Source organism: Labeo rohita, chromosome 4 (genome assembly GCF_022985175.1).
Source record: "Labeo rohita strain BAU-BD-2019 chromosome 4, IGBB_LRoh.1.0, whole genome shotgun sequence".
NCBI lineage: Eukaryota > Metazoa > Chordata > Actinopteri > Cypriniformes > Cyprinidae > Labeo > Labeo rohita.
Genome location: NC_066872.1, coordinates 42564308 through 42799393, shown reverse-complemented (window position 1 = coordinate 42799393; position 235086 = coordinate 42564308). Strand labels below are relative to the sequence as shown.

General features: G+C 37.1%; 26 protein-coding genes and 1 long non-coding RNA gene across 40 annotated transcripts; 10 read left to right on the top strand and 17 right to left on the bottom strand.

Annotated features, from left to right (window-relative positions):
- Positions 1–1621: 1621 nt before the first annotated feature.
- On the bottom strand, positions 1622–5326 carry LOC127163872 (scavenger receptor cysteine-rich domain-containing group B protein). 2 transcript variants are annotated; one of them, XM_051107356.1, is made up of 6 exons: positions 4780–5326; positions 4396–4704; positions 3439–3747; positions 2599–2907; positions 2127–2260; positions 1622–2018 (listed from the first exon to the last, which is right to left on the bottom strand). In XM_051107356.1, exons 1-6 carry the CDS (start codon positions 4817–4819, stop codon positions 1902–1904), a joined length of 1218 nt encoding a protein of 405 aa, XP_050963313.1. In that variant the 5' UTR covers positions 4820–5326; the 3' UTR covers positions 1622–1901. The 2 variants fall into 2 exon arrangements, with proteins under 2 accessions (XP_050963313.1, XP_050963312.1); XM_051107355.1 differs by having other exon boundaries at positions 4396–5326.
- An 889-nt stretch (positions 5327–6215) lies between these two features.
- Positions 6216–20381, bottom strand: si:dkey-14d8.20 (deleted in malignant brain tumors 1 protein). Its single transcript, XM_051107360.1, is given in 18 exon segments — positions 6216–7446; positions 7539–7638; positions 7756–7844; positions 8115–8849; positions 9523–9825; positions 9920–10225; positions 10508–10810; positions 10899–11204; positions 11491–11808; positions 12129–12437; positions 12532–12864; positions 13248–13355; positions 17465–17742; positions 17878–18008; positions 18269–18467; positions 18892–19095; positions 19383–19418; positions 19916–20381. Coding segments are annotated over 17 exon segments (4485 nt in total). The 5' UTR covers positions 20371–20381; the 3' UTR covers positions 6216–7446; positions 7539–7566.
- On the bottom strand, positions 14739–17165 carry selenoo2 (selenoprotein O2). Its single transcript, XM_051107358.1, is given in 4 exon segments — positions 14739–15858; positions 15932–16088; positions 16220–16405; positions 16966–17165. Coding segments are annotated over 3 exon segments (564 nt in total). The 5' UTR covers positions 16396–16405; positions 16966–17165; the 3' UTR covers positions 14739–15627.
- Positions 20382–21007: 626 nt separating the features above from the next.
- On the bottom strand, positions 21008–23024 carry LOC127163873 (tetraspanin-7-like). The gene has a single exon (XM_051107357.1). The coding sequence runs from the start codon at positions 22802–22804 to the stop codon at positions 21710–21712; it is 1095 nt and encodes a 364-aa protein (XP_050963314.1). The 5' UTR covers positions 22805–23024; the 3' UTR covers positions 21008–21709.
- A 1318-nt stretch (positions 23025–24342) lies between these two features.
- si:dkey-14d8.1 (zinc finger protein 135) lies at positions 24343–28381 on the top strand. Its single transcript, XM_051107353.1, has 7 exons — positions 24343–24579; positions 25232–25428; positions 25506–25595; positions 25720–25815; positions 25950–26060; positions 26181–26334; positions 26495–28381. Exons 1-7 carry the CDS (start codon positions 24546–24548, stop codon positions 28183–28185), a joined length of 2373 nt encoding a protein of 790 aa, XP_050963310.1. The 5' UTR covers positions 24343–24545; the 3' UTR covers positions 28186–28381.
- A 788-nt stretch (positions 28382–29169) lies between these two features.
- zgc:113263 (uncharacterized protein LOC503753 homolog) lies at positions 29170–38758 on the bottom strand. Of its 3 annotated transcripts, none has more exons than XM_051107350.1 (20): positions 38395–38758; positions 37877–38070; positions 37673–37765; positions 37477–37572; positions 37256–37366; positions 37044–37167; positions 35796–36245; positions 35459–35705; positions 34521–34699; positions 34009–34234; positions 33716–33858; positions 32909–33158; positions 32652–32770; positions 31815–32064; positions 31606–31712; positions 31160–31409; positions 30756–30865; positions 30358–30616; positions 30101–30255; positions 29170–29840 (listed from the first exon to the last, which is right to left on the bottom strand). In XM_051107350.1, exons 1-20 carry the CDS (start codon positions 38423–38425, stop codon positions 29836–29838), a joined length of 3399 nt encoding a protein of 1132 aa, XP_050963307.1. In that variant the 5' UTR covers positions 38426–38758; the 3' UTR covers positions 29170–29835. The 3 variants fall into 3 exon arrangements, with proteins under 3 accessions (XP_050963307.1, XP_050963308.1, XP_050963309.1); XM_051107351.1 differs by having other exon boundaries at positions 30756–30862; XM_051107352.1 differs by having other exon boundaries at positions 37682–37765.
- Positions 38759–39324: 566 nt separating this feature from the next.
- Positions 39325–42450, bottom strand: apex1 (APEX nuclease (multifunctional DNA repair enzyme) 1). 2 transcript variants are annotated; one of them, XM_051108632.1, is made up of 6 exons: positions 42331–42439; positions 42092–42139; positions 41858–41977; positions 41608–41771; positions 41274–41466; positions 39325–40491 (listed from the first exon to the last, which is right to left on the bottom strand). In XM_051108632.1, the coding sequence occupies exons 2-6, from the start codon at positions 42123–42125 to the stop codon at positions 39977–39979; spliced, it is 1026 nt and encodes a 341-aa protein (XP_050964589.1). In that variant the 5' UTR covers positions 42126–42139; positions 42331–42439; the 3' UTR covers positions 39325–39976. The 2 variants fall into 2 exon arrangements, with proteins under 2 accessions (XP_050964589.1, XP_050964590.1); XM_051108633.1 differs by lacking the exon at positions 42092–42139 and having other exon boundaries at positions 42331–42450.
- A 122-nt stretch (positions 42451–42572) lies between these two features.
- On the top strand, positions 42573–45445 carry osgep (O-sialoglycoprotein endopeptidase). 3 transcript variants are annotated; one of them, XM_051107088.1, is made up of 12 exons: positions 42573–42681; positions 42971–43093; positions 43178–43297; positions 43378–43553; positions 43687–43782; positions 43913–43962; positions 44052–44130; positions 44209–44274; positions 44368–44458; positions 44549–44624; positions 44720–44818; positions 45210–45445. In XM_051107088.1, the coding sequence occupies exons 2-12, from the start codon at positions 42979–42981 to the stop codon at positions 45247–45249; spliced, it is 1008 nt and encodes a 335-aa protein (XP_050963045.1). In that variant the 5' UTR covers positions 42573–42681; positions 42971–42978; the 3' UTR covers positions 45250–45445. The 3 variants fall into 3 exon arrangements, with proteins under 3 accessions (XP_050963045.1, XP_050963043.1, XP_050963046.1); XM_051107086.1 differs by having other exon boundaries at positions 42649–42681; positions 42974–43093; XM_051107089.1 differs by lacking the exon at positions 42573–42681 and adding an exon at positions 42708–42724.
- A 447-nt stretch (positions 45446–45892) lies between these two features.
- si:ch211-214j24.10 (uncharacterized protein LOC558894 homolog) lies at positions 45893–49652 on the bottom strand. The gene is made up of 4 exons (XM_051108551.1): positions 49488–49652; positions 47549–48274; positions 47437–47469; positions 45893–46680 (listed from the first exon to the last, which is right to left on the bottom strand). The coding sequence occupies exons 1-4, from the start codon at positions 49501–49503 to the stop codon at positions 46631–46633; spliced, it is 825 nt and encodes a 274-aa protein (XP_050964508.1). The 5' UTR covers positions 49504–49652; the 3' UTR covers positions 45893–46630.
- A 348-nt stretch (positions 49653–50000) lies between these two features.
- Positions 50001–56372, bottom strand: LOC127163897 (uncharacterized). Its single transcript, XR_007827551.1, has 3 exons — positions 56226–56372; positions 55673–55805; positions 50001–50476 (listed from the first exon to the last, which is right to left on the bottom strand). It is a non-coding gene; the product is annotated as an uncharacterized LOC127163897 (long non-coding RNA).
- On the top strand, positions 50470–55679 carry si:ch211-214j24.15 (GTPase IMAP family member 8). Its single transcript, XM_051107397.1, has 4 exons — positions 50470–51001; positions 51591–52286; positions 52593–53300; positions 53790–55679. Exons 1-4 carry the CDS (start codon positions 50962–50964, stop codon positions 55310–55312), a joined length of 2967 nt encoding a protein of 988 aa, XP_050963354.1. The 5' UTR covers positions 50470–50961; the 3' UTR covers positions 55313–55679.
- Positions 56334–75059, top strand: snap91b (synaptosome associated protein 91b). The gene is made up of 26 exons (XM_051107399.1): positions 56334–57208; positions 60208–60350; positions 60439–60514; positions 60671–60773; positions 61036–61129; positions 61359–61470; positions 61570–61676; positions 61759–61800; positions 62950–63011; positions 63183–63188; positions 63284–63296; positions 63379–63497; positions 63620–63694; positions 64636–64652; positions 66352–66447; positions 66865–67056; positions 67611–67685; positions 68127–68207; positions 68526–68597; positions 70766–70885; positions 71144–71168; positions 71273–71339; positions 72306–72359; positions 72435–72539; positions 72651–72750; positions 73222–75059. The coding sequence occupies exons 1-25, from the start codon at positions 57079–57081 to the stop codon at positions 72735–72737; spliced, it is 2073 nt and encodes a 690-aa protein (XP_050963356.1). The 5' UTR covers positions 56334–57078; the 3' UTR covers positions 72738–72750; positions 73222–75059.
- On the bottom strand, positions 74744–76275 carry ccdc167 (coiled-coil domain containing 167). Its single transcript, XM_051107398.1, has 4 exons — positions 76112–76275; positions 75817–75911; positions 75689–75741; positions 74744–75458 (listed from the first exon to the last, which is right to left on the bottom strand). The coding sequence occupies exons 1-4, from the start codon at positions 76244–76246 to the stop codon at positions 75355–75357; spliced, it is 387 nt and encodes a 128-aa protein (XP_050963355.1). The 5' UTR covers positions 76247–76275; the 3' UTR covers positions 74744–75354.
- Positions 76276–76637: 362 nt separating this feature from the next.
- On the bottom strand, positions 76638–79596 carry si:ch211-214j24.14 (uncharacterized protein LOC559160 homolog). 2 transcript variants are annotated; one of them, XM_051107092.1, is made up of 2 exons: positions 79354–79596; positions 76638–77532 (listed from the first exon to the last, which is right to left on the bottom strand). In XM_051107092.1, exon 2 carries the CDS (start codon positions 77345–77347, stop codon positions 76727–76729), a length of 621 nt encoding a protein of 206 aa, XP_050963049.1. In that variant the 5' UTR covers positions 77348–77532; positions 79354–79596; the 3' UTR covers positions 76638–76726. The 2 variants fall into 2 exon arrangements, with proteins under 2 accessions (XP_050963049.1, XP_050963048.1); XM_051107091.1 differs by lacking the exon at positions 79354–79596 and adding an exon at positions 79173–79206.
- A 246-nt stretch (positions 79597–79842) lies between these two features.
- Positions 79843–82930, top strand: atp6v1e1b (ATPase H+ transporting V1 subunit E1b). Its single transcript, XM_051107618.1, has 9 exons — positions 79843–80100; positions 80830–80895; positions 81046–81155; positions 81304–81370; positions 81469–81558; positions 81656–81724; positions 81933–82027; positions 82138–82225; positions 82314–82930. Exons 1-9 carry the CDS (start codon positions 80068–80070, stop codon positions 82374–82376), a joined length of 681 nt encoding a protein of 226 aa, XP_050963575.1. The 5' UTR covers positions 79843–80067; the 3' UTR covers positions 82377–82930.
- Positions 82931–83033: 103 nt separating this feature from the next.
- Positions 83034–88026, top strand: ada2b (adenosine deaminase 2b). The gene is made up of 10 exons (XM_051107617.1): positions 83034–83218; positions 84140–84452; positions 84530–84749; positions 85079–85289; positions 85379–85506; positions 86131–86221; positions 86383–86491; positions 86808–86965; positions 87156–87358; positions 87438–88026. The coding sequence occupies exons 1-10, from the start codon at positions 83198–83200 to the stop codon at positions 87523–87525; spliced, it is 1542 nt and encodes a 513-aa protein (XP_050963574.1). The 5' UTR covers positions 83034–83197; the 3' UTR covers positions 87526–88026.
- A 219-nt stretch (positions 88027–88245) lies between these two features.
- Positions 88246–93369, bottom strand: LOC127163998 (probable polypeptide N-acetylgalactosaminyltransferase 8). The gene is made up of 12 exons (XM_051107612.1): positions 92539–93369; positions 91610–91814; positions 91371–91537; positions 91104–91287; positions 90537–90734; positions 90320–90434; positions 90008–90193; positions 89690–89824; positions 89485–89580; positions 89236–89400; positions 89024–89146; positions 88246–88388 (listed from the first exon to the last, which is right to left on the bottom strand). Exons 1-12 carry the CDS (start codon positions 92717–92719, stop codon positions 88368–88370), a joined length of 1776 nt encoding a protein of 591 aa, XP_050963569.1. The 5' UTR covers positions 92720–93369; the 3' UTR covers positions 88246–88367.
- Positions 93370–94716: 1347 nt separating this feature from the next.
- LOC127163999 (probable polypeptide N-acetylgalactosaminyltransferase 8) lies at positions 94717–113217 on the bottom strand. Of its 5 annotated transcripts, none has more exons than XR_007827575.1 (12): positions 112966–113217; positions 112070–112274; positions 111831–111997; positions 111564–111747; positions 111016–111213; positions 110813–110927; positions 110358–110543; positions 110029–110163; positions 109836–109931; positions 109585–109749; positions 101564–101933; positions 94717–95659 (listed from the first exon to the last, which is right to left on the bottom strand). XR_007827575.1 is itself a non-coding variant. In XM_051107616.1 (12 exons), exons 1-12 carry the CDS (start codon positions 113144–113146, stop codon positions 101793–101795), a joined length of 1773 nt encoding a protein of 590 aa, XP_050963573.1. In that variant the 5' UTR covers positions 113147–113217; the 3' UTR covers positions 101460–101792. The 5 variants fall into 5 exon arrangements, 3 of the variants coding, with proteins under 3 accessions (XP_050963573.1, XP_050963572.1, XP_050963570.1); XR_007827574.1 differs by lacking the exon at positions 101564–101933 and adding an exon at positions 109077–109503 and having other exon boundaries at positions 94719–95659; XM_051107616.1 differs by lacking the exon at positions 94717–95659 and adding an exon at positions 102031–102097 and having other exon boundaries at positions 101460–101933; positions 109652–109749.
- LOC127164002 (probable polypeptide N-acetylgalactosaminyltransferase 8) lies at positions 95680–99759 on the bottom strand. Its single transcript, XM_051107619.1, has 11 exons — positions 99499–99759; positions 98571–98775; positions 98332–98498; positions 98065–98248; positions 97511–97708; positions 97308–97422; positions 96854–97039; positions 96524–96658; positions 96331–96426; positions 96090–96254; positions 95680–95992 (listed from the first exon to the last, which is right to left on the bottom strand). The coding sequence occupies exons 1-11, from the start codon at positions 99659–99661 to the stop codon at positions 95852–95854; spliced, it is 1755 nt and encodes a 584-aa protein (XP_050963576.1). The 5' UTR covers positions 99662–99759; the 3' UTR covers positions 95680–95851.
- Positions 113218–114345: 1128 nt separating the features above from the next.
- Positions 114346–117083, bottom strand: rad51ap1 (RAD51 associated protein 1). Its single transcript, XM_051108189.1, has 10 exons — positions 116791–117083; positions 116516–116559; positions 116279–116420; positions 116043–116149; positions 115871–115948; positions 115648–115719; positions 115370–115507; positions 115069–115248; positions 114858–114995; positions 114346–114749 (listed from the first exon to the last, which is right to left on the bottom strand). The coding sequence occupies exons 1-10, from the start codon at positions 116805–116807 to the stop codon at positions 114622–114624; spliced, it is 1044 nt and encodes a 347-aa protein (XP_050964146.1). The 5' UTR covers positions 116808–117083; the 3' UTR covers positions 114346–114621.
- Positions 117084–118235: 1152 nt separating this feature from the next.
- On the bottom strand, positions 118236–120535 carry fgf23 (fibroblast growth factor 23). Its single transcript, XM_051108352.1, has 3 exons — positions 120178–120535; positions 119921–120024; positions 118236–119249 (listed from the first exon to the last, which is right to left on the bottom strand). The coding sequence occupies exons 1-3, from the start codon at positions 120416–120418 to the stop codon at positions 118818–118820; spliced, it is 777 nt and encodes a 258-aa protein (XP_050964309.1). The 5' UTR covers positions 120419–120535; the 3' UTR covers positions 118236–118817.
- Positions 120536–121527: 992 nt separating this feature from the next.
- On the bottom strand, positions 121528–131156 carry fgf6b (fibroblast growth factor 6b). Its single transcript, XM_051108456.1, has 3 exons — positions 129828–131156; positions 129277–129380; positions 121528–127551 (listed from the first exon to the last, which is right to left on the bottom strand). The coding sequence occupies exons 1-3, from the start codon at positions 130174–130176 to the stop codon at positions 127375–127377; spliced, it is 630 nt and encodes a 209-aa protein (XP_050964413.1). The 5' UTR covers positions 130177–131156; the 3' UTR covers positions 121528–127374.
- Positions 131157–141818: 10662 nt separating this feature from the next.
- tigarb (TP53 induced glycolysis regulatory phosphatase b) lies at positions 141819–145364 on the bottom strand. The gene is made up of 6 exons (XM_051107032.1): positions 145257–145364; positions 144900–144937; positions 144694–144815; positions 144540–144617; positions 144198–144308; positions 141819–143269 (listed from the first exon to the last, which is right to left on the bottom strand). Exons 1-6 carry the CDS (start codon positions 145286–145288, stop codon positions 142862–142864), a joined length of 789 nt encoding a protein of 262 aa, XP_050962989.1. The 5' UTR covers positions 145289–145364; the 3' UTR covers positions 141819–142861.
- Positions 145365–154460: 9096 nt separating this feature from the next.
- Positions 154461–166125, top strand: ccnd2b (cyclin D2, b). Its single transcript, XM_051108325.1, has 5 exons — positions 154461–155120; positions 156069–156285; positions 159466–159624; positions 160480–160628; positions 163502–166125. Exons 1-5 carry the CDS (start codon positions 154926–154928, stop codon positions 163667–163669), a joined length of 888 nt encoding a protein of 295 aa, XP_050964282.1. The 5' UTR covers positions 154461–154925; the 3' UTR covers positions 163670–166125.
- A 570-nt stretch (positions 166126–166695) lies between these two features.
- tmem209 (transmembrane protein 209) lies at positions 166696–172364 on the top strand. The gene is made up of 15 exons (XM_051107298.1): positions 166696–166804; positions 167175–167342; positions 167419–167477; positions 167555–167686; positions 168505–168725; positions 168819–169023; positions 169106–169281; positions 169397–169468; positions 169882–169978; positions 170059–170184; positions 170303–170400; positions 170526–170640; positions 171194–171291; positions 171367–171440; positions 171595–172364. Exons 1-15 carry the CDS (start codon positions 166794–166796, stop codon positions 171647–171649), a joined length of 1707 nt encoding a protein of 568 aa, XP_050963255.1. The 5' UTR covers positions 166696–166793; the 3' UTR covers positions 171650–172364.
- A 559-nt stretch (positions 172365–172923) lies between these two features.
- ahcyl2b (adenosylhomocysteinase like 2b) lies at positions 172924–207294 on the top strand. The gene is made up of 17 exons (XM_051107297.1): positions 172924–173297; positions 195036–195144; positions 195466–195609; positions 197116–197216; positions 197497–197599; positions 197690–197784; positions 197863–197969; positions 198841–198957; positions 199064–199127; positions 199614–199702; positions 200011–200081; positions 201139–201233; positions 201319–201417; positions 202426–202494; positions 202728–202806; positions 203811–203931; positions 204020–207294. Exons 1-17 carry the CDS (start codon positions 172989–172991, stop codon positions 204024–204026), a joined length of 1779 nt encoding a protein of 592 aa, XP_050963254.1. The 5' UTR covers positions 172924–172988; the 3' UTR covers positions 204027–207294.
- Positions 207295–209202: 1908 nt separating this feature from the next.
- Positions 209203–231290, top strand: strip2 (striatin interacting protein 2). Of its 3 annotated transcripts, none has more exons than XM_051108346.1 (22): positions 209203–209307; positions 213587–213656; positions 214271–214345; positions 216118–216252; positions 217157–217277; positions 219207–219275; positions 219505–219611; positions 219753–219880; positions 220975–221163; positions 221766–221816; positions 222928–223160; positions 224552–224617; positions 224753–224816; positions 225100–225171; positions 225255–225329; positions 226396–226493; positions 226614–226740; positions 227948–228048; positions 228130–228196; positions 228348–228452; positions 228910–229114; positions 230056–231290. In XM_051108346.1, the coding sequence occupies exons 1-22, from the start codon at positions 209281–209283 to the stop codon at positions 230304–230306; spliced, it is 2436 nt and encodes an 811-aa protein (XP_050964303.1). In that variant the 5' UTR covers positions 209203–209280; the 3' UTR covers positions 230307–231290. The 3 variants fall into 3 exon arrangements, with proteins under 3 accessions (XP_050964303.1, XP_050964301.1, XP_050964302.1); XM_051108344.1 differs by having other exon boundaries at positions 209224–209397; XM_051108345.1 differs by lacking the exon at positions 221766–221816 and having other exon boundaries at positions 209224–209397.
- Positions 231291–235086: the final 3796 nt, after the last annotated feature.

The following is a 235086-nucleotide window of genomic DNA, read 5'->3' as shown; positions in this document are numbered from 1 at the left end:
CGTAACAAAGTATGAGTTAAAGAAGATGAATTGATTAAGAAGTGATGGTAATTGTGGGATTTGAACCGAGACTTTCTTGTACCAAAACACAAAGAAATAACCACTGTGCTACAGGGCTTGTGAGGTCATGGGGTTTGGAGTTTGGTCTATGGCATTACTTATAGCAACAACTTAAAGAATAAAGGGATTTGAATTCAGGACTTCATGTTTAAGATATCTTTTTGCACCACTGAGTGCTTTTGGATGTGTTATCTTAAGAAAACACAGGTTGAAGAATATGAATTGCTTAATAAATAATGAAAAGTACTTCAGTAATTGAGGGATGTGAACTCAGACTTTTTGTACTAAAAAGGAAATAATTGACCACTGCACCACAGAGGTTATGATATTTTGTTGGTTTAGATTTTGGTTTATGACATTACAAATAGTAATAAATTTAAAAATTAAGGGCGGTTGTTACGTGCAGCAAGTTCTCCCCCCCTCCCCCAAGCTGTTTCATGATTGGCTGAACTCACTGATGACAAGTATGACATGTTTCACGTTTACTGTGATGGCTTTACTGTGATTGTTATCTCACATGTGTGAAAACGTAATCGTGATGTTATATTGTGACATGTTTATCAAAATAAAACTGATTTTAAAATATAGACCCCATTTTTTCTGTTTTCAAGTCTCATGTATTAGCCCAGAGATCCACGGTATCAATTTGACATAAGCGCATGTTAGTGATTAGCTACACCTGGAAGATCTAATCAAGCCTACCTCACTTTTATTGACTTATTCAGAGCTAGAGACTCCAGTGATCTTAGTTTGTCATGAAGTTGTACGGGGAAAGGCACTAATTGTGTCTCATTCGTAAAATAGTGGTTAAATGTGCTTATGAATCATGAAAAAATGTGTATATTGGATGGAAAGTTTAAAAAGTTACGGCGAAATAAAAGATTCAGGCAGTTATATGCATGTTTTGTAATGTTATTTATGTTATATTGTGTGTATATGTTTGTGTGTTTCCGTTTATATATTTATATTACAGTGACATCAAATCACCTATTATCCTATGAAACAACAAAAACAATCTTTTAGTAGAAATAATATCTTAGCTGAATTAAAAAAAAAACATGGAAGCTTTGTAATGAGTTTATAATTGACTGATTCAAAGTTGTGTCTTCTAGAACAAGACATAATGTTAGAATAATCTAAAAAAGGATTATTAATTGTTATTAGTAAATATAGAAATTGCAACACAACAAATACATACAGTAACTGGGGCTGTCAATCTTCAAAATGGTTTAAAAAAAAAAAAAAAGGTAATTATACTTTTTATGTGGGCATTGTGCACCTACAAAGTGTGGGAAGAGAACATTACCGAACATTGGTTTTACAGACAAAACCATGTAAATTTTCCCTTTTGCAATTTGCCTAAAAGATGGCTTTTGGTTACAAACAAATGACAACTAATTTGTCTCAACACAACATATGGTGTGTCTTTAGATTGGTGGAAAGCTATTCGTTATTATAGCTGTATATAAGCAAGACATGATTGTAAAAAATAAATAAATACACCACATAAGGCTGACATGCTTTGATATTTTAATGACTTAAGAATTACTTATACAATGTTAAGTTGTTTTTCAATCACATTCAGTATGGCCATTTACCTTTGGTGAATTTGTTATTGTGGCACATTAAACGACACTGTCAAAATTAATGTTAAAAAGTAATTAAATGTAATTTAATAATTAAGTATAATGACTTAATATGGGATTTAAATATTATTATTTTTTCTACCAGTAACCCATGGAAATATCACCACTGTCAAAATGTTACTGTGGAAGAGTTAAAATATTGTACATTTAAAATGAAACATTACAATTACAATTACTATTTCATTATCCAGCACATCAGTTACATTTTCCTGCAGACTTCTTTTTCTGGGAGACTTCCTGGAAGACTTTTCCATCTTTCTGAGTTTTCCAAGTCAGTGAGAAAGGTCTGCGTATCTGCAGCTTCTTCTCCATCTATGAGATTCAAATGAATGTAAATACAGAGAATCAATAGTAACATCAACAACCAGAAGATGTTTGCAGAAAAATGCAGCTCACTGTTACTCTAGCAACTGCTCTCACCTCCTCTGAGAGTTTACTCATGGTTCTGGCATCATTTGGGTCAAACATAGGGTCGGTCTTCACCTCAATCCGCAACAGGACTTTAACACTTGTGCCTGCGCCCTGGACTGCCCCTCCGGATGTGGAATAGAACTCTAAAGAGCAGTGTGGAAAATTATGTAATGTAAAATTAAACATTTCTGTATAATAAATCATTCAAATTATTTGTTATATATATATATATATATATATATTTTAAATATTTTATAAAATATATTTAATTTCCTCAAGCATACAATTCAAGTGTAAAACAATTATACACAAATTATAGAATGGAAGAGCAATCAACAAACAACAATCAATATCATTTTTATTCACTGACAATATCGATTTGCATTACATTTTATGACTTAAAACACAAAAACACTTTACTTCAATTGCAATATATCTTTAAAAATGAATATCTGAATACTAAAATTTGACTGGCACTCACCACTGCAGATGACACCAGCATCGTGCAGGTGATCGAGGTCATTGTGCTGCCAGTGGGCTGTTTTACATTGTATCAGTGAAGACTCATTTCCTGTACAGTCAACAGAATCCATCCATACTGGGCCAGATCCCTGTCCAAAATAGGAACCACTTTTTGCCTGTATAGCATCTCCACAGCCCAGTTCTCTGCAAACCACTGCAGCGTCTGTTAGATTCCAACCATCATCAGACACAGTTCCCCATAGACCGTCATGAAGTACCTCAACTCGTCCAGAACAAATGCTATTACCATGCTTCAGCCTGACGGGGACTAATGTCCACACATATGAAAATAACAAAAAACATAAAAAACAATTACATATTTTGTATATATACAATATATGTATTTTTTTTAATACAATGCTTTGGCATTATTGTATGCAAACACAATTTTGCCTATAAATATTTAATTAATTATTTACTATAAAATCAGATCATTTTTATTTAATGATATAGAAATTATAATGCAATATAGATTTGCACCGTTCATAATTATTTAAGATACAAATGTATTTAAAATACACATTACGTTTCTCATTATTTCAATTAATGCATGATATTTTTTATTTCTTTTTTTCATTTGATTGGCACTCACAACAGCTTTTCAGATCTTTCTTTTGCATACATATTATTGCACCTGAGAATGTGCAATAACCTCTTAAAGACAAATATTACTGTTACTATTAGGTGTCTTTAGTATATATGGTACATTCATTGAAAAAAAGAACCTTCTCAAATGTATGAGCAAATAATGACACAATTTTGTTTTAACTTTAACTTGAATTGACAGTTTGCAACTCACGTCCACAAATGACTCCAGCGTGCTCCGCAAAAAGACAGTAATATGTTCCCCATCCCTGAAATTCACAGGTACTCAGAGCTGCCTCTTCTCCATTGCAGTTTACATTGTCCATCCATATTTGTCCTGATGTGGCTCCAAAATAAGCACCATATGTAAATGCTTTAAAGTTCCCACAGCCCACCTCTTTACATACCACTGCGGCATCTGATCCACTCCAGTTATAATCACACACGGTTCCCCATATTTTATTATGGAGAACCTCCACTCTTCCAGAACAAGTGTCAAAGCCTTCTACCAGCCTTATGACAGCTAACGACAATGCAGAAGAAAACAAAAGAAACGGCAAACCATTACAATCATATTGATGAATTCTCAGTTTAAATAACATAATGTAATTCAATTTTTTCCTCCATGAAAGACAAAAATCAAAAAAGGTAATCCCTATTTTTTCACACAATTCTGACTTTTTTTCCTCACAATTCGGACACTTTTACACGGTATTCTGCCACTAAATACAAAAATAAAAAAGGTAATTGCTACTTTTTCCTCGCACCTGTAGCTTTTTTCTCTGAATTCTCAGTTAAAAAAAAAAAATTCACATAACTGCTACATTTTCTCACAATTCTTTTTTTCTTCACAATTGTTAGTTGATATCTTGCAGTTCTGTTTTTATATCACAATTCTCAGTTTCTCAGTTTTGCTGTTTTCTCAGAATTTTGTTTTTATCTGACAGTTCTAACCCTTTTCTTATAATTCTAAATTTATATCTCACAATTGTGACTTTCGTTCTTCAGAATTGCAGGTTTATATCTTGCAATCTGATTTCTGAGTTTCAGACAGTCTTATTTCTCAGAATGACAAGAAAAAAAATTCAGACTTGTCAGACTAGTCAATTAGTTTCAGCTCATGGCAGAAACAACCTTGCATAAAAAGCAGTTTTTGCAGTAGTTCACTTACACTGACAGATTACTCCAGCATCCTCTGAATGATCGCAGTCATTCTCTCCCCATTCAAGATATTTACATTTGCTCAATGCAGACTCATTTCCAGTGCAGTTTACATCATCCATCCATATTTGTCCCGAACCTTCTCCAAAATAACCAACATCCTTTGCCTCAATAACATCCCCACAGCCAATCTCTCTACACACCACTGCAGCCTCTGATAGACCCCAGTCATCATCACACACCGTTCCCCACGTTCCATTATAAAGAACCTCCACTCGTCCAGAACAAGAGTTGATGCCACTCACCAGCCTGATTCTGGCTGATAAGACACATGAATAAGAAACAAGTGCATGACAACTTTGATGTGTAGTTAGACATAAGGTTTTGTACTCACACTGACAGATGACTCCAGCATACATGTCATGTAGGCACATATTTTGTCCCCATTTTGGCCCCACTCCACCCACTGGACATTGTGTCAGTGAGGACTCATTCCCAAGACAGTTAACCTTAGTCAACCATATTTGTCCTGAGCTTATCCCAAAATAGTCAGCTGACTTTACCTCTTTCGCTTCCCCACAGCCCAATTCACTACACACATTTGCGTCTAACAAATCCCAGCCTTCGTAACACACTGTTCCCCATATTTCATCATGGAGAACCTGCACTCTTCCTGAACAAGTGCTGCTGCCACCAACTAGTCTGACTGAAGTAGCCTCGCCTGACGTGGAACTTCCCAGAACTGCTTGTCATGAGAGAAAAAAAATGAGAATCACAATTATATTATGCAGTATGTAGTGAAAATAAGCCGTGTTTGAGCCCTTACTTTGAAGGACAAAGAGCCATATGGTACACAGCAGTGCTGTAAAGAAACTAAGAAAGACGATAACGTTAAAAGATATGTCAGAGTAATTAAGAACAATAGCTGATTTCAGTGAATAATGTTATTTTTAACATTACCCTTATATATACAGGGCAATGCATTATGAAATATTTTTAATGCATAAATATGTCATGTAATACTGTGTTAATAATACATTATAATACTTATTGTATGTTACACATATTGCATGTTTATAAAGTATATGTTTCTTTTTTTTGTAAATAGATAACAACCAAACAATTTCAGAAGAAGCAAAGAACCTGCAAATATTATAATATGTTTTATTATTTTTTGGAAAGCTATAAGGCAGTATAATATACATTATAAATACCTTTATACAGGTTTATAAAGGTCTTATATTACATAAAGGCTTTAAATAAGGTGTTACCAAAGTTTCTTATTTTAGACTTCCTTATAAAGCCATACATATATAAATGTATAGAATTATATAAATAAAAGTACTACAATTACTACTATATGCTTAAAATACTGCAAGGATATTACAAATCAATACCATTTTCTAATTCTATTGTCTACATGAAAATTTGATTTAGATACTTCACAATGAATCATATCTTAGAAGCTATCATACTTTGAGATAGAACAAATGAATAAACATTTACATGTATTAATTTAGCAGACAAATAGAAATAGTAAAGACAGAAAGATCAAAATATGACTGAGAGTTTAACCTTTTGAAGTGTCCCATGTATGCTGCCATGTCTTCCTTCTGCATCTGAAATATCAGTTTGTATGTTGGAGATTTAGCGTGCATTTATCTAGAGGTGCAACCTCATGCACACCTGTCTCTTCCCTTCAGATGACCCCAACAAATAATCACACCTTTTCTGGGTATTGTTTTTCATAGATTTGCATAAGAGAGCACATATGCAACAGGTGTTAAAGTCAACAAATTACACTTTAGAAGAAAGCAATGACCTATGCAAACAGGTTAGACATAAAAGAAACAATAAGGTATTGATCACAATAGTTATAGTTCTCTATCTCAGACTGTATCATTCTCAACTTGTTTTTGTCTTTCTTAATACTGGGTTTTAAAGGGCACCAATTAAGGTCATTGTCATTGTTTGGAACATAATTGTTTAGTGTTCCCAAAAAGTTTAATCCTGCTCAAACATTTGCTCTTGCAAACAAGTAACGATGGAACCGAACAGAAGGCTGTTTGGTTTTTCAAATGAGTTTTTCCTCCCCAATTACTCTGAAAGGCCCCATTAACAGTATGCAAACTGTGAACCTTTTGAATATGTATCTTCCAGAAATAATCCTTTAGGACCAAAAAAAAAAGGACCATAAGACGACTTGTTTGCTTTATTCCATGCTAAAACCATTCCATTTCTTAAATTAAACTTCAGCTTCATATTATGGTTGGGCCTTCACCCTGTTTTTGAATTGGGATAGGTTGCTCTTCCTGATAAATACATGCACGTGTCTGTCTCAGTTCATTACCCATTGCAAATATTTTTCAAAACTTTAAGTATCCTGAAAATATGTTGGCTCCTCCTTTTTGACAAATAAGAAACCGGTTCACCAATGACAAGCCCATATGCTTTTATTTCATGGGTGGAAAGATTCATTTTTGTTTCAAAATGCAACTGAATGACCTAAATATGGTAAAATAGTACCATATCTACATTAACAAGGTAACAGTAGTCACAACATGAATACTTGAGTATATCTTTCTGTAAAACGAGACAAAAATACAGAAATTGTGACCAGAAAGACTACATCCAGATTACAACATCCAGAAATATTATTCTTTAATCACACTTTATTTAAGAATTATTATGCAACTATATTTTACTATATTTTATTTTCATTCATTTAGCTCCAGACAGATTTATATTTATATTATATGTACAATATTGGCTATATCAAGATTACAATACATATATTTCAATTTAGCAAGTTAGGATGTGACACTTTGTGATCCTTTATCAGTATCAAACACTGTCAATATCTAAACACAAATATTATTGGTTTACATTGTCATTAGGGGAAAAAATTACAAGAATATTATATAAAGCATTGTCATGTGTAAAAGTATGTAAGATAATTATTTATTTCATTTATAAAAGGTCAGACTAAAAGAAGGATGTAGCATCCAATGTCCTATTAGATAGCGCTTGCTTGTTTTCTACTCCGTATTCCAGAAATGACCTGAGGAACCAACACCATTGTGCACTGTTATTGTGGAAAATATTAAATTAAAGATTTAAACTTGAGTTCTAAAGCTAATGTTAAAGTCTTACCAATTTCTCAGGGCACAGCTCCCATTCCCTAATGGAAGATTTTTCCATCGGTCTGAGTTTTCAGTGAGAAAGTCCCATTTATTTGTAGCTTCTTCCCAATCTATGTGATTCAAATGAATGTAAATACAGAGAACAAATAGTAACACCAACAGCCAGTAGATGACAGCAAAAAGTAGTAAAAGATACAGCTCAATGTCACTCTTTCCACTGCTCTCACCTCCTCTGAAAGCTTATTCAGGATTCCAGCTGCATTTGGGTCGACTCCAAGGTTAGACTTCACTTCAACCCTCAAGAAGACTTTAACAGCTGAATGAATGTGAGAAAGTGTGAAAAATTAGAGTTCTTGCTCAAATGCACAGGTATAAAAAAAACTTTTTTTTAAAATAGATGTAGCATCTATTGTTCTGTAAAGCCTACTTGTTAAGAAAGTCTGTTATACCAGCATATTTGAGGATTAAATTTCATTTTGGGATATTTTTTTAGTACCAAAATCAAATCAAAAATTATCAATGTCTCCATGAAGAAAACACATTGCTGTCTTACCTCACTCACTAAAATGAAAACATTGGCACTTACATCCACAAATGACTCCAGCATCTTTATCATGGCCACATCGGTTCGGAGTTGCATTATATGAACAGTTCATCAATGAAGGCTCATTTCCAAAACAGTTTACATTATTCATCCAAACTGTTCCTGAACCCTGTCCAAAATAGGCAGCATTCTTTACTTCCAAAACTGTCCCACAGCCCAGTTGTCTACACACCACTGCAGCATCTGATGCATCCCAGCCATTATCACACACTGTTCCCCACTGACCAGCACGAAGAACCTCCACTCGTCCAGAACAAGAGTCGGGGCTGCTGACCAGCCTAACGTTTTCTATTGCTCACACAAAGGAAGAAAGTTTATATACAATGACAGCGTGATCATAAAGCACATATACAATCATTTCAGTCCTATATAGGCTACACTGTATGCTGTTAAAAGGTTTGCACTCACCCTTACAGATGACTCCTGCATCTTTCTCATGTCCACAGCTGCCTCTTCCCCATCCACTTGATTTACAGTATCTTAGTCTTGAGTTAGTGTCAGAACATTGTAAATCACTTGTCCATACAGGCCCTGATCCCTGGCCGAAATGAGCAGCGCTTTTCGCCTCAATCACATCCCCACAGCCCACCTCTCTACACACCACTGCAGCATCTGTTAGATCCCAGCCATTATCACACACTGTTCCCCATATTCCATTATAAAGAATCTCCACTCTTCCAGAGCAAGAGTTGTGTCCATTAATGAGCCTGATAGAAGCTAACAGCCACATAAATGAAAGTAAAAGAAACACATTAACTACTTAAAAACAAGTTAAGGATGTTTTCTTTGATGACTGCCTTGTTTTTCAGGTCAAAGTCCCACAGCAGAAAAGACCCATTCTGCAGTAAAAAAGGGTGCCACCAGAATGAGTTCAGATCCATCAAGACATTACTCAAGTGAAAACAGTTCTAAACAAACATGTTGGTGGATTTTGATGTGAGGAGAAAACAGAGGATGGACTTTTTAAGGTTATTATTAATTCCGGACTGACATTTTGGCTAGAAGCCAAAATTTAACACCTTAATAATAGATTTGTTTCTTACAAACATGCAGCTTCTCGCTTCCCAAGATGTTAACTGATGGACTGGAGTGGTGTGAATTGCTTATGGATTATTGTGATGTTTTTATCAGCTGTTTGGACTCTCATTCTGATTGCACCCATTCACTGCAAATGATCCTTTGGTGAGCAAGTAATATAATGCTAAATTTTTCCAAATCTGTTCTGATGAAAAATTTAACAACTGAAACAAAGAATTGAAAAAATCTTATCTACATCTCAGATGAACTGAGGGTAAATTTTAACACATTTTCATTTTTGGGTTAACCATTCCTTCAATCACGCATAAAAAAATAAAAGAGAGAGTACAGAAAATCCGTCGACTTCACTTACGTTCACAGATGACTCCAGCATCCTTTGAGTGGTCATACATTTCCCATGTTTGTGATTCACAATGACTGAGCATGGCCTCATTTCCAAAACAGTTTACACTGCCGATAAATATTTGTCCTGCACCTTGTCCAAAGTAAGCACCACCTATTGCCTCTTTAGCATCTCCACATCCCCTCTGTCTACACACCACTGCAGCATCTGACAGATCCCAGCCATCATCAGACACGGTTCCCCACTGACTATAACGAAAAACCTCCACTCGTCCAGAACAAGAGGAGATGCCATCCACCAATTTGATTTTTACTAATGCCCACAAAAACAAGAGTGTTACCAGTGGACATGGACAGATATGATAAAGTTTATACCGTTAATTACCTATACAAGGTTTTGTACTCACATTGACAGATGACTCCAGCATCCTTCTCATGTCCACAGCTGTTTTGACCCCATCCCTTTGAATTACAGTCTCTTAGGGTAGATTGACTGGCACACTGTAAATCACTCAGCCATACGGGTCCTGATCCTTGTCCAAAATAAGCACCGGTCTCTGCCTCCACAGCATCCCCGCAGCCAATTTCTTTACACACCACTGCAGCATCTGTTAGATCCCAGCCATCATCACACACTGTTCCCCACCGGCCATCAAAGAAAACTTCAACTCGTCCAGAACAAGAGCTAACGCCATTCACCAGCTTAACACGAGCTTAAGGCCAGATAAATGAAAGTTAAAGAAACAAGCTGTTAAAACATATCAGGATAGTTTACACAACAGAATCTTTATTTTATTTTTTCCCCACAAATTTAATGCAATGTCATCATAATCATAATAATGGACATTTAGCAGCCTAGGGTTAAATGATGACAAATGTTTTTAATTTTTATAGGTAAACTGCACTTGATGTTTTGTTACTTACTTTACAGTGACTATTCACTGAGAATATTTTCTTTTCAGTATTCATAAATGCATCGCAATGAAGCAACTTACATTGACAGATGACTCCAGCATCCTTTGAATGGTCATACATTTCCAATGTACGTGATTCACAATCACTGAGCATGGTCTCATTTCCAAAACAGTTTACACCGCCCATAAATATTTGTCCTGCACCTTGTCCAAAATAAGCACCAACTTTTGCATCTTTAGCATCTCCACATCCCATCTGTCTACACACCACTGCAGCATCCGATAGATCCCAGCCATCATCAGACACGGTTCCCCACTGACTGTAACGAAAAACCTCCACTCGTCCAGAACAAGAGGAGATGCCATCCACCAGTCTGATGTTAACTAATGCCCACAAAAATGAGAGTATTAGCAGTGGACAAATATGATAAAGTTTATACCGTTAATTACGTATGCAAAGTTTTGTACTCACGATTACAGGTGACTCCAGCATCCTTCTCATGTCCACAGCTGTTTTGACCCCATCCCCTTGAATTACAGTTTCTCAGAGTAGATTGACTGGCACACTGTAAATCACTTAGCCATACGGGTCCTGATCCTTGTCCAAAATATGCACCACTCTTTGCCTCTATAGCATCCCCACAGCCCATTTCTTTACACACCACTGCAGCATCTGATAGATCCCAGCCATCATCACACACTGTTCCCCACCGGTCATCAAAGAAAACTTCAACTCGTCCAGAACAATAGCTAGTGCCACTCACCAGCTTAACAAGAGCTAATGGTCAGATAAATTAAAGGTAAAGAAACATGCTGTTAAAACATATCAGGACAGTTTACCTCAATACACAACAGAATCTTTATTTTATTTTCCCCCCACAAATTGAATGCAATGTCAACATAAACATAATAATGGACATATAACAACCTGGGATTAAATGATAACAAAAGTTTTTAATTTTTTGGTGAACTACACAATGTTTTATTACTCGCTTTACAGTGCCTATTAACTGACAATATTTTCTTTTCAATATTCTCACATGCAAAGCAAAGGAGCAACTTACATTGACAGATGACTCCAGCATCCCTGGCATGCAAACTGTAATCTTCTATTTTTTGGGACTCACAGGCAGAGAGTGTGAGCTCATTTCCAATGCAGTTCAAATCACTCAACCATACTGGTCCCCATCCGTATCCGAAAAAAGCAGCACTCTTTGCCGCTATAGCATTCCCACATCCCATCTCTCTACACACGACTGCAGCATCTGATAAATCCCAGTTATTATCAGATACTGTTCCCCACTCAAAGTTTCCCCAGCGATTAAAGGAAATTTCCACTCTTCCAGAACAAGCACTGAAGCCATTTTCTAGCTTAACCCTGGCTGAATAATAATATAATGAGAGCTTTTGTCAGTGGATTATATCAGACGCACTTTCTCAGTTATAAATAAAATAACACTTGTGAGTCAAAAATATTATGGATTATTCACAACCATATTTCTATGCACAGATTTTGTGGCATGATGTAAACGAATCCACTGGAATTATGTTTGTTTATTTATTTATTTACTGAATAATTCATGTAAGTGCTTTAACAAAAATAAAAGCTTGCTTGCTTAGTGTCCTGAAAACTAAGGAAGATCAGCTCCCACAAATGCTGCACATCGCCCTTTACATTTTGTGTAAAAGATCTTATACTCACATTGACAGGCAACTGCAGCATCCCTCTCATGTCCACATGAGTTTTGTCCCCATCCCTGTAAATTACATTGTCTCAGTGTCGTTTCGGAGCTATAACATTGTACATCACTCAGCCATACCGGTCCTGATCCCTGGCCAAAATAACCACCGATTCTTTGCTCGAAAACATCCCCACAGCCCATTTCTTTACATATCACTGCAGCATCTGAATAATCCCAGCCATTATCACACACCGTTCCCCACCGACCGTTATTGAAAACCTCCACTCGTCCAGAACAGGAGTGACTGCCATTCGCCAACCTGACAAGGGCTAATGTCGACACAGAAATCAGAGTCAGAAATAATTATTAGTTGCACACAGAAACATAGCAGCTGTTCTTTCAAGTGACATACCAGCAACTTACATTGACAGATGACTCCAGCATCCTTTGAATGGTCACAGCTAAACTCTCCAGGTTTCTTAGAGCTACAAGTGGTCAATGTATTCTCTGTTCCAACACACGCAATATCACTCATTGATACTTGTCCCTGACCTTGTCTAAAATAAGCACCACTCTTTGCCTCAATAGCATCTCCACAGCCCATCTCTCTACACACCACTGCAGCATCTGAAAGATCCCAGCCATTATCACACACAGTTCCCCACTGAAAGTTATAGAAAACCTCCACTCGTCCAGAACAAGAGCTGTTGCCAAATGCCAGTTTGACTGATTCGGACGCACTTGAAATGGGATTGCCTAAAACTTAATGTTGGAGAAAACACAAAGAGTTAACAACACTAGCATCATCTGCAATAAATGTGCTTGTTTGTGTTTGTGTTAGTGTTGTTACTTACTCAAAAATAGAATGAGACACATGGAACACAGCATTGTTGCTCGTTACTAAATATATGGTTTTGTCTGGGAAATTACAAACAATTTCCACTTCTAGAAATCTATATGACACAAAATAACATAAATCAGACATTAATATTGAAGATGACATACCTTTACATAATATAGAAGCGTCTACAGAACAAGTACAACACTAGCAGGAAGCACAGCAATGGCTGCTATATTATCAAATGGTTATATGAATAATCACTGAAACTGTATTTTTGAAGTAAAATTTTGTTACTCACCTGCAATGTTCACTCCTGCTTTTGCTTTTCTGTCCACTCTGCTTTGCAGGTCCACTCTTGTTAAAGCACGATTATAATCAGGCATATTTAAATGTTGAGTTTTCCCTCCTACTCCATGTTAGGACATACAATTGAGATTGAGATAGAGGTTAGTTAAATCCGTTTGGCTTTGGTTCCTCCCACTGACTGACTTTAAAACATCTATTTGCTTTAAGTCCTAGAAGGTGCAATAAAATGTCTCACATACAAGCACATACATTTCTTTGAAACATAACATATAGTCATTGTATAATTTTTGAAACTGGCCAAGCTCAAATGAAGCATGTATCACATGAATCATGCTGCTTTGAGTACTATTCAAATTGCATCTTAAATCTCTTAGATTTGCTTGACTAAGTAAGTAACTTTGCATTCTGTCTTTAATTTGACCACTAATCCCTCATGATCCCAGGTCTTAAATTTCCTTTATGCAAAATAAGTATTTTCATCTGTTCTTTTACAGAGAATCTGTATAGCAGGGGTGCTCAACCCTGGTCCTGGAGATCGACTTTCCTGCAGAGTTCAGCTTCAACCTTGACCAAATACACCTGAACCAGCTAATTAGTGTGTTTGATTAGGGTTGGAACTAAACTCTGAAGGAAAGTCGATCTCCAGGAACAGGGTTGGGCATCCCTGCTATATAGTAAGGCCAGGATGTTTTTCATTTGTTATAGTATTTAGGCTCATTAAACTCTGATTTAATAACCAGATTTTCATTTAACTAATAACGATTTCTTAAAACTGTACATTTCTTATAATACATACAAAGGAGTTTTGTCAGCAGCGACTTCAGCTACTTCAGCTATTATTGTGGTGACTGTTTTGTTTATGGAGAGATTAATGTATAATCTGCCTGTAGTGTCATATTCTACAACGACCCTAATAAAATGTAAATTAATTCTGCTTTTGTCCCATAAAGATGCAGACTTCACATACTTAAAGCATGTGTTAAGCACCTAACACTTATTAATTCTGAGATGTAGCCATTTTTCCTAAAACACATTGTTTTATTGTAATGTTTTACTTATTAAAAGTAACATAAGACTGCTATATTGACCGCTGTGAAATAAGCACAGTTTAAGATGAATGGATTTTTGACAAGTTTCAAATCTATTCAAACTGTGTATTTGCCTTAAATATTATTAAGGCTTATCCAGTGTGAAATCCATGGCTCACACATGGCTGCTTTGAATATTATTCAAATAACATTTAAGGGTTTTAGAATGATTTGCTCTGCTGAATGAATAATGCAAAATAATTTGGATGGTGTCAACCTTTCAATTTTAAGCTACAAATGTACATATAGTCACTTTCAGCTTGTTAAATCAAACTATATAAGTACTATATAAAATATAGTTAAATAACACAATAAAACACAATAAAACATGACAACACTATAAAAATACATGATTTTTGACAAAAAATTAAAAAACTTATCTGTTATCTGTTGAGTTATCCGTTTTTGCAAATAAATTCTTCACATATAGAACTCTTTATATGGCTAGACTGTTGTATACTGTTACTAGAATCACAGTTTTCAGATGGAGTTAATGCTTAAAATCATCATAATAACATTTAGAACTCATTCTGTAATGTGGTTCGTTTATACTGAGTCCAACTACTTGTGAATAATGGCCTAAAATAAAATAGTGAATAACAAAAGGCAAAAAACATGATATTAATAGAATATTTATTATAGAAAATATTGAAAATAAGAAAAAAGTTTAAACAGAATCAACTGAACTGACTAATTTGTGGCTAAATCTGTTTGCTTTTATATATCAGTTTTTAATTAAAAATTAAAAAATACAAAATGTATTGCATGGCAGACTTCAGAAGACCTTTTATAGTCTAATAGTCAAGGCAACCATTTGCAAAATAACAGCTTGGACATTCGGTTAAAATTCTACTTTGTGTTTAACAAAAAAGCATGCTAGTAAATTTGGTGAACAATCTATTAAAAGTGATACATGCATACTTGTGTGTGTTTGTATGTGCGCATAGGACACTCCTTGTTTTTCAAACTCAGACAGGCCTGCTAAGCTGAACATCTGAGTCTTCATTAATCAGATAATTGCAGAAATAAAAAAAAATATTTCTCAATGTTTCTTAATGTCATAGTAATGAAAATTATTTTTAATTTAAGAAAAAGTATGCCTTATTTATTGAACCTACTGACATCTGGCCATTTCTGCATTCTCTGATAACCAGGAGCACTGTGTTGCTCAGCCTCCCTTAACACTGACATACCTTTTCAAGACAGCGAAATACAAGAGAGAATGTTTGACATTTCCTCTTGCTTTCTTTCTGTATTGGATTGGGTGATGATGTCTGGGAGGCTTTAGGATGATCATGTGACACAGATCGTTCTGGCCCATGCAGGAGGTTTACTGTTGTATGGAATCTGGTGAGTATCAGCTGCTGCTTTTCCTTTTGTGTTCTCCTTAGCTTCCTGTCCCTTAATGCTGTTGCCATCAGCTTGGTCTGACCCACATTCTGCTGCCCATACTGGACGCTCCAGATCCGGGCTGACTGAATAAGGGTTCTCCAAAACCTTAAGCAGCTGTTGAACCTAAAAGGTTTTTTTGAATTAGTACACCACAAAATGTCATTGTTTTAATCACTCCATTTCAATGACCTCTGACCTCTGAAAAATCACCCCTTTCAGCTGCTTCAATTGCATTCTGGGCAATGTAATTCCGCAGCACAACAGCAGGATTAGTGGAGTTCATAGATCTAACCCGTTCTTTCTCTACTGCAGCAGGGTCACTCCCTTTGTCGCATTCACGGGCCAGACGTCTCCTAATGTGATGACCAGAAATATCAGAAGACTTAGACTTTCAATTCATAGTCATTTAAATAGATTTTAAATCTATTTAAAAAATTATTATGATTAAAATTATGAAAACTGGTATATTAATATTTATTTATACTTGTATTGTTTAACCCATCTCTGCCAATGATCTTTCTGCTTGATTTTTAGCTCCGCCTCATTGATCATGAGAAGCTCCTTTAACCTGCCAATCTTATCCAGTTGCTTGGTGACCTCTGGCTGATTGGCTACCATGTTGAACATACCTGGATTTGTCTCGGCCATGGAAAGAATCATCTCTAACTCACTAGAAATGGACAACAAATGAAAATGAGGAAAACATAGTTTAGGTATATCCTCCTTTTTACTTTTGAGCATAAAAAAATTAACTAAAGTAAGTGTAGTAACTAAAACTACAATTATATTAAAAAAATGATTTACTTAAAAAGAAATAAACATTAACTGAAAAAATAAATAAAATACATTTATTTTTAACTAGTTAAAATGCAACTATTGTAAAAACATTTAAATGAAAATTTAAATGAAATCCAAAAATATAAAAAATAAAAACTGTCTTAAAGTGTTAATAAAAACTGTTAAAATATTTCAATAATAGTAAATTGCACTGGTCTCAATCCTAAAAAATATCCTAATAAGGAATACTAGGGCATGCAAAGGATTTGAGAAAATACCTACAAATAAATAAATAAATTGAACAAATTACACAAATATCTATGACAAATAATTGTGCATATATATTTTTACATCCTAAGACTGGTATTACCTGTTTAGAGCTCATAATGTTTTTCAGGTCTGCTTTAAGTGTCACTAGAGACAAACCAGTGCAAATTCATTCAGACAACATACCAATTCTCTTGCCTTGCCTTTCTTGCAGTGTGCTGACAGCATCACATTAAAAGAAGAATGGAGAGTACAGGGAAACCAAATTTTTGTTACTTTTGTTCAAAACAATAGTTTCTAACAAAGCACAGTCTATGCATAAATTGCAAAAAATATTAAATTGTTTATTAGTATAAAGATTAGACCCTGAGAGGGTGCAGATCCCCTCACCCGGGCTGCATTGTAGGATGGTTGGCCACCTTTAGTTCCTCCAGCGAGGCACACTGTCCCACAATCAGTTCCACTACTGAGTCTGTGCTGTCTCTGTCTTTCTGTTCACCTACAGGGCAGGACACGGCACTTAGCTGACGAAATGTGTTTGTGAAGTCTGCACCTGGTAATGGAACAGTAGAGAGTGAAAATATTAGGCAAGTAATCTATTTTGGGGAATTGTGAATCAACTTTCTTCCAACTTTCCATTTTTAACCAATCGAAAGGTGGAAATATTTCCTCGCTTTTACTGTACCTGTGATGTGCATGGTCTTCAATAAATCAGCCACCAGTTCCAGATCCTCTGGTTCTTGTTTTCTCAGAAGACCCAGTTTCATTCTCATGTTGCCCAGGTAGAAGTCCTGATAAATGGTCATGAACTCATCTAATATGGCCCCTGCTTTGGCTGACTGGAGCTCTGCGCCAAGAGCTTCTGCCAAACGTGCCAAGTTCCAGTGGCAGACATACGGCTGAGCTTCATAAGAATAACGGCCTTTCTTATCAGAAGCATTGCATACAAACTCAGGGTCAAACCTGCAATTGACAACAATGTAGGTTTGTGAATACACTAATATGCAAGCAGTTAGTAAAAGCACAACTTCCTTCAAGATGCAATTCGGTTACATTTACTGCATTTTATTTGCACAGTTTCTGTAGAGCTAAACAAACCTGTCCATAAAGCCAAATGGGCCGTAGTCTATAGTGAGTCCCAAGATGCTCATGTTGTCTGTGTTGAGAACTCCATGGCAAAATCCCACACTTTGCCACAGGGCAACCAGTTTGGCAGTCCTCACGGTCACCTTGCAGGGAATATATTAATATTAATGCAATCTTAATCATTAGGGTTCATTATTGGCTTTTATATTTTCATGAAGGACCTTTAACAACCATGGAATCTTTTCAATGCACTAAAGTTTCTTTATAGTGGAAAACGTTTCTGATCAATAAAATGTTCTTTACACTAATAAAGGTCGTTTTTAAAAACAGTTCAGGGGACGTTTATTTGTAAGAGTGTAAATACAAATTCTTGTTTTAAGGTAGTAGTGAAGCTTGTCTTTACAATATGTATTGTTGTTAAAACCTCTCTGAAGAAGGAAGCATTCCTCTCTTGGCGGTCTGAATGTCTTCTTTGTATTTCAGGGTAGAATGTTTCAATGACATAATCCAGAAGTTGTGCACGGATGTCAGGCCGCCCAATACTAGGGCCATGTCTACCTGTGAAGTCATCCACAGGGTGGAATATCTCAAATGAGCCAAATCTGGTGAGAAATATAGAGAGAGTTACGAGTCAAGGTACAGTGCAAACATTCAGTACAATATACAGCCCTACATTGTTATTAGGGATATATTCGACGGGTAGATGGCGGTATTTAGGCTTTAAGACTTTACTCTATACTCTAAAATACTTGGACAGGCTTGGACATGACTAACATCTAAAAAAAGGCCTCATGAGAGATTTATAACATCTCAGTGTGTATCTGCAGTACTCTTAAACACCTTCTCTACAGAGTTTGCTGACACTAAAACCCAGTATTATGACTATTCAATAAATAGTTTCTTTGTTTTGCTAACTTTGGGATTTTAAACTTTCTTTGACTTGTACAACTTGCCATTATGGACAAGTAATGTGAGAAATGCATTTCTATGTGTGTCTGAGGGTAGATATAAATAGAAGTGCTCAACCTGATAAAGGTGGGTGCTATTCTGAGAACCACTGAGCACCTCTCTGGTCTGGGATTGCCACTGTAGAACGCATCCCTCTGGACATAAAGATCAGAGGTCACCAGCGATCCTGCTCGTGTTGTAGGAATTCCCAGTGCAAACATGGCCTCGCTGGACAGGAACTCTCGAATGCTGGAACGGAGCACTTTACGCCCATCTGACTGCCTACAGTACACAGATATTGCAAAGCATGTGGAATTTTTTCCCATTTTGTTGGTTTTTTTTTTTTTGTTTTTTTTTTAAGTTTGAATAGTGCATTTTCACGTCTATGTTCAAAAATGGGAGTGACAGTTAAATGGTTAAGGATTTAAAGTGACATAACTCATAGACAGATGAATGCATCTATTGTTAAGGGTTAAGAATGGATTTAAGCTCATAATTCATAGTGAAAGAGAGATCAACTTGAGTTAGACCACAATCTAGCCATTGTTAAGATCGTAAAATCCACTTACACACATAAATCAACAAAAACATCTTTTTCCTCAATACTGCAAGAAGAGCAAAGGATTTAAACTATCAGAAAATCAGATATGTAATAGGGTCAGATGCATTTAACAATAGCACAATGTTTAATGTTGGAAAAATACATTACATTATATATAGATAATTAAAAAATAAAAATGGCATATATTTGCAATATGTTTATGCATAATACATTTCTTGTTATTTTTAACAACCCAAAATGCCAAAACATGTTTTATAACATTTTATTGTATGACATTCTTGTTACACTTTACAAGTTACTAATAACAAAAAATATGCATAATTACATGCAACTAACCCTAAACCGAACCCTCATTCTAACCCTAACCATATAGTAAGTAGGCCTACATGTAGCTAATTAATATTACTCAGTTCTTAAATGCATAATTATACTGTATAAATCAGTCATTAAATTGTATAATTACACTGTAACAAAGACACTGTGAAATAAAGTGTAGCCTAAGCTATATTACTTAATGCAGTGAAGCCAAAGTAAGGGTACCGAGAATAAGGAGTTAGTCCAGCGCCTTTAAGTTGAATTTCCCACCGACCACAAGGACTTGTGTTGCTGGGGTCAGAACTTTGCTTAGCACCGGCCTCCACCTCTCCCAAATAACACACAGCACCGTCACCCAGCTGCCCGGCGAAATTACCAAACTGGTGTCCGCAGTAGCAGTGAGCAGCGGGCTCGGAGCCCGGAATCACGCGAGAGCCGCTCAGATATTCAGCCCCGTGCGGATCGCGTAAAACATCGTCAACGGTCAGTCCCAGTAAAGCAAGAGCCGGCTCGGATAGCGCGACGACTGTGGGCTTAAGCAGTGGCTGTGGCTGGACACGAGAAAAACACGCTCCTGTCACAGTCCGTGAGCCCGATTCTAGTGACGAATCCAGCGGGAGCTTTTTTAATGCAACGTTGTTGAACTTAAGTCTTTGCAGTGGTGTGATACTTTGGGCCATTCTGATGTTAATGAGAGTTTGTGTTGCACTTGCACTGTGATGCGTTTGCAGCTTTGCTCAAGAATAACATAATCCTTCAAGGGATTAATGACTTAACACTGAGCACAAAGAATACCACAAGAAATCTCTCTCTCTCTCCATCTCTTTATCTATCTATCTATCTATCTAAAACTATGCACTGTCTGCAGTTTCACAACTGCAATAAATTTTACAGCAAGAGCTGTCTGAAGAGTCTAATCATATAGTTGTTTGCAGGTTGAAATTGAGATAAATTTCAATCCACTACCTGGCAGGCCATTAAAGAGGCAGGCAGCACTGCCTGTCCCCACTGATCCCAATGATTCATCACTTGCTTGTAATTGCAGCAGGGGTTGTGATAAAGAAATACAGACTATCATAAATAAGCTTGTTTGAAATCTCAGATTGAGGTTTGGTCAGCTGCCTTTTGGGAGCCAAAACATAAATCAAGTACCTATCCATTTAAAAAAAAAAAGCACTATAAAATGTGAATAGTGGTTTCAAAAGTGGATTGTGTCTACAAAGTTAATAGTTGCTAGTATGCAATTGTTCAACACATTTTATTTGAGTTGAAATGTAATGTTTATTTTCTCATGTTTTCACTTTTTTAATGGCTCCATTTATCAAGTAATCCCAATATATAAAAACCAAGTTGCATTCTTCTTGTTTAATATTCTGTTTCAGCATATTAACTGAAATGGGCTGCAAGTGGCAATTCACAATTATGAATAATCACATTATTGTTATTAAAACAGCAAGGTTTAATGCAACAACATTGTGCATTTGGTCATGCACTCTGTATTAGAAATAAATTTAACATTGCTAATATTTTACATTTATTTCTAAAGAACAAGACATATTTTTGTATATTTTAACTGACAATATTCGTATAATCAATGTAAATTACAGTTACCTGCTGGTGAAGCATTCAAGAGCAAATGAGTTTAGAAGCCTTATGCTGAAATAAACACCATGCACTCAGTGTAACATCTCTAATGGACCAGAATACATATGAGACAAGGTACAGTATATAGACAGTTTCTAACTTTTCATACATATTATTTCAGTCAGTAACAGAATTCAGCTGAATGGACTACTGGACAAAAAAGTTATTCAGAGTCATGCAACAATCATAAAGTTAATTATACATAAGATAATGCACAAATTTTACTCTAACTAAACATTCAATTAAGTATTTATTTGTTGCTTTTGTCCCAAAAAATGTTGACTGGCCTTGCCCATAAAAACTGATCTGAACTCAAGACGCTAGCGCAACTATACGAAACCCTAGAGAAAAGCAAATTCATGATGTTTTTTTATTTCAACGTGCTTGTCTACGAAGTCTGGGTGAAAGACGACTGGCAAGCAGACATGCGAGGGCTATACCAGCCACCTGGGTGAAAGCAAGGCCTAGGACTGTTGCTGCAATATGAAAGACGTTGTCATTTACCAAGCTGAAGACTTTGCGGAAACAACCGTGAGCGTGAATCCCTGCGATCTCAATGTCCCCGAATCCACTCTCGGGCAACGGTCTATTGCGACAGCCTTTGCGTTTTATACAGCAACTGTCTGGTAACGACACAGCAGAGGAATCATTCCCCAAACTTCCCGTTAAGTAAATAGCATCTTGAACAGCCCAATCAGACATGAGCCAATCACGCCAACCCTCAACACCACAACACTCAAGCGCCCTCTGCAGGCTGTCCAACGCATCTGCGCGGCCCTCGTCTTCTCCATAGTCCAACACAGCTTTCTTAAGCCCGCTACGGAAACCTTCGGCAATATCCTCCCTGTAGAAGAGCCCCGAGAGACCAGCCGCTAGTCCACCCACGAGTGTAGCTAACTGGAAGAAGCCGTATGCCCGCAGAAGGTAAGGAAGGTTGGCAGCTACTCCCAAGCATCCCAAAAAGCCCCAAGCGGTCACAGCAGCACCCGTGCCTAACAAGATGATGGGTGCATTTGGGTAGCGGTTCGCCGAGAGTAGCATGTAGTCGGAGAGCGAAGCCTGTGCCCAAATGCCTAGGGTGAAGATCGCAAGGCCTGCGGCCCAAAAAAGAAAGCTGAAAATCAGGAGCGTAAGGCGCAGCAAGGGCATGACTCCCACCGCCCGGCAGCACGGTGGGGAAGCACCCACTGCAGGCACAGGGGGCGCCAGTGAGGCCTCCGAGCACAACGATAATGAAAGACGTTGCTGTTGGTCAGTGTACTCTCGGGAGGGTGAGAGCAGATATCCAGGGAGCGCTGAAGGCCGTCTGGAACTGGAAGGTAGAGCTGGTCGAAGTGGGGACGACAGTCTTTGAGCACCGTGCAGCTCTCTTTCCCACTCTTTTGCACGGCAGGGGCTTGGCCGGGCTGGTAGCGAGTCGTAAGGCGGTGCAGAGCTCATGGCCCCGTCTTGCGCTTTATCTACCACCATTTCACTTTCTCTCTTTTACTCCTCCCTTTGTTTCATCCTTCCTCATCTCTCCTGCCTGTGTTTTACGGCCGGTCATCAACCCACCAGCGCCTATTCAAACCCCCGTTTCACCATAAATCGTCTTTGGATGAACGCATGGCACGCTTATCTTCGCCTGCAGATTCTCTGCCCTCTCTCCGATGTTTATTTGCGACATATCTAACACTCTCTTGATGCTGCTGCAATGGCTGTCTGACTACACTGCGTCTCTGACGATATGAAGGGGGGTTGGTGATTATATGGCTATGATGCTGTTAACCCACACCGCCCTGATCTCCCTCTACTGGTGCAGGAGCCAACGGTTCAGGATCTTAAATGTCTGTTCTGATCAGTATGTTGTCTTTATGGGCCTTTAACAATCGAATGTCTTCACAACATTGCTATTGATTCGTTTTTAGATTAAATCTTATAGATTTTCAGAATTACTCATTCATGTTACGTGCATTGGTGCATATTCAAGGACACACTTTAAACAGGATTGAATGATGTGAATATTCAATTTGCTTTGACAACACTGGCACATTTGCTGGGATTAAAACATAAAACTTTTTATAAATATTGACATCTTTCATGTATGTTGACTAGTTGGCTGCTTTTACCTCACTATCAGGTCTAGAAATATTTTAATACATAATTGATTTTAATTTAATTCTAAATATATATTTGTAAGATGTATTTATATAAAGGTATAATTTATATTTGAAGCTTTAAGCAAAAACAAAAAAGGAAGAATGATGTTTGACATACCTTCACTTTTTCTCCTGTGTGGTCCATGTACTCCCGTTCATCTAAACCATGTAAAACAGCAAAAAAAAAAAAAAAAGTCAACAGCCCTCAATACACAGGTCCATATTTATAGGGAGGATACTGCTGATCCATATTTATAAAATCTATAGAGCAGTATCTCCCTTTGCAGACATTTGAAACAGCTTGATAAAATGTGAACCCCCCCCTTTTTTACAGGAGCATCATTCGTCTCCTCCATCACATCATTCCCTCCTTCTACCCTTTATGGTCTCCTCCTCTAATTAATGTGTTTATGAATGGAGGTGCTTCTCAGAAATTACATCTGTTAGTAAAAGGCAGTGATGGGCTCTGTGAAAAGTCAGGCAACAACACACAAAATGTGAGAGGTGCACATATTGTGAAGAGATGAAGAGATGCAATATTGTGATTGACTGCAGATTCTTTTTCTATTTTAAATAAATGTATAGTTACATTGTAACAGTATGTTCTGTTTTTTAAGTTATGACTCCTTTGAAATGCTGTCAGTTATTTTATCAGTAAATCTGAAATACTATTCTACTAATGTGTATTTGATGTTTGATTGTACTTACACGTGAGCCAATTCCTTGTAGGACAAAACTGGACTTAACATCTTAGACTGTAATGCCATGTATCCTTTAATCACTTTCAAAAACATAATTTGACACGTTTTGTTTCACAACAGGTGACAGCACACCCGTTCTCCGCCAGACCTGATGCGGTGTCGTGCACGTTCAAACATCTTAAAAAGCGCGGAATAAAGACCTACTTCCGGCTACTTCCGGTATCCCGGTTGAGCGTTGTTGTTCGTTGCTTCGGTCAACTTCACGACAGTCGTTCGCCAGTGCGTTTAACCGCTATTATGGTTTAATTCTGTGACACGAGGCGCTCAGAGTTTAATTAAAAGGCAAATATCGATTTATTCTGACCGTAAATAATGGAAATCCTTAACGTAGAGAGTCGCGAGGCGGGTGAGTTTTATTTAGCTTGTGAGCTAACTGCTAAGAGAGTGAAGCTAGCACAACCAATCCTGTTAAAGTTACTCACACACATATACACCACACAACTGAAAACACATTTGGTTATATTATTTTTAAGAAGGGCCCGGTAAAAAAAAAAAAACTTTTTTTGTTTAATTTGCCATTATTGTAACTCTGTTATTGTTGAAAATATTTCTAAAAAGTGTCCATGCTGAATAATGATATTTATAATACATTATAATCTAGTTATATTAGAACTCTACTTATATTATTACGTACAAGTTAAATTAAAACAAGATTTAATTTAATTTGCTTTGTTTTTTATTTTTAGGTGTAGTTAAAGGTCTCAGCATGCATGCTAAGATTAATGTACAATATATTAAATATATAAACATGCACTCCACCTGTAACAGATTACTTGGCTTTGCATTAACACAAATATAAGCCTTATTTCTTCATGTAGCATGGAACAAAATTTGACAAAAAATGTTACATATAAATTTGTGTATGCATTCAATTTTTTAAAACAATTCTTGTTTTAAAATTTAAATTACAATTAAATGCATCCTCTTAACTTTTATCAGAATTATTAAGATCTTTTAATATAAATAATACTCTGATATTTGTCTTTATTTCTCTCAAGCTCTCCCTCTCTCAGCACTGCGTCTGGTTGTGCCACCTCTTCGGCTTATGTCAGCATTTCTATGGCAGGTGATTCAGCGTCGTAATGTGACACAGTATGGGAAATTCGAGCAATTTGTGGTGCTGGTGACAGAAACTGTTCCAGACATCATGAGTCGAAGTCTGGTTAATAAACTGATCTTTCACCTGCGGAAAAAGGTAAATCTTAGTTAAGCAAAATCTTATTTAATATAAATATATTTAATATTTCACAGTTTGATTTCACTGTTTTTTAGGTGATATTGGAGCTTTGTCTGAAAGATAAAATGCCAGACCTGTGGATCATTCAAGCGCATCTGGATTCTCTTCGAAATCTCACACATAGAGTAATTATTGTTGTTTTTGTAACGGCACTAACCATACACAGAAATTAAATTTTAGCAGGTTGTTGCATAATTAATCAGTGTCTTGTTTTTATTTATTTATTTTTTTGTTTTCAATTTGTTACAGTGTAAAGATGTGGAAAGTGAGATCATTAATAACAAATTTATCAGAATGGTGCACAGCATTTTAGAGGATACAGAAAAGAAAGAGAATTTCATCCAGGTTAGATTTGCTCACCTCCTTCTTGTCTTTTAGTGCATCTTTCCTCTTAACAATTCTATGAGGAGAAAGAATAAAGCATGCATGAAAAATGTTTTATGTTTTTCCATGTATCACCTCTGTTTCTTTGTCTTCAGCATGTCTTCCCTGTAGAATATGGATCAGGATATGATGCAGTGTTACAGAGCCTTGCATGGGAGTTCCTGTCTCGAGTGGAAGATCTACTGCCAGTGCCCAACCTTAAAGAGGTGTGTCTTCGATGAAAGATTGCAAAGTGCATTGAAGAAAATTGTCCATCTACAATAGCAAACCAAACATTTCAAATTGAAAGGTTAAGCTGATCTGAAATCTTATGCTGACTTTCGCAGACAGCCTCACGCCTTTGTGGCGGCCTCTCGATGATGGAAGAGATTGTGCAACCCCTCTCAGATCCAGCTGAGATCAAGGATGTTCTCCAGCACTTCAAAACCAAAAGACTGCATGCCAGAAACAATGAGCAATCTCAAAGAGTTATCAGTGAAAGTGAGCTTTCTGTTGCTACTGTATCATATTTGTTTGCATGTGTTGAATAACTGAAACACAGTGAGACACCCCAAAATTGAATGAAAGGAATCTGAAATAATTATAAAAACAAAACTATATCATCCTGAGTTTTTTTTCCTCTCTCTTTTGGTCTTTACAGTGTCCATTCCTTCTACAGCTGAAGTAGTTTGTTTGCCTCATCCAATTGCACAAGAAGCAGTCTCGCCTGCCGTTACCATTGAACATGAGGAAACTTTGCCCCCCACCTCTATTGCACAAGAGACAATTATTATTGAATCAGAAGGCACAGAGAACCAATCAGAATCTGATCATGCGGCCATCGCCATAATGAGTCCCTCTCAGAGCTACACAGAAGAGACTGAGCCTTTAGCTGACAGCGAGGAGTTTACAACAATAGCTGCCACTGAAGAAGCAGAGGAAGGCTTACAACAAGAAGAGGTACTTTGTGAGGAGAAAGACTCGGGTGTCTGTGAAGTCCAACAGATCTACCTGACTGCAGACGGCTCCACTGTGGTGGTGTCAGAGATTGAGAACGAGGGAGAGGAGGCGACTCAATTGCAGTTCCTAGAACAGTCAGAGATAGTGGAAACGTCTGATGTGAGGCAAGTCAGTTTAGAACAGTGGATCTCAGAATTAACTGGAAAGGGCATCTCTCTACCAGTTTTGCCTCCAACTCCTGTTGAGATTGTGAGGGAGGAGACCATCTATGTTCCTGTCATAGAAAGACCACCGTCTGTGAAGTCCATCATCCACAGAAAGAGCAGTCCACCTCGAGCCACAGTTTCCAAAAAGGCAACTTCCGCTCCTTCTGAGTCACAGACAATGCAGGAGGAGAAAAGACACAGCTGTCCCGAGTGTCACAAAGAGTTTCGCTTCGAATGTCTGCTGAGGAATCACATGCGCACTCACACGGGCGAGCGGCCATTTCAGTGTTCAGACTGTGGCAAAAGCTTCAGGTGCCTCAGCTTCTTGACCAATCACATCAAAACGCACTCGCTCGCCAGACCTTTCAAATGCATGCAGTGCATCAAGACCTTTCGCAAGAAAGCAGACCTCATCAAGCATATCCGTGTGCACACTGGTGAGAAACCGTACAAGTGCACCATCTGTGGCAAAAGCTTCTCCCAAGGTTCATATTTGAAGATTCACCGCGAATGCCACACCTCGGAGAACCTGCACCAGTGTCCTCACTGTGACAAGAGCTTCCCGACAGCATTTAAGCTGTCCATTCACGTCCGCTACCATTCCATGGAGCGCTCGTATCAGTGTAATCAGTGTGGGAAGAGTTTCATCTACGCCAGCCTCCTTCGAAGACACAAAGGTTATCATGCAGGCGAGCGCCAGTATCTCTGCTCCATCTGCGGCAAGTCCTTTGTCTACATGTTCGACTTGAAAAAGCACCAGCGCAACCATGAGAGACCCCGAATCAAGATTCCATGTACCCTTTGTAACAAGACGTTTGCGGGACCCGAAATGCTGAGGTGCCATCTGCGCATACACACCGGAGAACGTCCATTCCGCTGTAAAATTTGCGGAAAAGCCTTCTCTCAGATTGGCAACATGAAAAGACACGAGCGTGTGCACACAGGTGAGAGGCCGTTCACATGTGAAAGATGTGGGAAGACATACAAGCACTCGTCTCACCTTAAGAACCACATGCTCAGCCACACGGGCGAGCGGCCATGGCAATGTTCTCATTGCGGGAGGAGCTTCAAGTTCGCTGGGCCTCTTAAGAAGCACGAGAGAACTCACCTGGCTGAACGAGGAAATCGTAGAAGGAGCTATGACCAAACACGTAGCCGCATGAAACCAGAACCCAAAAGCCCTTAATCTGCAGGTTTAACAATGATTATCTGACACATTATTAACTAGTCATTACTTTAAACATAATTTTGTTTTCCAAGCCATGCTTTATGCAACTCATAATTTGAACTGCACACTGAAATACTTCATAAATGCAAACCTCACGTACTTTGTGGCATTTAAAGGAATAGTTCACTGGAAACTGGAAGTTTGCTGAAAATTTACCTTCAGGCCATCCAAGATGTAGATGAGTTTTGGAGAAATTTGCTCCACAAAAAAATCCTCTGCAGTGAATGGGTGCCGTCATAATGTTTTTATCAGCTCGTTGGGATTAATTCCAATGAAAAAAACACTCAATTAAATCTCGGATGGCCTGAGTCAGATGAGTTTCATTTTCGGGTGAGCTATTTCTTAAAGTTGACAACAATTGAGTTCTTCAATCCAAAAGACTTGTTGGTCAAAGTCATTTTGATATCTCAGTCATGCTGGACAAGTCATTTCAACAAACAAACCAATAAATAATCTGTTTATTGCACAGTAAAATACCTAAAAACAAAAGTAATGTGAGCTTTAACCACTCAAAAAAAAAAAAAACTACAATTTTAATGGTTGTCCACCTCAAAAATGTAGAACATATTGGATGAATTCACTGTAACAATAATACTGTCTACTCTTCCATCGCTGAATAATGCAGTGTTTTGTACAAAGATTTCCTGTACCGATTCTGACTGGATGTTAATTCATCCTTAATTTGGCTCATGCCAATACACATTGGACACTCTTAAAAAGAGATTGAGATTTGAGCAGTGAGCTTTGGCATTATCCTGTGTAACAGTAACTTACATTTGTATAATGTATATATTAAATTTTGTTAAATCTAGTAAATATACTTTGAAAGCTAATGCTTTGTACAAAATGGAAATTCTTTTCAGTGTTTTTTTCCCTTGTAGCACAAATTTGTCTCTTTTTATGATACAAATATACAATATAAAGTAAATCCATTTTCTGGAAGTTTCTTTTTTTTTTTTTTTTTAGAAAAGAATATGCACCAGGAAGAAAAAGATTTACTCAATTCCCTCCAGTTATTCCATTATGTTCTAAAATGGTTATTTGTTACAATGAAAGAGTTTTGCTACAAGTTCAGACTTGTGTCTTCTAATCTACTGTAACTTGAATCAGTTTGAGGTTGTAAGGACCTCATACTGTTTAGCAGACCTCTGATTTCAGGACTAATGCATTTCTCATCTTACTATGCAAATCCACCCAAATCACACACTATGGAAGCCGCCAAGCATCTGGGACAAATTAAAGTTCAGTGTTAAAATTTACCCTATGAAAACCTGATCAACTGAGACCACATGCCAATAGCACCATTGTGCAAATGTCTTTCAGGTGTACAGAAATGCGCATAAAACAGTGCCTGTGTGCTGTATTTTGTATACAGCGAACCTGTGCAAATAAGGTTCTGTATTTCTGTTGCTTGATAGTGGAAGTGTTGGATATTTAGCAGCATGATCATGCTTGAAATTCAGCCGATTAAAGGTTTTTGTGTGTCCTTTCAACATCCTCCACAGTCCACATGACAAAAGTACCTCATTCAGATCTGGTTTATATTCCTCAGCCCAGATATCCAGGAGAATGTGGTTCTCACTCCCCCTCCAGACTAATGTAGCGTAGTCAGACTAAAAAAAAGCGCAGTAGCATAATATGGCTGATTAGCAAGAAGTGTTTTTTTCAAACATATATTTCCTAGTACATTTGCATTAACACTTAAAAGTAAAGGTGACAAATGTACATTTTCTATGTTAAAATAAAATATATTTAATCTCCATTTGTATTGTGATACCCCAGTAATGTGTGCACATTATGTTTGCTGTTGTTTTTGGTGAAAATTACACCTTTAAAATCAGAAAAAATAAACATTTTTACAGTTCAGATTTACCTGAGCTCTGTGCTTTTGCAGACCTGCTAAGGTTTTTTCTCCCAGCTGCCTCTGGCTCCTGAGCCGTGGTGGTTTCAGCATCGTCTAGAGGGTATTTCTCAAATATACTGTTTAGCTGTTTGAAGAACTTCCACTCCACCTGCTCCCCTTCATTTCTATGGGTTGCAATGACAAAAAATATATATAATTGTTATATTCAATTTGCAAATTTAAATAATCCACTTTTGAAGTCAAAGTTGTTTTATCTATCTATTTACCTGTAATTGTCAAGGCACTGGCGGTAACTGGCCTTTAGTCTTTTAATCCTGGAGCGACACTGTTCATCTGTCCTGCTGTAGCCCTTCTCGGCCATAACCAGTGCGATCTGCTGGAATACAGGCTTGCGTTTGACGCAGCCTTTCAACCTTTCCTGAATGGCATCGCTCCCCCAGATGGATATAAGAGTGTGCGTCTCACTGTCACCCCATGCCAGCTTTGGCCCATCAGCAGTGAGAGGTTTGGACAGCGCTATGGAGTCTGGGTATACAAACATTTCACAAGTACAAATGCATCATCTTAAAACTTTACAAATTATATTCAAGTATTTTCATATCATGAAGACCTTATTATACAGAGATAAAAGGAGATTATATTTCTCTGTTGAAATGACTGATACCTGAATCAGAATCCGTTATGGATTCCAGCTCACTTACGTCCTGGCCTTCAGATGTTCTGTCTTTTAAAATAATCCGTTCCAGCTGATCATAGAATTTACACTCCTCCCTGCTGAAAAACACATTAAAAGGGGAAACAAAATTCAAAATATTATACATTTATGCTCAGAATAGCATGCATATTTAAGACGTTGCTTATACACACTGATCTAAATCTAGCTTTGTTGAGCATAAGAAACCTCTAAAGACATTTTAAAAATTGTAATTATTCTAAACGTTTGACCTGTAGTGTATGCTGTGCGGTAAAGCAATACACAATAATTGTATTCTGAACATGACCTTTCAGAATTAGTTGTTAATGTAACGTAACCAGTTTTAAAGCATGCTAAGTTTGGTTCTCACTCACCCATCGTAGTAAAACTGGGACTTGAGTCTCTTTACACGTGAGTGGCACTGCACACCTGTTCGGTTGAAACCCAGTGCCATCATTCTCTTTGAAATATATCTATATATGTGTCTATTTTTCGGGCAGGACATGAGGCTGTGCTGCACGCGGTCATCGCCCCAAATGTCCAGCAGGGCCTGGGTCTCCCGGTCCGACCAGGTCATCTTCCTACCTGATTCGGATACGGCTACCATGGCTGCATGCTGGTATTCTGAGGTAGAACGAGTAGATGAAAAAAACACATAATTAGAGTAATGAAAAACATTAACTACAATTATAACAAAAAAGTCTGAAGTAAAAGTGAAAGTAAGATTTTAAATTTTAGATTTTATTTTATTGTTTTGGGTTGAAGTGTGAGATTTACCCAAAACAAAATGAATGAATGAATAAATTTCTGAGTCACAAACCTGCATCGTGATCATCTTCATCATAGACATCCATAGAAAAGGCCTCATCACCCAGAACCTGCTCCAGTTTATCATAGTACTTGCAATCTATTTTCTCTATGCCACATCTAGACGAGGTAAATATGAAGGAAATTATTAAACCTCAGATAAAAAGAAAATAAAGTGGATGAAAAGGTAAAGCCTGTGTCAACAAGCAAAAATAAACTCACTTTTTCCTTTCGTAACACTGTCGGAAATTCTTTGTCAGGTTCTTGATCTTGCATCTGCATTGCTCTGGTGTTTTGAAGAATCCCTGATTGTTCAGTTTCTCTGCTATATCAGTAAACACGTGGATGTTATGGACAGAGCCTCTCAGGGCTTCCTGCACCTCATCTTCTGCCCAAATGTCTATTAGAGCTACAGTTTCAGAGTCTGACCACGATGTTGTTTGGTCCACACTGCTGCAGGTGTCCTGAGATTCTGACAGAAGGAAAGACTTTATTTTCACTGGAGTATCAAAAACAGGCATTACTACAATTTCTAAAATTATTTTGGGCTGAATTTTGGAAAAACAAAATACATGTATAATGTAATATTATAGTATAATGTAAAACTCTTATTTTATGTATTATGTTAAAATTAAAACAGATTTGGTGAAATTTAGCATTACATCACTTCCGCTCCAGTGGATCCTCTGTAGTGAATGGGTGCCATCAGAATGTCCAAACAGCTGATAAAAACATCACAATAATCCACAAGTAATCCACACAACTCCATGGATTTTTTTTTTTTTTTTTTTTTTTTTTTTACAAACATACAGTTTTTTCACTTCACATAGACTGAAATCATGTGGATTATTTGTTTTTATCAGCTGCTTAGACTCTCATTCTGGCAGCACCCATTTACTGCAGAGGATCCACTGGTGAACAAGTGATGGAATGCTAAATTTCTCCAAATCTGTTCCAATAAGCATACTCATCAACATCTTGGATAAACAGAGTGTGAGTAAAGTAAAGAATACACATTTCAGATCTGCCACACTATAACTGGATGTTTCATAAAAATACCTGATTTGATGCCATTGTTGGGTTCGTTATCTCCTGACACTTTGGAGGAAGCATTCCTTTGAAAAATATCTTCCATCAGATCATAGAACTTGAATTCTACACGTTCAGCTTCAGGTGAACTGCACAGAACAAAGCATACTGAAATTACAAGCAGAAACCTTTAAAGACTATATTTAGTGCTTGAGCCATATTCATAAATAATGTGCTAATGTGACTGCACTCTTATTTTAAGCTGCAAACACAATATGTCCACTTACCTCATGCTGTCCCTGCACTGCCTGTAGCTGATTTTGAGTCTTTTGATTCTGGTGTGGCATTGCTCAGCGGTGCGCAGATATCCATGGGCATTCAGCTTCTCTGAGATCTCTGAATAGATGTGGCCATTGTGAGGGCAGCGTTGAAGATTCTGCTGGACTTGCTCATTGCCCCATAACTGGAGGAGAATCAGCGTTTCGGCATCAGACCAGGCAACCTTCTTTCTATCGTCCATGCAGTTCATTGCTGTTTCTGTGTTGGGTGATGATAAGAGGACATTACACAGTGACACAGTGAAAATATTAGACACTTAAAAATGGACGAATCCCCATACATGTTAAAAGAAATGGCTAGTATGTCCTCATGTTTCATTTTAAAAAGTTTGGGGTTGGTATGAATTTTTAATGTTTCTGTGTTTTTGATCAAACTGTGAAATATTATTACCAAATATTATATACCATTTTCAATAACTGCTTTCTCTTGTAATATATTTTAAAATGTAATTTGTTCCTGTGATGCAAAGCTGAATTTTCAGCACCATTACTCCAGTCTCAGTGTCACAAGATTCTCTCATATTTTTGTGGAAACTGTGACTTTTTTCAGGATTTTTGATTAATATAAAGTCTAAAAGAGCAGCATTCATTTGAAATAGAAATCTTTTGTAACATTATAAATGTATTAACTGTCACTTCCGATTTAAAGCATCCTTGATAATTAAAAAAAAAATATTTCTTTCAAAATACTGACCCCAAACCTTTGTACAGTATAGTAATACAAAACAATAGCTTACATGGATGACAGAAACAAACCTATTTCCTGGTATTTGTACACCTGATATTCCATGTCTGTTGACTCCTCCTCTTTGATCTGTGATGAGCATGGCTCTTCATTAGCCATAATTCTCTCCATCTGTTTATAGAATTTAAATTCAACTGGCTCTTTGCCCTCAATCCTGCAAAAAGAATCAAGAATACCATGTTCAGTTATTTAAAATAATACAACAGTTCATAGAATCATATTCACAAGTTTCTCAGATGGGTTCGCTTGTATTGCAGTAGGAAATTTTTAATAATGAAGATGTCAAAGTTGTTAAAGAGCTTACTGTTTACTCTCATAAGCCTGTTTGAAGCACAGCTTCAATCTTTTCACTCTACTCTGACACTGCTCCGCTGTTCGGATGTAGCCGTGAGCGGCCATCTTTTTTGATATCATGGCAAAGATGTGTCCGTTCTGGAGAACCCCTCTCAGCTCTCGCTGGGTTTTGTCCTCTCCCCAGATCCTGATGAGGGTTTGCGTCTCCTGGTCTGTCCATGGGATATTCCTGGTGCCTTGAGAGGGTGTAAATGAAAATTTAGTTAACAATTATAGCAACCCTAGTGAAAAATCCAGCATATTCTGGTTAGGTATGTTTTGAAGCATGGCTGCTGGTTTGAGCTGGTTTAAGCTGGTCATGTTCTGGTCCTGTGCAGGAGTTGCTAAGACCAGCTTAGGACTAGCACATGACCAGCTAAGAACCAGCTTAAACCATGCTTCAAAACATACCTAACAGCACATGTTTTTTTCAACAGGGAAGTCTTAAATTGTTCATAGAATATGTCCAGAAAATCTGAGTACCCTCTAGTCCGACGTGACCAAGAACATCCCAGTCAGTGTCATCTTCTGCCTGCTGTCCTGAGGACTCTTCATGAATGCTGATGTCAGTAATAGTGTCTTCCTGTTCCGTAGATTCTTTACGGCACAGAATTTTTTCCAATACATTATAGAACTTCCATTCCGGTTTTTCTCCTTTCACACTGCCAAACAAACACACGTTCAGTTCATTTACAGTCAAAGGAAAGAAACCAGTTTTACCAGAAAGAAATCTGTTTCACATTTCAAAGTTTCATATAAACTACTGTTCAAAATTTTGGGGTCAGTAGGGTTGCATTTATCAAAAATATAATTAAAACAGTATTATTATGAAATACGGGTACAACTTATATTTTAATCTATTTTAAAATGTAATACAAATCTAAATTTTCAGCATTACTTCAGTCCTTAGTGTCACATGATCCTTCAGAATTCATGCTAATATGTTGATTTGCTGCTCAAGAAACATTTCTTATTGTTATCAGTGTTGAAAACAGTCGTGCTGCTTGATATTTTTTGTGGAAAGTGTGATATTTTTTGTGGAAACCGTGACACATTTTTAAAAGGATTTTTTGTAAGAAATGAAAGTTCAAAAGAACAGCATATATTTGAAAAATAAATCGTTTGTAACATTATCTTCTTTAGTCTTTATGTCACTTTAATGCATCCTTACTAAATAAAAGTTTTAATTTCTTTCCAAAAAATCTTATTAACTTAGCTTTTAAACTTAGTAAATGTCATGTAAATGTTTTGTAAAATGATGGATCATTTTTTAACTATACATAAAGTTATTTGGTGCAAAACTGATGGCCCTAAAATATTTCTTTAAAGTCAACATTAAATGATGTTCACAATAATAACAATAAAACCAAAATTAGTCTATTTTGATTTCGTATTCACTGCAAATGCAAGCTTTAACTCACATGTTTTCATGGCACTGACGAAAGCTCATTTTCAAACGTTTTATCCTGGTGTGACACTGCTCTGCTGTTCTGGTAAAGCCTCTCTCGAACATCTTCTTAGAGATGAGGTTGAAAATGTGTCGGTTGCGGGCACAGTCTTTTAGACTCCGCTGAACGCTGTCTTTCCCCCATATGTCAATGAGGCCGAATGTTTCTTCCTCTGACCAAGGGACTTTTGAAGCATCAGAGGTCTGATAGGAAGACTCTTCTGAGTAAATGAAGCAGAAAAGAGTTTAAACCTGCTCAGTTGCTTAAATTAAAGTCAATAATGAAAATAAAAAAGATTACATGAACTGACCTGTATATGCACCCAAATGGTTAATAAATGTGAATTCTCTGGACAAGTCTGCACTTTCGTCTCTTTTCTTTTTAGAGGACTTTTTTGAGGATTTTTTGGTGTGTGTGTGATTCAGGTCTTCACCAAAAGAGCTGTCAACATAACTGCTCCTCTTTCTTACAGATCCAGCACCTGTGACTGGCCAGTTCTGATCATCATCATCATTCTCTTCATCCTCTCTCTCCTCTGCTTCTACTTTGAATTTTCTCTTTTTAGCCGTCCAGCCAGGCATATCAGGATCAGACAAGATTTTAGAAGTGTGGCAATCGTCTTTGTCATGACCATCTACATCGGCTCCTGATTCAGATGGGTCACCGGATTCTGTGTGATCGCTGGAAATGACAACTCGTACCAGCGGAGGGAGAGACTGAGATGAAAACGTACAGCTGTTATGAGCAGAGTGAACAGACTCTGCAAGAGAGAAAGACCAAAAGACAAATTAAACATCAAATTAACAATTGATGAGTGCTTGTGGGGGAAGTAATTAACTGATGATGTCTGTGTAGCAAAATGATATTTGCTGCTAGTTTAATTAAGTGTTATTTTATGCCTTTTTAATGTTTACTTATGTTTCTGTCGTTGAGGTTTTTGTGGTTGCCATTTCGCTGAAGAGTAGCTGAGTTCATTATGGTTATATGATGACAACTAGAAAGTGTTATTATAGATTATGGACTGGTATTTTGGCCAGATGCAATGGCTTAAAGTTAAAAACGCCATAATTACGGATTTGTTTCTGACCAACACACCACTTTTTACTTCATATGATGATAACTGATGTACTGTAGCGGTGTAAATTACTTGTAAATTATTGTGATGTTTTTATTAGCTGTTTGGAATCTCATTTTGATGGCACCCATTCACTGCAGTAACTCTAAATTTCTCCAAATCTGTTCTGATGAAGTAATTAACTCATCTTGGGTGGCCTGAGGGTAAGTACATTTTCAGCAAATTTTCATTTCTTTGTGAACTATTCCTTTAAGACTTCCCAAATGGTTATCCCTAGCGAAACTATCCTTTTGTAATTCAGGTTTCGTTGGTGAAACTGTTCTTTTGTCATTCTGATTGTATAAGCTGTCTGGCTCACATCTTCACAAACACAGATTCAACTGACTGAGAGAGTCAAAACTTCATCTTGTATTCACACAACATAAAAGCATCTGATAGAACCATTCACATGTATATGGCGTAATTTAACGTAAAAACTTCTACCATCGTCCTGAAGATTTCCATTAGCTCTGTGATGTTCAAGCAGGGTCTTCATCTCCTTTGGCACCGAAACTGAATGAAGACATTTGTTCAGAAGAGACGGGCAGTTCCTGAGCCAAGAAACTGTCTGAGAAACAAAATCAGACCAACTGTAATAGAAATAATACAGTAACAGCGTTCAGTTTTACGTTTACACTTTATGTTTACTGATGTACCTGTGAAAGGTCTGGGACTGACATCATCAGATCAAACTGCAAGAGGAACTCTTCCATGAGTGTGTGTAGATTTTTGTCAAATTTGGGGCCGTATTCTTCTGGGAAAATGTTCTATTAATTACACAGGGTTGGGAATAATGTTAATTTATTTAAAGGCACAGAAACAAAAACAACAAAAACAGACAAACAAAGTGGTGTGAGCGTGATTATGTGTTTGTAACCTGGAAGAATTTTTCTCTCTTTTCAGGGTTGCTAATAAGGGTCTGAATGAGGTCTAAGAAACAGGCATCAGATTCCTCCATGTCTTCATCAACCGCCTATAACATATAAAGTCTATTTAAAATATGCTTGAATTTTACGTAAGTACAAGCGTGATGTTGCAACAACCTCCAAATGGGGTTCTAAATATGATTTGACCTCACTGACACGTAGAGCACGGACTCGATCCAGGTGAGGCTGGATATCTTCCAGGTCAATCTGATGTTTGCCACGACACAACTCCAGAAGATGCTGTGAAAAGTAAGAAATACAATACTGAAACCAATGCTCTCTTGGAAAGCCCAAACCTTTTCATGGTGGTTCCTAAATATTAGCTGTTTTGTGTACCGCGACGCTCCTTACCCTTGCTCTTAAGCCAAGTATCAGCTGGGTTCTTTGATTGTAATTCAGAAGCTCTGGCACAGTCTCTGTCACCATAGTTACAAACTCCTCCAGCATCCCATAGTGCTTTACCTGTCTCTGTTCAGTCACCTGCCACATGGCTGCAAACAGTAACCTCGACGGTGGAATGATAAAACTCATCAATGAAAGAGGGTCTGATATAAAAACAAGACAAATAGGAAACACATGCAATGAGAGGCAGCATATGCATGTGTATTAATCAGCTGTGACTTTACATTCGGGATTTAAATGAGCATATCTAGTAATTGCATTGTGTTCTGAAAATCCTTAGAAATGAAATGAATCCAAATACATTACTGGAACATATACAAATGTGCTAAAAGGAAGTTGCGGTCTAATCGTGAAAATGAAAATGAATTCATTACATTGCTTTCACTTTAATATGCTTTAACATGCTAATTTATTGTGTTGTATTTTACAAAAATGAAAAAAACAAAGAGGAAAGATAAATTACTCACCTTCAATTCTCCTGGTCCAAAGCGCTTCCATTGTTTACAACTTCAGTCAAGTTTAAACAATCCCGAAATTAATATTTTCAACAGCTGTGTTTTATAATTCAGAAGAAAAGCGTTATCAGACAGGATACTTTTTAATTTCGAGGCGCTTTCCACCTGTCCATTTCGTTCGTTTCAAAACACTGGACTGAGCGACACAGATTCCGGTCTAATCCGCTTTGGTCTGGTCTACAGTGTAATTCGAGTTCTCCCTCTGGTGGTGCAAAACCACATTATACTAGTTTTGCGAGGCCATCTCACAAACCCAGCTCCCAAACCATTATTTCCTCTCGCTGTTGTTTTGTATGCGTTTTACTGTCAATGTGGTTTAATCTAGGCTGGTCTGGGGCAGGGGGTCCAGAAACATTATGGATTCATATTTTAGAAAATTGGTCAAAAAAGGCGACTTTTATTATGAAGGACGTGGTCGTGAATTTAGCTCATGAATATTTAATTTAGTCAAGCCAACGTTGCTTTGGTAACCTTCCGGGAGTTTCGATCGCGTGCTCTTATTAATATTCATAAGCCACCATACCAACGCCCGCCATTGGCGAACGTCGTGTTACGTAATTGACGTTCATGAATCTTCGACATGTCATTAATAATTTCGTGTGCAATTTAGATCATTTTGTTGTTTGTGTAAATGTAAAACAAATAATAGAACATTGACGCACTTCTTTTGAGCAGTTTGGACTACAGAATCACATTTTTGTTGTTTTGTACGTTATTGTTAAAAACGAAACTATTTTAACCGTTTCAAAATGTGTACATATGACCGCTCAACATATGCATTCTCATCAGCTTCTTTTTCAGTTGTACATTTTAAGAACAGCATAATGCTTAAAACATGTTTGTTACTTAGAATTATACAGTCTAACTAAGAAGACCAGAGACTTATTTTTTATAAACTACTTTATTTCAAAACCTGAAAATATGGCTACAGACACACACACTATGGAAAAAACAGCACATAAGCAAAATCATTGGTCTTTTGAAACTAATATATGGCATATGTAACATTTAACTACCACTAACTTTACTAAGTTGAGAGTAATGTAAAATCAAAAGGTTAAGATAGCACCAAAGACAAAATCCAAAGAACTTTAACTTCATACAAATCAGACACATCATATATCTTTGCAGGTCAAGGTATTTTACAAGCTTCAAATCATTTTGCTATAATCAACACTAAGACAATGTTTATTACAGTAGTTTGGCAGGGTTTGTCATTTCGATAACAGTCTGAATGTTTTTTTTTTGTTTTTTTTTAAACTTTGCAAATATAAAGTGGGATGAGGATTTTCAGTGATTTTTAGTGTCAAAATCTGATTTAACATGACCGATAACAGCAGGCTGAACCAAAGCAGCAAAACAATTTAACCACAACTCTTTTCAATGCGTGTCTGCACCACACATATTCTCATACGTGGACCTGTATTTGGTTTTTAGAAAGGTAATACTAATCTAAAACTAACAAGACTCGACTCTTCTGTGTCTATGCAGATGTATATAGAACTGAAATGGTTGTGGGCCTAAGAAACTTGATCTACACGGCCAAATACAGGGTAATAGGACAGTGGTCACTTCCCATGGCTGTGTTTCGGATCTTGCTGTCACACAGACCTGGGAGCAAGGCAGATGACAGCACAAAGTAGTCCAAACGCCAGCCGACGTTTTTGGCTCGAGAGTTCATCATGTAGGTCCAGAAGGTGTAGGCATAGGCTTGTTCCGGATACAGCTCCCGGAAACTGTCGGTAAAACCGGCTTCGAGAAGTTTGGTGAAGCCCTCACGTTCCTCGGGGGTGAAGCCTGCGTTCTTACGGTTACCCTTGGGGTTTTTGAGATCAATCTCTTGGTGGGCCACATTCAGATCTCCACACAGCACCAGGGGTTTGCGCTGATCCAAGCCGCTCAGGTAGGCCCGGAAATCCACATCCCAGGTCTTGCGGTAGTCAAGTCGCACCAGACCACGGCTGGCATTGGGCACATATGCCGTGACCAGGAAGAAAGATGGAAACTCAGCAGTGATAACCCGGCCCTCTTTATCATGTTCCTCTTTACCTATATTAAAGCAGAAAAAGATTTTAAATTTGCAGAAATTTCAACATTTGGACTTTGGACAGAGGGGAGAAAATTAGATGACATTTAAAAATCTAATATTTTATATTTTTTAGCAGTGCATTTCCATGAAAAGAATAGCAACTGATCAACAGATCAAAATGACTATAATAATAACAAAAATTTGATTTAAATAAGAAATTAATCAGTAAACAAGAATTACTATTGCAATAATACTACTTTACTGTAAAATAAAAAAAATAAATAAAAATCACAACAATAATAACTGATAAACATTACAATAAAAAAAAATTGTCCCCATTCAGTAAGGCTATATTATAATAACATTATTATTAGTAGTAGTTTTTACTTTAAGAATTTAATTATTTAAATTATAAGAATGAAATCAATAAAGAAATATATGACTTGCAATACTGTAAACAACAAAAGTTTAAATAAAGTATTTATTACTACTACTACTACCACCACCAACAACAAAATACTATAATTAAACTATTATTATTATTATAAAATAAAGTCATCATAAAAATTAATAATCAAACATTTGAAAGATTAAACTATAGTGCTTTTATTTTGTCAGAAAACTGCAGGGAGATCTACTATCAAAACGATTCTGATTACAAATTTGGAAAGATGGTTGTGTGCATTGCACACCATAAGCAAAAACAAACTCACAGCTGTTGCATTTATAAAGATTATGCAATTCACATGGGTCATACAATATTGAAATCTGCATAAATATGGAAAAAATAAATTACACTTACCAATACCATAGGTGACATTGAGGGGTTCAGTCTTGCAGAGCATGGCCACTCCACTGTAACCCTCCTTATCCTCTGATCCAGCCCAGTACTTGTGCGGATACTCAGGCATGTCAGTGATCTCAGATGGCAGCGCTTTCTCAGCGCACTTGGTTTCCTGCAGACACAACACATCTGGATCCTCCTTACGCACCCACTGCAAAGAAAACAACAAAGACATGGAAAAGAGTATGTCTCTACCAATCTGACATAGACTCGCACACAAATACAAAATGTTCAAGAAGGTTCAAGCAACCCATGTAAAACACAATCAAGGTATTGTACATAGAGTTCTTACATCAAGGCCGTTCTTTTTGACCCACGCACGCAGGCCGTCCACATTCCAGGAGGTGATCTTCATGTTGGCCGCGCGGCCATCCTTACTGGTTGTCTTATCCGGAGGATCTTCATACAGAATTGGGGCTTCTGGCTCTTTCCCCTTTTTCTCTTTCTTTGCAGGTTCTGTAACAGAAAGCTCAATGTTATTTGATGCAGTATGTACGGATGCAAACTCTTCTTCTTATGTAAAAAGTATGAAAACACTGTACCAGCTCCATTGCCAGTCTCCCCATCCACAGCTTCCTCGTTCTTCTTGGCTCTTTTAGGCATGCTTACAGTTGTTTTAACACCACACACACGTAAGAAACTGACAGCACACAGACGAACACCTACAAGAGAGGACATGCGCAATGGAATGTGTGAATGCATCCGGCGCTGCAAACATCTCGCAACAAAGGCTGTTTAACTTATTTAGCTCGCACACAAGTGATTAAATCACTTACAGAAAATGCGTGAACTGCATAAACCAAAACGCATGTGCTTGCAGTATGCTGTAACAACGAATGAATATATATTAGCCAAGTCTGTAAGTTAGCCAAAAGTGCGGCCTGAATGAATGAAACAATAAGAATAAAATGGCTCGCACGCTCTGCGTTTATAACAGACACATTTATATCGACCGCGTAGAAAATTCATTAAATATAAATGTGCATTTCATTATGAACCAATAGCTCTTTCTTACCTAACACTTTAATCGTTAGTTGAGTTTAAAATGAAACCTCAATCTGTGCAGAACTATGAACCTCTCTACACGAACGGGAACCCGAAGCTTTCTGCAGTGTGCATGAGGCGCACGCTTCCCCATTAAGTGGTGTCCGAGTTATTGCCTGACTAAAACTGCTGTTTTAAAACTTTTTTTTTTTTTAAATTCGCATTTATCACTTGTATATCAAATCATTGTCAAATATCAGCTTTAAATATATTTCTATAATTTTAACATTTTGCTAACGCGAATATTCCCATCAATTTTATCCAGGCATTTAGTAAAAGTCATATTAGCTGTTGTTATGGTCCTACAACCAACGAGTGTGCGGTAAGTGTGGAGGAGCTGGTGAAAATAAGACATAAATCAAAATGTATTTATTAGTATATGAATTATTATAATTAACCTAAAACATGACAATCCCGATAATTTAACAATTTAATCCATAAATCTAATTATTAATGATCAGAATGTTTTATCCTGCAGCATGTGTAGTAGATCTGACAGCCAGACATATTGACATTAAGACAATTTTTGAGGGAAAAATGGTAGACATTGTCTAATAGTGTTGTAGTATTTTGGGTATTTTCATCAAATGATTGTTGTTTCATTCTCCCAGCAGAAACCATGACTGTGGTGATTGGATTTGAGGGCAGTGCTAATAAGATTGGTGTTGGTATCATCAGAGATGGGGAAGTTCTGTCAAACCCCAGGCGTACTTACATCACCCCACCTGGCCAAGGTGAGCTCAGTGAATAATCATCACAACTTGTAATGCACATTGTCATAGTACTATTTTTATATTGCTCTCTCATGATCTTCTTAGGGTTCCTACCTGGTGAGACGGCCAAACACCATCGTAGTGTGATTCTCACTGTCCTCCAGGAGGCACTCGATGAAGCAGGGCTGAAAGCTGCAGATATTGACTGTGTGGCATACACTAAAGGTGAATATTTGTTGCTTACCTGTAGTACACTGTGCATTTTTCCACACTACTCCATTTATCAGATATGTCCTGTTGTACAGGGCCTGGAATGGGGGCTCCTCTGGTGACAGTGGCGATTGTGGCCAGGACAGTCGCCCAGTTGTGGGGAAAGCCCCTGTTGGGGGTGAACCACTGTATTGGGCACATAGAAATGGGCCGTTTGATCACCAATGCCCAAAACCCCACTGTTCTGTATGTGAGCGGAGGAAATACTCAGGTATAAATTGAAGAGTGAAGATTAGATAACATTTAGATCTAATATTGTTTTTTTACAAACAGGTGTACTATGATATCAAGAGCAGACATATCAATATTCTTGAAAGAATTATATTGGCATTCTCACATTTCAGGTTATTGCATATTCGGAACGACGCTACAGAATATTTGGAGAAACTATTGATATTGCTGTGGGAAACTGCCTGGACCGGTTTGCCAGAGTCATCAAGGTCAGTGATTAAAAATAAGTTAATAAGAAAATTAAGCAGTACATTTATAGAACCTCATATGTTTCTGTATTTTTATTTTTTCTGTAGAGGATGTAATTTTAAGATTACTTTTTTTTACCTGTATCCACAGATATCAAATGATCCCAGTCCTGGTTACAACATTGAACAGATGGCAAAGAAGTGAGTTTCCATGTGCTTTAACATTTAAATATCTAATTTGTGTAAAAGCATTTGTTTGATTTACGTTAATATGTATATTCATTCTTCAGGGGCAAAAAGTATATAGAGCTACCGTATACAGTAAAGGGTATGGATGTGTCATTTTCAGGAATTTTGTCCTATATAGAGGTGAGACAAATGACTTGGAGATGTCTTTAAATTCTGTTTCCACTTTTTTTCAATTTTAATAAGTACTTTAACATGCAGGATGCTGCTCACAAACTGTTGACTACAGATCAGTGTACGCCTGAGGATTTGTGTTTCTCCCTACAAGTACGTACTTGAACCTGTGCTCACTATGCTTCCAATAAGACTCGCATTCATTTGTGATTTTAAAAAAGTGACTAAAAATAGCACGATTGACAGGAGACTTTGTTTGCTATGCTGGTGGAAATCACAGAAAGAGCCATGGCTCACTGTGGCTCTCAGGAGGTTCTGATCGTCGGTGGAGTCGGCTGTAAGAGTTTTTATCCTCATTTGTTTCATAGCAAAGACTGGGTCTCTGTATTGCAGTTTTGTCAGCATCTAAACGTGCGCTCTTTTGCAGGTAACCTGCGTCTGCAGGAGATGATGGGGGTCATGTGTAAGGAGAGAGGAGCTCGACTTTTTGCCACAGATGAGAGGTGAGAAACATGGCTGGCTTTTCAGATGTCACTGCTGAAAAAACTCATGACTGCCCACGTCAATGCTTATAAACTCTCTTCATGTGATATCGTAGGTTTTGTATAGATAATGGAGCAATGATTGCACAGGCCGGATGGGAAATGTTCCGCGCGGGTCACGCCACAGAGCTGTCAGACTCCTGGATTACACAAAGGTAAACAACTTCACATATAGCCATCAAAATCACTGGAACAGATTTGGAGAAATTTGTCATTACATCACTTGCTCACCAATGCATCCTCTGTGTTGTAAATAATTTGTAATAATGCTTCCTCCAGTGAAAAAGTCCATCCCCTGTTGCCCTTCCACATCAAAATCATCTTAAATATTTGTTTCAAACAGTCTTGAACTGCTTTGATTTTTGGGTGAACTATTTATTTAATAAAACATTTTGCTTTGTGCACATTCCTATCACAGATAACAATGCTATTTTATCATTAGCCTGCTGATTTTCCATTGCATGCCGAGATTAAATATAGACGCAAGATAAGAAGTGTTTTTCTTGTGTGACATTATTCAATAATGGTCTATTGTGGTTTTTTTAGGTACAGAACAGATGAAGTGGAGGTCACATGGAGGGACTGATGTTTGGATCTGGTTATTTAAGACTTTCAGTGGCACTAAATGTCGTTTTAACTCCTTGATCCTATTATTCATCCTCATGCAATACTCATTTTTATATCAGGGACAGAAAAGATTTATAACCCAGTTAGACAGAATTGTCTAATATTTTTGTAAAAACACTGAATAAAAAATACCCAGTGACCTAAAGTCTCAAATCGTTTGATTACTTATGATGTGGTGAAGTGCTGTATAAAAGTATAAAAGAATTTTTTTTAAAAACAACTTACCCTTAGGCCATAAAAGATGAGGTTGTTTCTTCATCACAACAGATTTGGAGAAATGTAGCATTTCATCACTTGCTCACCAATGGATCCTCTGCAGTAAATGGGTGCCATCAGAATGAGAGTCCAAACAGCTGATAAGCAAGTGATTTGATGCTGAAGTTCTCCAAATCTGTTCTGATGAGGAAACAAACTCATCATCCTAGATGGATTGATGGTGAGAATTTTCAGCACATTTTTTATTTTGGGGTGAATTACTCCCTTGACTCTACATAAAAAAAAAAGTGATTTGGAAAATGGATGATGGATCAATTTCTGAAATACTTAATATCCACAATTCCCATTTCATATAGATTTGTAAAAAAAAACAAAAGACCATGAAATATTTTAACAAGTTTATTCATTTTTATTATGCAACACTGTTCGATTAAATCTCTGAACATCTTCCAGTGTAAATTATTTGTATGCTTCTAAAAAAAAAAAAAAAAAACGAAAAAAACAAATTAGGTCATACACAGCAACGGATTCCTATTAGGATTTATGACCAACATTCAATCTGGGTGAAATATATATATATTAAAAAAACAGCATTAAGACCAATAGACATTTGAAGGTGCTGCCATAACGTGCCATTGGCACCTCTGTAAACTTCATGAGAACAATTTGTGTGGCAAGAAAGGGATTATCACGGAGGGAAGACTGATGAAGACATTCTGGATTTGGTTCTAAAAACGACCTCAGTCTTTAGAGAAAGGGATGACGTGTTCAACTACAGGTCAGAAAGTGCTTGATTTAACCACTCGCACACAAGTAGGAACAAGGGAGGAATAAAAGGGATTTTTTTAACTGTAAAACTGCAGTTCACTGAAATAAAATTGCAGCTTTTTTTCCTTAAAAGAAACGATTCTCCACCATTAAAATGACAGAGGTATGCAGAGGGACTCTGCGCCTGAGGCAGACTCTGTTGTAAGGCAACCGAGAAGTCCAAGACATCTATCTTCATAGGGGAACAAGTCCTAAAGTGTCTCGGCAGAAACGTTGAGGGGATGAGAACCTGAGTGAGGGGTGTGTGTGTCTCGAGTGTGTGTGGGTGTGTGTTTGTAGAGATGTGTTAGTGTGTGCTAGGCTGGCGACTCCAGGGCATTCTTGTACCAAACAACCTTTGCAGGGTCTGAAAAACAAAGCAAGTTTGTTAAAATAGTCAAAACAGTCTAAAAATAGTCATTAATCTCATTTAATGGATATTAGGGCTACATGATATTGGAAAAAAAAACTGACATTGCTATATGTAATTTAGTAGCCAATATAAAAAAAAAAAAGTTCACCAGATGACTTGAACAAATCTTTACAGAATGATTGTGAGTGAGGTGATTTTTTTTAAAGCGGAAAATGCTTTGTGTGCATCAATTATTCTTTTAGATCTGAATATTGGGATTTTTTTTTTGTTCACACTTGTTTATTCTTTACAAGGACTAACTCAAACCTACAAAAATGAACAGTTCACTTAAATTTTCATAGGGAACACTACCACTGTTTTTAACCAATTCAAAAGAACATAAATATAAAATACATGTTATTATGATTATGAAAATTTTAAAATAAGACATTTAGTGTAATACTGAAATGTAAAAATTTAACAAAAAAAAATTAAATTACAATACAAATATTTATGTATTAATTCCTTCATTTTCAAACATTAAAGCTTTTATTTTGACAGAAATAAAGCTCATAGCATGCGGGCAGCTCATAGTCTGGCATTTTCTCAGATCGGCTCGATTCTCCATAAATGAACAGAGCCTGAGATGCTGAAGCACTGCTTCATGGGCGGTGCATATATTTCATTAAAAGCAGTCTCTGTGATTTGACAATCACCATGTCAAATATCATGTAGCCCTAATGGAGATTAAAAAAATAGACAGACACCAACCTTGTTTTTGTCTCCATAATATTGCTTTCCATTCTGCGGATCAAAAACAATTACAGTGAGATAAGAAAGACAAACCAGAATGCCTTTTGCAACTTTAAATGCATCACCTTACCTTGTGTGTGATACTCCAATGCTTCCTCCAAATGGCGACAGCTAAGCAGCAGCTCCTCTGAACTCTCTGAGCCTCTTGTGACCTGACCGGGCAGATACTCTGAAGAGACATGGGCCGGTTTTACAGTAACCTCTCCAGCAACCGGGTGGAGAACCGGACTCTTCTCCTGGGGAACATCTGCCTCTGGGCCATCACTGATGAAGCTAAGTCCCCACTGGTTCTGCAGCAAAACCCCGATACCAGGGGGCTCTTCGGCCGCCCCAACAGAACCTCCCCCTGCCTTCACCTTGGAGGCATAGCTGACGGCCGGCTGCAGTTTGGCGGGACTGTCTTTCACTGGAAAAGCAGGTGGAGGTTTGAGCAAAGACAGGCTGTTGTCTACCCATCGTTCCTTCTGACCGGTTCTGGAGTGTCTCTCATCCGAACGTGGCCCCGCTCTCGGGCCATCACGGCGAAAGCTTCTTGATTTATTTGAAATGCGCCGTTCTCTCGACGTGAAGGTCTGGGTGTGACCCACCCCATTCAGAGAACCTTCCAGGCTACTCGGCGAGGCCTGACGTTTATCCATCCCAGAGGAACAGCCCCCTCCTCCCCCACCACAGCTGCCAGAGCCGGGGGAGAGGCGACGGTTTCGGATCTGTGGTTCGGGTTTAGGGGGTGACACTAGAACGGCCGGATCACACAAGGGGTCGGACTCGCACACTGCATTGTTTGACTCCCAAGTACCTAATGAAAAAAATCTGATTATTTCAATTATTCAATCATAAAACATGCACAATATAGAATTTTCTGAATAAAAACATTGCCTAAGTGATTTTACATACACAGAAAGCATATTACATGCAAGTAAGGTGTCTGCTTTTAATGTTTCAGTTAACTTTTGTGAAAACAAAATGTCAACATGTGATGTTTAACAATGTTCCGTCGTCATTTAGCGCAACATTTTTCTAAATGTGAAACAACTTGCTTATTCTGACATGTAATTATCAAAATAAGTACATCAAGTGGTCATACAAAATTGTATTATATTTTAAATTATTAAAAACTTCTCGCTGACAAATGGATAAAACCTAGTAGTCTGAAGGAGTGGCAAAGATTGGTAAAGATTTACAAATGACAATTAGTATTTTAACGCTGCACTGAGATCCTTAAATAGGGTCTTTCAATGTCATCTGATGATGATTCTTGCATAACCAGCCATTAGATAGATAGAGATATACTAGATATATGCAGACGGGAATGCATACAAATGCCCCAAGCAAAGCAACGAGGTCTTGAGTCAATGAGCCATAGCAAGATGTAACTGGAAATTTCTAGTCGCGCCTCATTCACATCTGCAGACTCAGAGAGGCCGAATGGGAGAACTAGGACGGATCTGTAAAAAAAAAAAATCTCCTACTCAAACATTTATTAATAACACATCTCATTACAGATCACTAATTTCAGCGCCCTCTTGTATTCACGCATCTTACACCAGTATGGAAACGACACAAAGCTTAGAAATTGGCACGCATTTTTATAGTCTAAATGAACAAAATTAACGTGTTTGTAATTTTAACTCGTTATTATATCGTTAAACACGAGTCAAAATATCATTAAATACATTTAAAGGTTTAAGCGTGCTGGGATTGCTAACGCTAACAGCAGGCCGCTTGTGTTTGGATGTTTAGCGCCCATAACAACCGCCTTTACACCGGTCAGCAGAACAAACTCGACACGTCGGAATAAATAAGAGCCACTCCGCACAATTTCAGATCATTAAAAATATAAGTGATAACAAAGAAAGATGTTAGTGACATCAAAAAGACCGAGAATCAAAAGTTTCATAAGTCTCATTTCACAATCCGTCCCACACGAGCACAAACAACCCCATATTACAAAACACTCTCACTATCCAACAACCGCATCGAGCAAAATATATATTTAAGTCGATCCTCACCTGTTTTGATATGCATTTCGCTGTGATAAATCCGGTTTTAAGCACGGTTTGGACTTTAGTGTGGGTACGTGAGTGTGTCGCACAGCGGCGTGTTGCTTAATACGATCATACGGAAGTGACAGTCGCCAGGGGGAAATGGGGCGATGACTATTTCCGGTGTTCTGCAGGCGCGAAGAGGAGCGGGAACGGCGCATGACCAAATTTGAAATTATGTTATGAATGATAACAAGACAACTGATAATTATTCCGATGTTATTATAGATTGCCGTTATACTAGAAGGAACCTAAAAAATATATATGTATATCGATGTACAATTAAACTATTTAAAAGATAAAACACTATGCTTTTGTATAGAATGATAAGAATTTTGGTTTAAAGTTAAAAAAAAAAAAAAAATAGAACCAACAACATAAGTTTTTATTCCCAAAAAGGAAAAGGAAAAAGATCCCATGAAATTACAGTACACAGAGCTGTCCAATCAAATGCTCCCTAGAATGAGAATCTCCCTTAACACTACTTGCAGCTGACTAGACACAAATTTCATTGTCTTTGAGGAAAAGATGGTGTAAAAATGTTATTTAATAACAAAACCATCAATCTACATAACTGCATGTTGTCTCACCTTCAGTGTCCATTCTGTCCACTTCGTTGAAGTGTGTCTTTCATAGATACAGAAAAAGTTCCATGTTTCTCCCCTCAAGATTGTGGTTACTTCTTCCTTTGCTGCCTTTCCTGGAATTTCTCTTGTCTTCATTACTTCTGAGTTTTGTTATTTTCCCTCAGTTGATTTATCTCCTCTCTCATGGAGTACATGATCAAGCTGCTTATCTGTGAGGTTATCAGTGTTTTTCTGTTTGTATTGTATTTCATCACTCGCTTGAGGAGGATTTGCTGATTGTTTGTGGTATTCGGGTTTAAGCTTTAACTGTTGTTCTACTGGCGTGAACGTTGCCCTTCTCTCTGTGATCAATCTCTCTTTGCATATTCTCTGAAACAATCAAAAAGTAGCAAAACTGTAACAGTGATAACAAAGATGAAAGTACAGTTTGATTAGTAAATTCATGATGTCATGATATCCTGACGGTATCAATAATAAATGCAATAGTGATGTTACAATATCTTACATATTTCCCTTTTAACTTCCTATTTAAGTATTAAAGGGCAATAGAAAAACCTCGGTGAGGGTTCTGATTAAACACAAAATAACCACAACTTCAAAAGTATATGGCTTTGTCCTATATGAGGGAGTGGCATTTTGGTATTTCACTGGTTTATTACAGTATAAACTTTGGACCCATGGAACAGGTTGACATTACACATTCCAAAACACACCTAACGTTGATTCACTCAGTGTTGTCTATTTCCAATGGAAACATAACTAAAATAATCCTCTATGAAAACAATTATAGGAATTTTTAACCTCCTATGCAAGCCAATGTTTTTGTATTTTGATAACTGGAATAAAAAACGTGCATGACCATAATGGCCTTAAAAGGAACTTTTCAGAACCAAGGTAAGTTGTTTTATTTCTTTATATTCATTTTGACACATGTGCTCAAAAATATTCACTGTCACGTTAACTACAATTTATGGTTTCTGTTGTTGAGGGAAAAAGAGATAGATAATCACAATCAAACATTACAGAGTTTGGTAAAAGGCATATTAATTTATTTTTATTTATATTTATTTTGATGGATGTCCAGAAACATCAGCTAGGGTGAATTCAGTCAAATTCGGACACATTTTGCCATGACTGGAGAAAAATGGAATTATCCTGAATTAAACTAATGTTCCTATAATTAATACTTATTCTAGGAGGAAGGATTAAACTGAGTTTGCTCTTATCTTTTAGGCCACATTTTCTCAAACTACTGTGCTATATTGTGTGTCTTATTGATTTAGAAGTGTGAGTTACAGTCGTAGGTTACATTTTAACTGTGTCTCACAGTCTTGTCCTTTTCTTGAATTATTAATCTGCTACTGCTTGAGAAAAAAAGAAACATTGCTTATGTATTTTGGAACATGTTATATGCTTATTATATAATTATTATATATTCTGATCTGAAATACTGAAAATCTATCATACTTCTCCCTTAATCAAGCAAATGTGCAGCATCTGTTCGAGCTTCGGATCATTCTTCTTGGAGGTCGAAATTCTGGAAAGACCCTAGTGGGAAATGCTATCTTAAACCAAGAGGAATTCATCCTCCATGAACGGACCACATGCCTGAAAAGAAAAGCTGAGGTACAAGGGAGAAGTGTGACGGTGGTGGATACCCCAGGTTGGTGGTGTGACTTCTCAGCACAAGACACACCAGAGCTGATCAGGAGGGAAATCAGACACAGCATCTCCATGTCTCACCCAGGGCCTCATGTCTTTCTTCTTGTGGTGAAAACAGACTCTGTGTTCATAGAAAAGCGGAGAAGAGCTGTAGAAGAACATCTTGAACTCCTTGGTGAGGCGGTTTGGAGTCACACTATGGTGTTGTTCACAAAGGGCAAAAATGCAGGAAATAAATCATTTGAGGATCATGTTCAGATCTCAGGTAAACCCCTCAAGTGGCTCTTGGAGAAGTGCAATGGCAGATTTCACTTTCTTGATACCCAGGAAACATGCAATGCCACCCCAGTAATGGAACTGATGGGGAAAATTGACAAAATTGTGGCAGAAAACGAACAACACCATTTCGAAATGGACGTAAAGATTTTACAGGAGATAGAGGACAGAAAAAGGGAAGTGGAGCTTAAGGCTCATCAGAGACTCGTGAAGATACACAAACAGAGATCTACTTTGAAGGGTGAGTTAGTAAGATACACTCTTAAAAACAAAAGGGTCTTTATTGGCATCTATGGAAGAACCTTTAACGTCCATAGAACCTTTCTATTCCACAAAAGGTACTTTATAGTGGAAAAAGGTTCTTTAGATTCTTTAGATGTTCTTCACACTAAGAAAAAGTGGTTCTTTTAAGAACACTAAAACACTAAAACATTCTTTGGGTAACCAAAAACTGTGAAAACATCCTTTTGGAACCTCTATTTTCAAAAGTGTGGCATTGTATGCAGTTTACTGTAAAAGCAATCATTCTATTTCTTTCTCTCCTCAGTCCACTCATCTCATCAACAAAACATAAGACTCATCTTGCTGGGAGCAAAGGGCTCAGGGAAGAGCTCAACAGGAAACAGCATTCTAGCAGCAGGAAGTGACCTAAGCTTTGCATCCAAGAAGCGGACCACCCAATGCATCAAGGAAACATTCACAGTGGCAGGAAGACAGGTAACAGTTGTAGACACACCTGGCTGGTGGATGAACTACTTTACTCAGGATTCTTCAGCTTTTGACAAAGAGGAAATAGCCAAGAGTGTGTATTTGTGTCCACCTGGTCCTCATGCTTTCCTTTTGGTGGTACGGTTGGACAGGTCATTCACAGAGATCTACAGGAGGGCCATTGAGGAGCACATAGAGCTCATTAGTAAGGATGTCTGGAATCATTCTATAGTGCTTTTCACCTTTGGCGACTGGCTTGGCGACATAACCATAGAGCAGTACATTGAAAGCGAAGGTAAGACCCTTCAGTGGCTCGTGGAGAGATGTGGAAACCACTACCATGTGGTAAACAACAAAAGCCTCGGGAATAAGTTCCAGATCACAGAGTTATTGAAGAAGATAGAGGAGATGACAGCAGGAAGCCACTTTAATACAGATGAGAGTCTTTTTAAAGAGATGAAGAGAAAACGGCAAGTAGAGGAAACCAGGGCGAAGCTGCGGCGTGAAAATGTGCTGAGGCGAAGAGAAAGCTTGAGAGCTTTTAAGAGTAAGTCAGGAACCTTTCAACATCATCTAGTTAATTATACAAAATGATAGTCTGAATTAACTTAACTATCAAATCTGAAGACTTTCATTTATCATTGAAACAAATTAAGACATTTTTAATGAAACCTGGGAGGTTTTTGTCCTTTTATTGAAAGTCTATGCAACCAAATCTTGAAGATCCAAAAAGATCATTAAGGCATTTTAAAACTATTCCATATGAATAAATAAAGTCTTAATTAAATCTGTTCATTATATAAAGTTTTCATCTTGGACTTAGTATAAATTGCTCAATTTGTATGGATTAGGTTCACAAGGCCTTTTTAGATCTTCTAAGTTCTGGACACATGGTCTTTCAATAGAGGGACAGAAACCACTCTAATTTCATTAAAAATATCTTCTGAAGGTGGACAGATGTCTTACTGGTTTGGAATGTCATGAGGGTGAGTAAATGATGACTATCCCTGGAACTCTTTTTTGTTTCTCTTTACAGATCAAGTGCAGTTGCCCTCAGCTATACAAGTTCTTCTCATGGGCTTCAAACACTCTGGCAAGACATCATCTGCAAGTTGCATTCTGGGTAATAATGGACAAGAGGCTGACAACCAAAACCCCATGAGAGGTACTGTTATACTCAATAAGACGAAAGTTGACATCATGGACACACCAGGCTGGATAACTGAGTGTCCAGATATCGCAGAATTCAGAAGGCAACTTCTCCATGACTGGATTTCTGGCTCAGCCAGTGGGATCTGCATCCTCCTGCTGGTTATCAATGCCAGTTCCTCTTTTACACCAAGGCACCTGAAAACAGCTGAGGACCATCTGCATGCTCTGAGAGGAAAACCATGGAGCAGCACCATTGTGTTGTTCACACATGGAGACTGGCTCGGTGATGTTAGTGTGGAGCAGTATATTGAAAGCGAAGGAGATGCACTTCAGACACTGGTGGAGAAATGTGGAAATAGATACCAGGTTTTCAACAACAAGATAAAAGACAATAGCACTCAGGTTGCAGAACTGATGCAGAAGATAGAGGAGATGGTGTTAGAACAGATACTAAATAAGGCAGAAAATCAAGGAAATATTCAACGACCTTTGGTACATGGCGAATTGAGGTTCGGTGGAAAGGTACAGATTGGGGAAGTAGAAATGACACCTCTTAGAAGCTCTACACATATTCATCGTACTGACATTCGAGGAGAGTGTCAAATGATTGAGATCTCTGAACATATGCTTCCATCTACATCCAGTGATCTAAAAATTACCACCACAGACTCCAGCCTTTCACCAAATGAAAATCAAGCACTGCCCTGCAGAAGTATCCAGTTATTAAATAGGACCTCATTACCCAGAAACTTTCATCAAGGAATAGTAGTGGTGCTCAACACCTCCGAATGGTTTCATCCAAATGAACCATGGATTGGTGTGAACAGGACAGACATGCCTGAAACAGGTTGTCTTGCTGCATTCCATGTTCCACCAACTGAGCAGCCAATGAATGTACAACAATTATTCAGGAACGAATCACAGGGGGAAAGGGGGCCATTCCTTCCATATTACCACAGGAATACACCTCACACAGCTCAAACTGCAAAAGAAAGAGCCTTTATGGATTTTGTCCAATCACAGAACTCGCAGAACCTTATTGACCAATGGGGTGACAGTAACATTGAGGAGCTGGAGGCATTTATAGATTCCTATTTTGAGATGGTGTGGCAGGAGGCTATGAACGAGCCTAAATCCAGCCGCATGACTCCAGTAAACTGTGAATGTTCAGGCATCACTGAGAACGATCATGGACATCTGGCCTCAATTGATAGGAAACTGTCAAAGCTTGACATCCTGGAGGGAATACAAAGAGACTTGCAGGAGCTGAAGCAAACCATCAAGCACTGTAGTAGAATATTTCAGGAACCGAAGGACAGGACTAAAGAGATACATGACCCCAGCCAACCCTCTGAAGCAACTGCGTCAGCAGAAAGTGAGGAAATGGGTCGATCAGATGAAAAGTGAATGGCACTTTCCAGTACTGAAATGACAAAAGTAGTAAACAATAAAAATGCAAGATTCTTGGATTCTTGAATTCTAAACATTTTAATATATCTGGTATCACGCAATTCTCATTCAAATTTATGATCTGAAATTCTCTTATACAGTATGCAGACACTGGTGACAGCAGAAAGTAATATATATCATAATCTAGTAGAAGACCTCAAATAAAATGTGAATTTATATGACAAATTGTGTTGTATCTGTTGTGTTTAATTTAGCTTTTGATTTAATGCTTAAATTACAAACTTTCAAGTCATCAAAATGTTTATTACAAAAGTTGCACAGTTCTGCATTTGACAGTGTGTGACATCTCAACTTTACCTGTAGACTCTATTTAGAAGTCATAGGCACCATCTCTGTCATCTGCATTAACTCCACCTTCCCACAATTCATTATGTCTTTTCCTCTGGGGCTTCTGCCAATGATGACAGGGTCGATCATGTGAGAAAAATATCTAGAAAAGGGAAAAATGTAAAGATTAGTGCATTTACTGGCAGATTTACAAACACTGTCTCGCTGAAAAATAGGTATACTATATACATTTTATGAGGGCTAAACTGTTCGCTGTGGCACTTTAAAAGTGAAAACTATAAGCAGAAAAACCAACAGTTGATTTGCCTCCACCTTGTGGTCAAATGATGAAGCTGCTGTTTTCACATTCAGTCACTAGAGGTGTAGACTAGTCAGACATGCAGAGAATCATGCTATTGCATATTCAGGATCCGCAAGGATAAATACGTAGCCTATTCACAGAGCACGTGTAAACTGAGCAAAACATGTCATTCTCAGACAAACTTGAAGATCATCTACACATTACACGATCATATGACTCCGTCTATTTAACATCACTGAAAGCTCGTGACAGAGAATCTACCTCTGTGCCCGGGGAGCAGAATGCAGACAGATGAACCGTGAACGCGCACAGACCCCTTAAAGGCGCGTGACAGCGTGACGCTGCTTCCCTTTAAGAGCCCGGTATGCGTCACCTGACCAGGTCCACCGACCACCGACGAGGCAGGACCGTTACCTGCATTACCAGAAAAATAACCAACTAAGATATCCAAGATATACACAATATAGCACTGAAACGTGAAAATATACTTGTCTTCAAACTCCCGCCCTTGAAAAGGCTGGAAAGAGACACGTCATCATCACCATCATCATCCGACCGGACAGGAAGGACAGACCGCGACCGAATATCACCGAGGCTCCGGAATCCCGAACAGGGTTATAGTAGAGGATTAATCAACGGAGCGTTTTTACAACTCGTTTTTCATGCGTTTATTTAATTAATTTAATCGCAAAAAGAACTAATTCAACGCAAAACGCTGTCTTTTCAGTTAGATGGTGTTTTGAATGCATATGATATTTAAAGGTGACAGTTTAACGTATTCATTTGATTATTTATTTCCCACGAGAACCAGAAAATAGCTCGTCGTAGGGCGTTACGTAATAGAGGCATTATCCAGGGTGCTGAAACCAACCCATGCTAGACGCCAACGAGGGATATTTTTTTAAAGAATTCAACTGAAAATATATATTCTGTGTTTAAATACGCAAATTCAGCCGCTCTGGTTGGAAACCGAAACGAGAAATCGACATTGTCAGTTTCTAGATAGCCACCTTGGATTCCGTCTCTTTTTTTGTCGGCGAATATCATATGCATTTCGGCTGTCCTTCCCCCTGAAGTTGATTCTTGAGGTGGTTGTCGACGCTACCGGGAGAAAATGTCGGGACAGACTCTGACGGATCGCATCGCCGCGGCGCAGTACCAGCTCACCGGATCCGATGTGGCTCGTGCCGTTTGCAAAGCCACCACGCACGAGGTGATGGCGCCCAAGAAGAAGCACCTGGATTGTAAGTGAGACATTTTGCACTCACCCTCATTCCTAAGACCTGGCGCTGTCCAGTTCAGCACCACAGTCCAATGCGTACAATAATGAAGCTGTGTTTACCGTGCAATTAGCACACGGCTCTACATTATGCATGGTTGGCACTCAGTGAGGTTGTTTACTACCAGCTGCAATTCTGTAAATGAAAAACCTGCCTTTTTAGGGTGCATTGTATATAAGGAGCTTAGTGTGTCTGTGTATGTGCAGCTGACTGAAGGTAAATTGACAGAAACAGCACAGAAGATATCTTCAGATCTTTATGTGGGTGGCTTGTCTGGAACTGAGAAAACAGGAGGAAATCAACTGCATTTAGACAGGACAGAGAGGCTACAAAGCATCTTCATGTCGGCTTCGAGCTGTGTGTCCTGCAGGAGAAGGCCTTCTGAATTATAAATCGATCAGCCAAAGCATGCATGTATTATTTACAAAGCCAAAGGTGAGGACACTGGTATGCAAGCAGAGGAATCAAAAGCCTTGTGTGTGGGAATATCAGCAATCCATTCATCAGGGAATCACACATGGTGCTTAAGATGTTTTCTGATATCACAGCCCACTTTAGGCTCTCCTGAAATCCATGAATTAATAAATCAGTTTCATCTTGGCACAGTTTAGCAACTGTGGAAAGGTGCACTGTTCACTGCACAGAAAACAAACTCCTTTGACTTTTGTAGAGTCAGGTGTTCGTGACAAGAAATGTGTTTGATGAGTTTTTGTCTTACTAGTACAAGCATTTGTCTGTTGAATTGGAAGGCGTGAGGGGTGTTGGTGAGGTTGTCATGGAAACTGAAGTAGATTATTGGGGAAGGGGGAGGAGTGAGTGAGTGACATCATGATGACATGCTATCAGTTTCCACAAGAGGGTCTTCATTCTAAAACAAGCAGGCTGCATTTGCTTTGCCTGGAGTTAAAGGAATAATTCACTCAAAAATGAAAATCTGCTGAAAATGTACTCACCCAGTATGTAGATGAGTTTGTTTCTTCATCAGAGAAATTTAGTATGACATCACTTGCTTACTAGTGGATTCTCTGCAGTGAATGGGTGCCGTCAGAATGAAAGTCCAAAAAGCTGATAAAAACATCACAGTAATCCACAAGTAATCCACACTGCTATAGTCCATCAATTAACATTAAGGCATTTTAACCATTCCTTTTGGCTAAAATATGAGTCCTCTATCCTTAATATTGCTTTCTTTAGTGAAAAATTCATCTCGTCTGAATTAGGATTGAAACGTGCACAGATCAAGCACCAGTGATAGATTTTAATGTGAGAGGACAGGGGATGGACAGAAACGACAGTTTAGACTTAAAATACCTTAATGATGGATTTGTTTATTACAAACACAGCTTTTCACTACACAAGATGTTAAATGATGGACTGGAGTCGTGTTGAGTAGTTGTGGATTTTTGTGATGTTTTTATCAGCTGTTTGGACTCTTATTCTGATGGATCCATTGGTGAGCAAGTGATGTAATGCTACATTTCTCCAAATCTAATGAAGAAACAAACTCATCTATATCTTGGATGGCCAGAGGGTGAGTACATTTTCAGCAAATTTTTATTTTTGTGTGGACTATTCCTTTAAGGTATATTAAGTTGCAAGACAGTTTGTCGTGGGCATTTATTTCCATGTTGTAAATATTAACTATTAGATGCATTTTCTATATTATATTTGGCAGGATTGATATGTATGTTGTTGCATCATATACAGTAGAAATGACACCCAAGTAGCTGTTTAGCCATGTGCTCACACTAATGTAGCCTAGCAGATGACTGTGCATGTGTGTGTTTGCAATGTGTCTGTATTTACACTGCCTGTAATCCGGTCACATGAAGCATGGCATCTTGAGCAGTTCCATAATCCCAATGAGCTGCACCTGCTCACATATTCATAACCTACATATGTACTGCTGTGCCATATACTCCAATACATTATGACGCTACATAGCAACATATTGCACTAGTGTTAACACACTGTATCTCAGTGTGTGTTTTAATCTGAACTATTCTTGGCTTCTTAACTCCACTGCAGTGTGTTCTCTAGCAGCCATGACTAACATTTTGGCACCCTGAGCACAATGTTATATGGTATTTAAGACAAGCTCAGTTGGGAAGCCTATCAAGAAGATTTCAGGGTCATGCTGCACTCCAAATCAAAAGAAAGAAAAAAAAGAGTATATTTTGCTTACAGAAAATGAATCCTGTTTTGTGACTGTTTTATTGTATTCCACCGAATTTCCCAATGCAAATAATAATGATGTACTATTTAAATTAGAAATGCCTTCATTTGATTTCAGTTTTAAAAAATCATTGCATTACAGTATTGAGAATCTAATCACTGATGATAATAATGGGATTAAATTACTGAGTATATAATCCTGGTTCCAAAATAGGCTTTTCTCTTTTTTATGCTAAAAAAATCTAGCGTGGACATGTTTTCGTGTGTTTACCTATTTTTCAGTTCTGTTTTTTTGGTTCCATTTGACTGGAAACTGATATTGCGTCAGGAAGTAGTTAATTTTACAGTTGTATTTTGTGTGTGGTTGATTTCTTGAAAGGACTTTATTTAGACCTGTCAAGTGTGATTACCTTCACACTCCATATACAGTATGTTTCTAGACGTTAGATTTCAACTGAATCTGGCAAACCAAACCAGATTTTCATGACACACATTTAATTTCCTTTGATTTTGTTCAAAAAGCAAATATCAAATACAGAACATTTCTGTCATTCTAATCGTAATGCATTCCAATTCATGCAGTATGTTGTTACATGCAAGAAAAAACGCAGAGTCATATTGTTTATCTTCGTGGGGCTGTTTCTTGCTTCCTTAATGCAATTGCGGATATGAATTTCCCCCTTGAGAATCTGTCTGCTGGTTCAATAATCATAAAGCTTTCAAAGTCCTTCATCGACATTGCAGTGCATAGCACTGTAGTGGTAAATGTGTGTTTTTTTTGTGTGCAGATCTGATCTCAGCCACCAACGAGACAAATGTGAACATCCCTCAGATGGCTGACACACTATTCGAAAGAGCCACTAATGCCAGCTGGGTGGTCGTCTTCAAAGCTCTAACCACGACCCACCACATCTGCATCTACGGCAATGAGGTGAGGCTGTTAAGTTGAAAGAAATGTTAAGTTTAAAACTCACATATACTGAATACTAAAATACTGCATCCTTTTTAATTCTCTGCAGAGATTCATCCAGTATTTGGCCTCAAGGACTTCCCTGTTCAATCTCAGCAACTTTATTGACAAAACAGGCTCCCATGGTGAGTTTCTGTACATTTGTGTGTGACATAAACTTCATGTAAATTGCATTATCCTTTAATTATTAACATGTTTATACTGTCTATACAAGTAAATGGCTTTAAATTTGATCTTTGTATTGTTAATATCAACTAAGTTGTTCCTTTTCTGTCTCCAAGGCTATGACATGTCTACATTCATCAGACGATATGCACGGTACTTAAACGAGAAGGCATATGCTTACCGTGCGATGGCCTTCGACTTCACTCGAGTTAAGAAGGGGTATGTCGATGGATTCTAGGAATAGAAGGACACATTGGCAACATTTAGACACTAGTTACTCCAAGCTGTTATTTATTATGTCAGTCTGCATTTTTAAATAGCATGATGTTGCTAGCATACAGGTTAGAAACAGAGTTTACTCCCAGAGCTGTGACAAACAGAACACAAAGAGAATGTCATCTCTAAGTTAGAGAGAATAAAAGGATGGTTTCTCAGGACAAACAAACAATCAGTCTTATGTAGTGCGTGTGTGTGCACTCAGAGCTGACGGTGTGATGAGGACTATGGCTCCTGACAAGCTCTTGAAGGCCATGCCTGCCCTTCAGACTCAAGTAGACACACTGCTGGAGTTTGACGTGAGTAACATCTCCCATAATGTCTGAGACAAAAGAAGAACGATTGTGGTTTCACCACTGATTTTGGTCTTGCACCAGTTTGTTGACTTGATTGTATTTATTTCAATGTGCTTATCATTATTTTGTCAGGAACAGAAGGTCAAACTCCATTTTACTGTTCGCATTACTGTTTTAAATGCTCACAATGCTTCATCTTGTTCTCTGTCCTTCCACCATCTTTTTTTTTCAGGTTCATCCTAAAGACTTGAACAACGGCATCATAAACGCAGCATTCATGCTTCTCTTTAAGGATCTGATAAAACTCTTTGCTTCCTATAATGACGGCATCATCAATTTATTAGGTATGCAATCATTTATTTTTTATCTCAATCTCTGAACTGCACTGGATCGTTCAATATTTTAAACATCTGAAACTAATGGGTCTGTTTTTAATTATACAGAGAAATATTTTAAAATGAAGAAGTCTGAGTGCAAGGATTCTCTGGACATTTATAAGAAGTTTCTGACCCGGGTGACCAAAATTGCAGAGTTCATGAAAATTGCTGAGGTAAGGCCAGAAGAGATGTTTTCAAGTCAAATGTTTGTATGGAATATCAGTTCACTATATTATTAATGTGTTTCTGTTGCAGCAAGTAGGAGTGGATAAGAATGACATCCCAGACATCTCTTATGTAAGTCAGCCATGCACCATCTTAAAACAAACATTTGTTCTTTCATATGTGCCATTTGTTAGTGTGTCACTAGCTCTTAATTAATATTAGAATCAGGTCAAGTATTGATTTCTTGATGTAAATGGCTTATAAAACTTTAAAGCATTGGAAGAGTCCACCAACCTTTTAAAATAATTAAGAAAAGCTGGTGTGAGTGTCAAAGAGCTTTTCATCCATCCTAACTGAGAGTCATTATCAAAACGCCTTCCCGTGGGGATTCCCAGTGTTTGCACCCTGGCGTAGTTGCAGACCTGGCAGATTCAGATGATGAAGAGTGTCCCTTTAAAGAGTGCCGCAACGAAGAGCCGGTAACCATGGCGACTGATACGGGACGCAGTATGCATCTCAGTGCATTGCTTTTACCTGCTTGTAGAGAAGTCCATCCTGACTAGGCTAGTCACAATCGATTTTAACATATGCTGTTGCTGGAAGTTTTAGAGCAATAATAAGAACTCATATAAGATGTGCTTCTACCTTTCCTTTCCTAAAAGGTGTCATTAAATGACAGTTAATGTTCAGAACATATGAATCTGACTTCACTGAAAATGGTGGATGGGAACACAAAAACCTGAACTGAACTGAGCTGAACTACTGTCTATTGTAGAGGTTGTTTTTTAGCTGGAAGTTGTTTCATAATTGATGAATTTTGCAACACCTGTTACTGGACAGAAAAGAATCAACACTGAATCTGAATTGAGCTGAATAATGAAACTATTGTACTCTGTAGAGCTGCTTTACAGCTGAAATCATAGAAATTTGCAATATTAATGCTGTTAATTTCCTGTTACTATTGTGAAGCTGCTTTGATCTGTATTGTACTTTTTTGACTTGAATTCCTCTCACATCATAATTAGCCTTTTGTTCAGAAGCGGAGAAAAGTAATGCACTGAAGTCCAGTTCTGTCCCACAGTCTGTGCTGTGAGCTGATTTTGCGGTGTTGTGAGGAGTGCTTTGGGTAAAGATTTTCACCAGGTTTTAATGTGGTGTTTTGTTGTTTGAATTTGCTGTGGAGATACTGAGATCAAATATGCTCTGATGATTTTTGTACTGTCTTCACACTGCTTTCCTTTTCTCATCATATGCGTGTGTGCTTTATTCTGCTATTTTCAGGCTCCCAGCAGTATTCTGGAATCTCTGGAGGCACATATGAACAGTCTAGAGGGAAAGAAAGGGTATGAGATCCCTGAACTCTTTCTAAATAACTATAAATGTCAGAGGGGAAGTAACTCTGTACTTATAAATCAAATGTTGCATGCAAGATAAGATTGGATAAGAAATATAAAGCCTATAAATATTAATCCTATTTTATGTTCTTTTCCTCCTCCTGCAATGGGTTTGTTTAGGGAAGGGTGAGTATTTTTTTAATAAGTTTCATCAGTCACATTATTTTAATATAAAATCATCTGTTAACTTTTATCTCATCGTCTCTGCTTGTTTCTTTCAGGTCACCCACAAAGGTAAGTGGGCACATTTATGGTTTTATTTTTTCAAAACCATCACACATATATGCTGAGTCTGTTGCTCTGTGTTATGTTTTAGGGATCACCCACCAACAATGTGTCTCCAACCTCCACTCCTGCCAAATCAGCCGGTGCCGTCCCCACTTTGGAGCCGCCGCGTGCTGAGGCTGCATCTGCTGCTGCCGAAACTGCCACCGAGTGAGTGACCCAAGTAACCAGACTTCATGTCCTGTCTGATTAAATGCTAATCAGAACAACAGATGTTATCTGAACATACAACTTTTATATGTTTAGAAAAGTGTTTATCTGTCTCACCGTAGTTCCCTGCTGGATCTGGACCCGTTGTCTTCCTCTGGACCTTCTACAGGAGCATCAGCTGCTCCCACATCTTGGGGGAGGTACAATCCAAATACATACACTTTGCAGCTCGAACCAGTGTTGTTGTTGTTAAGTAAACATAGAACTATTTTTTTTTTTTAAAAGACATTTATGTTAATTGAAATTAAGCTGAAGTGAAAATTTGTGATTTTGGATTTGCATTGTATTTGCCCTCGAAATTCACAGAATCGGGCCAATGCTATTTTAGTGTAATTTATATATTATTAAAATTTTTATTCATATTTTAAATTCATATTTATTTTATTTTTTAATTTATTTTAATTTAAACAATTTTAGTCATTTTGTGTGGTTTTGTGATTTTTATTAGTGTTTGTTTATTAAAAATATTATAAACATTTTTTATAGTTTTCAGTTTCAAGGCAATAGTAATAATTTTTAGTTTAAGTCTTCTTTTGAATATAATTTGGTTTTATTTATTTTTTTTTAAATGTAAAGTCGGATGCATGGCTTTACTGAGGTTAGACTCAAAGATGTTGGAGTATATGTGCCAGCGTCCTGAAACTGGGTTACTTTAATATGAAACCATAAAATATTTATAATACTAATTTATCTTATAAACATGAAACCGCATTCACAACCCATTTCACTTCAGTAATTTGACATATTTTAGAGTGAAACAGGTCATCCAGCAAGAAAAAACTGTAGGACTTGATTTATCCAATAAATTATTTACAATTTTGTAAAAGTGTTAAAGTAAATTAGATCTGTTTTAATTTCACATTGATCCATTGCGAAACCAAACCTGCCACAAACCCAAATTAAAAACTGTGAAAAGACTGTGAAAACTGTGAAAAACTGACCTTGGTAGCAGGCCTTTAATTCCCAAACTTCCTACATTAAAGCATCTGTTTTACATTCCTTATTACAAACTCTTAATTAATGCTTGACCTAATCTGAAATATCTTTTTGTGTCTCTGTTATGGGCTGCTGTCACTTCAGATCTGCTGGGCTCAGGTAAGCGTTATTGGCTTTTCGTTTTGTTAAATAAGTGTTTTCATCTAATTTGATGTGTTAAATGTCTCATTCACTTTATTAAACATTTGTTATAGTTCATCTGGAGAATTGAAAATAGAGTATGACAGTCCTAAGTATGACAAACCTAGCCTCCTAAAGTCCATTTAACATCTCTGTGTCAATCCCTCAGTCTTTGCTCAGTAGAATCTCTCTTTCTCTCTCTCTTTTGCTCTTACCTTCTTCTGTGGTTCCTTTCCTGGTTATCTGTTGATTTACGTTGTGTTTATATTGGTCCGCTGGGGGCGTGGCTATGCAGAAATAGGCTCCCTTACTACAGAGACTCTCCTTCCTGACCCAACCCCTGCCGTAGACTCCAACTCCTCAGCCACGCCCACCACCACAGCCGCTGAGGCAGCCGTTTCTTTGGCTCCTCCTCCTTCCGCTGCCGGTGCTTCCTCCGGCTCAGCGGATCTCCTCGGAGGTCAGTAGTGAGGTTTCTCCCTTAAGAAGATTTTTCGAGGGAAAAGGCTGTGCCACATTCTGAAACAGAGGAAGAAAATGAAAGATTAGATTGAAATCACAGTTTGTGCTTCATTTGTGAAGTCTGTAGTCACCATTGCTCCACCATTTGTGTCCGCAGTAGAAATACAGAGCTTTTCATTACCTTTTCTACTTTACATCTTCCATGCTACACTTCTGCAGTTTTCATGTGACATTCATTTGTCATCAAAGCTTCACATCTATGAATTATAATTATTTGATTATTCCAGTGTGTATGTTTGCAAACTGCACAGCAAGAATAATCAGGTTTTCATTTACAGTTTTAAATTCAGCAACTGCAAATAGGACCCATTTTATTTTCTAATACACGTTCCTAGAGCAAGTTCCAGGTAAATGTAAACAGAAAAAAAAAAAACACCTCTGAAACAGCTCTCATTTTTGTTTTCAGCATGGGTTATGAGTTAATGTTAAATGTTGATCAACAGATATTTTGTGAACATTATAAGCTACTATTGTGGGTAATGCAGATTTCTAGAATTTTAGTAAGTATTTAATTTAAAGTGGTAAGATCAAGTCATTCTGCATTTTTATGGTTGAATATTCTGGAAATATGTCACATTATACATTATTAAAGTAAAATGGGTCCCAGTACAGGGGCTGCATCATAAGAATGACCCACCTGTCTAAATATGGTCAGCTTGATCCATTTATGTACAAAATAAAAAGTATAAAATACCTACAAAATCATATAATTTGAACCACTTTAAAGTGTTTTTTTTTTTTTTTGTAATAATTGTGCTATTAGATAATCAAGTCAGTTAAAACTCAAAAGTGATTAAGTAAACTCATTAAGTGATGCTCTCTTTTAAAAATGAAGTTATATCCTTCGTGGCCTGGAAAATGATGGGGAAAATTTGAGGCTGTTTATAGAAGCCTACGAAATGGGACAGACTTCCCCACCCTACTATCAAACATTCGGTCTTGCAATGCAGCCTTTGAAGGATGCAGCCCCTGAATTGGGATATATAGTTTTAAGTCTTTTAAATGCAAAACGTCTTTTCGTTCAAACTCTGCATGACACTGAATCTGTTGTTTCTCTCTTTCTCTGCACTATCTACTCTCTATTTCCACTTCTACTTTCCTCTGTTTCTTTTGCTATTATACACCAACCCTTCGGCCCTCGTGTGTGCTACTCCAGATGTGTTTGCGGCCCCTGTGGCTGAAACAGCTGCTGCAGAGGGTGGGGCCGCAGCAACCACGCCCACCCCTGCTGCCGACAGCACCGCGCCAACCGGTGGGTGACAACAGTTCATGTGCATACATACTCATGTGAGAATGTCGGCTCATAACGGGTGAGAGAGTGCGTGTATTTGCTTCTGAGTGTGTTATTTACTGGTTTGAAGAACCTCACAGAGCCTCTTGTGCAGGCTGTGCTTCTAATGAGGCCTCCTCTGGTCAATGTTGAGTTTTCTGGATTGGCATCGGTGTTGCCATGGAGATTGCTATCTGTGTTGCTAGGGCGATAGTCTTTGAATATTGAAGTTCTGTTCTCCAGGAGCCACAAGCAGACGTGTTAGATGTGCAAGAAAACCGTCTCCAACTTTCCTTCTCGCTTCTCCTTCTCTGAAATATCATTCTCAGGACAGGATAAATTATAAGTCAATCATTGCCTGAAAGATGTTTTTAAATGCTCATCCTCTTCTCCCGGTAGATCCCTTCACTCCAGCGACTGGTACTGCTGATAATTCCCCTCAGTTGGACCTGTTCTCCATGCAGCCAGTAGATGACACAAACTCTCTCTTTAGCTCAGTGGTGCCCACTACTGTCCAGGCATCTGTCTCTATCACCACCAACACTGTAGCCCCCACTGCTTCCCCAGCCCCGACGATAGACCTGTTTGCCGGTAAACCCCCTTAGGCCAGAGATTTAGCAAGACCTAATACTTAAAATCTGGATTTGAATTTTTTCTATTTTGTTTTTCAGCAAGTGCTTTTAAGAGAAAGTCCACCCATGAATGACAGTAATGTCATGATCTAGTCCCCCTCCACATGTTGTTCCAAACTTGCATGCCTTTTTCTGTGGAATGTAAAAGAAGATATTCTGAAGAATGTTGGTAACCAAACCCATCAACTTCCATAAAATGCATAAACAATTGTCAGCTGTTTGTTTAGTGTTCTGCAGGAGACAGAAATGCAGAATTTTAATTTTTGGGTGGACTATCCCTTAAAAGACAATTGAGTGTGAATACAAATTTTGCAATTTAAGGAAGATATTTGTGCCATTGTAGAGCATAAATGCACATTTCCATGTGTTTAGCCATGGTACTGGAACTTTTATATGGTACCTTTTAATTTGGTTTATTTTGTCTTTTTTCTATATTTTGATTTGTTTGGTTTGGTTTGTGTTGTGTATTAATATTATTTTTGTTTATGTCTATAAATGTTGTCTTGTTTTTAGGTTTTTTTGATCCCATGCCAGAATCTTCTGTTCCCAAAACAGATCCTAACCCCAGTCTAGACCTGTTTTCAGCAGGTACACGCTACAGTGAATCCATTCACTCAGCTTCGTTTGTACTTTGTTTTTTCTGTATTCTGTCCTTGACTGCTCAAGGTGAGCCAAATATGCTTTTCTCCTGGGGCAGCCGAAGGAACTGTCCGTCCAACAGACTGATTTCTCTCAGTCCCTAAGGCCTGCATTCACTTCTTAATCATTTCCAATCTCTCCGTTTATGTTTCTCCAAGACCCATTAGTTACATTATCCCCACTTAGAAAACCTTCTATTTTCACTCTTACCCTTGGGCTTTATCTCATTTACCTGTCTTAATCTACTGTATGAAGTAAACAGGTTCTGGTTCTGACCTAAAACTGATGCATTTTGGGTTCTGGTTTACATAGTTGAATAAAGTTGCTCAAATAATAGACGTTAAACAAGCAGGACTCTAGGTGTCAATTAAACTCGTTTCTGTGCCCCAGATGTGTTTCGTCCTCCTGCCGCTGCTCTATCGGCCCCCATGAGCTGGCCAGACAGCGGGGCAAATCTGGACCTGTTTGGGGGTTGGTAACTACCCAGTGTGCATGCTGGTGGTTTGATTTGCATGTCATGCTCAGATGGTTGCTGTGGATTCTGTTAAAGCTGTTCTGATAGTTGGTAGAACCAGGCAGCAGTTTATGAAAGATTTCCTGAGCTGACAGGTCAAAAGGCTTTAATAAGGTGTATGTGTGTGCTTTTGTGTGAGTTTGTTTCTATTTCTGGTTTTTATTTATGTGTGATAACACACTCTCTCTCTGTCTCTCTCTCTGGGGTTGTTTCTCAGCGTAATGGCTTTGGCTCACTTTAAACTTTTTTACCCTCATGCTGCATAAATGGGTCAGAATCTGCGGGCACTGGAGAGGCCAAACCAGCCGCCCCGGCTGCAGCAGCTGCAGGAGGAGATCTGATGTCGGGTATGTCACCTGCAGCCCTCGTGACTTCTTTTGTTTTTCTTTGTGTCATTTTCATTGCACTCTCAGAACGAAAGGTACACAGGGACGGTACCCTAAGGCACAAAAGCTAAAAGGTACGTCTTTGTACCTTACTTGCCTTTAATTGGTTGCTTTTTTTTGTTACATATTAGTACCTTTTGGAAGGTTTGGTTCCTTTTTTCTGAGAGTGTGCAGTCAAATCTTTGTCTGGTGTTTAAAGCAGTCATGGTTACAACCATCTTAATCCATAGCATGGAAACTATAGTACTTTTACGTACCATTAGGAAAGACAAATCACAAATGAGATCTCAGTAGTTTCTCATTGAAAGCTGTGAGATTAGATTGAGAGCAAAAGGAGACTTGTGCTTAAAGTCAGTATGAAATATAAATTGTGCTATAGACCTTATTGTGAACAGTTTGTTCATGTGTATTTCGTTAACAAAGTGTTTTGCACTTGTAATGTTTATTCAAAATGTCCAAGCTGGATGTTCAGCTATAAATAAGTCTTTTCTTTGGTGATCTGGTGATGTCCAATCATATAGTCTGCTTAAGCACCGCCCCTGCAAGATCACATTCATTTGCCACGCCCACATTTCAACATCCAATCAACAACCAATGAATAGAACCAAGTCCCCGCCCTACTTTTTTCCGATAATCCACTGCACCCTACTTCCATTTCATTGCGAAATAATCTAATTTTTGTTCTCTTGTGGAGTTTCAGAAGAGATCTTAATCTCTGTTTAGATTTGTGAAGATACTAAAGTCTCCAGTTTATTTCTGATACTCACATTTATACAATGAAACATAACTGAGAACTCAAATTAATCTTTTTTTTGTTTGTTTAGTGATGTCTGTGTGCTGTTGTGGCATATTGAGTCTAGACACGTCACATCTCAGTTGTGTTGTGGCGATATTGACGTGTAGAGATGAGATCAGTTTTGTTTCCATCTGTTTCTCTCATGCGTGGCGTTTACGTTCATCTCTGCTCTACATGGACTGAGAAAGTCTTCTTCCCAATGCCTTGCTGCTTAATTCTGCTCTCTTTTCTCTCATTCACTCTCACTCTCTTTTGTGCTCATCTGATCTGTTTCTTCTGCTTGACGACACTCTTTTCTTCCTGATCATGTTCTTCTTCCATTTCTCCTTTCAATTTCCCTTTATCATTTTTTTTCTTCATTTTCCCATTCTCTTTTCCCCTCATCTGGCTCTTGGGTCATTGCTTGCTTCCTCCTGTGCTACTGGTGAGTTCTGATGCTCCTACACCAGCTGCAATCCCACAGTGCATTGCTGCATTGCAGAACAGGGCTTCAATGAATTCAACTGAAAGACTGCTAGCCAAGCTAGAAAGATTAGAAGATGGGTGGATGAATGAATGAATGTTTGGATGCTTTACAAAGATCTCTAGTGTGAGATTCTATGCAACATGTAGGAAGTAATAGTAGAAATGTATATTATGCAAATATTGTTAAGTCAGTGCTCAGTAAGAGCTAATGTAGGCTATTTTTTGTTTTACAATTATGCGTGAGCAGTAGCGCATATTGATTTCGGTGCTCATATTAAAAGATTTCACACTGCACGTGTATGCAGTGCAGACCTTTTTTGCTGCACTTAGTGTACTGAATGTAGCAGAAAATATGTTGAAAATGCACTAAAAATGTATGTATCAACATAATCTTTTGCAATATATACGCTTTTATGAAGCAGCATAAAATAATGAAGGGAATTACTCACCCTTTGTTACTTGATTATACATGCAGTGACACACAAATAGAATTTTGTATTTGATTAATCTGAACTGATCCAGATGATTTAAAGCAACTATATTTACATTTTTAGCTTGAAATATATAGCTTACTTCTAATAAGGCAAATCACTTCTGTTTATTTCCCACACTCCCTGACTTTGTTAAATGATTATAGCGATGCTAAATGTTATGATGAAATGTTTAATGTGTCAGTGGGTTTGTGTGAGTGTAGTCAATGATAGCGCTTAGCTCTCTTTTTCCTGCTCTCATCTTTTAAGATCTTTCTTGTACTGGTTGCCATAGATATATACACTGTATAAGGGGTGCTAGTTTAATTTCCATTTTCTTTACTATTACTCAAAATAAAGCTCACTATGTTTCTCTTATTCTTCACTCCCCCTTAAAGCTTTCGATGGATTGGGTGATGTGCTAATGCCAGCTATGGCTCCACAGGCAGCAGGGGCCACCTCACCAGTCAAACCCATGGGAGGAGATCTGGACTCAGCTATGGCCAACATGGCCAGCAGTATGTTACCATAAACTGGATTTATGTGGTGCACTTAAAAATCATAAAATCCTAAAAAGAACCTTTAAGATCCATTGAATCTTTTAATTCCACAAAAGGTTCTTTATAGTGGAAAAAGTTTTTTTAGATTTTTAAAATGTTCTTTAAACTAGGAAAAAATAGTTAGTTTTAGAACTGTTCACTGAAAGGTTGTTTGCGGTAATGTACAACTAACTTACGATTAAATCTAAAATTACATTTCTGTGTTTGTATTTTCAGATTTGGCAGTGGGGAACCAGAAACCGTAAGTAACTTCCTAGTCTCTATTTCACCATATTTTTTTGTCCTCTTCAAATAAATATTTGTGTCTCTGTTTCTCTCCTATTTCTGTCTCTCTCTTTCTCTCAGGGGGGAAGCAGCTGGAGGGGCGAACTGGCAAGCGCAGGTACCCACCCCTAGCTGGGGCATTGCCATGGTAAATGTTGTGTTGTTCTGTAGATGTGGAGCATGGCTTTGAAAAGCATGGCGTGTAGCCAATCACAAGCTTCCTCTCCTCCCTGCCTCTCACATGACTCCTATCAGCTGAAGGAACAGGACTAAAGAGGCGGAGCTTTCTAATATATAAAACTTAGGGTTGAAATATTGAAAAATCAACTGTACATTTTCAATATTTCTTATTATAAACTTCACTGGTGTCTCTGAATGTTAGATAATTATATATTTCAAAAGGATGTTTCAGACGTTGAATTCATTAATCTTACTTTTACTTGCATTTGTGTGCAATGTGAACAAAGCCAGTAGCTTCTAGTCAAGTCAGATTTACCTGAATGTTCATATTATCTTAATATATTCATGCCTTATTGTCACATTTAGCAGATTAGAGCTGTTTGATAGCATGGCTTATATTTTGCGATGAGCAAGCAGTCGATATTTGATATGTAGCATATGTGCATATAAATTTGGACATATTTTTATATCCAACTTTATATAAAGAGGTAATGTAATACTGTATAGTTATTTAATATAAATAGTATAGGCAATAATATATTTAGCTTGGTTGAGACTTGCTATATAGTATATATCACGTTAAGCGACTCAAAGAATCCAAATGAAGTTGGATTATATATATATATATATATATATATATATGTCATACATAAATATGTAATGAAAGAGAGTTGTTACATTACAGCTTTTCAAAGCTGTTTGGCTTGACAGCTGTTTCCCTCTCTGTTTCTTTTTTTATTATACTACTAAACATATATGCATGCACATCCCTCCCATCCCCAATTCACATTTGCATCAAACTGCTAACTACCATCCCAGTCTGTACAGATTCCTTTCTGAGTGTTTGTGTTGTAGAGTCATTTTATTCAGGTGTTGTCCTGTTCTGTGTGGTTTGGTGCTAACCTTTCCCCACCCATCCCTCCCACTCGCTTAGACTTCCCCTCTCGGGGTCTGTCCTGTCATGGGATCCCCGTCACCGTTTGGCATGGTAAGAGTGTGTGTTTATGTGTTTGTGTGTGTGCAGGTGTATGTGTCTCTTATTGTGTCTCTCTATGACTCACAGCCTGGTGCAGGAGCTGCTCCCATGATGCCTGGCTCACCGATGATGGCCGCACAGCAACCGATGATGAGGCCACAGTTTCCCGCAGCAGGAGCCCCTGGACAACCGGTATTTTAGACATGCATACAGTAGAATTTATTGATATACTTATTTAGACAAAAACATTTAATGTGTAAATACATACCTATCGCTCCCTGCATATGTGCGTTCCCTCCTCAGATGTCTCCAGGAATGGCCCAGAGTCCCAGGAAGCCTCCCCCTCCTAAAGACCCTCTCGCTGACCTCAATATCAAAGATTTCATGTAGATGAGCAGCTGGTGTAAGTTTCGCTACAGCAGATGTGCAGTTTGACAACACGACACACAATGAGACACAAGCTAATTTTGTTTTGCATCTGATGCAGCTGTTTTTTAATTAATTAAGAATGTAGTTGAAAATAACCTGCTTGTAGAAACAAATCCTGGGGAAGACAGTCCAATCAGTATTCAATATCTGTACAGAACTTGTGTGTGTATACATACATATATATATATATATATATATATATATATATATATGTGTGTGTGTGTGTGTGTGTGTGTATATATACACATACACAAACACGCACACACATAAATATATACACATGCACATATACATATATAAAATACTAGTCTTCCTACTTAAAAATGTAAACATTTCAGTGTGTTACTTGCTATTTCTTTGTAATTAACTGTGCACTTTATTAGCAGTTTCTGATATTTTTTCAGTGTATAATACTAAAACTCATTTCTTTTTTCCTCTATTGCAGTTGTCACACCTATTGTGCAGCCCTGATGAATCAGACGTGTGTATTCTCTCTTCCGTTCATCATATTCAGGGCCTCCAGTCCCTCCTTTTCTCTCTCTTTCCCCTCCCTGTCTGTTGTTGTAGCACAAACCGTGAACGTGACTAAGTACATGTGTGTACGTGTGTTTGTATTTCAATGTTCTCAGTTACTTCAGATCTATATATTTAAAAAAAGTACTATGAAACATGAGGAGAATGGCAGATGCATTCTTGAATATGCATCTGCGGGTCTCTTAATGATAGATGTGCATTCATTTCTCCTGGCTCGCTTTCCTTGGGAAATCAAATCAAAAGTGTGACGTTTTCTGTGGAAAATGGTTTTTTGCTGTGGTGAATATCACTGGGCCGGTCCGTGTCATCATCAGTCGAGTATTAGTCATCTTTTGACCATGGAATAACTTCTGTGGGAACAATATCAACGTATTACGAGTTAAGATAGTGTCTCACGCACTGTTTGTTTTTATCAATGCCCTGATTTTATTCTTTTTCGTATCTATCGATTGTGAGTTACATGCAACATGTGACTATTTGATGAAAATACATATGCATTTTAAAATATTTTAAAAGACAGATTGTTTTGAATATCCTTAGTCTTTATTTTGAGATAAAAAGTTTGAATATATTTTAGTTATGTCAGAAGTTTACTTTGCATACTACATGGCTAGTTAGTAATCCCATTTGTACAAATGTCTGTGTACATCACAAGGCACTGAGCCGATCGAGTCCTGCTAGTATGTACAATATAATATCGCAGCATGTAATTCCTCTGTTGTGCAAAGGGGACGCCATTGAGCCAGATCAGATTCTATCAGCAGCAAGTTTGCCTACATCTTAAATCAACAAATCCGTCTTAAAGGAATAGTTCAACCAAAAATTAAATCTTGCTTAAACTTACCTTCAGGCCATCTAAGATGTAGATGAGTTGGTTTATTTATCAGAACAGATTTGGAGAAATTTAGCATTACATCACTTACTTACCAATGGATCCTGTGCAGTGAATAGGTGCCGTCAGAATAAGAGTCCAAACAACTGATAAAAACATCACAATAATCCACAAGTAATCCACACCACTCCAGCCAATCAATTAACATTAAGCAAAAAGCTGCATGTTTGTAAAGAACAAATCCATCAAGATGTTTTAAACTTTAAAATATTGCTTTCGGGTAAAATATGTGTCCTCTAATCCATAATATTGCTTTCTCCAGTAAAAAAAAAGTCATCTTGTCTGAATTAGAGAGAAATATGCACATGTGAAACACAGTTTACAAGTCAAAAAAGCTTTTCACTTCACAAGACATTAATTGATGGAATTGTGTGGATTATTGTAATGTGTTTATCAGCTGTTTGGACTCTCATTCTGACAGCACCCATTCACTACAAAGGATCCATTGGTGAGCAAGTAATGTAATGCTAAATTAACTAAATGTTTCCATGAAGAAACAATCTACATCTTGAATGGCCTAAGGGTGAGTACATTTTGAGCAAATTTTCTTTTTTTTTTTTGTTTGTTTATTAACTATTTCTTTAAAATAGGACTGAATATACCTGGCTGCCTAGTGTTTTGTTGTATTGCAAGTGAGTGTATTACCAGTACTATTTGCTACAAGTATCAAGGATATCAAGGGGACGAACGGTAGTTTAATGGGACAGTATTGCATTTTATTGATGGCTGTTTTTTATTTCAATTGAACATTTTGTTGATAAATTTTATTTTTGGATGGAATAACACCCTCTGCCCCTCCCTCCTTTGTGCATGTTAGTCCTGTTGAAATGCAATAAACAGTGATCTGGAGAGAAACATTGAGTGATTACTGAGTGAAGTGTTTCACAATGAGGATCATATAAACATACATAATCCAAATTCAATGTCTCTCTGATGCACAAGCATCTAATGTCTCTGTTACACCGCAAACAAGTTGAGACAATCCAGGATGTCGAGGCCAAGATGAAAATGGCATAATGTAACGACACTGACAAATCCACAACCTCTGAACAAACCAGTGTTGCCAAATGATGAACACTGATGAGGATTAATGAATCTCAGACTCCCCAAGTCTCATTCTCAGACAGTGTTTGGCATGACAGAAAATACCTCTTAATAAATAAATGTGTAGTAGAAAAGAGCACTGATGGCTAACAGAGCGACAGACAGCATCATGTTCTTCCTGTTCTCTCCTCTCAGCACCTGCAGCTCCTTTTCTGAAGAATAAAACGTATAAGATACTATAATATACAATTGTTCCCACAATCATTCATCATTTTGCATGCTTCATAAAAACTAGGTAGTTTATTTAGAATAAAGACATCCACAAATTCACACACTGGGTACAAAATGTATAAGTGACTAATACATTCTATGACAAATGCACTTTAATTTTCATTGTGCGGCTGATGTATTTTTACACCCCCCACCTTTTCATAACACTCACCATATTTCTGTATTCTTTCATTCAGTATGGTCATCTCGTCTTCCAGGGCCAGCCTGTAAGTACATGAAAAGGCTCGTTTGCTCTGTTTCTGTAGCATATTGCCTTTATAATGATGTTGGTATAATCACCTGTCGTTGTCTGAGAGCTGCTCTTTTCTCTGTCTGAATTCTGCCCTCTCCAGGTTGTTTTTACAGCGCAATTTGCGCTCCTCAATGCGGTCAATCTAAAGAGACCAAAGTTATGAGCATCATATTTCAATACATACACCAAAATGAGACATTTTCACATAGGACTTTTCAGAACGTTTTAGATTTCCCATGTAACCAAGTTAATCTCAGTAGACAATTAGTTTAAGGTTATCTGTCAGCTGTTCCATACACATAAAACGGCATCAAATTTTATATATATTAATATGCCATTTACCTCGGTTGCCACACTTATTTTCTCTTTCTTCACGGTTTTTGATTTACTCATTTTGGAGGGTCTGAGGCTTTTACTGTTGGGAAAAGCATATACTTCCGTACACGAATCCTTCACTCGCTCACTTGCATGCCGCATTTGTTGAGATTCATACCGCCACCTGCTGTCGGAGCGGTGACATTTCATATTGCACACAGTGCCATCTATCTACATTTACCGAATTTTTATATATTTTTTTATATTATCCCAATTGATATTTCCAACGTTACTTAGTTTAACAGTTAATGACACCATTTGTATTACTACTGATTGCGTTTTATTTATTTTAATTAATTAATTAATTATAGCTTGAAGAACATTTTTAATAGACAATTAAGCTTATATTTGCACTATAATACTGAAAATTGACTGAATTTGTATTACTATTAATTGTTTTTTATTAATCATATCTTACCAAAGATGAGACTCTCAGATTGTGTTTAGTGTGTGTGTATGTGTGTAAACATACAAAACAAGACAAGCAACAATATTGAATAACACTGTATTTTTTATGTCACATAATACAATTTGTTGAAATGGTGTACAGTTTTGACACTAATAAAGAGATACACAGTCCTGCTACTTTTTAATCAAGGTGTATGTAATTATTCCCACTACCGCCACCAGGGCAGCGCCACCAACCAGCAGCACAGGAAGTTCAAAGGGTGGGGCTGAAAGTGGGTCTGCTTTTGGAACAACCTCTTCTACAGATGACGCTGACACACTTGGTGCATTAATAGAGCCTGATTCAGAGGTGTGAGGTTCTTCTAAGTGTGAGACTGCGGAGGGTGGGAGATGATCTAAAACCTGTGAGATGATTTCAGGTATGGGAACTGAAGCCAGTGTAAAATCTAAAGGCTCAGACATAAGAGGGGTGTGAGAGAAAACTGGCTCAGAAGCCAATTCTGGCTCAATTTCCTCCACAACTGGCTCCTCTTCCACACACATCAGGAGCTCCACAGTCTGGGGGGGCTTGAGATCTGATTCTGCAGGAAGTGCTCCAATCTCTTCCAGCTCCCTGACGCTGCCGATCATGCTCAGCATGCTGCTCTGAAGGTCCTCATCCTCATCTGACTCCATCCTCTCGTGAAGCTCCGCCTCTAGGTGGATGATGTCAGAGGTGGAGAAGTGGTTCTCAGTGTGGTCCTCTTGAACTAGGACCATCTCACTGGTCTCTAGACTTCCAAGCTGTGGCTCCATGTCACTAACAGATGCCCAGGACTCGGCTAGACTAGTGGTCTGCCAGGGGCTGGACCCACTGCTCCTCTCCTCCAGGCTTGAGGTTTGATCCTGGGGAGGGTCGGGTCCCGCGAACTGCCCGTCCTCAGACAGGGTGGAAGATCTTTTATTCCTCTCTGAAAATCTGACTAATGTTTAAAGGAGTCCTAAAGAGGAAAGACAGAATTCATTTAGTCATAAGCGCATTGTCACTGACTAATTAAATTAATATGAGCATTGTGGGAATGAAAAAATGTATTTTTATGTATGATTTGAAATAAGCTGATATTTAATAAAAGAACAAAGTCAAACAATGGCATTCACCACTTATTTTTACTTAGTGATTTTAAGTATTTTTTAAATGCCAAAATCAACTTGCGTGAAAAGACATTAACAAGCCTAAAACAACAGCAGCAACAATAAAAACAACAACACTAATAACCAACAGCAAGAAAAAAAAATATTTTTGAGTTTAAACAATGACATTTCAATTGTTATCTTTTTGTGCCCATCACATACACAGACATAAGAATTATAGTGTAGATATAGTTTTATTTTATATTAAATTTAAAAAATGTGGGGCTTGAAAAAATACAGGACTTCATTTTATGCATCAAATCTGAAATCTGCCCTCAGCAACATTTCATTTATGTGTATCCATGACAAATTACAAAGAATTAATCTATCATCATGTTGTGATCTATGTATAGCACTGGCAATGCAACCTATATATATCCCCATCTGTTTCCATGAATAGAGAATGTCAGATATTTCACATAGCATGACAGGATCATGGTTCAGTTCACATAGCACTTACACAAAATGGGCATACCTTTGCTTACTCTTTAATGACTAGCTCTCATTTGTCAGTTTAACCGTTTTAATTTAATTTGCTAACGTGGTTCCTGAAGAATCACTGCCCTTTATGTATTTTAGTGTCCAATCATGTTCAAAACAGGATGGAAACAGTGGTTAAAAAACAAGTTAATAAAATCAGCATAAATATGAAGACAATAAAACAAGCACTACAATGAACTTCTGGGTGAACGAAAACAAAATGGACAAATCCATACTTGCTCTTTTATGACCAAATTTAAAATTGTCAGTAAACAATATGATTATACAAATTTGAGTGTCACTTTAATGAAGTACAGAACATGGTGGTAACAGTGGTTATCGTTTGCAAAAGCACTGCTTCAGTCACGTCATAGTGAAAACATCTGCAGCGTCAACAGTCAGATTGTGAAGCGACAGTAAACTAAAGCCTATCGGCAAGATCAAAGGTCAAAGTGCTTAAAGGGATCAGATGGGCGAGAAATACATGCTGTGGCTTTTTAACTTTGACTTCTGTCTGATTACGAACCAATGGAAAGAATGAAAAACAGGCTAGAATGACAACACAGGTCAGTTATTCTGCATAAACCTAGAGAAAGGCATATTTTAACTAGCAGGAGTGTTTTAAGTATGGTTGAATAAGTCATTCACTAACCAGACAATTAATATAATAAGATGATCTAATCTAATTATCTTTTCAGCCTGTTAAGAAATATAGATTCCACTAGAGGCCTATGATATTTACTGTACCTACTCTTATAGAAAACATGCTTATAGCACTTTATCGCACTTCATGTTTTGAAAGGAGTATCATTTGAAATGTCCAAGCTTACATTCAGTCTCATATTACCCATACATGAAACTGAAATGACACATACAGGTATTTCCATATTTTGAAGCCTGGAAAACATTAAATGACCTTCTGTTTGAGAAAAAAGTCTACACAAAAGCAGCCATTGAAAACAGATCTTACCTTCTCTGAGGGCAAGGTTTAGTCAGACTGGAGGCTTGAATAAATACAGAGAAGGGTCACTGGAGCAACAGAATGCAGTCCAGCACCTCCCCGTCCCCTAAAAACCCACCCCTATCCCATTACATCTGTCCAACACATGGTGATATGACAAAGCAGTAAAAACTCCCATCGGTCCACTTACCTTTGTTCTGTTCTAAACTGAGGGTCATGACACATCGATCTGTCCTACTTTCTGTGACACAGTCCTGTTTGCTTGACATGTGTCTGACAAAGTTGTGAATAAGGTCACTGTTATTATACCCCCCTAAGGTCACTGTTATTATATTATACATAGGATCATTTGCAGTGATCCTATGTGTCCGAATACTGTTTGTTTCATCTTAATGAACAGTGAGACGAAATATTTAATTAAACGAGGATGAAAACGAGGCTGGACTTGCTGTATAAAAGTCTGAGATTGGCCTACGTAATTTTTACATCTCACAACTTTCAAAAATGTTATTTGTAGAGTTATGGTCCATATAAATTTGTTTTGTAACAACATTCATCAACATAAATGCGTGCAGCATTTGTCACATAAAACGCAAAAAAAAAAAAAAAAAAAAAAAAAAAAAGCCTAGACGCGCACTGAGATCTGATTGGCTACCAGAGAGGAAACACGCATCATGTGATGCGTGGGTCATCATTGACTGAGAATCAGCTGATCCTTCCAGTCTATTTTCACGACTCGGACACTGTCACGATCGACCTTTTCATGTAATTTTGGTGCAGTTTTAAAACTGTAGGCTTTTCGAAAATATTTTTTTAAATCCATTTGTCACTCGGCGTCTTTCCGTCGCGAGCGTTTTCAGTCGGTGGAGTTTAAAATCCTCTTACAGCAGCCGCAGCAGCAGTCATGGCGCTCAGCGATGCCGACGTCCAGAAGCAGGTGAAAATGCTTTCGAATGCATAATTTACTCTATTTTAGAACGTAACACTGTAGCAAGATATATCATTCGGTGATTTGACAAATTCATTGTATTATACGAGCCTAGTACTGGCATGGTGATATCATGTGGCCTTCAAGGTTGTTCGTCATTTATTCATTAGACACGCGCTTGAATCACAAGACCTGTCTATATAATAATAGTAAAATATATATATATTTTTTTTATTTTAATACGTATACCTGGTCATGCCCATATGCATAAAGGATCAATAAGGAAAAAATAAACTGAGCAGTTCATTCTAAAAACAAATGCATCAAGGTAGTGTGATGAATAAAATCAAATATTCACCACAAAAATGCTAATTTTAAAATGCAAATGATGCAAAATATTAAGATAGGAAGATAGGTAGGACATTCTGCATAGTAATAACATACTAAACACATACACACACTAGACACACATTCCACATCCTTGTGATGAAGCCACAACAGGGCGACTCATTGCTACTGTAACTTTAAACAAGTTTAAGATCATTTTTCTCAGAGAAAACAACCAACATGTGCCTAACAATGTATTTTATACAACATTAGGTAACAAAGATATGCATGTATTTACAAGTGGGTGTTAAATATTGTAATGCTGTTAGACTAGCATTATTCATGTTCATTTAAAGCCTTTTTCCCCATAGATATTGAATTATTCTCCTTTTGATTCCTATATCTTTCCAGATCAAGCACATGATGGCTTTCATTGAGCAGGAGGCCAATGAAAAAGCAGAGGAGATCGATGCAAAGGTAATTTTAATTTACAAACTCTAGGTTTAAATTATTTTACTAAAATATCTAAAGACTGAGTTTAAAAGGCCGTGCCGGTGGAAATGGTGTGAAATTGTGTGACCTGCTGATGATAAGAGCTGATATGATGACAAGTGACTCCCCCTGCAGGCCGAGGAGGAGTTCAACATTGAAAAAGGTCGGCTGGTTCAGACTCAGCGTCTGAAAATTATGGAGTACTATGAGAAGAAGGAGAAACAGATCGAACAGCAGAAGAAAATGTGAGTGTGACTTCCTCTGAGCCAGATCCTCAAATTCCTCCCAGTTATTTAAACAAGCATTCCATGCAGTAAAACACTTTTAGATTATTTAATTATGAATGTTCTGATTGTGATCATTTTGTTTTAATTGTTTGCTTCCTGTCCACAGTCAAATGTCCAACCTAATGAACCAGGCCAGACTAAAGGTCCTTAAGGCCCGTGATGACATGATTTCGGTTAGTTCCTGTTCTTTTTTGTGGCACATCTAGCCTTAAAATGAATATTGAGTTTCTGTTGTCTGTTTACAGCGCAGTTTTAATTCTGTGTTTTTTAGGATTTGTTAAATGACGCACGTCAGCGACTAGCGAACGTAGCCAGGGATCCGTCCAGATACGCGGCTCTGATGGATGGACTAGTCCTGCAGGTGAGCGATTGTATAATTAAACAGTATAGCAAACAAGGTCTATCAAAGAATGTATGTGAGTCCTATCAGGACATGTTTTCATATTTTCATGTTTCAGGGTTTTTACCAGCTCCTGGAACCCAAAGTGACCATCCGTTGTCGCAAACAGGATGTGGGCATAGTGCAGGTTTGCAGTTCACTAAACCTAAAAATAAAACCATAAAAATCCAATGTGTTACTAGAAATAAAATAAATGTAAACTAAAATAAAACATATAAAAATAAATAACTGTAATTAAAATGTAAATATAATACATAAAATGACCGAACAACTAACAAAATTAAAATGAAAACAAAATTAAAAATCTTAATAAAAACAAACATGTCTTTTATTAGGCTGCTGTGCAGAAAAACATTTCCATCTACAAGGCAGCAGTTAAGGACAATCTTGAAGTGCGCATTGACCAGGAGAACTTCCTCTCTCCAGAAATGTGAGCATCTGCGGTTTCAGTTTCTCAATACAAAATCAGCCTGACTATCTTTTTTTTAATAAATGGTGGTTTTTAAATATGAAAATGAAAGTGTCTGGGTTTTTTGTTAGCTCTGGTGGTATTGAGCTGTACAATGCTGATGGGAAGATCAAAGTGTCTAACACTCTGGAGAGCAGGCTGGATCTCATAGCACAACAGGTACAGAAATTGGGCAGAGAAGTTTACAATTATGAAAAGAAGTGTAAATTGTACGATTGATTTTACATTTTCTTTTGATTCTTTTCAGATGATGCCTGAAATCCGAGTCGCCCTATTTGGTGCAAACCAGAACCGCAAGTTCATGGACTGATCCTCACTTACTCCAAACCACGGCAGAACGCCATTGTTTGATGTTGTACTTTTATTTTTATTCTGATGTTAAAGACTCCATTCCTGTGTCTGTCTGTATTTAAGAAAATATCATGTGTTTGTGTGTGTTCTCCATGTGGTGATTCATGATTGCTGTAAAAAGGATCAAAATAGTGTTTCAGTTGGCTGCTAGAACTCCGGTCCATAACATCTCATGTGTTTGATTCTGAATGCAGCTGTAATATAACACGGTCATGTTTACAGAAACACTCAGTCTTAAACTGATGTAGAAATTCCAAGATTGTTTGTGAACTCACCCATTTTGTGGCTGTAAAGGAGAACACGGACCCATCTTGAGCATCCCTCAGAAAAACAAAATGGTGGCACAGACTTGAAAATTACGTTGTGTTTAATTGTTTCCGTTGAATTTTTATTTGCTGTCTTTTCCTGTGGTGCAGAGCATGACCTGTATATCACAAGCAATCGTGTCTGTTATTGCTGCAAAAATGATATTGATGTGAAAATGATATGTAATGAAAAACAATACCAAACAGATCTTCTGTTGTGTTCTTACTGAGTCTCGTATTGTGAAGGGGTAAATGTCAGTCATTTGGGGAATGTCATAATGAGAAGGGTTTGCAGAAGGCCCTTATTCCTGAGTCATTTGATTCACAGTATGTCACATGCTCTATTGTCATCACATTCTCAACATATGCTGGTCTTGCCGAAAGAGGAACTTCATACACAAGACATGCAGACAGACTAAAATACAGTACATGTTTTCTGGATTCAAGACAAATAGAAGGAAACAAAAAGGGAGCAATGAGCAAAATAAACTTGAAGGTAAGCTAACTTTTAGCCTGCGGATAGAGTTGTTTATTGTTTACAATCAATAGTAATGTTTTAAAGTCTGCCTTTTTTTCAGATTAGATTTACAGGAATGTCAATTATTTGATTTTAGCAAAAGCTGAGGTTCAAGCTACCATATTAAAATAATATTAAGTAAATTAAGGAATAATACTAGTGAAACAGATGTAACATAACAATTATGATGATCATCATGTAAAATGATTATTTATAATAAAATTAATAAAATAAAGGTATAGTTTTGAGCAGTTTAAATGGTGTGCCAAGTGAACTTACAAAAGATCCTTTTAAATGCTTTTAACAGAATGACTGCAAAAATATTAGAAAACAGCTAATCTATTATTAGTAGTAGCAGAAGTAAAACTGATCTTAAAATAATGAAATAAAGTTGACATCTGTCTATTGTCCTAACCTGTAACAAGCAATAGACATGTTTAAGACACTAAAAGGACAAAACAGACAAAACAGTTCTTTCATCCAAATCATTCCAGTAAATCAGAAAACAACTGTAAACCAATGATTTACAGGTTTGAAAATGAACATTTTCTGAGAATGTACTCACCCTTAGGCCATCCAAGATGTAGATGAGTTTGTTTCTTTATCAAAACAGATTTGGAGAAATTTAATATTACATCACTTGCTCACCAGTGGATCCTCTACTGTGAATGGGTGCCGTCAGAATGAGAGTCCAAACATCACAATAATCCACGAGTAATCCACACCACTCCAGTCCATCAATTAATGTCTTATAAAGCGAAAATCTGTGTTTGTAGAAACAAATTCATCATTAAGGCATTTAAAACATCAACAACAACAACAACTGTGCGAAAGTATAGACAAATCCTATTTTAAAAAAAAACTAACAACAATGGGAATTTAACTCTCTTACCGTCTCAGGATCTCTGTACGAGCATGACGAGTCTCTCCAGCATGGCAGTTCTGATTGTCCTGATGTTACTGTGTATCAAAGAGTGTAATCCAATGCCAGATCCCCATCAGAGGGAACTGATGCTGAAGCAGGACATGGCCCAGCAGGTAGGGGGCAGAGTGGAGCTCACTGCTGCCGAACTGCAACTGGATTCACTCCTACACCGGCTGAAGCTGAAAGAAATGGCTGCTTCACCTTTCCCACCAGCCCATCACTTCTTCAAAGTGCGGCACATTGTGCAAAAAAGCCCTGTCTTCAAACTGCTACAGAAAATGCCAAAGGGTAAAAAACAGTTACTTGTACATTTGGGAAACATCTGTCCTTCAGATAATAAAATGAAACTGTCCTGTCCCCTACAGGTGCTGCTCTTCACATCCACAGCTCTGCTATGGTGAGTGTGGATTGGCTGGTGCTCAATGTAACGTACAGGCCTCATTGTTACATCTGCTTTACGTGGGACGGTTCAGTGCAGTTCCTTTTCTCTACCAGTATGCCCTTTTTGCGATGGGGATGCTCTTTTTGGAAACGACTGGATGTGCTGAGGGCAAGTATGAGTGATGTCACTGCCTTTGATAAAAGGTTAATAAATCTATTCAACATCAGCTATAAAATAGCCACAGGTGTTCACTGGTACAAACAATAACCGTGGCCATTATAGTGCACTGAAAAGCATAATTTGTTTGCAAATGCCACTTGATTTGATGGATGAAATGAAATTCATACATTTTTAAGTATGACTTTAGTGGTCTATCGATATGTAAAAATATATATATTTTTTTAACTCAGCATCAACAAATTAAGTATATTTTTATTGATTGATTGGTTGATAGCAAGAACCAATTAAGAGAAATTAATAATATATATACTAATTAAAAACTAATTATATATATACATATTACATTTCTCAGTTTAATGCGAAATCTTACACTTTTCACGGAAGACCCGGAGAAGTCTTATCCAACACAAGATGCAGCATGGGACAGGTTTGAGAAGATTTTTTTAGCTCTATCTGGGCTGATCACATATGCACCAGTCTTTAAGGACTACATCTACCAGGGTCTGAAGGAGCTTTACGAAGACAATATCATGTACCTGGAGCTGAGGGTCGGACAGTCCAAGGTTTGTGACTGATAAACCACATCACTGTAATTAAATGTATATATGCTCTTGGATAAAAAAAAATGTGTATGTTATATAATTATGTTTAGGTTTATGAACTTGATGGCACTATCCATGACACAGCGTGGTCTCTGGAGGTCTACAGAAACATTACAGAGCAGTTCAGAGCAAATCATCCAGATTTCATAGGATCTCGTTTAATCTTCTCTGTTCACAGGTAAAACTACATTAAGCTAAATCAATCAACCAATAAATGGTCTCTATTGTCCTGTGAATTAACTGAATGAGACAAATACATACTTAATTTACCAACCTTTACAATTCAACAGCATCAATAATAATTAAAACTTTTAGTGTAAATAACTTTCATTTCTGTTACCAAACATAACTTTCAGCTCTATATATATATTTTACAGCATTAAAGAATTACAACCTTTCATACAGTTTTTTCTTCTTTTAAAGGGCATAAGCAATGTTAGTTTATTTAATAAAGTCCACTGTTTCTAAGAAAGAAATGACATTTCCACTATTGCCAAATAAGATTTTTCTTTTTCGAATTATGACGCCACTAGACTAACAAAGGTGAAACAGGCTATGAGATTATGGATAATAATGCTTCCTTTAAACATTAACTCAGGACTACAAAAGCAAAGACGCATGCCATTAATTACTGCAGAATATAAACACATTTAACGCTGTCATTTGAATTCAAAAGTATTAACTATATTGTCTAGGACTTTTGACAGTAAGATTTAATATACTAAGAATATTCATTTCAGATGCAGTATTACATTCTCATTACATATTACATTTGATCTGATCTGAATGCATTTTTACACAGGTCTCTTAGTGTGTCTCAAGTGAAGCAGGCAGTACAAGAGGCCATTAAAATGCAGAGAAAATATCCAGACATTGTTGCTGGATTTGACCTGGTAATCTCATCCTTGACTTAAGTTGCATCAAAATGCAATACTAAATACTAAATATGTTACTGTCTGCACTGTGCAAGCAAACCACAGCAATAACAAACCCAAAATAACTGAACCAGGATTTAATATTATTTTTCTCTAATTCTGTCAATTTATTGCTGTAGGTAGGCCGTGAAGACACTGGAAGATCTATCTGGTACTTTCGAGATGCCTTATCATTCCCTTCAGAACTAAAGACGCAACTTCCTTTCTTTTTCCATGCTGGAGAGACAGGTCAGTAAATGTAGCTCACTTTCTTACTATTAGTAGAAACAAGACATTTTGAAATTTTGAATTAATTGAACCCATGGCTTCACAAAATCAAAGCACTCAAAGCACCACTTACTGGTCAAAATGGTGTAAATGCAACAAAACCTCAACACAAATACAAAAGCACTGTTTTTGAACCAATGGCAGATGTTTTATCAAATATGTAACCTATTAAATACAATTAAGAAAACTTCAAAAATAGTCCTCTTTTTTCCCAGACATGTCCTGGCTGCGAAATCTGAATTGCATAAAGGAGTTTGTCTTTCTGTGGGTTTTTTAGATTTGGATGGTACAGATGTGGACAGGAATGTGTTGGATGCTCTGCTGTTTAACACCAGCCGCATTGGACATGGTTTTGCACTGGTTCATCATCCCCTGGCCAAGCAGCTGTCCAGGATGAGAGGGGTGGCGGTGGAGTTGTGTCCCATTTCCAACCAGGTACAGCTGCGTTGCAGAACTAGGCTGACCATATGCACTTTTAGTTACTTTTTATGTAAAAATGTTATTTTTTGGTTTGCTCCACTAATGTAAATAAAACCAATATTTGGACAGACTTGTCTTGAGCAGTACTGTGCCAATAATGTCAGTGAGATTGATTAAATCAACAGTGTTTTTCTGTCTTCTTCAGGTGCTAAGACTGGTCTCGGATTTGCGTAATCACCCCGCCGCGGTACTAATGTCAGACGGTCATCCCATAGTGGTGAGCTCTGATGATCCCACCTTATTCGGGACCACAGGACTTTCCTATGATTTCTACCAGGTCTTTGTGGGTATTGGTGGGTTGAGCGCAAACCTGGGGACTCTAAAGGAGCTTGCGATGAATTCAATCAGGTGATTGATTTACTTTTTCACATACTTTCTTTGGAAAAGTCTTTTTTTTAATGGTTGTGCTTTCCCCCTTTGTTAACAGGTACAGTTCTTTGTCACTACAACTACAGGATAAAGCTATGACAGTATGGAAGGAAAAGTGGAACAAATTTGTTGCAGAGAATTCATAACCATGACAAACAGAAGTGGACTGTATTTTTTATTACAGTATCTATATCATAAATGAATTGAGTTGCCTACATTTTTTACGTCCTTTTACTATCAGATCAACAGACAAATGTCACCAAGAAACAAGTAGTAGTTAACATTAACTTACATGTTAGATACAGTATTACACAACACACACTCATTTTCCTGGCTTTGAAGGGTCATTTTGATTGCACCACTTCTGTAGAAATGTTAGGTTCACGCACCACAGAGCCCAGTCAAAACCATGAGGCGAGACAAAATACTTTGTCACCTGCAAGTCATAGTAACTGACAAAGGGTTCAGTGTACGGTCAGGCTGGAATTGTGCAAGCAGGGACTCCACCCTAAAAGAGAGAGAGAGAGTACTTGAGAAACGGTTAAGATTTTATACACTCTCATACCTATAATACTTTTTTGTTTGTTTGTTTAATAAATATTATTGCCAAATAGTGAAGTCAACTGAGCAATTTTACACCATTTGATATGGACCTCAATGTGGGCATACAAAATGCAACCAAAAAACCCCCAATGACAGCCTTAATCCTTAAAATTCTGGCCTGGGAAAGTCCTTTCTGCTCTAAATGCATCTACAGAAATGGATAAATGCAGCAAGACAGATGTTAAATTTCAGAGCATTTCGGTAAACCTCTGAAACTCAAATGTGGTCCTTTTCCAGAGGTAACTGGTCACTAAGGAAGGCATTGTAGCTGTATTTCTGAAAGAGATCCTCAGCTTTCCTCTGGTCATCCTCAGAAAGTTCAACGGTCGATTGCTTGAAAAGATTCGCATTTGGGAACAACTTCTTTGCTGGCTTCTTCTCTTTCTCACTTTGGGGCGTCTCTCTCCTGCAAGAATATGTGTTCATCAAGTATTCAAAATATAAAACTGAAGCAAACGTATATTAGTAACTCATGTAAATGCATTTTCCTTCATCTGTTTTTAGTTATTTTCTCATTGGTCCTGTCATGCTTGTGGTAATTGTGTAAAAGTGTAGCATCAGTGATGCATAGTCACTGTGACAGAAGATTTGTATGCAACAGCCTCAATGTTGATTCACTTTATTTATTAAATGTAATATACATATACACCCAAAACGGATAAAGCCTAGATGTCAAGCTATATTTAAATAAAAATACACCCCAGATTTAAGACAGATTTGAAATGCTTCAGGAGTGCCATTTGATGGAAGCCAAGATTTTCACCAAATTCACTTTTGTTGTATGGAAAACAACAGTCTGGACATTCTACTCAGTAAATGATGGGAGGATTGTAATTTTTGGATGAATTATTCTTTTAATAAACACTGACATTCTGTGACAACATGTCCTATAGCTGGCCATAGGGTTAGTATGAAACATGAAACAATTTTTCAGACAGTCTCTTTCAGTACATATCTGCATTTGCATTTTTGCCACTAACACTCCAGCATCTCAGCTGTGTTTAAATAAAGTGATCTTTCATTTCAAAAGTCGTGAATTACATTCTGTATCTTCCAGTGTTGGTTTCTGCACTCCTGAAGAAAAACGTTCTTTTCATACTTTTCTGTCTGCTCAGCGCTGATCTCCAGACAGCGTTTGGTGTCTCTGTTCTGTATGGCCTGTCCCTGAAAACAAATAAAAATATGCATTTTTCCAAGCAATGTTTAAATTGTGATACACAATAGTAATTATTTGGGTGTAATTATTTGTTCACCTGTTTGAAGTCCCAGTACATGTGTTTTGGTTTTTCAGTGTCCGAACACCAGGACAGCTCTGGAAACCTGCCTGAGCCGGGATCAATTAGACAGTGGATCCGACTGTTTTTAATAGACTGAATGGGATGCACATATATCTCACCACGTCCCGTATAATAAAATATCTGTGATGAGAAACTGAAGTGTGTCAAATATTCCTCAAAATACAGTTTAAAATGCAGAGAAGAGAACAGAGGAGAACATATTACCTGTGGTTCCATGAAATGACATGGATATAAAATGGGAGTGTTCTCCTCAACTGGCCCCATATCCAAACATAATCTTGTTTGCAGATCATTGATCAGCTGTTTAGATAGAAATAATGAGATCATACCCCTCAAACCCTTCATAGTTTTTCCTATACAACTGATCCCTTAGACTATCTTGATTCATAGTGAACTATATGTCACTCACCGCTCCATAAGCTAAAATATGAATGGGATTTAATTGAGTATAGACATTTTCCAGATACCATTTAAATGGTTTGCAATTTAGCCTTTTTCTCAGCTTCTTTCTCTCAGATACATCACCAATGTCTATCCCATGGTTCTGTGGGAACAAGTGAGAACAGATACACAGGATCATAAGAATCAGAACAATTTAATGTTTTAGTCCTCAAAACCAATAGTTACACATCTCGGTTCACTTAACAGGGCTCAAACTAAACCTGTTAGAATCAACCGACCTTAAAAAAACAGAATTTGAGTGTCTGAATCTTTTAATGAGATCTACCTGTATGGGAAGACCCCAGGCGATGTTCACATTTGTCTTGTATTCATCCATCCAAACTTCTGCCACTCTGAGGGCATTTCTCTTCATTACACTGCTAAGATAAGGCATGTAGGGTTTGTGTAACCTTTCGATATGAGCAATTCTAGAGCAGGGTACAACTTCTATACTTCCTCCACACAGCCACACCTTAACGAAAACACATGAAAGAAAAAGTCAACAATGTGCAATATGGCTACCATGTAGATATATAAAGTATAATATAAAATAATAACTTAAGAATGCTCAATGTGTTTTTACGTGCATGTGAATTACCCGTATTCCTAATTCAACATTCTCTCCTCCGTACACCTTCATTCCTCCATCCAGAGTCCCAATCTCACCGAAGAACAGACGATCAACTACTATAATTCCCATTACAGAGGGACTCCTGGAGAACATGAAAAGGAAGGATCTGTTACAATGTGAAAGAATACTAAGAACAAGAATATTAATTCACTATTATCTTAGACACAGTTTTACACACACTCACTTTCCTGGCTGTGAAGGATCGTTTTGATCATACCACTTCTGTGGGAATGCCACGTACATGCACCAGAGAGCCCAGTCAAAACCTTGAGCGTAGGTAAAATGCGGTGTCACCTGCAAGTCATAGTAATTGACTTTATCAAACACGGGGCTCAGGACCAGCGTGCGGTCAGCCTGGATACGTGCAAGCAGAGGCTCCGCCCTAAAGGAGAGACAATATACGAGAAACATTTCATGCACCTTAATACCAATAAATCAGTTTTGATTTTAGTTAAAAAATAAAGGTGAAGCATGATATTCAGCTAACTGAGCAAATATTTAGTTTGACAAACACTGATGTCAGCAGTTTGACACTTCAAGCTGAAGCAGCTATGAAAATTACTAAAACTTAAAAAAACTAAATTGCAAAAATGAACAAAAATGACACAGCACATAACAAAATTACTAAAACTTAAAATTTTATTTTTTAAATAAAAGCTAATTCAATAAAACAATAGCATATTAGGACAAGAGAGTTAGACAAATATTTAGTTTATTGCCAAATATTGAAGTCAACTGAGCAGTTTCACACCATTTGACATGGACCTCAATGTGGGCATCCAAAATGGCAACCACATCCCCAGTGGCTGCCTTCCACCCTGAGATTCTGGCCTGGGAAAGTCCTTTGTGCTCTGAATGGGTCACCATCTTCAGCAGCCCTGGGTGCTTCTTATTGATGGAGCTGACATAAGCATGCAGCTGTGTTTTCAGATTTTCTGTGAGATATGTCTAGAATCAATACTGTAGCTCATTTTGGGTACAATATTAATCTGAGACTGGGGTTTTGAGGGAAACACACCATTTGTGCTGTGGTCGTCCACCAGTATGATCTCCTTGAGCAGGTGGGCTGGAGTTCTGTTGATGATGCTGCAAATGGCTCTTTGAATGACAGACAGAGCCTCATCCAGATAAATCAGCACCACGCTGAGGGTGGGTAGATTGTGGGGGTATTCACGGTCAATGCATCTACAGAAATAGGAGAATGCATCAAGACAGATGTTGAATTTCAGAGCATATCCGTAAACCGCTGAAACGCACCTGTGGTCTCGAGTGTCCGGCAGCTCCCGGTCCAGAGGCAGTTGGTCACTAAGAAAGGCATTATAGCCATATTTCTGATAGAGATCTTCAGCCTTCCTCTGGTCATCCTCAGAAAGTTCAACAGTCCATTGCTTGAAAAGGTGTGAGTTTGGGAACAGCTTCTTTGCTGGCTTCTTCTCATGTTTCACTTTAAGGCTTTTCTCTTCTGCAATTTTTTTTTTTTTTTTTTTTTTTTCATTTTAAATATCATTGTTTACAGGAATTGCTTCAAATTACATTAACACAAACCCACCAAAATAGTGATTAAAATAATATTGTGCATGTACATGTCATTTTAAAAAAAGACATCAGTAGCCTAATTACTGATGTAATTTCCAGGGAGTGAGTTGGCAGACAGGTTGACATCATATAACAAGACTTTATTTTCATAGCCCTACTGCTTTTGGCTGTTTCTATATATTAATAATGAAACGATCAGCATCTGCATTGCTGACTGAAGACTTTTTTTTGCATGATTATTCATTTCACAGAAAGAGCAAGTTATTCACTTCTGTAGAACACAAAGCAGAATATTTTGAAAATTCACCCTCAAAAAAAAGTTTTCACAGCTATGCCATAGAAAATTATTTTATTTCATTTATTAAAAGAACTATTTATTCTTAGTGCAAAGAATTTTTATGCATTTCAATAATCTGAAGAACCTTTTTCATTTTATATAATCTTTTGGGCAACAAAACCATTTTGTGGATGTTTAAATGTTATTCTTGGAACAACTGATACCAATAAAGAACCTTTATTTGTAAGAATGTTGTTAACCTAACAGTTTTGGTTACCATTTACTTCCATTGTATGGCCTCAAAAACTGTCAAAAATATATTTTTATGTTTCACAGAAAAGCATCAGGAGGAGATTTAACATTATTAACTCACCCACGGCTATTAAATGAGCCTCCAGTTTGTCCAGCTTGTTGAGGAGCTGTTCCTTGTTCTGCTGGACTTGGTGGAGCTGCTTCTCTTGAGTTTGGATTTGCCTCCTCATCAAACTCATGTAGAGAAACACCACAGTGACAGACAAAACTGGAAACAAATTCTTCACACAGCTTATTCTCATGATTTGAATTCACGAGCACGACTATCATCACAGAGAGTCGTGGTCTAATGAAAGGTGTTCAGTTATTTTGTCATTGGTCCTGTCATGCTTGAGGTGATTGTGTAAACATGTAGCATCACTGACGCTTAGTCACTGTGCACAAGGTTTGGATGCAACAGCCTCAGTGTTTATTAGCTTTCTTTATTTAATATTTCACAAAATGGATAAAGCCTAGGTGTGAATCTATATTTACATGAAAAAAAAACACCACCGATTTAAAACGCCACACAGATCTGAAATGCTCCAGGAGTGCTATAAGATGGAAGCCAAGATTTTTACTGAATTCACTTTTGTTGTATGGAAAACATTCTGCTCAGTAAATAATGAGAGAATGGTAATTTTGGATGTGTTATTCTTTTAATAAACACTGACATTCTGTGACAACATGTCCTATTACTTAGAGGGTATATTAGTAGGAAACATGAAACAATTTTTACACTGTCTTCACAGCTGCATATCTTGCATTTCTGCACTTCTAAAGAGAAACATCCCTTTATTTTCCTGTCATCTCCAGCCAGTGTTTGGTGTTTTTGTTCTGTATGGCCTGTCTCTGAAAACAAACTATCAATGTCTGGGGTGTAATTATTTGTTCACCTCTTTGAAGACCAGTACATGTTTTTCAGTGTCTGAACACCAGGACAGCACTGGAAATCTACCTGTGTGATGAGAAACTGAAGTGTGTTAAATATTCCACAAAATACAGTTTGAAAATGCAGAGAAAAGAAGAGAAGAGAAGGGAAGAGAAGAGAAATCGATAGTGAATCATAAAATAATTACATGAATATAAAATGGGAGTGTTTTCCTCAAATGGCCCTTTACCCAAACATAAATGTGTTTGCAGATCAATAATCTGCTGTTTTGATGAAGACAATAAGGATTTTAAATTAAACTGTCAAACCAATCATCTTGTTTCATAGCGTCACTCACACCATGCTAGACTGCGAGGAAACCAGGACATTGAATCCTGGTAGAGGTGGATAAATGTCAGGTAAATATTAGTTAAATATCAGGTATCATTTAGTAAAAGGAACCAGGTACGCAGCATAGTCCATCAACAGTCCATCTGAATAGAACAATAAAAATTATAAATTATAAATAAACTTAAAAATCCAATTGATGTAAACATTTAAAATGTATCAAATTTATATCATTTTTTAATTTAAAAAGGACTCAAATAAAGTTAGCCAAACTAGAAGTCGTCAAACGTACTTTGCAATGCAAAACTACATTTTTCACCCCCAGGCGTCTCAGTCTGTACCTGACAGAATCAATACATCAAGGCTTCTAGAAACAGGCTTTTTTTGCTTCTTTGCTGGCTTCCTCTTATGTCTTACTTTAAGGCTTCTCTCTTGTGGAAGAATTTGTGTTAATTAAGTATTTAAAGTCTAAAACAACACTGAAGCAAGACATATATTAGTAACTCACCCACTGCTTTTAAATGGGCTAACTACTTTTAAATGGGTTTCTACTTGAAGGACGCGTACTTTCATGTCTTGATTTTGCCTTGCCACAGACCGTTTCTCTAGTTTGCTTTCAAGGGTCAGGTGTATCAGTGAGGTCATTTAGAGGCCCCTCTAAAAAATTTTTCAGAGGCTCCTAGGGCATATGGCAGCTGCAGCCACAGTTACACCGCTCGGCCTGTTACATATGAGACCACTTCAGCACTGGCTGCACGGCTGGATCTAAAGATGGGCATGGCAATTTCTGGGTCAGCGTTACCCCGGATTGTAGCCGCCTGTTAGGCCCTTGGTCAGACCCTTGGTCAGACCCTGTCTTCGAACGGGCAGGAGTGCCCTCAGGTCAGGTGTCAAGGCACGTTGTTGTCAACATAAATGCCTCCAAGATGGCTAGGGTACCATATGCAACGGGCATGCAGAGGGCATGCAGCCTCGGGCTCCTGAAGGGGACCTCGACTGCAGTGGCATATCAGATGCCTGGAGTTGCTGGCAGTGCTGCTTGCTCTTCACTGGTTTCGTCCATTGCTGTATGGCAAGCATGTACTAGTCAGTACAGACAACACCACCAGGACGGTGTTCGCTCCTGTCACATGTCGCAACAAGTAACTTGCAGGAGGCCGGCTCGCTGTCGGCTTGCAGCGCCATTCCCTTTGGATCCGTGCACTTTCTCCTAGTTGTTCCCACTCTGTGAACTCTGGGTCCTCTGTGCCCCGCAGTTCAGACTAGACTGAGTAGTCTGTCACTGCGTCCAGTAGGGGCTTCCTTCCCCCCTTCGGACTTGGAATTAATGTCTCAGTATTCCCACAGTGTATGCCCACCGTGTTTCCCCTTTTTCCTAACTTTTCTGAAATTCTCCACAAGACGTTACTTTTGTCATTGTGCTCTACCCCCCAACGTGAGCTTCAGAACCCTGGCACCCCTGGTGGGCCCATAATCTGGCTAACAATGCGTTGGGAAGGTTACAAATCAAGCTTCATTTGTCCTAACATGCTTGCCTGTCAGTATTTGTCCCTCAAATGCATAACGCAGTTCAGGTTGTGTGTTTTCCATAGGGACCCCGTGACGTCAGTTGACGTGACGTTGAACATGACTGACTGCAAGGGAATGTCTCGGTTACGTTTGTAACCCTCGTTCCCTGGAAGAGGGAACGGAGACATTACGTCCCTCCTGCCACAATCCTGAATTGCGCTGAATGCCAGGATATGTCTGAATGAGTGGTTGAACGCCACCATCTGTTATACTCGTATGTACAGAGGTGTGGTGCGGCATGCAAATTCCATTAGCCAATTCTCATTGGCCTTTTCTTCTTAAGCTCAGAGGTGAGAAAAGAAAAGCTCCAAAGTGAGACCCTGTGATGTCAGTCGGCATAACGAGGGTTACAAATGTAACTGACACAATCTCCTGCTCTTTTCCATTATTTCCCAAACTTTTTTGTCAGCCGAACCTCTTGGATATATTTATTTGAAGTATTTACTGAGATTTCACGGTTCTGCCAGTTAATGGACACATGACATGCAAGTTAAATGTTTTATTTTTTTGTTATTTCTTAGCACCTAATCTTTTCATAGTTAACACTTTCTATGATGCTTCTCCAGCATGGCAGCTGTGTTTATATAAGTTGGTTATATCTTGCATTTCAAAAGTCCTGAATTACATTCTGTATCTTCCAGTGTTGGTTTCTGCACTCCTGAAGAAAAACGTTCTTTTCATACTTTTCTGTCTGCTCAGCGCTGATCTCCAGACAGCGTTTGGTGTCTCTGTTCTGTATGGCCTGTCCCTGAAAACAAACATGAATGTGAATTTTTCCAAGCAGTGTTTAGATTGTAATATATAACAGTATCCTATCTTTGTTTGGGGTGTAATTATTTGTTCACCTGTTTGAAGTCCCAGTACATGTGTTTTGGTTTTTCAGTGTCTGAACACCAGGACAGCTCTGGAAACCTGCCTGAGCCAGGATCAATTAGACAGCGGTTCCCATTGTTTTTAAGGGACTGAAGGGGATGCGCAAATATCTCACCACGTGCAGTATAGAAAAATGTCTGTGTGATGAGAAACTGAAATGTGTCAAATATTCCCTAAAAATTGTTTGAAAATGAAGAGAACAGAAGTGATCACCTGTGATCCCATGAAATGACATGGATATAAAATAGGAGTGTTCTCCTCAAGTGGCCCCTTATCCAAACATAAACTTGTTTGCAGATCATTAATAAGCTGTTTTGATAAAGATAAGGACATCGTATTAAACTGTCAAACAAAAATCATTTTTCTCAATTTGATGCTTATTGATATGTAACTATATTGTACTCACCGCTCCATAAGCTAAACAATGAATGGGATTTAACTGAGTATAGACATTCTCCAGATACCATTTAAATGGCTTGCAATTTAGCCTTTTTCTCAGCTTCTTTCTCTCAGATACATCACCAATGTCTATCCCATGGTTCTGTGGGAACAGGTGAGAACAGATACACAGGATCATATGCAAATCATAAGAACCAGAACAATTTAAAGTTTCAGTCCTCAAAACCAATAGTTACACATCTCGGTTCACTTAACAGGGCTCAAACTAAACCTGTTAGAATCAACCGACCTTAAAAAAAACAGAATTTGAGTGGCTGAAACTTTTAATGAGATCTACCTGTATGGGAAGACCCCAGGCGATGTTCACATTTGCCTTGTATTCATCCATCCAAACTTCTGCCACTCTGAGGGCATTTCTCTTCATTACATTGTTAATATCAGACATGTAGGGTTTGTGTGACCTTTCGATATGAGCAATTTTGGAGCAGGGTACAACTTCTATACTTCCTCCACACAGCCACACCTGAACCAAAACACATGAACGAAAAAGTCAACACTGTGCAATATGGCTACCATGTAAATATAGTATATTAGTTAGTGAAACAGAACCTAAATCTGTTTTATCGAATAAGTCAATTGTGAGGCAAAGCTGAAAACAATTTTTAGTGTGTGCAGAGAGAGAAGGTTTTATTGTCATGGATAATAAAATGATAATAAAAGGTACCAGCTCAGTGGTATAATTAAAGTTTAATAAAGTATAATTTAGGAGAATAATCAACACGTATGTTTACCCGTATTCCTAATTCAACATTCTCTCCTCCATACACCTCCATCCCTCCATCCAAAGTCCCAATCTCACCAAAAAACAGACGATCAACCACAAGAATTCCCATTACAGAGGGACTCCTGGAGAACAGGCAGAGGACGGACCTGTTATAATCACATTTAGTGTGGAATACAGTATAAAATTATTAAACCAACATCACACACTCACTTTCCTGGCTGTGAAGGATCATTTTGTTCGTACCACTTCTGGGGGAATGCCACGTACGTGCACCAAAGAGCCCAGTCAAAGCCATGAGCAGAGGCAAAATATTTTGTCACTTGCAAGTCATAGTAATTGACTTTATCAAACATGGGGCTCAGGACCAACGTACGGTCAGCCTGGATACGTGCAAGCAGAGGCTCCGCCCTAAAAGAGAGAGAATATTCAAGAAACATTTCATACACCTTAATACCAATAAATCAGTTTTGATTTTAGTTAAAAAAAATAAAGGTGAAGCATGATACTAAGCTAACTGAGCAAATATTTAGTTTGACAAACACTGCTGTCAGCAGTTTGACACTTCAAGTTGAAGTAGCTACGACAATTACTAAAACTTAAACAAACTAAATTGCAAAAATGACAGCACATAAAATTAGTAAAACATAAAATTTACATTTTTAAATAAAAGCTAATTGAATAAAACAATAGCAAATAAGGACAAGAGAGATAAACAAATATTTAGTTTATTGCCGAATATTGAAGTCAACTGAGCAGTTTCACACCATTTGACATGGACCTCAATGTGGGCATCCAAAATGGCAACCACATCCCCAGTGGCTGCCTTCCACCCTGAGATTCTGGCCTGGGAAAGTCCTTTCTGCTTTGAATGACTCACCATCTTCAGCAGCCCTGGGTGCTTCTCATTGATGGAGCTGACATAAGCATGCAGCTGTGTTTTCAGATTTTCTGTGAGATATGTCTAGAATCAATACTGTAGCTCATTTTGTGTACAATATTAATCTGAGACTGGGGTTTTGAGGGAAACACACCATTTGTGCTGTGGTCGTCCACCAGTATGATCTCCTTGAGCAGGTGGGCTGGAGTTCTGTTGATGATGCTGCAAATGGCTCTTTGAATGACAGACAGAGCCTCATCCAGATAAATCAGCACCACGCTGAGGGTGGGCAGATTGTGGGGGTATTCACGGTCAATGCATCTACAGAAATAGAAGAATGCATCAAGACAGATGTTGAATTTTAGAGCATATCCGTAAACCGCTGAAACGCACCTGTGGTCTCGAGTGTCCGGCAGCTCCCGGTCCAGAGGCAATTGGTCACTAAGAAAGGCATTATAGCCATATTTCTGAAAGAGATCTTCAGCCTTCCTCTGGTCATCCTCAGAAAGTTCAACAGTCCATTGCTTGAAAAGGTGTGAGTTTGGGAACAGCTTCTTTGCTGGCTTCTTCTCATGTTTCACTTTAAGGCTTTTCTCTTCTGCAATTTTTTTTTTTTTTTTTTCATTTTAAATATCATTGTTTACAGGAATTGCTTCAAATTACATTAACACAAACCCACCAAAATAGTGATTAAAATAATATTGTGCATGTACATGTCATTTTAAAAAAAAGACATCAGTAGCCTAATTACGCTGTAATTTCCAAGGAGTGAGTTGGCAGACAAGTTGAGATCATATAACAAGACTTTATCTTCATCCTACTGCTTTTGGCTGTTTCTATATATTAATAATGAAACGTTCAGCATCTGCATTGCTGACTGAAGACTTTTTTTTGCATGATTATTCATTTCACAGAAAGAACAAGTTATTCACTTCTGTAGAACGCAAAGCAGAATATTTTGAAAATTCACCCTTAAAAATAATTTTTACAGCTATGCCATAGAAGATTAATTTTATTTCATTTATTAAAAGTACTATTTATTCTTAGTGCAAAGAATTTTTATGCATTTCAATAGTCTGAAGAACCTTCTTCATTTTATATAATCTTTTGGGCAACAAAACCATTTTGTGTATGTTTAAAGGTTGTTCTTGGAACAACTGATACCAATAAAGAACCTTTATTTGTAAGAATGTTAACCTAACAGTTTTGGTTACCATTTACTTCCATTGTATGGCCTCAAAAACTGTCAAATGTTTTTCAGAATATCTTTTTTATGTTTCTCAGAAAAACATCAGGAGGAGATTTAACATTATTAACTCACCCACGGCTATTAAATGAGCCTCCAGTTTGTCCAGCTTGTTGAGGAGCTGTTCGTTGTTCTGCTTCTCTTGAGTTTGGAATTGTCTCCTCATCAAACTCATGTAGAGAAACACCACAGCGACAGACAAAACTGGAAACAAATTCTTCACACAGCTTATTCTCATGATTTGAATTCTCGAGCACGACTATCATCACAGAGAGTCTTGGTCTCGTAAAAGGCGCTTTTCTTCCGCTAGTTTCATTTATTTTGTCATTGGTCCTGTCATACTTGTGGTGATTGTGTAAACATGCAGCTGGCACTTAGTCACTGTGGAGAAGGTTTGCATGCAACATCCTTAGTGTTTATTAGCTTTCTCTTTGTTGTTTATTAGCTTTCATTTATTAGCTTTTTGTGACAATATGCCCCATCTTCATTCACTGTGACTTTCAGTTACTCAAGTTTTGTTTGAAGAAGAGAACTCGCATAATTTTACATAAAACTCTAGTTATGAGGAAATGTAAATGACACTTAAGCCGCTTTTCCACCGAAATTACCTGGAACAATTTTTCCCAGGAACTTTTTTTTGAGACCTCAATCACCTCTGAGCTTAAGAGGAAAAGGCCAATGAGAATTGGCAAGTGGAATTTGCACGCCACGCCTTTCCCCCTGTACATATGGGTGTATATAAGATGGCAATCACTCATTCAGACTCATTCAGTTTCGGAGCCGATCACTTCAATAAGTTACTTCAAAGAAGAAGATCACCAAGACTGCAGGAGTTTCTCAGTCGAGTTTCTACTTGAAGGATGCGTACTTTCATGTCTTGATTTTGCCTTGACACAGACTGTTTCTCTAGTTTGCTTTCAAGGGTCAGGTGTATCAGGTGTATCAGTGAGGTCATTTAGAGGCCCCTCTAAAAACTTTTTCAGAGGCTCCTGAGGCATATGGCAGCTGCAGCCACAGTTACACCGCTCGGCCTGTTACACACGAGACCACTTCAGCACTGGCTGCACGGCCGGATCTAAAGATGGGCATGGCAATTTCTGGGTCAGCGTTACCCCGGATTGTAGCTGCCTGTTAGGCCCTTGGTCAGACCCTGTCTTCGAATGGGCAGGAGTGCCCTTAGGTCAGGTGTCAAGGCACGTTGTTGTCAACATGAATGCCTCCAAGATGGAAAGGGTACCATATGCAACGGGCATGCAGCGGGCATGCAGCCTCGGGCTCCTGGATGGGACCTCGACTGCAGTGGCATATCAGATGCCTGGAGTTGCTGGCAGTGCTGCTTGCTCTTTACTGGTTTTGTCCATTGGTGTTTGGCAAGCATGTACTAGTCAGTACAGACAACACCACCAGGGCGGTGTTCGCTCCCGTCACATGTCACAACAGGTAGCTTGCAGGAGGCCGGCTCGCTGTCGGCTTACAGCGCTATTCCCTTTGGATCGGTGCACTTTCTCCTAGTTGTTCCCTCTCTGTGAACTCTGGGTCCTCTGTGCCCCGCAGTTCAGACTAGACGGAGTAGTCTGTCAGTGCGTCAAGTAGGGGCTTCCCTCCCCCCTTCGGACTTGGTGGGCCCGAGTCTGGTTTACAGTGCGTTTGGAAGCTTACAAATTGAGCTTCATTTGTCCTAACATGCTTGCCTGTCAGTATTTGTCCCTCAAATGCATAACGCAGTTCAGGTTGTGCGTTTTCCATAGGGACCCCGTGACGTCAGTTGACGTGACGTTGAACATGACTGACTGCAAGGGAATGTCTCGGTTACGTTTGTAACCCTCGTTCCCTGAAAGAGGGAACGGAGACATTATGTCCCTCCTGCCACAATCCTGAATTGCGCTGAATGCCAGGATATGTCTGAATGAGTGGTTGAATGCCACCATCTTTTATACTCGTATGTACAGGGGTTTGTTGCGGCATGCAAATTCCATTAGCGAATTCTCATTGGCCTTTTCTTCTTAAGCTCAGCGGTGAGACAAGAAAAGCTCCAAAGTGAGACCCTGTGATGTCAGTCGGCATAACGAGGGTTACAAATGTAACTGAGACAATCTCCTGCTCTTTTCCATTATTTCCCGAACTTTTCTGTCAACCGAACCTCTTTGATATATTTATTTGAAGTATTCACTGAGATTTCACGGTTCTGCCAGTTAATGGACACATGACATGCAAGTTAAATGTTTTATTTTTTTGTTGATATGACATGCAAGTTAAATGCTTTATTTTTTAGTTATTTCTTAGCACCTAATCTTTTCATAGTTAACACTTTCTATGATGCTTCTTCAGCATGGCAGCTGTGTTTATATAAGTTGGTTATATCTTGCATTTCAAAAGTCCTGAATTACATTCTGTATCTTCCAGTGTTGGTTTCTGCACTCCTGAAGAAAAACGTTCTTTTCATACTTTTTTGTCTGCTCAGCGCTGATCTCCAGACAGCGTTTGGTGTCTCTGTTCTGTATGGCCTGTCCCTGAAAACAAACATGAATGTGAATTTTTCCAAGCAATGTTTAGATTGTAATATACAACAGTATCCTATCTTTGTTTGGGGTGTAATTATTTGTTCACCTGTTTGAAGTCCCAGTACATGTGTTTTGGTTTTTCAGTGTCTGAACACCAGGACAGCTCTGGAAACCTGCCTGAGCCAGGATCAATTAGACAACGGTTCCCATTGTTTTTAAGGGACTGAAGGGGATGCACAAATATCTCACCATGTGCCGTATAGTAAAATGTCTGTGTGATGAGAAACTGAAATGTGTCAAATATTCCCTAAAAACTGTTTGAAAATGAAGAGAACCCTTCCACCCTGAGATTCTGGCCTGGGAAAGTCCTTTATGCTCTGAGTGGGTCACCATCTTCAGCAGTCCTGGGTGCTTCTTATTGATGGAGCTGACATAAGCATGCAGCTGTGTTTTCAGATTTTCTGTGAGATATGTCTAGAATCAATACTGTAGCTCATTTTGTGTACAGTTATATTAATCTGAGACTGGGGTTTTGAGGGAAACACACCATTTTTGCTGTGGTCGTCCACCAGTATGATCTCCTTGAGCAGGTGGGCTGGAGTTCTGTTGATGATGCCGCAAATGGCTCTTTGAATGACAGACAGAGCCTCATCCAGATAAATCAGCACCACGCTGAGGGTGGGTAGATTATGGGGGTATTCACGGTCAATGCATCTACAGAAATAGAAGGAATGCATCAAGACAGATGTTGAATTTTAGAGCATATCCGTAAACCGCTGAAACGCACCTGTGGTCTCGAGTGTCCGGCAACTCCCGGTCCAGAGGCAATTGGTCACTAAGAAAGGCATTATAGCCATATTTCTGAAAGAGATCTTCAGCCTTCTTCTGGTCATCCTCAGAAAGTTCAACAGTCCATTGCTTGAAAAGGTATGAGTTTGGGAACAGCTTCTTTGCTGGCTTCTTCTCATGTTTCACTTTAAGGCTTTTCTCTTCTGCAAATTTTTTTTTTTTTTTTTATTTTAAATATCATTGCTTACAGGAATTGCTTCAAATTACATTAACACAAACCCACCAAAATAGTGATTAAAATAATATTGTGCATGTACATGTCATTTTAAAAAAAGACATCAGTAGCCTAATTACGCTGTAATTTCCAGGGAGTGAGTTGGCAGACAGGTTGAGCTCATATAACAAGACTTTATCTTCATAGCCCTACTGCTTTTGGCTGTTTCTATATATTAATAATGAAACATTCAGCATCTGCATTGCTGACTAAAGACTTTTTTTTGCATGATTATTCATTTCACAGAAAGAGCAAGTTATTCACTTCTGTAGAACACAGAATATTTTGAAAATTCACCCTTAAAAATAAGTTTTTACAGCTATGCCATAGAAGATTAATTTTATTTCATTTATTAAAAGAACTATTTATTCTTAGTGCAAAGAATTTTTATGCATTTCAATAATCTGAAGAACCTTTTTCATTTTATATAATGTTTTGAGCAACAAAACCATTTTGTGAATGCTCGTATCAAATATGATTTATGGCCTGATTTATGACTGGATTTATGACTGTATTTTTGACTCTGTCATTGTTGATGGACAGTTAGACACATGTCTAGTGTGTACATGATTAGATTTATGGATGAATTTATGTGTTTATGACCCCTGTCTGTCACTCTGACTGCCATGTGACCAGGGTCCTGTCAGCTCTGAGTGACATGACAGTGTTTGTGTAAATCAAAAGATCAAAACAGATGTTAGATTTGACTTTAATTGTATATATGAGTGGTTTTATGATGTTTTATCTCACCCACTTCCCTGGTGTTTTATGGTGTTGCTTCTTCCAGATCTTTTGCTAACAGTCTGGGAGTTTTGGGTTTCGTCCTGATTGTGGAAAAATGGCAGAGCAAATGTGTGTGTGTATTGTCACCTCAAAGGGATCAGTTTGTTGTAAGATCACTACGGTATATGCTAATGTTTAGATACCAGCCTACTGGGGCCCCATTTACATCTACCCCCCACGTGCAAGGACACAAACCCCCCTAACACAAACCCTAACACCATAAGCAGAGGCCAACGCAAAGATTCAAATGTATGATAAAGAATTAAACAAAATAAACTTTTCAAAAAAAAAAAAAAGACTTTTTTTTTTTTTTTTTTAAACTGTCACCCATCTCCTCAGCAGGACACCTAAGTTTACTTCACCGTATTACAAATAGATCCTAAACTAATCATGACAAAACTGTATATCGTTGGAAAGGTCTAAGACACCTAAATAGATATTTGGCCACTGTTTGTGCTACAAATTATGTAGGAAAAGTAATAGATTAACTAATGACAAGAGTGCACCTCAAAAATCTACATCATAACAGGAGTTCTGACCTTTTTACAAAAAAAAAAATAAAATAAAAAAAAAAAAAAAAACATTCTTTGTTGCCTTTTTCTCCATCATGTTTTAGAAATCGTAAGAAATTATATATCAGTCGAAAACTTTGGGTCTGAAAATGTATCTTTTGAAAACCATTTTAAAATCAGACATTGCATTACCATGGAAAATGTACATCAAAGTCATATTACAAAATGTTTTCGTTCATGAATTATAAAAATGTAAGTTTTGGCATTTTCACGTCTATGTTCAAAATGGGGGTGACCGTTAAAGGGTTAATAAATCTATGACATTTCTTAATTGATGAAAGTATTCATCCTGTTTTAATATTAATACAAGTAGTTTTTCATTTTAAAGATCATACCAGTTTCCTTTCAAACAAACTTCTCCTAAGCCACAGGAAAATGTTTCTTTACTTTAGTTTATTTTATTTAGTTATTCTCACTTCAGTAATTTAAATTATTTATTCACTCTTTGATTTTTGTCAGTCTTAGAACTTACAACCTGTTATATCAGTTGAAAAGTGCTTATGTATGTACATGTAGGTAGTTAAATATCAAGGTGAATGCAAATGTTTTGTTCCACGCTACGCAATAAAACAAGAGAGGATTTTCTTCCCGTAAAACTTGCGGACTGGTAGTTAAAACACACGTTCAGGCGCATGTAGTTAATCGTCTAAATTTAACAACATCACACGAAATGTAAAAAGCTTGTATCACAGTCTAATAAAACAGAAAACAAACACAAATGCAAACTCCAACAAAACACAAAAACATAACAAACAAACAAATGCAAAAAAACAAACACAAACACACATGCAAACACAAACATACATGCAAACTTAAAACAAAACAAACATAAATGCAAAACAAACAAAACAACAAAACACAAATTCAAAAAAACAAATGCAAACACAAAAACATAAATGCAAACACAAACAAAACAAACAACATGCAAACAAACACACAAACACAAACAAACAAACACAAACACAAACACAAACACAAACATAAACACAAACACACAAAACAAACAAATGCAAACAAAAACAAACACAAACACAAAACAAACAAACACAAACACAAACACAAACAAACACATGCAAACACAAACTCCATGCAAACACAAACATAAAACACAAAACACAAAAACAAAAACAAACAAAATAAATGCAAACATACATGCAAAACAAACAAACACAAAACAAAAACAAACACAAACAACATGCAAACAAACAAACACACAAACAACACATGCAAACACAAACATACACAAACAAACTCAAATGCAAACAAACACAAAACAAACAAACACAAACACAAACAAACACAAACATACAAACAAAACATGCAAACACAAACACATGCAAACTCAAACACAAACATAAATGTAAACACAAACATAAACACAAACACATGCAAACACAAACATACAACAAACATGCAAACACAAAAACATAAATGCAAACACAAAAACAAAACATACAAACTCAAACACAAAAACACAAACATAAACAAACTAAAACTAAAACAAACACAACATACATGCAAAAACAAACACAAAAAGGCAAAGACACATAAACACAAACATCCATGCAAACTTAAACACAAAATGGCAAACATAACTGCAAACACAAACATACATGCAACTAAAACACAAACACAAACATTACATGCAAACACAAACAAAGCATGCAAACTCAAACACAAACATAAATGTAAACACAAACATAAACACAAACACGCACGTAAACACAAACATACATGCAAACTCAAACGCAAACATAAATGTAAACACAAACATAACAAACACAAACATGCACGCAAAATCCACCTGATGATGGAAAACCGTAAGATTAAATAACGATGTAACTTTTGTTTTAACAAATAAGTTTTGTAGATTTTTAGATCTTTCAGACCTAAAGCCATGATGAGGATTAGAAGTTGTCAAATGATCCTCTGATGAGTGCAAGGCACTTAGACCTAAATATACTAAAAATTTGCTGTCGTAAACTTGTCTGCAACAAAAGAATGTCTTAAACAAGGTGCAACAAGTGACCCCATCTTTACATCAGATTCGATTTTCTTTCTGACTTTAAAATGCTATTATTATCCATGCTGTTTAAATGCATCATATTTATTGTCACACTGTAATGCTATATTTTATTAAAATACAAACAACTGTCTTTTAGTTTTATTTGACTAAGATTTGATCAAATAATTGACAGAATAAATGATCAAGTATTCGATAAGACCGTCTTGTCACCCCAAGCTGATGCGTCTGACGATTTGTGATGACATTAATATCTTACTGATACAGATGTGTTAAGATGTTAAGTATGTGTAAAATATTTGTAAAGTTCAATATTACTGTTAAAACAGTTTAAAAAGCATGTTTTTGTGTAACAGTGTCCTGAGACAAATGGAAATAGAATGTATGAAAGCCTCTTCTTTTAAGATATTTGTAATGCAGACTAAAAAACTTTAGATTGACAACTGAGGTTATTCTCTTGAACATGTATACAGTAACCAGTGGGTTCATGAAACATTATTGTATAAATACATAACCGTGTAAATTCATCATGATCATATCATATTAATCAATAAAAAAGACTTACTTTATATACCATATCACACTTTCTAATCAAAACACAATAAAATTGGACTTTTTTAAAGTGCCGACAACCAGTTATCCCAAAAAAAAAAAAAAAAAAAAAAAATAGGGTTATGTTTCTAAGTCAGAGTGCTTATAGTTTGTAGTAAAATCATCTGTAGCAAATGTAGCAAAACATTTTTATCCCAAAACATTTTTCTTTCAAACTCTCTCTCTCTCTCTCACACACACACAGCTTTTTCAGCGGCCCACAAACTGCCAACAACATCCTCAAGTTTGTTTTATCATTCAGCTGTAGCTGAGACCCTAATGAAATTATTTTATGCATTATTACAAGTACAGATGCTGAAAGAGTTCATTAACCTGTTTAATGTGAATAATATCACTTAAGACTAGTTTGACAAACACCGTTCTAACAACAAGTACAACCGTTGCAGATTTGTGTTCATGGCTTCTCTTTGTTCATTAACCTCAGTATTTGCATTTGCTTAATTTAATGAAGTATTTACCAAAAATTTTGAATATAGAATGCTACACAAGGATCTTTGAAAATGCTTTATCTGGAAATATACATGTAGCACTCAGAATAATTTAAGACTGCTTACTTTAAAATAAAACTACAATTAACACATTAACATTTTACAAGACTGTGAGATCTCGACTGATTTGTACAAAATTAAATAAAAATTCTATTAGAAATTATACTTTGATTTACCAGCAAGATACTTTAGCCCATTGTTTGCAAGAAAATATGTGAGGTAATTTAAAAGATAATAATCTCACTAAATGTGTCAAACTATCTGATGTTTTAAGACTACTGAAGGTGTCACGTTCTTGTTTTTTTTTTCACACCTACTGAGTCCTACCTACATTCACAATTGGTATTTAAATAAGGTTTAGCAGGGGACATAGTTAACCACTGAAAGACATTCTGCATTCTCCAGTGACAATGGCGGCCTCCGGTCCAAACAGTCCTGAAACATCTAGAAGAATGATGTGTGTAACACCAACAAGACGTGTTGTTGAAATGAGAGAGGAGCTGACTTTTGCACCAAGGAAAAGTCAAGGGAAGAGTCTAAAAAAGATTTTCTGTGAAGATGAAGATTTTGTGAAACAAGATTTCCCAGTGTCTGATGATCGTGTGGGAAGATTTGTGTTTGACAAAGAGTTGCAGATTGTGAAACTCTACATTTTGGAATCTTACAAAGAATATACATCTGAATGTGACTATCTGCTTTTGACTGCCATAGACTGGGTATATTTCTACAATCAAATTTGGAGAGAATTCAGTTTTGGTGGAAAAGTCTGGTACTACTTCCAGTGGGATGGATCAACACCAGGTATGCGGTATCGTGCAACAAAGCCACCAGACTACATTTCTATATCATCCTGTTGGAACAAAACACTTCATGACCAAAATTACCTTATGTTGGTAAATAAATGCAACAAGGACTCTGAAACAGACATTTTGTCTCAAAGCAGCAAAGAATCTGACTCCGAGTATGATCGCGACTGGCCTACTCCAGAGGACAATCCCTTTGAATGCTGCAAAACGAGTCTATGTTTTGACCAGAGTGACGTACCTGTTTTACACACCATTTTCTCAACAATAGACAAGCTGTTTAAGTTGAGTTGAATTTAAACTTTGCTGAATATCGAGTAAGTGTTTAATCCTGATGACTCGGATCAATATGTTTTGAATAGAGCCATGCGTTATAGCAAAACTATATGGTAAATACTCTATTTGCACATCGATACTGTAAAGGATTGAGTCCTTTCTTCTGTTTCCATGTTACAATCTCAGCATTCCTTGCTGTATGTTTAATTGTTTAATAAAAAGTTATTGGATTAGATTTTCCCTTGCCTCTAAGACTCTTTTATTCAAATTGTATCATGTTTAAAAGGTGTAAGCCTATTTTGAAACACATTAAAAATATTGTTGATGTACAGTGTTGAATGAATTCATCACATTTGTAATTTATTTAAAATATTTTAATATGGAATTGTCACTAAAGTCTTTAACTGTACTTAGCATCTTAACATTATCTTTGGTATAAAAGGGAAAACCCTCAGGGAATGAGGGTTACAAACGTAATTGAGACAATCTCCTGCTCTTTTCCACTTTTCCCGAACTTTTTTGTCAGCCGAACCTCTTTGATATATTTATTTGAAGTATTCACTGAGATTTCACGGTTCTCTGATGCCAGTTAATGGAGACATGACATGCAAGTTAAATGTTTTATTTTTTAGACTATTCAAACTGTAATATGACTGTATTATTATTCTCTTTCTGAGTCTTAATTTTATTTTTACTTTCATCAGCCATATAATATTTTTGTGTTATTTCTTAGCACCTATCTTCTCATAGTTAACACTTTCTATGATGCTTCTTCAGCATGGCAGCTGTGTTTATATAAGTTGATTATATCTTGCATTTCAAAAGTCCTGAATTACATTCTGCATCTTCCAGTGTTGGTTTCTGCACTCCTGAAGAAAAACGTTCTTTTCATACTTTTCTGTCTGCTGAGCGCTGATCTCCAGACAGCGTTTGGTGTCTCTGTTCTGTATGGCCTGTCCCTGAAAACAAACATGAATGTGAATGTGATTGTAATATATAACAGTGTCCTATCTTTGTTTGGGGTGTAATTATTTGTTCACCTGTTTGAAGTCCCAGTACATGTGTTTTTGTTTTTCAGTGTCTAAACACCAGGACAGCTCTGGAAACCTGCCTGAGCCAGGATCAATTAGACAGCGGTTCCCATTGTTTTTAAGGGACTGAAGGGGATATACAAATATCTCACCACGTGCCGTATAATAAAATGTCTGTGTGAAGAGAAACTGAAGTGTGTCAAATATTCCCTAAAAATTGTTGGAAAATGAAGAGAAATAAAGAGAACAGAAGTGATCACCTGTGATTCCATGAAATGACATGGATATGAAATAGGAGTGTTCTCCTCAAGTGGCCCCTTATCCAAACATAAACTTGTTTGCAGATCATTAATAAGCTGTTTTGATAGAGATAAGGACATAGTATTAAACTGTCAAACAAAAAGCATTTTTCTCAATTTGATCTTGATTGATATGTAACTATATTGTACTCACCGCTCCATAAGCTAAAATATGAATGGGATTTAATTGAGTATAGACATTTTCCAGATACCACTTAAATGGCTTGCAATTTAGCCTTTTTCTCAGCTTCTTTCTCTCAGATACATCACCAATGTCTATCCCATGGTTCTGTGGGAACAGGTGAGAACAGATACACAGGATCATTTGCACATCATAAGAACCAGAACAATTTAACGTTTCAGTCCTCAAAACCAATAGTTACACATCTCGGTTCACTTAACAGGGCTCAAACTAAACCTGTTAGAATCAACAGACCATAAAAAAACAGAATTTGAGTGGCTGAAACTTTTAATGAGATCTACCTGTATGGGAAGACCCCAGGCGATGTTCACATTTGCCTTGTATTCATCCATCCAAACTTCTGCCACTCTGAGGGCATTTCTCTTCATTACATTTCTAAGATCAGGCATGTAGGGTTTGTGTGACCTTTCGATATGAGCAATTTTAGAGCAGGGTACAACTTCTATACTTCCTCCACACAGCCACACCTGAACCAAAACACATGAATGAAAAAGTCAACACTGTGGAATATGGCTACAATGTAAATATAGTATATTACATAGTGAAACAGAACCTAAATCTGTTTTATCGAATAAGTCAACTGTGGGGCAAAGCTGAAAACGTTTTTTTTGTGTGTGGAGAGAGAGAAGGTTTTATTGTCATGGATAATAAAATGATAATAAAAGGTACCAGCTCAGTGGTATAATTAAAGTTTAATAAAGTATAATTTAGGAGAATGATCAACACGTATGTTTACCCGTATTCCTAATTCAACATTCTCTCCTCCATACACCTCCATCCCTCCATCCAGAGTCCCAATCTCACCGAAGAACAGGCGATCAACCACAAGAATTCCCATTACAGAGGGACTCCTGGAGAACAGGCAGAGGACGGAACTGTTACAATCACATTTAGCATGGAGTACAGTATAAAATTATTAAACCAACATCACACACTCACTTTCCTGGCTGTGAAGGATCATTTTGTTCATACCACTTCTGGGGGAATGCCACGTACATGCACCATAGAGCCCAGTCAAAGCCATGAGCAGAGGCAAAATATTTTGTCACTTGCAAGTCATAGTAATTGACTTTATCAAACACGGGGCTCAGGACCAACGTACGGTCAGCCTGGATACGTGCAAGCAGAGGCTCCGCCCTAAAAGAGAGAGAATATTCAAGAAAAATTTCATACACTTTAATACCATAAATCAGTTTTGATTTTAGTTAAAAAAATAAAGGTGAAGCATGATACTAAGCTAACTGAGCAAATATTTAGTTTGACAAACACTGCTGTCAGCAGTTTGACACTTCAAGTTGAAGTAGCTATGACAATTACTAAAACTTAAACTAAATTGCAAAAATGACAGCACATAAAATTAGTAAAACATAAAATTTACATTTTTAAATAAAAGCTAATTGAATAAAACAATAGCAAATAAGGACAAGAGAGATAAACAAATATTTAGTTTTTTGCCGAATATTGAAGTCAACTGAGCAGTTTCACACCATTTGACATGGACCTCAATGTGGGCATCCAAAATGGCAATCACATCCCCAGTGGCTGCCTTCCACCCTGAGATTCTGGCCTGGGAAAGTCCTTTCTGCTTTGAATGACTCACCATCTTCAGCAGCCCTGGGTGCTTCTCATTGATGGAGCTGACATAAGCATGCAGCTGTGTTTTCAGATTTTCTGTGAGATATGTCTAGAATCAATACTGTAGCTCATTTTGTGTACAATATAAATCTGAGACTGGGGTTTTGAGGGAAACACACCATTTGTGCTGTGGTCGTCCACCAGTATGATCTCCTTGAGCAGGTGGGCTGGAGTTCTGTTGATGATGCTGCAAATGGCTCTTTGAATGACAGACAGAGCCTCATCCAGATAAATCAGCACCACGCTGATGGTGGGCAGATTGTGGGGGTATTCACGGTCAATGCATCTACAGAAATAGAAGAATGCATCAAGACAGATGTTGAATTTTAGAGCATATCCGTAAACCGCTGAAACGCACCTGTGGTCTCGAGTGTCCGGCAGCTCCCGGTCCAGAGGCAATTGGTCACTAAGAAAGGCATTATAGCCATATTTCTGAAAGAGATCTTCAGCCTTCCTCTGGTCATCCTCAGAAAGTTCAACAGTCCATTGCTTGAAAAGGTGTGAGTTTGGGAACAGCTTCTTTGCTGGCTTCTTCTCATGTTTCACTTTAAGGCTTTTCTCTTCTGCAATTTTTTTTTTTTTTTTTTTTTTTCATTTTAAATATCATTGTTTACAGGAATTGCTTCAAATTACATTAACACAAACCAACCAAAATAGTGATTAAAATAATATTGTGCATGTACATGTCATTTAAAAAAAAGACATCAGTAGCCTAATTACCGATGTATATTCCAGGGAGTGAGTTGGCAGACTTTATTTTCATAGCCCTACTGCTTTTGGCTGTTTTTATATATTAATAACAAAACGTTCAGCATCTGCATTGCTGACTGAAAACTTTTTTTGCATGATTACTCATTTCACAGAAAGAGCAAGTTATTCACTTCTGTAGAACACAAAGCAGAATATTTTGAAAATTCCCCCTCAAAAATAAGTTTTTACAGCTATGCCATAGAAGATTAATTTTATTTCATTTATTAAAAGAACTATTTATTCTTAGTGCAAAGAATTTTTATGCATTTCAATAATCTGAAGAACCTTTTTCATTTTATATAATCTTTTGGGCAACAAAACCATTCTGTGGATGTTTAAAGGTTGTTCTTGGAACAACTGATACCAATAAAGAACCTTTATTTGTAAGAACGGTTACCATTTACTTCCATTGTATGGCTTCAAAAACTGTCAAATGTTTTTCAGAATATCTTTTTTATGTTTCTCAGAAAAACATCAGGAGGAGATTTAACATTATTAACTCACCCACGGCTATTAAATGAGCCTCCAGTTTGTCCAGCTTGTTGAGGAGCTGTTCGTTGTTCTGCTGGACTTGGTGGAGCTGCTTCTCTTGAGTTTGGATTTCCCACTTGACCGAGCTCATATAGAGAAACACCGCAGTGACAGACAAGACTGGAAACAAAGTCTTCACACAGCTTATTCTCATGATGATCAGATCAGCAAAGATCTCACAGAGTGAGTTGTTTTCTGTGTGTCCTGTCTTCAGGTGTCAGTTACTCTGTGAGGCTGTCGCTTGTTTACATTGTACAGTTCAAGCTTTTGTAAAACTAATATTTGCTGAGTGTTTGTGATACTAACGTTAGTCACATTAATCACAATAAAATGGGGAGGGAGAAAACCAGGACACTGAATCCTGGTAGAGGTGGGAGAGAGTTAAACACTAGGCATGACTTTTAAGTAAATTTTCAAGTGCAGGCTAAACAGGACTATAAAAATAATTAATTAGAAATAAACTTGCTAAAATATCCAATGGATATAAAAATGTTAAAATGTAAACATTAAAATATTGAAATTGGTTTTAAAGTGTTAATACTTAATTTTCTCATGTCGTGTTCATTTATGAATTGAAATGTGATTTAGACATAATTTAATGATTACAGACAGCCAGTTATGTTATACCAATAATTATTATGTAATCAAAATGAATAAGCACCCAAATTATTTTTACATTAACATGCACAAAGATTTGACACACAGTATTACAGATTAAGTAAAGCAAGTCCTAAAAATTACACGGGCTACTTGACTACGATTTTTGTTTGCAGTTACTCTAAAATCAAAGCTGCTGAACTGGTTTTCAGTTTTACTTGCATGTCACTTTCACAAAACATATTATAAATAAAGCTCCACCCCAGATGACTAGTTTTCTTGTTCCCCTCTCCTCCACACATTGCTGTTTTTAACCACTAGAGGGAAGCATTGCTTGAGCATTAACGGAGGGAATACAGCACAACTTTGCTCACACAAGGTCTAACAATTTCCCAAATTTCTTTTGACAGTTTTTGGATTTGTATTTTTTTGGTACTCCCCCTACCCCACCCCACCTTGTTGTGTTCCCAGTTTTAGTTTATAAATTTCTCATTATGCTATATTTTACCAAACACTGAATTCAATCGTTTCCTTACAGTTAGCATAGATTTCATATTTCTTTTTGGAAAAGACTGATCACAGGCCTCACTGATCTAAGCTTATGCACCTCAGTTTTATCATAATATAGCATAATGAAAGATTTATAAGCAGTTTTTAAAAAGGCCAGTCATTTTTGACCAGGAAAACTAAGCGCACAGCAAAAGTGATGCACATATTATTTCAACAATGAAATGTGATACATATATTACGCCATTTTTATTTATCAAAAAAGTGCATATTTACAAAGCTAAAATACACCACAAAAAGACATTTTAAAATATTAAAATCACAGCAAAAAGTAGTTTATTACCTACATATTACTGTAATCGAGGGATGATATATTCTGGACCAATTTCAGTAAAAAAAAATTTAAAAAATCCATTCTGAAAACAGACTTCTTACCATATTTTTCCTGCCATGAAAACCAAGAGATGCCTCATGTACTTCGCATGTACAGCTTTTGGTTACATTGTTTCTTTAAAACAAGTCTCTTTAGCTTGCAGCAGGATTAGGGTGAAGGGGTTTGACTCTTGCCAGACGGGAAAGTCCTAAACGCAGCCCCTGTCCTGGAGACTTCACATGTGCGTTCTGAGATGCACCGGGACTCCGACCAACCAGACCTGGAGAAGGAGTTTAAAAAAAATCTAAAGAAGTGCACTTTTTTTGTTCTGGGATGTTCTGGCCAAAATTCACAATTGCACAGTGATGATTTGAGGCTGTAGTCTCACCAGGGGGATTCCACTTAGGTAGTCTGGCCCCTGCAGGACTGGAGCAAACTGCAGGTTTAGAGAGAGGTGGAGTAGTGGGCGTCTTCTTCAGTCCAGACACAGGCGCAGCTGGACTCCGACAGCTTGCTGGACTGGGAGCTGTCAGAGATAGAGAGATGTTAGCAATGCTGATACAGTCTTTTGCCAGACTGGAAAATTCAAAAACAAGTACCTGAGCTTTTAGCTTTTGAGGCTTTTATTGGCTGTTTGTCTTTCTTTTCCGTCTTGTTCTTTGCAGCCGGTGGCGCCTTTTTTTCTCTCTTCTGCTGCACCACCTTCTTTTTCTTTTTCACAGTGAATGCCTCGTCTTCGCTCTCATCTTCTTCAGAGAAGTCTGCATCACTCTCTGAATCTGCAACAGAAACAACCTTAAACAAATGGCCACATTTTCTATCTGAAGTATGACATTTCATTATGTAAGCACTGAAAACATAAGTCTGGCTATATAATAAGACCATGAAGGTCCAGATTACCTGGTGTGTTCTGTGGCTGGTAGTCCTCGTCGTCTCCATTTTTCTTCTTCTCCTTCAGTGGTTTTATGAGCTCCTCTGCGGTTTCCGTCTGTTTAGACCCACTGGTAGGGGAGGGATCTATGCTAATCAGATTCAGCCCTGAAAACAGAACAAAGAGGTACATATCCATAATTGTAACATAATGTAACATTCATAAAACTCTTGCTTGTTTTATATATCAGCTTCATTGTATTCTCAAAACACATTTTCAAATTTCAAAGTCAGAATTTTGTACTTACCTAAACTTCTGCCATCAATGCTACAATTTGACAGCACAGGAGGAGAATCTGGACGAGAGTGACTTTCGCTGACTGCATTAAATCAAGGGAGTTTTGTTTAGAGGTTGTTGCCAAATGCCAAATAAAGCTCCATAAAAATGAACTTAGAATCTGTACAAATAATCAAAAAAGAAATAACAAGTTTGTGACTTTGTAAAAAGACAGAACAATTATTCATGATTACCTAAATGGCTGCTCTCAGCACTGCAATGTGTTAGAACAGGTGGAGAACACTGAGGAGGCTGAGAACTGTCATGATCATCTGCAGAACACAGAAAGACATTAAATAGCAGTAATATATAGTGCCGCACCTGAATGAACACTATAAAGCTTTATTATGCTAGAAGTACATTTACCTGTTATGGTCGTAGGCTCTCCATCTTGTGTTCTTGGAGAGTCCAGCAATGATAATGTTAGAGCTGTCTCCAAATCTCTTTCATAAAGTTTATCATCCAGGGATGTCCTGAAATAACACAAAAGTCAAGAGTCAGTGTTTCTCTTACTGTACATATATACTCAGTGGCCCATTACTGCTGGTCTGTGTGTGGATACTATAATGTGTCAAAGTGTGAAAAGTCAATTTATGTGTAACCTCTTCCGGTTTCCTGAGCTGGTGAGATCAACAACTTCATTTGGAGATACACTTGTAGTTTTGCAGTTTCTCTCAGAATCGGGGTCTTTGACGGATGTTCGAGCTTTTTTGGGAGGAGGTTTCACAGAGGCAAAATCCTCATCTGTCACAAAAATCGTGCAAACATGTTTATAGGTCTAACTGGCTTTAGTTCTGAGCATTTTGAAGTAATATTATGAATGTAAATCAATGCCTCACCATCATCATCCTGGAAGTCTGTGTAGTTGACTGATTTCTTATTTCTGATGACAGGCAGACAAACAGATTGCATCAAACAAGTCAATGACATTCCAGGTTTCTGAACTTTAACTTTCAGGATATTAAATGGCAAGACAAACAGCTGTCATACAGATGCAACAACAAGCACATATAGATACAGAAACTGACTTGATAACCATAACCTAAGGTATAGATTAACTTATTTTGTAATGAAGGTATGGACGTAACGTTATTTGGAAAACGTTCTTACGCACCTCGATGGTCGGTCCATTCTTTAGATCAAAAGGTGAAAATAAAATGTCACGTTATGCCCCGTGAATATACATTCAAATACTGACACGCCCGCCGTATTTTAACAAACGTTTGTATCTAACGAACGTTATGCTGCAGAATAACCAGCAATCAAATTAACTGTAAGTTTAAAAACATAACGGTCACTTATAAAGTCTTTGTGTCATAAGTTTTATATGTACGTTGTTTTGATGCAAGCCGACCCACACTCACGAAACCCGCCTGAAAACAAACGACGGAAATCTATCTGAATACAACAATTTGCAATTCGTTAAAACCTTTTCTACTGTTGTTCACAGTTTTACACTAGGTAATGGATAAAATATAATAAATATTTTCTAATTATTATATGAATGTAAAACCTCGACGAACCAACTTCTATTTGGTACAAGCTTTTGTGCGCCTTGTGAAAAGCTCGAATCTGCGGATATGGTTCTGCACTGACTAAGCGTGGACGCGGGAATACGTCACACTAAATGTTTTCTAACGTTATAATGTGTGTTTTTTAAAGGTTTTATGTTAGTTCACGGATGTGTACAGTTGTTAGCTATTTCTGTCAGTTTTCTTAATTGCGCTTGTGTTTTAACAATATAGCCTATCGTTAAGGTTTTGGAAATATTTCGCAGAATATCTTTTGGCAATAAAAAAAAAAATAACACTGATTATTTAGGCTGATAGTATTTTCTGTTTTATGGTGTGATAAAAAGAGCTATAGTAAATCCCCCTCTTTAAAAAAAACAAACAAACAAACAAACAAACAAAAACCAAAAAAAAAACTTTGGCTAGCCCTAATAGGTCAACAAAACAAAGAGAAAAAAAATAACATGGCTTTATCCGACTTTTAGATTTCTCTTCTGGAAATACATGTATAAATACAATATTTAAAATAACTTATGTAATAAATCCACTGGGAATATTAATCAATATCCTTTTAGTTAAAATGTTAACTTTATTTACCTGTGGTGTGGCGTCTTGCTTTAATTTAAGACTTAGTCTGGTGCTCTCAATCAACAACAAAGCCTAAATCTTCTGTCTACTTCAAGAGCTTTAGAATAAGCAGGTCATATACTATAACTTAAAGGTTTGCTCTCTGTAAAGCCCTTCTTCTAAAAATAACTAAAGTGTAGCCTGTGACTTTGGAAACAAAACAGAATGTGGAAAGATTTATTCTTAGTGACTCAGAGACTGATGCAGATTGATATCTCACACTGATTCTGAGTGTTCATTATTCATCTCTAATGATGGGAAAGTCAATGTTAAACCAGCTAAATCTCCAATGAGGAGTCCAGCAACTAACAAAGACAGATTATTTTGAGTCTTACTTGTTTGTTTTTTTGTTTTTTTTTTTAGGTTTACTGAAGACAAATAAGACAACAACAAAAGAACATATTTTCTTTAATCAAGAAACAAAATTTTATTTAAAATGAGTATAACATTTTCACTGCACATCTAACACTTAAAGCAAACATAAATACCATAAATAAAACATGTGTAATTCATTAAATAAATAAATACTTTCTTGGTTCAACAATTGTTGTCCACAGATGGTGTCCAGCACCAAAGACAAATTCATGGTGGCAGGAGAAAAAACTCAGGTTTTGGTGAGATAACAGAACAGCCTAAATAAACTGTAGATCTCCACTTTTAAAAATAAAGGTTCTTTATTGGCATTGATGCTTTCAAGACCTTTCATTGAATCTTTACATTGCACAAAAGGATCTTTATAGTGGAAAAAGGCTCTTCAGATTTTTTAAATGCTCTTCACACTCTTTTAAGGACACTTCTTTGGGAAACCAAACTCGTTCTTCCAGAGCATCAATGCCAAAACCCTTTATTTTTAAGAGTGTACACGTGAAATCGATTTGAAATATATGCCCTAAAAACACTTATTTATGATGAAAATACTATGGTGCCACACTCAAACGTTGGCGCATCGACTTTGCGCAAAGCTGCGGCGGTTCAACAGTCACGCCATGAATGATCTGTAGCTTTATCCGACAATTGCTGAAATCCGGGGACTGCCGGGGCTCGTGTCGTGAAAAAGATCCCACGGGTCATCATCGGAAGGTGAAACCAGTGTTTCTCTGGAGATGTTTCGACCCTCTGACGGCTCAAAGTCCAAGTCCCCATCGTCCTCTTGAGCAGCTCTGGAGTCTGACGCCTCTCCGTTACGGAGCGCGTTCAGCGGGTCTGATGGATTCACCTGCCGGTTTCTCCTCTCCCGGTGCTGCAGGCGCTCCAACGGAACAGTGTTCTTCTCTGATAAGAAGAGAGAGGACTGAGGGAGATTTTGTCCCGCTATGAACACCTGTTTCGCCCCATCCAGGTTAAGCAGTATGCCATGCTTGGTGGAGTAATACACGTCACGGTGGTTTTCCAAAAGTTTGTGGTGAAAAAGACAGTCTTCCTTATTGCAAACCGTCTAGAGACATAAAAAATATAAAACGTTTAATAATTAATCCAAATGATTAGATTTAACTGTAGCGTCATACATTTTCTTACACGTTTTAGCCTGTAAAAAGCACATTTGTGAAATTTACGGTTTTAAAAAACGCAGCTGTGGTTGCCAGAACTTCACCGTAAAAATTTGGTAGCAACGGTTTTACGGATCAAAATTATATTTACAATAAAAAAAACCGAATATTTTATTAACGATATAATGATAATATAACAACTTAAGTCCTAAAATGTCCTTTTGAAACCTTATAATATACTAACAGCCATGCACCGTAAACCACAACCACCACTTTTTCACTTCCAAAAACTGTACATTCAATAGTATTTTACTGTAAAATTGCTTGAAATGTCCCTTTAGATTTAAAATACGAACTTTTTTTTACAGTTTGGGCTATATCTTTTGTAGAACGCTGTAAAAAGTGACGACCTGCAATTGCTAGAGCTATTACTACTTTATTTAACCCATAAACTTTAGTTGCATTGGCATATATTACTGTATTTAGGTTGTTTCAGTGATATTAAATCATATTTTTGACTAAATAAACTTAAATTAACAATCGGTTAACTTAAGTGTTACCACTATACCTACTATATTTTCAACTTAAATGTATTTGTTTACCACAAATGAATACTTACAGATGTGAAAAGAGTTCCTGCTGCGTCCATACACAAAAATCGGTTACTTTTCACTCCAAATATTGCCAGCCGGTCTCTGCTCTCTGCTTTCAGTAAAATGACACCTGTTGAATGCAGAATTTAAAGAGGAATAAGCTGTGGAGGGCAGTATTTTAAAGATAACATTTATTAGTCATGATTCAACGTTTTGAGAGCTTGATTTTTATTTTACTGGCCTAATATTCTAAATATGGACAAAAACAGTATAGGCTACTCACTGTAGGACCCCCGGTTTGTAGTTTTGTGCACGTGTCCATTCGGGCTGATTTCCAAGTAGAAGTTGTTTAAGTCTGAAGTGGTCTGAAGGTGGATGTACCTCCGCGGGTTCCCCCAGTTGGAGCCCAAGAGGGGAGACGGGTTGGGGGCAGCATCCGCAGGTCTGAATCCCTGGAGAGCCGTGAGCCACAGCGCAAGGACGGAGGAGTGCAGTATGTGCAGTTTGGAAAGTGCGCAACGCATCTTCAGAGAGCGCAAAGTATGGATGCGTAAAACCAGTGTGCAGAGCTGAAGAAGTTGTGATGCGTGAAAGTTGGTGAGCGCGGCTATTTAAACGCATCCTGTGCCACTCCTTTACGCAACATTCGCCCGCAGAGCCAGAGGATGTGAGGAGGCGGCTTCAACATGTCCACCTTCTGTTTGTTATGAAGGTAATTGACTGGTAAACCATAATTGGCTAGTCAATTTGGCACAGCTTTTACTTTCTATGTGTCCTAACGTCATGCTGTCTAAACAAAATTAAAAACAAGAATACATTTTAATAGTTTTGGTAAATGTGATAATCATTTGGTTGTCTCCCAATGTTTCTCAAATGCTGTCAACCTACTATGGTGTAGGCTACAAGTTGCCTAAATACGTCCGTTTATTATATATTTAAGATTGTCTAATCTCTAAAAAAGGTACTGGGCGGTATCTTAAAAAGGTTAACAAGAAAGGGTACCGTCCGAGGGACAGTTTTGTACCTAATTTCTGATCATGTATTAAGTGACTACGTGATTAGTATACTGAACGAATAGATGCTTTGAATAAAACACGTCTGCTAAATGAATAAATGTAAATATAATGTAAATATATCACCCCAATCTGAACTTCCTCAAGTTCGCCAGCAGAGGGAACTTGTGCCTCATTCACGAACAAGTAACGAACCAAAATTTGTCTCAGCATGAGCATAACTGTGTGCAATAACGTTGAAATTGTTAAAAAAATAAATAAATACATAAATAAATACACACATACAACATTAAAAAAGGACAATTTTCATTATTCATATATAATAATATAGAATATGATATAGCAACATAAATAATAAACCAATGATTGTAAACTATTTATTTTTTAAATACTTTACTTTTCTGTTTAGAGTATTAACCATAATTTGGGCTTGGAGAAGTAATGCTTATCTCTAAAAAATCGAAACATTTTAATATTCATATTAATTTTTAACATTATGAAAATTAAAATATAATAATAAAATACAGAGTAACTAGATTCAAGGGATGTATTAACTGTCAAGCTTAGATTTTTGCATATGAATCAGACAAAAACTTCAAATAACCATGACAGGGAAGAAGTTTATGAATTACTTGCGAGTAGTTTATTGAACTGTTGTCATGTTGTATAAATGATCCTGTATGAGTGTGACATCCTGACAGCGTTATTTCTAGAAAAGAATCAGTTCTGGGCACTGTGCATGACTGCTCATTATACTGACTACTTTGAGCATGACTAAAATGTGAAACAAATACACACGCATCCGAAATAAAAGAAAAAAAAAGAAAAGAAAATAGTTTTATTAACATTAGGAATATGATTAAACTGCTGTGCACAGCACATACGTAGAAAAGTAAAGGAAAATAAAATTTTCTCAAACATATTTGTATTTATACATAGCATCAGCGCATGTTCTCAGAAACACATGATCATGTCCTCAGTTTCCTACTGTCAAAAAATTATTACAAGTAATCATAACTAAGGCAGGGGTGAGAGGTGTTTATAAAGAGGAGCAGACAGAAACACAAAACATTTTAAAAAAGAGAAAATACAGCTACACAAGATCCTGAATTTTACTGATGTGTAGAACGAAAACTGCTGATAATCAGAATTATTGATAAACTATTTTGGAACATTAATCATTAAAATCATTTAAATAATAACATCTGCTCTGTGGTTCTGGGTCATTTATATCTGTTAGTATCAATCTGTGCTCAGTGTGCTTTGTGGTTCTGGGTCAGTGCTTAAGTTTGCATCCCATTTTTAGATGCCACTTTAATCAGAGAAAAGTAAGTACGTAGTATGCTAGTGGAAAAACATGAAAAGAAAAAGCCGAAAAATCCTGAAATCGCACTAAATGATTACTGACCCCTCACAGACGTGGGATCTTCCCTCTGTAACAGGATCAGCCACACAAAGCCGTTTCAAAACAAAGACACTGCAGCGCCACAAACTGGCATCCCAATCTAATGCCTCCGGTGCGCCAAAGATTCCCCAAACCATCCCTGCATATGTGAGGAGGATTCAGCCGGTGACAGCTTGCAGTCATTCATGCACATACGTTTTTCTCATGAGTCCAGAGTGTACCAGGAAACTGGTGTCTATATTCTATGCCCAATAAACATTTTTACAGCTGTTGCTATAAATCCATGAGACATACATCAGCAGATGAGATGGCTCCGATTCCCAAATGTTCACGTACATCGTTCATTCTTCACAGACTTAAGATGGTGTTGCCACAATCAGGACACAAATTAAAGAAACACCTCATTTGGCTCCCTGATTTCACTCCTTCAATGCTTCATTAGTGCTTGAGATTTTATAACACATTCAAAAGACATATTTTACTAAAATAGTATTATGTAGGTACCAGTCTGCCAAACCCATTACTCCTTAGTTACTATCTATAAAATATGGTTCTAATGAAGTTGAACTTGTTTCTGCTTGCACTGCCAATATTAATGAAGCAGTGACTGTTGCTATTAAATAGCTACTCTTCAGTCCAATAAATGTGTTTTATTGTTTTTAAGTGTGCAAGCCTCACTGGGACTCACGGTGATATGAATTCTGAGGCACATCAGCTAAATACAGTCCTCAATGGCACATTATTGACAAAATTGCTAATGGACAAGTAATGACTGAATGCCCTTGAATACTGAAACATCTCTTCACAGATTAGACCACAAAACAAGCAGCTTGGCAGAGGCGAGAGATGATCGGCCTGTTTTTGTCTCTCTAAAGTATTGCGTCAGTCCTGCAGAGGTCTGTCCTGATATATATTCACTGCGCTAGTGGAAGGAGCCAGTCTCGCAAAAACTTTCCTTTATCATTCGGTAGCAAACAAGTGCGAATAACAAACTAAGGTCATATCACTTCTGGATTCGCCCAACACAATCTCACTGCAATTCATAGCTGTTTTACGTTTGGTGAATTGGCTAATTCGTATTGGTACTTTTTCATACAACCTGTTGGTTAGGTTTAGGAGTGAAGCTTTGTGCTAACTTTTTTCAGAAAAACTTAAATATATGTACATAGCACACTGAAATAAAATCACTGCTGTGTAAAATATGTTTGCTTATAGCATACGTTTGGATTCATGGTGATCTGAAAAGTCTGGCTTCAAATGCTTAAAGTTAAGCATTAACCAATTTTACTTCTCTAATGCACTGAATTTCTGAGTGAAAACCAATATTTAATGCTAAAAAACATTGGGTTGGATCTGATTTTAGCTCTCAAAAATTATTTCAATCATGAAAAGTGGCCATTAATAAAGACCAGTACACAATAAGACCATGAACCGACATGAAGAAAGTAAACAGGGATAATGCTGATTTCATGCTGACTAAATTTTAGGCAAAATTTTAAAACCAAGCAACTTTCAAATGATCAGCTTGAACGTGAGCAAAATTTGCGTAGGGAATCGATCACACAATTTCCACAATTTTGAAATTACTGGAATACACCCCAACAGATCAATTGTAAATTCAGTTAACAGCAATCTTAACTGAATGTAGAGGACAGTATAGATGCAGCAAAACCCAGCATGGATCCAAACAAATCACAATGAGACCACAATGGACTTGAGAAAAGGAAACAAGACCTTGAACAGACATTTCCAACTAGCTTCCAACTAACTCCATAGCAATGACCTTGGACTAAAGTTGGATGGGAAACCGTAAAGAACCCTTGTGCTACTACTGGAATCTCAAGGCTTCTGTGCACCGTGGCTTTTACAAGATTGTCCATGTGCGAGGGAGACGTCACCAGCGTGGCCTCCGCTCAGGTATTCCACCCCCACATATTTCAAACAGATTGAACAAACAACCAGGCTATACGTCTTTCTAAAATAGCGTCATTCCTTTCGATTTTCCTTTAACCCTCATGCTGTGTTCCAGTCATTTTAACTCGGAGAGATTTTCTTTTTCTCAGTGTTCTCACATTGAACTAAAACTGACATTGCTTGCACAGGGTATAACAACTTTCCAAAAAAAATGTTTTTTCCACCTTGTTCCACCGCTAAAATGAATAACCTACAAAAAAATTGCTTATAAATTTCTTGTTGTGCTATATTATCGCCAAATATTGGATTCAATCTTTTTATAAACTTTTGTATTTGTTTTGGGACTGACTGATAACAGGCATTACTGATCCGAGTTTATGCACCAGCGAACACTGCCAAAATTATTCACAAATAATGCTCATTTCACTCAAAAACTGAGGTGCATAAGCTCAGATCACTGAGGTCTACAATCAATCAGTTCCAGAAATAAATACAAAACCTGTGCTAACTGAAAGAAAACAAGTCAACAAAAAGATTAAATCCAAGATTTGGTGAAAATATAGCATTAATGAGAGACCTGCAAGCAATTTTCGAAAAGCCGGTCATTTGACTGGAAACACCAAATTAGGTAAAGGTTTTCAGAACAGCACAAGGGTTAAAGAACAGTGTGGTGTGACATTTGGTGTCAGAAACTGATGGAAATAAAGGCAGACATACCAAAACACAAAAAACAGTGAGCGTCCCTCAGTTCGGATGCCTCACGGCATCTGGCCTGTAATTACATTTGCATAGAGCAGCAGCGGCGAGTGCCACTGCAGTGCCTCTGCAGCAACAGGAAAGAGCCAGACTCGACTGTCCCCTTGACCAGGATTCACACACAAAGGCATCCACATGGACAGGTGCACACACATACACTCACACCCGAAGCAAAAATAAATAAACATATACTGCACGTATTCCCTTGAATCAGATACCATCATTGATGGCAGTGTGCCTTTAGCAACAAGCGACAAAGCTCCGGGCTACTGGCGTTTTCAGTGCACAGTCAGTATTTACAGTATTTTCATTGGTTTAGAAGACGTTCTCATTCACAGCAACGCTTAAAGCTTATTTTCAAGTGCTCCTTTTGTTCAGGCAAACCTGTGGTAAGCAATAGTATAATCGAACCAGCCATGTTTAACATTTTCAGTGTGCGCTTGCATCAGTTCCCCTGTAGATTTCTTACTTTTTAGTTGTTTTTTTCCTGTTTTCTTTACAAAAAGTTTAATTTTGATTGCAAAAACAGTCTAGTCCACAAATAAAATGTACAGCCTCAAAGCTCCAATAGGGGTTTAGCTAGAAAAGATAATAACCCCTTTCACACTATCTCTGTACTTACTATCTGTACTGGTAAATTACCGTTTAGAGATCATGTGTCAACAGGACCTTTTTAAAAAATACTGGTAAATCAGTTTTAGCAGTGTTTTGGATACTACTGTGTGGTGTTTTGTGCTTTTAAGAGCAAAAACACGTTTCATGTGATCATTTATGGAAGCCCAATTCTGCCACAGAATTAAAAAATTAAGATAATTGCAACTTTTTAAACCTAACTTGTTTTTGTTTTTTTAATTTCAAGACAGTCTCAACATTCTGACTTTCTTTTTCATAATTCAGAGTTTGCATCTTGCAATTGTGAGTTTATATCTTGCAGTTCTGACTTTTTTCTCTGAATTCTGAATTTATGTCTCACAATTCTGTTTTATGTTTATGCCACGAAATAAAAAATTAAAAAAGGTAATTGCAAAGCTTTATCTCACAATTCTGACTTTTTCCTCAAAGTTCTAATCTCAACCATTCAGAATTTTTTGCATAGTTCTGAGGTTACTTTTCGCAACTCTGTGTTTACATCTCGGAATTCTCAGAATTTTTTGTTTCTGCCACGGAATTACAAAAAAAAAAAAGTAATTGTGACTTTTTGTTTCACAAATGTCTGTCTTTTTTCATTGCATTTGTGAGTTAGTATCTCAAAATTTGGACTTCTCATGCCATATGTTTACTAGCTGTAAATCAACAATTCAAAAAAAAAAAAAAAATTCCAAATTGTGAGATAAAAAGTTTTTTTTTATTATTATTATTATTATTATTTTGTGGGGAAAACAGGTTTCCATAATTAACCACTTCTGCCTGTCACTCAAGTACTGCGTCATTTCCGATGACTGACATCACAGAGTTTACCAGTATTTTGGTACTGATGTATGAATGGTCTCTTAACAGTAAAAAGCCATTGCTTCTGTATTTACCAAAAAAATCATTCTGGTCATTTTTACGGCAATATACTGGAATTACCGTGTGAAAGGGGCTAAAGTTTCACCTCATTTCTGAGTCGACAGCAGATGATGCCGAACTGCAGAGGTGATCAGTGTTTACGAGTCGCTCTGCCGTCTAATACGGTGTTCTCTAATTAGAGAAAAGTAAAATAAAGCAGAGATGCACACCCATCCCCCTCGCCCCTCTCCAGGGCCCTTGTGGGACAGTCCCCGCGGGGCCCTGGCTAACATATCAGCCCTATTTCTGACGCCCTGGGGCGTTCAGAGCATGCATGTTAAAGGGGCGGTGTGTGGGAATGCCAAGGCACCTCAGTGCAACATGCAGCAAGAGAGATCTGCTTTCGTTTAAGTGCTCACACAACCCCACAGCATGAGAAAAACAGAAGAAAATCAAGTCAAAGATAAAAAAATAAAGACTCGTTATGCTTGTGTCGGCTCAGACAGAACTAAAAATAACAAGCGTAACTTCATGCATCCTTTTAAACCATCTAGGTAGCTCTTTGAGGTAATAAAAAACGTAATTTCACTGTAAAAAGCAGAGGAGGACATCCATCCTAGAGTCTGTTCGATTCTTGGCAAGCACCTGATTACAGAAAGGAAGGCTGGGAGAGCCTTCACATCCATAATCAATAATATATATATATCTATAAATAAAAGAAGTAAGCAGCGACGGATAGCATATTCTGAGATTCTAATAAAAAGCTGACCTATCCAAATATACATATAAAAAAAGAATAAGTACTATTTTGGTGATATTCTTGCAGTTCCTTGTATGTTTGTGTGTCAGTTTTCAGAACTCTCTGGGAGATCAGTGCAAATGAAGAATTATTGCAAGAGTCTGCTCATATTCGAGGGAGGAAGTGGGTGACCGTCATGGCGGTGGTGGCCTTGTTGCCTCGCTTCAGTCGGCCGTGTTTGCTGAGAGCGACATAGAATCCCTTGTAAACGGAGGACTCGTAGGCATTGTAGTTATTTGGCAGCAGGGTCTCCTTGAACTTGCATTCGTCTTTAAAGGTAGCCTGAAAGAAGGAGAAGAGAAGAGATGTAAATGCCAACATTCAGTCAGATGCACCAGTGTCATTTTAGCATCACTGAGATACTACATACGTTTTTATCTTTAAATTTTAATTTTAGTTTAGTTTTAGTCATTTTGTTGGGTGTTATTGTCATTTTTAGTATTAGTTATTGATTGTTAAAAATATGTTTTTAGTCATTTTTTATTTGAGCTTCAGTTATTTTAGTTCCTCAATTTCATCTCAAGGAAAATTAGAAAATATGTGTAATTTTAGTATCATTACTAACTATTCTAGTTTATAGTATTATAGTATTCCACATATATAGAGTAACTGATTTTTCTTTTCTTTTCTTTTTTTTTAATGATACCTACACTATATCAGTTTTATTAATTTTAGTACATAAACTTTAGTATATAAGTTAAACTAAATAAAAATGAGAAAGTTTGCTTCGGCAACTAACTGAAATAAAATAAGCTTCAGGTTATTTATTTAATTTCAATAATGAATATGTTTTGTCGGTGTGTGGTTTTAGTTTAAGTTAGCTATAATGACCCTGCAATGCAGAATATTTTTTGCCCTATTAGTGACTCACATCTGAGCAAATAACTGTTTTGCACATGACTTTGAGTGCAAATACATCTAACCTCCTAAATTAGTACATTTCTCAGCCTGATTTCCCACAGCAGACTGAACAGACTGAACAAACTTGCAGAGAAACTTTCAGGTGAGTCTGACCCCACAGGAAAACCATTAACCTGAAGTATTAACCTGACACTAATCCCTGAGCTAAACAGGTCTTTTAATTAAAAAACACTTCAATTATCACTCCTAGACCGGCCTGTGGCGTCTACTTTTTCTCTGCTTCTCCAGACGATGCTCTTGTAACACTCTGCAGTTTTTGGATAGAGCTGTCACGCACTCATGGGCCCCAAAGGACCAGTGTTGCACTGCGCTTGTCACACCTATGCCAAACTTCAGCCAAGACTGCCAAGTGCATCATTTACCCTTCAAACCTTTTAATGACACATATTATGTGTGAATAACAGACTGCATAATCACTACTACTGCTGTTGACAGTTCAAAACAATGTAAATAGAGGCTGCTCTACCAAAAAATTCTATTTAAATGCACACATATTTAATCAAGGGATCTTTTATATACACACGAACACGAAATAAGGTGAATTCAAGTTAATTTGGACATTTTCCCTAGTCATCTCAGTGTCCCAATTTACCAGAAAGTGCAAAGCAAGATGAAAACTGCAATTACGCGCTGCATGTGTTACTCTTTCTACTAATAACCTACAACTACCAGCTAATATAAAAGAATGAGGCGTTAGTTTATAGGTTTAATGCAAGCAATTGTTATAAACCTTTTACTCGTGCTTGCAAAGCGCTTTGGCGCGGTGCCTAGATCTAATGCACCGTTTAATAATAATTTGCAAAAGCCGTGCAGCTGTGGCAAACGTCCTGCTTGAACAAACCAGAGCACATTATATTTATAAGGCATGAATAATTCAATGCAGCACACGCCGTAAACACTATTATTAGTCGTGCGACCCCCTCACGTGCCAACTGCATGGGTCATGAATTACTTGAAGACGCACAATGGAAGCATCACCTGTTTAACACACACGCACACTCGCACACTCGCACTCGATGCTGGGGGATGCAAAGCCTCGTTGCATTTGCAGGCAGAATGAAAGGCGACACGGTTGCGCACACCTACCGTTCCGTACAACCTTCCTCTGTTATTCATTGCGACAAACAGCTCGCTTTTGACACCGAACAGGCTAACCACTCCTCTGGCCACAGTGGAGATCTCTATGAGACCTGCTCAAACAGAACAAGCATGTTACACACAATAAAGAGGCTCCGCGTGACTCAGAACAACAAGGCATGCGGTGGGTGGAACCTCTGCAGGTGCCAATTGTGGATGCGCAAATGGCCTCTCTCTCGCCACAAGGCTACTACGTTATAGCCGAAAGACGAACATCCCTCACACTTTGAGAGTCGTGCATGTTCTAAGCGCTCCTGGGCCGCACAAGGAGCCCGGTGTAAAAATAAGTTGGCATCTATATCCGTCCCAGCATTCATGTCATGTTTAAGCCCAGCGCAGATATTTAGCACTAAGGGATACTGTGTGTGTGTATATGTGGGTGCGTGTGAGAGTGTATGTGTGTGTTTTAATAGATTTGTCTTTGCCTCCAAAGACGAGTGTCGCTTCTAAAGAATAAAGAGCTCTGCGCAATTCATTATTGCATTATTCCGTGAACTCACTGTACTGGTTCTCATTATGTACACCGTTTATCTTGCCGTCTGGGAGGACCTGAAGATGAAACCCGATGCCTACATTGCAGTACAGCCTCCGCACTCTTTTGATGCCCAGCAAATAGTCATTCTCCCAGTTCGCCTCTGGTCTCTCTCCAGAGATCCCCAGCACGGAGCGGGAGAAGAGGCTCTCCCATCGCTTCTCCAGTAAAGTTGTCCTGTTAGTCCTACTCGGAAGCGGACTGGAGGACACAATCCCAACTAGGAGCAATCCCAAGAGCAGAACGGCAGTCCTTGGCCAGTGTTGCGCCTTGGCCTCGCAGGACATACTGATGAGGAGCCTTTGCGCAATGGCCATCGGGTTTACCTTCGGGGCACGTGGTCAAAATTAATGGCACTAAAAATACCCCTCTTCTAGTTTTTCTTCCCTCGGCATGGTGGTGCAGGCTTAATTTAGCGAGGCAGGTCAGGACTTCGGGCATGCGACGGTGGCCCGAGATGAGAGCGACGGAAGAACGGGGAGAGAGCGCGGAGACACGACTTGAGGCGGAGAAGGTGGTGATGACCATCTTTTGCAGCTCCAAAGCCTCGGGTCGTGGAGAATGCCACAAAATCCCTATCTCACCTCAGAAGCCACCCTCATCCCTATACATGACATCATATTAGGGGAGGGGGGGAGGAGAGAGAGAGTGAGCGAGTGAGAGAGAAAGAAAGAAAGTTGCGAGCGGCGAGGAGAACTGGCAGGACTGATGATGATGGGACGCTGCTGTCACTCCACGTGTGAAATGGGGGTCGCATGCTGAGCCTTATTGGACGGCTTGCGCGCGATCATGGGATGCGATGGGCACTCTGGCAGCGCCCAAATCGGGACGGTGGTCATGTGTCTGACAGCCCTGCTTCCTTATTTAGAAGGATGGTGTAAAAACAGTCCACTTGTCACCGGAGAGCAATGGCACCCCTGTCTGTCACATCCCAGGCTGTTTGTGCAGGAAGTTTATACAACGACCTGATTCCGGAATATTGCGCTCCCACGATGCGTGCCGATCATAACGTTCCCCGTCTCATGCACCGCGCACCGTGATGTTTTCATCTTCCGGGAGGCTGCCCGCCTGCCTCTCTGGACCTCTTCGCGGTGATGCTGAGCAAAACGCACCTTCAAGAATGCTCGGAGCGCGCGCAATGTCTGGACGTCAGCAGACGCTGCGCGTCGTTACGCGGATCTCCAGGTGCGCAGAGCGAGCACAGCGAAGCCGAACTGTTGGTAGTGACGCTTGGGGAGGCGCTGTTGTTGGCAGCGTGAAAAGCGCCAATCACATAATTTCAGCAGTTGCCTGGCTCCTCTGGAATATGGAACAAAAATTAATTATTAATTCTAAATCAGCATAATTCATGACCTGAACCATATCACAAAAATGATCATTCCTAACATTACTTAAAATATAACAATATATAATTTTACTATATCATCTTTACACTTTTGCTATAATTTGACTTACTTTCCAAATAAATCAAAATAAAATTAAACAAATAATTTTTTTAATTTATTTTAATTTAAAACTACTTAACTTCATATATTTTTAAATATTTTTGTTTTACACGCACACACATAATTTAAATAAACTAGCATTTAAATAAACTGAGATATATACACATTATGTAATCTTTGATCATTTGAAAGCTGAATAAATAAGCTTTTTATTGATGCATGGTTTGTTTGGAGATAGGACAATATTTGGCCAAGATAAAGCTGTTTTAAAATCTGAGAGTGCAAAAAAAAAAAAAAAAAAAAAAAAAAAAAAAAAAAATCAAAATACTGAGAAAATCACCTTTAAAATGATCCAAATTAAGTTCTTAGCAATGCATATTACTGATCAAAAATGAAGTTTGATATATTTACAGTAGGAAATGTACAAAATATCTTTAAAAAAAAACCTAGTTGTTCAACCAAGTATGCCCTTTTAGGTTTGACAGCTGTCATTCAGGTTCATTGAAGAGCTGCAGTGTAGAGCAATAAATTAAAAGTCATGACTTGAACATTTGTAGCTGAGTAGTCATCAGCTGTCTTTAAAATGCTTACAGCTCTTGCTAAACGGTGACAGTCTAATTAGCAAAGAAATCTCAAATCAGTAGCAAAATACCTGAACCCTTCTGACCCTTCAGCAGGGTCATGAGCAGCATTATCAGTATCACTGACGTCGCTGCAGGGCCTTCATACCTCAGGATGTTTTAACACATAGAGTATTAAAAAAGTAGGCCAATTTTGCTGATGTTGTTTTAATTGCTCACATAAGTCCAGTTGCACACATTAAAGCTGATGCACAGAACAGCAAATCCACCCCGTGGCATAATTCATATGATTTCCACACGTCCATGTTGATAACAGAGGAAAAATAAGATCAAAGTAGACATTTCACATTCAGCTGTCATTGCATCTCAAGTTCAGACAGATTACGGCACACCCAAACATCTGCTGCACATCACTTCAGTTTACCTGAGATAGGATTCAACAGCCTGTGATTTGCTCAATTTGATTAATAAATTAAACAGCTTCTAATGTTGTATGTGAATACATTACGTGTTTAGAACTGATTTTTGAGGTTAGAGGCAGAACATTTAGCATTAGCACGTTATAGTTTTGAAGGATATCATCATTCCATGGGGCTTCGTGCAAGGCAGGGTTGTCACAAACCACGTAACTGGATCCATTGCGGTTTCAAACCCTTTCAATTAGATTTTTATTAACGTGGGTTTAGGCGGTATAGAAACGACAGCTGAGGAGAGCTGCTGAAATCCAGGAGAGAATTACTCACACATGACATCAGGAGCATCAGTGGACGTTTAACATTTAACACAGCGCACAAATGGCATTCTCTATGGGAGAGCAGCTGCGCGGCGGTACCCATCCACATCCTACTGAAGAAAACCCTATAGCTTATGTTCTATTTTAACTTGCATTCATTAAAAACAAGTTGTGTGCTCAAGCACTAGAACAATCTGCATGATGGCACTTTGGGGGAAATAAAGCTGGCAGTCCGGGTGTAAAAGTGTCTAGTAGAATGGCAGAGATGGATATGAGTCAGACCCTGTGATCTTGCTGACACAGCTGATCAATAATTCAACACTGAAAAGTGGCACAACAGCCCTCAGTTCGCATTTTATTTTTCGTAAAAAGCGCAAAAAAAGATAAATGGTATGTAAAACAAAGAATTTTATCACATTTGGTTGACTGGAGATATTTTTATGAATATTAATTGACAAATCACTTAAAATTGGCAGCTACATAAATTGTAGCTTGTATATATATATATATATATATATATATATATATACAGTTTTGAAAGGATATACCAGTAGTGATTTGAAGTGGTTTCTGCAGTGGTGAAGCTCCTGTCGTGGCAGGGATTTTGTGTGCCAGGCTGAGCTGCAAGAACAGCACTAAAAGCACAGTGTGTTCATGAGCTGACAAGAACTCAAGAGAGAACATCTGACCCCTGCAGAGAGCAGAACTCTGCGCACACTATTAGCACAGCTCAAACTCACAGCACAATGACTCAGGTAAAAATTCTGTCCACCTTAAAAACAAAGGTCACTTTATTTTTGCTGATCGAGTTCAGAATCCTGATTATTTTCCTAGGTTTAAGCTTTTTGTGCTTTTGTTTCTCTGTTTGAGAACAGCCTGATGCTGTCTGCTTCTTTTGCTCGTGAGCTGAAAAGTGCACAGTCATTTTAAATTAAATCTCACCTCTCAACACTCGTTATATGAGTCACTGTTTCTCAGCGCGACATCAGCCGTGGAGTATGGATCGTCCTCATATGCACTCTCATCTAGTCAGATGATATTTTGTGTGATACATTCATAAAGACTCAATCTATCACAAAAAAGGGCAACTGCCATCACCTTAACCAGAACTGCTGCTACTTGGTTCACAGATCAATTTTTTGGCACAGAAATTTAGCATCACTTGCTCACCAATGGATCCTCTGCAGTAAATAGGTGCTGTCAGAATGAGAGTCCAAACAGCTGATAAAAACATCACAATAATCCGCAAGAAATCCACACAACTCCAGTCCATAAATTTCTGGAGTGAAAAGCTGCATGCATGTAAGAAACAAATCCATCAATAAGACATTTTAAGGCATTTTAGCCAAAATACGAGTCCGTAATTCATAAAATTCCTTTACCAGTGAAAAAGTCCATGCCCTGTTGTCCTCTCACACCATATTTATTTAAAGCTGTTTGTAAACTGTGCTTGATCTGTGTATATTTCTCTCCTGGCGACTTTTTCACTGAAGAAAGCTATATTTTAGAAAGAGCACTTGTATTTTAGCTGGAACCAACGTTTAAAGCTAAAACATCTTATGGTGGATTTGTTTCATTGTAAATATGCAGTTTTTCATTTCACAAGATGTTTATTGTTGGACTGGAGTGGTGTGGTGTGGATTGTGATGTTTTTATCAGCTATTTGGACTCTCATTTTGATGGCACCCATTCACTGCAGAGGATTCATTGATGAGCAAGTGATTAAATGATAAATTTCTCTAACAAAAAGTTAATCTAAAAAGTTGCCCTTCTTGTGGTAGATTGTGTCTTTTTGATGGCTCCCATTCACTGCAGAGGATCCATTGGTGAGCAAGTGATGTAATTCAATATTTCTCCAAATCTGTTCTGATGAAGCAACAAACTCAAACGTCATTTTGGGGTGGGGGGGTTGGGGGGTTTGGGGGGGGGGTTAAACTGTTCCTTTAAAGCACAAACATCACTAAGTACTAAAAATCAGTTTGTAATGATTTTAGTTCATCTCAAAATGTCAGAGGGCAGTAACAACTGATAATCAAGAGATATCTGAGAGATCTGTCTTATAAATTTACAAAAAAGTGCAACTATCTTCATGTGTTCACATGTCCCACCAGAATAACTTGTTTGCACAGAGATCGGCTACACTAAAGTGACCTGTTTTGGAGGACTCCGGTTTGACGAGAGACGAAGAATGACATCAGTGGAGAGTTTCTGCTGAGTCAGCAAGACACGACCCCAGCGGTCTCCCAGCATTCACTTGAACTCTACACCAGCAACGGCTCCCTCTGCCCAGCCCTGGAATGAACGGCATTCTGTTAGACATCCTTGTGCCACTTTACACATTCTCACTCCCTACAGGCGAGAATGGTGTTACCGACTCCGATGCGGGCGTAAGGTGGGTGTATCTACTGCTTTCCATTCTGTCATTTCAGCAACGGAGGAATCAACTGCACCAGATGACAAGTGTTCTGGGCTTTGGTGGGCAGATGAGTGGATGGGGCAATTTGCTTGATGAAGACGCACACACACACACTAATGCACTGACTCATCCACGACACCGATTCTGTCCCTGTGCCAATATAGGCACTGCAGCAGCAATCATTTACATAATAAATATCTCATTACAGAGACAGTAACTGGAATGCATTAATTAATCATAATTAAAGCCAACAGAGAGGCAACACGATGTTCCTGTAGAGAAATAACTGTCTTTAGAAGATTTTTCAGAGTGAAGTATAGTATATTCCCTACAGCCATGAGAAGGTCACAGTGACTCTGGGTGGAGAAAAAGACTTTGAAATAAAAGCAACAGTTGCATCAGTTCATATTTCTAAAAGTTATTCCTTTTTGTGTTTGATATTATTTCAAAGAGAAATGCAGGTTTTCTTTTGGGGCTACTAGAAAGTCAATGACAGAATTTATCTGCAATCTCATTCATAAGTCCTGAGGGAAGATTCACTTTAAAAAGTCAAAGTGAAGAGGGTCATTGCTATTATAAAGTACATTTAATGTCTAAAAATGAATATATGCATATAAAACCTACATAACATTAAATGTGTATTAACTTATTAATATAAAGTTTTCACTCCTACATTCATTTAACTGTGCTATTACGATAGAAAAATATATATAATAATATTTTATTTAAATAGGATTTTTTTCTTTAATAATATCACAGTTATGTGAATATAGGAGAGCCATTTTTTATTAAATAATGAATCACATCATCCTCCAGGAAACAGCTTAATTTTTGTTGAGTCAAAAGTCCAACTATGTTACCATAAAATGTATCATATGTTTATATATAAATAAAAAGGTTACTTATTTTATCATTTTAAATTATTATTTAGTCAAAATTATATTTATTATTTAATCTTTTTAAATAAATAAATAAATAAATAAGCAATGAAGATGTGCTTCAGTGGCATGTTTTCCCTCTATTTCTTCTCTCCATGTATGATATGGCATTATGGACCAACTTTGGGCCCCGGGTCCTGTCTGGGCACCTCTGCTCTAAAATATTCTATCCTTCTCGCCTGAGCTTGACCAGAGCATATGTATGAAGATCTGAAGTACCCTTGAATAGAAATATTTCGTTACAGCATAACAGGAATGATTTAGGTACCTTTCATCGCTGCTGTCGCCCTCTGCTGGTGTAAAGGCGGAGTGGATCTGTCCGGTGGAACCGCTATTAATCTACTGCATTGCAGCACTGGGACGTTGTCACTCATTTTGGCATGGCGTCTGCACAGATCACTCCCAGCAGAAATATGGGGAGAAAAGACATGTCCTAGATGTCCCAGAAAAAAGTATTCAACATTTAAATTTTTTTTTTAAACTTTCTCTGAATATAAAACTTCAAAGTTGTTTGAAAAATCAACATTCCATTAATAACTAAAAAAAAAAAAGTTCTAAAGGCAATCATGTGCTGTCTAGTCTGCTAAAAGAGTATATTTCCATCTTATTTCTTTTTTGTTTCCCTGCCAAGCAAAAAGGAGTCAGGAAATGCAAAGCAAAGGAAACTTAGATAATTAAATTAATCAAATAAATGTAGAAGCTTAAACACAATCCATAAATAAAATCAGATTATTGGCTCCTGCAGTGCTGGATGCAGTGTGTGAATCTGACACTGCAATTACTATTATAGATATAGCCAGATACTGTCAGTTAAGGGTCATACAAAACAATTTATTTTCTTTTTAATTCAAATATATTATTTGTTGAGGGCAATTCAGATGAAATTCCACCTTAAGAACTGCAAGCGAGCCAGTTCATAACTTTCAGAGCTAGTGACCATCATGCAAGTTCATTTGTCTTTAAAAGAACAGCTTCACTTGTCATAACAACTTACTGAATGAAAAACAAGGGTGTGAATGAAAAACACAACGAGTTGTATTTGCAACACTTTACAAATTTCAACTGATCTCCATTCCTTTTTAATGCTGTGAGAAGAAAAAAAAAAAAAAAATGAGAAAACAAATTAATCAAAATTAGGTCAGTTTATGTTTAAAAACAAATGCATGCAAATAGGCTCAGAAAAACCAACTTCAATGTTAGGGGAAACATGTTTTCTTACCCCATTGACAGATATTTGCTCTGGTTTTAAACATAAACTTACTTCATTTTGTTCAGTTTCTCAGAAAACAAAACATCATCTTCATTTTGTATTTCAAGGATGTTTTGTATTGGGAGACGAAAAAAAAAAAATGCAGAGGAAGATATTAATTTCAATGCAACATTTAATGCCATGCCATGATTTTAACAGTTTAAGGGCTTAATTTGTGGAAGGGTGAATTAAGGCTTTTTAAGAGCCTGTAGAATAATCATGCAACTTAACCAACATTTTTTTTTTTTTTTTTTTTTTTGGAATTTTCATTTGAAATCCACTTTTTAAAAATGTTTTACATCCTCTTGCTTCTGCACACCCACATAAATGTGCAGCCTATCAAGGCAATTAGCAGACTGGCCGCCCGGCAGTGCATGTTTTGCATAAAAAGCTCTTCAAAAGCGTCCGTTTAGAGACATTGAGGGAAAATAAACTCCGGAACACAATGCACCACTAGCTTTCTCTACCCACAATGCCCCCACCAAGGTCTGTGGCACAATCCAGTGTGGTCACACTGCGGTTTGGTTCTGGGTAAAACTGACCTCGAGCCATTCCTGGGTTACAGGAGCACCGGAGCGTTCCACAGCCCTCAAAAAGCGGATATCCAAAAAGCCCGGTCCAGCCCTTGGGGCCTTTTATAGAGAGCACAGGAAGTACAATCAGTACCCACAAATTAAACACCTCTAATTATGAGCTGGAAATGTAGAGTTGAAGAGATCAGCATTAGCATGCGCGCTCCGAAAGTCGCTCTATAAATACACCTCTTCACCACCACGTACTCCATCATGCCCATGCCATCAGACAGGATGTTACCTTACATCCTTATTTTGATATTTCAAGATAAACACCGCTCACACAGCGCTGGAAATAAAACTCTTTCCATCGTTCCATCATTAACGACATTACGAATTCATATTCCAACAAAAATTGGATTCTGATATAATTAGTAGTAGCACAATGTGGTTGCCTCACGCTCCATTAGTCTTTCGGTGTGATTAATGAAGGTGCAAACCGTATTGACTGTTCATCTCATAGGGCCCATGAGAGCATTGCTGTGTCATCAAACTACGTCCCCATGAGACTCGACTATCACTATAAGCTAAACGGCATTAATAGCAGAAATTATGAACTATAAACTCTGCTTTCAGAGGTGGTAACAGAGGGCCTTTACCCACAATGCAATCACAAATTTCTCTTCAGGCAAAAGCCCATATTTGTAGAAGCTCTCCATCAGATGCAAAGCAAAACACTTCAAGTGATAATTTCATTTATAATTTAGTCATCTAAACTAGAGTAGTAGTAGTAGTAGTAGTAGTAGTATGTTTTTATTAAATGCCATGTCAGCATCTTAAAATATTTTAATGGCAAAAACAATTCAAAAACACAAGTATAGCAAATACAATAAAAAAAAACAAAATCTCACAATTAAGTTTGGATGAAAAATAGCCAATTAAAATAAATAAATAAATAAATAGGTTTATTTTCTTACCCTACTGACAGTTTTTTTTTTTTATTATTATTATAATTTAACTTACATGTGTTTTTCAGATAAGACATAATATTTTTAGTCATTATACTTTTCAGATTTATCAAAATAAACTGATTTTATGATTAAATTAAGAAAAATAAATAAACAAAAATAATTTATTTAGTTTATTTTTCTTTCCCCACAGACAGATATTTTTTCTTGCTTTAATCATAATTCAACATTTTTGTTGACAACAAGACTTAAAGGGGTGATATGCTTTTTGACTTTTTGAACTTGAAGTAGTCAGTGTGTGGTGTGTATCTTTGAGCATAAAAAAGATCTACAAAGTTACAAATCTCAAAGTCCACTCCAAAAGGAGATCTTTCGTTTTAAAAAAATCCCTTTTTGAAGAATTACAACGAACGTTGTTTTCTGCATGCAATGATGTCACATTAGGTCTATTAGAGTATTATTAAAATAAATCCCGCCCACGGAAATCTGAATTGTTGGAGGGAGGGTAGGGACCACGTGGGGGATTAACCTAACTTTAGCGATGCAGCGTGGAGAACCGCTTCAACGAGCTGCAGCGCGGCGGGTATAAACACAAGCTTTGCCTAGAGAGGCCGCTTCAGAGCTGTAACGCGCCGCAGACGTGTGCAGTACAGGGGGTCGAAACACATGCTGGAGCCGCGATCTAATCCGGTTGCGCGTCGGAGCCGTAACGCGCCGCAGATGTGTGCAATGTGTGGTAAGAGATTTATTAATCATACAGTGTAGATAGCTTCATTTATAACGCGAGTGTTTTTTAAAATGCAGAAACTTGCACTAGAATAGGCTAGGTTAATCAGTGATGATGTTCTTTGATGATGTTAGGCTGCTTTTAGCCTTATGCTGGAGCTTTTTTCTGGCAATGAAACTAAGTATGTAAATATTTAAATACATTAGCACGATAATATCATGTATTGGCGATCTCGCAGGCTGATGATAGGACCCAACAACAGGACCCTACTGTAGCATATTATTTACATATTATTTACTCACCCTCCATCCATCCTAGGTGTATATGACTTCCTTCTTTCAGACGAATGAAATCGGAATTACATTAAAATTTATCCTGGCACTCTCAAAGGCCCCCTGTAGCGAATCGAATGCGTTTTTGTACGAAAAATATCCATATTTAAAACGTAAGAATCAGTTTAATCAAGCTTGCGCTAACAGTTGTACATGGAAGTTGCTTCTTCGGCAATGGGCGTGGCAGTACTGAAACACCGTCTAAGCTGTTAGCCAATCGCAACGCAGTGGGACAGCTAACCAATCACAACACATTTTGTTTTTTGGTAGGCGGGCCTTCATTAAACCCGAACTAATCGAACATTATGTGCCAGGCTGGGTGAGATGTATTGTAATAATATATATTATGTTAAAAATAATGCGTTTTTCGAACCACCAAGCATGAACGCATGTTCTAGTACACCCCAAAACAAAATCAAGACTTAGCATAATAGGACCCCTTTAATATCTTAAGTCATTTTGCTTTTTAAATTGATGATTTATGATTAAAACAAGAAAAAAAAAAATCTGGTTTAGTTTCTAATTGACAGATAATGTTTTTCTTGTTTTAGTTATAATGAAACTTAGTTTTGGTACTTTTTAACCCACTTAACTTTTTTTTTTTCAGAAAACAAACTTACTATCTTAAATCATTTTGATGCCCAAGTAAATATGTCTTGGTTTTAGAATTTTTAGAAATTTGTCATATAATAAAAATATTTTGCAGTGCAGTTAATGAAATAATATTTTAATGTATTTTGATGTCATATAAAAAGTAGAACAAATAACGCAAGTTATGCAATCAAGTTTTGTCTGGAATAAGCGATTAAAATAACGTAAATTCTAGGGTTACCCAGCTGAAAAAATGTCCTATCTGGTTTTCACTGGTCTGGTTTGATGGTTAAATTTGCTTTTGGGCCATCAGACTGACCAGATGAATACCAGCTCGGCAAAAACAGACCGGCAAACCAACTGATCAAGTGGGTTCAGTGGGACAGCAGCAGAACAAAACACTGAGCATGTGACTTTGTTTGGGTGTCTAAACGGCATGGAAACTAAATAAAACGGCTGGTTTTATTTAGCAGTGGCGTTTTCCTGTCTATAGAAACAACAGTCGTTTTGCACCAATCAATGTCATGGGATGTGGATGTGTATAAACAAATTGCACAATAAAACACCTGAAGCTGCTGCAGCGCTTTGATGGGTCACAATGACTCTTGGCATGTGTGTATGTGCAAGAAATGTAAATGTGATTTGTCTGAGCAGATATTTTAGGAGCGTCTGTAGGAGTTGAAGAATGTGCGGCCACAGACTAGTCTATCGTCTGCTTGGATTGCAGGAGTCAGTTCATTCGAGCCGTCCAGGTCCCCTGCGTGACCAAGTCAACCCAACTGCCGCCCACTTACCGGCAGGAAAATGACAAGCCTTAGAAGATCACTCAGTTTCCTTTGCCGGTCGGCACGGAGAAAATGAGGGACCAAAGATGGTGATTGTTTCCTGTTGGAGTGGGCGGCAGCGGAGACGTGTCCTGTTCTTCTCTCCATCAGCAGGTTGGCCCCTCGCTCCTCCAGAGGTCAGTAGCACAGCGCCACCTACTGGACGAGACCACTATCCAATTAGACAAAACAACAGAACCAAATGAAAAATTCAACACAAACACAATCTCAAAATGGCCTTTGATGAGCGTGTGTGGTATTTTCTTCCTGTTGTGTTCAAAAACTGGGTACTTCTGTGTTGGCGTTGTTATTTCTCTTTCTATTATGATTATTTTTGTACATATTTTATATTCAAGATTAGCTGCACAAACACATAATTAAAAAAAAAAGTTTTTGATTCCAACACAACAGGAGGGTTGAAGTGCATGAGATATTTTGTCAAATTGTTAATCACAGCAACAGGTTTACACACATCTGTGTCTCACATTTAACACCGACTTAACCTGGAGATAAAACCCAATACAAGAATGAACAATTAACAAAATGTGAAACTGTAAATGATAAAACATGCATTTAAGGTGAAGCATGACCTTTTCCCCTTTAGGAAAACATTCAAATTTGGCAGTTTGCAAATAAAAAACCAAAACTATTTTGGATTTACGTTTCTCTGAATGTCTTTATTGCATACACATAAATACGAATGTACAGTATGTGTGAATACTTCAGTGTTTTAAAGGCCAAAACCACAGTAGTGTGAGTATAAAGTGCTGATATAACGGACAACATCAAAAAGACGTCTTACGACTGTTTGCATTCAGTCAGCTGACAGGATGAATAAAATGCATCAACATCACTGCAGATCATTACTGTTTCAAAGCAGTTTTCAGTATCTTAAGTCACTGTGCTTCTCAAATTGATCAACATTAAGTGCGTTGATGATTTAAACAAGAAATAAAATAGTTTCAATCTAGTTTTAATCAAACTTACTTAATTTTGGTACATTTTGAAAAACAAAACTTAATATCTTAATAGCTTCTCAAATGGATCAACATCAAGTCAGTTAATGAGGAACACAAGAAAAAAACATAAACAAACATAAAATTGTTAAATTATTTTTCTAGATATTTTTTCTTGTTTTAATCAAACTCACTTAATTTTGATTCATCTGAGTATCGAAATATGTCAATATCTTGGTTCATTTTCCTTATTAAGTGAATGCATTTTGATTTAATAAATTTTAGATATTTGTAAAGGGAAATGAGACCAAAGTACTAAGTATGAAAATATTTTTTGCAGTGTACTTAAAGGGAAAAATTTCATGCAAAAATGAAAATTCAGTCATCAGTTATTCATCCTTAAGTTGTTCCAAACCTTTGTAAGTTTCTTTGTGGTAGCCATTGACTTGGCTGTCTGGTTACCAAAATTCTTCAAATATCTTCTTTTGTGTTCAACAGAAAAAAGAAACTCACACAGGTTTGGACTAACTCAAGGGTGACTAAATGATGACAAAATCCCTTTAATGCAATTATACGTTTTTTAAATGCATAACAGTTAAATAATTTACACAATAAAATCAACCACACAGACTTGTATGTGCTTCAGTCGTTGAGTTTGTAAAGAGCAATAAATACAAACACTGGCCATGGCAGATAAACCAACCAGTCTTAGATACACCTCATAACACTGTCAATCAGAGTTTTTGACATCATCCAGGTGGTCTTTCCGGTTGATAAAGACACATTGGATGCTGGAGGCCCGCGGGCCGCTCTCCTCTCTGCAGAGGGTGATGATGAACCTGCTAATGCCTGTGTTTGGACATGGGGAAAAAACCTGGTTCATCTTTAGGCCTGCAGGTAAACAGCACTGCAGGTCCTCCACTAGGTGGCGAACGGACACACGGATAAATGCCCCGTGACTGACGATCAGAGCGTGGATGGGTACATTCTGGGCTCCATCGTTAGCTAGTCCAGCAATCACAGGCTGTTCTAGTTCTGATGGTCCAGAGGTGGACGCAGAACACTGGTCGGCTGAGCCGTGCTCCTCTAACATGCGCAGATACAAGGATTTGAGGAACTTCTTAAAGCGTGTCTTTACCTGGATAAACAAAAACAGTCTTGTGTGTGAGCATTTCATCTGATAAACCAATAGCGACTACGATTTGGAAAAAAAATACTGTAAAAAGGACTATATGTAAAGTTTGGAATAATTACGATTTTTGATATTTTTAGGAAAGACGTCTCTTTTGCACTTTAAGGCTGCATTTATTTGATTGAAAATACAGTATAAACAGTACTTTTTTGAGAAATTAATGCAGTTAAAATATCTGCTGTCTATTTTAATAGATTTTAAAATTTAATTTATTCCTGTGATGCAAAGCTGAATTTTCAGCATCATTACTGCAGACTCCAGAAATCATTCTAATATGCTGATTCGCTGCTCAAGAAACATTTCTTATGTTGAATACAGTTTTTGCTACATAATATATTTGTAGAAGAATTTCAGAAGTTTGAGATAAGTAAGTGCATTTATACTTTTATTCAGCAATGATGTTATTCTGAACTTTCTATTCATCAAAGAATATATATATATATATATATATGTATATATAAACAGCAAACCAACATTGGTAATATTAAGATTGTTGACTATTGTTAATAATTGAGTACCAATAATAACTGAGCATCATATTAGCATATTAAAATGATTTCCTAAGGATCGTGTGACACCGAAGACTAAAATAATGATGACAATTCAGTTTTGCATAACAGGAATATGTAATAATATTTCACAATTTTACTGTTTTTACTAGACTTTTAATTAAGTAAATGCAGCCTTGATGAACATATGAGACATCTTTTAAACATCTTAATTATTCCAGACTCACTTATACTTAAGGTACTTTTGCAATCTAGCTGCACCAATTTCAGTGTAAAAGCTACTTCATTTTCCATCTGGATTTAAGTATCATCCTATTTTGCAACATTCAAGACTTATTTTCCTTGCAAGAAACCTCAATTTCTACCTGTTCCAGTGTCTCTCCGCCGGGTGGTGTATAATCTCGGCACGCCTGACCCGCTGCATTCGCCATGTTCTTCAGATGTTCCTTTGGTCTTCCCTCTGCCACCCCAAAACCCTGTCCAATACATCACACATTTGAACCGACACAACAGCGATTCATATAGGGGATGCCAAATTATTCATTTTTTTAAAAATCATACTTGTCTTAAAGCTATTTTCTTTTTTCATTATTATTACTTACTTTTTCTCACTATTTCTAATGGTCATCTTATCTTACAGTTTTAATGTATTATTTATATATTGCACAGTCTAAGCAGCTGCAGATGGCCTGCTTGGGGAAACTCACCCTCTCTCTGAGTAATGGATCCGATATCATCTCGGTCGCAGAAGAATGAAGGTTGTTTCCTAAAATGATTTCAGCTGTCTTGAGAAGGAGAAGTTACATTTTATTTGAGGGGTGATTCACTTAAAAAAATGAACACAGTTGCAGTCTCACACACCTGGACGGCTCTTTGCAGGTTACTGACGAAGACATCGGTGAAGTGCAGATCTTTCAGGTACCGGCCAGCTGCCGCTGCCTGCAGATGTCCCGTGTCTGACAGCGGGGTGTCAATGCCCTGACCTACACATGTGAGGAAAAAAAAATCATCCACAGACTGAAAAGGTCAACAGCACACATTAGAGGTCAGCATACACATGTACATACCTTGAAGCAGTTTATCTCTGTTGTATTGTGTTTCCCCACTAGAAAGCAGAGCACATAATATTATAAAATAAATAAATGACTTTAGAATGGACAGTTCACATCTTAGGACATCCATATATTTAGAGGTCATTGTAATCAGCTACAGACAAAATACGTTAACAGTTAAGTAAATACAATATAAAGCGTTCCTGTAAGCATTTGCTGATGGGCTTTGTTTATGAACACACATGCAGATTATGTGCATGTCCTCTCTGTCCCTACAACATCAACAAATAACATTTAACTTAGAACCGAATGATCGCCCTTCTTATGCACAGAAAACAAAAGCAAATAGACAGAACACACACGCTCACTTACTGCCGAACGATAGTCAGTGCAAATGTTAGCATAATACAGATTCGTAAGAATGGTTGAAATGTATGACCGGCAGCTCTTCCTGGTTCCTGAGTCAACGTGTTGCGGAAAAATGACGTCAACCTCGGGAATGGAAGTCTGTCGCCCTCCTGTGGTGGTTTATGGGAAGTGACTTGAGTTGCTTTATTAGCATGTTTCCTGCTTTACTAATTGTTCTGTAAATTATTTTTTTTGTTTTGTTTTGTATATCCAGGACACTTTGCATTTAAATATAAAAAATATAACATGTTTAACGTTTCCTTTTCGCACTGAACCTTATTAAAATCCTGGCGCTTACAAAAGTCAAACGTTCTATGTGGAAAACGTCGTATAGATAATATCTCAATATTTTTAAATTTAAATTGTAATTCTATAATTCAGATTTGTGTGACTGACAAAACTCGCCACATGAGGGCGGAAGTATACCGCGTGTTGCAGTAAATCTGGCAGCAAGAAGAGCTTCCGTCACTCATTATTATATTTTTGTGTGTATTTTTAGTATTGCAGTCAACTAATGGTTATTATAGGTAACTACGCTAAAACTTAAACCATAAAAACGTACTTGAAATAACTGAATTACCGTTAACTTATTTTATTTCAGCTAGTTGCCAAAAAAACATAGCCTACTAAAATAACTATACCTAAAACTGAAATAAAATGAATAACACACACACATTTTATATATACTTTTTATATACTTGAATTAGTTTTTTTTCTTTTTTTTTTAAACATTTTATAATAAGACTCATTAGTTAACATTTGTTAACAACACTTCTACAGCATTTATTAATAGTTGATGTTAATTTCAGTATTTACTAAAGCATTATTAAAATCACAAGTTGTGTTTGTTAGCATTAATTAATGTACTGTGAACTAACATGGACCAACAATGAACGACTATTTTATTTACTAACATTAACAAAGATTAATAAATAGTGCAATAAATGTATTGTTCATTGCTCGTTCATGTTAGTTAACACATTAACTAATGTTAACAAATGCCACATTGTAGAGTGTTACCTTTTTTATATATATATTTTCCACTACATTTTTAATTAAAGTTTTAGTAGTTACATATAAATAAAATAGACAGTTAGTTATGTCTCTCCAGACACTTAAGTGTTTTTTTGGAATTGTACTAAAAAGCAGAGAAAATCTTCTTTCGAGAAATAGCCCTCAGAAAAGCAGACAGTTGCAGTCTCACTGGACACTGTCCTTCATCACGCTTTGATATCTGATGATGTTTGATCATACGGCTCACTGCCTAGAGCAGGACGGCCCATCACCCGTTCAGGATGCACATGGCTGCTAATATAGGATTAACCCAGTATTCAAGCACTGACGTCTTGAGCTCTGGAAGCAGTGATTTTTAGTCTTTCTAGCAAAGTTTGTTGCATAATCTTGACAGTGCAGGTAAGCCAATCATCTGGATCTCATCTGTAATCGGTTACAGCACAGTCAGGAGGGCGTGTGTGTGCGATGACATCATACGCGTCTTAGTTCTTGCCTCCGTAATTGGCCCGTTTCCTCCAGCGGCGCAGAACACACAAGTGGAGCCAGACACATGCTCACAGGGATTTTCCAGAAAGACGAGGGGCCCTGTTTTAGGGACGCTGAGGGGCTGAAACCACTGTAAATGTCACAAATGAATGAAGGGCCTCAACCCAAAATGCAAACTGATCCAGAGTGCCCCTGGGCAGCGCCGTTTGATCTGCTTCACATTCCACCTCCGAGAACCAAGACAACAGACATTACAGCTTCTCCATGTTATGACATTATCAAAACTAGCTTCACATGTATATTGTTAAGAGCTGCTCGGGTTTGTTTGTGTATGTGTGTGCGTTTTGAACGTTTAGCTTATGCTTCCCAACATAATCATCCGACTGATCGGCAGCCAAGCGCTAATTTCACAATCAGAAGCTTCTTGAGTTAACATACACACCCTTAAGATCTCTGGCATGAAATCTGGATGGGTTTTTTTCCAGAAATCTTCTGCAAAGTGATTTGCATGATCCCAGCTACCAGGGAACGTTCTCACAACTTTCACAAAGTTGTTTAGAAGGTATATACATGTCAGGACAAAACAGTCTTCTTCTATTTCTGAGACTACATTTCTAAGTCCTAGAGTTTTCAGGCTACAACCATCAAACTCAGGTCAGATCTTCAGACTGTTCTAGATCTAGCGACTTGCTATAAATATGTATAAATACAAATCAATATGTTAAAACATGCTAGCAAAGTGTTAAATCATGCTGGAAACATGCTAGCAACATGATAAAACATGCTTGCAATGAGATTAATCATGCTATAAACATGCTAGCAACATAAGTCATGTTAGCAACACTGAACTGACTTCAAGTAAAATCTTCAAAGCTTTTTAAAGAGATTTAATACTTTCAGACAAGTTTCTCTTCTAACTTTACTCATCCAGTATTTGATATATGCTCTCATAAAGTTAAAAATGAAAATGTTCTTAGAACTTTTTTAGAAAATAGTGCTTGATGAATCTTCTAAGAAATGTTTATGTAACCTTTAAATATCGCTCTAATCATATTTTAACATTCTTAGATTATTAAAAATAAGCATTCAACGTTATGGATGAAAATAAAGTTGTTGTAAGAAACGTTTTGTTTTTTGTTTTTAACTTGAAGTTATAAACAATATAATTTCATATACATTGTTTTTATGACCTAAATTTGTTACCTGGTGAGGTCTAAACTGCATGTGGATGATCATTTGTCTTTGTAGAGCTGTCACTGTGTAATTGAAAGGCATCTGTGTGCTTTTTCCTCAAGATTAGTCTTGCATGCCAACACTGTGATGAATTTCTAACTATGCTTCCATGACTTGTGCCAAAACAGACGTGTGTAAAACTGACAGAGCTGCTAATATTTCACGACGATTTGACTGCTGCACTGTATTTATTATACAACATTTGCCAGTGTCTCTATCTGCATCTGTGGGTTTGTTTAGCAGATACTGTGATGTCATTCACGTTACCATGGGAAAAAGCAGAATAAGCTTTACAAATTTGCTCCTAATTACTAAATATTGCCGTTGACAACTGCTAACTTGCCCTTTAACCATGTCCCAGAATTCCATGCAGGGCTGTGAAACTGATGATGCAGTGAACGCAGTGCCATTGTGGAATATGAGTCAAAATTAGATTCTAATCTAAATGAACATACCACTAACCCTTATCGTACAAAAAGTTGTATGATTAACAAATTCTGAATGGAACTGAATATGCTGACATGTCTGAAATATAATGCAAACGTGCATATTATGTTGTTTACACAAATATCTGCCACAGGGCTGTCAGCTAAACGGTGAGCATGTGTTTATACATGAAACTCAATCTTGACCTCATTCACACAGAGCTATGTTTAAAACAGACTGATTCATCGCTTTTCTCCTTTGATTGATAATGAGGCTTGCCAAATGATACATTTAAACAATTTCTAATAAGTGATTTTAAATTGGAGAGAGCGAGCGAGAGAGAGAGATATTCAGGATGACATCTAACCTGACTACAGTCAGCTGAAATTTACTAATTTACTAGTTTCCTACACCATTTTTTTCCAGTTTATATATTTGTTGAGGATGTGATGATATATTTCCTGATAAGGAACTTGTGTCCGGAACTGGAGGAAGAAATTGATCCCTTTGGGCCACTGCAGTCCTGGGAAGATCTGTGTCAAGATCAGGGACATCTCTCATTATTGCTATCCTTCCCTCTCTTCCTCTCATGTCCAGTGTGAGTAGGTCATTTCATGCCTGTTTTCACAAACTTTCAAATAACGACATTATTAACAATGGAAGAACATCTCTGCTACTCCTCACTGAATTAGTGGCTGCTGGGAAGGGTCAAGAACCTCCTCTGGCTTGACCTTGTGGAGAAGGTCGACAGAGATTTTCCAGGGGCATCAGTTATTCTTAGACTATCTGCGAAGATAAACTCAAGCAGTCTGTGTGGGAATGGATTATTTGAACTTGATGAGTCTTAGGAAGTGGTCATTCTCATCAGCTCTCCAGAACACATACCATTTATGCTGGTTTTTCTTCAGCAGTCAGAAAGCAATACTGTAATGCTGTGGAGAACATGTACTTCTCTATGCCAGAAACATTGCAGTATTTTTTCACTGAATCATGGGAAAATCAGATCTGCCCATTTTGGTATGGGAAATCTATTCTTGGAGTGCGGGATGGGCGAAGAACATCAAGTTATTTTTCTGGTCTTATGAGTTTTTGAAGTGAGACTTTTGGATGTTTTTGCTGGTTATGCCACACACTCAGAGACCAGAAGAGATGTGCATACTAGTGCATACGTGTCTTTTTTAAAATTTTCTCCGAAACATGAATCCACCAGCCATTTACATAATAAAGATCAGAGGATATGATCATCACCTTCTCATCTTTGCTGATCTTGTTCTTGTAATGCCATTTCCTGCTGATAAGGCTGGAATGTTTAAATAGAATGAAAGATTATGTAATCTTTGACACAGGCCGATACAGAGATAGGAACTGGAATGAATGTGGGCAGATAATAGAAATAAACAGGTAAAGGGCATTGCCAGTGTTCTAGAAGAAAAATCTCTCAATCGACAAAAGAAAAAGAGTTCAATAACAGGATGTATCTTAATCTCCAATGTATTTTGATTTATTGGAGTGGGAAAGTTGTAAGTGTTCTGTATTTTCTGTATATGAAGAGAAGAAATAGTCTGAAATATGCAGCCAAAGTCAGTGTGAAGATGTTCAAAAGTAACACTCTTCTTCCTTATTTGGTAGAAACAGCACATAAGTCAGAATATGCTCCACCATGCCTTGATGCGAATTGTTCTCTTGAAGCTACATGCATGGGAGCGATGACAGCTTCTTCTGGTTTGTGGCTGCCGTCAGCACAGTCCAAAGTTTCTGCAGTAGAATTCAATAAAGCAATAAGCCAATCAGGAGAATTAGAGGCTAAAGCTGTAGCTGTCTCACAGAGGACCCTTTATGTGGCGGAAGGCTGGGGGGACGCGGCAGGAACACAGCGCCGGGCTAAGAAACATCTACCCTCTGTATCAACCTCTGCTGTTTCGCATTGACTAGCTTGATGTCTGTGACTAATCAGAGGTCTGCTTTGATCCGAGCGCTGTTTAGAAAACAACTGCTGATTTTTGTCTTGGTGTTTGAATGTCAGTCTCTTCCTGGTCATTTCCTTTTGTCCTTTAGTCAAGTGCTGTTTATTGTGAGACTAAATTCCAAAGTGGTGTATATAACCAATCAGCTTCCTTGCTACAATGGGACCACACCCACATAGAAGTCTGTGACTAATCAAATCTTTCCAGCTGTACTGTATCCTTCATGTTCTGGACATGAGTGGGGCCTCTGCTTAGAAAGTGAACTTTACATGAGTGCGGTCCTGAGACTTCATTTTCAATTTGTTTGGTCTGGGTGGAGAGTGAATGCTTAAATTGTTATAATATTGTCTAAAAGGCATTAAGTGTATTGAAAAAATGGCAGATGGCAAATGTACACATTCACTCAAGTGCTATCTAACTCACATTGTAGTGTTTCCTCATAACGTGTGAGTTTCTGCTGATCTTCCTCTGTTTGGAGATGTGATTGAGGATGTGATCTCACTCTCCAGAAATCCAGCCTATGTGACTCTTTGCTTATGACTGAAGCCAGGCTTGCCTTTATACTGGACACCCCACCCTGTTGCTCTCCCTCTCTCCCTCTCTCTCTCGCTCTCTCTTTCTCTCTGTCTCTCTTATCTCATGTAGAACAAGTCAGTAGAGGCGTGTAATGTCCATCCATACTCCAGATGGCATCCCGGTGTGGTTTTATCCCATGAGCGAGTATGAGAGCATCATCTCCAAAAACAAAACTCTTTTGTATCTAAATATTGTTTTAATCATTTACTTAATATAAACTATTTCATTCATGTAAACTACAGTGTTGAAGTTCTTTTTTATTTTAAACATTCATAAAAATGTATAGTTATATTGTTCATTTTGTAAAACAAAAATATTTTAATGCATTTTCATAAAACTATAGTTATTAGAAAAACAGATATAGACAGATAGATAGATAGATCGGTTGAGTGAATAATTCAATGACTCAGTCATGAAGACACTTGTCACATTTGAATTTGAACATACTTCACAACCATTAAAAAAGTTAGAATTTTCATATACTATAGGGAAGTATTTAATTTCGGATCAGTGACCATCACTTGTTTCAATCCTGATCATATTAGTGTGTTTGAATGAGTCGGTTGAGTGAGTGATTCAATGACTGACTCATAAAGACAGTCACTTGTTTCAATCCTGATTGAATTAGGGTGTTTAAATTATTCATTGACTCTCTTATAAAGGCAGTTACTTGTTGCCAACTATAGCATTATGAAGTACCCTATTGAAAGGGTCAGTATAAAATAAAATAAAATAATCATTTATAGTTGTATGCATGCTTATATATTTCTCCACACAGGATGTTTTTGTTATTCTAAAAAACAGAAATGCATTTAATCCCACCTGCTTTGTACACCTGCATGCCATGTCATGTTTGGGATATTCATGTAGGCAGCCAGGTCTACACCTGAATGAAGAGTTTGTAAAAGAATAATAACTTAATCACATACACAACATTATACGTTTAGGTTAGTAACCGAATTGCTTTATTAGATGTCTTAATCGAACTGTGAATTTCACTGTTTGCTGCTGCATTGTTTCTGTCTAACACAGGACATCAATCTGAATTTGCCAGCTGTTAATGTGATAAGACTATAATAATATCTACGTTACATTTAGCCTGCCTCAGACAAGAGACAAACAGTCTGTCTCTGTCTGTCTCTGTGGTCTACTGGCATGCAGAACCGGTATGCAGCAGGAATCTTTGGATCAAGGTAATTTCATGCTTCTACACATTTTCCCAGGCGGCTGAGCATGCTTTTACCTTTGTGAGTGTGATGTGGGCTGACATGTTGTCATAAGACACACACATACACACAATGAACACTCAGAAAGCACTCTGACAGGGACAAATGCATACATCTCAGGATAAAGTGGGTCATGTAAATATTTATGCTTTTATATAGTTTAAGCAGTAATTTTAACTTTTGATTTTTGTTTATCTTTTTAATGTCATTTTTAGATCTGCATTTGTTGAGAGGTTTCATGACAAATCTCTGATTTAAAAAAATCCTCTTTGTAATGAGTCTGTATGATAATAAAAGGAATAGTTCACACAAAAATGAAAATTTGCTGAAAATTTTCTCACCCTAATGCCATCCAAAATGTAGATGCAACAGTTTTAAAAATGTAACATTATGTCACATGTTCACCAATGGATCCTTTTAAGTGAATGAGTGCCGTCAAAGACAGTCCAAACTGCTGATAAAACATCACAATAATCCACAATTAATCCACACCATTCCAGTCCATCAGTTATCGGTTCATCATGATATTTTTAACTTAAAATCATTGCTTCCTCTATCCACAGCATTGCTTTCTGCAGTGAAAAAACTTTGTCTGAATCAGGAGAGAAATATGCACAGATCAAGTACCATTTACAAATGATAACAGTCCAAAATAGTTCTAAAACAAATATGTTGGTGGATTTTGATTTGAGAAACAACAGGGGATGGACTTTTTCACTGGAGAAAGCATTATTATGGATTATGGATTTGTTTTGGCCAGAAGTGACAGTTTAAACACATCTTTACGATGGGTTTGTTTCCTACAATTGTTTCCAAATCTGTTCGGACGAAGAAACAAACTCTTGGATGGCCTGAGGGTGAGTACATTTTCAGCAAATTTTATTTTTGTGTGAACTATTCTTTTAACGTCCGGCATTCCTCTTCCTGTCAATGTCTTGTAGAATGCTACTAAATTAGCATCTCTAATTAATTCACAAGATGGATGCTTTTGGGTTAGAATGAAATTCCAGTATGTGGTTTAGACCCACTGCTTGGCCAAAACAATTTGTGACTCATTCAGTTGCCACGTTAGTTCCTGACAGAGGAATATTTCAGTCATTTATCAACTGTATGCATGTCTGTTGAAATGTGTATGTTTTGTATGTTAGTTTGTATTTTTCCATATTTTTGTGCGGTTTGTCTACAACTAAGTCAAACAAAAGGTTTTGGCCTAGTGCTTATAAAGCACACAGAAGTTCAAAAAAAAAAAAAGTATTTTTTCATGAATGGAATATGTCAGACAACACAACAGTCCCTGTTATCTTTACATCTGTGCACCATTATGGCTCTTTTCAGAGATATGGTAGGTTCTGCTCTATTTACAACGCATATTTCATACTAACTCCAACATAAACATAAACACAAAAGGCACCTTTTTAGCTATTCATTAGAATAATGAGAGTGTTACTCAAGACGCCATTTCACAATTTACTTTCACCTTCATCACCTGTCACAGACTGTTATGATCAAATAATTAATGAATGTTTGTTGGTTTGTGGGTTGGCAGGGCAGCCTATCATTTAATTGTGGTTTCATCTCAGGGCTTTAACACATGGTTAATTCGTCAGTTATTTCTTACCGACCAACATCTGCTTTATGGAGAACAGACAGACAGACAAACAGGTGCAGGAAAATATTATTATCTGGATGACCAGGCATTTTAGATGAAGGAAAGCATGTCATATGTTTTCATCAACCTAATCTTGGGCATGGCAATAATGTCTTTGATATCCTGTAAAAGTTGTCAATTCAAGCTGTTTTCTTGCTTTCTTATTGGCTATTCGTTTTACACTGTTATGTAACCCAACAAGCCCAACTTGTCACTTCCCCTTTTGAAGACTCTGTTATTAAAGTTTTTGTGTGCTTTATTGTTCAATACCATGAACAATTGCGCACTCTTGTAAGTCATTCTGTGAAAACTGTTAATGTAGGTTCTATATTTTATGGGGATTTCCACTGTGCATGAATAAGAACTGCTTAGCGAGACTTGACTTAAGTGTATTTAACCCATTTATTACAAGCTTCGGTTGTGAATAATGTAAAATCATGCACTTGAATTGTGCATGAAATGCAGCACTAGCAGTAAGTTTACAGATGGGGTATTTAAAAGAATGCAATGGCAAATGGCAGCAGTGAATAAAATGAGTTCATTGGACATGTGCATCTGCACGTGAGGGGAAATAATAACCAGGAAAAAAAAAATCATATCATGTGTCATGTAGGCTATGTCATGCATGTAAAAATCTGTACTTATCCCGTCCGGGACTTGTTTCAAAGTGCACTAGATGTATTTTAGAGGGGTTGTGAGTAGAGGTTTACTTAGGGATTAGCTAGAATGCCATGCATGTGCAATGACTGGGCAGGAAGGGAAAAAAATTGAGCATTTTTGCAACGTGAATTGAGCAGGAGGAGGGACTGACATTGCCTTTTGGGTGGTCATGCAGTCAGAAGAGCTGATCTGCTTCATCTGTGTCTGCAGTTCAGAAGGAAAGACTCATGCTTGGGATTGCAGCCTCCGTGATGTAAAAAGTGAAAGTTTAAACAGTGCAAACGAGTTCTATTGATGCCTAAAGCAACAACACCATCGTCCTTTTTGCATAGGCACAGCCACATGCAGCTGGCACTGTGAGGTGGTAATATTAGTTAGCAACAGCGAGAAAAGCCCAAACATGGAACTTTTTTGCTTGGAAAAGGACGCAATCATGCGAGCTCAGAGAGATCCCAACATCTTCTGCGATGAAAGAGTATTACAAAGTCTTTTAACAGTGGAGGATCGATATGTTCCACAGGGACCCTATTTTAAATGTGTCCAGAAGGATATTCAGCCTTTTATGAGGCGGATGGTCGCGACGTGGATGCTGGAGGTTTGTAGTTGTAGTTTTACTTTTGTAAACTGTTTGCTTTAACTGTTTTAGAAGTATTATGTAATGTAGAATATGTTGGGAAGTACCTAAAGTATAGCTGTAACTTCGCTTGCATTCAGTGCAGACAATCAAACAAGAAAGAAAACATTTGTTCACACCTGTATGCAATATACATATTATATATGAAATCAGTTTGCAAAAGAAGGGTTTGATCTAGAAATCAGCAGGAAATGCTACGCTAAAACCTCCAAACTTCGTGTTAGTGTATGCTGTAAATGTTCATTTAATAGTAAACGCTTTAGTATTTGTCTTCAAGACATGCTTTATTAGATAGATGAGGTTTTGTGCTTTATTTACATGTGTCTTATGAATGGTTTTATGCATTCGTGTAATTTTTGCTAATTTTTGAAACAGATGCAGCCTTTGAGTTGCCCGGTGCGAAAGTGCAGCCATATTAAAAAAACGCCGATTTAAATGTATTTCAGTTCATCCAAGTAGCATAATAATTGTCGGATATAGTTGCATTAGAGCTATACATATGCATGCTATTATATGCTGTCATTGACACTACTTGCTGTTAGATCATATTTTTTTTAACGTGACGAATCACCAAAGCAGTCATGTGTGGGCGTCATTGGGTTTCACAGCACACCCTTGAAATGAATGAAGATCTTTACCGCTGGAAAGTTCCTCTTTCTCATGAAATGAGTTTCTAACAGTAAGCACATAATGTACAACCTGCAAATAGAAAAATTATATATATAGCCCTCAAAAAGCATGGTAGCCTATATAGTCTACGAAAATAACGTGAAATATGCCATGTCTGTTTACGTTGCATACATTAAGAGCAGTAGGCTAACAACAAAGTTGTAGCAAGAACAAACAAATGTTAAGTGAACAGTAATTTGATTATCAGATTGTGATTTAATTCTGTCCATGTCCCTGTAGGTTTGTGAAGAGGAGAAATGTGAAGAGGATGTCTTTCCCCTGGCTATGAACTACCTGGACCGATTTTTAGCTGCAGTTCCTACAAGAAAATGTTATTTGCAGCTCTTAGGGGCTGTGTGTCTCTTCCTGGCTTCAAAATTAAAAGCATGCCAACCGCTGTCGGCCAGGAAGCTCTGCATGTACACAGACAACTCCATTACATCTCAACAACTGCTGGTAAGAGCTGATGGCCTTGATGACAACAAGAAGTCTTTCATCTGTTGTGTAATATATATCATTCAGACCCTAGATTATATATTTTAGATTATATATGGCCCTAGGTTTGTGATCTGCTGATTCATCACTTTTTCGTCGTTGTGAAATATAACTGTTGAGGAAGTGAATTTAGCCTGCTTTGCCCCCTATTGGTTGTTTTTGATGTTGAACAGTCTTCTGGGTTGAGCTGTGATGAAATGCTCTTTTGGTTTTATCCTCTCTGATCAGCGTGAGAACAGTTTTGATGATTTGATACAGTTTCTACAAATTGGCAAAGACTCTCTACTTACATCAATACACTCTGTTCTAATCACGCATGAGCTGAAAACCCTGGTAATGTCTGAAGTTAAATGATCTCTAGAGCTTTTGGATATTATGTGAGTTTAAAGACAGGGAGAGAGCGATAACAGGTAAGACAACTGGTCCAACTGAGTGAACACAAAAAAACTTGTCACAGATTGCAGCAGGGATTCTTGTATAAAACAGACGCATCAGCAGACTGAAGGCTCCAGGTGGAGGTGGCTTAACGAGTCTTGACCTTAATCATTCAGTGTCACTTGTCAGGGACTGTCCCTGCCTGACGGAGCCTTCACTAACTTCAAATCTTTAACGCACTCACCAGCACACACATATAAAGGGTGTAGAGCTTCTCACTTTAGGCTGGTTTTCCCCTCGTGTCTCTGTTCTTTAGAGTTTCTCAGAAAGCAGCTTCAGTAGGCGAAACAAAGCCAGCTGGGCACGTGCGAGGAAGGAAGTTGAGCGTGTGCATGGAATGCAGCATCTGGTTGGTGGAGATCAAAGACAGGGGGCGGAGCTTTACATGATAACCTTATTTATTTTACAACTATGATGTCCCTTTGGGCAAGACAGATTTGTATTTAAAGAGCAATTTGACTCATTTCCCCCCTGTTTTGAAGAATCACATGTTGAAGAAAGTGTTGAGTGACACAGAAATGCAACCTAGACTTTTTTAAATGCCATTGTCAGTAGAGCCTAATGATTTATGTCACAACTTGTGTTTTAAGGCAGTTCAGGTCTTTTCATTTTTAAACATTGTAGTCTGGAGCAAGTGCGGCTTTACCACACTTTGCACACATGGAACACTAGGGGGCAATAAAATAGACTGCAGTCTAGCGTGATTAAAGTAGAAGTTTACTTCCAGAACTAAAATTTACAGGTAATGTACACAACCCCATGTCATCCAAGATGTTCATGTCTTCCTTTTCTTCAGTCGTAAAGAAATTATGTTTTTTAAGAAGAACATTTCAGGATTTTTCTCCATATAGTGGACTTCTATGGTGCCCCGATCTTTGAACTTCCAAAATGCAGTTTAAATGCGGCTTCAAACGATCCCAAATGCTGTTGTAAACGATTCCAGCCGAGGAAGAAGGGTCTTATTTAGTGAAATGATTGGTTATTTTTATAAATATAATACAATTTATATACTTTTTAATGTCAAATGCTCCTCTTTTCTGCTCCTCTTTGCTCTGCCTGAACTCTGTGTTTTTACGGTTCAATACAGTTGAGTTATGTCGAAAAACTCCCATCTCATGTTCTCCCTCAAATTCAAAATCGCCTTATATCGCTGTTTTACCTTTTTAGTTAAGGGTGTTTGATCATCTTTGCATGTTCACTTTGCAAAGACTGGGTTGGTACTTCTGCAGCGATATAGGATGGTTTTGAAATATTTTTGAAGTTGAGGGAGAAAATACAAGTTTTTCGACATTCCCTAACTGTGAACCAGAATACACAGAGTTCAGGCAAAGCAAGACAAAACATCTAAGATCAAACAATATTTAAAATGTATTTTTTTAAAGAAAATAACCGATCGTTCCGCTAGATAAGACCCTTCTTCCTCGGCTGGGAATGTTACAACCGTATTTGGGATGGTTTGAAGCCGCATTTAAACTGCATTTTGGAAGTTCAAACTCGGGGCACCATAGCAGTCCATTATATGGAGAAAAATCCTGAAATGTTTTCCTCAGAAAACATAATTTCTTTACGACTGAAGAAAGAAAGACATGAACATCTTGGATGACAAGGGGGTGAGTGCCTTATCTGTACATTTTTGTTCTGGAAGTGGACTTCTCCTTTAAGTCAAATACATTATCACTGACAAACAATAGTGAAGTGATGATATCACTGTGATATTGTGGTACTGAATATGCAAGTACCATGATATTTATGTGCTAAAGTTTGATCTAATATTTGTGCAGACCCTTTTAACAGTAAACTGCATATTTACTTTAAAGAAATTACTAAACTAAACCGTTAAAACTAAAATTATTAGCAATAGCAAATCTAGGCAGGTGGAGCTGGTGGAGGTGGAGGTTTTTAGGTGAACCAGTGTACAGTGAACACCAGACTATTCAAAGGGGACATCGGATTAAATTTTCACTTTTTTAATTTGAGCTTTTTTTGTATTTAGTTAGGTTTCTGGCATGTCTGCCAGCTCAGAAAACTGAAAAGAAAACATGCATTCAGTTTGTTATCTGTCTGAAACTGTGTCATCCAGCGAGCTGTTTAAATTTCTACGTAGACAGCTAGCTATTTGAATAAGACCATCTCTGAGCCATATATGGAGTCCAAGGCAGCAATTCATGTGTCTTGTGGTGGAGTGAGCAGTAGCTCATTATCATTTAAAGATATATGCACCGAAACGGGTTGCTATAAAAAAAGTGTTTTTTGACATGCTAAAAAGGGTGTTGTTTTACACGACCATTAAGGAATTTTAACCGAAGTATGTTACAGATAATTCATGAAGACCCTAAAGAATCATACCAACGTGTGGAAAATGAGCATCTGATGTCCCATTTAAATGTTGAGCAAGCAATATCATTGGCTGCAAAATCAGCCAATTAGCTTGTGCTATGTAGTAAATGATGTGATTGCTAGCAGACTGCATGTAAAGAACCTTGCATCTACATGTATATTTAATCAGTTCCACCAGCCAAAATCTTCACTGAAAATGTGAAGGGGCGATCTTCAGGTCACTTGGGGCTGTCTGTTACCAGCATAATAACCAAATCAAAACCAAAAAGGTGTATTGTGTGTACCATAGTCACTGCAGTTTATATGTGGTCCTGCCACGCATATTCATCATCTCTTGCTCTGTTTCTGTCTTTCTCTGTCTCTCTGTTGGAGTGGGAGTTGGTGGTTCTTAGCAAATTGAAATGGAACCTGGCTGCCATTACCCCACTTGACTTTATCGAACACATCCTGTACAAACTGCCCTTCTCCGAAGACAGACTGACGCTGATCCGCAAACACACGCAAACCTTCATCGCCCTCTGTGCAACAGGTAAATCCTGAGATGAGTGACAGCACACTGACATTTATGAGAAATGTGTCTGCATAAGCTAAAACATAGCCATTACTGTGCTAAAGATGTATGATGTGAATGTGTTATGATGCTTTCTGCCTTGTTATTTGTGTCTATATAAAAGTTTTGTATATTTAACTGGGTGTGTTTCTGCGGCCCTGCATCTGTTCAAGAGGCTGAGGCCTGAATGTGAGCCAAGACAGACGAGCTTTTTTGAGCTGTTGCAAATGTTTTTGGTGTTTCTGTCATTGCCTTTAACAATTTTCTCAAGTTAGGAATGTTGGTTTTCTGCACAGCTGCTTTACTGTGGCAGTCAGTCGAAAGTAGGGTGTTTATTCAAGGATGACTGTTGCGTCCTGAAATAAGCAGCATGCTAACACCAACAAAGCAGATGAAACGTACGACTTCCAGCACGGAATAGCAGAGGCTTTCCTCCCCAGCTGAAAACCCAGGGCCCGTTCTCAGGATCTCAAGGCAGAGGAAGAGGGGGAGTAGTTCCTGGAAACCTCAAAGCCCTTTGAGAGATGAAGGGAGGGAGTGGGAGGAGAAGGAAGGCTCTCCTGACTTTTTCATTCGCAGCTGTAGGACGATTTAAGGGAGGTTGCGATGTTAAAACAGGTCTGAAACCGGAGAGCGTGTGAACGTCAGGTTCAGGTTTGCGAGGAATCCAAAACACATGTAAGATGCAGTAAGACTCCTCAATCAGATTGCATTATCACAACTGTTTCCTGGGAAGTTGTTTTGAAGTTTCTCACAGGTGAGTAATGTTCTAGGGAACGTACTGACCAGGTCACTGATGTTTCGGGATGTGTGTGTGCTTGTTTTTTTCCTCAGATCACAGCTTCACCATGTACCCTCCCTCCATGATCGCCACAGGATGTGTGGGGGCAGCAGTAAGTGGCCTTCAGCCCGACCAGAGCAACCAAAATCTGTGGGGGGACAATCTGACAGAGCTGTTGGCTAAAATCACCCACACTGAGGTGGTAAGTGTCCAGTTCCTACTGTAAATAAAGTAAAAGAAAATCTCAAACTTTATATAGCAAATTACCTTTCAAGTTAGGGTTTAACCCAGGATTAGCTCTAGTTTATTTGTTAGCTGTACAGTAATCCATTTATTCTGTGACATTTTATGAAAGAACAACTTCCTGATGATCCTGATGGATTTATCTGTTTCCTATTGAAAAAGGAAGCTGGGGCGGGATGTATCTCAGGGCTCATCTGTTTTTTAAAAGCTTTACTTCAAGCAGTGTTGAAGCTGTTTTGTAACGTTTTGTTTGTATTAATATTTTTTTATTAATTAAAAAATTAATGTTTTAGTATCTGTTCTATTTTTGTCATTTTATTAGGTTTTTTTATATGGCTGTATAGTTTTTATTCATTTTATATTTTAGTTTTAGTTATTTTAATACATTAAGTTAAACTAAATGAAAATGAGAAATGTTGCCTTGGCAATCAGATGAAATAAAATACTTTTTTTTTTATTTTAGTGTCAGTTAACCTTTTTAATTTCAGTTAATATATATATATATATATATATATATATATATTTCAGATAACAAAACTGTTTTTTTATGGTTTTAGTTTTAGTTAACTAAAGTAACCCCCATTTCAAGGGACAGCTATTTCCTGTTTTTGTATTATCACATTTGTCACAGACATAATTTCTTACTTTAAACACTTTAAAGTTTTTGTTTATCTGTTTTCTATTGAAAAAGGAAGCTGGGACAGAACACCACCTCTCAGGGCTCATCTGTTTTTTTAAAAGCTTTATTTCAAGCAGTGTTGTTTTAATATCATTGAAATACTGTTTTGTTTTTATTAATATTTTGAAATATATATATTTTTTAAAATGTTATTTATTGTTATTTTTTGTAATTTTATTAGTTTGTGTGTGTAAATTATAAATATATACATATATTAATATTTATTTATATATATATAATTTTACTTTTTTCAGATAACAAAACTATTTCCTATTTTTCACATTAAAGACAAAAAAGATAAATGAATTAACCACAAATAATTTTCTATAATTTTCTGATGTTTCTAGAGCTTTATATTTTTTTCAGTCTAAATTTTATTTATTTATTTATTTTTATATTATTTTAATATACTACTAATAATTTATTATTTTCAACACTTTTAAGTTTGCTAAGGTCCCCTGGTTGAGAAACACTGTTCTAGAGAATGAGAGCATTTATTAAAGGATAGTTTAGTAATGTCAATTTTTCAGTTCAGTTTTACTGGTGGACATAGCGTACATGTGCGTGTGCAGGACATTCGTGCATGACTGTATGGAAATGGAGAAATGTGTCATTTTATGAATGAGTGTTTGTATGTGTTCACTGCAGCAATGGTGGTGTGTTTTCAGAGCTGCATACTTGTGGCGAGACACAGGCCTCTCAACCACATCTGTGGAATAAAGTGCAATGTTACACACACACACACACACACACTCACTCAGGCTCTCACACAAACGTACACATCTTGGCTTCAGGCTGTTTTGAAAGTCTCACAGTAAAACTTTTTTGAATTGGACCCAGAGAGTGAACGCCCCATTTAAACTCCTCACATACACTCATAAGGTTTAACACATTCTTTTCTCTCTCCTCAGTGTGATGTGTTAAGTTTTTTCTCCACCTTCAGTTCTGGAAAAAACACCACATGCCGCCATTAACAACCATTATTTCCTGTGCCTGTAGTTGTCAGGACAACAAAGGCCTGTTGTGGCCGTCTCATTCGGTCTAGGGAAAGAACAGGTTTTAATTATCCTGAGAAAAAGACGAGAGTTTGATACGGCATCATTCCGTCAGACCTCCCACAATTCTGCAGAAAGAGACAGACACAGGAATCAATGTTTTATTGTTTGAAAAATAAAGGTTGCGCAGGGTGTTTTTGCAGTGATGCCAACTAAAAGAACCATTTTTGGTTTCCAAAAGAACGTTTCAGTGAACATTTCTTAGAAGAACCATATTTCTTGGTGTAAAAAGCATTTTTAAAAACTTGAAAGGTTCTATGGATGTTAAAGGTTCTTTATGGAGTACATAGTCCTGTGTAGCATAAAGCATAAAATCCGAACCAGTTTGCAGTTTCATTTTGGCTAAGAACTGCCTGCTTAGACAGGAAAAAATCTGTCTGACTGACATGAGAAAAACAAGTTTGTTTCATTTTATGTGGTGCTTAGGGGCGGGTGAATCTGAAACAAACTGTAAACATGATTTGTGAAAACAACAAAGATTACTGGAGTAAAAGTACTATTTCAGTCTTTATACTTCAAAAAACTTTATGGTTGCTTGCTGTTCTTTTATAATTAATTGTGAAAATGACTAGCAGTTTCTGAGAGAAAAGTGTTTCAAAGGAAAGCCTACACTCATTTTTTTCAGTCTAGTTACCACAATAATCATGGACAAATCATTGAAGTAAATGCACAACAGCATCATTGTTGTATTTGAACAGTTATGCACATCTTTTGTGCAGAATCTCATAAAAATAACAGTTCCAAAAGTGGGGGTTTGTAGCAGTGCGACCTGCTACATCTGAAGAACCTTTTGTGTAATGGGGAAAGGTTCCATGGATGTTAAAAGTTCTTCATGGAACCATCCATGCAAGTAAAGAACCTTTATTTTTAAGTGTAAACAACTTTGAAAGGTTCCAAAATCTGTGGTTCCAATAAAGAATGTTACACTGTTAACTGAAAGGTTCATTGGGGAACCAAAAATGATTCTTTTATAGAATCACTGCAAAAACTCCCTTTTGGAATCTCGATTTTTAAGAGTCAGTATGCAGTGTCATTAGGCTGACATTAGTGCACATAGTGCTTACCTTGGTTTCTTCTTCTTCTCTCTCTTTCTTCTAGGACTGTCTGAAATCATGTCAAGAGCAGATCGAGCAGTTGCTGACCAACAGCCTGAAAGAAAGTCAACAACAGCATCAACAGCAACAGGAGGGCAGAGCCAGCAACAAAGGGATGCAATCTCAAAACCTGTCCTGCACCCCGACAGATGTCCGTGATGTCAACTTATGATGTCGGTTCCTGTTCCTATCCACCTCCTCAGCCTACAAAAGATTCAATTACTATTATATTACTGTATTTAAGTTTTATTTCAAAGCCACATTAGATGGTCATACACGCATAATATAAGAACGCAAGCTTGATGTTTTATAACGGAGCAAAACAGCTGCTGCTGCCGTCTCATATCCGCAGGCGGTGGCGTTTTACATACTTGAATTTAATTGAATTGGCCTCAAACCATGATTGAATAATGCAGTATATTGTATATTACTTAACAAAGAGCATACATCTGTTTTGGCTGTCATATGCAACTGTATTATTATCATTCTAATTTATATTGTTATTTAATAATTATAATAATAATACCTATTATTACTAAAAATATTATGCTTTTTATCTTATAAAATATGTATTTACTTAGTCATTCCCAGAGGCCGTTTTTTATATAATATATGGTGTATGTGATCCCACAAAAATGCTGTTGAATGGATAGAAACATTCATCAGTTTCTTCAGTGGGATCCGTTTGCTTATAGAGATATTAATACAATGATCTGATGAGTTGCTTCTCAAGTAACTCTTCTTTTAGGGACTATTTACAGTGAATGTTGTTGCATGCATTAAGCATATATGAATATTAATAAGTTAAAAGGTTTCTATCCATGCATGGTGACCATCACGGCTTTATGAGCACGTAGGACAGTTTCAGATGGACACTAAGTATGTAATGAAAGTAGTGTAACGGTGAGGTAGGGAAGGAAGGAAAGAAAGAGGCGAACTGAAGAATGCACGTTGAAAGATTTTGCACGTGATTGAAATATTAGGTGGTTTCTGGAATGCTCTATAATGTTGATAATGAATGCATCAAATGTAATGCTGTTCGCTCATCAAACCTGTTTAAACACCGTCAGATGTGGGTCAGAGACTATGCTGGAAGGATTTGATCATTTGGGAGTCTTAAAATCCTTCTTAGCAAAGACACGATACAAATGCACTTTCAGATATCACCTCTCGCTGGTTATCCGTGGTATACAAGAGGAGGGCGACTTATTTCTAAGGGGTTTTTTTTTTTTTTTTTTTTGCATTGTTTTTCCTAAGTTATTTTTGTTTTGGGGCTGGTTTCCCATATTAGGTGTGCTTGCGGGTTATAGTTTTAAATTTAGACCAATAAATTTAGACCGAAAACTGATCTAACAGTCAAATGGTGAGGTTTGACATGCCAAGATTGGTTGCGTTTTACTTTAGTTGTGTTGAATTCATGTCAGCATAGATAGGACATCATCAAATTTCATTAAATCACTTTATTTTATTAGTCTATTTTATGTTCTTTTCTCAAAATATCAGTCATCTACTTGAACTTTTCTCATATATAGGAAAAAGATATTTTGAAACATGCCATTTTCTTTTCTCTTTCTTCATTACTTTGTTCTTGCACTTTTGAAAATTGATTTCTCAAATCAGTTCTCTTAATATTAGAGGAGTTAAAAGTAACTCAGAGGTCTGAGATGCTTAAGATGTTTACTTCGAATATATTACGTGTTGTGATGACACTAGCGTGCCATTCCAACACATCTATGCAAATGAGTGTTTTTCAAACAATGTTCATTTTGATTTTCAATGTTCACCCATTTCCCCACATTTAAGTTTTGAGTGTGTTTGTGTGCTGTTAGATCCTTTAGTTCATTTTGTGTTCTTCCCATTCCTTTATTTCTGTGTAAATGTTTGAACTTGTGTTCCAGTGCTGCTAAAAGAAAAAGAAAAATGAAAAAAGAGCTATTGCATACCTTCATTTCGGTTTCCGTGTTGCTGCTATATCAGATTATTGAACATGTTTTCGTGGTGGCTGCATGTCTGTTTTCTGTTTGCATTTACACTGTCAATTATTTTCATGCATGAAGTGCCTTGGCGGTTACTTGCAGATATTTGCATGAACAAGTCTTGCCTCATTTGTGTTTAATGTTATCTGACTTAACTGTTGTCTGACTTCTTTTTCTAGCTATTATATTACTTTGTGTTATGAAACACCTTTATTGTTTTCAAGTAATGTTCCTGCCCACAGTCACAATACCTCACAGTACTTCAGCCAGGTAGTTTATAGAAGAGTAGTAGGTCTAAAAAAGGGGCGTTGAAGCTTTTTAACAAGTTTGTTACCCTACAGGATAAGCCTGAAAACTTTTTTTTTCTTTTATTAACTTATCAGATACACACTCACCAAACAGCTATAAATGTATTGTCTTATGAGGTGGTATATGTAAGACTGGGGCAACGTGTCGTTTAATTACAAAATATTGTTTTAAATTGTGTTTGAATTATGTTGAAGCAGCCACCTTTTGTTAAAAGTTCCACCTCCACATCCACAAAAATACCCAAAGACATGGCATTTCAGCAATACCTTATTTTTTATTTTTGCCCTTGGACACTTACCTCATTTGGACCTATCAGACATTAAATTCAATAAATCTAAATTTGAGAAATAAAAACTGTGTTCAGTTTTTTTTGTTGTTGGAATAAACTCAGAAACCACTGTAAGATATGTGGGAACTGAATGGCGCTCTTCTTTGGTGATTCATATGAATTGGGCCAAATGGTCTCCATCTTTCACACAGCTGTGGCCTCACATAAGAAGTTACACTTATTCTCATATAGGAATAATGGGTTGAACAGTGTCTTGCTGACCCCTGGTGCTTAGAAAAGGGGTTGGCATTATAACAGGCAGATTTAGCCTGTAACATCACGTAATTAGCTATTTATATCGTATTGAAATAATTATATTATTATTTTAAACAACTTGTTTTTTATTACACTCCTGTAAATAAAATCAGTTGTACCTTTATGACAAATTTGAGTGTCCACACACAAGCAAATTGTTTTTCGATATAAAAATATCAATAATCACGAATAAAAATCCACATCTATATGCAAAACATGTCTATGTAAGCCGTTATCGATAACATTTTATATCTTTTTTTTTTTAGTTTATGCATGTTTAGCCCACATTGTGCGTGTTAGCACGTGAGGGACTTTTATTTTGAAACGGCATTCAACAGCAATTTATTTGCTGCTCCTTTCACTCGTTTTGAAATTCTGTAGCGTTTCTGACTTCACATCTCATACTTTACCGCGTTCATGGAGGGCTGATGCAGAGGAAGTATGTATCAAATCACGTTTTGAACGAATTTGTGTAGAGATATGCTGTTTATCCCTAAAAACATATATATTCCTTCGTGTTTTGTTTATTTGTCGTGCGAGTTCTCCAGCTGTCTCAGTGCAGAGTTTGCCTTTTGAAGTATTTCACAAGTGCACATGCATGAAAGACCCATATAGTGTACTTGAACGTTACAGCTGGCTAGCTTGGATTGTAATACTAATGCTGTCACAATAACAACTGAATGTTGTATAGTATTCTTTCACTTTAGACACAAAAGCGTTGCAATCTTATTGGAGTCTTTTAGATGCTTTGGAATTCATTATGTGGCTGCTGATATTGTTTGTTTATACTTTCTGTTTTATTTTGAAAGCTTATGGTTTGGTAGAGGATCAAGTGCAGATATGACACCATCAAAAGAAGGCATGTCCTCCCTCATCGAAAAGACCATAAAGCTGAGGAGGGAGGAACAGGCACGGCAGGTTGTCCTGGCATGGGCTGTGCTGAATATGTCTTTGGCTGGGATGATCTATACTGAGATGTGAGTTCAGACATACCCCTAATGTGATTTTTAGTGTCTTCTGAACCTCGGGTAACCAAGTCACCTTGTGTTTTAGGTCTGGGAAGCTTCTTAGCAGATACTATAACATAACCTACTGGCCCATCTGGTATATTGGTAAGTGTATAATAAGACCTCAAAGCATGTCTGTAATCTAGTATGGTGTTTTTCATCTGACTGGTTTTGTTGGACAGAGCTTGCCTTGGCTTCCCTGTTCAGTCTCAATGCGCTTTTTGACTTCTGGAAGTATTTCAAGTACACCATGGCCCCGTCCACGATCACCATCAGTCCAGAGCAACATCAACTTCTTGGACTCAAGGGCTCAGGTGAGTTAGTGTTTTGGGTAAAAACAATTATGCAAAATGCTGTTTCTTGAGGCAAAGACAATTCTTGAATACTTTTATTGCATAATACTGCCCTGCATCAAATTTGCTGAATGAAATCAAATACTTGCTTCTTACAAATTTTGGGGTGATGATTACATAAATAGTGGCTGTTTTGCTCAACCATGTTACACTTTTGTACTAAATAGGATGCATTTTGCAGCATTTTTGCTTTCGATAACTATTTGTATGGTGAAGACATCTTGTATTATCTGTTAATCACCAGAAAGACACAGTTATTCACAAAAACATGATTCTTGACTTCATCTGAGCTGATTGTTTAATTCTCTGCTGATTTTCACATGTGTGAATGTTTCTGAAAACATTTGCATGTCAAATCTTGATTTCGAGGTTAGAATTATAGCCAGTGACGAAGGAAAATGCATGACCCAGTTGTTGTCTGCCACATCTGTTGGTGTTTTGCTACAGCCAAACAATGACAGATTTTGTGGGGAAAACGTATTTAGCTTATTTAGTAAAGTTCTTTGACATTAAATTATGTATTTAAACGTTTTTCCAATCCTCAATGTTAATAAAAATAAATAAATAAATAGAAAATAAATAGATTAATAAATAAACACTGAAACAAACCATAACAAATAAATAAATATATAAAAGGATTCATCTGTCAACACTAACAGTCACCACATGATTTTTCAAGATGCTGTACTTTGTAATGAATTTATCAGATTTGCTTTAAAATTATTTAGTTTGTTGCTTTGGTAATGGTGGAAACTAATCTGTCATTGCTGTGTTAACAGGGATTCAAGCCTCTCCACCTCAGAAACAAGAAAAGAAAGAAGCTCCAGTCTCAGTCCAGTCGTCGCCCCTGCAGGGACAGAATGTACTCAGTTTTAGCCCTGCACGACCTTCAAGCACCAGCCCCAAGTTTTCCCCCAGCTGTGTGTCTGGGTTCAGTCCACCTCTGAGCAGCCCTTCTTCAGCAGGAGGACCCTTCTCACCCTCCATGGCATTTGGCAAGGTTGCGTATTTAGAAATGCTTCTTTAGAAACGTATTTTCAGTATTCTGTTCACACACGCGCTGCATTTGCTTCCTTGCTTTGTATGTCTGCAGGTGATGAACTATAGTCCATCTCCAAGCTCTTCTCCATACCCAAGCAACCTCGGACCGGCAGAGGGCACTAGTCTCCGTGCTCGTTACCGCACATCCCCGTCTGTCTTTAATTCGCCCGGAGGTAAGGAGGACTACATTGATGATCTGAAGACTTTGGAGAAGTTTTTACGCACGGAAGAGGAGAAAAGCCACCGCAGTCAATTGGGTAATTTGGGGAGTCCTGCATGAACATGAAGGTGTTGAATCAAACTGTGGCTGTGGCTTCATCACTGCAACATCTCATTTAGGGAGTCCAGAGTCAACATCTCCAAGACACAGTCCATCATTCTGGAACTACAGTCGTTCAGTAGGAGATTATGCGCAGAGTCTAAGGAAGTTTCAGTATCAGCCGGCCTGCCGTTCACAGGCACCATCTGCCCATAAAGACGACACAGAGCTGGGCTCTAAACAAGCTGCTGAAGAGGTGAGGATAAAATTAATAGCAAGATTTCAAGTTATCTTTGTTTAATTTGTATTAATTCCTAAGTTTTGTTTCTTTAGAGGATTTTAAAGTAAAGAGATTTTTCAATTTACTACAGGTCTGGGCAAGAATCACAACGAGTCGAGCGGTGACGGATAGTATTGACAGCTGGACTGCTAAACTGAGAAATGTGAGGAGTATTATTATTATTATTATTATTATTATTTATGTATGTATGTTTGTATGTTTTAGTAGTTTAAGTTTTAGTATTAATTTAGTTATTAATTGTAGTATTAATTTAGTATTTAATAATGGTAATAAAGAATTAAATAATAAATTATTATTGTAACTTAATAAAAATATTTTTTTTAGTATTTATTCATTCTTATTAATTTATTGAATAACAACAATAATAAGAATAATGATTATTTTATATAAATTATTATACACTCTTAGTTTTTGTAAATTTTATTATTTATTTTAGATTTATATTTATTAATTGTTGTTTTTGTTTATTTAGTATCTATTTATTCTTTAAGAATAAAATAATACATCTCATTTAATTATTATTAATATTACTATTTTTTTTTTTTTCTTTTGAAGTGGATAAATGACACCATTCTAGTTCATCTGGTCCGAGAGATAGACTCAGTCAACAGTCAGCTCAGGAGGATGGGCTGCCCTGAGCTCCAGATCGGAGGTAATAGTCTTTTCTGCCAAAGATATTTACTTGTAAAAGTTTCTATTAAGTCTCACTTTTGTTGTCTTTGTTTCCTGAAGAGGCCAGTATCAGCAGTCTCAAACAAGCTGCTGTGGTCAAAGCTTCTGCAATCCCCACCCTCAATGCTATCGTACAATATCTGGACGTCACACCAAACCAGGAATATCTTGTGGAGAGAATTAAGGGTGAGCAGAATGTACAATTGGGATTAAACAATAAATATTTAGACTTGCTATGGTCCTATATCATGAACAGAGATAATGCTATTGTGTGTTCATTTGTATCAATGCTCTTGTCTTGCAGAACTAGCCCACAGTGGCTGCATGAGCTCTTTCCGCTGGAATGGAGGAGGAGACCTGAAAAATCGGAAATGGGACACAGACCTTCCGACAGACTCTGCGGTGTGTTCTTCCAAACATTTGGAGCATTTAAATGCCATATTACCAAAGCATTGCAGTTTAGAGGAGAGCATAACAAATTATTGCTGCATTGCATTTATTTTGCCTCTATATCAACACAAACACAGATCCTGATGCATGTGCTGTGTACATACCTGGACTCACGACTTCCTCCACATCCTAAGTATCCTGATGGAAAAACCTTTACATCCCAGCATTTCATACAGACACCTGACAAACCGGGTATGCGTAGACAGTGTGTTGCATTGAGTTTTATACCAGTGTTGTTTTAGCATAATTGAGATATTTATTATAGTTCTTATTAAGATTTTTACCCCTGGTTTCACAGACAAGGCTTAAGCCTAGTCCTAGACTAAAATGTAAGTCTGAGCTGTTTCAACTGAAAGAAACTTGCACTGATTGATCTTAAAATTTATCAGTGCCTTTGTTTTGTCTCAAAATGGACATGTTATGTCCTGTTATGTTTTTTTTTTTTTCTAAGCCATTTTTATAAAAATTACTTAAATGTCCTAATTGAACTATGGCCTAATCCTGGCTTAGTCTAAGCCCTGTTTGTGAAACCAGGCCTGAGTTTGTTTTTATATTTTAGTTTTAATTTGAGTTAAAGTTTTAGTAATTTTGTTGTGCATTTTTTTTTATATTTTTAAGCTAAAATGTTACCTTGGCAACAACTTGAATATTTCTTATTTTTATGTTTTTAGTTTGAGATAACTAATTATTTTTGTAAAGCCTGTTTAATCTATGACTCTGTCATTTTATTTGTGAATTTCAACAGACATGTCCAATGAGAACCTGTTTTGCATTCATCAAAGTAGCACAAACCCTCCTCATTATCAGCTTGTCTACCAGGGCCACATCTACAGCTTGCCTAAGGTAAGAACATACTCTCCAACTATAATTACAGTGGAGTAGCTTTCCTGTGACTAATGCTTGACTGTGTTTCCACAGGGCAGAAATAACTTGTTTCATACCATCCTAATGTTTCTCTACATTATCAAAACCAAGGAGTCTGGCATGCTGGGGTGAGTGCAGATCTATCATGTTATCCGTGATCTGCTTGGTTTTAAGACATTTTTGTAGCTAGTTTCTATTTTTGGTTTGTTATTTGGATCCTGAAAGTATGTTACACATTAAAATATGAAGTGGATGAAACCTTTCCCCCCTTTTTTGTACCAGGAGAGTGAATCTAGGCCTTTCAGGGGTGAATGTACTCTGGATCTTCGGGGACTGAGATTGTCACGTTATCAGAGGAAAACACTGCACAAGCCTTGGGATGTGATAAAGACTGTTTTTTACCTTTACATTCTTGTGATGTTGCATGTTTTTGAGATGCATTGTACTGTCGCATTACTTGCAACCTTAATGCAAATACAGATTATAGCACACAGTCAAGTCATTTTTAGCTGAAAAATGTTTTAACTCCAACACTGAGATATTTATGACTTGAAACAGTGTCAAAATGGATTTTGTTCCACTGGATTTTGTATACATATTTTTGTATTTCATTCATACAAGGAAAAACAATGTAGTTATACATGAATGTAATTTCCTTATGTTTAGTTTGGATGAGGGGACACTGCAGGAATTATGATTTTTTTTTTTTTTGAGTTATGAAGCCGTTACTGGTAGTTTTTCTTCATGCACTTGTAATGACATGCAACCATGAACAAGCATAAGTCATACTTAATTTTTAAAAACAGTTTGGTGTAGGAATATTAATTTACTTGGTCTCAGTAACTGGCTTTTCTTATTATTCCTCACTTCTTTTGGCAATATACACAAGAGCTGGGATGACAGATGATCCCCAACACTGAATGCCAAATTACACATTTAACAAAAGTTTGTTGCTTGTATTTTATATAATGTCTGAAATGAAACTTGAAATGGAATGAACTTCCACATTTGTCTTTGGTTTTCAAATGAATAAATGACCAGCATTGTTCTTACATATTTTTTACTCGAAAGTCTTGACTTCTATTCCCAGTGTTATCCACTGGATGGTGGTGCTGCACACCTAGAAATGGTTATAAACTGTAAGAATATATTTGTGTCATTTTAATATTTTATAATAGCGTTTATAGCCGCTTCACCGGTACTACAGTTTAGATTTCCTAGAACGCCAGTTAAAATTGACTTACGTTTATGCACAGGGTGTGAGAGAATATACGATTTTTTTAAAAGACTTCTTCCATATTTACCACAAGGTTATTATTCGGTACCATGGTATTACCGTCTATTACGTCTGCTGTACAATTGTAGTACTTTTTGTGAGGTAAAAGTTACGTGTTTGGTAAAAAGGAATAATAATAATTTTATTATATGAAAATAATAGAATTTAGTGTTTGAAATATGTCTCTTACATTTAAGAAGTTTGAATAAGAGAAAAAAAAATTAAATATTACTACCACCGTTTGCTATCCATGCGTAACATGATACGTCACAGACGCTCTCGTAACATGAACTGCATGTCCCATGGTGCCTTGCGCCGCGCGTCATCCCGCCGTGCGTATCCGTTCGTGTGTCGCTTCTCTCTGTGTTGAAAAAAAAAAAGCACCGTGCGGTTCGCAGCGATGTCAGTCCAAGCTGTGGCAGCGAAAATGGCCGAGGTCGAATTAAAAGACGTGGCCGGTAAAGACGCTTCCCCCGCCATATCTCCGCTGACACCCAAGGCAGAGGAGAAGAAGAGTGAAAATAACTCTAGTTCGTCATCAGCAGCAGTAGCGGCCGCGGCGGTGGAGCCGAGCCCGGTGACCACCGCTCCGAACCCCGTGAAGATGCCGCAGGCGTCCGCGATGAAGCGGCCGGATCAGCAGCAGAACGGCGGTGAGGCGTTTGTCAACTGCGATGGCACCGTGGCCGAGGCGCCGCGAATGAAAAAGGTAACGAGGACTGATTATGGAGAGATTCGTGAAATATGTGACGGAGCTCGTTTTGAACAGTTCATCCGCTGTCGTGTGTCATTGTGCGGCGATGATTCCTGGCCTATCGAACCTTACTAGCAGCGTAACAGCTGTAAATTTGCGTCCGTTTACCTCCAGCTGTCAGGGGATGATCGGTGACAGATGTACCGAGTGCTTTCACGGGGTTTTTGATCGGATCACGTTGATTTCGAGCGCCTGAGTGATTCTTACCAATGACTGAAAGAGACCCGCAGTGCGCGTGTCGTGGCGCTGCATGCGTTTATCCGGGTCAAAACATACAGTTCCAAAACACATCGTGCTTGATACTGCAACACTTTTATAACAACTTTAATGACGAATTCGTAAGCACATTATGTAATGCTTTAGATAAGCAGCTGTATGTTTTTAATTTTGTTGCACTTTCATGTTAATTGTTTGATTGTGCATGATTTTAAGCAATGCTTAATATAATCACGTTTAATATTGATCTTAATGACAATTGTTGTAAAGTAGCCCAAGTGTTTATATATATATATATACACTACCGTTCAAAAGTTTGGGGTCAGTAAGACTTGTAATAGTCTTTAAAGAAGTCTCTTATGCTCATCAAGGCTGCATTTATTTGATTAAAAATATAGAAAAAAAACAGTAATATTGCAAAATGTTTTTACAATATAAAATAATGTTATATATTTTAACATACTTTAAAGTAGAATTTATTCCTGTGATGAAAAGCTGAATTTTTATCAGCTGTTACTCCAGTCTTAAGTGTCACATGATCCTTCAGAAATCATTCTAATATGCGGATTTATTATTAGAATGATCAATGTTGGATAATATCAACAGTTGTGCTGCCAAATATTTTTTGGAACCTGTGATTTTTTTTTTTTTTTTTTTTTTTTCAGGATTCTTTCATGAATAACAAGTTTAAAAAGTACAGTGTTTATTCAAAATATTAATATTTTATAACAATGTAAATTATTTATTATTAACTTTTAATAAACTTTTAATTATTAACTTAATACATATTGTATATATACAATAATTTAAAGTGTGTTGTAGTCCTATTTGTGGGACTGTGATCAGCTGTGAAATGATATTGCAGTGTTTATGATTATCATTCGTTTCAGTTGCAGTTTTTCTCTTATAGCGTTATTAGCACACAAGTCATTACTTCCTCTAGTTTCCTCTAGTTTAGCTTTTCACTTTCAAATCAGATAAAGGCGTTCAAGTCAGAGTGTTCGCAAGTCAGTTTTGTGGCATTTGTTGAAGTTAACATTATTGGAGCAAGGCCGGTGAAATGGTTGTGGCTGATTGTTTGAGTGTTTTTCCAGTTCTCTCTTATGATTAGGTTGCTCTGTCCGTGTGTACTGATTGACGATGTGGTCATTTGAAACCATGCCATTTAACTTTCCGAAATAAATGTAATTTCTGTTCCCTATTCAAATACAAGGTCAGATTTTATGTGAGGAAAGAGACTTTGTCTCGCTTGATATAACTTGAGAAATGTCACTCTTCTATTATGTTTCATTGTGAATAACACTCTGGTTGTGACACCTCTCTCTATTGTGGGCTTTGTGCATCCAGGGCTAGATTGGGTAATTATGGGAGTTTGCCGGTTCACTCCACGGGTCTCTTAGGTTTGACTCTTATCTGGCTTGACTGTTTCTTGGAAGGACTTCACAGAGACTGTGGTCTCAATGAATCTCTTATCAATAAAAGAATATCTGCTTATCTTATCTTAGATGACAAAATTAAGATGGTATACAGTTCAAGGATAAAAGATAAAGAAATGTGTTTTTATTCTTATTGTTAGCCAAGGATTAGATGTAAACGAGCGATAATGTGACATTTGGATATGGCCTTGTGTATTTAATTTTTGACGTAATTATTCTTTTTTCAAGCATTGGTGCATAATTCGGCCTTGAAAAAAAAAATGTGTGTGTATATGTATGTGTGTGTATATAAATCTAAAATATTATAAAATAAATATATGTATATATGTACTGTATTTGTTTTAGTTCTTAATTGATTCTTTCTTTTTAAGGCAAAGTGTATAGTTTTTATTTTTATATTTTCAGTTTTCAATTTAATTGTAGTAATTTTGTTATGTGGTTATTTTGTTATGTTTTTCTATATTTAGCTTTCATTTATTTTATTTTAGCTTCAGTCAATTTTATATTTCAAGTTAAACTTAGCAACATTTATAATTTCCATTCAATTTTTTAAAATTTTATGATTGTTCAATTCTCTGAATTGTAGAAAAAAGCTTTTGTTATTTGTCATTTTTATTAATTTTTGTTGTAAAATATCTGTTCATTTTTATTTCAGTTTTAGTTTTATTATAGTAGTTTTATATATATATATATATATATATATATATATATAACTATATATATAACTATATATAACTATATATATATATATATATATATATATATATATATATATATAGTTTTATGGTCTTAGTTTAGATAACTAAAATAACCCTGATTTTAAGTGTGGGCTATGTCTGTTGAATATCAACAGGTTACGTTCTTAGCAGGCTAACTCTGGACCATTTCTTCAGAGATGATGAACTGTAGTGGATTTAGATGACCTGTAGTGGGGTTGGTGATGGCCCAGAAATTGTTTTGACACATACACTCTTTTATACCTATCCTGAAGGTGCTGTTGCATTACTTTCAAAGCACTATGGCTTTATGTTCCTTGTTTCTAAGAAAAAAACTCAAGTCTATTTAGCCACCCATAAAGCATGTTCACAGTGTTGCATCATGCCACTGTTGCTCCTGAAAAGTGGGCGAGAGGAGAGGAAGGCAGTGACATGTCCCGCAGCGGGATCTCTGATCCAGGCCTATCTGTGTCATCACATCATGTAGGTGCAAATGGCCTGAAGTTTGACTAAGGATTGTTGTGACCTGTTGTGCACATTCACACGACTGGGTTTGAGGGTGTAGAGGGGAAGTGAGGTGCTGATAGACGTGTTTACACTGCTGTTTGGGATCAGGCATGAGCTTTGTGCATACCTTGCACTGTTGTGACGTTATGTCACTAAGCTTTGGTTCCCAGGATGCTTAGACCTAACAGGCTTATGACGCGATGCAGATAATATGGGGGAAGCCCTGTACGTGACAAATGTGGGGAATGTTCCAGTTATTTATATATAGGCTGGTTTATTTTTTTATAGTGTATATTAACAATATGAACTAATAATGCAGCCTAAATGATTGTTAGAGGTTGGTGATAATGATATGATAAGATAAGGAAAAGTTTTTTAGAGCAATATAAATGTAAGCGATTTCCCAGTTGACCTGTGCTTTTCGCAGAAAGTAGGCCTCATATTTATCGTATGTAGCCTAGTGGTCAGGATGGGGCCTGTGGAGTGCAGCTGCTGTTAGTTTCTACAGATAAAAAAGTAACAACTGTAGTAAGCAGTGGTGTTATTTTTGGCAAAAAATATTAAAAGTGATTTTCATTAATGTTTTTAGTTGAAGTTAAGATAAAGTAAAATATAAATGCAAGATGAAAAAGCCTAAAATTTAAAAGGTTAAATTGAAATTAGAAAACCAAAAAATTACAAATATAAAAATATTAGTAAAAATATTTTTTTTTAAAAGTTTTAGTTTATGTACTAAATTACTAAAACTGAAATAAAATTAATTTAAGCTAAATATATATAAATATAAAAATACAAGAGCACATAATAAAATTACTAAAACTAAAATGAAAACTGAAAATCTAAAAAAATAATAATAATAATAATAATAATAAAATTCATTAATATTCATGTAATAATAATAGTATGTAAATAATAGCCCTGGTAGTAAGTTGTGGAGAGATGGTGAGTCATTTACATTTACTTTAAAAGTTAAATAAATTAGAAATCCTGCTTTTGGCAGCTAAATAATAGTTTAAGTTGAAGTACTACACTTAAAACTTAAACTATAAAAAATACTAAAAGTAAAATAAATTAAAGCTAAAAAAAACTAAAAGAGCACATAATTATTAAAATTAAAATGTAACCTGAAAATATGAAAATAATATGTAAGGCTAATTTAAAATATTTATAAATATTATAAAATAACACTGGCAGTCAGTTGTGGAGAAATGGTGAGATGTTGACAATGTTAAATGGAAATTAGGCCTTGGCAACAATAAGAAATAAGTTTTGTTTAAGTACTAAACTTACAAAAACTTAACTAAAATAAAAGTAAATTAAAGCAAAAAAAATGCACTAAATAAAAGCTTATTGAAAATATTTATGAATATTAAAATACTGGTAGTAATTATCTATTGGAGGTTGTTTGCGTGCACTTTTGAAATAATATTTTTTTTTTTTTTTTATGATGTCAGTTAACACGTTAGTCTGGCTAAAATTGTCAGAAGTTGAGTTGTCTAACAAACCTAGATGTAGCTCGGCTTCATTCAACATGTGCATGTGTAAATCAACAGATGTACATCAGGTCAACAACCACCATTCAACTAACTTGTTCCAACTCTTATTTTTTTTTTACCTATAATCATGTTTACGCCTCCATTTCTCCTTTGGGAGTGTTTGAAAATTTTTGCTTTGAAATCAGGGTCGAGGAGACCTGCGGTACACGCTGTGATTGGGTCCGTGTCTCCGTTCAAGTTTGCTCTGTACCAAGTTCCTCGTTGCTCACATGATGTGTGCTGAGATTTCAGCGAGCAGTTGACAGGAAAATATTTCTCACCATGGTGTGAAGTTTGGAGACTTTGATTGATGGTAGAACAGAACCAGAGAGACTGACCTATACGTTGAACCTGCCTGTGTTTATCTGCACTTGTAGGGGGCTCATGTGTGAATGATAGCATACCTCCGGGAAGGCCATATTCTGTTCGTGCCACTTATTGTCTTAAGAGCTTAAGAAAAAAGGAACACACACGTGTGATTAAACACAACTAGACGTGCTCTCAGGTAAATGGTGGTCATGGAGACTGAAGCTTTGAGGGAGTGATGCACAGAATTGAACTGCACGTTTTGTACTGAAGCTTACTGATAACAGTGCACTCACTGAATCATCTTCTCTTGCTCTCAAACACTCATCCATGACTCGGTGTCCTTGGCAGCAACCCTAATGGTGCACTTCAACACTTTAAAGGGCACAGCTGAGATTTTGCTTTCCCTCAGGCAGCCGTAACCACACCGCAGCAGGATTTGTTCACCTGAAATCACCCAGAGTCTTCTTGACTGCCTTAATGACTTGTGTATTGCAGAGGCAACGGTGAGAGTGAGCCAGCCAAACAAACACACAAAAGTGCCAGCTCAATGCTGGAGAGGATGTGTGACAGACATCTCTCTCATGCTCTCTTGCCTAGAACTCTTATTTTTTCTCAAATTCCATTTACATTTTGGTGTTTTTTTTTTTTTTTTTTTTTTTTTTTTTTCTCATTTAAATTTTTTTGGACTCCATTTTAATGGTTAGATTAGATTTCAGTTGTAAAAAAACGTCTAATTAATTGAAACAATGAAATGTATACAATTTCACTATTTATTAAACGTTTGAAAAAATAAAGAATACAAATTTTTAGGGCCCTATGAAATCTGTTTTATTTTTTTCCTGAATTCTATTTTAATATTTTCCCAAATTCTATTTGAATTTTTCTGAATTCTTTATTTTCTCCATTTTTATTTTTCCTGGATTCCTTTTTTATTTGTTTATTTATTTATTTATTTAATTTTCCATTTTTTTTCCTGGATTGCATTTTAACAGATTAGATTCAATTTGTCAAAACATGTTTAATTAATTAAAATAATGATATTTATACAATTTCCCAATTTAGTAAATGTTTAACAAATAAATAACATTTTTAGGGCCCTATGAAATGTTTTATTTTTCTCCCCGAATATTTTCCCAAATTCAATTAGAGTTTTTCTGGATTCATTTTTTTTTCTTTCCCATTTAACGGTTCGATTAGATTTCAGTTGTAATAATGCATGCCTAATTAATCAAAATTATGAAATTTATGTAATTTCACAATTTATTAAGTGCTTAACAAAAATGTAATTTTTACAGCCCTGTTTAATTTGTTTTTGTTTTTTTCCCCCCAAATTCTGTGTTTACTGTTTTATTTTTCAGGAATATTTTTAATGGTTTAAATTTTAACCAACTGAATACATAAAACTTGAACAATTTAATAAACATTTACAATAATAGGGCTCTTTTACCTTTTTTCCAGAAATTATTTTGCTAATCAGTTACAATGTAATAAATGCAAATGCAATCCATTTTATTTAATTAAAAAAATAAACATGGATTATAAATTGTTCGATATTCCTTAAAAAATAGAAAAAAAAAGTTTCAGTCATTTTAACATTTATTTTAATTACTTTGAGGAGTACGTTCCACTGTGTAATAGTAAAATATTTGTCACAATTTCATAAAATCAAGATCTTAAATTTTGATATTTTGGTTGCCATGGAGACCCTTGAGTTTCAGATATGCCGTATTCCATGACATTCCATGTTATTCTGTGAATTCCATTATTATGACTGGAATCCACAGTTCTGTCCATGTGTTCCGCATTGTGGAAATCACAGGGCCCTGTTTACTTTCTCTGATCCTCTCCTGTTCTTTTTTTGGGCATAAAAGCATTTTTAGTTTTACTCTCTCTCTGCTTTTGAAGATTTGCTGCCATATGTTGCTCCCATTTCCCAACATACCTGCGTAAGTGATGGCAGTTTCAGTACCATGGCTTGATAAGCCGCTGGTTTGCAATCTGTGACTTGCTTGTCGTGCTTTTTCATGAGTAAGCTTTATAATAGCAGGGCTAGAAGAGTGAAAATAAGCATCAAGAAGGCAAATCTGTTGGAAGCAGCCAGCTGTTGTCGGATTGTACGGCTGGTCGTATGATACAGGAACACCGGGTCCAAGCTGTGTACATGGCAGTTGGTTATTTGCTCTCGCTCTTTGCTCAATATTATATGTTAAGCTTTTCTTTAGAGAGATTGGGAAATAAAATCCTATGAGAACATTTTAATCCTGTTGGTTTATACATTTGCTCACTGAGTAAATTCAGGTTTCTGGCGATGTTGAGCGAAGGAGTGAATTCACATCAGTTGTGCATGTGAAGGATTAAACCACCGGTCAGGCGTTAGACAGGAATGTGCTCCTGACTGAATGAACAAAAGCTTTTCCACTGACCAAATTGGCCTTCTGTTCACAAGTGACACTTCCATTGATTTATGCTGCTGGAAATTAAGCAGATGATTTCTGATGGCGTTTGTATTGCATTGGAGCCTCAGGTTTTTCAATTAGTTAACCGTGGAGCGGACACATATGCAGGATCCACGGCTCAGGAATGCACCCTAGACCCCTGCACTAGCCCCTTACAAAGAACCTTCATTGTGCTCAAAAACTGCTGCATCACAAAAGACTCTCACAAAAGGGTAAGAAAAGCCACCCTCGTTTCTCTTCCTTTTCCTTTCTACCAGCTAAAAAAAAAATACAAACCTCAAGACCACAGCTGCTGAAATGCATGGATTGAGTGTGACCTTTACCTTGATTTTTAGTGGTATGGCTCACCTCAAACTTCATAACATTGTTGAATTTACCAGAAGATAACCTGAGGATAACCTGCACCTTTCTGCATCCTGCATCAATTTTAGTGTTTTCCACTGAAAATAAAGGTTCCAAAAATGTTTTAAAAGCAATGACATGAGAGAACTATTTTTTTTTGTTCCCCAAAGAAGCTTTCTTCTTACATTTATCTTGCATTTCAAAATTAAAAAGAACCTTTTTTTTCCACTATAAGGAACTGTGCAATGGAAAGGTTCCATGGATGTTAATCTTAATAATCTTAATCATATATTGGCCTTGTGCTGTGGCTTTACTTGAATGTTGATTTGCATTTAAAGAGAAGTTCACTTCCGGAACAAAAAATTACAGGTGATGTACTCACCCTGATGTCATCCAAGATGTTAGTGTCTTTCTTTCTTCAGTCGTAAAGAAATTGTTTCTTGAGGAAAACATTCCAGAATTTTCTCCATATAGTGGACTTCTATGGTGCCTGTGAGTTTGAACTTCCAAAATGCAGTTTCAGTGCAGCTTCAAAAAGCTCTAAGCGATCTCATCCGAGGAAGAAGCAAAACAAACTTACAATTTATATACTACTTAACCTCAAACGCTCGTCTTGTCTATTCTCTGCGATGCACATGCGAACTCTCTGTAATCTGGGTCAATACAGTTAGAGTAGGTAGAAAAACTAATTTTCTCCTCCAACTTCAAAATCGTCTTACATCGCTGCAGAAGTACCGACCCAGTGTTTACAAAGTGAATGTGCAAAGAAGATCAAATGCCTTTTACAAAAATGCCTTTTTTTGGAAAATAACCGATTGTTTCACTAGATAAGACCCTTCGTCCTCAGCTGGGATCGCTTAAAGCCCTTTAAAGCTGCACTGAAACTGTATTATATGGAGATAAATTCTGGAATGTTTTCCTCAAGAAACATAATTTCTTTACGACTGAAGAAAGAAAGACACAAACATCTTGGATGACAAGGGGGTGAGTAAATTATCTGTAAATTTTTGTTCTGGAAGTGAACTTCTCCTTTAACTTGTCTCCCACATTTGAATTGAAGTAAATGGACGTCAGGAGCACAGACAAACAGTTTTGTCTCTTAATAATTTAAAATGAGCCAGAAATGAGGCAAACCTAAAAATGACCTTTATGGCAAAGTGTAGTGTTCTTAATTACATATTTGGTTGAGTAAAATATCTATTTGCAGCAGTCTGTCCACACAAACCTACAATTTCAGCGTACCCTAGACTTTCTTTGTAGTGTGTACGTATTCCTAAATTGCAGTCCATCATTTTTCTTTCAGACCGCAACCACCTCTGCAGATCAAAGAAGTGGAGTCCAGTTACTGTAATGCTTCTGATCTGGTACAAGGTTGAAAATACTTTAGTGTTTCTGTGGCTTGCTGCTACTCTTTAAGGGGTCACACTTTTGTTACCGAACATCTCTGATTGGACAGCTCACGACAGAGCGGTCATTTTGATTGCATGGTGTTCATGAAACTTGCTCTGAAAGCGTTTCAGCTTTTAGAGTGTGTGGCTTCATTGACTTTAATCGGCCAATGACCCAGAACATCACTTCTGAGCTAAATGTGTGGGTCGATTGATTAGTTGATTGTTCATTCACTCAGGATGAACGTCACTGGGTGTGATGTCATCCTTTATTCTGGCCCTTCCCTATTCAGCAGTGCAGTGCATTATGGGAAAAACTGCAGTGAGATTTCTTGCCCTTCTGACTCAGCATACCAGTAACAAGCTTAATTCTGCTAATGCTAAACCGTGACATTTGTTTCTCCTCATGCCAGTCATTGCATCAAGCCTGTTTTTTTGCACATTAAATGCAGTTAGCCAAACACTGTCTGTAACTGTTCCATGTACTGCTCATATGCCAGAGTCAATAAATCAGTGCAGCAAGGCATCGCTTTCATAGTATTTCTGCTTCAGGGACTTGCTGTGCTTTCACGCTCATCTTGTGGCCCAGTAGCTTCATTGGCCAACATAAAACCGAATAAGGTTTCTTCCTCTTCTGCTTCACTGCAGTTTGGATGCCTTCTTCTTCTTCGTAGAGAATGAGATTAGATAATGCAGTGGATGGATCTGAATGAAATGCATGCTTGCGTAAACATTAGTGACAATTATGAAGCATGTCTGCTGTGTACATTTCGTAGCGCTTTTATTTTTGATGTTGCTATATTTGACTTGAGAGTGGAGATGAGGCCTTCTTAGGGTTGTCTTGCTCTCTTTGAAGTCGGTCTCGCTGTCCTCTTATGAATTAGGAATCAGTAACTGGCTTGAGTAATAAGATCCTTCTCATTTTCTTCTCTCTCTCTCTCTCTCTCTCTCTCTCACACGTCTCTGAAATCCTGAACTGCTATTTGTTCCTTATGTGGAGCTACAGGAATGATTGAGCGTCAGACACATTGATGATTCTAAAAAGGCTGCAGCCATCTGCTCTCAAGCCAAAATTAGCGAGGCGGAGGCCCTGATACATTGAAAGCATTGAGCTTTAGCTGAAGATATTAAAATTGGCTAGAAGTCAGTATTAAAATACAATTAATACTCATTTGATCCTAAAATTACCAGTGGATGTAATTTAAAATGGTCCTTAGATGTGTCCTGATTATAAGTTTAGACTTGAAAAGCCTTTGTGCATTCCCTTTTTATCACAAAATTGACAGCATAGACTAAAATTGATAAACCATTTTAGTTTGTTATAAAATTGCAACATTATGCATGGCAAGTAATTCTTGGATCGTTGTTTTTCCTGCACCTGCTGTAGTTAATGATGCACTCGATTTAGGATAAGTTTAACAGGATAAGTTGAATACTTAACAAGCTCAGAGTGGATTTGTGCATCTGTGTTTTTGTCCACCAAACTCAAACTGTTTCCCTTTACCGGTTGGAGTGAAGTCAGATGCGTGGCGTTTGCTGATGGTAGTCTAGGGGACCTTTATTTATTCTATTCATGGTTGTTGTTGAACAATGGAGCCAGGCAGATGTTATCTCATCAGTAAATTGCTTGTTTCTTTGTCTTGGTCTTTATTAATGCATAACAGATGACAATAGGAGAGTGGTTTGTGTATGGTTAAATATCATGTTATACATTCTGTTTGGCCAGCAAGGCTATACTTCAGCAATAATATCAGAGTCAGGGTGAACAGATAATGTGTGCCGCTGAGAAAACCCAAACATGCATTGTTGCAAGGAGGTCTATAATGACTGGGGAAAGTTAGCGTTCCCATGCATTTCAGTGGCTGTTGCTTGACTGGTGCACAAGTAAAAATATTTCATTTGAAATCTGCCATTTTTGCTGTTGGCATCAGAAAACATTTGTGACCCTGGACCACAAAACCAGTTTTAAGTAGCATTTATACCAATGGCAAAAAATACGTTGTATGGGTCAAAATTATTGATTTTTCTTTTATGCCAAAAATCATTAGAATATTAAGTAAAGATCATGTTCCATGAAGATATTTTGTAAGTTTCCTACCGCAAATATCAAAAAATAATTTTTGATTAGTAATATGCATTGCTAAGAATACAATTTGGGCCACTTTAAAAGTGATTTTCTCAGTCTTTTGATTTTGATTTTTCAGATTCCAGATTTTCAAATAGGTGTTATCTCGGGCAATTATTGTCATATCCTAACAAACCGTACATTAATGGAAAGCATATTTATTCAGCTTTCAGAAGATCTCAATTTTTGTGGTCCAGGGTCACATTTGTACTATAATATAGTAAAATCTGTATATTGATTGAGCACATGCTAATTTTGAACGGCTGTCATTGGAGTGTAATGTTTTAACCAGATTGTGTTTAGAAATTATTAGCAGGCGCTGAATTACTGGCAAGACCTTGACCTCTTGGCATTCGTTTAGATATTAAGTTTTCAGATGTTCTGAAGGACTGTCATAGCGCCTTGAAGGATAATTTTCAATGCAGTAAATAACATCTGCTCACCTTAATTAGATTTGTTTAGGATTAGATTTCTGCTACAGATAAAATTCAAGGCTGGCAAATGAACTGGATGCAACAACTACTTGCTAAATAATAACTATTTTTAGTCTTCGAGATCTGATCCTACCCCTTTCCTAGCCCACAGCAGTGAATTTTTTTCTTCTCATTTTAGAATACTATGTGGGATGATTTTCTGCTTTTCCCTCATCTCTTCAGAATAAGCACGCTGTGAAAGAACATGCTGGCAGTCTGCGTTAAACCCAAATACGAAGAGAACGGAGAGAACATCGCACTCTCTCTCTGTATGTGCTTAGTCAGAAGAACACCATCTGGCACATAAATAGAAGCCTTTTATCCAAGGACCTCTAGACAATGATTGCCGCTCGTCACTGCCCGTGGAACAGTGAAATTTCCAGAGTGGGCTTGCAGGAACAGGTTCATACTGGTGGAAGAACACTCAGAGAGAGCGGCTGCTTGAATTAAAGTCCAAAGGACTGCGTCTGAATACGAGCCCTTCAAGTGGCCAGTCTCTGCTTTTGATATGGGCTCCTTTCATGACCTACTTGGTGTTCCAGTTGATTTTTATGCAGTCTGATTTCCACAGCAGTTTGTAATACCAAAGCCGTATTGGTCATAAGGGTTAAAAAGTCTAAACAAAATATAGATATATCGGTAACAGAGGTTACCAGCCACTATAAAAATTTATAAATACTGTGCAATTTAGGTCAGAAGTTTAGAAGACTGCAATTATTTGACCGATAACAGTAAAAACAGTAATATTATTACACTTATAAGGAACTGTTTTAATATATTTTAATATAAAATATAATTAATTTTTTTAATGGCAAAGCTGACTTTTAAGCATCATTACGCCAGTCTTCAGTTTCACATGATCCTTTAGAAATCATTTCCCTAGTGATAAATAAATATACTAAAATGTATGTAAAATACATTTATTTTATGCTAAGTAAACTACAAATACATGTACATATGTACTTAATAAAACTTTTACTTTAATACTTTAAATATACCAGTGTAGTATACTAAAAGTCTGCTAAATTGGAACAACTAATTTTGTGCTTAATGCTTTTTAATTGTGCAAAAGTAGTGCTGAAGTTTAACTAAAGATAGATATAACTGTACTCCACTAAAGTGGAATTATTGCAGGTATACTTTAGGTACACTTGAAATATTTTGCATTTAAGGACCGACATTATTTAAAAGACCATAATCCTCACCAGATATCAACTGTAACATGAAAATAATTATCAACTTATCATCAGTATCCATTTGATTTTTAATATCATTGCATCTCTAGTTCTTTCACCATTCCCAGTTCCAAAAAGTAAAATATTTTGAAGCAATTGAGAATCTGCTCTGTTTTAAAAATCTGTTTTTGGTCCCCACGTTTTTATTACCCTAGCATGTCTGTGAGGGTGTGTTCACTGCAACCTCAATTTTTGGGTTTGCAATTACAACCACAACTTTCGCTGTGTGTGTTTAAGAACCGAGTCTATAGCAGAGGGCATGAGAACAACACATCTTGTAGGCTGATATTGACATTTCTGCATTTCTTTTTTTTTTTTTTTTGCTCTTCTGGTACAGCTGAAACGTCCCAAGGCGCTTTTGTTAATAGCGGGACGTGGTATCGAATGGCTCCTTCAGAAAGAGTCTGAATTGGCCATGGGGTAGCTGACCGCCCCCTAACCCTTTGCAGCTGAGCTCTTTGCGTAGGTGGATTGCTTTTATATATTCACAGAACAAGTGCAGAGTATGAAGACATTTATTAAACAGAATGAACTCTAGTTCATGCTTTTGATATGATGAAATCATGGCAGTTTTGTCTATTAGTCATGAACTTGGAGGAGGTAGAGAGCAAGAAAACATCTTTACGATGAGTAAGACTACTATAGTACTCTGTGAATTTCCATTAAAGTCCTTTAGACTGATTTCCGTTTACCAATACTGGCAAAGTCCGAACAGACCCTTCAACTACAGCTAACCTTGGTTCTTCAGAGCGGAAAAATCCACATCAAAGTCCAGATGCTTTGCACTGCTTGAGTGCTTTTCAACACTTCATTGTAGGAAAGGTCAAACTCCTTGCCAAGCCCAGTGATATATTGGGCTTGTAGGAATACAATCCTATTATTTTGTGTCTGAAGGATACGAAGAAAAAAGGAAGGGCTGAATTTCAAGAAATGGTAATCAAATCTGTCAGGTACATTACGTGTTGGACGGCGAACACTTGAGCGCACATGTCCCACAATGTGAGCCGTCATCCGAGCAGGAAGCAAATTACCTGTCACGCCTTCCAGTGTTCTTTGCCACACTGTTGCTAGTGTTGGATCGGCCATTTGAATTATGGGTATTCTCCATATACCTTCTGTTAGGCCTATGCGTCAAATTAAACCGTCTAGGTGGAAGAAGATTCCCAAGCGCCCATACTTTGACTTTAGCCTGGAGCTAATTTGTCTGATTTACTATCCGAGTGAATGGGCGTCGCAAAAGCTCTTTCTCCGGTTAAGTGCCCTGAGATGATCCTCGGTGTCTGTTGCAACGGGCTCTCTCATTTCTGGTGCCGTCATTAGTCAGAGCGGGCCGCCGTGTTGTATCACATTACCCATGCTACCCACCATACCCCGAACCCTATCTGTTCTGACTGTAAAGTGTAGTTGCTATGGGAGTCACTTTATGGTTTGCAAATCGTGTGGCTTAGAAGTGAAAATGCCAGGATGAAAACTGTCTATGAAGTTGTAAACTGTCCCACAGTAAGAATGCAGAGCCGCAGATCTGTGTGTCACAGCAAAAGTAATAGGCCCTGAACAGTTGAAGCGTATGCAAAAGATCAATTGCCTTTAAGCTATTAAGATTTTTGTCTTTTATGATGCAGTGGTGCCTGACGGCAACAAATATTAGTTTAATTTTTTTTTTCCTTGCAGACCAAAGGCTTTTAAAATAAGGAATCTAAGGCTGAATTTTTCTCTTATTTTCAATATTTAGTACTTCACTATATTACCGATCCTTGGTGATAAGTAATATACTAGAATTCTGGGAAGAAAAGTTAAAATTGGAAGATGTAAACTTCCTCAAAATTTAGAATTTTGAGGAAAAAAATCAAATATTTGAGGTGTAAACTCAAAATTTTGAGGGGGAAAAAGACTGAATAATGAAATTCAAAATTTTGGAGAAAAAACACTTTTTTTTTTCACCTTTTTTATCTTTTATTTTTTTATTTCATGGCAGAAATAAGCTTCCATATGTTATAGTGTATATTGTTGATAAAATTCATTGAACATAAATGTGTGATTTTGATTATATAAAATTAAGCAACACTTTTGTTACATCTATCCATTTGGCAGACATTTATGCGTACTCTTAGTTAAAAGTGATTTACATTGCATTCAGGTAGGCATCTTTCAGTTCATGCATATAATGCTCTGTTATAATGAGCTATATAGCTCAGCCTTGTGCTGCACCACTTGATGCAGGTGCTGCACAGGACTTGTGAATCTCTTTACGCACGTCTTTCCACAGAGAACAAATTTAATGATTCTCCAGAGATGTTCAGGACCTCAGGCTGACGTGGCTGCTGCCCTGTAATGAAAAGCTCAGGGGGTGAAAAAAAAAAAAAAAAAAATCATGTTTTTGTTCTCAGGAGAGCTATAACTCGTTGCTCCCTACTGCAGAAAAATGTTCGATTTTTGACACTCAAGTGACTCCATTTCTGTTATGTGCTCAGAAGTGATGTCGGGCGGCTACAATTACGTTACCACCTTTTTTTTTTTTCTGCTGTTTGGCCCACAGTTTTTGTATGGTTCTGTCATTTGTTGTCTGGACGAAATGTTTTTCCTCTTATCTTGTACAGTTATTCTCCTCTTCTCCTCTCCTGTTGGCATGCAATCTGCGTAGAACAAGCCCATCTATACATTGGTTCTGACATCCCTGGTGATAAATGTTCTTGTTCCGTACCACGCTTATGTAAGATTGTGTGCGCATGTGCAACCTTTTGTCCTGGAGTAAATTCCAGACTATCATATCTCATGAAATTTCCATTACAAGTGTCCTTGTTTATTGTCTCAGAGCTCAGCGTGATGATAGGAGCTTTCTGAACCGTTGTTTGCAGCTCTACCCTGCAGAGAGTTCTGCGTTTCAAGTCTAGAAGATCTACACTAACTTATTAATGTAGGCCTAAACTCAAGTCTCATCTAGAGTAAACGAAAGCATTGCAAAATGCTGGTTTTGAATTCCCCGCTGCCCAGTGCCACCATTACGCAAGTGCGATTACCAATTTGTACCACAGCAGTCTAAATAAACAATAGCCCTGGCACACCAACCCTTGGCTTTCATCATTGTGACAGGAATTTAAAAGACGAGGACTTGCATGAGCCGGCTTCTATTTTGGCTCCTGTTCTGCGCCCACTCTTCACCGGGACAGGAAGCGGAGATTTAAGCTGTTGCTTTGCATTCATTATTCATTTTTTCTTTGCTTCTAAATCAGCACACATCTATAGTGTAAAGAGCAGTATAGAACAGTAGTTGAGGAAACAATATGTATACTGTGAGTGTTTGATATCTTTGTTAGACGCTGTAGATTTTCATTGTGATGTGTAATAATGTGGAAGGAAACTCACATTGATATTGTGCCACAGTTGTAGTTATTGATTATTCCTCAGCTTTGTGTCAAAACTTTAGAAAGCTGCCTTACTGTCTACATACACTACCGTTCAACAAGGATATTTATACTGTGTATACGCACTTTGAGACTAAAAAGACTTTACACTGTCATTCTTTTTTTTTATAATGTTTACATTTTCTTATGATACATGGTTAATGTCATCTTGGCAGGCAGCTCACTAGGGTTTTAAACAAAGCTGCAGTCTAATGATTATCGTTAAGTAACATTAGAAAAAGGATTCAACGTTTCAGCAAATGACCGATGAAGTCAATGGCATCCTGCAGCATGGCTGTGTTTGCATTTATTGCGGAAGCTCTCAACGTGAAAAACATACTAGAGCTGGACTATGAACACTTGGACATCCGTTTGCAGGAAATATGAGCGTTCTTTAATCATCAGCTCTCAGCCGTGTCAATGAAATGTACCGTTAATGTGATGCGAGCGTCTCTCTCTTTCTCTAGTTTTTTCTCTCTTTCTTACATAAGTGATCTTTTTTCATGGAAGCGCTGCTCATGTGGCCTGAATCTCTCCTCCGGTAACATACGGCCTTTGTGTCATTCTCAGAAATGGAGCTTTTTGCCTCCTGTTTAATACATAAATCCATTCATATTACCTTTGGAAGATTAAAATACCTCATTCTCTTTTGGCAAAATGTTCAGCATCATTTTAAAAGAGGACATAATAGCACAAAATGCTTTGTTTCAGTATAAGATTATCCTCGTCTTTTCATTTTGGATGATGACCTTTTCATGTTGCACAAGTTTTTTTTAGACTACTTTTCTTAGATATTAATAAAACCCAAGGAATTTCTATTTATTTTTTCCTCTGAATGAACTAGCTGTGGTTTTGCATTAACAAACTTAATGCAAAACCACAAATCCTTCTCTGAACTCGGTGATGTCAGTAAGTTTATTGGTACACATGCAAAATCTTAAACAGGACTGTCTGCTAGGACAACTGTATAATGCAATGCAAGTTGCGACATGCGGCACAGCAGCAGGCATTAACATTTACATTTATGCATTTGGCAGACACTTTTATCCAAAGTGGATAACATTACATTGCACTCAGGGTATACTTGTTTACACATTTCCTGTGAATTGAACCCATGACCTTGGCGTTGCTAATCCCATGCTTTACTGTTTTAACTAAAGGAATACATAAATGTAAACTAAAGCATCTTTTATAGACACTTTAATCTTTCAGTTCTACTACATAACTAATCTTGTTAAGTTAGTTAATACTTACATGTTTATAGCAAGCTCCTGTACATCACATTTGGTTCAATGCCACAAAGATTTAAAAGTAACACGTTTAGTTTAAAACCGCACATTTGCAGTGCTGGCCAAACATTTGCATTTGTATTTGCGTACACGTTTCTGACCTTAAAATAAATGTGCGGCATGGTCTGAACATTTATATTTCTGCATTTGCCAGACACTATTATACAAAATGAGTTAAATTGCATTGAAGGTACACATTTATTCAGTTCTCTGGGAATTGAACCCATGACCTTGACGTCAGGCTCTACTGTTTGAATTACATTAAGGCTTTAAGTGTATTAGTCCGTTTTGTTGTGCAAATTACATCGGCAGAATGCACAAACCCACAAAACACTGATAATAGTGCTCAAATATTTGACTTTGTAAACTCCCTAGATAAAGTAATGTGTGATCCAGGTCCATGGGAAAGGTATGAAGTCATACTGGGAAAAGTTTTCAAACCACACCTCTAATACATTTCACAAGAAGTTCACAGGAGATGTGGACCACCAAATTCTTACAGGACGACCACCAGTTCATTAGCTCTGCTTTCAAGATTGGGCTATGGTAAAACATGCCTCAGCAATTTGTGTGTTTTACGATGTTGAAGTGTTTGTAAAGTCTTAGGAAATTTTACTTGTTAAAGGCCAACATTTGATAATCAACTAGCTGCGACTGTGATGCTGATGTTCGTCATAAAGGTGAGGTTAATGAACTCAAGAACATGTCAGAGTAATTATCCCTTGGTACTTCCAATCTGTCCCCTTCTGCGTGTGTATTCTAGGACCAGAAAAACACAAAGAACCCTTTGTCAGGGTCAGTGGTGGCAGTGTGTGAGTGTATGTGTCCTTGGCATGTTTCATTATCTTAAGCATGGGACGCAGTAATCACCTCCTAAACCACCACTCCTAAAAGCCTCCGCACACACATACGCGTGTTTTGCCAACTTCAACCAGAATTGTTCCAGCCACTAAACAATTAACAATTAAAAGACAGATGCACAAAAAACCCCAAAGGGAAACAGTCTAGCATTGTGCTGCAAAGGCCTTGGGATCAGTTCAGACTGACCACGTGTAAAGCTGGTATAAAAGTCCACTTCCTCTACGCCGGTCCCTTCCCTTTTGGTACTTGGTTTCTTTCTGTCTCTCTTCGCTTTCCTGTGTGTCATGCTGAAGAAAAAGAAGGATGAAGAGATCGCAGAGCCCTCAGTTAAGAAGGTAAGAGGGGAGACAGTGACAGGGTGGTCTTCGGGCTTCCCTGTGGGCTGAAAGCTTAACCTTCTGGAATGAAAATAGTCCAGAGCCATCTGTGTGCTCAGCATGGATTAGCAGGGGGCAATGTGTGTCTTCTGCCATAGAGAGCGAGAGGGGGTCCAATGCAATGTCTTTCGACCATCGTTGACCTCTGTTGGCCTTGATCTGTCAGCCTGGTGCAAATACAAATTCAGGGTGTTTTCACACCTGGCTCATTTCGATTTTTTTTGTTTTGTTTTGTTTCAGAACTTGGTGCATTTGCTCCCTTAGTTTGGTTCTTATAGGCAAACATGAACTTGCCAGTCACGCTCAATTCTGCACCAGAATAATTGTTCTGAGATCACCTGAACAATTCAGCCAATTGCAAAGAAACTCTGGGATGGTTTGGTTGTCCCACTCAATAGACAAAACAAACTCTGGAGCGGTTTGGTTGTCTAGTCCAATGGGCAAAAATTCTAGAGTGGTTTGCTTGTCAGACCCAATGGACAAAAAAAATTCTGGAGTGGTTTGGTTTGTTGTCCAACCCAATGGACAAAAATTCTGTTGGGGTTTGGATGTCCACAAACTCTGGAACGGTTTGTTTGTCTGACCCAGTGGACAAAGCTAACTCTGGAGTGGTTTGGTTGTCCGACTCAATGGACAAAGTGAACTCTGGACTGTTATGGTTGTCCGACCTAATGGACAAACTAATTCTGGAGTGGTTTGGTTGTCTGACCCAAAAATCCAATAAACCAAGCTGTTTCACAATTCATAATGGAAAATGTATTGCATAAAAGCACAGTGGTGGTGCCTTTTCATCTTAATGTTGCATACTTTTGTTGTATATATGCATTGCAAGAATGCTGTCTTGAAGCCTTGATTCCCGCTCAACCTTGAAATCGAGGAAAAAACATTCTACAGGTCTGACAAAGCCAATAACATCTTGGTTAAACACAGATTCTGGTATTATTTTACCCAATATTTGCGTGTGCATTATGTTTTTATACTTGGAGTGCCATGCTGTTATCTTAGCAACATTATACTCTGTTGGTATTAATTGTGAGTTAAGTCTCTTTTGCATATTTTGTGTCTTTTGTAGAGTTGAACACTTACAATTTTAAACAAATTTGGACCAGAGTAGTATTTTTAGATGGTGAATCGTGGAAATTTGGTTTTTCACCAGATTTCTCACTGAATCTGAGCATTCTGAGCTTTTTCTTATCAGATTAGTATTATTTTTTTCCTGTAAGCATGTGATTTGGGATATAGTGTTTCCTGTATAGTGAAACATTCCCAGTAGTCCTTCAGCCATTTGTGCCAAGCAATAAGGAATGAACAGGTGCCAAATTGAAGTTCACAAAGTCTACGGGTGTTTGTTTCTCTGTAGCGCTATTGTTGCAAAACCACTGCGAGTGACAATTGCTCAAGTGCTTTTGGGCACAGCGGTGTGTTTGTGTGAATAAAGGTCTCTGTAAGTCAGGGTCTTAAACTTGTCTGCATAACTGTGTGTTTTTCTCACGGTCTAAAAGCCAGCCATCCATCCTGAAAACAACACCTCCTATAGCTTCAACCTAATGCCTGAAGATTAATCATAGTGATCACTCCGTACATGGTTGATTGAACACCGATATGGCACAGGGTTATGTAATAGTCATGCTTTTAAAAATCTCTTGATGGAGCAGGGGGATTTGAGGCTTGCTGTTGACTCAGATAATAACGTCAGCAGGGGATGACTGCACCGCGCCGTAATCCTCTCACGATTCACGCAGCGCGTTCCTCTCTGCAGGCAACAGCTGTCAAGCCATTAATAGTAGCGCAGTTTACCGACACGTCTACGAAGAGCTCTCAATGGTTTTCGCTCCAGACTTTCATTGAGAGCAGATTAGTGGTGGCCGACTGCATTTATAAAGGATTCTGATGGAGTTATCAAGTTTATGATATCAGAATTATCACGGTCAAATCTGCCTAACTGTAAAGGCTTGTTCCTGATATTCAGCTTAACATGTAAGTTGTAGCATTGTACTGGGACCTGTCATTGTTTACATACTCGTTTGTCACTTCCTGTGGTAATAGGCACACTGAGCATTATCTGCTCAGAAAAATGGAAAACAGTTCAAAGGTCATTTGGGGTGTAAAATCCAACCTCAGGAAGTATGCACAAGTTTAAGATATTGTTAATAAAATATATAATTTTTTTGTCATTCAGAAAATCACCTTTGCTCGTTCAGCCCTGGTGCTTTTGTGTTATTTATTTAAATAATTGCCTTTTAAAGTTGAATAATCATTCATTCTGTATTGCTGTTTTTTCAATAATCAAACCAAAGACCTCCTGAAATAAGAAGATGTTTGTTAGACCATTTAGGAAACTTCATTAACATCTATTTTTGCCACAAATGTTCTGGCTAATTTCTTTTGACTGTTATCCTTGCGGGTATATGTGCCTATAATTCTTGTCTCTATCTGGGTACATGCATCTATGAGAGATTGCACCCCATACTGTACAAAGTCTAGTTATTACTAATAGCTATATAAAAATGTATTGTTTTAAGTAACAGTTTACTTTAATATTGTTTTTAAATTTCATATAGCCTTGTTTGTGTTGCTATTTTAATCCTTAAAGACTTAAATTAAACCAGACATTTTACTGTTCATTGACCTATCCCAACCCAGCTTTGCCATATTTCCATTCATTGTGTAAATGGCAAAGGAAAACATAATAACCTGAATTTACAACTTAACAGATGTAAATTATTACAGTTAATTATTACATATGCTGCTTACAAGCTTTAAATTATAAATGACCTCAAAGAACAACAGTGTTTCTCTTCACTATACTGACGAGGTGAAGTGGCTTTCTGTGTATTTAACATCAAATTAATTCATTTATCACCCTTTCTATTAGAAAAAAACATGAAAGAGAAGAAATTGAAAACAAAATAAAATATATTTTTAAACTACCAGCCTTGGTGAACATGAGACTTCTTTCTTTCTTTTTCTCACTGTAAGGTTTCTCATTATGGTTTTTTCTTGACCTCTCACCCTTTTTCATGACAGATCCAGTTTGCAGACCAGAAGCAGGAGTTCAACAAACGTCCCACCAAGATCGGCCGCAGGTCTTTGTCTCGCTCCATCTCACAGTCTTCTACAGACAGTTACAGCTCAGGTATGGCGTTCTGCAAGCACCAGTACATACTGTACAGTCACATGCGCACGTCCTGTTAAACCTTAGTCAGGTGGGCTACATAATGTGTTGCCATACGTCAGGGGTCTAATGTGGAGTGTCAGGTTAGTCATGTGAACAAAGGCTTTCCTGTGTGGGTTCTCTGGCAGGCCTCTTTAAGAGGATTACATTGATAAATGAGAGTAGATTTTAGGTGGGGAAGTAAAATCTACATTCCTGCAGGGCTCTCTTAGGACTGTGTTCATGGAAAAACAGATACACACATTTACATAATTTTTGTTTCTTTATTATTTCTTTTTTCAGCCGCTTCGTACACTGACAGCTCCGATGACGAAACCTCTCCCCGCGACAAGCAGCAGAAGAACTCCAAGGGCAATGCAGACTTCTGCATCAAAAACATCAAACAGGCCGACTTCGGACGCAGGGAGATCGAGATTGCCGAGCAAGGTTGGAAGGGCCTCTTGTGTCTTAATGTTTATGTGCCGACAAGCCATAACTGTTTACGAGGATGACTGCTGATTGTGCAATGCCGTTCACTCTTTGCTGTCAACATATTAAGCCACTGGTATTTGTTTATGTGTGAAGTAAAAGTGTTTGTGTGAGATCAAGCGAAGCATGTTTTGATGTTCTTCCTGTGCTGCTGAGGGGCCATATGTTCAGTGTGCGCTGTGAGACAGCAGGGCGCCCCCTTCAGCCCCTCGTAACCACATGGCCAAATACTCCAGTGTGCACTTACACACAGCCTGTCTGTTTATCAGCTTTAAAACCGTCTTTCATGTTTAAAGTTACATTTTGTGACTTATTTGTTAACAAAAGTAAAAATTAACAATTTAAATGAGCGAGTACATCATAAAACCAGTTATTTCTATTTATAAAGAGCTGTTGGGATGGATTTCCCAGGAAACGGCATACTTTAATCATTTGGATGTGTGTTTATACCACATCTGTAAATAAAGGAATAGTCAGGCTACTGGTAGATGCAGTGTTAGTAGCTTGAAGTTACAACAAAACTTGAGCTGAAAAGAGTTTACAAGCAGTAAAAAAAAGTTGCCAAAAAATCCTGCCATGTGATAAAGTAAAAATAAAAATGTAAATGGGACTTTTATCTCTTAATTTTGACTTTCCTGAAAAAGATAGCTTCAAGTTATGAGAAAAAAAATCTTTTTTTTTTTGTTTCACAATCCTGGGATTATAACTTGCAATTCTGAGTTTATATCTCGCAATTGTCAATTTATATCTTGTAATTATGAGTTTATATATTGCAGTTGTAAGATATGAACTCAGAATTGCAAGAGAAAAAAGTCTGAACTGTAAGAGAGAAAGATGCAGCTACCTTTTTTTTTTTATCCCTTGGCAGAAACAAGCTTCCATAAGCGAGTACCTGTAATAAATCACAAATCACATTTACCATTGCCGCACATTTGCTGTGCACTGACTGGGCTTATAAAGCCGTGATAACAATGTCAATCTCTAACCAGTTACTGTTTTGGTCCATTTGTCTATAAATAATCTTTCCAAGTTATAGTTTCAACCATTATTTGATATGAATAGCAATCGTGATATATAGTGTGACTGTTGCTAGACTTTTTTTACATTATAAAACAACAACAAAATGTAAGTTCCTTACTTTTTTTTTTTTTTTTTTTTTTTTTCCAGATATGTCTTTTGTTATAGTGAGATTTTCAGTATTTTTAGTGACTTTCGCACTGGTAATGTGATCATTTGTAACCATGAGCACAGTGATGTGCCTCAAGCCATCGGAGTCATTCATGAAGCACAGCTCGCATAATTACCAAAACCATGTTGCTGCGCAAGTAACATTTAGTTATTATTATGCTTCATCCACTAAAACTTACAGTTTTGCTTTAAGTCAAGGATGTGCAAGCAAAAAATGCTGTTTATTTACACATTACAGGCATGCATTAATGTCTTTTGTGTATTTGTGCACTGTAGAGATGCCTGCTCTCATGGCTTTGAGGAAGAGAGCTCAGGGAGAGAAGCCATTGGCTGGAGCCAAAATTGTGGGTTGCACCCACATCACTGCACAGACTGCTGTGAGTTTCTGTACACACACAAAAATACACTCGTATACCTAATATTAACTTAATTTGTTCTCAAATTAAGAAAATGTAATTAAATTGCACTATAATTCCAACACCCTAATCCCACCCAACACCTTTTTGGAACATTATTTGGTCCATTTAGGATTTTTTTTTACAGTCCTACTGTGTTTGTGAGGATGTTTTCAAAAATTATGATCATTTTGATGGCACGCTGACATCTGTATTTCAGTAATGCATCGTCAAGTGTTTGTTTTTGTGTGTGTGTTTGCAGGTGTTGATGGAGACCCTCTCTGCTCTGGGCGCTCAGTGCAGGTGGGCCGCCTGTAACATCTACTCCACTCAGAACGAGGTAGCAGCCGCTCTGGCCGAGGGAGGTAAATATTTTTTTTCTTCCTTATTCTTTCTTATTTATATGCTTTCGTGTTTTTCTGTCTTAATAAACTCCCGTGTGTCATCTCTGGCAGGTTTCTCAGTGTTTGCCTGGAAGGGTGAATCAGAGGATGATTTCTGGTGGTGTATCGATCGCTGTGTTAACGTGGAGGGCTGGCAGCCCAATATGGTAACAGACTATATACACCTAGACTTTTGAAGTGACATATTATGACTGTTTAGTGTCTCAACAGCTTATGTCTTGTAGATTTTAGATGATGGAGGAGATCTGACTCACTGGATCTATAAGAAATATCCCAACATGTTCAAAAAGATCAAAGGCATCGTAGAGGAGAGCGTGACTGGAGTTCACAGGTGATTATAGTCATTTGTGAAGGGTTTTAGTTTGTTAAATGCATTAAGTTGTGTTACATTTTTAGCATTTAATATGGATTAAGTGAGAGCTTTAGACTTAGAATGTAATTTGACACGATAATGTGGGGACTGCAGTTGTTTTTCATATTAAATGGGAATGTCTCCATCTAGTGGCAAGTCCTGGAACTGGCAAATGTGATTTTTGAGAACTCCACTTCCAGAACAACAATTTACAAATAATTTACTCACCCCCTTGTCATTCAAGATGTTTTCCTTTCTTTCTTCAGTCGTAAAGAAGTTATGTTCTTTGGGGAAAACGTTTCAGCATTTTTCTCCATATAATGGACTGATATGGTGCCCCGATTTTGAACTTCCAAAATGCAGTTTAAATTGGATGCTTTTGAAATGATTTTTGAAGTTGAGGCATAAAAATACAATTGAAGTTTTTCAACATACCCTAACTGTCTTGAACCAGAATACACAGAGTTCATGGAGAGAAAAGCAAGACGAGCGTATGAGATCCCACATTTGGGATCATCGCTTGAAGCCGCATTTAAACTGCGTTTTAGAAGTTCAAAATCGGGGCACAATATCAGTCCATTATATGGAGAAAAATGCTGAAATGTTTTCCTCAAAAAAACATAATTTCTTTACGACTGAAGAAAGAAAGACATGAACATTGTGAATGACAAGGGGGGTGAGTACGTTATATGTGAATCTTTGTTTTGGAAGTGGACTTCTCCTTTAAGTATAATATTTGAGAGAATATACTCTACCAGGCAGATATTTGGAAAAAAAAAATCTTAAAATTTAGCTTTGCATCACGGAAATAAAGTTACAGTTTAAACATCTGTCATATTTTATTTTCTAGGCTATACCAGCTGTCAAAGGCTGGCAAGTTGTGTGTACCCGCGATGAACGTTAACGATTCAGTGACCAAGCAGAAATTTGACAACCTGTACTGCTGCCGGGAGTCCATCTTGGATGGGTATGTCTCTTATAAAAGCACTTAAAATAGTTATTTTGTGTTTAGGTATTATGTGGTTAATATCGGCCTGTGGTTTTACTGAGCGTGTTTGTGTTTTGTTTTCAAGTCTAAAGAGGACCACAGATGTGATGTTTGGAGGGAAGCAGGTGGTGGTGTGTGGATATGGAGAGGTGAGATCATTAGGTGGCAAATGTTGCCAGCTAACATAGTTTCCCGTGAAAACCTCTAGAGATTTGAATTTAGGTTTTCAGGATGTTCTTGGCCTTATATAAACATACGCTCATTTAAATATAGGCAAACTCATTTCATATCTATCCAATTAGCTAAACTCAACAACCATTTTAGACTGTTCTGTTTCATCTGTCAATCACTTTTGTTAACCACACCTCCACTGCACTGCTGCATTACTGCATTACCAAACAGATACCATATATGGCCACTAGAGGACAGAAAACCTCAGGAAATACCTCTACATGTATTCATTTGATTGAAAAAAAAAAAAGTCTAATAGAATGTTTTTACAGGAACAACAAAGGATCTTCATCTTGCCCTGTTTGTGTCAATCGCATTGTGTGCTACATACAGTATATATTTTCACAAACAATTGAACCTTTTTGTTTTGAGTAATTACTATGAATCCTGTTATGTGTAATAAGGTGGGAAAAGGCTGCTGTGCTGCTCTCAAAGCGATGGGCTCCATTGTCTACGTCACTGAGATTGACCCCATCTGTGCCCTACAGGCCTGGTGAGTCGCAGATGCTTTCACTGATTCAGCAGCAGTGATGCCCTTTAGATGCCATGAAATTACACTAAATGTCATTCTAATGTGTTAATACATTATAAACTAGCATTTGAGCAGTGAATGATTCTCCAGGACTGTGTTCAGCATTTTTCCACACCTAAATCAAATTATCATAGTACTTTCCTAACTGTTGTACACATTAGTCAGTTTTCTATGGTGAATGACTGCAAGGTTTTTCAGTATTCAGTCTCATGCCATTTATTTTTACTGTTTAGAAAGACTATTTCTAATTTATATTTGTCATCACACAGCATGGATGGCTTCAGGCTGGTAAAACTCAACGAAGTCATCCGACAAGTCGACATTGTCATCACCTGCACAGGTATTTATGAATCTGATTTTGATTGTAGTAAATTTCAAGTTTTATTCAAAGGGTTGACTCTTGATTTGAGGGAAGAAAAAGGGCAGTTTACCTAGAAAAAAAAAAATCTGCTTTTTGCATCCAATTACATTCTTTGTAATTGCTTGGGGAAAACTGACATGCTTTAAAGTTCTGTTAAATTATGACTGAATTTTAATTTTTAGGTGAATTATTCGTTTAAAATCTACATCACCTAATTAAATGCATCTTGCTAATTAAATATTGTAGCTTCATTTGACTTTTAATAAAGTTATTGTTGTTCTTGTTATACATATTATTATATATTTTAAGTAATTACTATTTTAAAAATAAATATTATTTTTGCATTTTTAAAATCATCTTATGAAGGCTTTTAATCATGTTTTTGTTATTGTTATTATAATTTTTTTTTTTTAATAATTGCTTTAAAAATCATAATTTTTAAATTTTCAAAAGAAGTATTTTTGAACATTGTTTTTTTTAAATGAAGTTATGAAGGCTTTTTTAGGTATCAGCTAGTGTTTAACAGGCACCGCACTGCCCCAGAATGATGCACTGTTATATAACCGAGCAGTTTATTGCCTATATAACTGCATTCTGACTCTCACTGCACTGTGCAAATGCATTTGTCGTTAGCACAGTGATTTTGGCATAGATAGCTCTTCCGAAAGTTAATTACATCTGAGACTCTTATACACTTCAAGTAATTATGCCTGAGCTGCAGCCAGTCTTGAATTTCAGTTAAATGTAGTTTGACAACAGTTCTGATCATAGACCAATTTCTTGCTGTTCCTGTAACGTATAGTATGAACAGGACAATTAAAGAATCAAACCTGAATCCAAGTTCAGTCTGCAGGTAGCTGTGTTGTTCATGTGGATGAAATAACTTTCGGGGCTCATTGCGTTTTGACTTCTTTGGATTCATTTAATGGTTCTTCGAGATGGGGCGCTTTGAGTCATTTCTGATCAGTGTAAACCACAAAGCTTTTAGGGTTTCTCATTCGCATTCATCTCACTTTGTTGTGTGTGATGTCCGCAGGCAATAAAAACGTGGTTGTAAGAGAGTACATGGACCGCATGAAGAACGGCTGTATTGTCTGCAACATGGGCCACTCCAACACTGAGATTGATGTGGTGAGGAAACTGCTTTAACCGTAGTGTATTCACAGGCGTATATGTAAATAAGTGTCTGAAAGTTGACAATCTTCCAACTTCTCAGGCCAGTCTGCGAACCCCTGAATTGACCTGGGAGCGGGTGAGGTCGCAGGTGGACCACGTGATCTGGCCAGATGGAAAGAGAATAGTGCTGCTGGCCGAGGTTAGACACATTGGAAATTTTGCTTTAAAAATATTTAGATTAAAATCAGTTCTATCAGGATTTCACTTTTTATTTATTTTTCAGTCAAAATGACTGATTTTTGTGGTAGTAATTTCCAGAATTTTGTGGAAAATTTGTTTCTTTTTATAATTAGATCCACATCTAGTTTTCTCTAAAAAGTTTATATTCACTTCTAACGTAATTGACTGCATTTATGTGAAAACTTGCATCAAGATCCATGTTGTTTTTTGGCGCTTATTTTTAACATCCACATTGTTTTTTTTCCCTCATTCATGCATTCATGCATGTGTCTCACTTTATGTTGTACTGTGTCTTTTGCAATTATTTTGCAGTTAAATGGTGAATTATGCAGGATTGTAAAAATTGTTACTTTTTGTATTTTGCTGAATTGTGAAAAACTAGAGGGACTCTAGATGATGAAATACATCTTTAAAATGTCTTAATTTAGTCACTATTACATTGGAGTGTTATTTTAGCATAAGTAAATAAACTCTAACAGTTTTTTTTTATACTTTCCATTTTAATGTTATTTTTAGTTAAGGTTTTAGTCATTTTGGAGGTCTTTTTTTTTTTTTTTTTTTTTTGCTGTTGTTTTGTAGTTCAGTAGTTATTATAGTTAGTTCTTACAAATTTTTATTTTGGTTTTAGATATTTTTGTATTTCAAGTTAAATCAAAAGAAAATAAGAAAATTAAGCCTTAGCAACTAGCTGAAATAAAAGCTTTTTTAAAAATATTTTATTTACTTTATTTACTATAATACTTTAATACTTATGTTATGTTTTTTTTTTTACCCTGTTACATTAGATTAAATGTCTATACATAAATGCATTTATGCATGTAAATAGTTTTGTTTTATATGTAGTGTGGCTAAATATCTGCAATATATCTTCCTGTAGGCAAGGCAAGTTTATTTATTTTACCAGTGGTAAATTACACAGGCATTGTAAAAAGCAGTTAAGATTAAAATATACTGTATATATTTCCAGGGTCGCCTCCTAAACTTGAGCTGCTCCACTGTTCCTACCTTTGTGCTGTCCATCACTGCAACTACCCAGGTGAGACTGGAGTGGAAAATTAACACAGGCGACTTTGTTAATAATGTGCTTTTGTGTGCATGCAAGGAGAATTTACTTCATAGTCCAGTCACAGAATTGGTTTCTCAGTCTGTGTGCTGTGTGAGAGTATGAACCTCAGGCACTTAAAGTGTGTGTGTGTGTGTGTGTGTGTGTGTGTGTGTCACAGCCTTGCTGTTGTCATGGTGACTGATTTCTTGCTCCTTTTTCCCCAGGCGCTGGCTCTGATAGAGCTGTACAATGCTCCTGAAGGCCGCTACAAACAGGACGTCTACCTGCTGCCTAAAAAAATGGGTATGATGCATTGATATAAATATATGCACATGCATTAAAAATGCCTTGTCTAAATGCATGATTATGCATAACCTAAAACTAACTAATTGAGAGTTCTGTGCTGCTTATCTTCTGCTAAAACAAGTGTCACATGCAGTAAACCCAGCAACTGGGTGAAATCCTCAAATGTTGAACTAATAATCTGGCAGTCTAGGGGTGTAATGGTTGTAATTGGTTTGGTCTGCGCCATACACAGATGTTTTCAGCCTGTTGAAAGATTCAGTGTTTTCTGCGGCACACAGTGTAGAGAGTTTAGCCATGTGGGATCCTGTGCAGACCCTGAGGAGCAGCAGACAGCTGAAAATAGGTCATGCTGTCACAAACGGCTGCCACTTCTCACTGCAGACTGCACCGTTCTGTCACTTCTCCCTCCCTGATCTCTCATCCTCTCCACTGCTCTTCAGCTTTTCCTTCTAAACTTGCAGCTCACGCTCACAGATGCAGATCTGTTAATAAATGAGAGTTTGCCTATTTAAGTGACTGCCTATTTAAGAGGAAGTGGAGAGATATGAGTAATTGATTATAGTCAGTTAAGTTGCAGTCACATTTACTGTTGCTTTGTGAAATTTTATGGGTGTAATTGAGTCATTCCGATAGAAATCCATATAAAAGTTTTGCGTGATATGAATTTGCCATGCTGACCAACAGAAAGCTGCTTGGTTTAAAAGATTTGTGCTTTATACTTTGTAACGCTGTTGATGTGACAGCGGACCTTTTTGCTGAAATATTGCTGATGTGACCATACCTATGTATATATGTATGTATATGTATGTGTATATATATATATATATATATATATATGTATATGTACATAGAGTTATATCTATATGTATATGTATGTGTATGTATATGTGTGTGTGTAAATATTGTGCTAAATTATAAACTGTGAATCAAGATGTTTGACTTTTCTTGATGCATAATTCTTAAATGAGCAAAGAATGAATGTTAATCTCCTTTGTCTGCAGATGAGTACGTGGCCAGCCTTCATCTCCCTACTTTTGATGCACATTTGACTGAACTGTCTGATGAACAGGCCAAATACCTTGGTCTGAACAAGAACGGACCCTTTAAGCCAAACTATTACAGGTCAGTGGCTGCTTGATCAATTTTAATGATTTAAAAACTCCTGTTTTTTTGTTTAATTTAATCATTGCTTGCAATGTTTCATTTTTAGGTACTAGACCCATTCATAGGTGGGAAACGAAGACTAAAGAAATTACCAAGACTTCATAATTCATACAGACTAAGGCGAGACAGAGCTGTGTCTCACAGCCTGCAATTGGAGGGGAGGGAAAAGCCCTGATCTGATTGGTTGGGGGTGAAGGGCGTGGCTAATTATCGCTACGGCAGTGTTTATTTATTTTATGCTAGAATAACATAGCTAACCTTTTATGAGCTGCTACTGCCAGTGGTGCAACCTAGCGACGTTTTCATGGAGATTTCACCATTTCATCTTTTCTTAGCTTCATGTGCTAGTTGTACGTAATCCATTTAGAGATCTTTTATTGTTTAATTATAAGTTCTGGTAAAGGAAAAAAAAAAAAAAAAGTTTGATCATACCTGATGATTTAGTCATGGACATGCCACGTTGTCCTGTTCTCTTGTTTTCTACATGTGATTTTTTTTTTTTTTTTTTTCTTTATATAATATGGGGGGTGGGACAGAATTACGGTGGGGCGCAGGGGTTCAAATCGTTCTTTTAGTTGATCGCACTATTCAAATTATTTTGTTTGTTTGTTTTTTAAAACTTGTATTATTAATTTTTACAGCAAATTTTAACTTTTTTGCGCTCTCAGTTCTAAATAAAAGCTGTTAAAATTTAACTGGATTGTGAACGATTCGGGGGCGGGGCTTATCCCCTCCGTTCACTCAGACTGGAATCTCATTGGCTTGATGCATTAGCATTTCAAATTTCCCTTGCAAACGCAACACGCTCCTTCCACACCGTTTTCAAGAACGCCAGTATTGATGTTTGAGATCAAAAAGGCTCAAACTTTGCGCAATCTATCCACGTTATTGCTGAAACTCGTCAGGCTGTGTAATCACAGGGGTGTATATTAAGATATTTATACAATTTTTTTTTTTTTTTTTTTACTTTGTCTTCTGCCATCAACTTTTGTTCCTATGAACTCATCCTCTGTCATTATAAAAATAAGCAATTAAATGTTATGAGATACTCTAGTGTAATATGAAATTTAATGAAACCCTTGTTTTATATACTGTGAAGTAGAGCCTATATCAATGAGATACCAAATGTACAGTTAATCCGGTACCGAGTTTCTTTCCAGGTCCTCTGCAAATTTAGTCTGGAACACAATGGGAGAGAAATTTGTGTGAACTGAAGCCAAGACCAACTGTGTACTCATTTCCGAGGATCGTTTTCCTGTTTGCAGGCCTGTAGAGCAAAAGCTGCCTTTGTGACTGGGATATTCAAATATAATAAAATTGGGACCTTTATTTTACTACACTTCTGAAAATCTTTATGGCAGATATTTATCTTCTCTTTGCCATCTGTGTTTGTCATAAAGGGAATCAAAATGACATTGTCCGTTTCCTGTTTAATGTGGCGTCACTTTCCTTCGCTCAGGACCGTTTCACATGGATGTCTGTGTCGTGTAGTTGTCGATTAGTCATCTTGCAGCGCAAAGGTCTTTCCGTTGATCATCCTGCCCAAAGTATACTTTGTTTTTGCACGGCTGTTTGAAATACTTTATTTGACAGCATGCACAAACAAGCACACTAGAAAGATTCGTACATGTCCTGTGTCTGCGGTTTTTCTCTCTAAAAGTTAAGAGCGATTAAACATGTTTTTGCATTTAAACTAGCATTGTGGGTATCTTTCAGTCCCCTCACACGAACACTCGCTCATCTTCACAGGTGTCTATTGTTTTTGCTGTAGTTTTCAATAGTTGTTCTTGTTCTGTCTCCTCCTTTTCTTTTCCAACTGTGAAACAGGGGCTCAGGAGATTTCTAAGCCTGTTTCAGTCACGGAATAAACAAAAATAATTGATTGATATAAACTTCCAACTCATTCTAAATTTGCATCTCACAATTCAGACTTTATTTTCAGTTTTTTTTTTATTTGAATTTTTTTTAATTCTTTTGTAACAGAATTGCAAGGTAATTGTGACTTTTTATCTTGAAATTCTGCCTTTTTTTTTTTTCATTTATATTTTACAATTTGGACTTTTCTTCCCAGAACTGTGAGTTCATATCTTGCAGATTTTTATACAGACCCTGTAAAGTTCCAACTGTGAGTTGACTTTTTTTTTTTTTTTTTTTTTTTTTTCTCAGAATTGCAATTTTCTAATAATTATGTTTATATCTTGCAGTTCTCAGTTCATATTTTGCAATTCAGATTTTTTTTTTTAGACTTGAGTTGAGTCATAATTTTTTTTTTTTTTTTTTTTAACTTACAATTACAAGCAAGCTTCTTGTAATTGTGACTTTTTTCTTAGGATTGTGAGATAAAAAAGATGAATTATGTATTTTTCTATTTATTTATCCAGTGGCGGGAACAGGCTTCCAGGGTTTCCAACTTCTGGACAGACTTCTATAGTGCATGTCTGAGCGGCAGCTATTTTACATGCATGGTTAGAAAAATTGGGCTGCGTTCTTACTGTGCTGATAATGAAATTCACGTCACTCGTACTTTACACATACCCTAGGGTATGTACAAAGACCGAAGTATACTTTGGGCTCTATACCTGTCATATAACAAATTTCCTGTTCCTGGGACCCTTTTAAACTCTAGGCTGCTTATCAACTTTATAACTTATCAAAACCCTAAAGGCATATAACAGTGTTCAGTTTTCTCCCAAACATTTGCTTTCCCTACAAACACAAGGTCGGGTTAAATGATTGTTCCTCTTATGTTGTTAATACGTGCTGCTCTTGTAGTGTGTGTCCAGAGAGTCTATATTAGTATTAAAAATGTAAATGTATTGATACCCCGTATCTCCTCAGTAACCCACCTGTCACGTTTGCATTCACTGTCTTTATCTGCTTAACACACAATCTCTGTACTAAAGCACATCAATTAGTGTACGTCTTGTTCAAATGTGTTCAACCCGTTGTCTTAATTTTACTTTGATTTGCGGGGGTACGTGTGTGTGCGTGTGCATTACAATGTGTTTGAAGGGGCTCGTGTGCACAAACGGATGGTTTTCTGCTGCTGTGTAGCAGTAGACGGTGGATCCAGGCCTGGGATTTTTCCGGATGCTTTTATAACCACGTGGAGCGCATGGGATCAACACCAGCACCTCTTACGGAGAATGAGCGTGGACATAAAGAAGCTAAAACATCTGTATATTTATTGTTGTAAATCACTACAAATAAGAAAGTCTAATGATGAGTTGTCAACAATGTTTAAATATTGCAAGTGATGGTAGATGAGCAATAATCTGTAATCATGAAGAACAAAAATAAAAATCACAAATGTAAACATTTTTTGCAGGCATTACCGACTGCAGTATTATTATTTTTTTGTCAAATCAAAAAAGTAGGTATCATATGCGTTGTTTGTAGTTTTTTTTTTTTTTTTTATACCAGAAATAAATTATAATAAAGAGCACAAATTCCCTATTTTACAGTGGTATGTTTAAAGGTACAAAAATACTAAAAGTAGGATATTTTAAATGTAAATTATTTTATTTTACTTTATATATATATATATATATATGTATTTCCTGTTGTTTTTTATCGTTTGTTTTTTTATTTATTTATTCATATTTTTGGTCATTTTAGTACATCAAGTTGAACAGTAATTAAAAATCCTACATAATTAGATTTTATTTCAAGTAAGTTTGAAAAGTTGAAAGTTTTTGTTTGTTTTTTAATGATTTTAGGGGACTAATTCTTAGGGAATATTTCCTAAATCCAACCTTTGAATATCTGGTGAGAAGACTGGTTTGTTTGTAGACAGTGATTGAGCCCTCAGCTTCTGCTGGCCTGTCATTTCAGGTATAATTTAGAGTCATAAATGAAACTGTTATGATGCCTTTAGGAAAGTATCTCAATTTTAAACTTAGATAATACCTAAAATAAGATATTTTGATGCTGTTCTTGTTGAGCTTAGTCACTCTGTATATTCCTGGATATGAGGTCATGGATCGGAGGTGTAATATGGACAGTGTAAACGGTGGGTGTTTATTCTGGACACATGATGGTTTGAGAGGGTATGTATGTATGCAAAGACAAGAACAGCTGCTGTTGCCACTCACACCTTCAGGTTACAAACACACTCAAATGCTGTGTGATTTCTTCACTCTGACCTGTTAAATATGGCAGCCCTCAAGTTCAAGCCTTGCCTTATGCTAAATAGGGATACATTTGATAAACTTTGCAGGAGTTCAGAATATATTTTCATATACTTCTATCTCAGACCTTCTGAGAATGTCTGAACAAAAAAACGCATCTTTCAAATTAAAATGTTCATTGAAGTTTCCTTCCCATTTGGCTTGACTTGTATGTGAACACACCATCATGATAAATGTGTCTTTATTTCAACAATCAATAATTCTCTGTTTTGACAATATGGTCTGTCAAAAACGTCACAATGTGGCTCTTTCTGGCTGTGGAACAGGAGAAAACTCAGTGTGTTCTTTCTGTTCCTCAGTGGGAATAATAGCACTTTGTTTGTCCGTATAACAATAGAACTGACAGCACTTTCTAAAAGCCATACAAGATTGACTGGTGATTTCATTTTAATATAATTATGCCTTTTATATCTAAGCAATACATAAGCTGTAGCCCATATGAGGGTATTTCTTCACCTATACTTTTGGATTAACATTTAGAATTAGTTTTTATATTTTTGTTTTAATTTTAATTTTAGTTAAAGTTTATGCTGTGCTTTGTCGTTTTTATTATAAGTGTGTGTGTGTTTATTTCAGTCGTAGTTTTAGTTAATTTAGTAAATCTTAAATTAAATGAAAATGAGAAATACTGACTTGCCAGCTATTTGAAATAATTTTGTATTATATATAATAAAAATGTCGTACTTGTATTTGTAAGCTGTAAGAGTTTCAAAAACCAACAAAATATTTTATTTATTTATTTAAAATAAAAACAACCCCTGGGAGGCTGTATTACAGTGATTGCACACTCCTAGATATTAAAAAAGCAGAATATTAAAGTTCATTATTGCATGTTTTACCACAATTAAAATGAACATTTATTACATTTATTATAATTAGTAGCCTACATTCTGAGAGAAATACAAACAAATTATATGTAATAGCACCTGCATATTCGTGGTCGAGTGCGGTGTGGGCGTGGCGCGCCGCAAGCTTTACGTCAAACCACGCCCTCATCAGCGATCAGCAGCCAATCAGAACGGCGGTGCCGGATATTATTCTGAACTTGGAGTCCAGCAGCGTCTGTTCCAGTGTGACAGTGTATTTCCGTGCGGCGAGCCGATCCACAGCCTGACAGATGCAGCAGCAGACCGACGACATGGAGGTACCTTTACTTAATGATTCTAACAGTAACAGACAGAAGTCTCTGGCTCAAGAGAGAGATGGGTTCAGCCATCAGCAGAAGGATTCGGAGGTAATCCGAGCACACTGACAGTTTGCAGGGGTAGAGGGGTGTGTGTATGTGTGTGTAAGGTGGCTTGTTGCTGGGGGCTTTAAATGCCTCGAGTTGTTATTTTAGAAACATGCATGGCGCTAAAAATAGCTTCTCTTTAGGAATTTGATCCAGTGCTGCCGGCTGATGGTTTTATAGAGGATATAGACATGCGTTTCTTATGCATGCCTTTGAAGGCTAAATATGAAGGATGCATTGGTTTCTGTCTTAAATTCCCACTTCTTACACAGCATATGGATATATGCACATGCGCATATGAAATGCTGGACATGCATGCATTTTGGCTCATTTCATCTACATGTGTAGTCCTCACATTAACCCGTCATTGTCAGTGGGCACACATTCCTATGCATTATGATATGTGTTCAAAACCAGTTATTTGATAAGCTTTATATCAGCCTGGTATTATGGAATATATTTTATGTTGTAGGTTCAGATCTATCTATCTATCTATCTATCTACTGTATCTATTTATCTATCTATGAATGAACTGAACTGGAGTGGTAAAGACTGCACACTGTAATGTACTCATTGCTCTCTCTAACATATGAACTCATTATTTATTCAGTCATTAAAAATAAAAGCAAGCAAATGCATATTTGATTTTCTTCTTGGCACAGCACAGCCGTGATTCAGTCTTCAAGGACAGTAACACATATTGTGCTGGGAGTACATCCAACCTATTGAAGTTATGGTAATGAATTTCTCAACCGTGATCGTTGAGCATATTGAATGTTTTTTTTTCTTAGAGGAATTAGAGCGTGTTTTCCTCCTGCAGCAGATTTTTTTTCTAGGACAGTGATTGTGAAGCGGTTTGAATGTACACAAAATGCCTCAAAATTATGTGCATGGCTGGAGTTTATAACGAGGAGTGAAACTCAAAGGTCAAATATGTGAGTGATCTGTCATTAAACCAGAATATACTGGATGTGAATCTCTTTTAGTATATGCCTGGTAATATTTATGATGAATTAATGCATCTGGCTGCATTAAATGGGTTATGAATACTAAATGATGAATATTGACTGGATCTTTTGGTATTTGGTCCAGTAGCTCAGTGCTGGCACAGGGCACATTGTGCATTGAGCTTTGAGATTTACAGATTATTCCAGTTTGTTTTAGACATGCAACTCTTGTTCATTTACTCCTTGTTATGGTTTGGCTGGGCTTGGAGTTTGACTTTGGACTTTGGATTTGACATTAAATTTGATGTAAATGTACTCTATATAATGTATAGGAAACTGAAATATTAAACCAGACATATGCAGTAATAGTCCGAAAAATCATAATGCTTTCTATCATGCTTTTATGGCTCATATAGTATGATATAGGAGAATATAAAGCTCAAAAACAATTTTATTAAGGGGTGCAAACTGAGCAAAAATATGCATTTTTTTTGTGTTGATATATATTACTGTTTGTAACCTACAATGACTTGTTATGTACATAACTTGCGATTTCCTCATAATAATCAGGTATAGTGTGAAGTTACACAAAAAAGCCTAATTACTCACTCATGGCCCATTAGACTCCAGCAATGAGTCAGTTTCTTCAGTGTATGACGTGTGTGTGTGTGAGTGTGAGTAATCAGTGACATGATTCACGGCAGAAGTGTGTATTTTGTTTACAGGACAATGTTCTAGTTTATAAGTGTCATAGTTTGCCTGTGTAGCCGATGTTTTGGCCTTTGACCTGCTTTCTCAGAACGCATCAGTATCTGCCGCTGGTTTGGATCAGACGTGAGTGTTCTGCTTCTGGCAGATCAGAGTGGGAGTAACCTTTAGGGAAGGTGTTGGAAAAGCTGTCAGAAGGAAAGCCCATCTCTCCCTCTCTCCCACACAGCTCTCAGTTAGAGCTTCCCACCATGAGTATCAATGCCATCTGCTCCTTGGGACCAAAATAAAATGCTTCTGACTGTGCCACACATGTCTGTGAGTTAGGAGGGAGAGAGAGACAGAGAGAGGAGGGTAAATCATTAGTTTAGTGTGCACATGCATGCATAAAATCTGTGCATATGCATTATGCATAAAGTATGTGCATTTTGATGATAATGTGCATTTATAATTTTCTCACATACATTATGCAATGCATTTTTTGCCCATAATCCATATACAGTGCCTGAGTTATACATTACACATTTAAACTTGGGGGTTTTGTGAACTGTTTATCATTAAGTAATTAGAAAATGTTATTTCTATTTTATTAGTTTATTGTGAGATCAGTATAATTTTTTGAACAAAATTGTGACGAGTGTATTGTTACACTCCAAATTGAAACTGAAATTTCGTTTTATTTCTAATCACAAATTTACATATGAAAATTGATTTGTCTAATGGGGACTTACTTTAAATTTCTTCGACTTGCTGCTGCCTGTAACATTTGCACTTTAGTTTATAGCTGTCCAAAGAAAGACTATAAGCTTTCCAAATAAGTTAGAGATAGAGACAGAGACAGTATATAGAGACAGTACGACAAAAGTATATGCAGGCTAAATCAAACCACCCAGACATTACCTGGTAAAGGTCATCCAGCAAAACTCTCTGAGAAGGGGACTTGTTTAAGAAATAAAGAGGGGTCAACAATCACTTAAAAAAGTACATAGTTCAAGATAGGAGAACAGAGTCCACCAATATCAAGAGCTCTTTCGATATCATTGTCAAGAGCCGTGCATTATGGGTGGGTGGCAAAAGAGGCCATTACTCAAAAAGAAACCATGTGAAAGCAGATCTGAGGTTTGCCAAAAAGCATAGTAGTGGGTGACCCATTTGTGATGGTTTTGAGGTCAGATGACTCTATAATAGAGCTTTTGGGCAAAATACAGTATGTGTGGGACAAGTCTAACACTGCCCACATCTAAAAGAATAACATCATGATGCGAATACATGAGAAATACTGCCTGCTAAAAACAAAGCTTGAGAGAAAGGCTAGTAGAACAATGAGGCCAAATTTACACAAGGTGAATGTCCCGCAGAAGTGCTTTATCACTAAATGAATTAGCACTTAAGCAAGAGAACTTGGTCCTCAGGGGGAATGAGGAAAGTTCATCTTCAATATTATGCTTCTTACGTAATTTATTCTTCAACTGACAGCGCAGAGTGTGTTCCCCAGATGTTAATTGGGCCGCAATTAAATCAAAATGCCTCAAAGGACCTGACACTTCTTCATTTCAGGCAGACTGTGAAGGAAAAGCCTGGAAATCCATGTTTGGCTTAAGGTTTAAGAGGTTATTGAGGGACATTAGCATACAGTAGATTAGCACTTACGTTTTTAAAGCGTTAACACTGCGTTTGAGTGTGAATGTTCACAGCTTAGTAGCACTTTGAGAGAGTTGGCTAAAAGATATGTGGCTATTCTTAAGCATAAGTGCAGACTTGGCTAACAGTCAGCAGACATTTATGAAGGAAATATCCTTTTAGATGGACACACACTGGAAAGCCTGAAGCCTTGCTTCCTGTTACTATGACACACTGTGCGTCAGTGAAAAAATCAGTGGAATTTACTGTAAAAAAGAACTTTGCCAGAACTTTGCTGAAAAAAACAAGGTACAGTAAAAAAAATTACCTACTGAATTACTAATATTTTTTTTTGTACCTTTACAATTTATAATTTAATGAACATTAATTTATCAACTTAAGACATAAAACCCTAATGTACATACTGTAAACTTATCAATTAACAGGTTTTCAAAATAGCATTTCTACATTCTACTTTTACCATTAAAATTACATTTTTTACAGCATCAAGTCTCCCTAGACATGTTAGTTTCAGGGCTGTAATGTGAAATGCATTAAACCTATTGTCACATACTATTTTAGGATGTATAGTATGCAAATTGGGTCGCATCATGTGTGAGGTGTAGTTTCTTCATATTTAGATCTTTGTACCTTCAGAGCACATGTGAGGTACTGTGGTGATAGAAATGGTAGCTAATTCATGCTGACATACTGCCATCCTTATTTTCTCTACATTTCCCACTTTATTGTCGCACTAGAGTAGTGTGCCCTGGCTGGATTAGCATAATTCTGAGGAAAATCACGTGCTCCAGAAATAGTGGAAAGACCTGAAATGTGCTTGGCAAGCGCTCCAGGATGTGAGACATGTGACACTTTCGGTTGTGGCAGTGCAGTTATTGTTCGCTTCTGATCCACAGGGGTCCATGGAGTCCCCGAACCTGGAGTTTGAATATGGGGACACGGACAGCTTCACTGCAGAGCTCTCAGGTGGGTCACACACGCACACACACTAACATATCTAGGGGATGAACAAATAGTGGGTGAACAAGTCTTGGTGGAAGCGGCGCAAGAACTGTTTTAGATCTGGCAGGTGTTCAAACATAGCTTTAAAATGAGAATAAATATAAATTCATAGAATATTAGATGTGCATTATGCATATTTACTGATGTATTTTTAATGTTCTAACATTGACAGTGACCCTGTGTGTGGTTCAGGTGTTTTGTGATATGTTTGTGGTTTTATGCCTTGGAATATATCAAATGTGGTAGTATATAAACAATTATTATATAATATTATATTTTAAAATGTTATTTGCTGTTACTGTAGCCTCTTTATGTGTCTAAAGTTTATTATAGTGTGTTTTAATTTGCATACAAGTTGCATGCCAGTTAATGTTTGATTAATCTGTTTTACTACATAAAAAATGCTTGGTTGTTTCAACCCAACTTTGGGTCAAATATGGACTAACCCAACTGTTGGGTTAAATTTTTCAATTAAATTTTTAACCCAAAAGTTGGTTTGAAACAACCCAGTGTATGAAATGGCAGTGTTATGAGCTTGTTTTTATTTAACTATATGTCTGTCTGTTTCTTTCGCACAGAGCTGTACAGCTACACAGAAGAGCCAGAGTTCAGTCTAAACAGGGATTACTTTGAAGAAGACTTCAAGAATCATGGTAATGTAGCCCAACATGGCAATATTGGGTGTAATGCATTACTGAGTAATTAATTATTGTAATTTAATTACTTTAAAGTAAAGCAAGGGATTACTCTTTCTGATGTAATTGCATTATATACTGTATAGACTATAGAACAATTCTTTATAAAACAATAGTGGATTTAACATCAAAATTTAAAAATCTAATGTTAAAATGTGTTTTTAATGTAACATTCTCCCTTTAAATACTTTAGTCAGTTCAAGAATAATTTATGCAATTTTGTATTTTTTATTTGAAAGAATTAAAAGAGCAGTTTCATGTTTATATTTGTGTTTTTTTAATTGGTTGAGTCTGATTAAGTAATTCAGTACTTTTTAGACAGAGTAATTAGTATAGTAATCTAATTACACTAATGATGTAATTAGTAGCTGGCTAATAGTAGTGACGTACCCTACACTGGTTGCCAATGTTATATTACAACAAAATAAATATTTTCTTAATTAGTACTTTTAGTATTAATTTCCAGTATAAATCTTACAAACAGAATACATTTACTTGGAAAAACAAAAAGCAGAGAACAGGCTTATTTTTCTTACCACATTGAATTTTTTAAGCCTAAACCTCTCTGAATTCCAAATTAATATTTAGAATGAGAGAAAATCAATTCTAAAATGAAAAATGCTTGATTAAACATATGTTTTTGCTTCCAAAGTTAATTTTAGGCACATTTAGAGAATTTTTTTTTACCTAGAAAACAAGACAAAATATCTTTATTTGCAGTGCATCTTCACCCAACACACTAACTCATAGTGCTTCAGATCTGTTGAGTTTTGTGCTGGAATTGCATTGTGAGAAATTGCTTGGAGTCCTGTTGTCGTGGACGTGCCTCAACAGAGAGAGACGGCTGATTAACTGAACGCTCCCGGGTATAACATTTCCACCTGTGTCTGAGAGAGAACAGAAATAAACCGTCAGCAAAGTTGCGCAGTGCTCTCTCTGTGAGAAAAGGAGAATTTAATGAATGTTTATGTAGTTACAGTGTGTGTTTGTATGTGTGTGTATAGCCTCAGGCTTTACCCTGCCTGCTGTGTGCACAATCTCACCTCGCCAGACCTCTCGCTCTCTCTGTGTGTTTGCCATGGCGCTGCAGCCCTACAAAATGGAGAAAAGCCAAGAGGCTAGATCACCAATGTCACGTTAGCTTTTGCATGTTTGTGTGTGTTGTATTTGTGTTGCATATGACGTGTTGATGGAGTCTCTTACAAGACACGTTTAAACTCTTAACAGTTTGCTGCCATCCAAAGGGATCATATTTTATGTTAATTTTCTCCTGGTGTCCACTTGCAATTTTCCATGCTCTCTCAGACTCTGCTGCACCTTTTAAAGGTACAGTTTATTTAAAATGAAAATTTGCTCATAGTGCACTCACCCTCGGTTCTCCATTTGGAGAAATTGAGCATTACATCACTTGCTCACCAATGGGTGCTCTGCAGTGAATGGGTGCCGTCAGAATGAGAGCCCAGTGTCAATGTTTTACTAATATCCAGAGGGAGGACTTTACACTAATTTGCACTAATTCATGCCCCCACTCGTATATGTGGTTGAATAACATTTTTGACTGAAAAAGAAGAGAGGACACTGAATTTTTTCACGTGTCGTCCCTTTGAGCAACACAAATCCTGACTAATCTTTCTCACGTGTGAGAAACGAACCAGAATGGGAGGTAGTAGAAGAATAGCAGAAATGATTAACATGGACACAGACATAACTCTTCTGTGTTTTGCTCTCAGTGAAGGGCCGGAGGTGGATGGAGTTGAGTATGGAGGAGCAGAGGGCGTATGTCATGAGACTGCTGGATGCTCTGGAGGTTACCGATCGAGACAAGAGGCTCAAAGTGGCCCGAGCCATCCTCTATTTAGCACAAGGTATGAATATTGTATTCACAACCAGAATACAATGGGTGAATCTCATTAAAATAGTAAACAATGTCATATTTCACCCCCAAATCAAAAGGTATAAATAATAAAATATGTTGTAATTAAATCTGTTTTAGGATCTTTAGAATATTTTGCAACTGTGACTTATTATATTTTCATAATTATTTAGTATATTTTCCTCTAGTTCTCATTACTCTTTTAATGATGTATTACATAATTTGTATTCTGCCTTTAATTTATGCAAAATAATTAAAAATAAACAAGATTGTACTCTATTTGTTTGTACTAAAATATTTTTTTAGAAGAGACTATTATAACGGATTAAAACAGTAAACTATGATTATTGCAATCATGAGAATCATCATTGAGCATTATGGTAATGAGAATTTGGACATGAACTTGCTTAACTGACTTAACTTGTGCTTAATTTTAAATGAAAATTAGGAAATGTTTTTTCTTTAATGATGTATTATTTAATTTGCAGTACTGCCTTTAATTTATGCACATTTAAATGAAAATATACTAAACTGCAGATTCACTGCCATGAAAATATTTCTTTTTCTTCAGAAAAATATAATTTTTGATTTTTTTTCTTAATGTATTATTAAATTAAAAATACATTGTACTGCAGCATTTGGTTTTAGTAAAAATATTTTAAAAATTATATAAAACAATGCAGTCTGACTATTGCAATAATGAGAATCAACATTGAGCATTATGGTAATAAGATATATAATGAAAATCATCATTGTTTATTATAGTAATGAAAATTTGGACCTATACATGCTGAATTGGTATGAACATAATTCAAAAAAAAAAAAAAAAAATACAGTATTTATTGTAATATTTTTCTTACTAGTATTCTAATACTTTTCTTTTTTCATGTATTCAGGTGTGTTTGATGAGTGTGACACAGAAACTGACGTCCTCTACTGGTCCCGACACAATGTCTTCCTCCTCTACGACATGGGCATCTTCACAGCTCTGCTGGAGCTCCTCAGCATGGAGATAGAGTGAGTATTTTCATTTCCCAAAATGCCTCAGTCTCTGTGTGGCGATCTTTGACTGAGGGCAGACCATCTGCTGCAGGCGAGGACAGACAGGCGAAGGGTGAGATACTGAAAGAGACAGACAGACACTGAATCTCCAGCGGAGGGAAGTGTTTAACAGTGCTGCTATTTTTATTCTCTTTCTCCTGAGGGAGCAGGTTAGAAATGGCTCAGTCATGACTGTGTGTGAGTGAAACAGTGTTTAAGAGGTTGTGTATTTCTGTGGATCTCCTGGGTGCTGTACTAATGAGACAAACGGCTTTCTCTTTTCCGTTTCTTAATGCCCGCTGTGTACGGTAGCAGCTGCCTGGGCGGCACAGCGAGCCTCTTCTCCATTTCTCTAATTACCCACATTAAGTACATTTCCATGTTAACGGATGTTTTTATCCTATTCAGAGAGTGATATCAGTGCAATCAGATATTATTGCACATACTGTACCAACATAAAAATTTATGTGCTAAGAACTACTCAGAACACATTAGAAACCGCATAGCAATGGTCTAGCACCCATTCATTATACCCTACTATTGTGGTGGCAGCTTCTGCATGGATAAGGGCAATTAAGAAAATGTGAAAACCTATTATATTTTCCAGAAAATTAGTCATACCTGAATATGAAGTCACGCCAGAGCAAATATTGGCATATGTAATATTTTATGATTACATTAAAAGAGTGTTAAAAAAAATGTGAAAAACATTAAACAAAATGTTTACAAATAGTAAAAACATGTATTTAAATTCCCTGACTACACAAGAAATCCTTTAAGATACTGATGTGTGCAAAAAAATTTTTTTTGAAATAAACATTGCACATGTTTTCAATGCTTCACGCTAATTACATTAATGTGAAGCTTGCAAAACATGATATAAGTCAAACATATATAAGTCACTTTGGAATATTAGTTGCTGTTGCAGATGATTAAAAACATGGCTTATATTCCAGAAAATATAATAGTTTACAAAATGTGAATATTATATTTTGATTTATCATAATATTATTTTGTGTGCCTGACTTTAATTGAAATATATAAATCGCTTTGGAATATAAATCTCAGCATGAAAAAAAGTGACTTATATTCCAGAAAATACAGTTAACGTTTTGTATTTTGCTTTGTCATATTCTTAGGAAGTTAATATAAGCATCATAATTTAAAAGCAAGATCAAAAAGGCCCAGTTCTTTTGTGTATCCATCTCGTACCTGCTGTCATCTCTCCATAATAAGGCCGTTCTTTATTTCCTGCACCAGCACACTCTCTCCATTTCCTCCCGCTCTCTTGTGTTAAAGTGATCCACAGAGTGGTCCGTCTGTGATCTCCGCTTCAAAGACAGCCTGGCCACCATGCCTCTTCTCTTTCAAGCCCCTGCCTGGGGGATTTAATGTCTTTGTACATGGTCTCATCAGCCCACACAGCAGAACTGCTCTCAGGGAGTCCGTACCGCTGCCTGTCTGCCTCTTCTTTGGTTTACTATGGCGTAATTTGCGCAATTAGCCCTCCGGCTTCTCCAAGCATTGATTCATATTCAGCTGAGCACATCTGATTCAAATGATCGAGGTTGTGGTTGACAGCTAGTATTTGTACTGAACGCAAGGGATTAGACTGCTTGGCTTGTTTGCCCCTTTTGTATTGAATTTTGTGGAATGATAAAAATTGTTTGTTTTTAGTATATCAAGTTAAACTAAATGAGACATTTTGGCAGCTACCTGAAATAAATTAAGTTTAATACGTTCTTTATTTTAGTTTACATTTATTTCAGGTAACATAAATGTTTTTTTATGGTTCAGTTTTGGTTATCTGTAATAACCCTGATCGTTTTACATGGATGTTTCATAGAAATGTCCTTGTACATATGCATATATATTTTGATTTAGTATTGTTCCCTTTTTCTCCAGTAATAACCAGGCGTGCAGCAGCGCGGTGAGAAAACCAGCCATATCTCTGGCAGACAGCACTGAACTCAGGTAAGACAGAGAGCTTTTTAGCAGGCAGCCTCACCTCCTTCATGTCTTTGAGTGCTTTGCATCAATGCTCAGTATGACAGTTATATATGTAGCAAACATAATTGTTTTCCGCTGCTGCATTAGCTGACTATAGATGGATAATATTTACCCTTGGTCACAATACACAAAGACTTTCTCTCACTAACAAACACACTTCCACACAATAACTAATTTGCATTATGTTCTGAAGGGTTCTTCTGAGCATCATGTATCTGATGGTTGAGACCATTCGAGTGGAAATGGAGGGTGACAGTCCTGAAAGGAAGGCAGCCAGAGAGGCCTTCAAAACAGAGTTGGGTGAGAAAGACTGTGAGAGAGCTGTGTGTCCTTTAGTTTTTACACATACACAGAGCATAGTGTGTGTGTGTGTGTGTATTTGCAGTGGTTGGCTGTTGACCTTCTCTATGGCGCAGTGATTAACCTCCCTCCTCCTCTCAGGTTCACCCCTTTATAACGGAGAGCCCTTTGCCCTCCTCCTCTTCACCATGGTAACCAAGTTCTGCAGCATGAATGCACCCCATTTCCCCATGAAGAAAGTGCTGCTCTTACTCTGGAAGACCATACTGGTCAGTCTCAACACACACACACTCAGAATTACTGTTCGTATACTCCATTATAGATTAATACTTTTGATTCTAGTCTGTTCCATAGATCTATTCTATTCTATTCTATTCTATTCTATTCTATTCTATTCTATTAATTGACTGCTTATTCTATGGTATTCTATTATGCTACATAATATTCTGTTTTAATCCATTGAATTTTATTTACAGATTTATTCCTTAAATTAAACTTATTCCATTCTGTCATTCTGTTGTTTTATTCCATATACGAATACCATTCTATTCTATTCTATTCTATTCTATTCTATTCTGTTCTGTTCTATTCCAGATAATTGTCTACTTATTCTTTGATATTCTGTTTTGCTACATAATATTCTATTTTAAAACATTGTTTCATTTACATATTTATTCTATCAATTCTTCTATGATGTTATCTTGTCATTCTGTTTAACTTCATTCCATACAATACGATTACTGCTCTATTCTATTCTATTCTATTCTATTCTATTCTATTCTATTCTATTCTATTCTATTCTGTTCTATTCCACATATAATTGACTTGCTTATTCTATGCTATTCTGTTATGATAAATATTATTATTTTTTAACCCATTCAATTTCAATTACACATTTATTCCTTGAATTAAACTTCTTCCATTCTGTCATTCAGTTTTGCTTAATTCTGTTCAATACATTTACTGTTGTATTCTATTGTATTCTATTCTATTCTGTTCTATTCTGTTGTGAGGTCAGTAAGATGTATTTTTTAAAGATAATTTAATAAAGGCTTTCAAAAACATTAAAAAATCTTACCAACCACAAACTTTTAAATGGAATTTAATTCTGGTTTAATTGATGGTTTAATTGTGTTCTATTTTCTTTCATTATGCTACTTTTAATTCCACTGAGTAATTACTGCTAATTCCATTCTGTTCTACCAGATAAAAAGAGACGTTTTTGGATTTTTTTTTTTAGAATGCAAACGCAGTTTACCATAGACTTTTTCTATTCTAAATCGGGCAACTCTAGTCAATACCAGACCTGTTTATTTGCCTAGAGTGCTCTGTCCATTGATTTCTGCGTGTTTGTGCACCTCAGTTCACTCTGGGAGGTTTCGAGGAACTGCAGGAGATGAAGGTGAGAATGAGAGAGCAGCTGAACCTGCCACCGCTCCCCGAGGACAGCATTAAGGTGGTGCGAAACATGCGGGCGGCCTCTCCTCCAGCCTCGGCCATGGAGCTCATCGAGCAACAGCAGCAGCAGAAGAGAGGACGCAGGAGCCGTCGGGTACGAGAAACAAACGCAAATGGCCACTAGCAGAAACCGTGTGTAGACGAAATGCAGTAACCGTGTCTTTGTGGTAGTTTTTCTGGTGATTAAGGGATAGTACAAGACTTCTACACCTTATAAATGGTATGATATGCATCATATTTTGTAAGAAAAATTTACGTGCCAGAGCAAAACAGCAACTATTTGTGAAATCAACACCCCAAAATGAATAAGAAGCAGCATTGTGAATTTCATTATGCAAATATGATGCAGGGCAATGTTATACTAATATGACAGCCCACCCATCCTGCAAAACTTACACAAGCTTTAAAATAAACTACATGCCACACTTCTGTCCTTCTTACAATCTAACATTGCATCGGTGATGTCACAATGAGAATGAAATGTAACAGAGCACAGATTGGCCGGACAACACCGTGGACCAGTCATAGCAGGTTTCACAGTTTTTGACCTCTCTCCTTCCTGTCTCACTCTGTCTTTGTACGTTCTCTGTAACCCTTTCTCCTTATCTTTCCCTCTTTACTCCCTCTGCCATTTTTTTTCTCTGGGTTTTCGTTTTCCTGTTGGCTCATTCCCGTCTCTTCCTTGTGTCCCTACAGAGTGCCTTTGTTGATAGCTTGGAAGGAGACAGTCCATATGCCAAGAAACAGGTCTTTACCCCAAACCCCTTTTGTGCATTTTCTTTGTTGTGGGCTGGCCTTGCACTCCTCCACTCTCTTTTCCTTCACAGCAATTTGTTTTTCCTTTGAAACTTGATTTGGGGAAGGGTTCTGAGAGATACAGCTGGCCATGGACATTAGCAAGACTCTTCTCTCCTTCTATCTTTCCATTTGCACATCTTTCCACAAATTCTCAGTCAATGAGATCCACATAGACACACTCCGGCTCCCACTAGCTAGCAGAATGGCTTCTTCTCATAGGCAACCAATCACAGCTGAGTCACCTCTGCTCATGGCCTCAGTACCGCCCACAGACACACTCACATTCATTGACTGCACTGGAACAAAAGATGATGCTCCACTAATGCACCTCATGCCTGATGCTTGCTCTGAATCTTGCCATTCATGCATTTGCACAACACTAGAGATGTAAAGAACTTGTTTTTTGTGCCTTTGTTAAACTGAATCTGCACAGGAATGTTATAAAAGGAGCTGCAGTGTTGTATCTGGAATGTGTGAGTCCCCAAAATTGGATTAAAAATGTTTGTGATGCTTATCATTTGCAGGTTATGGAATGGTAAGTTTCAGGACTAAACTCTTACATGGATGGGGAATGTAATCTAAAGGCTAAAATACCAGGAGAACCTGCGAAAAAAACCCTGATATGAGTCTTGTTTATTCAAAACCTCAAATACAGCATGTTTCAATGTGGTCAGTTCAGAAAAAAACATATCATATAAATGATATTTCAAAATCTTAAAGGGATAGTCCACACAAAAATGTAAATTTTGTCATCATTTACTCACCCTCAAGTTGTTCCAAGCCTCTATGAATTTCTTTCTTCTGTTGAACACAAAAGAAGATATTTTGAAGAATGTTGGTAGCCATTGACTTCCATAATATTTTTTTCCATACTATGGAAGTCAATGGCTACCAGCAGTTGGAACAGCATGAGGGTGAATAAATAATAACAGAATGTTCATTTTTGGGTGAACTGTTTAATTATTAATTTGGGCCTTCTTAATGAGACTTAATATCAGGGTCCAGAGTAACATATACATTATTTGAGATTGATCTTAAACTCCTTCTCCCTTTCTTGCAGCCTCTGGTCAAGCAGGACAGCCTGGACACTTACAACGAACGGGACCCTTTTAAAAACGATGACGCGCGGGATGAGGAAGATGACCCTGAGGATGTGGACAGTGGCATCGAGGGAGAGGTCGACCCTCTCGACAGAGATGTTATTATCCAACCGCCGCCACCGCCACCACCGCTGCGGCCGCCAACAGAGAGAGTGTCCTTCCCTAAGGGACTGCCATGGGCTCCCAAAGTCAGGTAGTGTACATCAGATGTGATGTCCATAAACTAATCGAGTAGGACTAGGGATGTTAATTTCGTTTTATTTTTCCTAACCGACAGCCGACGCTCGTTAAGCGATTAGACCGTTAACTGACAAGATTATTTTAAATTAGAATTTAGTTCTTTTAGAAGAGTGTCTGTGACCCGTTAGAAATACCAAAATTTTTTCCAGGGAATAATTTTTTACAAGCAGCAAACAACAGAACGTGAGGATTCACATGGACACGCATATGCAGTACCTGGAGAACCGGCGAAAAATATTATTTTTCTTCTTCTGTGAACGGAGAAAAACATAATAAAGCTAGACTATATATAATGAATGAATAGGCCTATATGATAAATATTTTTACTTAATTAACAAAATGAAAGAAAACAACTTGAGTTTTGGTTCATTTTTGTGCTGTGTGAAAGGAAGACAGCTGAAAGCGGCATTCTATTTTTCTTTATTTTACAAAAGCACAAAGATTTGTTTTCAGTGTGAATGTACACAAATAAAAGCAAACTGTTTACAGTTTCGATCATCTGTATGACTAGAAGGAATTTTCAGCATTATTTCAGTCTTCAGTGTCACATGATCCTTCAGAAATCATCCTAATATGCTGATTTGTGGTATTATCAATGTTAAAAAGAGTTACCCTGCATAATATTTTTGTGAAAACTGTGATGCATCTTTTTTTTAGGATTCTTTGATGAATAGAAAGTTCAAAAGAAAAGCATTTATTTGAAATAGATTTTTTTTGCAACATTATAAATGTTTTTATTGTCACTTTTGATCCATTTAATGCATCCTTGCTGAATAAAAGTATTAATTTCTTCAAAAAAAAAAAATCATACTGACTTCAAACTTGTAGTGCTTCTGTAGTGACCCATCTAACTGCCTACAAAAATCTACTACAGCTCCTGTGCTAGAAACAGGCTGGTTTTAGGACTGCAGTACCTCTGACATAAATAATGCATATTTATGGTCAGAGACAAATGAACAGGGAGAAACATAGAGGATAAAAAAGAAGGAAAAGAGATTAATTTGGAACAGCGAAAGCTTTGACAGTCACATTTGATCAAATCCTCCTGATTATTCAAAGAGACACGCAGTACAGTATTTACCTCTGCGGCTTCTTTACCTGTGAATTGTAACGCTGTGCTGAGCTCCACTGCTGCATGCAGATGAGAACGAGAGTGTGAGGGAGGGGGTGTTGCAGCAGTTTAAAGAGGTTAGTGTAAAGACGACGAAGGGACATAATTACGCTGCTCTTTTTGATAAGTTAAAGCAGCTGTCTGTTGGTAGCAGCCAGCCTTAAACCGAGAAAAGGCTAAAATGTCCAAACCAGCTCCTCATGTATTCAGTTCCCTTCTTCTTCCTCCCACAGAGAAAAAGACATCGAGCACTTTCTGGAGACCAGCAGAAATAAATTCATCGGCTTCACCTTGGGAAAGTGAGTCTCTGATCAATTCACTGGTGTTCTGAATCTATGATAAATGATAATAAAGGTCACCTTCATTATAATCAAATCAATATTCTCTGCTGTTTCTGATACTTTATGTTCTTTCTGTCTAATGCGGTTTTACAGTGACATTGACACTTTGGTTGGATTACCCAGGCCCATACATGAGAGTGTGAAGACTTTGAAACAGGTGAGCAAGGAAACTAATATTTTAGTATTCTTCTACACAGACGGAGGAGTAAACAAACATATTTGAACATAATATGCATGAATAATAAATGCTAAAGCTTTATTGGTACTCAGTGGATTATGTATCTGTTGGATTTACCTGCTGTTCTGCCAGAGATATGCATTGAACGTGAATCCAGTGGTCTAATGCATGCTCTATTGGGGCTCTTTCAGCCAATCACAGTTTAGATATCCGTCCTCGGTCACCATGGCAATTCTCTCTCTCTCACCCCTTCTCTCTCAAGCACAAGTATGTCTCCATAGCGGAGGTCCAGATCAAGAGAGAGGAGGAGCTGCAGCAGTGTCCCATGACTATGGTAAGTGACTTAACTTAGCTTCTTTTGTATTTATTACTGGTTCATTAAGCTGTCAGTCAGAATCGCCTATTTTGATTGGCTAGGGGGAAGAGGAGGTGGAAGAAACACCTGCGGAGATTCTATATTTGGGAATGTTGCCTAGTCTCTCTCAGTATGTAGTAAGTGTCTCTCCTACTTTTAATCTTTTGCACACTTGGAAACGTGAATACAGCTCATGCTTTACATAAGAATATTTGTATCTTTTGGCCAGTTTATTTTTGATAATATTTCACAGCAAAAAAAAAATTGTGCCGTTCATGCACTGGCAAGTTTTGAGATTTTGGGCTGTTTGGCCTAACTAGTGGACTAGACTTATAGAAAGAAAACATCAAAAAAACAACAACAAAAATTATTTATATATACTTTTAAGTGTTTATTTAATATATATATACACACACACATACATAGTTGCATGAAAATAGCATTAACAGCTAGTTGCCAAAGCAACATTTTTTGTTTTAATTTAATTTAACTTGATGTACTAAAATAACTAAAACTAAAATAAAAATGAATGAAAAATATATAGACATATTTAAAAAAAATTAAAATGACAAAAATACACAACAAAATTACTAAAATGTTAGCTAAAATGAAAACAAAGTATAAAAATAAAAACTCAATAAAAATATTAATAAAATAGTACAAACAATAGTATCTTGATGATATTAAAATAACACTACTATTGACAGGATTTTTAAGTTTATGCAGAAATAAAAAGAGATATCCAAAATCTCCTCTGTTTTGGAAATCTATGCAAATTAGTGCATATATTGAATTAGACAGTGCCTCATTTGCATATTTAAACATAGTGTTCTAGCAAACTTGTAAAACAAAAAAAAATGTTGCAATTCTTAATGTAATAAATCAACTTGGGAGTTATATCTCTTAGTTTTTTTATTTTAACATATTAACCTTGGGTGTCTTGTCTTAATTCTAAACGCTAATACTTTTTAATGCATTGCAAATTCATGCTGGCATAAAATTGTATTTTTGGCCATAAACATGCATTTATTACTTGTGATGGAGGTATTAGAAGGTTTTACACTCCAGGCAAAATCATGACACTGCTCAGATATTCCCAGTATTGGATTATGCATTACTTTTGGTAATAGTGTGGTGGTTAATGCATGCAACTCTTCAGACAAACCTGGCAAGAATGTTGCACTAATGTTAGTCTCTTTGTAGATTGCTCTACTGAAGCTCCTTCTGGCTGCAGCTCCAACCTCCAAAGCAAAGACAGACTCTATCAACATCCTAGCCGATGTTCTGCCAGAGGAGATGCCGTAAGTCTACGCCCAAATGCACATACGACAGAGACTCTGTGTTTGATGTGTGCATGGTGCATGAAAAGATCAGTTCGGTTCATTTTAGATGCACAGCAAACACTTCCCCTGTTTGAACAGAATCACCGTCCTCCAGAGCATGAAGCTGGGCATTGATGTGAACAGACACAAGGAGATTATCGTCAAAGCGATTTCAGCTCTCCTGCTACTGCTGCTCAAACACTTCAAACTCAACCACATATACCAGGTCAGACTCTCTTTTATTTGCCGTTCTTCTCTCTGCTTGTGTCTCTCTGATGTCTTTGGCTGAACTGACCCAGCGCTCTGCTGATAAGCTCACTGTCAAAGCACCATTCATCACAAGACAACGAAAGAGAAAGAGCCAGGGAGAGACGACAGTGAGACGAGCACTTAAACTAAAAAAGCATACTCTAAATACATCAAAATGAAAGAAAAATCTGCCATATTTGAATCAAATTTTTACCATAATTTACAGAAGACACTCACTAAAATATTTTTCATTTTAACAATAGTTTATATACTAAAAATGTTGTGAGGCATATTAAGCTCAATAATCATTAGATAGCATTAAAGTTTTGGAAGTGTAATGCATATTTATTTAGATGATGTTTAGTTTGCATTTAAACATTACATTTTAGCAAACTTAGCATCTTTGCAATCTGTTGCCTTGCTGCCCTTATATGATAAAAAAATCTGAGAATTTCTCTCCTCACATCAAAGTATTTAAAAATATTAGCGGAAGATGAGAACAAAATGTTCTAAAGCATGATGTGCTTCATCTTGTCAGCACAGTTCAGACTAATCCTGTATGATGAGTGTGACAAATTATGAAAAATGAACGTGGGTGTTTTTAAGTGGCGTCCTCTATTGGTGGAGAATGGAAGTAGTGAAAAATAGCACTGCAGTGGGAACAGTTTTAGGACATTTATTTTTTTGAAGGTTCACTGAATTCACACAGCACTGAATAAGGCAGTCGTGCATATCTTTTCCCTCTCTCTCCATTTCAATTACTCAATCACTCACGCTCAGATTAAACAACAGACGTCAGCATTGCGGATCTGCTGACATATCCCGCTGAGCTGATGTACAGTTAATTCTGGCTAACGGGAAAGGCTCTGGGTTGCTCTTTGACAGAGTTTGCTCATTAAAGTCTGAAACCATGATAAACGTAGAGCCACTGGAAACAAATCACTCTTCAGTATGCATCTCAGTCTCAGCTAAGAGAAATGATGAATGTCTTGCAAATGAAAGCCTAATGAAAGCTTCAGCTCATCAGAGATAGAAGGAAGTTGGCAGTTAATTATAGACATTATGGGCCAAACTGACTTCCTCTCTATATAACGCCACTGGATTTAAAGTGCCAGTCTTACTTATATTAAAATGTTGGGTTGTTTGCACTGTATTTATATATATTTTTTGTTTGTTTCGGACAGTTTGAATATGTGGCTCAGCATCTGGTGTTTGCCAACTGCATACCGCTCATCCTCAAATTCTTCAACCAGAACATTATGTCTTATATCAGTGCCAAAAACAGGTAAATATTTAGATATATGCTCATTTGAATCAACGTCTGTGTCTGCAAGTCTTTTAAACCTATTGTGTTTTCTGATGGCAGCATTTGTGCACTGGATTTTCCTCATTGTGTGGTTCATGAAATGCCTGAACTCACAGCTGAAAGCCTGGTAATTATACAAAACACTAATTTGATTTCCTCGTTTTTTTCTTAAACTCCATCCTTTATTTTAAAGATGATGTAGGTAACTGAAAAGAAATAAACTAGCATTTTAGTTGGTTGTTAAAATGCTGAATGTGTGCCTGTGTGTGTATAAATAGGAAGCTGGTGACAGTAATCAGTTTTGCTGGCGTAATCTCTTCTCCTGCATCAACCTATTGAGGATCCTAAACAAAATCACCAAGTGGAAACACTCAAGAACTATGGTGAGAGAAAGAAAATGTTTATTTTAAAGAATGCAAGCATTAAGCCATCTCATTTTCTAATACATAACTAGGCCATGTTCAAGAAATATGAATGAATTTCTTCGTAAATGGTTTATAAATCCTATCCTTTCATGCATTTTTAATTATGACTGCTGTATTTGCAGGTTTTTTTTCTACTATTGTATAACCTTAGCCCCACTTTAAAGTAATTTTAGTCTGTTCCTCTTGTCGCATGTACTTTCTAAATAATAAAAGAGAGACAAAACACAGTGGTAATATCTGTATATTCAACTAATGATATCAATCAGTGGTATCTCTAATTGTTGAATGCAGCCTGTTTATGTGAAAGCAAATCACTATAAAAAAAATATGTTCTTGAATCTATTTATATAGTATTGAATTACATTCTTTGGGGTGATTTATGTATGAATTTGTGTTGGGTCTCTTTCCTTTACAGATGCTTGTGGTGTTCAAGTCTGCTCCCATCCTGAAGAGGGCCCTCAAGGTCAAACAGGCCATGATGCAGCTGTACGTCCTCAAACTCCTCAAGATACAGACCAAGTATCTGGGCCGCCAGTGGAGAAAGAGTAACATGAAAACCATGTCTGCCATCTACCAGAAAGTCAGACATCGGCTCAATGATGACTGGGCGTATGGGAATGGTAAATATCAGAGGTTTTTTTTACTCAGGGTTGGTCTATGAGAAAGACCCTGTAGAAGGTGCACTGTAGGTCTGGCGTCAGATTCGAATTTAGAATGTTCTTATTCTGATGTTTTAGAATGTTTTTAATTTTTGAATTATTTCCTTGATGAAACATGGGCCATAAGCTGCAATTCAGAAGCTGCTTCTTTTAAAGGTGCTGTGTGTATTTTTTTTTTTACTGTATTAAAGCATAAAATACCATAATATGTTTGCAGATATTAAGGAAACATGCTAAGTTCACATACTTTTTTTCTCAGAAAAATGATATAGCCAGTTATTCTATTTTTGAATGTGTGTTCCATGTCGGAATGTCTGTTTTTGTTTTGTTCTGTGTGATTCCGCCCACTGCCAATTCAGCCAATAGTCACCCCGGGTTGCCAGTTGGCAGAAAACACAGCATATTGCAGACACGGAATCCAGCAAACAAACTAGGTCTGAGATCCATCTAAATGACCAGAGGCATATTAAAACATGGATAAATCAACTCATCAACTTGTAGTGAAAAGCTCATCGCCTTCTATTGTCAGTTGCACTTGTTCGTGTTGCATGTCCTCAATCTGGCAACCCACATGAACTTCGAGTCTGAGAAGGAGGGGCGGGAGAAACTCTGCTCTCCAATAATTTGAGTTTGGACTGCAGTACTAATTTCAACGACTATCTGTCAATATTACATAAGAACGAAAGCATCATAGCAGTAGGCTCCTTCAAATGCAGCTTCTAAATGCATCTTTCAATTCCGAAGCCATAAATACAACAAATGCATCCGTTGCAGCCCAGACTAACCATTTAACAATGTTTGGTTCGACCTTTGAAAGATGCAGCCCCTAAATTGGGACACGGCTAACGTAGTTGTTCTCATATGTAAACTATGCTCATATTTTTTTTATTTTCTTCTGCCAGATATCGACGCTCGGCCGTGGGACTTCCAGGCGGAGGAGTGTGCGCTACGCGAGAGCATTGAGAAATTCAACACTCGTCGTTACGATAAGAATCAGAACAGTGAGTTTACACCGGTGGACAACTGCCTCCAAAGCGTTTTAGGTCAGCGTGTCGACCTACCCGAAGACTTCCATTATAGCTATGAGATGTGGCTTGAAAGAGAGGTTTTCTCCCAACCTATTCAGTGGGAAGGTCTGCTACAAGCCCAGTGAACCTGTTGTGATTATTATGGGACTTGTTTCTTATTAAACCGACACAATTACTGTGGGATCACGCAAAGCACTGAGGGTCTGCCGTTCCTGTTCTGTAATGGATTCTTGTAAATAGAGATATATATATGTGAATATGGAATGGTGGTCTTCCTTATTGTGTAAAAGCATTTGAGTAAAAATGCTTTGGGTAAAAACAAATATATCGGTGTATGGAATGAAAGAATGATATCTTCTTTAATAACTGAAGCACACTTTATGTATAACAGTCAATCGCACAGTACAGCATTCTAAAGTATATACTATTCTGACATGATCAAGATTTATTTATATGGTCACATACTTTGTCTAACTGTGGAAATTATGTAAATATGAACACTTCTTGAGGTACCACCTGAGGCAGGGCCTCTCACAAAAAAGCAAATATGTGGTTTGTTGAAAATTAATTAATTTATTTTCCCTGTAGCATCATGTGTCTGTGTTCTCGAGAAGGCAGTGAGTCACTTTTTTTGTCCTCATGTAGCACTGCACATCACACAAAAGACCCCTGAGCAGCACAATACACACATTCAAAGTGTCCTTGGTGACTGTACCGTCACCCACACCAAGCATGTCACTCACTAAATGGTGCTGGTTTTTAACACTTCATTTTATCTTGTTAATTGTGTCACATTCTCTGCTGAGATTACATGACAAGGTCTTGCGAAGCACTGTTTGAAGTGTTTGTGCTCTCTCCATCAAAAAACCTTCATTCTTTCTTGTTTTACAGGGTTTGTCTTGGAATATAATTTCTTATTTTTTATATTCTCATTGTTTTGTACTAAGGTGCTGTGTAAATGAAACTACCTATGATGATCCATGCCAAATACAGCACCATTACATTTTTATATGTACACTGATTTGTTCTACTTGTACAGACTGCACTGTAAGTCAATGTTGATGGAAAATTGATGTAAGAATCTTTAATAAATTATTAAGAGAGTTAACAACCATAACCTTGTGAATAACAGAATCGTCTCTAAATCTTAAATTCTGCAGTTTTTCATCCGCTCCACTAGGCGGCACATGCGGGTTTCTCCTTCAGTCTGACTTCCTCGGCTGCTTGACAACACGACTTGACTATCACAACAACAACATTTACAGATCCTGCAGATGATTTTGGCTTAAAAGCTGTTGATGTCACGTTAACAGCATATATTTCAGCTGAGCTGCAAACAAAACCGACACACAGTCTGATAAAATGATGGAAACGAGTGTCTCACCTGTAAGTAACTTACCGCATAAAGTGGACTTCTCTTGTCTTGCACTATATAACAGTTGACATGTTTTGTTTAAGTCTTTGTTTTAGTTTCTATATGTGTAAGTAAGATATACCATAGCAAGACACCTTTGTCAGTTAATTCAGATTAAAGTAATGATGGATTGTCTATACATGTACACTACAAAGCAAACTAAGACCTTTAATAACAAATGAATCAATAGATGTTGCTTTACCTTTATAATCTTAGAATAAATATTATATTAGTCTAGTAATAGTCTAAATTTTTTACAATATAAAATAATGTTTTTTATTTTAACATACTTTAAAATAGAATTTATTCCTGTGATGAAAAGCTGAATTTTTATCAGCTGTTACTCCAGTTTTAAGTGTCACATGATCCTTCAGAAATCATTCTAATATGTGGATTTATTATTAGAATGATCAATTTTGGATAATATCAACAGTTGTGCAGCCAAATATTTTTTGGAATCTGTGATTTTTTTTTTTTTTTTTTTTTTTTTTTTTCAGGATTCTTTCATGAATAACAAGTTTAAAAAGTACAGTGTTTATTCAAAATATAAATATTTTATAACAATGTAAATTATTTATTATTAACTTTTAAGAAACTTTTAATTATTAACTTAATACATCCTTGGTGAATAAAAGTATTAATTTCTTAAAAAAAGAAAAAAAAGAAACAATAAAAATGTACTGACTCCAAACTTTTGAACGGTAGTGTGTATATATATATATATATATATATATAAATGACATGTTAACACTTAGATTGTGCCTTTTTTTCCCTTAATCTATAACTTACTGATTCTGGACAGTCTTGCTGCTTTTGAAGGGTTGATAAAAGTTCATGTTGAAGCGTTTATATATTAAATAGGAATAGGACTTCAGTTTAGGAAATGTTTAGGAATTCAGCTTATGTAGTTAACTGACATTTATAAACTAGTATTTAAATTTAAAAGTTTACTATTTTATTTATTTATTTCTTTTTTTGTCTAATAATGTCTTTATTTCTGTCTTGACTCTCCAGAATAAGTGATGTCTAATGTATTATAAAGCCGTCCTGCTGAAGCAGAGCCCTGTGATGTGTGGACAGACATTGACTGTAATGACTGTCTGTTAATGGACAGGTAATGTTTCTAATGTGTGTTCTAAACCTGTAGATTACCATAATTTTCTTTTTAAGGGGCCTCCCTTTGAAAGACAAATGATGGTAACCTAAGTACGTGGGTGCCTTCACACACACTTCACCATTTGCTCATAACGCAGAGATCCAGCTGGGATCGAACCAGTGCTCTTACCTGTGAGCCACAGATCTCCTGTTGGGAGACATGAAGGAACTTATATTTGACTGTTTACCTGTGATTTCCCAATAAAGAAGGTAAATTAAACTGTGTATGTAATATTCTTTTTTTTAAGGTGGGATTTGAAACCATGTTGTCATTGAAGGCTCATCCTTAGAGAAAGTGTGTTTATCTACTAGCCCATCATGGATTTCACGTTGTGTTTGGGCATTTGAGTGACTTTGTTTGATGAGATCTGTTTAAAGTAAGCAATAATGGGATTTGAACTTAGATCTCCGTGATTAAAACCCAAAGTTTTATCTCCTGAGCCACTGAGATTGTTGAGATAAAGAATGTTTTGAACAGGGTTTATTGAGTGAGTTCTTGTAAATAATAAATTACCTTAATGACTGAAGGATTTGATCCAGGACTTTGATGTTTGAGATTGAAGTCTTCAACCACTGAGCCATAGAAGCTGTGATGGTGTTTTGTTGTTGTTTGTAGGTCATTTAGATTTTAACTTCATGTTACTGTAGGTTTCAACTGTGAGAGTAAAGGACATTCATTGATTCTGTGGGATTTGAATACACCTCAGCTGCAGCTTCATGATTCATAAGCACATAAGAATGGTGGCTTAGTGGTAACTTTTGTTATTTGCTATCTTTTTAACTTGTTTGTAGTGTACAGCTCATTTTAAGTGATAAGTTACTTTAAAACTTAGTGTATTTGACCCATTACTTTCACACCAAAGTTGAACAATTACCCACCATACAACAGAGACTGTGTTGAATTCACTGTTGTTTTTGGTCTTTTATATTAGCATTTATTACTATCAACTGCAGCAGTGTAATTCATAAAAACCACCACAGGAGGGCAACACCAGTTTAATATACTCGATTGTAATTCACAAAAATCACCACAGGAGGGCGAAACAAGTTTAATTTTATTGACTCGATCGTAATTCACAAAAATCACCACAGGTGGGCGAAACCTATGTAAGTTTATTATACTCGATTGTAATTCACAAAAATCACCACAGGAGGGCGAACCAAGTTTAATTTTATTGACTCGATTGTAATTCACAAAAATCACCACAGGAAGGCGAACCAAGTTTAAGTTTATTATACTCAATTGTAATTCTCAAAAATCACCACAGGAGGGTGTATCCCATTTAAGTTCATAAGACTCAATTTGCAGTGGTATAATTCACAAAAATCACCACAGGAGGGTGCAACTTTTAATTTAATTCATAGAAAATAAAAATGAGGTAGTGTCAATGCCAAATTGTCACCACCGGAGGGCAGCCTTCTGAAAACTTTGTGACAAACTGAGATCACTGGGCAACTTTCTTGAGTCTTTATCTCAAAACTGATATGCGCAGTTTTATGTCAAAGGCTGACTGATCTGTTCAGCGCTGTGTGAAATCGAATACGACTTATGTAACATTGATTGCTTGGTGTTACATGGTGATTGGTTGTGGAGATTAATATTTAATTAGCTGGGTCTTTGTGTTTGTAAAACACATTAAATATAGTTATTTGTAGTTAATATGGGTTGTAGTTTTTTTTGTCATTCTGTTTAGCGTTAATTATGTGGTTTTATATTAAATTTTCACTAAATTTTTAATTAGTGTTACCCTTGTTAAGAATAGTGTTCCTTTGAACTACATGTGACTTCATGGGGTGGTTTACTGTTTAAAAAACACAATAATGGGGTTTTACAAATCTTTGTTAAACATGGGATGGGTTTGTATTTCTGTGCTGGACGTTAGAGTATTAAATCTATATATGAAACATTAAATAAGAATAAAAACCTGAACAACAACTGTGCAGAAACAGTACGTAGAAATACAACCTGAATGCTGCATTTGTGAATTTGAATAAAATAAAACGTAATTATGGTTCTTGATGCATTATTAGAACTAAACAAAAAATAAAAACTAACATTTTTTTGTCAATCTTAAAAATATATGAAATTATTCTATACATCACGTCTGTGCAACAAAAAATGTAAACTAGTTTGTTAGGCAATTCATGTTCTTAATCCCTTTAAGATGATAATGCCCTGAAAAAAAATCCCACAATTACTGAAGTACTTCACATAATTTATTATTCTTGTGCTTTGTTATGATAACAACACATCCAAAAGCACTCTGCAACATCAGTGGCACAATAAACAAAGTTCTGCATCTTAAACATGTAGTCCTGGGTTCAAATACCTTTAT

Excerpts from the sequence above, each read along its gene's own strand:
- osgep (XM_051107088.1), top strand. The coding sequence starts at position 42,979 with ATGACTGTGGTGATTGGATTTGAGGGCAGTGCTAATAAGATTGGTGTT. Across the intron at positions 43,094-43,177 it reads CATCACCCCACCTGGCCAAG|GGTTCCTACCTGGTGAGACG; the intron begins GTGAGCTCAGTG and ends TGATCTTCTTAG. Across the intron at positions 44,819-45,209 it reads GACTCCTGGATTACACAAAG|GTACAGAACAGATGAAGTGG; the intron begins GTAAACAACTTC and ends TGGTTTTTTTAG.
- rad51ap1 (XM_051108189.1), bottom strand. Across the intron at positions 116,150-116,278 it reads AGCTCAGGAAACCGGAAGAG|GACATCCCTGGATGATAAAC; the intron begins GTTACACATAAA and ends GTGTTATTTCAG. Across the intron at positions 115,249-115,369 it reads CCAGCCACAGAACACACCAG|ATTCAGAGAGTGATGCAGAC; the intron begins GTAATCTGGACC and ends TTTCTGTTGCAG.
- strip2 (XM_051108344.1), top strand. The coding sequence starts at position 209,281 with ATGCAGCAGCAGACCGACGACATGGAGGTACCTTTACTTAATGATTCT. Across the intron at positions 209,398-213,586 it reads ATCAGCAGAAGGATTCGGAG|GGGTCCATGGAGTCCCCGAA; the intron begins GTAATCCGAGCA and ends TCTGATCCACAG. Across the intron at positions 229,115-230,055 it reads TGACTGGGCGTATGGGAATG|ATATCGACGCTCGGCCGTGG; the intron begins GTAAATATCAGA and ends TTCTTCTGCCAG.
- si:ch211-214j24.10 (XM_051108551.1), bottom strand. Across the intron at positions 47,470-47,548 it reads ATTGGAGTATCACACACAAG|AATGGAAAGCAATATTATGG; the intron begins GTAAGGTGATGC and ends TTTGATCCGCAG. Across the intron at positions 46,681-47,436 it reads ATTATGGAGACAAAAACAAG|ACCCTGCAAAGGTTGTTTGG; the intron begins GTTGGTGTCTGT and ends TTTGTTTTTCAG.
- tigarb (XM_051107032.1), bottom strand. The coding sequence starts at position 145,288 with ATGCTAACATTTGCACTGACTATCGTTCGGCA. Across the intron at positions 144,938-145,256 it reads GCACTGACTATCGTTCGGCA|TGGGGAAACACAATACAACA; the intron begins GTAAGTGAGCGT and ends TCTGCTTTCTAG. Across the intron at positions 144,618-144,693 it reads ACCTGCAAAGAGCCGTCCAG|ACAGCTGAAATCATTTTAGG; the intron begins GTGTGTGAGACT and ends CTCCTTCTCAAG.
- snap91b (XM_051107399.1), top strand. The coding sequence starts at position 57,079 with ATGTCGGGACAGACTCTGACGGATCGCATCGCCGCGGCGCAGTACCAG. Across the intron at positions 60,351-60,438 it reads TCTGCATCTACGGCAATGAG|AGATTCATCCAGTATTTGGC; the intron begins GTGAGGCTGTTA and ends AATTCTCTGCAG. Across the intron at positions 61,130-61,358 it reads ACACACTGCTGGAGTTTGAC|GTTCATCCTAAAGACTTGAA; the intron begins GTGAGTAACATC and ends TTTTTTTTTCAG.
- fgf6b (XM_051108456.1), bottom strand. The coding sequence starts at position 130,176 with ATGGCCATTGCGCAAAGGCTCCTCATCAGTATGTCCTGCGAGGCCAAG. Across the intron at positions 129,381-129,827 it reads ACATAATGAGAACCAGTACA|GTCTCATAGAGATCTCCACT; the intron begins GTGAGTTCACGG and ends CTGTTTGAGCAG. Across the intron at positions 127,552-129,276 it reads GAGGAAGGTTGTACGGAACG|GCTACCTTTAAAGACGAATG; the intron begins GTAGGTGTGCGC and ends TCCTTCTTTCAG.
- zgc:113263 (XM_051107350.1), bottom strand. The coding sequence starts at position 38,425 with ATGGAAGCGCTTTGGACCAGGAGAATTGAAG. Across the intron at positions 35,706-35,795 it reads CCATTTGGGTGCATATACAG|AAGAGTCTTCCTATCAGACC; the intron begins GTCAGTTCATGT and ends TCATTTACTCAG. Across the intron at positions 33,859-34,008 it reads CAGGCTTATGAGAGTAAACA|GATTGAGGGCAAAGAGCCAG; the intron begins GTAAGCTCTTTA and ends TTCTTTTTGCAG.
- LOC127163998 (XM_051107612.1), bottom strand. The coding sequence starts at position 92,719 with ATGAGAATAAGCTGTGTGAAGAATTTGTTTCCAGTTTTGTCTGTCACT. Across the intron at positions 90,194-90,319 it reads ATGTTGAATTAGGAATACGG|GTGTGGCTGTGTGGAGGAAG; the intron begins GTAATTCACATG and ends GTTTTCGTTAAG. Across the intron at positions 88,389-89,023 it reads AACACTGGAAGATACAGAAT|GAGAGAGACGCCCCAAAGTG; the intron begins GTAATTCACGAC and ends ATATTCTTGCAG.
- si:dkey-14d8.1 (XM_051107353.1), top strand. The coding sequence starts at position 24,546 with ATGGAAATCCTTAACGTAGAGAGTCGCGAGGCGG. Across the intron at positions 25,429-25,505 it reads TCTTTCACCTGCGGAAAAAG|GTGATATTGGAGCTTTGTCT; the intron begins GTAAATCTTAGT and ends ACTGTTTTTTAG. Across the intron at positions 25,816-25,949 it reads AGAAAGAGAATTTCATCCAG|CATGTCTTCCCTGTAGAATA; the intron begins GTTAGATTTGCT and ends CTTTGTCTTCAG.
- LOC127163873 (XM_051107357.1), bottom strand. The coding sequence starts at position 22,804 with ATGGTGGTAGATAAAGCGCAAGACGGGGCCATGAGCTCTGCACCGCCT.
- LOC127163872 (XM_051107355.1), bottom strand. The coding sequence starts at position 4,819 with ATGTGCCTACATGACATGTATGCTGGAGTCATCTGTCAGTGTGAGTAC. Across the intron at positions 2,261-2,598 it reads TGCTGGTGTCATCTGCAGTG|AGTTCTATTCCACATCCGGA; the intron begins GTGAGTGCCAGT and ends ACTGCTCTTTAG. Across the intron at positions 2,019-2,126 it reads TGAGTAAACTCTCAGAGGAG|ATGGAGAAGAAGCTGCAGAT; the intron begins GTGAGAGCAGTT and ends TGAATCTCATAG.
- LOC127164002 (XM_051107619.1), bottom strand. The coding sequence starts at position 99,661 with ATGAGAATAAGCTGTGTGAAGAATTTGTTTCCAGTTTTGTCTGTCGCT. Across the intron at positions 98,776-99,498 it reads GGCTCATTTAATAGCCGTGG|AAGAGAAAAGCCTTAAAGTG; the intron begins GTGAGTTAATAA and ends AAAAAATTGCAG. Across the intron at positions 97,423-97,510 it reads GATCCTTCACAGCCAGGAAA|GAGTCCCTCTGTAATGGGAA; the intron begins GTGAGTGTGTGA and ends CCTGTTCTCCAG.
- fgf23 (XM_051108352.1), bottom strand. The coding sequence starts at position 120,418 with ATGCGTTGCGCACTTTCCAAACTGCACATACTGCACTCCTCCGTCCTT. Across the intron at positions 120,025-120,177 it reads TACAAACCGGGGGTCCTACA|GTGTCATTTTACTGAAAGCA; the intron begins GTGAGTAGCCTA and ends TGCATTCAACAG. Across the intron at positions 119,250-119,920 it reads CAGGAACTCTTTTCACATCT|ACGGTTTGCAATAAGGAAGA; the intron begins GTAAGTATTCAT and ends TTATGTCTCTAG.
- ccnd2b (XM_051108325.1), top strand. The coding sequence starts at position 154,926 with ATGGAACTTTTTTGCTTGGAAAAGGACGCAATCATGCGAGCTCAGAGA. Across the intron at positions 156,286-159,465 it reads TACATCTCAACAACTGCTGG|AGTGGGAGTTGGTGGTTCTT; the intron begins TAAGAGCTGATG and ends TCTCTCTGTTGG. Across the intron at positions 160,629-163,501 it reads AAATCACCCACACTGAGGTG|GACTGTCTGAAATCATGTCA; the intron begins GTAAGTGTCCAG and ends TCTTTCTTCTAG.
- si:ch211-214j24.15 (XM_051107397.1), top strand. The coding sequence starts at position 50,962 with ATGACCATAATGGCCTTAAAAGGAACTTTTCAGAACCAAG. Across the intron at positions 51,002-51,590 it reads AGGAACTTTTCAGAACCAAG|CAAATGTGCAGCATCTGTTC; the intron begins GTAAGTTGTTTT and ends CCCTTAATCAAG. Across the intron at positions 52,287-52,592 it reads ACAGAGATCTACTTTGAAGG|TCCACTCATCTCATCAACAA; the intron begins GTGAGTTAGTAA and ends TTCTCTCCTCAG.
- ccdc167 (XM_051107398.1), bottom strand. The coding sequence starts at position 76,246 with ATGCGGCATGCAAGTGAGCGAGTGAAGGATTCGTGTACGGAAGTATAT. Across the intron at positions 75,742-75,816 it reads CAGCTCTCAGACAACGACAG|GCTGGCCCTGGAAGACGAGA; the intron begins GTGATTATACCA and ends ATGTACTTACAG. Across the intron at positions 75,459-75,688 it reads TGAAAGAATACAGAAATATG|AAAAGGAGCTGCAGGTGCTG; the intron begins GTGAGTGTTATG and ends TTTATTCTTCAG.
- apex1 (XM_051108632.1), bottom strand. The coding sequence starts at position 42,125 with ATGCGTTTTGGTTTATGCAGTTCACGCATTTTCT. Across the intron at positions 41,978-42,091 it reads ATGCAGTTCACGCATTTTCT|GTGTTCGTCTGTGTGCTGTC; the intron begins GTAAGTGATTTA and ends CCTCTCTTGTAG. Across the intron at positions 41,467-41,607 it reads TCAAAAAGAACGGCCTTGAT|TGGGTGCGTAAGGAGGATCC; the intron begins GTAAGAACTCTA and ends TTTTCTTTGCAG.
- ada2b (XM_051107617.1), top strand. The coding sequence starts at position 83,198 with ATGAGCAAAATAAACTTGAAG. Across the intron at positions 85,507-86,130 it reads TTAATCTTCTCTGTTCACAG|GTCTCTTAGTGTGTCTCAAG; the intron begins GTAAAACTACAT and ends ATTTTTACACAG. Across the intron at positions 86,966-87,155 it reads TGTGTCCCATTTCCAACCAG|GTGCTAAGACTGGTCTCGGA; the intron begins GTACAGCTGCGT and ends TGTCTTCTTCAG.
- si:ch211-214j24.14 (XM_051107092.1), bottom strand. The coding sequence starts at position 77,347 with ATGGAGCCACAGCTTGGAAGTCTAGAGACCAGTGAGATGGTCCTAGTT.
- LOC127163999 (XM_051107615.1), bottom strand. The coding sequence starts at position 113,146 with ATGAGAATAAGCTGTGTGAAGACTTTGTTTCCAGTCTTGTCTGTCACT. Across the intron at positions 111,748-111,830 it reads GGACGACCACAGCACAAATG|AAAATCTGAAAACACAGCTG; the intron begins GTGTGTTTCCCT and ends CATATCTCACAG. Across the intron at positions 101,934-109,584 it reads TGTACTGGGACTTCAAACAG|GGACAGGCCATACAGAACAG; the intron begins GTGAACAAATAA and ends GTTTGTTTTCAG.
- ahcyl2b (XM_051107297.1), top strand. The coding sequence starts at position 172,989 with ATGTCAGTCCAAGCTGTGGCAGCGAAAATGGCCGAGGTCGAATTAAAA. Across the intron at positions 197,217-197,496 it reads ACATCACTGCACAGACTGCT|GTGTTGATGGAGACCCTCTC; the intron begins GTGAGTTTCTGT and ends GTGTGTTTGCAG. Across the intron at positions 202,807-203,810 it reads CCTGCTGCCTAAAAAAATGG|ATGAGTACGTGGCCAGCCTT; the intron begins GTATGATGCATT and ends CTTTGTCTGCAG.
- atp6v1e1b (XM_051107618.1), top strand. The coding sequence starts at position 80,068 with ATGGCGCTCAGCGATGCCGACGTCCAGAAGCAG. Across the intron at positions 80,896-81,045 it reads CAGAGGAGATCGATGCAAAG|GCCGAGGAGGAGTTCAACAT; the intron begins GTAATTTTAATT and ends CTCCCCCTGCAG. Across the intron at positions 81,371-81,468 it reads CCCGTGATGACATGATTTCG|GATTTGTTAAATGACGCACG; the intron begins GTTAGTTCCTGT and ends TGTGTTTTTTAG.
- tmem209 (XM_051107298.1), top strand. Across the intron at positions 167,478-167,554 it reads CTGGCCCATCTGGTATATTG|AGCTTGCCTTGGCTTCCCTG; the intron begins GTAAGTGTATAA and ends TTTGTTGGACAG. Across the intron at positions 169,282-169,396 it reads CTAAACAAGCTGCTGAAGAG|GTCTGGGCAAGAATCACAAC; the intron begins GTGAGGATAAAA and ends AATTTACTACAG.